At 37.4% G+C, this 267,997-nt stretch overlaps 5 protein-coding genes across 11 annotated transcripts; 3 read left to right on the top strand and 2 right to left on the bottom strand.

Moving 5' to 3' along the window:
- Positions 1–30,493: 30,493 nt before the first annotated feature.
- Positions 30,494–35,104, bottom strand: LOC306887696 (macrophage mannose receptor 1-like). 2 transcript variants are annotated; one of them, XM_079445655.1, is made up of 7 exons: positions 35,027–35,104; positions 34,763–34,868; positions 34,157–34,534; positions 33,657–33,986; positions 33,518–33,547; positions 32,988–33,059; positions 30,494–32,299 (listed from the first exon to the last, which is right to left on the bottom strand). In XM_079445655.1, exons 2-7 carry the CDS (start codon positions 34,788–34,790, stop codon positions 31,929–31,931), a joined length of 1,209 nt encoding a protein of 402 aa, XP_079301781.1. In that variant the 5' UTR covers positions 34,791–34,868; positions 35,027–35,104; the 3' UTR covers positions 30,494–31,928. The 2 variants fall into 2 exon arrangements, with proteins under 2 accessions (XP_079301781.1, XP_079301782.1); XM_079445656.1 differs by having other exon boundaries at positions 30,529–32,299; positions 34,763–34,854; positions 35,027–35,071.
- A 1,062-nt stretch (positions 35,105–36,166) lies between these two features.
- Positions 36,167–56,802, top strand: LOC306887507 (retinoic acid receptor RXR-beta-B-like). 6 transcript variants are annotated; one of them, XR_013785686.1, is made up of 12 exons: positions 36,167–36,440; positions 37,424–37,624; positions 37,745–37,892; positions 40,836–41,015; positions 42,025–42,176; positions 51,306–51,435; positions 51,567–51,699; positions 51,788–51,829; positions 51,958–52,049; positions 52,638–52,743; positions 52,959–53,288; positions 55,086–56,798. XR_013785686.1 is itself a non-coding variant. In XM_079445271.1 (11 exons), exons 2-11 carry the CDS (start codon positions 37,478–37,480, stop codon positions 53,095–53,097), a joined length of 1,269 nt encoding a protein of 422 aa, XP_079301397.1. In that variant the 5' UTR covers positions 36,167–36,440; positions 37,424–37,477; the 3' UTR covers positions 53,098–53,453. The 6 variants fall into 6 exon arrangements, 3 of the variants coding, with proteins under 3 accessions (XP_079301397.1, XP_079301398.1, XP_079301399.1); XR_013785684.1 differs by having other exon boundaries at positions 36,298–36,440; positions 37,427–37,624; positions 55,086–56,802; XR_013785685.1 differs by having other exon boundaries at positions 36,306–36,334; positions 55,086–56,802.
- Positions 56,803–59,264: 2,462 nt separating this feature from the next.
- Positions 59,265–230,529, bottom strand: LOC306887674 (FH1/FH2 domain-containing protein 3-like). Its single transcript, XM_079445615.1, has 25 exons — positions 230,092–230,529; positions 216,006–216,112; positions 204,689–204,753; positions 129,988–130,055; positions 124,050–124,155; positions 94,080–94,174; positions 91,777–91,888; positions 90,515–90,609; positions 90,251–90,394; positions 89,869–90,110; positions 81,924–82,040; positions 81,488–81,622; positions 81,006–81,056; positions 78,602–78,789; positions 75,452–75,943; positions 73,450–74,360; positions 70,975–71,133; positions 69,637–69,819; positions 68,416–68,535; positions 65,750–65,911; positions 65,092–65,282; positions 64,594–64,786; positions 61,831–62,011; positions 61,561–61,722; positions 59,265–60,348 (listed from the first exon to the last, which is right to left on the bottom strand). Exons 1-25 carry the CDS (start codon positions 230,254–230,256, stop codon positions 60,266–60,268), a joined length of 4,527 nt encoding a protein of 1,508 aa, XP_079301741.1. The 5' UTR covers positions 230,257–230,529; the 3' UTR covers positions 59,265–60,265.
- A 5,004-nt stretch (positions 230,530–235,533) lies between these two features.
- On the top strand, positions 235,534–246,198 carry LOC306887791 (sodium-dependent neutral amino acid transporter B(0)AT1-like; the record flags this gene model as incomplete). Its single annotated transcript, XM_079445804.1, has 12 exons — positions 235,534–235,732; positions 238,411–238,551; positions 238,783–238,920; positions 239,010–239,191; positions 240,385–240,495; positions 240,637–240,749; positions 240,896–241,024; positions 241,535–241,691; positions 244,418–244,622; positions 244,753–244,912; positions 245,692–245,854; positions 245,956–246,198. The coding sequence occupies 12 exons, from the start codon at positions 235,534–235,536 to the stop codon at positions 246,196–246,198; spliced, it is 1,941 nt and encodes a 646-aa protein (XP_079301930.1).
- A 4,742-nt stretch (positions 246,199–250,940) lies between these two features.
- LOC306887790 (ferroportin) lies at positions 250,941–258,215 on the top strand (the record flags this gene model as incomplete). The annotated part of the gene is made up of 8 exons (XM_079445803.1): positions 250,941–251,043; positions 253,297–253,364; positions 253,533–253,692; positions 254,353–254,468; positions 254,652–254,778; positions 255,076–255,330; positions 256,273–256,935; positions 257,944–258,215. The coding sequence occupies 8 exons, from the start codon at positions 250,941–250,943 to the stop codon at positions 258,213–258,215; spliced, it is 1,764 nt and encodes a 587-aa protein (XP_079301929.1).
- Between the last annotated feature and the right edge of the window lie 9,782 nt (positions 258,216–267,997).

Raw genomic sequence — 267,997 nt, 5'->3', positions numbered from 1 at the left:
TAAAGTTTATTCGTTTGCTTAAGTTAAAAAATATGTAATCCAAATGGATGGAAATTTTACATATAATCAAAATACATAAATCTTACTTGTTAGGCCTAAATATTTTTTTGAGTGTAGCAATCTGTAAAAAGGCATTAACTGTTATTTTGTAGCTGCTCGTTTTATTCTCTTTTATCCCTTCTCATGTCATGTTTTATATTTCTGAGGATGAATGTGTGACATATTACTTTTGAGAGATGTACTTGGAATCTGTTTGGCTGTTGTTACTGGTTTAGTGGTTGGTTTCAGATCTGTAAAGATTGCAGAATAGTGACATATTACATACAAAGAGACTTTGCAGTTTTAAAAGCTGCTGAGAAGAAAATGATGAACGCACCACCATGGCAGATGAAGGGCAGAGTGGTGTTACATTGGATTTCATTCCATCTCCCTTTTTGGTTCACCATCACTACAGTACAGTTGTGGTGTCTGTCAATGGGTTTCAACAGGTTAAAATTCCAGAAACGAAATGAAAATTTGCTCTGATCTGACCATGACCAGGAGTCTTTAAATAGTCCAGTCCACACATGTTTTAGTGATTTGTAAATATTTTGGGAAATTGGCTGAATTAAAATGTGATTTTTTGATATGATGCTGGCATAATCTGAAATTGTGTTGAAGGTTCTGCAATATTCTTGAGCCTCCCTCCAGGTTTTGTTCTCCTGAATCAGGATAAGTTTGTTGGTTGATGCTACAGAAAAACAACAAGCAAAAGTTTAAAACAGCTTGTAATATGTTTTATGCATCATGTCTGTTATGTTAAACAAAACCAGTTATGAAAAAAACATTATGGAACTAATGCATAAAATATTTCATTCAAAGCTTTAATGGTTGCTCTAGAAAATCTTACCATGAAAGCATACAAAGTGCTTTTGTAAATCACAGCTAATTTCATGCAATTTCCAATTGTCCTCCATTGCAGCACATCCATCATTATTTTTTATACTTTGTTGGCTATTTATCCAATTTTTCAATATCTCTTCATTGTAGAAACTGTCTGGCAGTGTCCAGTGCCATCTGAACACTTCACCTCGATAAAGTCCAATGTACACATCATATGAATAATCAGTTATGGTTTTGAACAAGCTGTTCATCTCATCTTCATTTTTCACAGTCGCCAGGTCAGTGTACATCTCACGGCAGAATCTCTGAGCATCAGTCCAGTTCTTTCTGATATTTATGAAGTGATACTTGTGAGATATTTGGCTTGAAGTGAAGGACAAAAGGCCTGACCCTTACGAAACAAAAATATATGTGAATACATTGGAAGATATAATATATGAAGTAATATATTTTGATATATGGGACTCTGGTGCTTATATTTTTCTTATACCATGCATAGCCATATATTGATACATATAAAATATATATTTAGCAATAAGATAGAACTAATACAGTAATACATAGCTTTATTGAAACACTTTTTCCTTTGTATTAACACATGGGTTTACATACAAAATTAAAGGTCTCAAAAATACATTCCCAATATGCCTACAAAGGTCCCCAATTCTATACAGATTCAAGCAAATTAACGTCCACATTTAATCATTCAGCAGACACTTTTATCCAAAGCGACTTAAATGAGGACAATAGCAATCAAACCAACAATAATATGTAAGTGCTGAGACAAGTCTCTAACGCAGTACATGTAGCAAGTTATAAATATTATATTATATTAACAATATATTTATGTATATGTATGTGTATACTCATGTATGTGTATACATATTCATATATGGATATATATTACTAAATATATTTTCCAAACTATGTTTCCAAACTCTTGATTTCTCCATGCCCTTTGTTTTTGCTATAGATCTAATTGACTTCCTGTTTTCTTTTAGCATCCGAATTGCTTGCTTTTCTCTCAAAGTCAGCTCCCTCATCTTCATCCTGGTTTGTGTGTGTCATCATCGAATGCAAGATTCAGAATACAGAAGTAATGGATATAACTGATACGACACATTCCCTGCTTTTAATATCAGAAGAATTAATGCAACAGGACACAGCTGATCACTTATAAAGACCTGTGAGGCAACTGTCCCAATACTTATGCTCACATCAGAAATGTTTTCTTTACTGTTCCAATACGTTTGGAGGGCACTGTATATACACACACATATATATATATTTTCAGTATGTTTTGAGTTTGTTTTCTGTCTCCGCGTGATCCCCTTGACCTAGTTTTTTCCCTCGTTTTTGATTGTTCCTCTGTTTCAGCTGGGATTAATTAATTATCTAGTTTTCTCCCTCCATGCCCATATTTGGTTGTTCCCGTTCCTGTTTCCATTTGTGTTGATTTGATTCCAGGTGTTTCTTGTCAATCAGTCTCCTTTAGTCCTTGGCTGTATCCGAAATCGCCCCCTATACCCTCCTGACGCCACACCCACTGTGTCTGTCGTTTGCTCTTCCCACCACTACATATATACAGTATATACACACACACACACTACACAATAAATTTGTTCATATCTGGATAGATATATTTTGCATACATTTTCACATATATATATATATGACATTATACTGCATATATGTTAAATTATGTGTAGTCAAAATTTATAATTTACAAATATATAATTTCATATATGAAAATATATCAAAATAAATATGTACCTTGAATTGTGGTCATATATTGCTAATACATATTCCCATATAAATGTGACTATATGAGCACCATATGTTGACATATATTCCCCAATACATGGAAAGCGGCAATTCCTGATGTATTATTCAGTATATTGTAATATATTACCACAATGTATTATTCTATATAATTACCAATATACTGAAAATTATTTAATATATTGACCGTTCATATATGATAAAATATATTTTCTTTCCGGAAGGGGAGGAGAACATAGAATACAAATTGATTAATTGATGTCAATAAATAAATAAGCAAGCAAGCATGTTTGATATTAAATTACATCAGCACTTTCAGCAGTCAAGAAAGAAAGTCTGTATTAAAAAAGCTTACCAAAGACAGTAAGGAGTATGAACAGCATGATGGTGCAGTCTTCATAGAAATGCTATAATAGACTAATAGACACATGCACCCGGAGTGTTAAAGCATATTACAGTTCTCATTACACTCTTTCCCTTTAAAGTAACAGATCTACAGTAGGCAAATGAAAACCACATTTGTGTTCCTGCTACCAAATGCAGAAAGGGCTCAAAACACAAAGAGTTCTTTGATCTTCCATGCAAACTACCTCATAACAGATTAAAATAAATGTCTTTTAAAAACTTACTTCCTACGAAACATTTAAATACTTTTGTGGGAAGGTTTAAAACCACATATCTGTAAATTAACATTATGTTAACTTCACAGAAGAGGCTTTACGCAAATATTTCATTCTAATTTTAGAAAACGGGGAGTTGCCATGCTTATACAAATGTACAGTTTGTTAAGGAGGCAACTTTGATGGATAAAAATACGTAATAATTCAGGGTAAACTTTTTAACATGCCTGTGATCCTGGCCAGTGTGTATGACCCTAATTGGGACAACGTGCAATTTTTCAGTGACTTCTTTTAGCTTTTGCCTAGTCTCGACACATATAATCTAATTTTAGGACATGATTTGAATTGTGTCACCCAGTTTTGGACTGCTCTAGCTCTACAATTAATACAGCAAGTCAGTGCAGTGTATCAACTCCTTTCTCCAGACATATGGTGTAAGTGACCCATGGAGATTCAAGTATCCATCATCCAAGCAGTTTTCCTTCTATTCACTGGTACATCAAACATATTCCAGGATTGGCTATTTTCTCCTGGACAGGAAGTTACTCCCCTTAATGTCACAAGTGGAGTATGGCAGCATTGCTATTTCAGTGTTCTGAATCAGGAATTTAATGCTGGTTTGGAGTGAGCTGACTGCAGTGTTCCTAGAGAACCCGGAGGCGTAGAGATGATAGCCTTAATAATTGCTCTGATGTTCATGTGCAAGGTTTCTAAAACAATAAAAATAAAACAATTACAAACAGCATTACTGAAATGTTCTTCATATCACAATAAAATAAACAATATAACTCATTATTTAGTGTCCTTTTTGCTAATACAATTTATAATAATCATCATCTTACACTTCAAAGGATCAACGTTACATATTACATCGCGCAACTCATTTTAAGCATTAGTCGACTAATCACACGTTTATTAATAAACCATTTAAATCATTCTGAGCCTTTAATTGCCTACATAGCCTAATAAGCGCTCAAGCACATAAAGCTTGTGACAGCGCACCGGCAGAAGTAATGATTATGAATGTGTCAGAGAAAAACAGTACTGCATTAACATTTTAACAATTTGATAAACTAGTGCTTTCTTTGTTTTCATAGATGAAGTCGGTGACACTGACTCGTTATCTCTGCAGTAGTGGACGTGAAATGCTTCATACAGATTACAGTCTGAGAATATTTGTTTTCCATTTGAATTGATTCATTTGAAAATAGACATTTCACTCTCTATATATATATGTTTTAATGTCTTTAAGGCAAAGATATAAAAAGACTTTCGCGCTGAAATTCACAGACCGAGACGGCAGGTGTACACTTTCTATCTCTTACTTGACTTACTATCACTTTATCTCTCACTTGAATTTCAACAGTTTGTACGCACCCATCTTTACTGCGAATGAGCTTCACCACTCAGCCCATAGACCAATGGGCTCGTGGTAGGTTGGGATCAATTATCATTACCACTTTCCCTAAATCAAGGGACTCTGTCAGTTGCTGCCATCTGTTGCAGGATTGTGTTGGCAGGTAATCCTGTAGGTAACGAATCCAAAACTGATCTATTGTATTCTGACAATGCCGTCATCAATGGAATCCTATAGTTCTATGAGCATAAACGGCTTGTGGCAAAGAAGTGTCTCGCTGCCCCATCAGAAGCATATTTGGAGTTATCAGATCAGGGTCAGGGACATCATCTGAAACGTATCCAGGAGGCTTGGAATTGATGATACCTTCCACTTCAACTAGGATGGTGTGGAGCATGTCCTATGACAATGATTGAGTTCCCATTGCAACCTGAATTGCACTCTTGATGGAGCGAATCTCCTGCTCACATGCCCCTCCGAAGTGTGGTACATTATGGGGGTTGAACTTGAACTCAATCTGATAACTTGCCAGTTGGTGTTGAAGCTGTGGTTCCAATTCCTCAAAAGCTTTGGAGTTCCCTGTCAGCCCCTCGAAAATTTGTGCCTCGATCTGAAATGATCTCTGCTGGTTTGCCTCTCCGGGCAATACATCGGCGAATGGCTAGTAAGAAGGCATCCATGTCCATGGAATTAAGGAGATCCAAGTGCGCTACACGTGTTGTTAGGCACTTGAAAATCACTGCCCAATGTTTCTCATTACGTCTGCCAATCTTAGCGATGAATGGCCCAAAACAATCAATGCCTTTTGAGAAAAAAAGGTGGAGAGAAGATACAAAGATGAGCCGATGGTAAGTCTGCCATCTGAGGAACTCTAGGAAATATTGTTGAATATTGTTTTTATTCTGGCAGAACCAGAATGAAATATTTTTGAAATATTGTTGACACTTTCATATATTGAAGAGAGGTAGGTTACCACTCCACATGTCTTCTCGGAGGTGTCGCAGAAAACATGAAGGTGGTGCTCAACCCTGGGCTTATCCATCACTTCAAGAACATGACAACGTGGGATTGAGACTGCGCTGAGGTGTAGAAATTCACTCTCCCATTCCAGAACTCACGGAGATCTGCAGGGAGATCTGTGTCATCCTAGTCTCTTTTCTTTGACCATAGCTGCTGTATAAGAATCTTATCTCTGGTTGTATACGGTGTGATGAAACCAAAAGGGTCATACTGACTTGTTAATATCTTATAAACTGTACACATTGTCAGTGTCGAGTACTCAATAGGCCGTTATCCCTAAAGTACAGTATCTGTCCTACAATTCCAACAGAGTCTGAAATGTGGGCTCTTGAGGATCAAACCGATTGAGTTCCAGCCACAGTTCCATGTCGTGAGATCTAGCATCAGTTGGTAAATGAGCCACAACTGATGATCGATTGCTAGCTCATTGCCTAATTTCGAATCTGCCATCTGCTAGCAGGGCATGTAATTCATCCACTCTAGTCTGGGCTGCTGCAGCTGTAGGGTGACTCTCCAGACAATTATCAACATAGAAACTGTATTCAACTGATTGGATGATGTCGGGAGTGCTGCGTGGGTGTTCTTTGACGTGTTTCTTTAGCACGTAGATGCCATAGCAGGGACTACTGGTCATTCTGAAAGGCAGAACCAGCCATTCATATACTTTAGGTGGAGTCTCTCATTTCAAATCCCGCCAAAGGAACCGCAATAGGGGTGTGTCCTCAGGTAACAGGCAAACCTGGTGAAACATACTGCTTATTCTCTGGAAGATGGGAACGACTGCACTTCCAGCATCGTTTTCCCTCTGCTACCCATTGCATGAGGTTTTCTGTTGATTGCTCCTTTATTTCTGAGCACTGTGTTATAGAATGGTCTTTGCTGTGACAGAACTAACAGTGCACTTTGGATTTCCTAAACTGAGAGGACTGAGGTTCTTGCTTAGGAGCTCTAACACCTTGAGGTTCTGCACCATGTTAAACTGAAGCACTCTGTCCTCTGGGTCGAGTTGAAGACTTACCATGAAATGTGGAGAAGAATTTCTCCTTCTGATAACATTCAACTACTCTACTGGATAGCCGATGCTGTTGAGCTTTACCTTGCAGCCAACCAGAAAAGTCATGGTGATTATATGGGTTGAGGCTGGCGACATTCAACTTGCCTTGCATCTGTAAAAACTCAATGAAGTTGTCTCTGAGATACTTTGGGAGTTTTCTGAGGAGCCTGTCTATGTGTGAACAGCAATTAAGTTGAATGCCTCTTGGACCTTCCAGGGACAACAGCATACTCACAAGATGATGAACTCTTAAGGCAAATGACTGGAAACATTAGCATCACCAACTTTCACATCTGGAGCATTGAGTATAGCTGCTATTTCACTGTGCGCTAATTGATGAGGCTGTCCATAGTGCAACTGCAGAGCCTGCATTGCTGAAAACAAATGAAAGTGCACTTCACTTGAGATCACACCAGATTTATTATTTACATTACATTTACATTTATTCATTTAGCTGACGCTTTTATCCAAAGCAACTTACAATTGCTATATATGTCAGAGGTCGCACGCCTCTGGAGCAACTAGTGGTTAAGTGTCTTGCTCAGGGACACATTGGTGTCTCACAGTGGATTCGAACCCGGGTCTCTCACACCAAAGGCATGTGTCTTATCCACTGCGCCATCACCACCCCATGTTATGAACATGGCGAGCTAGCTGGGAGGTTTTTGTGCTACAAGCAGCAGCTGGCTTTATACCGGCAAACAGAAACTCTGATGGCAACAATATTACTGTTCAACAGGGAATCAATGATCAGTTTAAATATTTTTATAAAACTCTTTACAGTTCTGATGTGAATGACGCGGAACGAATAGGTTTTTTTTTTTTTTTTTGTAATTTGAGTTGCAATCCCTCTGGGATTCAGATAAATCTATTCTAGAAGGCAATATATCAGTTTTTGAGAATGACAGAATGACAATAGTGCAATTAAAAAACTGAAATCTGGAAAAGCGCCAGGTCCCGACGGCTATCCGTATCCGATAAATTTCTCTATCTAGGTGTGAGTGTAACATGCAGATATAAGGATCTGTTCAATAGTCATTTTAAAACAGCACTGGACAAAGCAGAGCGAGGCATGGTACGGTGGTCAACACTTTCTTTATCTTTAGCTGGGAAGATTAACTCCATTAAAATGATAATATTACCAAGATTCTTGTTTTTATTTCAGACCATGCCCGTTTTTATTCCCAAATAATTTTTCAAAGATCTGCATAGTTGTATTTCGTTTCTTTGGGATAAGAAAAGTCCTTGCATAAGAAAAGAATATCTGGAAATTAAGAAGGAAGAGGGTGGATTGGCAATGCCAGTTATCTGTTAATCACTCAGAATATGATCACACACTCAAAAAAATTAAACCTTGACTTGAATTTTTTCTTGTCAACAGGTTCCACAAAATTTAATTATGAAAGTTCAAGCTTAATTAATCAAAATAAAATGCTTTCACTAACTTTATTTTTTACTAGTTAGGTTGAGTTAACTCTAGTTTGTCAACAGGTTCCACACAAATTACTTCAGTAAAAACAAGAGTTTATCATCAACACAACTGTTAATAAAATTCTGTTTTGCAAAAGACAAAAAAGCAGTTAAACATAAACAAACATCGTCCGTAGAGCGGTTTGGACGGTATGCAAACTGGAGCGGGTCGAGTGTGTTGGGGAGGTTTTGATGTTGTGCATGACTAACCTCTCAAAGCACTTCATCATGATTGAAGTCAGTGCTATGGGACGGTAGTCATTTAGACAGGACACAGGTGATTTCTTTGGTACCGGTATGATTGTTGTGGATTTGAAACACGTGGGGATGACTGCCTGGCTCAGCGAGGTGTTGAAGATATCTGTTAGGACATCTGTCAGCTGTGCAGCACAGTCTCTCAGAACACGGCCAGGTATGTTGTCAGGTCCCGCAGCCTTGCGTGGGTTAATCCTAGATAGGGTCTTCCTTACATCGGCTGGAGACAGACAGAGCGCCCGGTCGTTGGGAGGTGTGTCTTGTGCAGGTGTGTCATTCTGCATTTCAAACCGTGAATAAAAGTGGTTGAGTGCATCGGGGAGGGATGTGTCCTCATCACAGGCCTGTGGCGGGGGCTTGTAGTCAGTGATGGTCTGAATGGCTTGCCACAGGCTCCGTGTGTCTCTGCTGTCTGTGAAGGGATTGTTGATTTTTAGAACGTATGACCGTTTTGCATTTTTGATGCCACAGGACAGACTGGCTCTTGCTGTTTTGAGGGCTGCTTTATCTCCTGATCTGAATGCTTCATCTCTGGTCTTTAGAAGCCCACGAACCTCTGCTGTCATCCATGGCTTCTGGTTTGCACGTGTGGTGATGGTCTTGGTGACTGTCACATTATCAGTGCACTTTTTGATGTAAGCAGTCATAGTTTCAGTGTACTCATGCAGGTCTGTGTGGTTGTTGTAGGTGGCTGCCTCTTTAAACATGTTCCAGGCTGTGTCCTGGAAGCAGTCCTGCAGTGCTGAGGTGGCATTGTCTGGCCATACTGTTATCTGCTTTTGAACCAGTTTGGCAAGTTTGAGAAGCGGTCTATATGCTGGGATTAGCATAACAGTGATGTGGTCTGAGTGCCCGAGGTGGGGGCGGGGTACAGCCTTGTAAGAGTTCTTTACTGTTGTGTAAACAAAGTCCAGTGTGTTGTTTCCCCTTGTTGCAAAGTTCACATGTTGGTAGAACTTTGGCAAAACTGTCTTTAAGTTTGCGTGGTTGAAGTCACCGGCTATGTTGAAAAAGCCGTTAGGGTTATTTGTTTGTTGTTCACTGATGGCGCTATACAGTTCACGAAGCGCGTCCTTAGCGTTTGCACACGGAGGGATGTAAACTGCAACAATAACAATGACCGTGGCAGATAGAACGGTCGACACTTCACAAACATAAACTCCACCAGCGATGAACAGTGTTTTGATATTACCGCAACATTGTTACACCAGTCTTTGTTGATATACACATACAAGCGGGTCTTACCAGACAGTGATGAATCTCTGTCTGCTCGGAAGGTGGTTAGCCCGTGCTGCTGAATGGCGGAGTCCGGGATGTTGTCGTTTAGCCATGTTTCGGTGAAAACGAACACACAACAATCCCTTGCCTCATGCTGTGTAGACCGACTGAGTTGAATTAAGTCCAGTTTGTTTTCCAGAGAGCGAACGTTTGAGAGCATGTTGGGAGAGTGTTGGAAGAGCCGGTCTTGTGGGGTTAGCTCTTAGCCCAAGCTCGTATACCTCCGCGCTTACCACGCTTCCATCCCCTCTCACACCGCTTGCGACGCTGCCTTGTGCGGGTAGCATCAGTAGGCGAGGTCGCGGTCTCGAGGTCCGGCTCCAGCAGTAATCAAAGGCCTCGTAGCTTCTCAGTATCTGCCGATGAGAGTTGTTGTTTGTATGCGTTGCCGATATCCAAAAGACTTTGGATATCGGCAAAATGAATTTATATGAGTTTATATGAGTTTATCATAGATGAGTTTTGGGGTGATTTCCTTATGAGTTAGCGGTAAACTGACACTATTTGGAGACGAACAGATGACATTAAAAGACATAAAAGCACCGTCTTTGGGACTCGGAATAGCCGCTGCGTCTGATCGCGCCGCCATCTTGGATCATCATCATAATCATAATCTTTCAAGTGTTTTTCAATTAAATGGTTTCAAGTACAAAGCAGGCCTTTGTGTTAAATGCCACACTCATACAGTTCGTTTTTAAGCATCTGTACCTTGGTTGAAAGTCTGGTAGCATCCAGCTGGAAGAAGATTTTCTGAAGCACCTCAAAGAACGTTTTCAGTTCCTGAGGATAACTGAGGTTCATTGCATATATGATACCCATTAAGAGTGCACATGCAGAAGCGATGTCTCCCAAGTCGTGAAGCACTTCAACACCCTCAATCTCTATTCCAACATCAATTGGAGTGGTGGTGGCATCACCTCACTCCGCATTAATGCTGTAGATGCCAAAGACAACTTGTTCAAGGTCCCTCTGGGCAGCACAGCCATCTGAATCATTTCCACACACAAAAAAGGACAACAATGAAATCACCAGCCAATTACATAATTCCAAAGAGCTCATTTGCATTGCAGTTTTCTCCGTAAATGTTTTAAAACAGTGCTTGATTACTAACTTTTGGTCCAAACTGATTCTTCACAATTTGTACACTCACTGGCCACTTTATTAAGTACACCTGTATTATCTGATGTCATCTAATATAGCAGCTCTGCCATAAATTCTACTTTTATAAAATTATAATTTTTCAATTTTTTAAGATTAAATTATCAGAATCTTGATTTTGGTCTAGACCTAAATTGTCATTCCAACAATGTTAAATGGATATGTGATATTCTTAAAAGCCCTAGGATACCATTACTGCTGCAGTAATTGTTAGTATTACCTACCAGATACTCTTTGAAGAGACTGCTCGGATCTTCATTTAGATACAAAGTGCCCTGAGGAGGCATTCCCTCTTTTCAACAGTTTCATTCTAAATAGAAAAAAGCAGCATCAACATACATACTACAAACCTATTACACTTCTATAATTATGTGAAATGGGTGAAACTTTAACTATAAAAGTAGGCACATGTACAATGACCATTTACTTGTACAAACATTATCAATGATTATGCAATTAGTCAATTACAGAGTACACTCAAGTAGGGCTGTCACGATATCTACTTTTTGTTGTGCGATATATTGCACAAAAATGAATTGCGTTAAATGAAATTGCCATTTTAAGACCATTTTATGCCACTGATTTGTCACTGATAATGACAGTACAATGATAAAGCACAATGGCATTCATTATGTAAAAATTAGAATAATCTACTTATGATTATAGAAAATTATCAGTGGCAAAATGATCGGGCTCATTTACATATATCGTTCGATAAGTCGATATATTGACCATCGTGACAGGCCTACTCTAAAGTAGAGAAAAAGAGTGAAAAGGAAAGCTTTTTGGGAAACTGCAGAGTGAATGATCAGTGTGTTGGTGGTACTATGCAATAAGAGTAGTTCTGTTCTTTCTGTTGCTTGTAACTTTGATTGGTCCTTTTGAACGTCAGTACATCAGTTTCCTCAAAATTCTGGTTATTTATCCATAGTGTGTAGTGTAAATACGAAATAGCAATTTGTTTAAAGGGCTGTTTAAAAATTGCTGTTAATCTCAGAAGCTTTGTGAAATACAATCAATAAAAAATTATATTCATATGGAGTGCATTTGCAGATGTTATTGGTTTCTGACAAATGGCAACACAGACTAGACTAAATTTACTTATTCCTAAATGTGTTCTACAAAGAAGTAAACTATACCTGTGCAGTCGGGGGCAAAGGTGAGGTTAATTTTCTTTCCTTTAGATCCACCTGTCTTCTTCAGCACTCTGATGAGCTGATCAGCGTGGTGGTCAAGTTGTGCAAAAAACGTTGAACTGGGGAACAGTAGTAATCCTCTGAAATTCTGCTTCCACCTTTAAACAAAATTTTAGAAGAGTTTTACAAATAACATATCATATGACTTAACATAATAATAATTTAAAACATTTATATAATCTGTTAAAAACTGAAATTATCAATTGCTGCTGAACAGGATACAAACAGAAACAAGCTACTCAGAACTAACAAATGAAATGGTCACGCAAGAAACAGTATTTAAATTAGTAGATGTTGCAGATCTTACCTACTGTGAGTAAAGCACCTTGCCAGGAACACAAAACACTCCTTTCATTAAGGACTTGAAAATTTGCAAAGGATAAAAACAAATAAAACAATTTGATAAAGATTTTGTGAAATTGAATTAATCTGAACTGAAAAACAAACAAAACAAAACAAAAAAATCACACTTTGTAATTTTTAATGAAAGGATCACACCAAATTGGAAAAAAATTAACTTTGAAACCAAGTATTAACCACTGTTATTTTTGACAGCAGATTTTAGTTTAGTTTTAGTCGGATGGACACCTAGTGGTTGAGTTTAGTATTGCAGTTTAAACGGAGAATGACTGTAGCATTGTTTTTCAAATTAACAAAGTATGTTAACTGTTACGTCCGTAAGGACGAATGTTTATTATTATTATTATTATTGAATTTGTTTCGCTATTGTTTATAAAGGTGTGGGTGTGGTTGAATGCTCCTTGTCTGTTTTTGCGCTCTCGCTCTCTCTTTCCTTCTCAGGGCAAATCACCATCACCTGTAGCTCGTTTGTGAGAGTGTGCCTGAGACCAAGAGGATATGGGGGCAGTTCAAGGTTTGCTAGGAGACACACTTCTCTCCTGTTGCAGACTGAACTTTGCTCGTTTTTCATGTAGAGACAATAGTTGTGTATTAGCAGTGGCTAACTGAGTTTCAGCATGATCTGTTGATGGATATTGTTCCAGGTTGAGATTGAGCAAAAGGTATTGTGGCTCTTTTGTTCAATGTGATTTTAAATACTAGCCTGTGTTAAGAGGGATGCTGTAGGGAGAGAGTGCCTTTTTCTTTTTATATTGCTTTTTACCTCTGTTTTTGTATGGCAAGGGAGGTGAGGGAAGTCGGCTGTATTTTTCTTTTTATTTTATTTAAGGTTAGTGAGAGCTCCTTAAATTAGTTGAACTATTTTGTTTGTTATTTTAGGCCTTGCTCTCCCCTGAGTCTTTGCTCCCATTTACATTGTATTCTTTCCTGTCTTGTAAATAAAACAATTTTTGTATATACTGTACACTCACCTAAAGGATTATTAGGAACACCTGTTCAATTTCTCATTAATGCAATTATCTAATCAACCAATCACATGGCAGTTGCTTCAATGCATTTAGGGGTGTGGTCCTGGTCAAGACAATCTCCTGAACTCCAAACTGAATGTCAGAATGGGAAAGAAAGGTGATTTAAGCAATTTTGAGCGTGGCATGGTTGTTGGTGCCAGACGGGCCGGTCTGAGTATTTCACAATCTGCTCAGTTACTGGGATTTTCACGCACAACCATTTCTAGGGTTTACAAAGAATGGTGTGAAAAGGGAAAAACATCCAGTATGCGGCAGTCCTGTGGGCGAAAATGCCTTGTTGATGCTAGAGGTCAGAGGAGAATGGGCCGACTGATTCAAGCTGATAGAAGAGCAACTTTGACTGAAATAACCACTCGTTACAACTGAGGTATGCAGCAAAGCATTTGTGAAGCCACAACACACACAACCTTGAGGCGGATGGGCTACAACAGCAGAAGACCCCACCGGGTACCACTCATCTCCACTACAAATAGGAAAAAGAGGCTACAATTTGCACGAGCTCACCAAAATTGGACGGATGAAGACTGGAAAAATGTTGCCTGGTCTGATGAGTCTCGATTTCTGTTGAGACATTCAGATGGTAGAGTCAGAATTTGGCGTAAACAGAATGAGAACATGGATCCATCATGCCTTGTTACCACTGTGCAGGCTGGTGGTGGTGGTGTAATGGTGTGGGGGATGTTTTCTTGGCACACTTTAGGCCCCTTAGTGCCAATTGGGCATCGTTTAAATGCCACGGCCTACCTGAGCATTGTTTCTGACCATGCCCTTTATGACCACCATGTACCCATCCTCTGATGGCTACTTCCAGCAGGATAATGCACCATGTCACAAAGCTCGAATCATTTCAAATTGGTTTCTTGAACATGACAATGCGTCCACTGTACTAAAATGGCCCCCACAGTCACCAGATCTCAACCCAATAGAGCATCTTTGGGATGTGGTGGAACGGGAGCTTCGTGCCCTGGATGTGCATCCCACAAATCTCCATCAACTGCAAGATGCTATCCTATCAATATGGGCCAACATTTCTAAAGAATGCTTTCAGCACCTTGTTGAATCAATGCCACGTAGAATTAAGGCAGTTCTGAAGGCGAAAGGGGGTCAAACACAGTATTAGTATGGTGTTCCTAATAATCCTTTAGGTGAGTGTATATCAACTGGTGTCATCTTCACTCTGGGACAGAGGACTGAAGTGTGTTCTCGCTGTACATTATTAATTAAAATAATATTATATATATATATTTTGTTACTTCCCCTTCTGACCCCTAGACACTTAGGGGAACGTAACATAACTTAGCACATTTCTTAAATATATCTGCAAACATATTATTGTATTTTTATGCTTTAGTGGAGTCAAAAACTTACATCAACTTGAACGCTACAGTCAGAAAAATGAAAGGGAAGTTATACACTTCAGGGGGCGTATTACAGAAAGATCCTAACTTTAAAATCTTATCTTATCTGTTTGGTAACCATGGTCATTTCAGTTAGGACCACATTTAGGACAAAAGCTATTACAGAACAGCATTTCCTAAGTGTGTTATCTTAACTACAGATAGGAAAGAGGTATTACAGAGACCTTCTAACTTGACAAAAAACCCCAAAAACTCAGTGTATTGTGTGTAATCACATCCATAATCTATGATCACAACAACGTTTGTCAGGCATCTACATTCTCATCTGAGGCGATTACAAAGATTAAACGTGTTTTTTTTTTGTTTTTTTTCTAAAACTTAAAAAAAACATTCTGTATCTCAGGGAACCGAGGTTACGAAAGTAACCGAGTACGTTCCCTGTCGATACTCCACTCGTACTGCTTCTTGTTAAAGACGCTATGAAAACACAATTCAATCACGCCGTGCTAAGGTAAAGGAACGACTGTCTAATATACCTCCATAAGCATTTAATGCTCATAGGGAAGTACAATAGTATACTCTGGTCCAAAGCGAGCTAAACTCATAGAGGTCATGCTCGGCCTGGATGATTGTTCCATGTAACTCTTGCATACTCAGTACTTCCAGGACCGAAGTATGCAAAGAACCCACCAGAGAGCTTGAGTGCCTTGCAGTCAAGAATTCTCCGTCAGGATTGTTCCCACAACGTATGTATTTAAGCTCATCTAAGCAGAGAGGACCCTGGCCTGTAAGGCCGGTACGTCCAGGTGGAGACAAAAGGTGGAGAGCCCACAGCTCGAGCCGAGGGTGCCATATTGTTCCGTTCACCTGAGAGAGGAGATCCCGTCTCAGGGGCACGGGCCAGGGGGCTGCTGCCAGCAGCTGAGTCAGCTCTGGCAACCAAGGTTGGTTTTCCCACAAGGGGGCCACCAATAGAACCTTGTGTCCTTGTTCCCTGATTCGCCTGATGACCTGTGGAATCAGGGCGATTGGGGGAAAACATATAGAGGAGGAGGTTGGGCCAATCGTGGGCCAATGCATCCTTGACCTTCGAATAATAAATTGGGCAATGAGAGCTGTCTTTGGAGGCGAAAAGATCTATTTCAGCCTTGCAAAAGATCTTCCAGATCATCCGAACCGTCTGCGGATGGAGCATCCACACCTCTGAGGGGACATTGCTCTGATATAACATATCCGCTTCTTGGTTCAATCTGCCCGGCAAGTGCGCTGCTCTCAGCGAGCGCAGGTTGAGCTGAGCGAATCAGCACATGGTGTCCTATTAGGTCAGGCAGGAAAAACTGGCGGGCTTGACATACTGCTAGCATCTGCAAGAAGTTGATGTGGAAGCCCTTCTCCGCTTTCGACCAATGACCGAAGGTCGGTTTTCCTTCACGCAGCGCCCCCCAACCTGCGTTGGAGGCATATGTCATGACAATTTTTTTGTTGCAGACCATTTCCATGACCACGCCCCTCTCCATCCATCGTGGGCCAGAGACCATCCAAGGAAGGACCGTGTACTGATAAGCCACTGCCTCAAAGGCGAATCACAAGAATCATCTGTGATAGTGGGGCTATCTGGATGTGACAGTATGGCCTTTCAGGTCCAGAGAAAGAACCAGTCCCCTGTGCGAATTTGCGAGGGGATCTGCTTCAGCGTGATCATCCTGAACAACCTCTTATGAGGGCGCGATTCAGGTGTTCTGAGACTGAGGATGGGCCGTCCTTTTTGGGGACAAGGAATGGGAACCCGACTCGCTCTGGGCTGGAGGGACCGTTTCTACGGCGCCCTTTGCCAGCCAAGTCATCACCTCAGAGCACAGGACGTGTCCTCGCTCTGAACAGAGGTGGGAACCATGCCACTGAAGTGTGGGAGTCTCTGAGCGAATTGCAGTGAGTAACCTCATTTTATTATCCCCATAACCCAGTCGGACACTCCGGGGATGGCCTGCCAGGCCTCAGCCTGTGTGATGAGGGGTTGAATCGATTCGAGTGGCAGGATGCCTAGCGGGGACCTGAAGCTCGTGATAAGAGGGAGAGGAATGTGCTCTCATTTGAAAATGTTTATGTTTTATTTTCCTTGCTATAACAGCGATCAGTCGTGTGGGCGCTATTTGAACGGGCCCAGTGTTCACAACAGTATTACCACAAACTCATTGCCATCGGCACCCGGAGCTGAACGGGGTGCTTGGAGGCGTGACAGAGGCCGTTTGGGCGCTAGACTCGAAGCTTTGTAACGAGACCATTCAGCCCCTGTGGGTACAGCCCAGAAGCATCAGGAGTCTGAAGCTGTCAGTTATAATCATAGTGACAACTTGCTTTCAATCTGCCTAAAAGGATCTGGCAGATCAAAGAGCTGAGTGTAGAGTGAAACGCGGGGCTGCGCCGGCATAAATTCACTAAAGCTTGATCGCTCAAACCCTGGAGCATGCAGTTTCTTCCCCGAGATAACTGGGAGAGTAGGAACACTAGAGCAGGGGAGGCGTGGCCACCTTCATTGAAGAAAGAGAACCATGAGTGTGGCAGGGACAGACTGATGCTTTCATAATGAAAGTAGCGCTGGCAGATCAAAGAGCTGCAAGAGGCGCTAATTCTTAGTGTAAACACAATGGCAGATCAAAGAGCTGTATGCAGAGTGAAAAACGCGGGGCCTGCTACATAAATCATTCGTCGCCATAGGCTCCTGCAGCTCCGCTGCCGACCCATTGGTTTGTTTTTTACACACTGCACGAACCAATAGTCGTGTAGTTTCACTGCGTGATTGAATAAGGCTTCAGTTCAGGAGAAAAAAGGCTTTTTCCCATAGCATCTTTAACTAGACGCAGTACGAGTGGAGTATCGACAGGGAATACGTTACCTGCTTTTGCCAAAAAACGACTGTTGGAATTATCTGTTTTTGCCATAAAACAAACTTTTAATATGTAAAAAAAAAAACATACTTTCTGTTGTGAATTCTTTACCTTCATTTGTCTCTTATACTTTTATATTAGGTAAGAGCCTGTATTATGTAAATATGCAAGATGCAACTTTTATTATGATACGTGTTCGGAGTAAGTGTTGCGCTGTTGGTTACGCATAGAGTTAACAGAATGTGACGCGGTTTTCCACCTGTGCAGCACCGTTAAGTGCAGGGCAAAGTTATTGACAAAGTAAGTTTATTCCAGGACTTTATGTGCATAATACTGGATGTTTATACTGCTGAATCTGTTCGCGTTGTCAAGTGTTTGTGATATTGTTGGTCTTCGCGATCTTTGTTAATTAGTTCACCATGTGAAATACACGTGAAAATGCGCTAGCATCGCGGCTTATCTTGCTAATGTTATTAGTATCTTGTTTACACATGTTGCTGATTTCGTGTGATATATTCTATACTTGTAATGCTTTCATATTGTGATGAGGACATTGTATAATGTACCTTAAGTTGTTCATATGCATCTTTATATTCTAGTACCCAGTAATTATTCGTCCACTAACTACAAGTTGCTAATATTGCTTACTGCGGGGAAGTGCGCTGTTTCCTGTAACAGTGTTTATGTGTGACATTTATATTTGTTCAACATTTAGTTATTTATTTCTGATTTATTGTTTATTGCAGAAACTACCTTCAATGCATCAGAGTGTATATGGTGAAACCCTGCACCTAAATAAATGGTGGAAAGAAATTTGATGACTCAGACTCCCTGATCAGAGTACTGACGTGGTTAACACCCTTAAAAACCGGCATCAGTGGGGCAGTCCCCAACACTTTCAATGAACTTTAATTTTGTAAATTGCCTGTAATTGTTTAGTTATTATTACTTAAAACAAGTGAAGTGCTGTATCGCCTTATCATAATTTATAAACAGAAGCAAGGGTTTCCGCAGGTCCTTAAAATGTCTTAAATTTAGTTGTATCAAATTTAAACGGTACAAGAAATTATGATTTCAAGAGGTCTTTAATTTACTGCGGCCATTCTAGCCGCCACGTTATTTTGTGGTGCGCGCATATACTAGGCGTTGCAGTAATAGCTTGTAAAAACTCAGATCAGATTTCCACAGAACAATTTCAATTCAGATTAATAGTCCACTGCCCCAGTTTCAAGATGATCTGATGTTGCATTACAAATTTAAAGCCCTCCAAAAACTCATATATGATTAGTTTTGTCTTTGATTTTAGGTAGCTCTAAAAAGTAAACTCCTTTTTTCCACAGAACAATTTCAATTAGACCACTGCCCCAGGGTGTCACTCAGCCAGTTTCAAGACGATCTGATGTTGCATTACATAATAAAAGTCTCATCTCATATTATACTTGTTCTGCCTGTGATTTTGGATAGCTCTAAAATGTTTCCACAGAACAATTTCAGTTCAGACTGATAATCACTACCCCAGGGTGTTAGCCAGTTTCAAGACGATTTGATGTTGCATTACATAATAAAAGCCCTCCAAATCTCACATTCTACCTGTTCTGCCTGTGATTGTGGATACCTCTAAAAAGGAAACCGTACTCGGTTACTGTCATAACCTCAGTTCCCTGAGATACTCCACTTCGTACTGCATCTTGTCTAAAGACGTTATGGGAACACAGTTCAGTTACGCCGCGCTGATAGAGGAATGACTCAATTTATACCTCCTCAAGCATCAATGATTAAGGGAAGCATAACAATAACTCCAAGGCTAAAGCAGGCTAAACTCAAAGAGGTCACGTCCGGCCTGGATAATCATTCTAGAACTTCTTGCATTTCGGCACCCTGGGCCGAAACATACAAGTAACCAATCAGAGAGCTTGAGTGCCATGTGGCCAAGAGTTCTCCGTCAGAAAGTTCCCATGTAAAAAATGTGCCATTAAGCAGAGAGGACCCTGGCCCGTAAGGCCGATATGTCCAGATTATAAAACCTAGCAAATGTGGACGGCGAGGCACAGCCGGCCGCCGCACAGATCTCTGTAATAGACACACCACTAGACCACGCCCACAATAAGGTGATGCCTCTTGTGGAATGGGCTCATACTCCGATGGGGCATTGTAGGCCCAAGGACGAGTACGCTAGCATAACGGCATCCACTATCCATCTGGAGAGCCTCTGCTTTGTAACCGGACGCCCTCTGGCGTGGTTACCGAAGCTAACAGAGTTGTTCCGACTTCTTAAAGGGGGCGGAAAGCTCAAAGTAGATTCTCAAGGCTCTGACAGGGCAGAGCAAGTATAACTCTTGGTCCTCATTAGAGGGAGGAAGCGCGGAGAGCGTGATGACCTGAGCTCTGAATGGAGTGGAAAGCACTTTGGGTACATAACCCTGCCTTGGTTTCAGGACGACCTTGGAGTCGTTAGGCCCAAATTCCAGGCAGGCAGGCAGGGCTAATGGAGAGCGCCTGCAAGTCTCCTACTCACTTGACCGACGCTAGTGCTAAGAGCAGAGCAGTCTTTAGCGACAGTGACCAAAGGGTAGTGGACTGTAGCGGCTCAAATGGAGGGGCCTTCAGGGCCCTCAACACCGTGGGCAAGTCCCATGTAGGGACTGTGAGGGGCCGAAGTGGATTCAGCCTCTTGGCACCCCTCAAGAAGCGGACAACCGAAGTGTTCCTGCCTAGCCTGCTGTAGGGGCATGTGAGGCCGCTATAGCTGCTACGTAGACCTTGAGTGTGGATGGGGAACGTCCTTTATCCAGCAATTCTTGCAGGAAGGACAGAACCATAAGTCAGAGGTAGACAGGTTTTCACCACAGTCTAGGCACCACGTGGAGAACACAGACCATTTAAGGGCATAGAGGCATCTCGTAGATGGTGCTCTAACCTCAGAAATGGTATTTAGCATGCTCTCTGAGAAGCTATTTAGCAGGCTCCCGTCAAGCGGCCAAAGGTGCAGGGCCCACAGATCGGGCCGAGGGTGCCAAATTGTCCCGTTCGATTGAGACAGGAGGTCCCGTCTCAGAGGAATGGGCCACGGGGCTGCTATGAGCAGCTGAGTCAGCTCTGACAACCAAGGTTGATTCTTCCACAGGGGGACCACCAAGAGGACATTGTGTCCCCGCTCCCTGATTCACCTGATAACCTGTGGAATCAGGTCGATCGGGGGAACGCGTAAAGGAGGAGTTTGGGCCATTCGTGGACCAACGCATCCTCGATCTTCGAATAATAAGTCAGGTAGTGAGAGTTGGCTCCTGAGGCTAAGAGGTCTACCTCGGCCTCGCCAAAGATCTCAAGATTCAAGATTTAAGATTCAAGATTTTATTTGTCACATACACAATTATACATATTGAGTATAACCAGCTGTGAAATGTGAGTCAGGTCCGCTCCAAAGACAGTGCAATTATATAGAATACAATATAATACAAATATTAAGAAAAAGAAAGGTAGAAAAAAATAAAAGAATAAAATAAAATAAAAGATAAAAAATATAACTATAAATGTGCAGGTCAGTATGTTTGTTGACTTAAATAGTAATATAAGAATGAATGTCCAAAAGATTGTGCAAAAAGTTGTACAGGGTATTTGCATAGCAGCAATATGAGGTAGAAAAAAAATATATGAATATGAATAAGTTATTGTTATAGTAATATATACATGGAGTCGTGAGATGTTATGACACAGAGTTAGAGTTTAGGAGCCTGGGGGACGAAGCTCCTCTCCTAAGTCTCTCAGTCTTTGCCATCAGGCTACGGAAGCGCTTACCAGATGGTAGCAAAGTGAATAGATGGTTACCAGGGTGATTTGAGTCCTTGATGATTTTGACAGCTCTACTTTTGCAGCGTTTGAGGTAGATGACCTGCATAGAGGGGAGAGCAGACCCTGAAATGCGCTCAGCTAAGCGCACAACTCTCTGTAGTGCTTTGCAGTCCTGATTGGAGCTGTTTCCATACCACACTAAGATGCATGGAGTCAATACACTTTCTATGGTCCCTGAATAGAAAGTTTTCTGGATTGCTGGTGAGACCCTGAATTTCCTCAGCTGTCGCAGATGGTACAGTCTTTGCCTGGTTTTCTTATCCTGTGTTTGGATGTGTGTAGTCCAAGTCAGGTTCTCAGAGATGTTTACACCGAGGTACTTGAAGCTACTCATCACTACTCATTGATCATAAGAGGAGTGTAGAGCCGCTGCTGTCTCTTCCTAAAGTCCATGATCAGCTCTTTAGTTTTGCTCACATTCAGAGAGAGACAGTTGTCCTGGCACCATGATGTGAGTCTCTCTACCTCATCCAAGTATGCGGTCTCATCATTGTTGGAAATGAGGCCCAGAACCACAGTATCATCAGCGAATTTGATAATAGATGTGGAGCTGTGAGAGGACACGCAGTCATGCGTGTAGAGAGAGTAGAGCAGGGGACTCAGGACACAGCCCTGTGGGGCTCCTACGTTCAGAGTGATGGAGTTTAAGGTGAACTGGCCAACTTTCTTGAGGTCTGCCGGTGAGGAAGTCTTGAATCCAGTCGCAGAGTGAGGAGTTTAGGTCTGTGAGTTTAGAAGCTAGCTTGATGGGGACTATAGTATTGAAAGCTGAGCTATAGTCAATGAATAGCAGCCTTACGTAATTCCCATTGTTGCTGTCTATGTGTGTGAGGGAAGAGTGGCGGACGTGAGAGATTGCATCGTCAGTAGATCTATTGGGGCGATAGGCAAACTGAAGAGGGTCCAAAGTAACGGGTAAGGAGGAGCAAATGTGGCTCTTTACAAGTCTCTCAAAAACCTTCATGACTATTGATGTGAGGGCGACTGGGCGATAGCCATTCAGGCAAGAGGGTTTATTGTTCTTTGGCACAGGGATAATGACAGATTTTTTAAATGAGGTGGGAACCACGGAGGTAGCAAGGGACTCATTAAAGATGAAAGTGAACAAACCAGCGAGCTGATCAGCGCAGGGCCTCAGAACACGGCCGGTTATCCCATCAGGTCCGGCTGCTTTCCTGATGTTCACTTTCTTTAGCGCCCTCCGAACCTCATCCTTCGACAAGGTGATTACAGGATTATCGCTGCTCTTCTTGCTGCTTCCTGACGCGCTGGTCAGCAGAGTCGCGTTGCCGCAGTTGCAATCAAAGCGGCCGTAGAAGATGTTTAACTCGTCGGCCAGCAACGGATCTGCTCTCACCTCTGCGGAGGATTTGTTTCCAAAGGCACAGATGGTCCTCAGTCCCTGCCACATCCGTCGAGAGTCATTGAGCTGGAAATAAGACTCAATTCTCTCTCTGTATCGGTGTTTGGCGGCTCTTACTGCGCGTCGGAGAGCATAGCACGATGCTTTGTACTCGCTCGTATTCCCGGTCAGAACAGCCTCATTGTAAGCGGCAGTGCATTTGTTAACAGCAGCACGGATTGTTCTGTCCACCCACGGTTTCTGATTGGAGAAGGTCCTTATAGTTATTGTTTCTGTAGCTTGCTCGGTTAGTGTGTTTACAAAGCTTAATGCTATATACGAGAACTCGCTGACGTCAGATGAACTCACCCGGAACATGTCTCAGTCGACGTCATCAAGAGCCGCCTGTAGCATAGCTTCTGAGTGGGAGGACCACTACTCTCTGCACCGGGGGATCCTGAACGAGCCTTTGTTTATATTCCAGTGTGAGGAAAATGTTGGCATGGTCCGATTTGCCAAAAGCCGGTAGTGAGCGGGCTTTGTAGGCATTCTTAAACTGAGAGTAGCAATGATCCAGTGTATTTGGTCCTCTAGTTGGACAGGATACATGTCGATGAAAGTTCGGCATGACCTGCCTGTGGCTGGCTTTGTTAAAGTCTCCTGCGATGATAAAGGCAGCGTCACGATGTTTGTTAGTGTAGCCGCTGAGCACATCGTGAAGCTTAGAAAGAGCCAAGCCGGTGTCTGCCTGTGGTGGAATGCAAACAGCAGTAACAATGATCGATGAAAACTCCTGGGGCAGATAAAATGGGCGGCACATAATGGAAAGATGTACCAGATGAGGCGAGCCAGGAACGCGACAGAATGGAGATATTCCTATGATCACACCATTTCTTGTTAATCATGAAACACACTCCCTCGCCCCTGGATTTACCGGCCTCTGCTGTTCTGTCCATCCGAAAAACAGAAAAGTTATCCCTCGGCATTACAACAGTGTCTGGGACGAGGACGTAAGCCATGTTTCAGGCAAACAAAGGATGTTACAGTCCCTTATGTCCCGTTGGAAACTAATCCTGGCTCTAAGATCGTCCATCGGACAATCGGGTTAAAATCGGGTTATCTTTCTCCAAGGATTGGACATTTGTGAGCAGGATGCTCGGAAGAGGAGGACTGTGAGTCGAATTCCGGCTCGTTTCCCGCGGTGTTTCTTGATCCGTCGCCTCGGAGGGTTATTGTTTATCTCCGCGTTCCAAAGAATCTCCAGAGGCCACGATGGATTTGCGGATAAGGTGTCCTGGAACAGGTTAGTTTAGCGGTTTCCAATATCCAAAAGTGTTTCTCTGTCATAAGTGAATAGTGCCGACGATAAATGTGTAAAAAGAGAAAGTAAAAGTAAGTAAAAAAGTAAATAAAAGCACAATCTAACCGGTAGGGTATCACAATCTAACCCTGGGGTATCACTAGGCCAGTAGGGGCCTAGTGATACCCCAGGGTGTCACTAGGCCAATGCCAGGACGGTCTGATATTGCATTACAAAATATAAGCCCACCAAAAACTTGCATATAACCTATATTTCCCATATTTTCAGATAGGTTTCAGCTCTAAAAAGAAAAGTCCCTGTTTACATAGACTGTTTTCACTTCAGATTGATAGCACACCACCCCAGAATGTCACTTATGCAATTTCAGGATTATATGATGTGTCATTCCAAACTGAAAGCCTTCCAAAAAATCTAATCAGTTCGGTTTTGTCTGTGATTTCAGATTGGTATAAAAAAACTTCTGATTTCCACAGACTAGTTTCCAATCAGATTAACAGTACACTTTCTCACATTGTCACTTACACCCATTTCAGGACTGTCTGATGTTGAATTCCAAAATAAGAGCCCGCCAAAACTTTTATATACACTGTTTTGTCTACACAGTCCTAAAGTAGTGTAAATGATACTATGAGAAGGCATACTATCAGTCTGATGTGAATGTAGTCTGTGTAAACAAGGAGGTACTCTTTTCTACTTATCTGAATCATTAGAAAGTCCTGACATTGTGTGAGTGAGGTGATGTACAATCAGTCTGAAGTGAAAATGGTTTGGGGAAACAGTTTCCATTTTATACAAATCTAAACTGTTATACAAAACATATTAGTTTTTGAAGGACTTCAACTTGTAATATTGCACCAGATAATCCTGACATTGTGGGAGCGACACTGAGGAGGTGTGCTGGTTATTTGAAGTGAAAGTGGTCTGTGGAAACAGGCAGTGTCCTTCTTAAACCAATCCAAATAGATACACTCTAAAAAATGCTGGGTTAAATATAACCTAGCGCTGGGTAAAATATGGACGAATCCAGCGATTGGGTTGTTTAGACCCAGCGGTTGGGTTACTGCCCAGAAGGTTGGATTAAACATTTAACCCAGGTGTTGGTTGAAAACAACCAAGCATGTGTTCTGTCCAATAATCCAACACTGGGTTGTATTTAACCCAGCATTGTTTTTAAGAGTGTAGACAAAGCATCTCAAATATGATCTTATAGGGGGCTTATTTTGGAATTATACATAAAATAGTCCTGGCAATGTGTGAGTGACTCTCTGAGCAGGTGTACTCTCACTCCGAAGTGAAAGCGGTCTGTGGAAACAGGGAGTTTCCTTTTTAGAGCTATCCAAATTCATAGGTTGAACAGATAGAATATGAGATTTTGGAGGGCTTTTATTTTGTAATGCAACATATGACTCTCTGAGCAGGTGTACTCTCACTCCGAAGTGAAAGTGGTCTGTGGAAACAGGGAGTTTCCTTTTTAGAGCTATCCAAATTCATAGGTTGAACAGATAGAATATGAGATTTTGGAGGGCTTTTATTTTGTAATGCAACATCAGATCGTCTTGAAACTGGTTGAGTGACACCCTGGGGTAGTGGACTATTAATCTGAACTGAAATTGTTCTGTGGAAACAGGGAGTTTCCTTTTTAGAGCTACATAAAATCAAAGACAAAACTGGTCATATATGAGTTTTTGGAGGGGTTTAATTTTGTAATGCAACATCAGATCTTCCTGAAACTGGTTGAGTGACACCCTGGGGTAGTGGACTATTAATCTGAATTTAAATTGTTTTGTGGAAACAGGGAGTGTCCTTTTTAGAGCTACCTAAAATCAAAGACAAAACTGGTTATATATGAGTTTTTGGAGGGCATTAATTTTGTAATGCAACATCAGATCGTCTTGAAACTGGTTGAATGACACCCTGGGGTAGTGGACTATTAATCTGAATTGAAATTGTTCTGTGGAAAGAGCTACCTAACATCAAAGACAAACTGGTCATATATGAGATTTTAGAGGGCTTTTATTTTGTAATAGAAAATCAGACAGTCCTGACATTGGGCAAATGACATTCTGGAGTGGTGTACTGTTAATCAAAAGTGAAACTTTTTTGTGGAAACAGGGAGTTTTCTTTTTATAACTATGTGAATTTACAGATAAATATGGTTATATGCAAGTTCATGAAATCAGTTATTTTCATATTATTTGGAAATTCTACATTTAATATTATTCAACATTTGAAGTCATTTTCATTTTATCAGACCGTTTTTTAAACATTTGTATTATTTAAAATTTATTTATTTATTGGTTCATTCATTCATTTATTTATTCATTATTGACAGAGAATCTGGGTTAATGAATGCCAGAGATCGCTTTTCCTTTGATCCGAGTTTCGCCTAGTATATGCGCGCACCACAAAATAACGTGGAGGCTAGAATGACTGTGTTTTTCAAAGTGGAGGCTGGCCTGACCGCCATTTAAATTTGGGGACAGAAAGACAATAATTGCCATAAAGCCGAATGTGACGATTTAACTTCAAAAGGATATGATTTTATTGAATAAATATGAGCGATGCAAGTTTCAAAGTAGAGGTCTGCATTCCCGCGGCTGTCCTGTGGGAACCGCGGGACTCGACCAGATTTCTTGCGACGCGGGATTAATTTCCCGAATAAAACGCGGCAGCGGTCGGTAACTCTGGTGCAATTTGAACGGGAGCGGGCGGTCTAACAATATCCAGTTCCCGACGTCCTTTCAGAACAGCATAGCTTCGCTTTATTCAAGCACCGGTACAGCCTGCACTGGACTGTTATGCACGCGCTGCATGCATGAACCAGTGCTTCGTTTTATTTGCGAGGTGTGTGCACAGCATTTGCATAACGATGCTCAGAGCAGGCTGTACCGGTGGTGAATACGACCCGGATGGTCCTTCAACTCGGTCAGAGTAAGCCACAGGTGATGATCTAGCACCACAAGATTCCCCATATTCCCCAAAACAGGGAATTTCCTTTTTAGAGCTATCCAAAATCCCAAATCCAAAATTGCGGCCGATCGCTCGAGCTGTCACCTTAGTCACTCTGAGGGCCAGATCCGTGGCGCGTCGGAGCTCTTTGAACACTTTAGGGTCCGGCCCGTCCTCATCCAGAGACTTGAGCAACTTGGCCTGATATACCTGGAGTATCGCCATCACGTGCAGTGCTGAAGCTGCCTGGCCCGCTGCGAAGAATGCCTTGCTAGCGAGGTTTGCAGTGGCGCGGCAAGGTTTAGAGGGAGAAACGCGTTGTTTCTCACTCTCCAGTTCACCGCGGCTGACAGACAGAGATGGGCAGCGACGGCTTCTTGCACGGGGGGAAGTTTGACATACCCCACTTGGTCAGCTCCATCCACAGAAGACAGGAGGGAGGATCCCGGGTTATGCACCCAACTTTTTTATCTTGTCGTGCACCTCGGGGAAAAAGGGGCCGGGTCTCCACGGGGTGTCTTTGCGGCCGCGATCTGACTGGAGGTACCACTCGTCCCGACGGCTTCTGGCCGGCTCGGCAGGAGGCGCCCACTCCAACCCGAGCTCATCCACTGCCTTGGACAGGACGCTTAGGAGCTCGGCATCACTGTGATGGAGGTTCCCCGCGTCGCTGCCGTGGGATGCAGTGTAATCCAGCGGGCTGTTGGACCACTCCTCTCTCGCAGACGCTGCCACCGAAATGGCATCATCCTCCTCTTCAGTGCCCTCCATTGCACCGAAAGACACCACATCTTGAGCGTCGGGGGAGGGGCGGAGATCAGCGGTCATGAAGCGCACTGGAAGGGGACCTGCAGCAGGGCGGTGAGGAGCGCGTGGGCACTGAGCCGGCACAGGCTCGTCACCTGATCCTGACAGATCCGCATCAGAAACTCGCGGCACTTTCCTCCTTGGCTCGAAAGAGGCTGCAGAGGAAGAGCGCGGCAGAGCTAGTTGGGTGAGTTCATCGCCTTGGACGATGGCCACACGGAGCCGGAGAATCCGGAGACTCATATGTCTGCAGTGGGGGCAGTCTGACCACCCAAGCGGCGCCTCTGTGTGGGCGCGACCCAGGCAGAAGATGCACGATTCGTGGCCATCAGAGAGTTCAATTGGCTCTGCACAGGAGAGGCAATCGCGAGTCATCTTTGCTTCCGAAGCTCACCGGAACACAGCAGGGGACGAAAAGGCGTGTCCACTGCAGCGTGTAGATCACGGTGAGTAGTTCTTTCTTGTTGATAGGTTTTCTGTTTCTAGTAGAAGGTTGGCTGAAGAAAAAGATTCTGAATGGATGACGTACAAGCACTGCCTTGTATAGTGTGGGATTCCCGCTCATATTTTGCACGCTTGAACGCCATTGGCTAGTTTCACTGACGTGATTCAATAAGGCTTCAGTAGTATTCGAGAAAAAGGTATTTCCCATAGCAATGTAGAGTGACCGAATTGAAGGGGAACTAGCAGTTTGCCAAATGTAATCAGTTTTATTTTTTGGATACAACTTAGACTAATCTACATTTTTATGTAACTGAATTAAAAAAAATTATGACCAGTCTTAAAGAAATAAAAAATTAGCTAACTTTTAAGACTAGTCTTAACCTTTTATGCAACTGGCCCCAGGTCATAAAAAGGTCTTTATAAGTTTTAAATTTGATTTAAAAAATCCTGCAGATACCCTGTAATAATATTTTGTCGACTTTTGTTGCAATCCACGGCTTAGCCTATTTGGACAAAGAATTAAACCCTCTTGGTGCCCACTACATGGGTAAGAACAACTGCACTCAACAAAACCTTGTATTAAAACAATATTCTCTCACCTGCCACTGAGTTTTAGGGTTATGGTCATGGGTATTAACAAAAAAGACAGATATAATGAGATTAGATTTATTAATACAATGAATACAACAAATGCATTAACAGGCTAGTAAAGTGACACACAGCAGTCACATGCAGACGTCAGCAGAATCACACGCGTACTTTGTTTACATGCAGAGGTACTCTCGATAATGGTGGAAGACACGATTTGGAGAAGAATTGTTGAATAAAGTCATTATTTTTTATTCTTTGCTCACAAAGTATTCTTGCAGCTTTGTAAAATTATGGTTGAACCACTGATGTAACATGGACTGTTTTACTGATGTCCTTACAACGTTTCTGGGTCTGGGAACATTTCAGTTGCGTTACTGTCTATGCAGGGTTAGAGAGCTCTCGGATTTCATCAAAAATATTTTAATTTGTGTTCCGAAGATGAATGAAGGTATTTTGGGTTTGGAATGACATGACGACAGAATTTTCATTTTTGGGTGAACTATCCCTTTAATTGGAATATTGCTGAACTCTGATCTGGCTCAGTACTATTATGGTTTCATTTTCCACTGAAATGTTTATTAGAATTACATCTTGACTGCTTTCCTGTATGTCTTGTAAGGAAATGATCAGACCGAATAAAAACTGATGAATGACTGGCTTTTTTTTTTTTTTTTTAAATGTGTAATTAAAAAAAAAAAAACGTAAAGGCTAAATCTCATAAATTTCATTGTTGTTTGCATCTTTAGACTAATGACATTGAAGTACCTGATTGAAGACCCTAGCAGTCTTATTATTGAGTATATGGTGAGTAGTTTTTTTGTTTGTTTGTTTGTTTGTTTGTATTTTCAAGGATGATAAATGCTGTGGTAAAGTTAATACATGAGAATTTGAGTATTTTTACTTTTAAATATCCTCTATAAGATACAGACGTTGCAGCACTCAGGAGATGATCCTGAAGACTCATGGGAATCTGTCATAAGATTTGAAGGTGCGGACATTGAAGACAGCCCAGCAGATGTTGGAGGGTTGGAAGATAAAGTTCTTCAGGACCCTAGCAGTATACCCTATGCAAAACCATGTTTTGACTGATATATGGACTGAACTTGAGCAGCCCTCCTGACCTCAGGTACACATTTGAACTACTGCAGAAGTTATTTCTGGAGCCAGTTCCTGTTCCTGGAATAAGGTTTGATTGGTTACCTTTAAATGCCAATTAAATGACAGTTGTTTGATATTTTGTGTAATTGTGTAATGTGGTTTCAACTGTATTTAATTGTATGTAACTGTATGTTTTGCTTTTGTTTAACAAATACACTTGATCATTTGTGACACATCTTGTCTTTTATGACCCATTACAAGACAATCACACACAAAAATGATTTGTTGAAGGGAGTAACTTTAAATAGAAATTATTTAGTTAAAGAAACTAGAACTAATTGGATGGAACTGTCCATAATTTAAATGAGTTGTTTGAAACAAACCTCCTTATGTTGATAAATTGAAACACATTTGGCCAGTTTTTAATAAACCAAAACATGTTTACTAAACTTAACCGGTTTAAGTTACAGGGAAGTGAATAAATTGAGCTGGTTGGACATTACAATTTCACAATTTCACATAGATTCTTCCTCATTCAATTGTGTTCACACAACACAAAGAGTTTGTTCATAGATTCAAAAAATTCCATTCATGTTAATACAAAAAAAATTGGTTGTGTGGAACCACTGTCCATAATTGAATGAAGTTAGTTTAAAGAATAATTTTTTTGAGTTCATGTTTGTTGATTGGCTGGAAGTTCTTCTTGGGAAGCCAATGGTTGGGCGTTGGCTGAAGATTCGGAGCTGTGGGCTGGTTGAAGTTTTGAGGCGGTTACAGACTCGAGGTGAACTCGTAGACACAGCGTTGTGGCAAAACTGAACTCAGAACCCGAAACTCTCAACGGAAAGAAAAGAAACTAAAGTAAAGGAATAGAAGTAACGAGACTAGATGGGGTTTTTCTCATCGTGGCTATAGGTAGCAGCAGGTGTGCAGGCCGAAGCACGCTGGAACGGCGCTCAGAGAATGCAAAAAGTGATGGCAAAAAGCATGGCTAAAAGTACAAAGCAAAAAGATATGACTAAAAGCCTAATTTGATGTTGTCCTCAGTATTTAAACCGGGCTGTTGGACACATCCTAAATGGTGTCTTGACCAGTTAGACAATGTCTTAGCTCAGTGTTTTGCTGTCTCTCCTCCCAATACATAAATCAACAGGTTATCTTATCAGTCACATGGTCGGAATTTTCCCACTCTTGCAGAGTATAATTTTGGACATGATTTCTTTAACAAGAATACAATACATTTTACAAAGTATTGATTGATAGAAACATTTAAAGCATGTATTTTCAAACTCATACATACCCAACATGAATATAAACCTATAAGCTATTCAATAGTTATTCAAAATACATACATAATGAGTGATTAGGACGTGAAAGTCAAAAGTGTGGGTTACATACATTATATGGAGAGCAGGGACAAACCTGCGACACGATGAGAGACGGCGTTGGTGGAGGATTGAATGCAACTCTGTCAGATTACCTCATCTCATTCAGCTGTGAGAAAACAGTATACAGTACAAAGCATAATATTTACAATAATAGTGCCTTACTTTCTCACTGAAACGCGCTGATGACATAACATGTCTGCGCAAACAGGGTGCGCAGAGGTATGCAAATACATATTTTGACAGGCAGGCAGGGCAGCCTATTTTAATGTTCAGACCGAACATTTTGATTGGACGAACATTTTATGGTCCTATGCCTTCCACAAACGACATATAAATAAATTTAGACCACTTAACTTAGTGGTTGCTATCAGGATGTGAAGAGACTTTCAACTAACATAACAAAAAATGTTTTTGAACCACATCACCTACCCTGCCTTTAAAATGCATTAGTACATATTTGGCAGATGAAATTGAATCTTTCACTCTCTGGCCTCCCGACCCAACGGTGCGCTCCAGTGGACTCCATAGCTCCTGACAGCCCACAGTCCTCATAACCATGTGGCCCATGACCAGGCGCCCAGTTCTGGTAGCAGCCTGCTTCTCTGTTCTTTATCCAGAACCAGAAGTTGAAGGTGCAGGTGTAACGGAGACCCAGCCATACATGAGAGGTGGAGGCCTGGGTGGCTTTTCTCGCTGCCCTGTTCTGAAGCTCCTCACTGTGAATGGAGACCAGGTCCACATGGTGCTTTCTGCAGTAAGTCACAGCTTCGGTCCACGTCAAGTTCTCATGGACCAGAATCAGATTATCTTTTGGGGTGATTTGGCAAAAATATGGATTATGAGTTGTAAGGGTGACAATAAGGAAAAGGGTATAATACTCCATTATATGGTATAACGTAAGACAATTAATTTAGAAATATTATCGATTCAACTGCATTGACTACATTCTGCACATACTGTGAATCTGCTTTGACACAATCTGTATTATATTATGTTCTATTTTAATAAAAGCTGACTTGAATAAAAGCCTTCTCAGGGCAGCAAGCATGATTCAATTATTCTTTATAATAAAGTGTGCAAGCCTACTGATATATAATATAGCAATATCCCAAAAGCAAGTGTACATTTGTTGTAATACAACAGTTAAATGATAAAGAAGGTAATATTAACTTTTTTGCCAGTTTTTTGCCACTTTGTCTATTTTTGCTCTGCCAACAAAGGCCAAGTATGTCTGGTTTCTGAATGAATCTGTGTTTTTTAACAAATCAATCAATGATTCGCTTATAAAGATGGTCATCTGTTGCTGTCTACTGGCATTATCTGCAGGAATTATAACTGGAAAATCCCCACTAATAATACACAGACTGTCTAATGAGAGTCTGTCTGGAACATGCACACAAGCGGATATAAACACAAACACTGAAAAATCAATCAAATTCAAGGACCGGAACTAACTGTTGTAAACACAGCATCAAAAATATTCAGAGTGTCTTACCTTGCTCTGCACCTGTAGTGAGTATTTGAGTTGGTTGTGTGCTTCTATTTTCCCCCTCAGTATCAGTAGTAGCTGTATCAGTGAGAACATTTCGGTTAATAAATTGCATAGTTAATGCATTTGCTTAAACATTTTTCATGTGTTAAAAGGTTCAAAGGATAATATGATTTTGACTGCATTTTTAAATGATACTCCACCCAAATTTGAAGATTCTGTCACCCTCATCTCAAACTTTATGCATTCTTTCTTCTGTGGAGCTTAAAAGAAGCTTTGAAAAAGTCTTCTTTTTTGAAATTATTATTATTATTTTTTGTCAGTCAGTTCATGGGCTGTTTCTTATTCAAAATACCTTCTCTTAGAAATACAAACAGACTTAAATAAATAATTAAATTAAATATATGCCCTTTAAAAAAACACATTACATTTCGTCCTCAAATGGTGCATCCCTATTTGGAACCAAATGAGGGTGAGTGAATGATTTTTTTTTTTTTTTGTGAACTATCCCTTTAATGTTGGTGTTGGAAATATACCTGGTTTAGTAGTTGATTGAGATTTCAGATCTGTAAAGGAGTCAGATTAGATGCATATTATACAGCGATGATAAAGGAAACTGTTCTGTCTCTTCTTTGGGCAGTTTTAAAGACAAAGAAGAAAAAAAGACAAACGCACCACCATGACAGATGAAAGGCTGAGTGGTGTTACATTCAATGCCATTCCATTTCCCTGTGTGGTTCACCATCACTGTAACACAGTCCCCGTCTCTTCTGTTGTTACTTAACTGACTTGAATTCCAGAAACGGAAAGAAGAGTTGCTCTGATCCGACCACCACCAAGGGTCTTTAAATAGTCCAATCCATACATCGTTTTTTGCAGTGTTCTTGACATCTTGATTTTCTGAGGAGGTTCTGACATTCACTAGATCTGTGTGAAAAGTTCTGCAGAATTCTTGGGCCTCCCTCCAGGATTTGTTCTGCTCAATCAGGATATATGTTTTAGTGGCTGCAACAGACAAATGACAAGAAAAAGATTCTTATTGCCACTAATATGTTTATGAAAATAAGTTTATGAAACTGGAGCACTATTGTATCTTATATTAAATGAGGGTCATGCTGTAAACTATGTATAGTCACAATACAATAAACAGACAATAGTACAATAAAAAATCTTACCATTAAAGCAGACAAATTGCCTTTGTGTATCACAGTTATCACTAAACCATTTCCCATTGTTGTCCATTACAGCACAGCCCTCATTATTATTTGTATCTGGTTGATTTTTTTCCCAGTTTTGGAATGTCTTTTCATTGTACACACTGTCTGGCAGGGTCCAGTGCCATCGGAACACTTCACCTCGATAAAGTCCAGTATACACATCATATGAATTATCAGTTATGGTTTTGAACAAGCTGGTCATCTCATCTTCATTATTCACAGTCGCCAGGTCAGTGTATATCTCACGGCAGAATCTCTGAGCCTCAGTCCAGTTCTTTCTGATATTTATGAAGTGATAATTCTGAGATATTTGGCTTGATGTGAAGGACAAAAGTCCTGAAAAAAAAAAAGAATAACTAATGCCTTTATGAAGAAAATTTACCAGCACATTGACTGTAATTCATGGTATGCCAAGCACGACAAAGTTTTGAAAACAGTCTACATGTGGAAAATTGTTTTTGAAAAGCTCACATTACAGCAGAAAGAATAAATAACTAATCTGTTGTTCTTTTTATCAGATCAAAATCATAAAATATAAATCCATGTTTTTGCTAAAACACTTACCAAAGACAACAAGGAGAAAGTAAACCATGATTTTGTAATTTCAGGAGCAACACCAAGCTCAATGTGTGAGTCCATACAGCCTTCTTTTCCTCCTTTCAAACACAATCTGACACCATCAAATCACAATCAAAACAGTAAGACATGGCATGTAATGTCATAGTTCTCAACTCAAGAAAAGTAAACTCTTTAAAATCCCAATTAAAGCACAATACTTTTACATTTGACAGGATATTTTAATCTGGAATGTAGAAATATAATACTTACATCTGCTTAAAACGTTCTTACTCCTTGATTGTGTGATTGGAGTCTGGCTGTTTTAAAAGCAGTCTATGTTTTAGGAATGTTGTTTAGCCTGTTATCTACTCTACCCTTGAGAAATAATGTTGTCACATACTCCCACAATCTTTAGCAACATATTTCATTAGATTAGAATGAAGCTGCTACTTACAGTATTGAATGCTGAGTACATATTTTCAAAGATAATTATGAAGTTGCTGTGACAGTTGAAAAACGATCACGTGGGCATGCATTCTGTGTGAGAATGAGTGCAAGTCACGTTGCAGATCAGACTGAATGACATCTGAGGAATGTGTGTGTATGTCTGTGGGCCCTAATCAGTATAAATATATCAATTTATTTTCATAAGAAAAGTTGGCACCTTCACCACATCACCTCAGATGACTGTTTCTGTCTAGGATTTTTTTTTAAAAGTGTGAATATTCAGCCAAAACATTAATGGGTTCTCAAAAACTGCAAAATACTCATCCCTAGAATTTAAGAGAAATTTTGTGTCTAAAACATTTTTAGATCTAATTTGTCTAAAACAAATTTAGATGCAATTTCACTGCAAAGTGTTTCAAAAGCATTAAAACAACTTCAGTATTGTTTCATCAATCCATCATGTTTTGGTTTTATATACATTACTATATATATATATATATATATATATATATATATATATATATATATATACACAGTATATATAAGGAAACCATAATTTATATGAAAATCATTATTTAGCCTATGTCTAAAATGAGCTCATTTCAGAGAATATGAGCTAACATGTGCTAATGTCTCCTTTCCTGTCTTTTGCCAAAACTGTGAAACATATGGCAAATAGATTTAAATTTTAGTGGTTGAAAGGGATGTCATATGACATTACTAAAATTGAATTTTATTGGCTGAACATTCTTATTATATTTTAAATGCAATTTTCTTAGCGCCATTTATAAATGTCCCATAGAGAGCTAACCTGACTTAATTTATGCACTTTTTCTCCTTTGCACTGTATGCAGAATATCTTCATGGGGGGAAATAAAAGGTGTTTTTCTATCGAGCATTAATTAAATAAAAATTAATGAGAAAAAAAAGACAGCCAGCTTTATTTGTTTATTCTTAAATAATAATGATGTGATTATTCCAAAGCTTTCAGACCAAATTACATATTTTAATAACTAAAAGAACATGTAGTACTTTCTGCGTATATATTTATTTAATTATTTGTTTATTTGCTTGCATATATTTCTTATGTGAACAGACTCTTAGTGTCCACTAGGAGGCTTGACTAACAAGGTATTTGTCTGGACGCAAACATTTATGGTGTAAACTGTAAAATATAGATGAAACGATGCTTTAAAGGACCCGAATCGTTGCTGTCGGAGGATTCGGCGTTTGATGGGTGAGACTGGAGTCGATATGCTCATATAAACTCTGCAAACTTCTGTAAAAATGACGGAAAAACAAACAAACACTTGGATGAGCTAGGCTAAGCTAAGCTAACATGGGCTGGCCGTATTATTTCGTCTCGCCATTGTGTTTTAGCATACAAGTGTTTGTATGCTGTACAAAATAATAATTGTACTTAAATAGATTCGTTTGTGCGTTTTAAACAGGGTATTAAGAGTGAAAGGCGTGGACCAAATTGTTTTCTTTTAATCATAAACAGTTAGCCGCCATTAGCATGTTAGCTGGGCTCCGCGCTGCGTGCTAAATAATAATCCAAACGTTGTCAGGAACATCAAAATAACGCACGTTGTCGTGTTAAGATGCGCTTATAGCACAGATTTTACCCGTTTTCGTCATATATTATCAATTACATATGGAGTTGGCAAACAGCGTTGATAGTGTCAGTTTTGGTGGGGGTGATTATAAGGAACAGATTTGGGCTGCTTCCCAAAACCTAGTGAGCTCCCTACCAAGGAAGCATTTTGGGCGATATGGGCGTGTTCGTAGTTTCGAACCTAGTGAGCTACCTACCTATCTAGACTGCGTTGTAGGTTATAATAGACTGTTATTAAAACGTTGGAACAATTTCATGATTCCCCAATATGCTGTCTTGGTAGGCAATTTATTAGTTTTTAATACACGGACATCGGCCTACTCTGCAGCAGGATTAATAGAGCAGTAAATAGCAGACAAAACGCCTCATTTTCTTTCCGAATGTACACATCGCAATATTTTTCTGTATGTTCTGATATACTCGAGGAAGCACATTTGAAAAGGTGGATAGTCTGAGTATGGCACCAGCTTTGCGTTCTTTTCCATTCTTCACTGAAATGGCCTTCTTGGGACTATAATGACATATCCAGGAACATTACAGAAATCTTTCATCACACTCAGTGTATCGTGTCTGAATCCCTCTTTGTGTCCACTCTATTTCAGTAGATTATCAACGATCAACAGTCTCCTATCTATTGGCCAGTCTAGTGTGCATCTATGAACTCCATACCGCCCTCCACTTCTGCCGTCAGTAGCCCTGTCAGCTCCGTAGATTCGCCACTGTCAGCCGTCAGCTCGTCCGTCGGCTCTCCCGGCGTTCCCGGCACGCCATCCATCGGCTATGGACCCATCAGCAACTCTCAGGTGAGCCTCATGTTCAAGTATTTCTGAACTTGTCCATATGATAAAAGGGCTGTATTGGTAGTCTTTTACTGTGCTAATAACTGGTTTTCTCATCACTCCTTGTCTATTTATCTCATGCAGATGAACTCTTCAATGTCTGTGTCTGGGTTACATGCTGTCAGCAGCTCTGATGATGTGAAACCCCCTTATGGCTTGAAGTCTATCAGTGGCTCTGGGCCAATGCTGTCCCAGAAACGCATGTGCGCCATTTGTGGGGACCGTTCCTCTGGTGTGTACTAGAACATAGAACTTTCACATTGTTTATTAGTGATGTACCCAATTACATTTTTGTACAATTCAATTCAAGTTTTTTTTTCTGGACCGTTTTTGTTTTAAAATAAAATGTAAATGTAAAGATTTTAATTAAATTTAAATTTATTCTAGCATGATTTTCAGTCACAAAGAAGTTGTGGCTCTCAATTTGATATCAATTCGGTTATATATCAGGAACTGTACATGTCAGCTATTCTTAAGTAAAAAAAAATCTCTCTCATCTAAAGCTGTAAACTATACAAGCTGTCCCCTGTATAGTTTAAATGCGTCATCGGATGCGATATGCACTTTTACAAGTTAGAACTGAAATGTGTGTTGGCACACATTGTGTACACAACCACCCTATAATGATAAAGATCCACCTAGTAGTTTTTTTTTTAATCTCGTTAAATCATTTCCCCTTTCTCATATCAAACCGTTGTCAGATGACTGTCTGGGTGACGTCACACAGACCCAGGCCCTCCCGCGATTGTTGATTGACACTAGCGTTTTACCTTAGACTAACTTACCCGAGTGAGTCCACCATTGTTTCGACGCCAGAGCAGGAGTAGACAAGAATGGCTCCTACATGATTGAGGTGTTCTTTTGTTGGATGTAATAATGAACATAGCAGTCGTCATTTAAGGCCCCGATATACTTCAAACGTAGTTCGTTTTCGTTGTTCGTTTGGGGGCAAAACGAAGTTTGAAAAGGCTGCGGTATGATGTACTGTTTTCGAACATTCCAACACCCCCGCGCTGCTTGAGGCAGGGAGTAGATTAATGTAAACGTGTCGCGACGCTCGTGCGTCTGCCCTAAACACAACAATGATGCAGTGAAGGTGCATCTAGGTCTTTTATTAAACGGGATAAATTATTACACGTTTTTATATTTTATGTGGTGTCATGATTTGATAAAAACAGGTTTATTATTGTATGTTCTTTTGGCATTTTATTTATTGTATAACATTTAAATTCGCTTATTGAAAGAACAACAGCAGCAGCAGTATGGTGTAACATTTATTTGAAACACGTGTATTTGGTACTTGCTACCTTCTAGCCAAGCTTCGTTGCAATTTCTTTCTAGGAATTAAATGCTTTCTCTGAATCTTTAAAGTCTCCCGCGAGCGATTGTACAGGTCCAGATATATTTGTGGCAGCTCAGCTATTCGACGCCGTGTATTTATGTTGCTAGTGACTTGGAGATGTTGTTCTCCTGCCTGAACTTTGTTGAATGAGAAACGAACCGGGAAAAAAAAATTGCACATCAAAGAAGGCGGAGTTCCAGAACACACCCACCGATTGCGTAATCGCCATGGACCAATGGTAGCTCAAAGGTGTTTAGGAGCCAAAGAAAGTTTCTCCAGAAAGTTCGCTTTGGTGAGCTGTTTCGAACTGCCGACACAAACTCAAAACGAACTTCGTTTCAGCCTGATTTTGTTCAAAATGACGTCATACCAGTTCGTTCTTCGATTTCGTTTGAAGTATATCGGGGCCTTTACTCCTGACATCTTAGCTGCTGAAGATGCAGTAAATTACCTTTGTTTTTGAAGGGGATGCGCCCCCCAATCTACCTAAATGTGTTTGTTCGTGCGAATCATTCGTGATCCAGCTTCACCTACAGCAGAAGTGAGTATAAGGTTCTTTTATGAATCTTTGCAAATTGCCTTTCCTAATAACGTGCTAGTTAGCAAGTTCCGTGGCTAAAGTAAACGGTATCATGAGAACGGCTAGTCACCCCACAGAAGAGAGGGGCGGGGTCAGCAGAGCTCATTAGCATTTAAAGCAACATGGATTAAAATGGCTTGCTGAAAACAGAGCTGATTTTGACAGGGTAAAAAGGGTGTTGTTTTACACTACGATTGAGTGATTTTAACCAATGTATGTTATAGACTTTTCATTAAGACCCTAAAGAATCATATCAACTTGTGGAAAATGCGCCCTTTAAAGCTTTAGTTGACTTTTAGATATTTAATATTAAAGGTTAAAATGAAAAACTATTTAATTCACTTGCTATATTATTTTTTAGATACAGGCCTAATAATCAACAGTAATAACTTCATTGTTTAAAAAATACATAAAGTGCACATTAGGCTGTAACAGCTTTTATATTATTTATGATATAATTATGTTTCTAATTAGACGTTCGTGTTTTATAACAATCAGTGACGGTTATAAAATTTGGGTCACATATTCCCTTACATACTGTTTTGAAATTTCCGAAACAAAATTAATTTAGATATTTTTTGGGAGGCGTGAGGTCAAAATTAGTACAATATGTCAAGGTAGTGCAACTGTCCTGATATCATAAAGAAAAAGCCTCATTAAAATAAAGAAATTTTTGAAAAGAAAACTGTACTAAGGAATCTTGCATGGTCTATGTATGTTTATTTCTTAAAAAATATATTTGAACAAACTGCTTAACTGGTTATTAACACAAATTATTGATAAATTGCTGATTATCAATAATTTACAATATTTGTAAAAAATAATATTTTACCTTAAAAATATATATTTGAGAATATTTTCGAAAATAATTAAGATCTTTACACTCACGTGTATTCAAAGTGTAAGGAAAAATGTCTCGGTTACGTATATATCCCTCGTTCCCTGAAGGAGGGAACGGAGACGTCACGTCATTACCAACAAATTGGGGAATCTCACCAGAGGGACCACCAATTCGTCGGGATCGACGTGACATCGAAATTGACCGACTGAAAGGCAACAGTAGTTACACCACATGACATTTTTCATGAAGTTGAAACTTTTGCTTTAAACTGGACTCTTGTTGCATTTTTTTTAATATTTTCTATTGATCCTAGTAGCCCCATTACACAGGGGATGTTGTTTACAGTGAATGTTTTGAAAAATTACATTTCTTTGCAGCTCAGAGGTAATGTGGACATGATTTGTGTGTGCAGGGAAGCATTATGGCGTGTACAGCTGCGAAGGCTGTAAGGGTTTCTTCAAGCGCACAGTCAGGAAGGACCTGAGCTATACCTGCAGGGACAACAAGGAGTGTCTGGTCGATAAACGACAGCGCAATCGCTGCCAGTACTGCCGCTATCAGAAGTGCCTGGCCATGGGAATGAAAAGAGAGGGTGGGTACCTGTCAGCCTTCCACTAAAGATATATCACTTATAGTATGGATTAACACGTAAGATGCACGTTCAGTAATATATAGGCTAGGTACTGTAGGTGGAGAATAGAGTCATGTAGCATTGTAATGCATTGTAGCAGCATTATGTAATGCAACTGGTGTTTGAATGGGTTTAATGGTAGGTCAGCATTGTGTGATGGAAATTCTTCATTGTTTTCATATGAAAAGGTGGTGTGAAATAGCACATGCTAAGAGAAGCACAAAGATCATCTGGAGTTACAGTGACAGCAGCGGATTGATTAGGTTTTGTTAAACAATAAGAACAAATAGGTCATTAGTCCACAGCTCCTGACAGCTGATGGAAAGCAAAGCATGTCATATGTGGGCGGGGAACAACCAGCAGGACTAAAACTATGGTTGGGAACTGAGAACCACTTATGATTTTCATGACATTTGGTTCCATTAACGGTTCTTGAATATTTGCATTCAGTGCCTCACTCACTGAACCCTTTTTGTGGTTCATGAATTATTATATGAAGAGCTGAGAACTCGCTGTATTATGTGGGTTAAAGGTACACGTGTAATTACTGATTTTTTTGACATATAGTTACTAACTGTTTAGTACTTATGTAAAAGAACCAAAAAAACAATAAAATGTGCTACCAAAAGTAATGGTCAGCAATTAGGGATTTTAAGTGGACAATACAGGAAAACACATAATTTTAATTTAAAAATAGTGCCCATGCACAACATTGCTACAATAACATTAATATTTATTTTACATAATATTTGCTCAAGTTAATATATATTGTAATTGTGTGTGTGTGTGTGTGTGTGTGTGTGTAATATATATACAATTTGCTGAGAAGTGTCTCAGTGATTTTTGTATTGCATATTTTGGTTTCAGGCCAGATCATGTACCACAAGACAACATCACCCAGTGGTATGTTACAGATGGCCGGGCTGATTCCTTGACATTTATGAGTTTACCCTCACTTATTCTCCCCTAGCTGTTCAGGATGAGCGTCAGAAGAATAAGGAACGAGATGGAGACTATGAATGCAGCAGTTCAGCCAATGAGGAGATGCCTGTGGAGAAGATCTTGGAGGCTGAGACAACTGTAGAGCACAGATCAGACTTGCACTCTGATGCCACTGGTTCAGTGAGTATATTTACACGCCACTCATGGCTGTGTATCATCCTTGTTGTTTAAAGTCTACATAACAAATAATATAACTAAGGAACCTGGAACCATTCTGGTCTGGTCTTAAGTATCACTGCATTGAAAAACACTGACATTTATCTTTGTACTTATAATAAATAATTGCATTAGGTTTAGGTCTGTATGGTTCAGTTCGGTCTATATAATATTTTTTTTAAATAATAATAACTTTTTTATATAATGCCTTTAAAGGTTAATGCTCAAAGCGCTTTACACAGAAAAGTATACATATTTAAAAGTAAAAAATAAGTACAGTGATAACAATAGAATTAAAAACACATCAGAAACAATATAAAAGAAAAAAAAGAAAAAGTCGGGCCATTGGTTAAATGTTTCACTTGCCTTGTCAACATTTTCACTGTCCCTGCCACAAAAAAAAAAAAGTTATCATTGTTTTTGACCCATGTTATCTTGTATTCTAATAAATAAGCTTATATGACATCAAAATTGTAGATACCAGTTCAATTTTACAATTCTCTATTCCAGCTTCAATACCACAGCAAAACCACTTGCCTAACGAATATGAAGTTCAAACATTCTTAAAGTGTTCCTATTATGGATTTTTGAAAATGACCTTTCATGCAGTGTGTAACACAGCTCTAAGTGAATGAAAACATCCTGCAAAGTTTTAAATCTGAAAGTGCAACGTGTATAAAGTTATTGTCTCTCAAAAGAAAGAGTCGACTCTGAATCATTGAAACGAGTCATTTTTAAAACGAATCCCAAGCCTTTTCAGGGCTCGCAAAATCCCTGGTAGCCCTTCGGGCAGGTACTCTTCAGATTTTGGTAGGCCGAAAATTAATTTAGCCCAAATAAAAAAGACCATTTTTAAAATATAGAAAATCTGATAAGTCTAAATGTCAGTCAAAAACATTTTCAATGCACAAATATCAACAAATACCAATGAAAGAATGTTATTTCACTATTTACAGGGTATCTGCTGAATTTTTAAAAGTCAATTTAAGGCAATATATGAACCTTTTTTAGAGCTGCACAAGTAAAATGAACACTGTATGAGTGGGGTTGGACAATGTCTATGGTAACATTTTAAGCCATAAAATGACATGATTTACAGTTTAGTAAATTTTTCACACACAAAAAGCATTTCAGCTTTTAAACCATTTTTATGAAAAGGGACAAGTCAAAAATATTATTATATTTAAAACATAAATATTACTGTCTTAATTGTTTAGATTTTTAGAAGGCACATTAACTTTTCACATTTACTCATAAACTCTTTCACATAAACTCTGTTTGCTGCATAAAAACATCGGTCGATATTCGCATTGATCTGAACATAAGAGACACACTGTAAATACAAATTCACTCTCTGCCACGAGGTGGCGCTTTAGGAGCAAATAGCGGCTTCTCCGGTACGCTAACAGCAAAGCAGCACCGTGCTCATATATACGCTGCTTTAACAGGCATAATAGGCAAGATGAAATGAAAATGCCAACGACACGTTTCTGAAGACAGACGGTTCCCTTCAGAGACCCATTCACATAAAAACATCTGCGCCGCGTTTTGACTTTGAAATGTGCAGCGCTCATATTTCTTGTCTTTTACGTATTTAAACCTTTGAATGGCCTTAAATTTTATACAACTAAATTGATAGTTTTAAGGACCTGCGGGAGCCCTGTATTTTAAGGTAGCCCGTCGGGCAGGGCAGTGATACATTTTGGTAGCCCGACTGGAAAACACAATAGCCCCAGGACGTCAGGCTAGCGATTTTGCAAGCCCTGCTTTTCATGTTGACGTCAACATGAAACATCTGTATATTGTCCGCCCACTTGTTGCACGTGCAGACATGGGAAACCATGACCCCCCCCCCCTCCCTCAAACACCGTAGCGGATTCCTGTGAATGCTCATGTTGAGAAGATGCTGTGCTCTGCACTGTGAGGGTAAATCCATTTTTATTTTACTGCCAAAGGACGAGGCTGTGAAGAATCAATGGTTAAAGTTCATTTTTACAGCAATACCACAGCAGTATAGCTCCAAACTTGTGTTGTGTCCCCATCATTTTATTGAAGACTGCTACAGTGTTTCCCATAGACTTACACTCTATGTGTGGTGGGCCTTCCCCTGTGGGATATATATATATATATACCAGTTCATATTTACAGCTCTGCGTGTTTGCTGCGTAAAACCATCAGTCGATTTTCACGTTGGTCTGAATGAAAATGCAAATTCATTCTTTGCCACTAGGTGCTGCTTTTGCAGCAGTAAAAATAGCTGTTTCTCCGGTAACTGCTGCACACAAAGCAGCACTGCGTTCAAAAAGGCTGCTTTATGAAATGGAAATGAAATCGACCGATCGGACCAATCACCGCAGATTAGCGTCACGCAAAGGAGAGTTTTGGAAAAATTAATCGTTGAGCGAATCTTTTAGGAGTTGTTGAGCAAATAAGGTAAAAGAAATGCGTATTATAAGACAATGAAAGTGTTTTTTGACCTTGCATGCATGTCACTCCCAAAACCAAAATATGAACATTTTAAAACCCATAATCGGGGCACTTTAAAGACAAGTGAACCGTAAAATTCAAGTGATCAATAAATAAGAACAACTGTACAAATTACAAGCAATACCACAAATATATAAATAGAACAAAGATACAAGCTAAACAATGCTTTAGGTTTTTATGTTTGTAGGTGTTCAGGTACAGAAATTGAATTATCAAATGTAAAGTAGCATTGCATATTCTTCAGTGTATAGGCCTAAATCAATAAAAGGGATAATGTACATCCAGCCAGTTGATATCGCAGAATAAAGCCTGACAGGCTTATCAGCAGCCTGATGCGAAGCCCGACGCGAAGCGGACCAGCTCATTACACGGTTACTTGCCACACAAGTAAATAATTAAGACATAAAATACTGATTTGAGTTGAAATATTTGAACGCAAAACTTCTGTGAAGAAAGCGGATGCTAGCAAGCAGCAAGTTCAAACTAGATAGACAATTAAAGGGGTCATAAATTGCCTTTGTTTGTTTTTTTTTTCATTTTGTACTGTTCTCTGAGGTCCACTTATAATGTTATCAAGATTTTTACATAAAAAGAAAACAATTTAAGTATTGGGCTATTTTCCTTCCTGTTTTTAACCCCCCTCATTAGGGCTGTGCGATTTGGGGAAAAATATATAATTGCGATTTGATTTGCGATTTTTAAATTTGCAAAGTCAAGCTTCAGCTCAATATTGTCAATAATGTGCAGCACAGTATGAGTATCGTTACCCTGCTGAAAAAAACAAACAAAAAAAACAATAGAAACCATCACAGAAATTCTTATAGTTTCCATAAAAGCCATTACAAAATTCATTTTTGTTTTGGGCATTATTCCAATAGGATTTCTGTTGTTCTATTGGTTGCCACCTGCTAGATTACATCCCACCAATAGAATGCATCAAATACCAGTAGACACCATTATAGTTTACATTAAAACCAATACAATTCCCATTATAACCCTTAAATCCATTAATCCATAAGGTTCTACTGTTTTTTGTTTTTTCTGCAGGGAAGATTATAATGGTATTACTACTTTTACAGAATTACTGAATTTTACAGGAAAGATTTGTTTATTTTTTTATAAATAAAGAACTGTATTTCTTTAGTCAATTATTAAAGTAATACGTATTACACGGGCTGATTTATTCATTTTTAAGTATTTGGGATTTTAAGAACAAGTGGGAATTGTGCTGAATGTTTCATTTCATCCAAGTGAAATTGGCAAGCAGTTAGACTTAATTTACATTCGTTTTAAAAGCGGAGCCAGGAGCAAGTGGACAGGTTGCGCACGTGCGTCAGGCCTCGTCCATATTGCAAGATTTATTGTGTATTGTACAGCAATACACAAAGCGCTATATAAATGCATCATTCATTCATTCATTCATTCATTCAAATGTTTCAACTTACTCACGGTTCGGTTTGTATCACGGTTTTAGAGTTACTGTTTAGGTACAGAAATTGAATAAAGTAATCAAATGCAAAATGGCATTGCATATTTTACTGTATAAATTAAAGATTAATATTTATTAAAGTTACAAAAACTATTCAGTCAAGAGCAGTGAGTGATTTCCTTATTGTTGCTGTATGATTAATGTTAAGAAAGTGCCATCACTTTAAGGGAGACACATTATGCCCCTTTTTACAATATGTAATATAAGTCTCTGGTGTCCCCAGAATGTGTCTGTGAAGTTTCAGCTCAAAATACCCCACAGATCATTTATTATATGATTTTTAAAATGCTTATTTTGAGTGGAAGCTCTGATTTTCGTGCCTGTTCCTTTAAATCCAAATGAGCTGCTGCTCCCGCCCCCTTTCCAGAATAGAACTGCGCCATTTCAGCTCGTACCTGCTAAAACCATCTGTTTTGGTTCTGATTATCATGTTTATCGCACTGAAATCATGCGTTTTAAAACATATTAGTTTAAACTTCTGATATACGGTTTTCTGACTGCACACATCCGAAGCACACGGACAGAAAGCGGCTGTCACAGCATGTGAATAAAGTAAGTTCTCATTCACACACAAGTTTACGTTAAAAACACACACGAGTTACAAAAACAGCCAGTTATGTCTGTGAACAGCTGGGAAATAAATCGCGTGATTATTTTATATCAGTGTGGCAGCAGCAAACAGTAAATAAATCAATAAATCCACTGCTCTCTTGTCTTCTCTGAGCATTAGAACTAGTACACCGTTGTCGCTTGCAAAATCAAAATGACGGCGCAGTGGGTGGAAAATTACAGCTGAAGGGGCGGTAATATTATAATGAGATCCCTTTGCCATGTCACCAAGGGAGCGAAATCAGACACGTGCGTTTTATCAGAAGCTTGCTGAAAAAAGCTTACTAAAACAAAGTTACTGGGTTAATCTTTTTCACATTTCCTTGGTTGGTAGATGCACTGGGGACTTGATTAAAGCACTTAAAACCTGGAAAAGTCAGATTTTCATGATATGTCACCTTTCAGAGAATGCACTGATCCAGTGCACTGATACAGCACGTTCGGCCGGCTATGTCTGCTATAGGATACTTACCAAGACAGGCATTTTGACATAATTTTTGTGTGATTTTGTCCATTCATACACAATACTTTAGAGAGAGCTTAAAGGGGTCATCGGATGCAAAATTCACTTTACAAGTTGTTTGACCATAAATGTGTGTTGGAAGTGTGTGTACACATCTAACCTATAATGATAAAAATCCACCCAGTGGTTTTTGTAAAATCCCCTTTCTCAAATCAGGTTGAGTCCTGTCAGAATGATGTAGTTCTGTACAGCCCCCCCCCCCCCCCCACGATAGTTGATTGACAAGACCGTCTTAACTTAGACCCGCCCTGAGTGAGCTGTGAGCTGTCTCCGATTAAGCGAGTGAAGTGTTTAGTTGTTGGATGTAATAATGAATATAGCAGTCATCAATTACTCCCAACATCTGAGCCCCTGAAGACGCAGAGGATTAACGTTACTTTCGCTTTGAAGGGAATGCACCGATCCCCGATCTGCCTAATCGGGGAATCACAACATGGGCTCAGGAATACTTCCAGAAAACATTGTCGGTGAACACAATCCACCGTGCCATTCGCCGTTGCCGGCAAAAACTCTATAGGTCAAAAAAGAAGCCATATCTAAACATGATCCAGAAGCGCAGGCGTTTTCTCTGGGCCAAGGCTTATTTTAAATGGACTGTGGCAAAGTGGAAAACTGTTCTGTGGTCAGACGAATCAAAATTTGAAGTTCTTTTTGGAAAATTGGGACACCATGTCATCCGGACTAAAGAGGACAAGGACAACCCAAGTTGTTATCAGCGCTCAGTTCAGAAGCCTGCATCTCTGATGGTATGGGGTTGCATGAGTGCGTGTGGCATGGGCAGCTTACACATCTGGAAAGGCACCATCAATGCTGAAAGGTATATCCAAGTTCTAGAACAACATATGCTCCCATCCAGACGTTGTCTCTTTCAGGGAAGACCTTGCATTTTCCAACATGACAATGCCAGACCACATACTGCATCAATTACAACATCATGGCCGCGTAGAAGGAGGATCCGGGTACTGAAATGGCCAGCCTGCAGTCCAGATCTTTCACCCATAGAAAACATTTGACGCATCATAAAGAGGAAGATGCGACAAAGAAGACCTAAGACAGTTGAGCAACTAGAAGCCTGTATTAGACAAGAATGGGACAACATTCCTATTCCTAAACTTGAGCAACTTGTCTCCTCAGTCCCCAGACGTTTTCAGACTGTTATAAAAAGAAGAGGGGATGCCACACAGTGGTAAACATGGCCTTGTCCCAACTTTTTTGAGATGCCATGAAATTTAAAATAAACTTATTTTTCCCTTAAAATGATAAATTTTCTCAGTTTAAACATTTGATATGTCATCTATGTTGTATTCTGAATAAAATATTGAAATTTGAAACTTCCACATCATTGCATTCTGTTTTTATTCACAATTTGTACAGTGTCCCAACTTTTTTGGAATCGGGTTTGTACCTAGATGCCTCATTATCGACTGTTTCTATGGGCCGCGATACGTAAGCCATCTGCCATTTTTGGAACGGTCTGCGAATCTTTGGGCGCATTGACTGTGTGTGTCTACAACAGCAAGTTATACGCTTGTATATCTTTGAATATTCATTGATTATTATGGTGAATGCGAGATGGCTGATGCGTCAACATATCTGGAGCGGTCGAATAGGGATTCTACACATATCTATGGCCTGCTCGTCACTCCACAGAAGAGAGGGGCAGAGTCAACAGTGCTCACTAGCATTTAAAGCAACATGGACTAGAACAGAGTGCTGAAAACAGCTGATTTTGACCGGTTTAAAAAGGTGTTTTTTTACACTACCATTGAGAAATTTTAACCAAAGTATGTGATAGACTTTTCATTAAGAACCTAAAGAATCATATCAACTTGTGTAAAATGAGCATCTGATGACCCCTTTAATATTTGCGCGGGTTTGCACGCTTTGGATGAGCGTACGCACAAATCTTCTCACTGCACGCACGAGCTCGCTTCCTCTGGCTCTTAAAATGTTTAAAATGGCTAGGCTTAAATGAGTTTAGTTTAAACACAGATATCAACGTGTGCTGTTCAGGTCTCACCTGTGCACGCGCGCTATCAGCACGATTACGGAATAAATGACTGCTCATTTTTTTTATATCGCTGTTGTAATGCACTGGGAAGCCAGAATGCACAAACAGAAACATACATTAGCCAAACCGTGTTTGTGTTAAGTGTTATTTATAACAAACCATATTACAGATGCATTGTCAGATTTAAGTGCGTGCCGAACCGTACACAATACATATCAATTGATCTGTAAGAAGAGACAAATCAGTTGTGATCATGGCACTTATTACACAACATTTCACCCCATAAATAATTAAGGCGATTAAAAAATATTAATTTAAGATGAAACTTTTAAAATCTTACCAGTTTGTTATCTTATAATCCATTACAGTGTACAAAACAATCATCGCAAAATGGCAGCAACTGCATTTGTATGAAATGAGAGAGCGAGTCCGCGATACCAGGATGACATTAATAATTGTACACATAATATTGAATTGAGTTTTAATATCTTATTAGCTAACCAAATGCAAAACTTCCAAGAAAAACTGTTCTGAGCCTGTGTTTTTAGCTTTTACCAGTTGTTATCTTGGAATAACATACCTCAGAATGTGGTGACTGACCAATCAGAATCAAGCATTCCACAGAGCCATGTAATAATCATCTTTAAAGCTATAAAAATCAGGCAAGAGCAGTGATTTATTATTTATTTATTATTTTTTTTCTCCTTTCTCTTGATTAGCAATAAGGATGCTGACAGCAGCTGTTAAATTAGGCATGGTCACTCAAATGTTTACGTTTACTTGAGACATAAAGAACTGTTTTTGAGGGCGCCAAGACAGATTTTCTGAAATACTTTTGTCTGTATTTGTCCTTAAAGAAGCTCAATTCCAGGCTCGCCCATTGCCTGAGACGTGGCTCTCTGTACGCACGGAACACACTGAATGGCGTTCTTATTCGTGTCTTCTTAGGCTTGAATGCTTTAAAACCACTTAAATGTTCAAATTGACCAGGTGTAATTGTCCACATGGAGATGCGTAAGAGAACTCGATTCGATCAAATTCGTCAACTGTCCCAAGTGTCTTTCACACTGCCCCCAGGCCATCAGGCAGTCCTTATTGTCGAGCTCTGAAATGATAGTAAAATACTGCTGAAAACAAGTGTCTTTTTTTCAAATTGTTTTTGGCTCAGTGTTTCCAAAAATTGTCCTTACTGTAAATGTAAGTGCATCCAAACAGAGTGAACATTTCATGGTTGGGGAAAAGGAAATATATTGTACACTCTGACTCTTTCTTCATCCAAGCAATAATAAAAATGTGTTCTCATCTTGTGCAGCCTAAGTGGAACAGCCAAAATGCTGAATCCGCAGAAACTGCATGAGTTCATACAGGTTTTCTGTTTCCCCAGAGCATTTTGGAATACTCTGGGGTTTTTATTGCTTAATTTAACATCACCACTCACAAAACAAATGTAATATAAGCCATATACACAAATTATTATATTTTGATGTTACTACCAGAGAATAACCTGATTTTTAATACGCTTTACATGCATTACAGAATTATTAGTTTGCATATAATCTCGTACAGTAGGTTATTTCAGCAAGCTAATATTTGGGAGTCTTCATGTAAACATGCTCATTGTCAGCAGTTGGCTTGCAATAAAAGTTGGTTAAAAGGTTTTAAGCGATTCTTTTGCAAAGTTATGCCAAGCATTGATTGTTGTCGACTGTTGCCTGGCAAAGTCATTTTCCTGCTGGGTGAAAAACAGCCCTTATTTAAAGCTGTTTAAATGCTGGTTTTCCCAGAACTGGTTTAGAGATTAGGATATTTTGAATTCTCAGTGTTTGGAGCTGAATATCCCCATAGACAGACTGACAAAGAATAAAGCACTCAGACGTTTGTCAGCTCTCAGATTCTCTTTTATTGTCCAGAAGTGCCAGAGGCATTTGCTCTCACTCTCTCCTCCACTGACTCTGTGACTTCTTTGTTCTCCAGCCCAATGATCCAGTCACTAACATCTGCCAGGCTGCAGACAAACAGCTGTTCACTCTGGTGGAGTGGGCCAAGAAAATCCCTCACTTCTCTGAGCTGCCCCTGGATGACCAAGTCATTCTGCTCAGGGCTGGTATGAGCATCTGACATTCTCACACTCATTTTGTCACTGTCTGTTTCTTTTATATTGTTTTATATTGGAACACAAATGTATAAATGTACACGAAAGCATTTTACTATAAGATTGTGATATTTTTATAACAGGATGGAATGAGCTCTTGATCGCTGCCTTCTCTCATCGCTCCATCAGCGTGAACGATGAGATTCTATTGGCCACAGGTCTACATGTGCCCAGAGACAGCACTCACAACTTGGGCGTGGAGGCCTTTTTTGACAGGTCACAATGAACTCTGTGTTTACCCTCTGTGTAATAATAAAGTTGATTTAGAGGCTTAACGTGTTCATAATGTGTTCATAATGTACAGGGAAAGTGCACAAAGTGCAGAGGTGGGAGCCTTATTCGACAGGTAATACCTGCTTATCTTGTGTTTACTTCATACCTGTGTAGATGGTTTGTGGGATGGGAACCCACCCTGCAGTTCTGTTGTTGGGGTGATTTATGATTATTAGTCTTAATTTTTTTACACCTCTGCAGGGTGCTGACTGAGCTGGTCTGTAAGATGCGTGATATGCAAATGGACAAAACTGAACTTGGCTGTCTGCGTGCCATAGTTCTGTTTAACCCAGGTAAGCATTTGTATAGGTTTATCTAAAAATGATTTAGAAGCCAAAAGTCAGCAATAGTTTGATCGATATTTCTGAATTTGACTTGTTTCTTTTTTGTTGATTGATTGATTGTAATTAATCGTTGCAATATAAATTTATACTAAAATATAAATTTAGATAATTTACTTAACCTTATGTTGTTCCAAACACGTTTGACTTAGTTTCTCCTGTGGAGCACAAAAGGAAGATATGTTTTTAAATATCTCAATATTTTTTGTCCATACAGTGAAAGTCAATGAGGTCCAATATTGTTAACTAACATGATGCCAGGATTTTTTATTTGTAGATGCATTGTACCTACAATAACCTGACAACATGTCATGTACATGCCTTAAACAGTTCTATTATCATGTAAAGGTCATAAACAGTTTAGGCAAAACCTGACTTGCACATCTAAATTTTGGCCCATTGCTTTAAACTGACTATGCATGTAAACACCTTCACAGGCATCTTGGCAGAACATATATTATGCACACCTTTGATATCAGAACTAGTGAAAAACCCAAAGAATGGTGTATGTTTGTGCTGAATATTTCCAATATTTCTTAGATGCCAAAGGTCTGACTAGCAGCAGTGAGGTGGAGCTTCTCAGAGAGAAAGTGTATGCATCCCTGGAGTCCTATTGCAAACAAAAATACCCAGATCAGCAGGGGAGGTGAGTGTTCTGTACTGATATGGGGTGAATTTCCTAAAAGTTTCATGTCTCTCTGACCCTTAGAATTAAACTTGTGCTGTGCCTTTAAATCTACTACATGTAAATGACCTCTTTTATGATTTATTTTATGACTGGCGTTATCATCACATGTGGCTGTGAGAGTATGAAAGAGGCCAATAAAAAATTAAAAAATCAACTCGCTTGCTTATTCACAGGTTTGCCAAGCTCCTCCTCCGACTTCCTGCATTGCGTTCCATTGGCCTTAAGTGTCTGGAGCACCTTTTCTTCTTTAAACTGATTGGAGACACCCCCATTGACACTTTCCTAATGGAGATGCTGGAGTCGCCCCACTAGCTGCGTCAGAGGAAGAATGGGAGACAGGGTTTTTCTACCCTAGGTCCTGGAGATAACTGTGACTGCACTTTTTCTTCCCAGGGGAATTACAACGATTGGTCAGCCTCTGGTCTGGGGGTATTTTTTTTTTTTAGTTCAGATATTACTTTTCTTTTTCTCTTGACTATCTCTTAAGTGCACCATAGAGTCTAGTGACCCAAAACTTGCCATGAAAAATTGTTGGTGCTACATTTCAACAGTAAGCTAATTCTTTATATATACAGTTGTGCTCAAAATTATTTATACCCTTGGTAAATATGATCAAAGAAGGCTGTGAAAATAAATTTGTATCATTAATCATTTTGATCTTTTATTTTAAAAATTAACAAAAATCTAACCTTTCATTGTAGAATAAGAATTTAAAATGGGAGAGAAATATCATTATGAAATAAAAAAATGTTTTTCTCTAATACACATTGGCCACAATTAATCATACCATTTGCAACCTCCTAATGCCAACAGTCTTTACCTATAATGCTTGATACATTTAGAGAACATCTGACAAGAGATCAGAGACCAATCCTTCATATAGAATCTCTCCAGGCCCTTTAGGTTTCCAGGTCCATGTTGGTGCTTCTCCTCTTCAGTTCACCCCACTCATTTTTTATAGGGTTCAGGCCAGGGAACTGGGCTGGCCATGGCAGAAGCTTGGTTTTGATGTTTGTTTGTTTGTGGATCATTGTCCTGTTGGAGGATCCAACCACGGCCCATTATAAGATTTCTTGCAGGGACAGTCAGTTTTGAATTTTTTATCTGTTGGTATTTGTTCGAATCCATGATGCCATCTATCTGAACAAGATATCCAGGATCTCTGGCAGAAAAATAGGCCCACAACATAAAAGATACAGCAGTATATTTCATTGTACACATGGGGTACTTTTTTATCCCTGTGTGCACCAAACCCATCTTGAGTGTTTGCTGCTAAAATGCTAATTTTTTTAGTTTCATCTGACCATAGAACCCAGTCCCATTTGAAATTCCAGTAGTGTCTAGCAAATGAATATGACATTTTTGAATGAACGATCAAATGGATAAACAATGTGGACTTCTTTTCACAGCCTTCTTTGATCATATTTACCAAGGGTATGAATAATTTTGAGCACAACTGTGTGTATATACACTATATTGCCAAAAGTATTGGGTCACCCCCTTCTAATGAACAGGTTTGACTACTTTAGTAATTTCTATGAGTACAAATCTTAATGTTTAAGCATATAATGATATTCTAGGGAATTGTGTGTTTTTAATTTTATAGCAACAGTTTGGACAGGACCCTTTTCTAGTCTAACATGACAGTGCCTCTGTGTATAAGACACGGTTCAAAAAGACATGATTGATTCAGTCAGTGTGGAAGAACTTGACTGGTCTGCAGAAAGCCAAGTCCTAATCCCAGCTGAACACCTCTGGTGTGACTTTATATGCGGACCTTGAGCCAAAAACTCATCACCAAACACCAATGACTTGTACATACACTATATGGACAAAAGTATCGGGACACCCCCTTCTTTAGAACAGAAAAAGGCACTAACAAAACTGTGGCAACAAAGATGGAAGCATTATTCACATATTTAAAAACTGCATTTCCATCTCTGTTGCAACAGTTTTGAAAGTGTTTAAAATGACAGTGCCCTTATGTACAAGTCATTGGTGTTTGGTGATGAGTTTTTGGCTCAAGGTCTGCATATAAAGTCACACCAGAGGTGTTCAGCTGGGATTAGGACTTTGCTTTCTGCAGACCAGTCAAGTTCTTCCACACTGACTGAATCAATCATGTCTTTTTGAACCGTGTCTTATATACAGAGGCACTGTCATGTTAGAATAGAAAAGGGTCCTGTCCAAACTGTTGCTATAAAACTAGAAGCACACAATTCCCTAGAATATCATTATATGCTTTAACATTAAGATTTGTACTCATAGAAATGACTAAAGTAGTCAAACATGTTCATTAGAAGGGGGTGACCCAATACTTTTGGCATAGTGTATATATATATATGTATATATAAAACAAGTTTAAAACTTAATGTTTTTAAGTATGGATGCTCCAGTTACCTGACTGGTTTAGATAAGTGGGGTTTACATTTTGATAGAACCATTTGAGGCTTTTAAAACACTGTGGATGATAAGCTTTAATCGTATGTGAGTGTGCTTCACCATCTCTTAAGTTTGGGTGCTTTCTTCCTGTACGGCTAATTTATTTTGCCCCGACCTGTAAGGACTGGTCAAGTGGGAAGATAGATGAATGAATTAAATCGGTATTATAGATTTAAATTGACATTTACTTTGCTAGTGTGAGAAATCTGGCAAAGAAATCTATATGCAATGAAGCTTGAAATGATGCAAAACAGAAAAGACTTAGATGTTTAATCTCCAAAAAAGCAATTTACATGATATTGTGCAATGTTAAGCCTAAATCCAGAGATGGACGTGAGGGAAATGCAAGCACTCTTTTTATTATCTCATGCACTCATTTTATCATCACATCATGAGTGCCTAACTGACATGCTTAATATGTTTTTTATTTAACGTTTGACAGAAGAAAGGACACACAAAAAGATGAATTTGTGTTCATGTCATCAGCAGTCATCGTACAAAGCAGGCTGATTCTCTTTCCTTTTCTTTTTGTTTTGGCTGAAGTGTCCTAGGCTGAAATGGTCTTAAACCTGCATTGGTTTTACTAGTTAACTGTCAGTTAATAATACACTCTCTTCTCTTATCACATATCAGGTAACTGTGTAAGAGTGATAATTCCTTAAGTAAACTGCACTATACACAAAAAATGTCATTCCTTTTTTCTTTTCTTTACTTTCTTTTTTGACCAGTGTCAGATTTTTTTTGATTTTTTTACTTTTGGTGCTTCGGAATCGACATTTGCTATTACAGCCCTAAAAAGTGCACATGTAAAACTGCAAAAAGGAAAAGTACAGCTGTCGTCAGGTTTATAGGGATACTAAATCTGAGCAGTATGAAAGTTCATTGGTGTGGACTTGCTGTTTGTATTTGGAAAACCTTCCAACTTGAAATTTCTACAATTAATTTCTTCTAGTACTGTGCAGACCCTATTGTTCAGGGACATTGTGTAGCTATTGTGTAGACATAGACAGGCTAGGAATCAATATATATTCTCTTGCTTTTATCACTTTCTTTAGTTTGTAGTTGGCATACAATTTGCAGTAAAGACATAGTTTGCACTGGATTTTACCATGAATCCTAGACTTTGGATTTTGTCTTTTATTTCTTTTCTGTGATCTGAGCTTATTTGCTTTTTGCTTCCTTTTGACCTACCATTGAGAATTTTGTTTTCCTTTCCTTTCCCTTTTTTTTTTTTTAATTTTTAAATTTTTTTTTTTTTTTGCATTTCCATGGCATCTCTCTGTCCTTAATGAAAAAAGTTATGGGGACAAATGCAAGCTCACTTTTGCCATATATATATCTAACAAACAAACAAAACACAAGGTTGTTTTTGTATGGTCTTGTACAACCAACATCTTTACCGCATTAGGCATGTCACATGTCTGTTGTTGCACTAAAATTGTCATACAATTATGATTGTAATGAGATTCCATCAGTTTCGATGTTGTCACAGCTCGTTTTAGAGGAGCTCTGTGACACTGCAAAAGAACCATCTGCTGTACATGACCCTAAATAAAGGTGGTGATATGTCTAACAACTCTGTTCTTGGAGAGTTTATGTAAATTGCATGTGCTATACTTTTCAATTGATTTGTTTTTTTATTGTTATCTCACAATGTGACTGGCTACGTTTAGACTAGTGCATTTTCGTTTTAAAATGCATAACTTTTGCTATGGTTACGCCTGTTGTTTACACTACTTTGGCATTTTCGACCCTCGAAAATGGAGGCTTTCGAAAACGCGGCAGACTCTTGCCTTCGTTTGAAAATTCAGAGGTTGCGTTTCAGTGTAAACGGTCCAAAACGGAGTCTTTTGAAAACGATGGCGTGACTGCCCACATTTGCTCAGTCTGTGTGTCCTTGGTGACCATGTAAACAATAACATCATGCTCATTGTACCTGCATGAATAGTCGGAGACGGAGGACGGAGAACTTTTCTGAAACTCGGTGAAAACGCCAGTGTAGATGAGGATCTGATAGCATACCTCCCAGCTAACTCTTTCTTGTTAATTGCAACTATACCTCAAAATGTTTTTCTCAATGTTATTTCTACTTCACAAAGGGGATTGCGTCTTTAAATTCCCAAATGTCTATACTTTTCAATTGGATTTTTTTTTCTTGTAATTGCGTCCCACGATGTGAGTTTTTATCTTGCACTGACTTCATATCATATGTAATTTGTTTTAATTGCTTTTAATGCCTTGTAACATGTAAAGTTGCAATTACAAGAAACATTACATGTCACAGTGACACTCCATGGCCCGGTTTCACAGACAGGGCTTAGACTAAGCCAGGATTAGGCCGTAGTTCAATTAAGACATTTAATTTTTATAAACATTCTTAGGGGAAAAAAAAACATTACTGGGGTGCATCTTGAAACAAAACAAAGGCACTGATATATTTTAAGATCAGTCGGTGCATGTTTATTTCAGTTGAAACAGCTCAGACTTGCAATTTAGTCTAGGACTAGGCTTAAGCCAAGTTGTTTTTATTATTTAGCAGTTTATTTCCAGAAACTTCAGTACTTAACTGACTTTACAAATATTGTGACTTGCAGTTACACAGCTGTGCCTTTACATCTTACAACGTGACATCATTTTGAATGTTTATCTCAGAGCAAACAGATTTCTGTAGATATTTTTCTAGTAATTTTTCCCACAACAATTTGGTTCAACAGAATCATGTTTTCAACTGAAAACAATTAGACTGTTAACAAGAAAGAAAGAGTCCAACTCGGTGTTCTGGGTGTTGCTGTAAAAGCTTTTTATTGCAAAGTACAGTAAATGCTTTTTCCTTTTAGGATTTAGAAGTAGAATTTTCACATTCTCGATCTTTTATTCAAAACCAACTTTTTATGGCACTTGAAGCAATGGGTGAAACTCTGTATGCGAGTGCAATAATATCAAAGGCCATTTGAGCAGGGCTGATGGGTGCATGACGATGTTTCAAGTCTGTGCTGCGTAAACACATGAAACAAGCTACGTTCACAGGGTATCGAGACAGCTCTATCCATTTAGCCACAAAATAAAGACATCGCCTGCAGACACTGTTATTGTTTGAACCATGCATGGCTTATTTTCTCTTAAATTAGAATTCTCACAGAATAACACTGCTTTTGACCTATAATACACTATTCTATACAAAACATGAACACAACAAAAAATAAAAACATTGAAGTGACATTTACACAATTGTACAGCATCTGTCTCATGTTTAGCCTCTACATCAAGGTTCTACTTTACATGTATCTAATCTCTTATCCACATATTACTCAGAGTACAAATCTGAGGGAAAAAGGTGAAAAAAGTCTATAATACTCAATTTTCCAATTCCTTTCGAAATTGCATGCTACACGTGATAAGGTGCTGAATGATACTACTATTATTGACAGTGGACACATGTCTCTCGGGTAAATGTCAAATTTCCACAAAAAAAAGCAGATTGATCAAATTTATTGCATTGAAAAAAAAAAAATGAAAAGGTTGCGTTGACAATCACTACACCTTCATAACATTCGGTAACTTACTCTCCAATCCAATGTGACTGTTGTGGGTCTGTAAAAATGTTCAATATTTTGAAGAATCGTTATGCAGCTCTTTTCTATTCATCCATGGACTTTGACCTATTGTTAAGAAATATATCTGGTGGGCTATAATTTGAAGGAATAATATAATGTTCTGTGACAAACAGCAAGTTTTTATTCACTGATCACTATAAAGTTAAATTTTAACTCACAACTTGATCAAAATAGCCAATTTATATCCAAAATATCCAGATTAGTTTAGAATAATGTAGGGAGAGGAAATAATGACAGAATTGGTCAACTATAAATCCTTTAAAATGCCCTAAAATCTTTCCCTCTTCCTTCCTTTCCTGACCAAATAATCAAATTCTTACAAAAACATTTCAAGGCACTCATTTTTATTATGCCATATATATATATATATATATATATATATATATATATATATATATATATATATTTTTTTTTTTTTTTTTTTACCAAATATGGCTAGAAGTCCTTTCATTTAAATAGACGATTGCCTACTTGTGCATGTTGCAAGTTATGAAATAATGTATTACTATAGAGATAACGTATGAGGAAATGACAGCTGGAGGGAAAAAAAAGAGAAAGACGACTTTCTAGTTAGTTAGCATTTGTGTGCAAAGTAACTTGAACATCTGTATCAATGTTAAACAGGTTTCGATCACACAAGGAGACTTAAGCAGAAATCAAAAAAACGTAACTCTTGCTCAACTTCAAGCTATTTGAAAGTAATCAGACATGTAACATAAGAAGCCCTGCTTTTTTAAAAGCAGGTAAAACAAACACGTTTTACCACAGCAGTAAACCAGAGAAGAATCGCTGCTGATTTACATGAGATATGAACGCTGAAGGTGCTACTATCAATGCCACCTGAATTCAACCAAACAGCCAGTACAAACAAAAAGGGTGAGAGGGCATCCAGTCATCTTCAAACAGTTCTTTGGGATCATTCTGAAGGCCACAGCGGTAAGAGACGGACTTTTGTCTCTGTACTGGAGAACTGGACAATCAGCATTCTGCAGGCTGTGTGTGTGTGTGTGTGTGTGAGCGTCTATAAATGTTGTGCATTAGGAAGTTGCACTGCAACTGTGCTTGTTCTCTTTCAAAAATGCATTAAAATAGATGTTTGGGATATCATTAATAATCCGCAGGAACAGTGAACATGCACCTGAGTGGTTTCATTGATACTCTTAGACCACCTTGGGACAAAATGCATAAGCTAGTAAATGGAGTAAAGTCTGACTACACGTCCCAGGATAAGTAAAGTATAATGGGTTAGTGATTATAATCCCTTTCACCTGTGAGAATACAAATAGTCCACAGCAATAACTGTCGTAAAACACAAAGCCAGAAACATGCACCTGCTCCAGATGAAAGCAAACTCAAGCTAAAGTGACCTGTTCCAGCTCATTTGTGTTTAGATGTGTGTGCCGAGACGCTGAGCGGATGCTGTCTCACACTTCCATCCCAGAGCTGCTGGCCAATCCCAGCGCCTGCGCCTCCTCTGGCGTAAGACCGTTCTTCAGTGTTCTTCTTACTGCAAAGAAAAAGAAGGGGTAACACTTTATATAGGGACCAATTTTCACTCGCACTGTAAAAAAATCTAAAATTGAGAAAACCTGCTCCTGCAGATTTGTGAGTTTTCTCAACTTGCTTTTGTAGGAGATTTGAGTTTCCTCAACTTTTTGTTGCATAAACTGAAAACAAGTTGAGAAAACTCAAAAATCTCCTGAAGCTGGTTGCCTTAAACATTTTAGTTTTGTCAACTTTTTTTTTTTTTTTGTGTATTTAACATTGGCTGTTTATTAGTACCTATAAATCACACATTCTGCAAGACTATATTCTACATCCCTCATACCTAAACTTAACAACTACCTTACAAACTATTAATAAGCAGCAATCTAGGAGTTTACTGAGGCAAATGTTGTAGTTAATGGTTTGTTACTAGCAAGAATTTAACCTTAAAATAAAGTGTTAGGAACTAAAAAATGAGAGAACAAAGAGCTATCGAGAAAACGCATGGCAAGCATATTCTAGAGAGAAGAGATAGAGAATTTTAAATATTCAAACTCCTATTTTTTTTTTTTTTATTATAGTAGACACTATTCAAAACAAGAACGATGATTGTTTGTGGTAAAATAGTTTTTTGTTTTAAATCTATTTATTGTTTAAATTAGAATTTAAAACATCCAAATAGCTTTTAAACTGTATTTACAAAAATTCATGAAAATTATTTTTTACTACAGTACATATTATACACAATCATTTTTTTAAAAACGAATTATTTTATTCAGAAAGGATGTATTAAATTGACCAAAAGGCGAAATGTATAATGTTAAAAAAAGATAAATTCTGTTCTTTTGAATTTTCTATATATCAAAGAATCCTGAAAAAAAGGGTCATGGTTTCCACAAAAATATTAAGCACGATGACTGTTTCCAACATTGAGGATAAGAAGTGTTTCTTAAGCACCAAATCAGCATAATAGAATTACTTCTGAAGGATCATGTGACACTAAAGACTGAAGTAAAGGCTGCTGAAAATTCAGTTTTGCCATCACCGAAATAAATGACATTTTAAAATCTATTAAATTAGAAACCAGTTATATTAAATTGTAATAATATCTTGTAATATTTCCATTTTACTGTATTTAGATCAAATATAATTATTTATTTAATTAGATCAAATACCCTTCAAAACTCTTCCTCTGGAGGGTAAACCCTTTGAAGGGATTAGGGCGTAGACTCACAGGATTTGCGGTTGGCTCTGGAGCGTCTCCTCTCTCGGGGCTGTGCGCGCTGACTGGGGCCCTGAGTGGCTGATTTCACAATGCGTTCCATGATCTCATCTGCTGTATCATTTGTGCAATTAGAAGTGTCTTCGTTTGCAGTGGACAAAAGTGCCGTATGACCTGGAAATGAGAAGGAGAGAACTGGTTTTAATATTTTTTTGCAGACTTCAGCCATTTAAGGACTCGTACAGTTACTTCAGATCTGTATCGCTGAACATATGAATATACCTCGAGTGGCTCGAGTCCGTGTGCGGAGGCCGGGGAGTACAGAGGATGGACTGTCACCGCCCTGCAGGCTGGTGCGAAGTACTGCAGTCATTTGCTCATGCTCCGCTGCATCCTCTGTGTAGCCCAAACCCTGCGGCGGACTCTCCTGACCTTCCAGAGGAGTTCCTGCAAACTTCCCACTCTGAGGAGAGAAATAATAAAGAAATTATTTGATCATACAAAAAAATTACACTCATTAGGAGTAGTTGCATTTTTATGCTTATTTGTTTGGTTGATAAACATTAGTGCTTTCCATATTTTATTCTCACTTCAGACAGATGTTTTATGCAAGTTATTCCAATATATGGTTAAAAAGTAATCTCGCCACACTCAAAAACAAAAAATACATATCACCCCAAACATATTTATTCATGTGATTTAGTTGTTTATTAGTGAGTGCATCGAGACTCGAGTCAAAACTCCATATTGAAAGTTCCACATAATCAATGTTACATTTATTTGAAATATTTAGAATTATTAATAGCAGACTTTTAATTCAGAGTTGATCTTGAAATAGCTTTACTGCATAAGCTTCGTTCAACAACGTAGTTTAACATGCTCTTATCTTCTGTCCAAATCTACATGGAGAACCACGACAGTTGCTTACGATAAGAATATTGCTCCCTGAATCCCTTACAGTCTATAGATACAGTACAAAGTTGCATATGCTGTGGTAATACATGTTAAACATTAAAGGTCAGCAGAGTCACAGGAAGAAACGGGAAACCTGTCCATGCACAAGTGCAGAAAAGCACACAGATAGGCTACACGCATACCTCATCGTCCTCTTCCTCATCACTCTACAGAGAAGAAATTAAAGAAGTCACATGGCAGAGAAAATGAGCAGGAAATTGGTATTTGGTTTCACACGTCAAGATTCTTAAAGGTTTCGAAACAAATTCCGAAATGTACTAACCTGAACTTCATTCTAGTGCACTTTAGGCAACTCTTTAGGGCTTTTTCTTAAAAAAAAAAAAAAAAAAAGCCAAGAATGTGTCTACATCATATATTACCCCACATAAAAAAAAGATAAATGATGACTTTGTAGAACGATCAAGTAGTTTTTTACTTGATTAGTACATTTTGTCACCAACTCTATAAAATAAAACAACTATATGTATGTATTAATATGCTAAGATTATGGTATAAAATGTGACCTAGTTGTTTTTGCTGAATTAAATAATTTTCAATTAAAATGATCATACAAACAATAATTTAACAAGAAACACCTTACAATGATGAGAATTTAGTGGGGATATTTGCTTAACTGCCAATAAACAATGTCACAATGGAAAAATATCAGCAAAAAACTTTAACGAGCACAAAGTTACAAGGTGTTCTCAGACATCTTGTTTCTACATAATCCACTTGGGCTTATTGTTTTCCAGGAACATGTGCAACTGAACTTCCACCTTTACCTCAGCTCTACCTCTACAGAGCCAGAGCTTGCATTCAGCACTCCTACAGGGACATCCAAAGGTTTGGATTTTCACACAGATTGAATTAGACACCCCTCTTAGACTGAGGAAGACCCCCACCAAGCATAACATATGAGAGGCATTAAATTGGCCTCCTGGAGTAACAAATACCCAGTGCAAGTCCAGAGCTACAAAACCCATGACAATAGATTGCTTGGTTTACAATGTTTTATTATTGTAATGCAAGTGCTGAGCGTGTTTTGTGGCTATTCTGAGCACCCTGGGGTGGACTAAGAGAAATGGAACATGCACACGATAAGAATCAGACCTCACTGGAAACAACTGAAAGAATAATGACTCCCTCTTGTGGTGCAAAGATGAACCACAGAAATGAAGTAGCTTGTTCACTCTTTTTTGCAAAAGGCTGAGGAAAGCAGAGGAAAAACAAGCAGAGGGTTTTTTTCTGTACATTAATTATGGAACAAACGAGTTAAGAAAATAGAAGAGTTTTCAGATTATATATTTGATATTTGATTTAAACTTTTAAGATCCCAAAGAACAAGATATTAGTTGGAATGAGAATAAAGGCATGGCTATTTTATTCTTTTCTTTTAAGCTTGATTTTTAAATAATAATCCACTGTGTCATCTGTTGTATCAATGGTGTTATTAGCAGAAATATTTATTTTGGAGAAGATACAATGGTGCTGATATAATATGCCATATATACATATAATAAAAAGTATTGCTCTAGAAATGAATCGATAATGTTGAATTTGTTCAGATTACATCAGGTATTATAAACTAACAAATAACTAATTTTTTAAAAGCTTTTATTAATGTTAAGTTATAAATAAACTGCTCACATTTGTTCATAACATATTAACCGATTAATACAACTTAAAACGTTAAACATCAATTTTATAAATTAACATCAATCTAGATTTATATTAATGCAGTAAAATTCATAAAATCTGAATGGAAATGTTAACAATTTAAAACTTATTGTAGTTTTACTACTTTCCCCTTAATATTAAATGGATAGTTCATCTAAAAATAAAAAAGTCTGTCATCGTTTACTCACCCCCATATATTATTAATAATAGTAGATATTTCGAAAAATGTCGTTTGGTTACCAACATTCTTTAAAATATCTATGCATTCAATAGAAGAAAGAAATTGATACAGGTTTGGAACGACATGAGGGTGAGTAAATGATGACAAATTGAAATTTTTGGGTAAACTATCCCTTTAAACTAAACCTCGTATAGTAGACCTAATCTTGTGCTACAAGTGTTCACACTCACCTCTGTGATCATTTTGCCCCGGGTCTTGTTCCTCTCGCGGTGATTGGCTCGTTTCTGTTTCTGCTGCAGCACTCGCTCTCGGGTGGTGCGGTACTCAAGTGCAAATTCACTCAGAATCTTACTGAAGCGGTGGATGCTCACCTCTCGTATCGCATACGGCGGGTGGCCCAGGAACAGCAGGAATGAGTGAAACCTATAGATCAAACACACAGACTTTCAATTTACCTGAACTTAAGACACCTCTACAACACCATAGTACAGAGAGAGACAGCAAAAGGACACTGGAGCTTTTGGCATATAGATCATCTGAACAACAAAAACACAAAATATAATCCACGTTTTTGCAAACCACATTCATAGGTGGTTTGAAATCTAATAAAAAGCAGATAAAAAAATATATCTCAGTCTGAAATCAAATTTCAAGTATCCTTTTTCATTCTCATAGATTGTGCTTGGAAAAACAAATCAGATTTGTGCAAACAGCCTTAAAGATCTTACCGGTTTATGATGCGGCGATGCACAATTTTAAGGATGATTATTCTCTCTGCACAGTCTTTAAGGAAGTCTGACATGCGCTGCTTAAGGGCTGGTTTCATTTCGTGTTTGGCGATGACCTTCAGGTGGTCCCAGGATGCTTTGCAGCGGCGCTCCATCTGACATAGGTTTTCCTGCAGCTGGTCGAAGTCAACCTGAAGAAGACAGGACAACAAAGACATCTCATGATCGGTCCATTCACTTCAAAAGCAATGCTTCACTTTTAGCAACAACTCATGGAATTGTGAAGCCTTGATTTCTTCTTTTGTACATGGCACACTGCCATTGTTTGTACACTGGGGTCCAAACGTCTGAGATGATATTGCAAATATGGGATTTAAAATCTAATTTAAATCTGGAAATAAACTCAAAGTTTTAGCGTTTTGAAATATTTAAAACAAAGAAATGTTATAAAGACAAAATAAGATTCTGCACTATTTTTAATTCACTAATCAAATAAGCACATTTGTGACCTGAACATACTGAATGACTACAAAAGGTGAGGTGTTCTTCCAATGAAGCACGAGATGCTATATATTTACATATATTTTTTTTCTATAAAACGAAAGGCCATTTAAAGTCCACTAAAATCAGGTGATGGTGCAGTGGTACTTAAGCTAACCTTAGCAGAGCGAGTGATGGCTCCAATCTCAGAGTAGAGGTCTGAACTTTCTGGAAACTTCTCCACGACGATGGAGCAGACGTGATGCAGTAGAGACTGTTTATGAACAGTATCCTTCACCTCAGGAACTTTCTCTAGGTAACTCAGCTCAAAGCCTTTAGCCTGAAAACAATCACATAAACATTATCATTGATAATGATGACATATTGCTTGTTTGTTTTTAGGAAGCCATATATATGTATACATACTGTTTTATTCTAATTAATTACATGATGTGCCGAATAATTAATCTAATTAACTGCACATCAATTTTGGCTGAGAAATGACCCCTTAAAAGATAATTTGTAATTTAGATCATTTAAAAATCATTAAACCATGGATTCATTCAGTAACAAAACTCCGCTTTTTAACAAAACAATTTTGTTGATTAAAACAGTTGATTAAAACAGACAGTATTTAACACAATATTAACTTTTTGTATATTGAACTTGTTTGAATTGTAAAACCCATAGTGTCATTTTTTTCTTTCTTTCATATTTGAATTTATATAACTGCATTATAATAAGCTACATGTGTTAAATTTGCTCATTTTAAAATCAGTTCACACCAAATGAGCACATTAATCATGCTATAATAAATAATATTAATAAATAATTAATACATTTATTTTTGGAATGTTGTGATTTTTCTTGTAATAAAAGTATTTTGCATTTTATTGCACCCTTTTTATTCATTTATTTTGCCTGCATTCATTAAAAAATCTATATTATATATGGAGGCAAAATATTTACTTGCTGTGTACATTGTGACTTTTGGAATTTTCCTGCCAAAACTGTTTATGCATTTCAGCTTATATTTCAGTTTATAGCTATGTTACAATACATTTCGTATTTACTGAAAAATAGGTATCAATTAATTTATGGAGTCAATTTAATGCCACATATTTATGCAAAAGAATAAGGTTTTGCAAAAGAAAATAAAGTATTGAGAGAAAAAATGTAGTTTTGCAAACAGAAATAAAGAATTGCAAAAAAGTAAGATATAACTAATTTAAAAAATCAATGACAGTTGTAAAAGAAGCTTATGAACTTTGATTCTATTTTATCTCTGCAACACATATTTTCCAAGCTCACACCTATTAATTAATTTGCAACGCTCCATTTATTTTGTGTTTCAGTCAAGCGTGAGCTCATGATACCGTTTTCCCTTTGCGCTTCACTTTTCAGCCTAAATCAGCCTAGATTCACTAGAAAATCATTGATGGGGTACATTAGCGTGTTACTAGTGTAACTAGTGTTACTAGGGTGACCAGATGTCTCGTTGTCCTGTCAATTTTCTAAAATAAAATGCAATTATTTCCTGGTTTTAGCTGTTCTGCCATTTTCTGCCTTGAAATATTCTTGCCACCTCTAGCTATCGTCTATTGCACGGTAAGTTGATAATGTTGTCATTGTAGTTTTGCATAAATCCACTTTCAATTTATGCAAAATTACAATGAAAACATTATCAACTTACCATCTGGTCACCCTAGTAACAAACTAATGTACCCCATCAATGATTTTCTAGTGAAGGACAGGCTGATTTTGTCTACATTATGTTGTACTGTAACAACATAATGTCAAAACAGTGCCATGAAGTGAAATGCACAGAAAAGTGAAGCGCAAAGGGAAAATGGTATCACGAGCTCACGCTTGATTAAAACGCTAAATAAATGGAGCATTGCAAATTAATTCGTAAGTGTGAGCGTGGAAAATATGTGTTGCAGAGATAAAATAGATTCAAAGTTCATAAGCTTCTTTTACAACTGTCATTGATTTTCGCAATGAATTATATCTTAATTGTTTTTGCAATTCTTTATTTCTGTTTGCAAAACTTAATTTTTTCTCACAATATTTAATTTTTATTTTGCAAAACTTTATTCTTTTGCATATAATATATATATATATATATATATATATATATATGTGTGTGTGTGTGGCATTAAATTGGCTCCATATTAATTGCTTTAAATATTTGCAGTAAATTTGCCACAGTTGGTCTCTGAGGATCAAAAAGGGGGGAAAAACAAAAGTGTAATGTGTGCTGGAATAGCAGATAAATTTTATATCAGATAAATTTGAATGTGTAAATATGCACAGATGAAATGAGCTCTGATGTGGAAAATCACATGCACCTTGAGAGCATTAGTCACTCTGGATCTGGTCCATCATCAAATCCTTTCCTAAAAAAAGGCCTCATTTTGACATTATTCTGATGTGGTTTTGTTGATTAGCATCAGTTGCTTTAAGATAAAAGCACTTTGAACGTGTGCACAGTCTATGTGCAGCTCCCATGGTGATTCTGACCAATGCTTCATTAACATATGATTAACAGAATCTCAATCCTGTCTGCAAGTCTGCGATCGAGTCACGGCAGAGCTTGGAATGGAGAAATCCCCACAGACGTGACATGACTCTCGCTGGCTTTGTTCTGCTGCCCACTCTCAATGGTTTACGGTAACAAAAGAAATTTCATGCCAAACTCACCACCTTATCAGGTTTATCTCCATCAGCCTTTTTAACGTTATTAAGATCTAAGCAAATACAGCAGAAAGACTGAAAGAAAGACAGATGGAGATAGAGAGATTAGGCATTGAAAGAAAAGCTGTAGACTTCACTGGCACTTACATTGGTCCCATTGAGAAAGTTGCCAATAGCTAGCAGAGTTGAAAGGATGCAGCGCAGCGTCTTATTCTTTTCTAATTGGTCCATGCCCTCCTTCAGGTCCTGTAGTGGCTCTGCTACTTCCTGAGAAAGAGAAAAGAATGGGTTTGAAATAAATAGCCTCTGGGAAAGAATTTTGTAGACCGGCAGCTTTGCTTCAGGATTTGCTGTTGCAACACAATACTAAAATTGTTCATCTTATAATAGAAAAACTCAAAAAGCCCTAACATTGTTCTAACAACAACAAAACATTGGAATTTGTTATATATTAATGCTAATAAATTTATATACGGTAATGAAGTAAAGTAATAAATACAGAATTATTTCGAAATTAATACTTCTTTAATATTTTTATTCTGCAAGGACACATTTAATTGATCAAAAGTGACAGCAAAGATATTTATAATATCACAAAAGATTTAAATACTGTAAATGCTGTTGATAAATTTAAAAAAATGTATGTAAAAGTATGATGGTCTCCAGGGAATTAAGCAGCATAACTTTTTAAACTTTGAAAATAATAAGAAATGTTTCTTGACCACCAAATATTAAAATCACTTCTGAAGGATCATGTGACACTGAACACTGGAGTAATGGTGGCTGAAAATTCAGCTTTGACAGAAGCAGAATTAAATTACATTTTGAAATGTATTGAAGTCTTTCAAATTTAAAATGTAATTTCATATTAATAGTTTTTACTGTATTTTCAAAATAAATACTATATCAAATAAATGCAGCCTTGCTCCGTATGAGACGCTTCAATGACACTTAAAAAAAAGGCAGTATTAAGGCAGTTTTTAAAATATTAAGGTAAATAAACTCACCAAATGTGTTTTTATAGTTTAATTTGTAAATTTACTTTGACATTTCTATGATTTCAAGTTCTATGATTTCAAATTTTATTATATGAAACTCTTGAAGATGAGGACATGTCAAGCAAACTGTATAGAGTATGTCTGATCCAAATTATACATGATTATATTAGTTAATTGCACTTTATTATTTACATTTAGCATTGATTTCTTTCTGCTATCCATCAGACCCGCTACCCCAGTTTTGGGCCACAACCTAACAGTTAAAGCCCCTGCTGACAATATAGTAAAGGAGAGGTCAAAAACAATTGCCTCCAAACCACCATGATGTCATTTAATTTATTTAAGTGGGGTAACGGAACATGACGCCAACCTTCTCTAAAGCATCATAGTCCATCTTAAAGGCCCAAAGCTGCAAGCGGGCGGACAGCTCACTGATGGAGGACAGAATGAGGAGGAACTGCTCTGCACTGCCCAGCGGAGTGTCGGGGTTCGCCAACTGGGCCTCTTGAATCTTCTGCGTCTCCTCCACCGTAGGAATCATTGTCAGGATTTTCTATGAAAGAGCACGAGACCCAGCAGGGAGTGTTAGTATCACTGTCAGAAACCGTTGTATATGGGGATTCGCCCCTAGAAAGGCATGCGCTCCATCGATCATGTGAGCGTGGATGAATAACAACACCTGGAAAGTCACAGCATTACTCAAAAATGTGGGAAATGATGACTATTTCATTGCTATTTCATCTGCTATGGGCATATCTCGCCATTGCACAATTGAATAATTGAATAAAAAAGGTAATTTCTCCTGACCAGAACAAAATTTCTGATAAAATCTTGAGAAACATAAATTGCGGTTGTCTGTGAGAATATAACACTCTCTGTAGAGACATAAAGGGTGGAGAGAAACACTCTAATCCATTTTTCCCATGACGAAAGATAAAAAATTACAGATTTTATGAGAAAATGGGAGCTCCATTATTCACATGTTGATATGGAGACATTTACCTCAGATCTGTATCATGGGCTGTAACAGCCTAATTGAAGCATTTTTCTAACCTTTAATCTTTGAGATGAATTGTATGGCTGCTGCCAAAAATGCTTCAGTTTTTGCAGGAAATCCACATAATATTTAGAGTCGCCGGCCAAACCAACTTGCTTAACATTAGTTTTAAGGGTAAAATCTATTGGTTTTGCGGAAATCCAAAGTAAATGTATATGCTCTCAGGGCAAAGAGGTTGAGTTATTTTGGACACGAGCTTTGACTCAGTGCTTTTGGTTTGCCAACTCGACTTCAGTCTGTATGTCTCTGTCTTGTTGAACACAGTTGGAGAAAACCATGTATTTTGGTAAAAATATGCTTTCATGTAGCAGTCTGGGGATGATCATAAATGCCTGAATGATTGATGTAACAAGAGAAAGAAAGAGAAAGAGAAAGAGAGTGAAAGTGAACCGTAGAGGGGCTCAAGGAATATGTGACTCACGTGGACTCAAAACAAGGTTGGTATTAAGTACAGATGTGTTTTCTGCATGGTAACCTGTCTGGCATTCTCAGGATTAAAGTGCAACCATGCATTGTACTAGCTTTATAACTGAAACGTATGCATTGTAGCTTTTCTTAATAATTTCATCATGTCGAATTTGCTTCATTACTTGCGGTTGATTTGGCAGAATTTGCGAAACGGAATGTGATTTTAAACCGGTGCAGTATTACCTCTATGCCTTCTTTGCTCAAGGCGTACTCATCAAAGTTGAGGATGGCTGTTTTGATGGTGCGAGGAGGCGGCAGGACCGTCAGGCCAATGTTGATGGCGTTACTTCTTTTGGAATCCAGAACGATGATCTCCTGACGCTTCCCATCTGCTGCCGTTTTCTGAAATCAGATATATAAACAGATCATCAGAGTTATTCATAGTGACTATACTTTGAGTGGTCAAGACATCAAGGTTTTCTGGTAGCCTTGTTTTCAGGAAGTTAAACTGTATTCAGACAAAATGCATTACAAATCAAAACAAAACAAACGCCCATAGTCTATGACTTTGCCCAGTGAATTTGTATTCTAACAATGTCAAACGGTTCACAAACAGTGAACGGTCCTAATATCATGTCTAACATTTTACACATCAGTTAAGTAATATTATCTCACTTTATGGCACAATTAAATAATACCATCACACATGTTGCCTAAGCTGAAAAACTGTTTAGATAAAACAGTTACTTATGGTTCTTGAATCTGATTTGCTGAGAGATCTTGCCAGACATGATATATTTTACCAGTATCGCCACAGGACTCGTTTCACTGTTTGTTTCACACCACTTACACCAAACCCACTATAATTTTACAAATACTACTTTTGTTGTTTCAGATCATGTAGTTTTAAGACTTTTTAGGCAAGAATGTAGTTGTGTAAACTTCAAATATGCAGTTTATTTATAAAGATAGCTCCTATTGAAAATTAGCTTTGACGTTTTTGAAAAGGATGCATTAATCTGATCAAAGAATCCTGAAACAAATGTATCACAGTTTCCACAAAACTATTAAGCAGTACAACTGTTTTCAATATTAATAATAAAATAAAAGTTTCTAGTTCCCACAACAAGCCCGCTTCGCCCATCATGATACTCATCTATTCTGAAATAAGGATCCTTCAGTCTGTTCTTACTCTCACGCTGGCCACTGAGCTGAATAGGAAAGGCATTTCTTTAATGTGGATAATTACCCCAAAAATGGCTTCCTGAGATATGAACAAAAAACCGGGATATGTTTAATGTTTACTCGCCGAAAAGGCACGCAAGCACCTGAGGGCTATTTTGGTACTTTGATGGAGAATATTTCTGGAGGAGCAGAGCCATGATGGTACTCCGTCTGCTGCCAAAGAGGGGGAGAGGAGGGGCTCAGACGAAAAAGGGAGGGAGAATGGGTTGAAAATGAAAAACAGCTGGAAAAGGTTGCTCAGAGCAGAGAGGAGAGGAAACCCCATGCAGGCCACATTTCTGAGACCATCTTAGAGCAAACAAGCCAAATAATATGATAGATCTTCTAAGAACATCAATTTATCTCCAACACTTAAAACCTGTGATGGTAAACATCAGTGTTCATTATTTTTCATGTACAAAGATAAATCCCTGACCTGATAGAAAGTACATGAAAGGATAAAATTAACTCTGTAATACAACCTTGAACGACGGTGCAGTTCATGTTTCAGTGTATAGCACGCACACAAACTTTGAGATCCTCCTAACAGGCTGTATTGATTAGCTTAAGAATGTTTCAGCCAAGCTATGACTTGTGAATTTACTTTGTTTTGAGTGGCAGCAGGATTTATGGATCCCAGAAAGCACCTTTGATGAAGCTTTTAGGTAATACAAGGAATCCATCATAGCCAATCAACCAACCTATTACCATTCTGACCTACATTCGGCAGCTTTTTTTTAAACATGTGCGATCGTGTCATAAGAAAGAGCAACCGAAGGTGTCAGAATTCATACCATGTGTTACAGAAGAACGGCCCAGAAAAGATCTAAGTAACTTCCTAGCAGCTATAGCTTGTGTTCACATGTGCTGATAAAAGCCGGGTAAAACCAAAGTAGAGCAATATATATATAGTTTGCCAACAAATGATCCGTTTGAGCAATTTGTTTTTGGTCAAAAAATAGTGACTTATAAAATAAATATTTGTTATTTAGAGTTAATAGCTTCATGTAGTGCTTTGAACATATTTTGTTGTTAAAGTCACCATTAGTAAAGTTTCTTCCATTTTAATGAACAACTTATTTTGGTGCACAAAAGTAACTTTATATAACCTTTCCAGTTTTCTCAACAAACTGATACACACGTTAGATAAACTAAGTAAGTTCTACTTCACTTTAATGTATTATTGATGCTCCGGTTAACATTATTAAGGTTAATGCTCAGGTTGAAAATGTTTAGAGTTCATAAAACTTACATTATTATGTTTGATATAAGCAAGCTGATATAACTTGCCATAGTGTGACCTTTACATCCCATTTTAAGTGCAAATCTACCCTGGTCTATACTTATGGATAACTCTGGATCTACCACTAACTATAATGATGACACTGATGAGGAAATGACTTGTGTAATATTAGGTAAACCAATAATCTTGAGGATGTAAGCAAAAAAAGCAGATTTGATGACAAAAATTTGGAAGAGATCATTTAACAGTACCTTTGTAACTGGGAGCTCCTTGGATTTCGTCTCAAAGAGGTTTTCCAACTTGGCTATGTCCAGTTTGACTGGATCAAGTTTGGACCATAGTGACTCCCTGCATTTCTTGTGGTTGCTGTACTGCCAGTCTAAAGGTCTGACCTCATTCCAAAACAGCCGGATGGTCTTCTTCTTCTTCTGGAAGAGTGGGGGCTCTCCTCGACTAAGCTGAGGAGATCCGAGATGTGGGGAATTTACTGAAGCCAAAAAAGGCGGTGGAGGGGGCATCATCATGCCAGGGATAGGGGGAGGTGGAGGGCATCCAAATAAAGGTGGCGGGGGCGGAAAGCTGGGCAAGCAGGGAGGCGGGGGAGGAGGTAGCGTGAGATCACTTGACCCGATCACATTACCAACATCCAAAATGTCTACATCATCCTCCTCTCCCAAGTCCGTGAAGTCCAGCTCTTTGATACGTAGCTCCCGTGGTGTGGCCATCAGCTGGTCCCATATGTGGTCTGACTCCTTTTTAGGGGGTGTTGGTGAAGGATCCGGCAGAGGTTTTTCCTGTGCTTGCTGCTTTTCCTTCCCAGAAAGCTCCACCTCATGAGGTGATACCAGTCCTTTCACCAAATCTCCAAATTTCTCAGCCACAGCCCGTACGCTACCCTGGTTATCCAGATGCTCCACTTCCAGTTTTTTCATATTGTCGTCACAAGTTTGCCGATGTGCCTCCAGCGTGGAGATGCGACAAGCAAGGCTGGTCACAGAGGAGTCCTGACCTGAACACTCTTTCTCATTCTCATTTTCTTTCTCATCTTCTTCTGCCTTCTTTTTTTGAGCATAAAGCATGTCCAGCATGAAGCGTTTGCTGTTAAGAACTTTGTTGCACTGATCATTCACATCCACTGTAGTCATACAGTCTGCCCACTGGCCTAAGAGTACAAATTCAGAACAAGTTTCAACAATATGTAAAATTTTTAGAGTCCATCTTTACAAAACATGTCTATTTTTATGTTGTAACCTGGCACTGGTAAAGGAAAAAACAGAAATGGCGAAACTGGAATGAATTTTCACTGCTAAAAAAAAAACTTCGCTTACAATGAAAATGTGCAGCCACAGTCCAAAACGTTTTGTCACACCTGCCAATGGCAGGTAAACTAGGAAACTATATTTTGTTTCATTTTATCTGCCAATGATGGGTAAACTGGGAAAATAACCTTAAACTAGGAACAAAACTAGCCATAAATATTTATTTCTGACCATGAAACTGTTGTTTGTATTATTATTATAAAAAAAAAAACAACTAATATATCATTTGATGCTTGGCAAACCAATATGAATAAAAACACCAGTTGGCTGGTAAATTTATGAACTGCAACATAATACATCCCTTAAATACAATTATAATCACTCTGTCTGTCTGATTCTTGCTGATGCAAGTGATGTGCATGCTTCAAATAAAACTTCTAACTTTTACAACATTGTTTTGACCATCATAGGTTTATCTAGGATGATTTTCCCTCAGAACTCCATTTTCCACATATGTGAAATAATCCTTGCAAAATATCAAGGCACAAAATATAAAACCTGATGACAAGGTCACTATTTGTCTGAACCTTGTGACAGGTGCAATTTTAGATGTAGATGCAAATATGCAATGAAAATTTGTTACATTTTATTTCTATAGTCCACTTTAGACATTCTGCCAACTAAAAGTAATTTTGCAACTACATATAAACATATAACATTTACATATAAGTCTCATTAATATGCAACTACATGTAAACTACCTCTCAGTAGATTATTAGTGTATTGTTAGGTTAGGGTTAGTAGAACAAGTCATTAGAATGTCTTTTGGAGGACCAAAAATAAAATAAAATAAAAAATAATTCAAAATAAAGTTTCATGGTGGATAAGAAATACTTGGCAGAAAGAAAAGTTTAATATGGACCCTGTGGTGAATGTTAGACCCTCTGTGTTGCACTCACTCACAGAATTTGACTTGTGAATGTGTTGTTCTCACCTGAGTCTCTGTCACTGACGTGTTTCTCCTCTCGTTCTTCTCTCTCCAGAGTGCTGCTGGCTGAGGAGATGCTGGAGGCAGAGCAGTTATCTTTCTCATTCAGTTCCTCATTCTGCCTCTCTTTCTCACTCAGGATGGCACTCTCCTCTACATCCCTCTCTAACATCTGCTCTCTCACACACTCCTCTGTACCCATTGCATTAGTCTCTTCTTCAAAGTTTCCTTCTGCTTCTTCTTTCTTTTCATCTTTCATTCCACTCACTACAAGTTCTTCACACTCTTTGGCTTCAGCTTCCTCTGCTTTCTCCTCTGGCTCCGGTCTCTCTGGCTCAGAGCTTGTTGGAGACAGAGAGAGCGTGATGTCTGATGGTTCCACAGGTCTCTGTTCCTCCTCTGGTTTGGAAGGCGAGACCAGCGCAGACACTGAGGGAGGCTCTGAGGGAAGCCATGCAACTGCTGCTTGCACGGGACGGCTTGTTTCAGTCTCAGTTCCTGAGGGGAGAAAAAAAGATTGGCCTTGGTACACATTCTAGATAAGAAGCCCAACTTCCATGGAACTAATGATGAAACAAGGCCATTTTAAAGTAAACTTGTGATGAAGAATATTCCATCCAATGAAAATGCTAAAGGCCTTACAAATAATACTAACCATGTCCTGATTTAAAGACCACAACAAAATGTCCTCTGTCCTGTGTTGGCATATTTCCTATTGAAACAGGAAGTTTGAGAGGGATATATAGGAGGTTTATCTGCATATTTAAATTGCCAGTAGGTGTTAGCTTTGTCAAGATACTTGCTATTCAAGTAAAGCGCTGTTATTGGGAGAGCCATTCTTGTTCTAGAGAGTATCAATATATTTGTGTCATGACAACTCTTGGAGGAATTGGCATGGTAATGTAAATAACAATGTTAATGTGTTTTGTCTTGGCAGAATAGATCTGCTATGCTGCTGCTGCGGCAGAGCAAGTACTGAGACCACAACATGCTGCTGTGAGCATGCAAGAAATACTGCTACTGTATATTTAACATATACGAAATAACTCCCATACAGCATACATGAATCACCCTGCAGATCTATACAGGTGGAGCTGGGGAAGGTGGAGGGTTCTAGCCAAGTATTTAAATATTAATTAGCAAGCTCATTGGCTGCTGATACAAAAAGAACCAATCAGCTGCGCCATGTGATAATGATGTCATTATGTCAGATTGAGTTTAACCTATTGGACTGTGCCATCTAGAGTTTCGTGAAAATAAATTAATATTACTTTAAAGATGATAGATAGATGTTTTTACTGGAAAACATGACCAAAAATCTGAATAAGGAAATGATGCAGTGCAGAAACTTTGCATGCATACAACGCACGCACCCCTCAGCCCTCACGTGCAGTCTGCGCATCCACATTCCCCTCTCCCTGTGTCTGTGTTACGGTAACCCACATAAGATTACCACATCTACTCCTCCACATTCAGAAAAGCAAATAAATACAGGAAATGTGATCCTGCAGGAGCATGGGGAATAACAAAACAAAATTCCACACGACCTTACCATCAAACATTTTATTTGAATACACAGGAAAAATATAAAAGCTTAATGACTAAGAGGTCTTAACAGTAAATGTCGTTATGGAAAAATATTATGGACATAGTATACAGCTAGTATATAGTGTACAATATATTACACTTTAATTATGCAAATATTTTAAGAATATAGGAAGTGTGCTGTTGTTATACTGCTGAAATCACACACAAAAACACTGCAAAACAAAAAAATCCTATTCTTAATAAGTATTTTTGTCTTATTTTTATAGTTAATCTGTCCCGTATTTTCCATTTATTCTCTGGGAGGAGCTCAGACCTCTGAAACCACAGTCAGATCCACACAGCTATCCTTTTACACACAGCTGGTCATGCTTTCATTCACTAACCAGTGTGTGACCAATGCTCTGGCCTTCAGAAATCACATGAATGTGATATAACTAGTGCCTTACTGAATGGACAACCTCAAGCCACTCAAAAAGCCATTCAATTATTATGTCACGGCTGATGGATGTCTTACTTTCTTTCTGATTTTGTACTATAATCAAATATCACCCTGTTATTCTAGAAAATATTCTGCCGCACCTCCACATTGTTTTTTGTTGTTGTTTAAGTCTCTTGCTCAAACCTCACATACTGTATGTTTTAAACTTTTAACCTACTGGTTACAAACCAATGCTTTTAACCACTCACTCAGTTATGTTGCCAATATTCATGGAAATACCTAATTCTTCTAATTGTAATAAAAACATTTTAATTGGCATTCATGTCACATGTATTTCATTTTATTACATTTTTGCTAGTGGACGGTTCTATTTTTGGAGATTTTTTAAAAGTATAGTTCACCAAAAACTGAAATTCTGTCATCTTTTACTGATCCTTATGCCATTACAAACCTGTATGGCTATAGGATTTTGAAAATGTTTTTTTGTCCACGCAAAGTCCATGGGGTCAAATGTTCTTTTGTAGAACATCTGAAGCATTCTTTAAAATATCTTCTTTTGCATTCCACAGAAGTTATAAAGTCATATGGGTTTTGAATGACATGAGAGTGAGTAAGTAATATCAGAATTTTAATTTTTGGGTGAACTATTACTTTAAAACTTTAAAAACGTGAAAAGAAATTGTATAATTACTCATTTCCTAAGTGCTGCCATTGAGATAAATGGGAATTCTCATGGAAAAATTAGAACTAAGAATAAAAGGTGACTAAAATTAAAATTAAACTTAGAAGATTGAAACATCGGGTACCCAGCTGTGCGATTCGCATGTGAATATGTGTGTCTCAAGCTAGTCGGAAACTCCACAGTGAGACTGAGTGATTGACCAGGCTCCAGTCGTTCAGCCCGTTCATACCAATTCCAGCCCCTCAGATTCAGATGTGGCTGTATATGAAAGGCTGACTGACCACTGATCCAATTTCTGAAATTGTGGTTAATATTTGAGGTCAATAAACCTCAAATAAATGAGGGCTGACTGCCCTAGTGGCTTTACATTGTTTTCTTTACAAAACATTTGTGTGGTAACAGCTTAATTCCACACTTGAGAAAAAATTAGGAACAGAGATTTTTCCAGAAATGCCACACCGTATTACTGTACACAGTGGAATCTCACCTCGTGCTGGATGTGGGACAGGATGTTTATCCTCTTGAGCCTCTACAGTCAAAGGGGTGGCAGAACGAGACAAGGCGCTGCTGGAGGATCGTGAACTCAGGCTGAGGGTGATTTCTGTTCGGCCCCGTGTCGTCCTCGGCCGTTCCCTTTCATTTTCCTCTGCTGCCAGCCGCTCCAATTGCTTATATCTGCACACATCACATAAATGATTAAAAAAACATTATGTATCAGGGCAACTACACAATGCTGATTTTCATGTACGACTTCAAATAGAAAATGTAACTTAATATTTTACTTAATGTACAAATGTAACTTATCCATAAAATGACTTGAATAAACTTGTTCTATGATGTGCATGTTTTTAATTTCTGAATTAAAATTCACTTTGATATCTGGGGACATAAAGTAAACAAAAAAAAAATCATCACAAAATCCTTATTAAAAATAATTTCAAAAATAATATAATTTTAACAAAACAGCTTTACTTCTTATTCATTTTTGAAAAATATTATGGTCCAACCAAAATAATAAATGAATAAATAAATAAATAAAAGTTGCAAAATGAAATGTGTCGTCACTTCCCTAAAATGTAATTATATTTATGTATTAATAAATTTAATTTGAAAGTAGTGATTAAGATATGTATAGATTTTGTAATGATTTAATGATCAATATTTGCTCTAGGGGAATTGTACTTGTGGACTGATAAATAAAACGGAGACAATTTCAGTGCAATCAGCATGCAAGAGAATATGGATTCCAACTTTGTACATAAACTTCACTTCCAAATTCTTCCACACCAAATCCTTCCACTGTGTTACCTATAACTCTCATTTAACAGGTGTCAAAACAGATGCTGTCTGCTTCCCTCCTGTCTTATCAACCCCCAAAATATGCGCCAGTTTTAATATACAACATTTACTAAAAACAAGAACCAGATGTTTCATAACTATATAACATTTCCTTTCTATCACCTGAAGTTGGCTTATCCTTTAATTCCATAACATCATTATACTACTGTAAGGTTCACATCAAATTGAAGGAAAAAAGTTTGGAAGACCGTGACTTTTGATAAGATCTTGAATAAATGCAAAGACACTGAACCACTTGCCAGGATGCATGTTTTTAACATTTACTGTAAATGGAAAAAGCCCATGTCTAAAGTCAATTACACACCTTGTCCTGCCGTCCTTAAATTTCTTAATCTACAGCAGGCATAAAGGGGCCCTGACGCCCATATTTCACCTGCAGCACGTGCCGACACACTTCCCATCTGCTGCTCAGTACAATAAATGTTTTCAAGGTGTATTACTACCGTTGTGCAGATAATTGATATTAAACACAGCACAAGGCTTTATGACATAATTGCATTGGACCGCAGTAATTTATCCAATATGATAGAAATCTTCTGTGATACTGTATGAGAAATAATTGATATGTCTGATATAAGCCATTATAAAGAAAGTAGAAAAATGTCTGTCCATCATTATATATATATATATATATATATATATATATATAGAATCCTTACTTTAGCAACTAAACAAGCATTGCAACAACATTATAATACTAATTTACTAAAATTACAAAGTAATATTGAAGTCCTCCAAGTTATTAGCTACTGTAAAGGTTTGAGTCACAAGAGGACAGACCGATAGGACCAATAAGCTACCATGAACAATATCCAAATATACGGTACAGTTTATTGTACACTATACAAACATATTTGACCACTTAATGCCATGATTGACCAATCGGGATCAAGTATTCCAGAGAGCCATTATAATATTATATTGGTAACACTTATATATAGGGACCAAGTCTCACTATTAACTAGTTGCTTATTAGCATGCTTATTATTAACATACAGGCTGTTTATTAGTGCTTATAAAGCACATATTCTGCATGGCCATATTCTACCTCCCTAATCCCACCCAATACCTAAATTTAACAACTTTACTAACTATTAATAAGAAGCAAATTAGGAGTTTATTGAGGAAACAGTCATAGTTAATGGTTGTTAATGGCGAGAATTGGACTTTAAAATAAAGTGTGAAAATTATATTATATAATACTATACTATCGTAAAATGCTGTTCTTTCTATTCATCAGAGATTCCTGAAAAATGTATCACAGTTTCAACAAAAACATTAAGCAGCACAACCGTTTTCAGTTGTGATAATAATAATAAGTAATAATAAAATGTTTATTAAGCATCAAATCAGCAGATTTTTGAAGAATCAATGACCGCTGAATATTCAGCTTTGCCATCACAAGAATAAATGCCATTTTTAAAAATGCTAAAATAGAAAATTGTTTTAAGTTGTAATAATATTTTCCAATATTACTCTTTTACTGTATTAAAGAAAAAACATTAAAAAACGTAAGTCATTCTGGAATTTACCTTTCTTCTCGAGCTTGTTTGACCTCTTCTCTCTTGTCCACATAATCCCGACTGCAAAAAAGAAAATCAACATGAGCAAACATGTAAAAAGTGAAAAAGAGTGCCTTTTATATGTCAGGCTGACTAAAAGACTTGGTATATGGTAGGACTGACAAGCATAAAGAGAGAACAAGCATTTGTCTTCCTGCAGCCCACCATGATTATTGACTGTCTGGTCTGAATGCAGTTTTCATTTGAATGACCATAATAAGAAGCAATAACTTGTCCAGTCAGGAAAACTCCCAGATATCTGATCAAATTTGGATGTAGGCCTCAACTGCTTTTCTAAACTGCTGGACAAAATATTTCTCATGGCCATCTCCAAAATAAGAGATAATAGATTATGTCGGAAACGTTAATGTGGTTGTCATATTCATGAAATAATGTAGCCCTGGGTGAAAACACACACTGCATCAAAATGAATGCTGAGAAAGGCCACAAACTTGAAACGGTTTCTCTCTTCTCTTTCAATGCGCTGAAGTCTCTCCTCTCTCTCCAGGCGCCTCCGCTCACGTTCAGCATTCAGAGACTCCTGATGTTGCCTATAGGAGGAGGTCAACAATCCACCCAGAGTAGGCCTGGAGAACAAGAGAAACCAAAGATGAAGAGAATTTCAGAACAACAATACCTCAATATAGCAAGAATTATATTCTTGGGCATTTGAAGAGTCAGTATTTAGTTTGCCCTGATGAACGACAATGTAATGTAATGGTATGAGGAGGTTGTCCAATCACAATAGAAGACACCTTTTAAATATGTTTAGAAAATTCTCAGATGCTAGTTTTATAATCATAACCATTTTAGCCTCAGAACTGTTACTTTTAAAGATTTCTGTGCAGAACAGAGCCATATGCACATCAAAGAGGAACAGTTCCTCACCTGTCGGGTTTACTGTCTGCAGGTGGACCTCCTGAGGGGCCAAAGCGGTTGTATGGTGTGGAGGGGGCACTGGACACCCCAGATGACCTGCCGGATAATGTACCTGCGTAGCCACTGCTAAAGAAAGGAAAAAAGAGAATTTAATTAAAAGTTCAGCCATATCTAAATGATTTGATTTGTAGGCTTCTTTGTCCTGAAGTTTCCTCTTAACAGCATAAAGCTAAAGTCTCGATTTATCCAAGAAAACTAATGGCCATATTTTCCATTCACTTCATTTATCACACTTATCATCAGCCAAGGGGGGGGGGGAAGCTCTGATTCCAAATGATGTCATGTATTTCCTCCATCAGGACCACAACAGACACTCTCTGTGCATAGGCCAATGTGAAGCTTCACTCGATAACCCCAACAGCCAAGGACACACACACACACACGCACGCACACAGGTGCTCTGCAAAATCAATCTTTCACATGAGTGACTGACAAAATAAATTATTCTCCCCAAATAAAGCAGCTTGCCAGTTCAGATCACTGGCTGCAGATGTACGCGATATGACCTTGTATTGGAAGATATGATTCAAGACATGCCGGGGCTTGTTTCTCTGTGCAATCCCACATCTTCATTAAAAGAGGTCAGTGACATGCTGTCATTCGTTCTCTACACTTGTCTCAATGTTTGAGTCTGTTGTGATTCGTTACACATATTATCGGAGTAAGAACTCAGAGTTAGGAATGAATCCTGGCTTACTACCAATGAAACAAACAGACACTGTTCAAAATTCCAAAGTGTTCCAGCACCTAAAAACATAAAGAGCCATCGCACTTTAAAGTGTTGTGAATTGTTTTTGACTTGCCAAATGAAAACCTGCTCTGTAGAATTTTAATCACAGTAAGTACAAATGGCTGGAAATGAAATGAAATTTTAATTGTGTTGTCTTCATTTCATAATATTTAACTTGTTTTTGTAATTGATTACAAATATTTAAAAATATATCAGTGTTAAAATAGTTAAACAACAATTCAAGTATTTTTTTTTAGACACCAAGAGACGAACAAGAAAAGATGGGATGAAGAATTTAGGAAATGATACAAGCTAGACTTGAACCCACATGACCTTTTCCTTTGAAACTTTGCACCAAAACTCACAAACTTGCTTTGCTTCCAACTTGTTCCCTTACCTGCCACATGAGCTGCATGAGGTGTTTGAGTATCTAACATCTGACAGACTGCACAGAAGAGACAGAACATGAAAAGAAGATAGCAATCGACACATAAATTACAGAAGGATTAGTCTGACTGACAGCTGGGACAGAAAAAAAGGACAGAGGGACAAGTGCAGTCGAGAGACATGTACAGTGACAACACAGACAGAAAGTGAATCAAAGCAGTATCTGTTTATTAATTTAAATATTAAAGACCTTGTTAAATAGCCAGCAAGGACAGCAGAAGGGGAAAATAATGTCAGTGGAATGAAATACACTACAATAGATTAGCAATTTTAGAACGTAAAAAAAGACAAAATACAAGGCTAGTTTTGAAAGGTCATCAATGAAGAAAGATGCTTTTTGGTGTAGTTACAACACCTACCAGCAGGGGCAAACTTGACCATGCTAACCAATCAAATCTTCACCCTTTGCTTGCTATAGCTAGTCCATGGCCGGTAAGTCGGCTGTCTCATAAATGGTTGCCCAGCTTTCCCAAAAGAGAAGATTTTGATGTCAGGTTGACTTTAATAGCGTATTTTGCCGTTAGCATATGACTGCTGTGTAATTAGGTTATTAAATATTAAAGAGTCCACGTTTGCATAGAGCCAGGAGACTAAAAAAGAACTGTCTTTGATCCACTTTATAATCCAGATGGGTTCCTCAAGCTGCCACAGTCTTAATGTCAGGCAAACATGCACATGACATCGCAAAGCATTTTCAGCTTTATTCTCATGAAATGTGGACCTTACAGGCACTGTCCAGGGTGAAATACAATTGACTCTTTATATGTGACTTAATTTACAGGCTTCTCTGTGGTACAATGCACCAATGAAAGGCAGATGAGCTGTAAATGTCAGTAAAAGTTAGCATCCTTTAGGGAGTGTCTTGCACTACAGTGGCTGGTTCAACTGAACAAATGAGACTTTAGATTATAAAACGATCTGTCTTTTTGCATTCCATCAAATATAAAGGAAGCAACATAAAGCCCACAGAGTATAATGATTTATCAGGCTCTGATCATACTGGTATCCATTTCTTCTTTTATTGGTCTAAGGATCTGATATATAAGACAGGATAAGCCACATATTGCACATGACCATAAGTTAAGACACAGTGAGCATAGCACTTTTTTATGATTTTTGGAAGATACAGGACGTTTTACAGTGTTCTCTTGGAAGTGAATACAAAGGGATAGGGTGATGATCCACTAGGTGAGGGTCTGACTCTTTTCAGAGGTGGGCTTGATGGAATAGGCAAAACAATAAACCCTCGCCATTCACAGGAGATCCAGAGATCAAGCAAACCCCATGCCATACTTCCTTCCTATTAGAGGATGAAAGTTCCACAAATACCGTGGTCGTAGTGTTTGTGAGACTTGAATCAGTAAAAACAGACATGGGTTTCATCTCTCAGGGATCTCATAGCTTGACTTACAGTATGTGGGAGTGAACAACATTCTCTGAATATGACATGCAGCTTTGTATGGCTCTATTCCAAACTTAACTGTCTACATAGGTGGCTCTCTTTGAAGATAGGAACCCAATAGAACTTGGCTTGAGACGCTTTACATAGGCAGCAACTCCGTTACCGGACACTCGCACACCACACAAGATAGATAGACGGATGGCCAGATGAACAGATAGATAGACAGACAGACAGACAGACAGACAGACAGACAGACAGACAGACAGACAGACAGACAGACAGACAGACAGACAGACAGACAGATAGATAGATAGATAGATAGATAGATAGATAGATAGATAGATAGATAGGTATATAGGATATGATCCCTAACTACGCAGGAAGCTCGCTAAGATTTGGAACAGAGCCCATCTGCACATGCATGGAACTTATTCTGTGAGTGGCGAGAATCTACTGCATCTACCACTACCTGCAGTGCTTGTCTGGGTCTCGAGCCTGCGTTGAGCCCACAGACACCTCGTCTGAATCCACTGGGCAAGTAGGAAGTGTGGAAGAGAGCAGAGGAAGAACAGGGGACAGGGGGTCTTCGCTTGGGGAGGTGGAGGTTGAGGAGGTGTCAGAGGAACCCTGGGACGGGAGGGCCCCCAAGGACCTGACCGAAGCCCAAGAAGACAGTCTGGGTGATTTCGGGGGGCCAAAATCTGGGGTAAAAGGTGGGGAGGACACTGGGGCCTTGCGGATAACCTTGATCCCAGACCTGTCCCGGAGGTTTTCCTCATTGTCTGTATCAGCGGCATTGGGAATGAAGTTGACCATGCACTTTAAAGGCAAACACAAGCTAGAAGCTTCATCTACTGTTGATGGCATCCAGCTATGAACAACAGAATAACAGCAGAAGATCTAGTAAATGATGGTGAACACCATAATATGTTGGGAGACATTTATATTAGTCAACTCAGGGAAGAGATAGCATCAGAAAATGGATAAGGATCTACAATCTGGTTTCTAGCTCTAAGACACTACACCCTGAAATCCTATTCTGCTGAAATACCTTTCGGATGCCTGTCTAGAGAGCTCTGTTTTCTGAAGCTCCTCATCCTTTTCCTCCTCTTCCTCCTCTCTGTGGCGAAAAGGAGGGATTGAGGGTTGGAAGAAGGGATGAGCAAAGATAGGAGAGGAAGAACAGAAATGAAAGAAGAGGACAAGAACCTTTCACCACATGCTCTGATGGCAAACAATATGACACAGGTAATCCCAACACAAAACTTTTAGGAAAAGTCATGTTATTTTACTTGGTCAAACTTCATGTCACAGCAACACAATATGCAGGAAACCACTGTGAATGATGCTGCCATTAAAAAAGCTATCGGAATAATCATAAATATTAGTTTCCTAGACCAGGTGTAGGCAAGGTCGGTCCTAGAGAGTCACTGTCCTGCAGAGTTTAGCTCCAACCCTAAAAACAAATCTCACCTTAGTAATCCTTAAGACATTGGCACTGTCCCAAATGGCACACTTCACGTGCACTTGAGGTCTTGCGCATGAGACTGTAGGGTGACCCATTCGTCATTTTAGTTTTCAGAAGTGTGCTCGAGAGCGCGCCCCTTTTGCGGCCGATATGCGCCCTCGATGCACACTGAGGCAAGCTCTGTGGCAAACCTCTAGCTGACAGTCAAATCGGTATTACGTCATGAAAGTGTGGACTAGGAGGAAGATCCCAGGGTTTAGGAAACGATTTGCAGGACTCTACAGGACAGCGGCTCTCTAGGACTGAATATGCCTACCCCTGTCCTAGATGAAAATTGGACACAATAATGAACCTGGTGTCCTCCATGTTTCCTACAACAAAGCACTCGAATGTGACAAACTTGTAATTATGACTTCAGAAGTGGGAAGTAGGAAATATCTGATAGCACATGAAAGCAGCATGAAGCTATAGCCCAAAATAGACAACACGACCAGTGTAGTCCGATAACTGAATGAATGACTTTTATGAACTGATCCTTTTTCGCCAATCAAAAGAGTACAGTGAGTGCATTTACATGCATGCTCTTAAACTGATTATGCTTAATAAGACGACAACTCCTATGGTTATGTAAATGCTTTAAACTGTTTTCATTTATCGGCATAAATTAATCAATAATAAATTAACATCACAACTCACAGAACAAATGGAATACTCTCAGTAGAATACATGGATGCTTATGTTTTGATGTAACCTCTGGGAAATAACCTGATTTTTTTATTAAAATATGGTTTACTTGCTTTGCCAGGCTATTTATATGTAAGGCTATCAATATGTTGGTCAACTCTATTGAGTCAGTTCTTTTTAATGAATCAAGCACACATAAAAAAGGCTGCCAGTCTGCCACTAAAAAGACCATGAAAAGTAATTTCTTTTGCAAGAATCATTTTAAATTTATAATTTGGCAATTGTAATTGTATTGAATCGTTCAAAATATTTAATTCATCACAATTCTCATTGTCAAAACAGAAAAAGAACTGATTTTTGGGTCACGACCCACCAGTTGAGACCCACTGAGTTACACAACAGTCAGCAAAGGATTAAGACCTTTAGGAGGAAGAGGAGAAGTCCTGTGTCTCACTGCTCAAGGGTCTCTCTCTCTCTCTCCATCTCCCAGTAGACTGGTATTTATTACTAATATGGAAAACACCGCACTTCAAAGGTCCTTCTAATTTCCTGTGGTGGGTTAGCTAACAGACATCAGGATCAGATAACTGACTGAGATGAATTCAACTATCTGTCAACCAAACCACTCAAAGAAAAATAACCCATGAAGCCCATCACTAACAGCAGATCCTGTCATCAATAATCGAAAGCACAAGCAGTCTGTTCAGCTCAACGAAAGGAGGAGAGTGACGTGAGCTATAAAGAGATAGTGACAGGAATATTGCTGGATCTCAGACATATTCTTGCTTTTCTAGCCACTATCTGACTGCAGGTACTGAGCGGATTTTCAAGTTCATAGCAAAAGTTTTGTTAGTAGTTACAGTTTACAGATGTTGCTTGTTGATAATTACTTAGTATTATGGTTGAGATAACGAACATGATAACAGATACTATACCAGATACTAACAGACATCAAAACATTTTAAGAGGGAACTTTTAGATATTTTACTATATTTGAATCCAGTAAAAACATGTAAATGTCTTTAAAACAACATACATATACTTGAGAAGGTAATAAGATTTGTTCTAAAATAAGATGTATTTTTATTACATATGTACCATACAAAATTTGGGGGATCAGTACAATTTTGTATTTTTTTTAAGGCTGCATTTATTAAAAATTACTGTATTACAAAAAAAAAAAAAAAAAAAAAAAAACATTTTTTATTATTATTTTTATTATTTCTGTGATGTCAAACCTGAATTTTCAGCAGCCATTACAGTCTTCAGTGTCACATGATCCTTCAGAAATAATTTGAATATGCTGATCTGGTGGTTATGAAATATTTCTTATTAATAACAATATTGAGATGTGCTGCTTAATATCTTTGTGGAAACTGTGGTACACTTTTTGTCTTTACTGTCACATTTTATTTTATTTAATGCACCCTTGCAAAACAAAAGTATGAATTTATTTACTTTTCTCAACTTTTCTCAATATCTCAACTTTTGAACATCAGTAATATAGGAAATAATTACATGATACAATATATTATTCAAATTAATTTTAATTTATGAACTATATATAATTTGAGGCTTAAAAAACATTCTTCTTGCAATGTCTGTATTTATATAATATAATATAATATTCTATTTGTATTTATATTATTTATATTTCTTCTTCTTACAAGGATTTTATGATGCTAAAACACCAAAGAACTCCTGATTAGATCTCTACTCTTGATTACAGGACTCACAGTGCATTCTAATTACTCAAATGAGATGGCCAATCTAACACAGTGGTGAGTAAATTTTCCAGGCACTGTAATTCAATATCACCTCTATAAGATCCTCTCAGAGACACAGAATACATCCAGACTCCCCAACATTCCACTAACACAGAGCGGCTGAACTGGCCTATACTCTCTCTCTCTCTCTACTGCCTTATGTGACCTTACCATGTCAGTTCTTACGACTGACTCGCTGGATGAGAGGAAAACCATATGAAGCTTTTTCGGTGGCTGATATTACTACTGTGATTCCCAGTTTGGACATCTCTGCATTCACCTTTGTCCTTTGAAACATTCAAAGGATCTGGATTAAGTTGTATTATTATACTTTACAACAAAATATACAAGGACAAGATCGAGCACCTCATGCTGTGCTACAGCCCTGAGAAGTATGCATGGCTCGAACCTCCATATTTCAGTAACTTCCTATTTCCTCTCAGCCTCACAGGTTCCCACTGCCTCCCTCATGTACATATGATTAATATGAATGTCTGTGCACTGGAAAAAGCTCTCTGTCTCTCCCTCGGAGCATTATTAAATTCTCCATCTTCTTTTGGGACTTAAAAACTCTCATGTCAAAAGTAACGTGATAGAACACCCAATATAAAACTGCTTCCTGTTCTTTAAAAATCAGTATATCCTGAACTACACATAGTGTTTTATGGCTGAAAATTAATACATGTGGTCAGGGGAGGGTAAAAAAAAAAAATGGCTTAGTGTAAGGATTTTCACATTCACTTTTGCATAGATGTCGCAAGACAACAATTGAAAGTGTCATATCATTGGTTTTACATTTTCATAATCTGTAAATTGTTTAGTTGTCCGGTAAAAATATCTACACATACAAGATAAATGTACTTCAGAATCAAAATTATCTAGATAATCTTTATCAACTGTTATAGTAAATAGTTTAAATTAGTCTATGGTCTAAATAAATAAATACACTGTCTAAACAAGCAAATAAATAAATAAACAAACATTTTATATATATTATTTGGAAAAATAGTCACACACAAAGTTGCTTCTCAAGTAAATGCATATAATCTTATGTATCATATTTGACTGGCTATTTAAAATAAGTTATTCAAAGAAGTTAAAAATAATACTTACTACACAAATAAATAAATAAATAATGCTAATTATAAATAAATAAATAAGTTACGTCTAACATTCTTAAGGTATATTAATGGAAATTTTAGCTAACGATGGTTAATAAATGAAGTTTATTATAAATTACATAAATAAATGAATAAATAAAATAAAATATAAAAATAAACAAATAAATAAAAAAAATGTTACATGTCCAGCATTCTTAAGTTATGGTATGAAGGAATTAAATTTTAGTTACATCCTTGTTTAAGGGATTTTCTAGCTCTCTTTTTCTCTCTTCTCACCTTTCGCTGATATCGTCTATCCTCTGGCCATTGAGGGGCAGGATGTTGGGCGTGTGGCTATGGCAGGGAGAAGAAGGAGCAGAGGTGTGGCCTTTCCCATTTTGGAGTGAATGTCTTCGGCTGCGGCGACGTTCCAAACCCCGCCTCTCAGGTGTGGCTCCCACGCTGGCCCGACGCCGACTTTTGTGTCCGGATGGAGGAGGCTGAGTCTCATCATCACCATCTTCATGACGTAGGGTTGACTATGAATAAACCCAACTATTAGACTAACAGCAAATAGCAAATATTGCACTTTATTAAGGTTTTATATATCAAGGTTTACTTTTTGAAAAAAATTCTTCATACTTATTAATTTTGGTGCAAAAACTGAGCACACGCTAACCTCATAGATATTGAACTGTTCCACTAGGTCCAAATCTGTGCCCTTCCTGTTGATGTGTCTCTGAGCCACGGCCTCCATGCCCTGCTCCTCCAGACTGTCAACCACATCATAGAACGTGTCCTGGTCAGGAAGACCTGCCAACGTCTGCAGGAATACCACAGATACATGAGAATTAAAGTACTAATGTAACTTTATACATAACACCATGTGACTGAGAGTGAGCAAAAAGAGTGACATTTTTTAAACATAATGCTGTCCTGGTACCTTGTTGATAAGGGTCATGGCATAAACCAACAGCTCAGTGTCCATTCCATCTTTTTCATCCAAGATTTCCATGGCATTAGACCAGGGCTTACAGCCTGGATACACAGAAACATAAGGGTCAGTGACACATTTTTTTTAAGGTGAAATGTATGCAATTATATACAAATATCATTAATCATTAATTTATAAATATCACCACATGATATTTTAAGACCAACGATCAAATGATCTGATATTTAAGGACTTATTAGCCTTGACACATAGTAATGACATATGATCAAATTTCTTGTTTTATGTTGTGTTGTTTTGTGTTTTGTTTTGTTGTTGTGTTGTGTTTTCAGGCATTGTGTTTTGAAAACTTTCTATTACGAGCACTTCTTATGTTTATTTGCTTTATTATGATTAATCACTTGTATTCCTCAATTGTAAGTTGTTTTGGACAAAAGTGTCTGCAAAATGAATAAATACAAATGTAAAATGTTTTATTTTGTTTTTTTTATGTTGTGTTGTGTCTTGTTTTGGTGTTTTGTTTTGATTTTTTGAGTCTTGTGCCACATGGCTTTGATTTGGCAGACAAAAGCTGTCTTAAAAAAATAAATAAAGAAACGTATTGAAGACGTATTGAAGCAAATGCATTGAATTCAAAGGAACTGTGGTTTAATAAACTTCTAGCGGTATTTGAAGTAAATCGGTTGAAATATGGCTGGTTCAGAGAAAAATGAGCAGCATTAGTTTGAGGAGAAAATGTCTGTTATGTAGATTAATAGCAGGAGACGTTCTGCTTCATCTGCCAGCCTGTCTGTCTCTCACTGGGAGATCAGAGACAGCGTTCTCTCTTCTTATGTAACAGTATTAAACTCTCATTCTAGCTGTCCTATCTTAGTAGCTCTGGTCCTATCAACACCCCCCCCCCCCCCCCCCCCCCCCAATTCCATTAATCTTGATTTACTCTGCAGGCTATCAAATTTTGTTCACTGCCAAAGCAGAGGCCGATACTATGAGCATTTATGTTAAAATTATCTGAAAAAGAACAGATTGTCAACTGTCATCTCCTCTTGTTGCTTTCTCTCTTCTAGGTAACCAAACCTTTATCATTTCAATCCCCCACACACAGTAACATCCAGAGCTCAGCTTGGACACAAATACAGAGACTGAGAGTTGAAAACGGATTTCCAGAGCCACTGCAACAACTTTCCAAGAGTATTTCACCTTTCATAAGTGTGTGTGTGTGTGTTTGTTTTTGTAATATGTGTGTATGTTACCTTGCTTGGTGTCCACGGTGTTGACGGCCTGGATGAGGAGAGGTGCGTTGGTCTCGGTGTATTCCACAAAAACCAGCAGCAGCTTCAGAGCAGTTTTAACAACCAACCGGAACTGCACACATGTACACACACACAAAAAGACACTATTTATCTCTATACAACATTTGCATTTACACCCAATAATATTCAGTTTTGCAACTCACGCATGATCTTGCACTGCCCAGACTAAACTGACTGTATATTTAAAGAGTGTAAATGCCCAAAGAATATCTTGACACATTTTCCTGAATGAGGTACCATGGAGGATATTGATAACAGCCTCTGACACATGACTGCACACTGACAGGAGGAGGAGCTACTTCAGATGTCTTGCAAGTAGCCTGTGTTGTAACCATTTGTTCCTGTCTGTTCTCTGTTCTCTGCATTTTGTGCAACTTTATGCCCATTATGTGAACCAGTATAATTTCCTATAAACATCAATTAAATAGTGGTGTCACTGAAACACCCTCACAAAACAAAACAAAACAAAACACATTTAGTCACGTTTATGTTTCTTACCCCACAGGCATTCGTTCATTCTTTCATAATGTGCTTTAAGCATAAATCTAACAAAATTGTGTGAGGTTAATGCTAAAAAAAAAAAAACATAAAAATAAACTCAATTTATGATATATTTTCTAAAAAAAAAAGGTTGTATCAGTGTATACCGTTTCTCTTCTCATCTTGTAATTATCTTAAGTTTAAATATTTTTAAAGGAAAACAAAAATTACAGATTTAAAAATTATTTTAAAAATATATTTTTGCTTTTGCAAAATTATACATCATTTCATAAATGCATTAGACGTGGCAGTTTTGAGACATTGTATTTCCCTGATAAAGAAATGGACACTGAAAAAGAAGAACCACGGAAATCCAACAGACCAAAAAAAAAAGTGTATATGAAGTGGAGAATGGAAGAAGAAATGAGAAACAGATCTGTTAAATAAAGTAAGAGCTGCTCAAACCATACTGCATCTTTCATGTGTGCCATATAACAGAAAGAGAGAGAAGAGGAAATGCATATAAACAAGGCTGCATCCAGCACAGAGCGGCACAATAATATCTGTTGATGTGGTGATCACAAACATCCATCCACATCCACACACACACACACACACACACCCATGTCCTCATCACATGTGTTCACATTGCCACTAGAGGGCTAGACAGGACTGAGAGAGGAATTCAGTCCAGAACATTTGATCGTGCCGTGCAAAACCGTGGCTCACTCTGTGTGCTGGCACACCTGGAAGCTGCCCTGCTGAGTTAAAGCATGCTTTACAAACATTGGCTTAAAAGAACATAAATACGGGGAAAAAACAGGAAAGTCAGTCATGAACACTGCGTGCAAAACTGAGTATTGTTCAAGTTGGCACAACTGGAAGCTGCCCTAACTTAAAACATTTGCAAACACTGGCTAAAAAGAACATAAATACAAGAAATATTACCTTTCGGGCCTTATTGAATTCATTACCTCTGAACAAAATAATTTCAAAGCAAGAGTGAGTTAGTTTCTCACCCACTTTTGCTTCAAGAATAGATTTTGAAACCAAGTACTAAAATGTATTAATATTACTATGAAGTGAATAGGCCTAGCAATACGCAAAATTATACATATGACATAGGCAGTGTGTCAAAATTGTGTTATTCACATTTTTTAAAATATATAATTTATTTATATAATTCATGCTATTTTATTATATACATCAAGGATGCACCAATATGATTGAAATTCTGGCTGATACCTATAAGCCAATTATTTTCAGGTTATTGCTGCTATTTTGTCTAAATAAACTAAAAACTAAAATCAACTGTTTTAAACCGTTTCAGCAGTTTTACTTAACAAGGGAATTTAGGCATCAAAAACTGATAATTTATGTGAAAAAAAATAATAATAAAAAAATAAATATATATATATATATATATATATATATATATATATATATATACACATATTTGTATATGTATATAAATATATATATCAGTTGGTATATCTATCTATCTATCTATCTATCTACTATATATATATATATATATATATGAGTTGGTATATGTCTATCTATCTATATATATATATCAGTTGGTATATATCTATCTATAGATAGATAGATAGATAGATAGATAGATACCAACTGATATATATACAAAATAAAAAAATAAATAAATAGATAACAAATATGGTACCAACATATCATAAGGGAACAATCACAAAGTGAAATACACTCATTGATCATTTTCATAGTGATTTGTTTTTTTCTTTTACCTTTGATCCAACCAGTGTGTAAAGCCACTGTGCCGTTTCATTGTGTCCAATAAGCCCATTCATTCCATCCACATACAGCATGATTTGTCCAAGAGCTGAAAGAGAAAAGGAAAGAGAAATATATAAATACATTTACGTTGCTGCAGTTTCTTGGGTGACTGGATTGCTAGGATGTTCTGGGTAATGCTAATTGGTTCAAATCTGACAAGTCCACTACCAAAACTCTTCAATATCCTAGTCTTTTGTTATAGCTTGAATTCCATAACAACACAGATAAGCTAATACACTAAAAACAATAATGAATTATTAATCAATATTTTTAAATAAGAAAAAAATATTTCATTGAAATTAAAAAAAGAGATGTTGAATTATTGCCCTGACTGCCTTGGTTTTCCATGTTTTATTCATTTGTTGCAGGTGTTTTTAAAGGTAAAGTCGAATACACTTATGCATTTGGCCAACATTTATATCCATATTGCATTCAAGACATACATTTTATCAGCTCATGCATTCCTTGGGAATTGAACCCATGACCTTGGTGTTGCTAGTGCCATGTTATAATGTTTGAGCCACAGGAACACAATAAATAGATCACTGCTTTGAAGCCAAGTTAATCACTTACAACTACTGGATTCGAATTAAAACTTTATTTCATTACAAAAGGATAAATGCATGTTAGCTTGAGATCTGAACCCAAGAGCATGAATTCGACCTCTGGCCCACCTCAACATTGGATAGTCCATTTATTGCACAAGTGTCAGTTCTTAATGTATTTAGTATTCCTTAAGCAAAACTGTGTGTTTTGAAGATGATTGATTTCCACTTATATGCCTTGCTCCACTGATGTGCATGAGCATGTGTGTGTGTCTTTGCATGTGCACAGCAGTGTGGTCCATGTTTCCATTGTCTTCATATAACATCATTGGCCCTCCTTAGCAACTCAAGGGAGGTCTTCTGGTGAGGGAAGTGTTGTGACAGAGCCTGAACCATAAAGAAAATGCTTCACACACCAATGAACCCTCACATATGTGTCCAAAGTTTAAAGCAATCAGAGTACAAACAGATACAGTCCTCTATATATGAAGAGCAGGATTTCACTCTGATCAAAGAGAAGAGTGTCAATGAGATCCATCTGGAGCACTCTGAATCACATCTCTTCTGCAAAGAGTTATTGTATCATACACACACACACTAACTCACATGCTCCCTGCAAGATATAAGCTGTAACAGGTGAACCGTTCTCAAATAAACAACTGAACTGTTATACTTTGAGACTTCACACAAACACACCAACACAAAACCACATTTATAGGCTAACACGTTCAAGTTGCATTAAATTACAACATAAGTGTTCTAGAATTAAATGGTGGTGGAAACAAACATTACCAAGAAATCCTACCTTAACAACTGTTGATCATCATTTTCCCAGACACACTTGAGTGTTTGTATAGTTTTACACTAAACACATTTACATTTTGCAATTTAATAGATATGATGATATGATGAAAACCCCAATGCAGACATTTGCAGTTAATGCTACTAAATTAATACCACTTAATTTTAGTATTAACCATCAGAAAGGGTCATGGAAGGACATATTGGTTCTTATAATAAGTTATAATGGTAAATGTTGACAGTAAAGCTTAGTTTCTATAAATTGTATATAAGCTGTTAATGAAAAACAGTGATTACTTAATTAACTTTATAAGTTAAAGTTGTGACGTATTGTCAAGTATGGTGACCCATACTCGAAATTGGTGCTCTGCGTTTAACCCATCCAAGTGCACACACACAGCAGTGAGTAGTGAACAAATGCACACACACACACACACACACACACACACCGTGAACACACACCCGGAGCAGTGGGCAGCCATTTATGCTGCGGCGCCCGGGGAGCAGTTGTGGGTTCGGTGCCTTGCTCAAGGGCACCTCAGTCATGGTATTGAGGGTGGAGAGAGCGCTGGACATTCACTCCCCCCACCTACAAACCCTGCCGGCCCGAGACTCGAACCCGCAACCTTTCGATTACGAGTCCAATTCTCTAACCATTAGGCCACGACTTCCTTTATGGGGTGACGGGTATAATAAAATAAATTTTTGCTCTTAGTTTCATTACACTAGCACAAAAACTGCTTTCTATCATGGTCAAGTGACATTACCCATTCAGAACTTCCAGAGGGGAAGGTAGCATATGTTCAAGCTGAGAGACTCCGTGGACAGGCAGGAGTCATAACAAACAGTTTCACACGCACACATAGAGCAGTTTAAATATTGTTCTTGAAGCCTGAAATCTCAGCCTGTGTGGCAGTGCAGTGGGGAAAACATCTGAGCAGACTGATCCACCCAAGCGTAACATGACTTCCATTTGTTGTAGGACACATAAAGCGGGTCATAACAAGAGCTCAGGGAACTCCATAGGAGGCCACTAAAACCACGGAGCTTCCATTTGGCAGAAAAGACTGGAGGAAGAAATACAACTGAGAGCTCTGACAAAGACACAAGCGACAAGAGGTGAAGATCAATATGACTTTCTGAGCCGTAGTTCAGCTGAAGAAAGATTTCCGTCTCCGTTGAATGGTTCAGGCAAAACTGCAATCATACATGCACTCTATAAAAAATGCCTGGCTTGCTATTTTGGATCGATGGATGGACAGATGGATGGATAGATAGATACAGTGCATTCAGAAAGTATTCAGACCCCCTTCACTTTTTTCAATTTTGTTATGTTGGAGCCTGATACTACAGTTGTTTCAATGATTTTTTCCCCTCAATCTACACCCTGTATCTCATAATGACAAAGTGAAAACAGAATTTTAGAAATGTCTGTAAATTTATTAAAAAGAAAAAAAGTGAAATATCACTTTTACATAAGTATTCATACATATTTACAGTACATATTTCAGTACATATTTACTCTGTATTTAGTTTAAGCACCTTTGGCAGCAATTACAGCCTTGAGTTTTTCAGGTATGACGCAACAAGCTTTGCAAACCTGGATTGGGGGATTTTCTGCCATTCTTCCTTGCAAATCCTCTCAAGCTCGGTCAGGTTGGATCACGACCGTCGATGGACAGCCATTTTCAGGCCTCTCCAGAGATGTTCGATAGGGTCAAGTCAGGGCTCTGGCTGGGCCACTCCAGGACATTCACAGAGTTGTCCCTAAGCCACTCCTGTGTTGGCTTGGCTGTGTGCTTAGGGTCATTGTCATGTTGGAAGGTAAACCTTCTGGCCAGTCTGAGGTCCTGAGCACTGTGGAACAGGTTTTCATTGAGAATATCTCTGTACTTTGCTCCATTCAGCTTTCCCTCAACCCTGACCAGTCTCCCAGTCCCTGCTGCTACCAGCACACTTTACTTTTGGGATGGTACTCTGCAAGTGATGTGCAGAGTTGGTTTCCTTCAAACATGATGCTTAGAATTGAGGTTCATCAGACCAGATAATCTTTCTCAGAGTTTCTCAGAGTCTGAAGGTCCTTTAGGTGCTGTTTTGCAAATTCCAAGTGTGATTTCATGTGTCTTCACTGAGGAGAGGACTGAGTTTGGCCACACCGCCATAAAGCCCAGATCGGTGGAGTGTTGCAGTGATGTTTGTCCTTTTGTAGGTTTCTCCCACCTGCATATATCAACATGGAGCTCAACTAGAGTTACCATCATCTTCTTGATCACCAGTCTAGACAAGCCCCTTCTCATCAAGATTCAAGATTATTTTATTCGTCACATACACAATTATACAGAGTATAACCAGCAGTAAAATGTAGGTCAGGTCCGCTCCAAGGACAGTGCAATTATAAAGAATACATATATTAAGAAAAATAAAAGTAGAAAAAAATAAAAGAATAAAATGAAATAAAAGATAAAAAATATAAATATAAATGTGCAGGTCAATATGTTGTTGACTTAAATAGTAATAAAGAGGAATGTTCAAAAGAATGTTCCAAAAAGTTGTACGTGGTATTTAAATAGCAGCAATATGAGGTAGAGAAAAATTATGAATAGCTTATTGATATGGTGATATTTACATGGAGTCAAGTGATGTTATGACACAGAGTTTAGGAGCCTGATGGCCTGGGGGAAGAAGCTCCTCCTAAGTCTCTCAGTTTTTGCCATCAGGCTACGGAAGCGCTTACCAGATAGAAGCAAAGTGAATAGACAGTTACCAGGGTGATTTGAGTCCTTGATGATTTTGACAGCTCTATTTTTGCAGCGTTTGAGGTAGATGTCCTGCAGAGAGGGGAGAGCAGACCCTGAGATGCGCTCAGCTAAGCGCACAACTCTCTGTAGTGCTTTGCAGTCCTGATTGGAGCTGTTTCCATACCACACTGAGATGCACTACAATACAGTAAGTCAATACACTTTCTATGGTCCCTGAATAGAAAGTTTTCAGTATTGCTGGTGAGACCCTGAATTTCCTCAGCTGTCGCAGATGGTACAGTCTTTGCCTGGCTTTCTTAACCAGTGTTTGGATGTGTGTAGTCCAAGTCAGGTTCTCTGAGATGTTTACACCGAGGTACCTGAAGCTACTCACCCTCTCCACAGGGGTCCCACTGATCATAAGAGGAGTGTAGGGCTGCTGCTGTCTCTTCCTAAAGTCCACGATCAGCTCTTTAGTTTTGCTCACATTCAGAGAGAGACAGTTGTCCTGGCACCATGATGTGAGTCTCTTTTCCTCATCCAAGTATGCGGTCTCATCATTGTTGGAGATGAGGCCCAGAACCACAGTATCATCAGCGAATTTGATGATAGATGTGGAGCTGTGAGAGGACACGCAGTCATGTGTGTAGAGAGAGTAGAGCAGGGGACTCAGAACACAGCCCTGTGGGGCTCCTATGTTCAGGGTGATGGAGTTTGAGGTGAACTGGCCAACTTTCACCACTTGAGGTCTGCCGGTGAGGAAGTCTTGAATTCAGTTACAGAATGAGTAGTTTAGGCTGAGGTCTGTGAGTTTAGAAGCCAGCTTGATGGGGACTATGGTATTGAAAGCTGAGCTATAGTCAATGAATAGCAGCCTTACATAATTCCCATTGTTGCTGTCCAAGTGTGTGAGGGAAGAGTGGAGGACGTGAGAGGTGGCATCTTCAGTAGATCTATTTGGGCGATAGGCAAACTGAAGAGGGTCCAAAGTATCAGGTATGGAGGAGCAAATGTGGCTCTTTACAAGTCTCTCAAAAACCTTCATGACTATAGATGTGAGGGCAACTGGGCGATAGTCATTCAGGCAAGAGGGTTTATTGTTCTTAGGCACAGGGATAATGATGGATTTTTTGAATGAGGTGGGAACCACGGAGGAACAAAGGGACTCATTAAAGATAGAAGTGAACAAACCAGTGAGCTGATCAGCGCAGGACCTCAGAACACGGCCGGTTATCCCATCAGGTCCGGCTGCTTTCCTGACGTTCACTTTCTTTAGCGCTCTCCGAACCTCATCCTTTGACATGGTCATTACAGGATCATCGCTGCTCTGCCTGCTGCTTCCTGACGAGCTGCCGCCGTTGCATTCGAAGCGGCCGTAGAAGATGTTTAACTCGTCGGCCAGCAACGGATTTGCTCTCACCTCCGCGGAGGATTTGTTTCCAAAGGGACAGATGGTCCTCAGTCCCTGCCACATCCGTCGAGAGTCATTGAGCTGGAAATGAGACTCAATTCTCTCTCTGTATCTGTGTTTAGCGGCTCTTACTGCGCGTCGGAGAGCATAGCACGATGCTTTGTACTCGCTCATATTCCTGGTCAGAAGAACCTCATTGTAAGCGGCAGTGCGTGTGTTAACCGCAGCACGAATTGTTCTGTCCACCCATGGTTTCTGGTTGGAGAATGTCCTTATCGTTATTGTTTCTGTAGCTTGCTCGGTTAGCGTGTTTACAAAGCTTAATGCTACATCCATGAACTCGCTGACGTCAGAAGAACTCGCCCGGAACATGTCCCAGTCGACGTCATCAAGAGCCGCCTGCAGCATAGCCTCTGAGTGGGAGGACCAGCGCGTCACTACTCTCTGCACCGGGGGATCCTGAACGAGCCTTTGTTTATATTCCGGTGTGAGGAAAATGGCGGCATGGTCCGATTTGCCAAAAGCCGGTAGTGAGCGGGCTTTGTAGGCATTCTTGAACTGAGTGTAGCAATGATCCAGTGTATTTGGTCCTCTAGTTGGACAGGATACATGTTGATGAAAGTTCGGCATGACCTGCCTGAGGCTGGCTTTGTTAAAGTCTCCCGCGATAATAAAGGCAGCGTCAGGATGTTTGTTAATGTAGCCGCTGAGCACATCGTGCAGCTTAGACAAAGCCAAGCCGGTGTCCGCCTGTGGTGGAATGTACACAGCAGTAACAATGATTGATGAAAACTCCCGGGGCAGATAAAATGGGCGGCAAATAATGGAAAGATGTTCCAGATGAGGCGAGCAGGAACGCGACAAAATGGAGATATTCCTGGGATCACACCATTTCTTGTTAATCATGAAACACACTCCTCCACCCCTGGATTTACCGGCCTCTGCTGTTCTGTCCATCCGAAAAACAGAAAAGTTATCTCTCGGCATTACAGCAATGTCCGGGACCGAGCGCGTGAGCCATGTTTCTGACAAACAAAGGATATTACAGTCCCTTATGTCCCGTTGGAAACTAATCCTGGCTCTAAGATCGTCCAACTTATTCTCCAAGGATTGGACATTTGCGAGCAGAATGCTCGGAATAGGAGGACTGTGAGCCCTTTTCCGGAGTCTATCTCGAATCCCAGCACGTTTCCCGCGGTGTTTCTTGATCCGTCGCCTCAGGGGGTTATTGTTCATCTCTGCGTTCCGAAGAATCTCAAGAGGCCACGCTGGATTCGTGGCTAAAGTGTCCTGGAACAGGTTGGTGTAGCGGTTTCCAATGTCCAAAAATGTTTCTATGTTATAGGTGATCAGTGCTGACGTGAAATGTGTAAAAAGAGAAAGTAAAAGTAAGTAAAAAAGTAAATTAAAGCTAAATCTAAGCGGAGCGGCCTGGACGGCGTCCGAACACAGCGGCGCCATTTTGAAGCCACGAATGCTCAGTTTGGCTGGGTGACCACCTCTTGGAAGAATCCTGGTTGTGCCAAACTTCTTCCATTTGAAAATTATGGAAACCACTGTGCTCTTGGGGAAGGTTCAGAAATTTTGCCTCGATACAATCCTCTGAGCTCTGCAGGGAGTTCCTTTGACGTCACAGCTTGGTTGTCACTCTGATATGCATTGTGAGCTGTGAGGCCTTTTATAGAGAGGTGTGAGCCTTTCCAAATCGTGTCCAGGTCCAAATCATGACTCCAATCAAGGTGTAGAAACATCACATCAATAGCTACATTTACATGCACACGAATAATGTGATTATTTCCAGTAATCAGAGTAAGTACTTAATCGCTTTATGATGTTTACATGTCAAGAGCAAAGCTCTTCACTCCCGTTTATGCAATTTCCATTATTCTTATTAAGAGAATTCCATTATTCTTATTGTCGCTAAGAATTGTGGTTATTTTTTTACTGATTTTATTCACATACTCCACTGTACAGCACAAATGATGGACTCAGAAAGAGCAGGTGCATTACTGGCCGCTGTTTTAATTTATTTACGCCTATTGCAAAACACTTTTGTATGGTTGTATTCCATGCTTCATCGTCAAATGTGATGGCAATTTGTTTGCCTATGCTGCCGTCGTGTTCTACTCGCTGTTTCTGGATGAGGGTAAGGAACAGAGACTGGTGGGAGCGAGTTGTGTTTTCCCCAGAAATGCAATGCTTTCTTCCCCGCCATCGTTGCTAATCTGCATATTTTGCAGATGTGCGTGTCAAGTCATTCATGTATGTCACAAGCACATACACACTTTGGCCAGAGCGGCAATACTGCAATTAAGCTGTTTACATGCCTGTATATTTCAATTAAAATTGGCGTACACCACCTAAGTTAATACGATAATGATATGTTTACATTAGGTAAAGTTTAATTGCAATATTGTCAAAATCTCATTATAATCGCATTAAAAGGGTGCATGTAAACCCACTAATTGATCAAGAGAAATGGGAGGCACCTGAGCTAAATTTCAAGTGTTGTTGCAAAGGGTCTGAATACTTAAATGTAAATGTGAATATGTAAATGTGATATTTCAGTTTGTACTTTTTAATAAATTACAGATATTTCTAAAACAGACATTTCTGTTTTCACTTTGTCATTATGAGGTACATAGTGTGGATTAATGAGAAAAAAATTATTTAAACAATTGCAGTATCAGGCTGCAACATAACATAATTGAAAAAAGTGAAAGGGGTCTGAATACTTTTAAGGATCAAAATGTTGCTTGACCTGAGATTGACACACTCTCTTTATTCCAGATCGTTGAAAGAAAGATGAGCCCTACTGGACTCTATACTCACACAATGAGGTCGTTTGATAAATAGCATACCTAAAGCGTGACTACATGTGTATACATGGACACAGGCTTTAATATGGAGTCCAAACTGCCTCCATATGCTCATACACTTTGCATTTTCTTTATTGATGCTTGTGTGCATCAATTAAAGCAGTGCATTAATATAGAACAGTGATTAAACTGACTTGGAACTACCTGTGCATTAAACGGTTTTAATGTATACCTGCCAGCCAATCAGAATTGAGTATATATATATTTGTTTTATTTATTTATTTATTGTTTTGTTATTTATTATATATACATTTTCTTTATAATAACAACATCAGGGTGGTACAACTTCATCCCTAAAAAAATATATTCATCACAGAAGATGACTATTCCAGTCAAGCAAATGATTTTAATGTATTGTAAATATTTTTTGATATTTATTCATTAATATTTATTATATAAAATTTGAATCATTTAAACTGAATAAATATTGTTATAAATACTAAATAAAAATAAATACTATATAATTAAATTAATATTGCTCCAAAATATTGGGCCTCTTTTAACCGAAATGCAACACTTACTAAGAGTTACAATTTCTGAGTTTTTCTATGAGTGGCCTGTCTGCTCCTCCTCATACTGTCTCAGTTCATCCAAAGCTAAAAAAGGATTTCATTTTGGTATAGATTTGATGAAAAAAGTTCATTTATATCTCCTGACCACACTGTGACACTAAAACCCATTTAGCAACACTGCTAAACCTCACTGTTTCCTGGCACCATCTGCAGCTTACAGCTCCGGATTGTACCTGAAACGATTCCTCTTAGCTGGAGCAGAGCCTGCAGGACAAATGCTGCCAGATTCCCATAGCAAGGAAGAGAAAGAGAGACCGAAGGAGAGCAGAGCGGTGACCAGGCTGAACTCTGTCTACTGCGTCTCCACATGGGAGAATGAGGAGTTATGAATGCACCACACGCAGGCCAAGATTCCCAGGTGCAGCCGTCTGGTGTGTGTGGCTGCTGGCTGCTGGACTGACTCTTCATCTTTTATCAATCAAGGCTAATTACTCAAAACATGTCAGTGACAACATTCCACATGAGTTTTTTCTATTCGCACACAGTTGTAAGACTACCGGAATGACATGCAGGGTCATTCCTACAGTTTGGTGGATTCTGGACTGAGTAGGATTGCTGAAAAAAAGATAAAAATATCAAGAATTGTCTTAGTTTTATCAGAAAAAACACAATGCTCAAGCTAAGGCTAGGGCATAATAATGCGGTCTATAGGAAATGTGGCCACCCTGTTACATGACATTTGTTTAATGAAAGAAAAACATACTATTGATTCACATTTAGGAAGAATTTTAACAGATTGCTTCTTCGAAATCTTCAGATTAAGTTTTCAACTTTTTTTTTTTACAACTCTCTTTTTTTGTTTTACAACTCTCAAACATGGAGTGCATCAGATTATATACTTATATAATTACAATGCAGAGTTTGTGATTTGATAAAGGTGCTAAAACATATTGTGCTCTTGGACATTGTTTCATACTTGCCAACGTTGATTTTTGCTTGCGTTTGGCGCTTGATAAGTGTTAATTTTTAGGTACATCTATGCATGAAAATCATGTGGCATGAAAGCTGATAAAATAAAATATGTCGTATCATTTCATGGGTACATAAAATCCACCAATCTGTAGGAAGGACCCTGCACAGCCGCTCGTTCACGTGGTGCTGCAATGTCTCCATCCCGTCAGAGTAGTGCACATGCACATTTTGTAATGAAGCACATCACAGATTGTTTGTAAAGACCTGATCGACCCTGCAGACAGACAGCCAAGGCATTCAGTGAGGGAGCTGCTGAGAGACAGGTGAGAGATATAATGAGCTGCTCTTCATATGCTTCACGGACCAGAACATTCCAGAAATCTCCCAACAGGATCGCTCTAACACACTGGCTCTGAATGAGAGCACAGGAGCTTAAAGCTGGCCATTTGGGGATCCCCTGTCTGTTTCTCAAGACTCTTATACTCTCTGTCCACATTCTTAACCATTATTTACTGCCACCCAATCCCAGATTGTATGCGCAGTGGCCAGAACTTGACAACAATCTGCTTTCTCTTTCTAACTCCTCATGGTCTTTTCTTCTGCACCCCTCATTTGTTTCATTTACATTTTAAATTTCCCCTAGAACTGGGTCAGCCAAAATTTGGACCTGTCTGTCAACGTGCTACATTTATTTTCACAGGGCTACAGGCCTTCTATCAAGGTCTTGCTCTCCACAACAAGCAAGGGAACTTTTAGTGCACTCAACACATTTCTTAATCCAGCGAAACAAAGTCTGGCGCAGTTATCGGTACTGTTAAAGTCAGGTATATTTCTTTTGTTAAACCACAAAGTAGAAACACTCTGCAAATGTTTCCACAGAGAAATAATGTGGGTTTTCTCCCCCACCGGACATGATAGACTGGTTGTGCTTTTGGGGCAGTCTGATGACGAATAACTTTTTCCCGTAAACTTTGACTTATTCTGACTTCCTTTCTTGTCTGATTGGGTTTTGATTTAACCTCCTAGTTTCCTAATGAGACAGCTTTATTACCGGTGCCCATTAAATTTCCATTAGGAACAGTTTCTGGATGTAGTAAATTCAGCAGGAGCTCATCATTACGCAATCAGCTGAATCCTGTGCAAAGCACTTGTGTCCTGTTCTTGTGGTACCACCTATGTCCGGTCACAGCTAGTTGGTATATCAAGGGGGCACTGATTCAACCAGGCATACTACTTTAAGTAAACAAACCCAAAGTTCTCCAAACCTCTGGTTTGAATTTATGTGCACATGTGCATAGTGTGTAATGTAAACAAAAAGTCTTTAAAAAGGTCACAATTATTAATTATACAGTAAAGTCACAATTGTAAGACATAAAAGTTACAGTCGAGTTGATATAAAGTTGAATTGTATGATAAATAAAGTAGCAATTACAAGAAACAAAGCCACAATTTTAAAGAAATAAAGACAAGGTTGATATGTAAAGTTTAACTTCATGCGAAATAATGTAGCAATTGCATGAAATAAAGTTACAGTTGTGATAAATAATGTCATAGCTGAGATGTAAAGTTGAATTTTATGAGAAATAAAGTCAAAACTGAAATGTAAAGTTGAATTTTACAAGAAATAAGTAGCAGTTATAAGAAATAAAGTCATACTTGAGTGAAATAAAGTCAAAGCTGAAATGTAGTTGAATTTTATGAAAACTAAAATAGAAGTTATGAGAAATAAAGTCACAACTGTTTCACGAGTTCACACTTACATATATTTAGCACGAGTTACGTAATGCGTATTTGGCGAGTATGGTAATACGTAGTTGGCATGCTGTCCTGTGGAAGGGGTCTGAGCTCGGGAATGGCCCAAACCCAGAGTATCCCCCCCATAGTATGGTGAGAACTTAGTGATATTAGTGGAGAAGGGGTGGTGGAGGGATGCTGATAGACCGTCAAATGAGTGGAGGTATGTCAGCTGTATTTATATCCATTGACTTGATTGCGTGCCACTTGTGTTTAATTAGGCTAAGTATCTGACGTGCTCCTCCCGAATTTTGCTAATAAAACATCATGAAAAGTAAAGTTGAATTTTCCAAAAAAAATAAAATCTCAGTTGCGAGAAAGTCGCGGTGGATATGTAATATTGAATTTTATAAGAAATAAAGTTGCAATTACAAGAAATAAAGTAACAATTATGATAAATAAACTCACAGGTGTGAGAAATAAAGTTGCGGTTGAGATACAACATTAATTTTAGAAGAAATAAGTAGCAATTACAAGAAATAAAGTCACAACTGTGAGAAATAAATTTGTGTTCAAGGTAAAAAGTTTCACTTTACAGGAAATAAAGTCACAATTAAAATTATATAATGGGAATAAAATAAAATTAAGTTACAATTGTCGAATAAAACAGTACAATATTATACTGAATTTTTGTTTTTATCTGGCAAGATATTACAGCTATTTGAAGAAATATTTTTAATATTTAATATTTTACATTTTTGATCACTCGATATAAAATTCAGTGTAGACACACAGTATATTTGCCTCTTTGACTCCTCCTGGTGTCCCACACCAGTAATTTTATTTTTATTTTTGAGAAGTGATCAAGAAACATGAGCCATATTTCTTGGACTATTTTTGTGGATGACTATGCTTTGGCACACTTAATAAAATGGAAAAACAAAGCAATCAGCAATCAGAAAGACATCTGACTAATTTGTTGAAATTCCAAGTAAACACAGAATGCTGGAGATCTGCAGGAACATTAAACTGCTGAAGGATGAGCCGTGGTGAATTGTTACGACACTACAGAGGATGCTTACGATGCTTCGCATTGCACGTATGATGAAACTGCACTCGGTAAGAGGTTGCAGTGTCTATTAGTCATTAGTGATACAGTTCAGCGCTAACATGGACAACTGAAGGCGGTTTGCGGCCATAAATCCAGCTTTATATTCTCACCCTGAATCATTCCAACGATAGATTGATCTTCCATACAGTGGCTGACTTCATGTTTTGGGCCAGAGCCAATTGCTCTCTTTGTGATTTATGCACATGCACAAATGTACGATCGTAGCCCAGGACGCATACATGCAAACATATGTATCTAAACACGTGTGAGGTCAAGGTTCAAATTATTGGCTTCAAAGTGGTGACACGTACTTATTACTACACCTCTGAGACATTATATCAATGGCCTACAGTGGTGGAAGATGAGAAACGTGAGACATCTGACGAAGGCCAAAGTGTTAGTGTGTTTTTAGCATAGCCAAGTCCTTGTGGTGCAAATAATCATAGGGCAGGAAACACCACACATTCTTCTGCTTTAACACCTGCACATGGTGAAGAAAAAGGCTAAATTTGAAATCTAAATGAATGCAACACATTATATGGTTTGTATGTATATTGCGTTGCGATGTGTGTTGACTAGCAATGCATTGGCCAATCAAAAACCTCCGAATATATCCTATCAATCAAAACGAGGTGGAAAAAACTGTCGGAGTTACAAGCTTGTGCAGTGAAGCATGAAAAACAGCAGCATGGACAACAAAACTGTTATTCAAATCCTGAATAAATTATACACAGAGAGTGAACAATGCGACAATATTAGAACGCTCCCGTTTCGTTATAATTACTCAAACTGCCACTCATGCGACTGTTTACAATCATGTCGCTTTCTACAGGGCACAATAAATGTTTTATTTACACTGTGTCTAGGAACTTGTTGATTATAATATGAACATTCTGGTTTTGTTGTGTCACTCGTTACACATCTACAACCGCAAATGAGCACTTTATCTTCCACATCTCAGCGGGATTGTAGTTTCATAAAAATTCATTTTTCAAGGTAAAAACGTTTTTTCTTCTAGCAAATATCAAGAATTCACAAGGCCCTGCATATGAAGGGGAAAAAATTATACTGTAGCTATGAATTAAGAATTTGTTCCCACAATTAAGTTAAACTGTGGCCGAGATTTGTTTTTATATATATATTTTATTTTAAGCTTTTTATAATAACATACAAAACTACATATTTAAACAATAGAATACAATAGAATACAATACAAAGGAAAAAAAAAAGGGGATGGAATGGGCTAGCATTGATTGTTGGAATAGAGCAGTTTTACATAAAAGTAGATTAGACAGGATTGAGGAAATCAAGGAAGGGCTGCCATACAGCTTGGAATCGACATTGTGATTTGGGCTCCGATAAACGTATACCTTCCAATCGTATAACATGGAACAACTCAGACAACCAGGTTTTGAACAAAGGGGCATCTGAACATTTCCAGTTTAAAAGTATTATATTTTTGGCAAGTACCATACTCAACAGCAGTGATTGTTGTTGAGAGCTTGAAAAAGTGTTCAGTACCTCAGACGTCCCCAAAATTGCTAGAATGGGATCAGGCTTCACAACCTTTTGAAAAACCTTTGAAAAAAAGTCAAGGATGCTACTCCAAAAATCAAACAAGTTAGGGCAAAACCAGAACAGGTGAGATAGGGTGCCCTCTGACACTTTACATCTATCACATATTGGAGAAATAGTATTGTATATTTTATTCAGTCTAACTTTGGAATAGTACAATCTAAACCTTAAACTGGATCAGCCTGTGTCTGGCATTTATTGAACAATATTGGATCTTACTAAGGCAATCATTCCATATTTAATTGGACAAGTCTACACCAAAATCCTTGGACCAAGCTTCTTTTAGGTGGTTTGTGTTTAGTAGTAGTAGCCCTTTATTGTCACTAGTCACAAGTACCAGCGAAATTAGCCATCAACCTGTCCATACATACACAACATACATACAATATGACAAGGGGGTAGACAGGACAGGAAGACAGGGAATTGAGGAATAAATACAGCATAACATGAGGAAGGGGGGAAAAAAAACCCAGACTATGCTCCTTTGGGAGTACAGTGTGAGAACAGGAAAAACACCCCAGCAACAAAAGCACATAATCAATACAGCATAAACACATGACTTTGCAACAGGGGAGGTAATCCAGCTCCGGCAAGCAGCCATCCGGTCCTGCAGCCATTCTCGGCGCTGGTCACAGACCCGCTTGTCAGACTGGCGGTACAAAGCGGCGAAGGCGATGGATCGGGGGTGGGGAGGTGAATGCATATCTGTATATATGTGCGTATGTGTGTGTGTATGTATGTAGTTTGTGTATTTGTAGGCCTGGAGAGCCGCCACGCTGGCATTCAAATCAAGTTGTCTCAGTCCGCAGATTGGAAGGGGGGAGGAACACAAGAGAGTCTCACTGCAGTGCTCTTCCCGGGGTTGTTTTTCCCAACAGCGGACTTGGACAAGGCCAGTGCTGGTGTAGGGGAGCCGAAAGAAGATAAGATTGCGATTGTTTGGTCTTGGGGCGAGTAGCCGCAATCCAATTTTCACGGCTACTCTCTTTGTCCATTCTGGTCTCCAAATCCATAAATTTTCCTTTGCAAAGCCGTGAGCTTCTCCGTGATGGTATCCATATTGCGGTTGCTGACCGCTCTGCCCACTGCTTCAGTCATGACGGGCAGCCTTGTGAGGCTTTGGACAGCTGTTCCCGTTTCTTGAATTCTTCGATAACCCAGGGCAAAGCCTAATCCAATCAGCAGAAGACCTGTTATCTTGGTTCCGAATAGGTAGATATCTTCAATGTCCTTCACGGAAAGAGCCGTCAGACACACGACCCGCCACCTCTCCCGTGTCCATCGTGTAGCCAGCTGCGAATGTTCCGGCAGGGCAGTCAGGTTCCCCCAAACCCAAGCTTCTCGTCGAGAAGATGGTGTCAATTGCGTTGAGAGACCAGTTGATCAAATCCATGATTTTTCAGTTTGGAGAGCAGACGAGACGAGAGAAAGTAAGAGAAAGCAGGGAAGGTAAGGGGGAGGAGAGGGAGAGAAAAATGCGTCCGCCTTCGTTGAGAGCCAAAGTAGAAAGTTTACAGACACTGGGAAGACATTAACAAATCGTGAGATCAAATGTCTAGAGGTTGGATTTAACATAATACTGACACAGAACAGCCAGAGCCACACACCAGCCAATCCCAGCGCACTCCCTCACCAGAGTTCCAATCACCTGCACCTGTCTCCCATCAGCACACTCATTAGGCTGGCTTCATAAGCAATCCCATCACCTCACTTCAATGTCCGGTCTCGCTTACGCATGTTTGGACTCAGTCACACGCAAGTCTTCTTTGATAGAATACTTACCTTTCAAGTGTTGTCTCCTGTACTTCCCTCCTGTGTTTCGCCAGTGTCCAATCCTCGTCCTCCATCGTCTCCTCGTCCTCCAAGCTCCGATTAAGTTCCTGTAGTGGATTCTCTCACCAGCTCCACTGTCCACGATCTCCTGGTTCAACTCCAGTATCCAGAAGTCATCCATCCTGAAAACTCACCTGAATCACCCGCTCATTCTGCTGTGCCCTTTAATAAAGTCTGTCTAACCTTCCTCTCTTCGTCTGGGGGTTCATTCCATCTCTTCGTCTGGGGGTTCATTCCATAACAAATACATTCATCAAATGTATTAGTCTTTGGTTGCAAACAAATTGTGGAATGACTTCTTTAACATAATGCCTTATTTGTAAATACCAAAAGAAATCAGATCCAAGAAGATTAAATATAGACTGTAATTGACTAAAGGATGCAAACATTTCATCTACATAGAGGTCCTCAATGGACTTTAAACCTTTGTTTCTCCATGCAACAAACGCCAAATCAAGTTCTGATGGCTTAAACAAATGATTGTAAGCAATTGGAGTATGAACAGAGACATAAGGCAAAGTACAATAACTTCTTACTTGGTTCAATATTCGTATTGAATCTTTTATCATAAAATTATTTCCAATAAATTTTGATGAAGGAGACACCTTTGAGAAGTTTTGGCTGTGGTACCCTGTGTGCGCGGTCAATGACTGGGGGATCAGAGAAATCCGCGAAGAGTTGCTTGATCAATTCTGCCACGAACTCAGTCGGTCTTCCTTTCTCGACCCCTTCTGGAATGCCGATAAGTCTAATGTTGTTACGATGTGATCTGCCCTCAAGATCGTTGAGTTTAGACTTCAGCATCTTGTTTTCCTTATGCAAAGTGTTCAGAGAGTCTTCTAAGGAAACGATTCGAGCCTCATGATCGTCTGCCCCTCTACTGCATCAATTTTGTCGCTCAACTCTTGTTGCGTTGCTTGCATAACTTGAAATGTCGCTTCAAGTTTGTCAAATCTTTCATTAAGAACACTAAGGATCTTATCCGAAATCTTCTCTAACATCAGCGACATCCCTTCTTCCTCCAAAGCAAGGCCCTCTGCTCGATCAGCCGGCACCATGTTGTCCGCTACGTTAGCAGACTGCTGAGATGATTTACCACCTTGCGGTGGTTTTTTTGACGGCATCGATGCGATTTGAACCTTTAGATGGAATGTGGAATGCTATAGATTTCGAAGTAACTTTTAGCCCAATCAAAGCAGGTTTAAAGACTATTAATTAAGACTTTTATCAACTTGGATGTGGAGCAGTTGTAAAACACGTCTACCTTCTACGCTGCTCCATAGCGCCCCCCCAACTGTGGCCGAGATTTAACTAAAACAAGGGAACGGAATTAGTACAATGTGGTCACAATTACCTCAAATGAGGGAACAAATTAAGTTGTGGAAAAAAATTAAATAAAAAAAAAGGTATTTTCATTCAGAAATTGAGTCATTAGTTCAATCATAGAGTAGGCATATTCAAGTTACTGTAAATATGAATTACATTTAATTATATTTTTGAATAAATTAACTAGGTTGACCATACATCCTCTTTTTCCCAGAAACGTCCTGGCTGCAATTTCTAAATTTCCTTAAATGTCCGGGATTTGCCCACCAACCACCAACAATAGTGTCACTTGCTTGCTCTACCAATACAAGACAATGATTTGCCATTGTTACTGGCACAGACTTTGTACCTAGGGATCACTATCAAAACCTCTGAGCTGAACTATACAGGGAATCTCCAATGGGCTGCTATGAATCACTGGCTCAAAAACCATTGTATGCCTGGCTCAGACAGCAGATGAGGGAGAAAACAACATCTGTTGAAAAGGAGCTTCACTTCATGTTTTCTTGTATGTTGCAGCCAGCCAGGAGATTAAAGTCTGTATTGAAGAGCAAGCGAATGGAAATATTTGGGTTTCCTCAGACAACTGAACTAGCAAGCTGTAATTATCAATCACCACAAATAATTTTCTGTAAAACTGAGGGAAAAAGTTTTCTTAAAATCATGTGAATGTTAAATAGGCGCAGCCAGATTCAGCAGAGTTTACTTTTTTGAGCTCATTTTGGTTAGAAGTTCTTGAAAAACAATGGTAAGGTGTACTAAACAGCAGAATAATCAAATAAGCCAAAATATTAACAACCAGATACTTTGTGGAAATCACTTGATTCTGCGTGCACAGATTCTGTGTGGGCCTGATGTTAAGGAAAATTTAGCACATATGCTAACACTGTGTCTTGCTACGTTAAGGAAACTTTCAGGCACGTGGTGTGGGTCCGTCAGAATGTAGGTCAGTCAGATGGGGCCGAAACAAAGCTAAACTGAGGCTAACCTTCATAGCTATGACAGCGGCTCTGGATCTTAAGTCACACTGACTTAGACGCAGCCTTCCACAGTGTTCCCAACAGAGTAAACAGACTCCAACAGATGCTAAAAAAAGCGCTGCTGCCACACACAGTCCAGAGAGTGTCAGATGCCCTCCTGTTCCAGATGCATGTTTCCAATCACCACACTCTCTTTAATCAAATCAGGAAGTTAATGGCTTCACGGGATCATTAGAACAAACTTGTGTTGAAAGAAAACAAAAGGATAAGAGAGGAAGTCTTATTTATTGTGACTCTACACTACTTTTCTGGGTTGCTCATGCTTGGCAAAAGCTTATGTGTAATTAAGTCTAATGGTAAAAATAGATGGCATTTCTGGTAAACACTTTATACAGAAAAGAACTTGACCCGTGTTATTCATCACAATAATATACACACACGGCGGAAGTCTTTAATGATTAAAGATTGTTTCTGCTTTGATGCTCTGGATATTTTTCCATCGATTCACGCGAACGCCATCTAAACCGCAAAGGCTGACGAAAAATTAAAAGAAAGAACCCATGATGTTTTTATTGAAGAAGGTTTATGTTTCGATAAGACAAGAAAGGATACTTTGAACCCTTTGGGAAGACTGTTTTTCAAAATTCTAAAGAGACTAATAGGTTTTTTGAAAAGTCTATTGCTCTTTTTTTTACTTATGCAATTACAATGAAAGGGGACTGCAGTTTTTAAGATTCAATAAAGATTCAAATATAAAACAGTAATCTCAAATTGTAATAATATTTCATAATATTACTGATTTTTTGATCACATAAATGCAGCCTTGGTGAACATAACAGACTTAAAAACATTAATAAACCTTACAGACCCCAGACTTTTGAATGGTAGTGTATGAATTACATTTAAATGATTTTTTTAAATAAATGAATCGATTCAGACAAAACTGGTGGAACCACCAGGACCAGTATCAGTAAATGTTATTTTTACATTCAAGTTTATGTATTTTGATTTGTGAATAAAATCATCATTCATCATGTTTCTGTGAACCGGATGAACAATTCTTTCAAAAGAAGGATTCATTCACAAATTGAACAATGCTACGGTGCTCCTATCACCCTGCAGGCCAAGACTGGTTGCCCACTGAAGCTAAGCAGGGTTGAGCCTGGTCAGTACCTGGATGGGAGACTTCCTGGGAAAACTAGGTTGCTGTTGGAAGAGGTGTTAGTGAGGCCAGCAAGGGGTGCTCACCCTGTGGTCTGTGTGGGTCCTAAAGCCCCGGTATAGTGACAGGGACACTATACTGTCGGAAAAAAAGCACCGTCTTTCGGATGAGACATTAAACCGAGGTCCTGACTCTCTGTGGTCATTAGATATCCCATTACACTCAATGTAAAGAGTAGGGGTGTAACTCCGGTGTCTTGGCCAAATTCCCTCCACTGGCTTCTTACCTAATAATCCCCATCCACTTGTTTGGCTCTATGACTCTCTCTCCTCTCCACCTGTAGCTGGTGTGTGGCTGCCGTCGCATCATCCAAGTGGATGCGGCACACTAGTGGTGGTTGAGGAGAGACCCCCCCTCATGACTGTAAAGCTCTTTGGGTGTACAGCAATACACAATAAATTGCTATATAAATGCCTCATTCATTCATTCCTAAGGAGACATTGTGATGGAAAAAAAAAAGAGATTGGAGGAAAAATTGTGTGAATGAACGCAAAGGAGAGCACAGACATCTTGTAAGCAAATGCAAAGTTTTTTGAGAAAATAAAAGAGTATTAAAATATATTTTTCCGTCTTATTTACTTTTTATTCTGTGAAAAATACCCTAAATTTGTCTAATCCTCACAAAACGCTATAGTATGCTTCTGAAGACTTAGCGCACAAGTAATAAGGACAACTTTTATGACACTTTAACGGTGCTTTTGTGAAACTGTTGCAACTTGAAAAATCTAGTTCACTTTTTGTTTTTGTTGTTGTTTGTAACTGCAATAAAAAAAAAATGACCAATATTAATCAAAAAGTTTTTTTGTTGTTGTTGTTTTCCACGAAAGAAAGAAAATCAAACAGGTTTGAGAAGACATGAGAGTGAGTAAATGACTACATTTTCATTTTTGAGTGAACTGTTCCTTTACGAAGTGTTTGAAATGCGATTTGAACCTTGAAACTATTAAGTCACGTGTTCTGCGAGCAGTAGAGAATCTGCAGTGGTTTGCTGTGTTTGGCAGCTGCCCAACAGGTCTTGTTTCGTCTGTGCTTTGGCTGTGTGATTATAAGTCTTGGAGAGAGGGGGAAACCCTTCAGCAAGGCTCATAGGAGGCCTGGTGCAAGGGCTGGACTGCACTATTTAGGATCCCCTCCCATACATTGACATTGACCTCATGAGGCCATCATTTCTCAAGAAAATGTCATCTCTACCAAGAACTGGGAAAGCCTTCATCTGACACCTAATGCATTACATTAAAATTTGCCTATCTCTGTAAGCTAGAGTATAGAAAAAATAAATACTGATCCAAATGACCTTGAAATTAGAGGGAGATTCTTAAAGTGTGCTATAAATTTTAAATATTCAAAGAGAAATGGAAAGTTCTTGAAGGCTATAGGTGAGTGTATGTGGAAAAAATGTGCTCCTGGGAACTTGTTATGAGAACATGGAGCTGGGTTCTGTTGTTGCGGTTGTGCCAGTTCTGGAGATTCCCTGCTGGAACACCATCTAGACTACTGCATGAGAAAAACCTCCACCTATCCGGTTAACCATACAGCATATGTATATGACAATGGAGATGATGGTTGAAAAATTATTCACCCAGTTCACTAAAAAGAACCAGTTCAAAAGACTGATTCATTTGCAAACCAGACATCACTCCGGATTGTCTGCTTTCAGGCTACGGATTACAATGTTGTTCAGTTTCTTGCACAGACAGATTATTTAGCTTAATAAGAACTCAATATATTGTCAGGAGCCATGGGTATGAATTTTGGGTGAACTATTCCTTTAACGCATAGCTAACTAAAACTAATGTTATAAAATTGACAGTTCCATTTCTTGATTATAATTGGCTAAGCTACTGTAAAATACTCATGCTGTGTTGCTGAAGTACATTGCTGGGCTGAAGAATTTAAATTATTGTTTTGCATGTTTAAATGATTAAATGTTCAAACATTGTTTTTTAAATATCTTAGTTATTGACAGACCAAACTATGAATCTTTGTCTCTTTTTCTTTGTTTAACATTAATTATAGTGTTGTGTAACTAAATTTATATTCCATTTCAGTCAAACAGAGTAAAATAGACTGAAATTAATGAATATGGCATGACAAAATACTGACTACATTCAAAGGATATTTCTGCCAAAATGGCAAAACTGCACAAATTCACACTGGCGGTCACTTGTTTGTAATAAATCATATTGTGTGAAACACACTGTACTATGCAAACAGAAATCTAATTTAAAGTCAAAATGTAGCTACTTATAGTGCTGTGCGATCTTTCAAACAATACAACATACACAAATATCATCAGCATGAATCTCTTTTCCATAAACATCTCTGTGATAGCTGGACAGGGTGAGGGAGACTTAGGGCTGGTAAGGGAGCAGTTCTCTGGCCCTCACATGATTTAAAATCACCAAGAGTCATGGCCTGATTCATCTCTGTCTCTCTCGGCCAGGTTCAGGCTACAAGGCAGCCTCAGTTAGTTTAGTGTACTAACAGGCATGTCACAAGGACTGGTCTGGTTTGGGGAATGTTTGGTTTGGTTCAGTGTAGTTATTCTTAATTAAATCTAAAACTATTTTTTTATGCTAGCTGAAATTAGGAAAAATTAGTGTTTATCATTATTATGAGCACAATGTCAGTATTTTTTCAGTATGACTTTCTTTTTTTTGTTCTGAACACAAAAACATATATTTTGAAGAGGGTTTAAACTATTTTTTTTGTCCATACAATGAAAGTCAATGGGGTCCAAAGCAAAACTGAGACATTCTTCAAAATGTATTTTGTGCTTCATAAGATAAAGAAAGTCCAACAGGTTTGGAATGTCATTAGGGTGAGTGAATAATTTTTTTTTATTATTTATTTTATTTTTTGGGGGTGAAATATCCCTTCAAGTGTCTCTAATATAGATGTTCTGCACCACCCAGACACATAAGGCCCTTTACTCACTATCACACATTTTACAAGAAAAGCTTTTACGTGGACACTTAAAATCAATTTAATAGCATATCTATCTGTAAACCACAAGGATGGTGATTTGAGGGCAGATCTGGCTTTCAGGGACTCTAGGGAGTTAGAAAGATCGCCATTGATGTTAACTGCCTACTAGTGCACTTTGTAACTCTGTCATCAGAAATGGAGTGATAAACATTCTCATGCTCTCTTCCTGCTAATTTCACCTTCCTTCGTTCACTCATAAAATTTATCTGGGCTGATCTGCCGCTTTGGTGGAGTCCAGATGGTTGTGGGACCCCAGGCTCAGCCATTGTGATGGGGTTATGGGGGAAAAGCTCCCTCAGGTCTAGGAAAGGACAGCAGCCACTGAGAGGCCTTTTGCCCCGAGGCGCACGTGTGAGGGGCGTCAATCACAGGGCCGAATTCAGCTCACAGTGGGACACTAAATGGGGAGGGTGTGTGTGTTTTAGTAGGGATTTTATATGGGCCCTGAAAGTTCTGACACTTCATATCCACGATCAAACAACACTGGACACATTCCCATTCTGTGTGACTACTAATGAAAGTAGTCTGATTGTATATATATTTTTTTCTATTACAAATAATAATAATAATAATCTTGTCAAAGTAATAATTTAATTTAAATGTAAATTTATTAAAAGTATAAATAAATGCTTACATAAATACATACATAAATATGTAATCAATCAATCAAACACTGCTGTTCAGAAGTTTGAGGTTGGTTTTTGAAAGTCACCAATGTTCACCAATACATTAAATCTGATCAAAGATTTATATATATATTTTATCAAAAAATACAGTATGAATACAGTATACTAGTGTTGTGAAATATATGCATTTTTTTTAAATAATAGTTTAAATATTTGAAAATGTAATTTATTCCTGTGATGGCAATTTTCAGTATGAAAAAAAAAGAAATCATTCTATTATGCTGAGTTGGTGCTAAAGAAACATTTCTCATTATTATCAACGTTGAAAACAATTGTGCTGCTTCATATTTTTGTGGAAACCACAATCCGCTTTTCTTGTCATGATTCTTTGATGAATAGAAACTTCAATAGAACAGCATTTATTATTTTTGGTAACAATGTAAAAGTCTTTACAGTCACTTTTGATTAGTTTCATTTCTGAAAAGTATTGATTTCTTTTGTGTTTATACTGCATATATTTGTTTTATGTTTTTATAATAGTTTACAGATTTTCTATGTGGTCTTACTGGACCGCACAGTATATACCTGGTTAGTATTATACATTCAGCCTGTCATGTCGATCTACAAAGTTGAATGTACTCAGCCGTCTTGATTTTTCATGGACAGAGCAAAATAGGATCATAAGCGTGCAAATGTTTTGGACAGAGCACAGAGTGTGTTAAGAGGGAAGGTGTAAACCCAGATTTACACTGTGGCATTGACCCAACTTCTCCATGTGTTTTCATGCACTTGGCTTGGAGTGATGGCGCTGAAATCTCAGGCCTCTAGTATTCCTATCAACGATCCCCCAGGTGCTCAAAGCAGCCAACAAGAGCAGCCCAGCAGAAGAGCAGCCTTATCTCACCACGATATGTCATTCCCCCAAGAGAAGATGTGGATCTGCATAGACAAATGCATGTTTAAATGTGTGCATGTGCTGCATTTGTACTTAAAAATAGAGAGAATGGCACTAGCAAAGGCAAAGTCATAGGATTGATTCCCAGGGAATGCATGAACTGATAAAATGTGTACTTTGCAAAATAAGTCATTTTGGATGAAGGTGATAATGCACTACACAACTTTTAATATCTGAACAGGCATCATTCACTTGCAGACTTGTAAATGGTTACAGAGAAAACTAGGCATCATACACTAAACGACTTGAGGATCATACACTAACAAACTTCCAAGTTGTTCCAAACGCAACAACCAAACACAACAAACAAATGCAGAAACATGTACCTCATTGCTTCGTGACAAATGACAAATTGAAACAATATTGTATGTGTGCTTAATCAGTTCAAAATATCAGACATTTGATATCCTCCGACTGAATGGAATCATAGGTCTGAAGCTAAAAAAACAGAGTGAAATTTGTGAATTCTGTCAACTCCAACTTTGGAAAATTTGCAGACTGACTTTGACATTTGACAACTATCGTCAACTTTTTCCAACTGTAAATGGTGGGGGAAAAATTGGGCAAAAGTTGTGTAATATATTCCAGCCTTAAAAGCCTACAATTTTCTGTTTTATTCTACATGGACCCGGGTGCCTCATTGAGGGCAGCCATTTTGAGATCACATGACCATTTGGAAACTTGCTTTATTTTTAAAGGGTCAGTTCACCCAAAAATATGAAAATTCTGTCATTAATTTCTCATCTTCATCTCATTCCAAACCCCTAAGATCTTCGTTCATCTTCAAAACACAAATTAAAGACAGGGTAGGTGATTAGCTTCAAACTTCAATTTTTTTTTTGATTATGCTGGTTGAAGGTCTCTTCACATCCTGATAGCAATCACTAAGTTAAGTGTTTTAAATTAAGATCTCAGATTTCATCAAAATTATCTTAATTTGTGTTACAAAGATGAATGAAGGTCTAACGGGTTTGGAACAACATAAGGGTGAGTAATTAATAACAGAATTACATTTTTTTGGGTCAACTATCCCTTTAAGTTTATTAGATACTTTCGCTTAGATATATATATATATATATATATATATATATATATATATATATATATATATATATATATATATAAGAATAATGGTTGACTGAAAATACTGCATTTCTACAATGGCATCAGTAACCAAAAACCGTTTGTGTGCTACATCCACACCACTAGGTGCCAGTATGTGTTAGATGGAAATGCCTTATCAGCCAGCACAACATAAACTAAACTGCTGAGTGGAGCTTTAAACATGTTAAATGTCACCAAAACTTTCAGTCTACAAACCATTTTGGTTATTTCCATATTTAGGTGAAAAAATAACACATTTTCAGTGTGGTCTGCAGTATACATGTGTGCATGTTCCCCAAAAGAACATTGGAAAGAAAAGATCACTGCAGCGTGTGTTTCTTCTTCTAGTCATGAGAAACTAGGTCATCTGTGAGCCAGGTTACAGCCATGCTGCAGAGAAGAGAGTCTACAACAGCAGCTCTTTCCCACAGCCAGACCAATCCACTCCAAACAAACAACCAACTCGCAGAAAAACACCAAAAACAGAGACAAATGAAGTAAACAAAGTGCAAATGAGCGGGAATGGATTGAAGCTATCATTTAGACACCTTGTCATCATCACCATCCTCTTGATCTCTCTCACTGTATCTCTCATTCTCTTTCAGTTTCACTCTGTCCCAGATGGGAGTTTGGCATTTTAATCAACTGGATTGTTTGTGTCAATGTGGTTTCAAACCTATAACCAGGGCACAAGCACTGACTGCAAGTAAACACACTGAAATCAGGTCCCACCAGGACAATGCAACTTCATTTTAACTGTGTGTTTTATATCGAAACTAACTTAGCTGTAAATATAAGCATGCACGACAAACCTTTAGAGAAGCATGCAGGCTCAGGTTTGAGATAATTATGGCATCCTGTTACCCAAAGGTGTGCTGAGACTTACTGAGAGTCCATAAAAGCATAGCAGCAGCATGAATCATATGGGTGTGGAAACTAGGAAATAAAATGTGGAAGTCTAAAATGGAATAGCCATGCTGTTACTGCCTATTTCACTATATAAAATACCTGAAAAACTTTACATTGAGAAAAATACTTTGACGTTCTGTAGGGAAGGTATAGCATAACTGTTGTACCAGTCGTTCCTTCAAATGCACAAAATGTATTTCCATTTTGGGCTAGCTGAAATATTATACTATGGGGAGTAATGTGTAGCTTTGTTTTTGTGTTATAGAAAGCCGCTGTCATTGCAGACAGGCTGTAAATCATACAGACTGCCAGTAAGTCTCAACATGCAGATTTAGTGTTTAGGTGTCTGTCGTCAGTCCCTGACCCTGTAAATACAACTGCTTTGACTATAAACAAGCATTAGCCAGTAAAGAAATCATTTTGAGCTCTCCCACAGAGCATGAAGACTGAATTCATGTAGCTTTTTGCTCCAACAAAACAATCAAAAAACATAAACAACCATTTAAAAGTTTGGGGTCAAAAACTTTCTGTTTCTGACAAAAAAAAAAAGAAAAAAAGATTGACACTTAGCATACAGTTTAGATTGGCGGTATGGTTCTGTTCTGGATAAAAACTCTCTGCCCATCCATGCAGCCTGTCATGAATGACACAGAACAAACAGCCGAACAGAACAAAAGATATCATTAATGTTCTAAATGACATTTTAGTGTATTCACATCATTCAAGATAAAAGGAGTCTGATTCGGGAAAACAAGGACTATCAGAAAGCCAAGTCCTGACTGAGATGAAAGGTGGAGCTGGGGATGGAGAAGGCTAATTAGCTCATGAGCAAGCGATAAAGCTGCTGAATAATACTGAATAGACCTTATATAGGAATGCTGTGATAGGCGTCGTATTCCTATAGGTAGACGTGGATCAGCTGAGAGTCAGCTGGTGCAAACTTGACTCACATGACCTGCCAGAACTAATGTTATGCTTGCTTTATTCAGCAAGAATGCACATTTACAATGTTACAAAAGATTTATATTCCTATTTCTGAATAAATGCTGTTCTTTTGAAATTTCTGTTCATCTAAGAATCCTGAAAAAAAAAATATCATGGCTTCCACAAAAATATTAAGCAGCATGACTGTTTTTTAACATTAATAATGATAAGAAATGTTTATTCTAATTAAGAACCAAATCATAATCTTGCAATGATTTCTGAAGGATTATATGACACTGAAGACTGGAGTAATGCCTTCTGAAAATTCAGCTTTGCCATAACAGAAATAAATTACATAAACGTTGCACAATATTACCATGTTTATTGCATTTGTGATCAAATAAAATGAATCCTTGGTGAGTCTGAAAGCCTGAAACTTCTTTCAAAGACATTTAAAAAAATCTTTAAAAACAGACCTCAAACTTTTTAACTTTTTACTGTTACATATAATAGACAGACAGACAGACAGACAGACAGATAGACAGATAGACAGATAGACAGATAGATAGATAGATAGATAGATAGATAGATAGATAGATAGATAGATAGATAGATAGATAGATAGATAGATAGATAGAATGGAATTATTGACTTATCTGATTATTGACTTATCTGTTCATTACTTGGAAAGATGGATTGATATTGCTGATTGAATATGAATTATGTGGTTGATTTCTGTTTCTCATGAGCAAAGAGACTTGCATGTGAAGTCTTTGCATTAAAAATGGCATAGCAGAGCTGAAATTTTGAATAATTGCTCGGTGACCATACATCCCATCAATCCCATAATTACACAACATCCAACTAGCCACAGACCCTTTATGCATTCAAAGTTCTGGGATTTAGTTTTTACTAGAGAGATAAAAAAGTTATAGCTATTCAAATTGAGGAATAAAAATTATAACAGGCCAGAGCAGCTTACACTAGATTCCTAACAATGCATCCAGTAAATACAGTACGTCATACGGCTCTAATGTAATGTTCTGCTTTTGTGTATTTGTATACACATTTGTATACACACAGACGCCCTGCCACCCACATGCATAAACAAGCTTTTAAAAATGGAAGCTGATACCTTCAAGCTTAAACATACGAGTATACCACACAATTATGCTTCAGATACCCAGATGTAACCACTCGTGTGGTTTTCAAAACAAAGCAAGCACAGAAATGCACCATCACGCACACCGTTCATTGACCCCAATAATTGCCATTAACAAAGACATTGTTCCTGGTTGCCCTGGCAAATTTATTCTCCCCATGCATGTGAGGTGAAAGGTCAGGCATGTTAACAGGCCACTAAGAGCTTCCTCTGCCTGGGGATGAGGTTGGAGGCCAATGGGGAGGTCTAAAGGGGGCTGAAAACCCTCCCCAAGAGGTTATCCGTATTTCACAGCTGACTGCGAGAGGGCAGGGCCCACATGCTTAAGCGCCCAATAAAAAGGCCAGGCAGGATGTTGCAGATCATAAACCGAATTTCAGCAGCCCCCCTGTCACCCCTCCCTCTGAGGAAAAGAAGACATTCTGATGCTTTATTGCCAATTAATAGTGCTGGGTTGAAAATGTTTGGTGCCTAACTTTAAGATTTCTTGTGCTATAGTAATTTAACTCCTTGCGATGTGGTTTGGATGTATAGGTGTTTGGTACTGTGGTATAGTGTTAGTGGTTTGTAGTCACATCACTGGGAGTTATAATGTGGTATAATGTAAAGAAAGTCACAACAAACATTTCAGTGAGCACTAATTCAAAACCATATAGTTAAAAGCATTTACCATTATCATTTTAAATCTATTCATTTTATTACTGTTTTAAACTTAAGTTTAAAATTACGTTTGTAGATATATACAGAATTTTAACAATATATTCACAATTATTATATAATATTAATATCATAATTATTTTAATGCAGACTAATTTCACAATCGTTCCTTGTACTGAGACTCGCAATCTCTGTCTTAACATAGATTAATAAATCAATTAAATACAATTCTAAATATTGGTTAGTTCAATTCATTTCCATAAATCAGCTGAAACGTTCCATTTGAGTAAATCAATTCAAAATTCTGATTCAGCTGTTCATTTCAACTGTCACTCATAAATGATCAGGGAAGTCCCTGGTGGACATTTTCTTATATTCGAATGTTTCAATAAAAACATATATAACTGTTCAAAAGTTTGGGATCTGTACGTTTTATTTTGCTGTGTTTTTTTTTTTTTTTTGGGGGGGGGGGGGGGGGGGGGGGGGGGTTGAAAGTCTCTTATGTTCAATAATAGAGCAAAAATACAGTAAAAACAATGTGAAATATTATTACAATTTAAAATATATTCTTTTAAAATGTAATTTATTCTTGTGATGGAGCAATGTTGAATTTCCAGCAGCCATTGCTGTCTTCAGTGTCACATGATCCATCAGAAATCATCAAGAAACATTTCTTATTATTTTAAATTTTGAAAACAGTTGTGCTGCTTAATATTTTTGTGGAAACTAATGCTTTTTTAACCAGGATTTTTTAATGAATCCAGTTTTTTAAACGGAATTTATTTGACAATTTACTGTCACTTTTGATCAGTTTAATGCATCCTTGCTGAATAAAAGTATTAATTCATTTAAAAAAAAAAAATCACTGACCCCAAACATCTGAAGTGCTTGTTTAATATGTTTGGTAGTTGTTTAAAAAAATGAATCACATATATTCATGTGTGGTGATGCGGGTACCTCTGAGGATGTAGTTCTGGTAGTTTTGGTCAGCCTCAGCTCCCACTTTAATAAGACATGTGAGTCCTTCAGCCATCACAAACTCATGCACCAGATCTTTATCATCCTGCAAGAGAAACACAAGCAGCAGAAACTCAATGTATTTATGCAATACCCAGAAGAAACACAGAATCTTCACAGGTTCTGTCAGGACCATTAATGTTCTACGTGATTATTTTAACAACATGATTCAGTGGTCTGACTCAATGATATATTCACTGCCAAGTCCTGACTGGACGAGAGGAGGAGCTGGGGATGGAGGTGGGTGATTAGTTCCTGAGCGAAGCGATAGCTGCTGAATAATGACTGAGGGACCTTATGAAGGGAATTATGATTGGTGTCGTGATCCTATAGGTAGAGTGGATCAGCTGATGCGAGCTTGACTAACATGGCCTCCCAGAACTACCGCTATGCTCCATTTGTGGAGAAAAAAATAATAAAATATTGATGCATCTCGAAATTAAAATATCCTACAAAAATCAAGAAAAAAAATCACACTTCATAATGTGACCAAAAATAATGTTTTATTGCAACACACTTTCAGGGTGACCAAAGAGAATTGCATAAAGGCCCAGTTGTGATTTCATAAATGGGCTTTATTTCAAACTGACACAGCCCAAACTGAAGCTTATGAATTCCTATCTGTCAAACGCTCTGTCAGCATTTTTCTCTACGCTCCCTAAAGGTTCCCCCTCCTACACCAACACATGTTGCATTGTTCTGCAAACTCTCTGTCCACCAGGTGCTGGGAACTTCTTAAAATAACCTGAAAAGGATCCCAACATGCTTTTATAAACGATTGAAAGGTCAAAAAAGAAAAAGAAAAGAAATTCATTATAAAGTTTTAACCTATTACAGTTTTAAAATTCAAATTAAATATACAATTTCTTATGCAGTTTCAATACAGTATTAATCTAAAATTCATATAAAATATAGAAATTCAATATAATAAAATTATTTACAGTATATATCATATAATTACTGCATTTGACCTACTTTATGATATATTTTAAAGCTAAGCTGCAGAGATATTTAAACGCACTTTTGTAGAGTGCTGTTTTATAGCTGTCTTGGACTCATCCCTGTAGAGTTCCTCCAGATCTCCCTCACTGAGCATTTACAGTTTTAAATCCTTTTCACTTCCTACCCATGGAAACCCTTTGTGTTTGGGCTTGAGTAAATTTGGGTTGCTAAGTGCTGATCGACTGCTTCCCTGCAGTATAGAGCCCATTAAACACACTGTAGAAGAGGTGTAAGGAGCAGTACGTGTCTCCGCTTGATTTATGGCACTCACACGCACACAGGCCCACGGCTGGGCACACTTCACTAATTCTCCGATTACAGAATGCATCCTTCCTCCGTTCTGTGTGTCATGTGTGGAAGTGAACCAGGCTCCTGCTTATTTCGTCTGCTTTGGGATTCGCATGGACACACCCTATTGGCTGATCTGAAAATGATTAGGGGTGTTGGATTTGTGGAATTTATATTGGCACAGCCAGTCTATAATGACACAGCATGCCCACGTCTGGAGAAATGCACTTTACAGCACATGCAAAATATACTTAAACTCATGACAGCATGAAAAATGCAATTCTTACCACAATTCTTCCTGAGTCGTGCGATCAATCAAATGACTGCTCATACATAATGTTCTCAAGTGATTCATACATCTTAGATTAAAATGCAGGGGGATTAGGAGGATTATGAGTTCGGTTTCAATAAATGGAACTGCTGAATTGGAATTCAAGTCCTGGCTGTGTGTGTGTGTGTGTGTGTCAGAGTTGTGGGAATAGCTAACTAAAAAGTAGCACTGCTACTAACTAACTAACGAAGCAACAATTAAGCAGCAGCTGTTTTTAAAACAGCGTAGCTTAAACAGTAGCAAACTAATTTTTCCAATAGCTGCGTAACACTGCTAATTTAAATATTAGTGATGGGTCATTCTTGAACAATTCGTTCATTTTGAACAAATCTTTAATGTGACTCTGGAAGAACGAGTTGTCTCTGGGAGTGATTCGTTCAGTCGCGCATGCGCAACATCCTATGGGTTCTGCACTGAATTATTTCACCTGTTTCGAGTCTTCGGGTTTTTCGAGTCGTTCGTTCATCACATGACAGCCCATACGTGTAACCTATGCAGTCTGAGCCGGAAAGAGAATTGATTAGTTCATCTCTCGAGTCTTCGGGTTCAATTCATTTCCATAAATCAGCTGAAACTTTGCATTTCAGTAAATCAATTCAAAATTCTGATTCAGCAGTTCATTTGAACTGCCACTGTCTCGAGTCTTCGGCTTTGAGTCGTTCGTTCATCACGTGACAGCCCCAGAAGCTAAACCTATGCAGTCTGAGGGAAAAAGACTTAATAATAATAATAATAATATCCAACTCTTTAGTTTATTACCTTTGTTACCATATTCAGTGTTGTGAAAAAGAACCATCATGACAGAAATTGTAACTGTAAGAAATAAAAAGCTACAATTTGAGACCAGAAACCAGAGACCATCATGTAACTGTAAGAGTAAATAATAATAATAATAATAACTATGCAGCTGTTTGTAAGGAAGGTTGTACATTAACTAATTTCTCTATCCAATGCCGTCACGTCACGTGACAAAAGAACAAAAGACTCAAAAGACTAATGAACTAATCAATTCTCTTTCCAGCTCTGACTGCATAGGTGTAGGGTGTTTCTGAAACGGAAGGCTAGATCCTACCGAGGCTGCCTCCTTCCTAGTTCAGTCCTTCAGAGTCTTGTAGGCTAGAGTCCTCATCGGCATATAAACACTAGAATAAGACAGTCTAGTAAGTCACATTTGTTTCTGCCCTCACAGTCACGGCACAAAAACACTAATAAAACTTAGTTTTGGAAAAAAAAAAACTTTGTATTACAAATCTTTATATTATTTGGCTTTCTATTAGTGCAATACAATGAAAAACCGCATTGGTTAAGTGTATGAGGTTGTAACATGATGAACGAACGACTCAAACCCGAAGACTTGTCAGATAAGAGGTGAGGTGAGCTAATCATAGACTAAAGACCCAGGTTAACAATGAATTAATTTTTTTCTGTTTCTTATACCATTATAGTTTTGTATTGTTTGTAGTGTGATCAACGTTTGCATAAGTAGTATATGTGTTAGGGAAGTAGCACGTAACATTTTAATTATATTTTGCTAAAATTAACGAAATGACTCGATAAAAGACTCGAATTTGTTCATTTTGCTGAATGAGACTCAAAGGTCAGTAAAATTATCCGAACTTCCCATCACTATTAAATATATGCAACTTTTTGTATCAGAATTGTGATTTTAATTCCCACAGCTGCAACTTTATATCTCACAAACTGACTTTATGTCTCAAAAATTTGTAACTTTCTTTCTTGTAATTGTGCCTTTTTGTAATTGTGACTTATCTCACAGTTTGACTGTATATTTCACAAATTCAACATATCTCACAACTGTGACTTTGTTTCCACTGAGTGTGACTTTGTCTCATAATTATGACTTTAAATCTCACTATTGCAGCTTTATAGCAAACAATTGCAATTCTGTATTTTACAGTTTGGCGTTGTCACTTTTTTTACTTTGTTTCTCATTACTGTGACTTTATATCACTCATAATCTAAAGATTGCAACTTTGTAGCTCACCTTTTTAATTTGCGGTGTTTTACAATAAACCCAAGCTCTTTGAAAAAAATGTGCACCATTTCTGCAAAATCATATTGCCTTGCTGAATTTTCATAATCAAATGTGACCCTGGATCACAAAACCAGTCATAAGGGTCAATTTTTCTAAATTGAGATTTATACATCATCTAGAAGCTGAAAAAATAAGCTTTCCATTGAAATGTGGTTTGTTAGGATAGAACAATATTTGGCCGAGATACAACTATTTGAAAATCTGGAATCTGAGGGTGCAAAAAAAATCTAAATATTGATAAAATCGCCAAAGTTGTCCAAATTAAGTTCTTAGCAATGCATATTACTAATCAAAAATTAAGTTTTCATATATTTACAGTAGGAAATTTACAAAATATCTTCATGGAACAAGATCTTTACTTAATGTCCTATTGATTTTTGGCATAAAAGAAAAATCAATAATTTTGACCCAATTTTTGTATTTTTGGCTATTGCTACAAATATACCCCAGCGACTTAAGACTGGTTTTGTGGTCCAGGGTCACAAATGTCCAGTGAGTGATGCTAAAGGTGCATTCAAACAACCTTATCTGGTTGTTGTAAACATCGCTGTAATTTGAAAATTAAATGTCCGATGAGAAGTGCTAAAAAGTTAATGCTCTATCACATTTGAAATTACATACCACCTACACTAAACCCTACCCATGAAATGATTAACCATGCCATTTTAGCTTGTCTACAAGTCTTTGAGCTTATTTGAGGCCTTATTGTGACTTGTGTTACGTGGCACTCTTACCCATACTCTCTGCATCTCAACTGCAATGCTGTACCGGGTGAGCTACCAAGCAAGTATACTACACTGGAAAAGACATAGATCTGGTTATGTGAAATGCCAAAGAATTACCACTGAAAAGGCCTAGACACCGTTATATTTACACCTGGCCTTATTGAATATACATTTCTAGGAGTTTCCCTTGCAGATGGAAAAGTTATGGGAGAAGAGTATTCAAATGAATCACGCAATGTGTTTTAATAACGTTTGCGCAAATTACTGGCATTTGCGCCATTATTTAACGTCCAAAAAAGTATGTCTTAAACTATTTTGCGCTTAAAGTGGCTGCAATTTGTTGCTAGGAGGAGGCACTGCAGAGAACAGAGAGTGCATGGTAGAAGGGAGAGGATTTTTTTCACAAGTATTAATGTATTTTAAATGCCAGAAGAACACATTATCCAAACATACCAAGCCATGTTATTTTTAATTTGCTTCTAGAAGACGACTTTGAACCCTCAACTAGGAGTCACTCAATACCAGCTCTATCGAAACCTCTAGTAAACCTTCATTTTTTTGGTCTCCGGTTCTTTTCAATGTATTGTGGCTTCGTTATTTCTTTATTCTTTATTTGTGACTACGCTCATTTGCGCTGCGCTTGGTGTATTGTGTTGGTCGATATGTAAATGACATGTCGCGTCTGTGTTCTTTAATTTGCGCATTGTTAGTAAATCACCTGCAGAAATTTCCCCTCCCATCGGCAGTGTTTTGGAATTGCGCTCTCGCGCTAATTAGCCCTGTTTAGTAAAACTGGCCCATAGTGTGCATGTAACAATCGTTCAGTTGCATTAGCAAATTCTGTTTAGATTTAATGTTATTACACAGTTAATTCATTCAAAATACCCATTTTGTACCAGCACTAATTAATTCTAAATCATATAGTGTGTTCTTATCTAGCTTCATTTTTTTGTTAGCATTTAGCGAATTAGTTTTCAGCGTAAAAAGGTTTGTTGCCTGACAAGCTACATTTCAGTAGCTTTCCCAGCAAAGTTGTGTATATTCTTTCACAAAGCTAGCAAGTATGTTTATGTTTGTTTCTGCTCCAGAGTATTTGTGTGTGTTTATGCATAGCCTCTGGCAGGTTTAAATTACACACTTGTTGACAGGTGTGAAAGTTTCAGGTGCTTTTGCCATTAAAAATGCTAAAACTTTAGTGGAAAGACATTTAATCTCATACACACACACAATGCGGTGGTCAGACATGGTTTCTCTAGAGGAAAAACAGTAGCTTCCAGCACAGCTTTAAAATCAATTAATGATGGAGACTCCAGCTTTGGTATCTGGCAATTTCTGTCCAGTGAGAGAAATTCCAGCATTGCCGTACAGCTGAAACATGCATGAAAACACAGACACACACTCACTCACATGTGCTGCTGACAAAAAGACATTAGCAGGTGCTCTGTGCTAATGCTAAGTCAAAGTGGGAAAGCTTACCTGAAAGATTTGCTTGAGAGAGAACAGTGCTCTTCGCAGCTCACGTCCGGTCGAATTGTAGAGCTTTTCTGCAGGAGAAAACAGGGAAAAGAGATTTGTGTTAATCTTCATATGCTTTACTTTCTATCATTTGTGAGTCTAGATGGAGTCCTTTTGGACTATTTTAATATATTAAGGGGACATATGCTCCATAACTCAAGCACTATGGAGCGCAGGTAAAGAACTGTGCTTGTGTCATTGTGTTTACTGTTCAAACTGCAGTGCTTCAGTCTGCCAGCGTGTAGCAGGGTTGAGCAGGGTAACGTCTGTGTGCATTAGTGCAGTAGCTAAAGACAGACTCAGCAGCCTCTGACTCAGCATGAAATAATGGGCATGCATCTCTCTCTCTCTCTCTCCCTCAGTATCCTTGATTATCTCTTTATCGATGGCTCTGAGGAGCTGTATACGGAAACCACAGGCCGAAGCTCACAGCATACTGTGCTCTCTCTCTCCATTTCTTTTCTCAATGTGTCCCCGTAGAGAACTCTCATTAACATTCCGACCTCAGTATTGGCAGCCTGAGAGTCCAATTTAATCTTGCCTACTGCTGAGTGTGTGTTTGTGAATGTCAGACACTCTCTCTGTGTGTGTGTGTGTGTGTGTGTGTGTGTGTGTGTGCGTGTCAATGCAAGCTTTTACATGCGTACATTATTATACGCATGTGAGAAGGAATACTAGTCTATTAACTAGCAAATATAATTCCAAAGTAATGTCATCTCAATGCAAGGAAGGTTCAAAAATGTTTTGCCACAACTGTCAATGGTATTTTGCATTAACTGCATAAAATGCATAATATATAGTGGACACATAAAATGTAAGCCTAAAAAAAGTTGCTTTCCAACTGGCAATTTGTCTCACATTTGGCTTTTATTGATTGAATTCTGGTCCCGGTACAGAGAAAATAAGTTCCACTAGTTTAATTCTCTAAATCCCCAATCGCTAAAACAGGAAGAGATTAAACTGCTAACAGGTTTCATTGTTAATAATTACAGAAATACAATATTCCATACAGGAGCACCACATCCACCCATTTTATAAATATTCTCAAGTATTTCAACTGAAGTCTTGCGTTTATGTGCCAGAAAGGAATTTTTCTTCCGGTTCGGCTTTATAATTGGCCGGCACATTTCCAGAGCTTGTTTTCATATACAGTAACGACAGGGTTTGACAGGACCACACCACTGTGATTTACCTCAGGCATAGGTTTCTGTTGTGGGCTTCAACAAATCATGTGAAGCAAAGACAAGAGCCGTCTTACTTTTCAACCAACGTGTCAGAACTTTAAACTGCCTTTACTCAAATGTAAATCAAAGCCACCTCTAGGGAGAAAAGACCTCTGGCACACCTGTACACTTCAAGATCCAGATTATAAAGAACAAAACAATTATTTAACATAAACAAGGATCTTTAAAACAACTTGTCAAAAACATCCCAGAAAAAAAACAAAAAAACTAGTCAAACTGAACTTTAAAAGATTACCAAATCATTTTAGCAATGTAAATATTCTTTTAAAGGGACCATGTTCTTTTAATCAACTTATAATCAACAATCCCTGCAACAAAACAGTCAGCATTTTGACCTCTCTCTAACATATAAGCCAGAATTTTATGGTTTAAAACAAACAACAGATGACAAACCATCATTGATTTTGAACAGAAAGTCACATGGGGGCTGCACAAAGTTCTGATCCTGTTCAGATTCAGAATTTTTCATTCCAACTTGCATCTAAATATGTGTAAATATTGCAAAGACTACACAGTAAAAGTCCCAACAGATATGATTTGCAAAAAACAGTTTTCCATGATATTTCCCTTGCAAATACCAGTATGAATGCAGGGCTCATCAAACAGATATTAAAGATGAAGTGTGCCACTAATGTCATTAACATAGATAGAGTGATAGAGTGATAGAGCATTAACTTTACTGTCACCACTAATGTCACAAAATAATGCACAGAAAATTAAAGGAATACGATTATTGTGATGTTTTTATCAGCTGTTTCGACTCATTTTAATGGCACCCATTTGCTGCAGAGGATCCACTGATGAGCAAAAATGCTAAATTCCTCCTAATCTTTTCAGATGAAGAAACAAACTCATCTACTGTACATCTTGGATGGCCTGACAGCATTGGCACCGATCCCATGGGTGCTCAGGGGCTGGAGCAGCCACGAAAAAACGCGATAGTCTCAATAAGAAAAGGATTGCAGCTTGTACGACTTCATTCTCATTTTCATAGTTCATTTGAGGAAGTTTTTGGCATTATTTTAATGGCAAATGTCAAGAGTACATTATTGTAATACAAGAGGGTGCCAGCACAAACCTCTCGCTTGCAGCAGGCTTGCTGTCCCGTATATAGAGATCATGGCGTGTGCGCCCTCAAATTTTGTCCTGTGTATGTGCAAATAAGTGCGTATTTATTCAATCATTTTATTTAGTGAAGCGCAGCTCTCATAGAAAGAATGTGTGCATTATTTGGTTAATAATGTATTTGCAGTTTGTGCATTTCACTTCGCAAAATAAATTTCGTGTAGTGAATTCATCAAACGCACCATCCAACTTTACAGGATTATACTCTAGAAAAAAACTAAAACCTAAAATAATGAGAATTAAATATTTGAAAATATTAAATTTGTTGTATGTGTGTATGATAACTTATACCAGTTATTATTTAGTCTTGGAAACTGCTGTGAAAATGTGTTTTATATATAAAAAAATAAATAAAAAACACCTGCAAGTTGGAGCAAGCACCGTCACAAACATAAGTCGGTGCCTATGCCTGACAGTACATACATTTTCAGCAAATTTTATTTATTTATTTTAGGTGAACTGGTAGGTTTAACTTGTATCAAACGGGCTTCCTGTACACTCCTCCTGTCTGCCATTGGTCAAAAAACAGATAGTTCCGCCCTCAAACTCACACTATTGGTTGAGCAGTCACACTTTATTTTAAGGTCCAATTCTCGTCATTAACAAACCATTAACTACAAATTTTGCCTAAAAAAACTCAAAATTTGTTGCTTATTAGTAGTTAGTAAGGTAGTTGATAAGTTTAGGTATTGGGTAGGATTAGGGATGTAGAATATGGTTATGCATAACATATGCTTTATAAGCACTAATAAACAGCCAATATGGTAATAATAGGCATGCTAATAAGCAACTAGTAAATAGTGAGAATTGGTCACTATACTAAAGAGTTACAGGTTGAGCCAAAGTTGCCATGTCCGACTATTTACGATGCTCAAACAGAGCAATTATAACACAAGACTCATAGATGTCACACTTTTCAATCAAAAAAAATTGTTCTTGCAGCATTAGGATGCACAGGAGAATTTTTTTTTTTTTTACACTTTTAACTCTTCATAACAACACCTCTTGAAGAGTGGACATACAGGCTGAAAGACTCTAGGAACGTTCTGTAGACCTCAGCAGCATCTGGTGGTACTTTGTTCTCTTCCTCACATTTAATACCATGTCTTGTAAAATTACTCTCAGAATCAACAAAAAAAACAATAAAAGCACATTCTGTTCAAGCAACCTTGGAGTCCAAACCTCCTCCATCTCCTGCTGTCAAGAACCTTAAAACCATCTCTGCAAAAGCCTCCATCCATCCTTTCCTCTCTCTATCTGGTATTTATCTGATCCTGATGGAATAGAGGAGACCAGACAAAAAGGACTGCAACCTTTACTCGGGGACTTCCATATTTAGCCCTCATGTTCTCGCTTTCTTTCATGAATCATTTTCTCATTCAGTCTCATTCATTCACTGTCCCAAAACAGTGATTTGCAAATAATTAGCAAAATGAGTCGAGGTTTGGCTGATTAGCATGACCTGGTTTTACCCTGCTGGTGGATGCCACAACACAATGTTTCCGACAGAGAGAGAACATTAAAATAAACAAACATTAATAAGAACTGGTTCATAAAAATCAGTTGTTCATGAGTCAGATTACACTTGTAGTGTTTTCTGATTCACTAAAGAGAACCGACTCATCAGAGTCATTCGCTTAGGAATCAGGGTATATTGGTCATGTTGCATATTTTTGATTCATTAAAAAAAACTGGCTCATAAGAGTCATTCCTTGAGGAATCAGGCTATAATGTTCATTCTAAATGTTTTTGATTCACTAAAAAGAACTGACTCATAAGAGTCTATCGTTCAGGAATCACCCTATATTAGTCATGCAGTATGTATTTGATTCACTAAAAAGAACCGGCTTGTAAGATTCACTGATTTAGGAATCAGGTTGGATTGATCAAGTTTTATGTTTTTGATTCAATAAAAAAAGAATCAGTTAATTAGATTCATTCATTCGGGAATCAAACTGTTTGCACATTCCTATTCTTGCTTTATTATGTCACACAATGCACCACCGATGTAATCACTGTCTCTCATGTTACCCAGAATTCACTCCACGCTCACCCCAGACCTCTATCCTCCTGCTTTAAGCCTGTAAACTGGCAGGCTGGCAGCAGAGCTCTGTGATCACTGGAGGATGAAGGGTAATGAAGAGGAGGGTGAGTGTGGGATCATTTCTCACGGACCCTCTTACTGCCACACGGCCCAACGGAGACAGAGAGCTTCAGCGATCCGCAATCAGACACGCGCTGATTCAGCTAATCTCCAGTTCCTCTCTGCGGTTTCTGGATGAGTCTCGTGAATGTGATGATCACAAAGATCACACAGTGACAAACACACTCGATCTCTCCACAGTCATAAAACCACAATCACGACATGGATCTTGTTGTATCATGCAATGAATCCTTCTTTTGGAATGTGTGTGAGAGACCAACTCAGTCATTTTGCTACTGTGTTTGCGTGATCTCTCTATATGTCGGGTCAGACAGTCTACTGTAATTCAGTTTCTCCAATAAACCTGTCACAGAATTATTCCCTCCTGTCATACAGTCATGCATATCTGCAGACCGATACACACACACACACTTACATATACAGACACACACACACACAGAGAGAGTGAAGCCCTCCTTTAATGTGAAATATTTCAGCTCTGATTAGTTCCATACCAGCTGGCAGGGATAAGTGCCCGCAGTACTGTCTTCTGTCTCATAACGTTCAGGACGAAAAATAATAATAATGGACAGAGAGAAAGAGAAACAAAGGAGCCAGTCAGAGAGTGTGAGGCAGAGAAAGCAAGGAATGTGCATATTTATAGTGTATATACAGTGGTCCTACAAAGTATTTGAACACTGAATAAAATAAAATAACAGTACAGCGTACTTTTAACAGTGTATATTAGCTGATAAACTTTGAATATCATAATAAAAATAAAATAAAATAATTATAATAAAATAAAAATAATTAAATAATTTAAAAAAATATCAGGCTATATTTATTGTGGTACAGATGCATATTTTTGTTGTATAGATGCAAAATAAAATAAAATAAAATAAAATAAAAATTCACAGCACTGTCTGCTCTAGCCAATTGTAAATGATTACCTGTGACAATTATGCAACAGAAGTAAATGCTGCTGTAAAGGCATAGAGTGCATGATATCATGTAATTTGGAAAACTCACAATTTTTAAAACTGTTTAATGGTATTTTGTCTACTGAAAGAGTTTTGGAAAGAAGTTTCATTAGAACAACTGCCATGTTTTTTTTTTTTTTACAAAGAGTACAAACCACGAACAAACTGTACCACAGCCTTGTTTTCATTTCAGTCAAAAATTAAATACGCCACTAACTATAATCTATTGGTGGAACTAATAGACCTATTTGCCAACTTACATTAAACACTAAAAAGAATTATAATTGTGGAACATATAAGAATATAAATTAATATTTGATATTTTGTTCATTCAATGAAAATGGGGGGCTAATGTTGTTTTTAGACCCCTTTTACTCTCAATGCATGCACAAAAACCATTATATCAAATGATTTTTTGTGTTATATAGAAGTCATACAGGTTTGGAAAACCTGTAGGTTTCAGCCCCATTTTGGGGTGAATTAACGCTTTAACAGTGAAAGTGTGTGAATCAGCATTTACGACTTGCTTTCTGACGTACAAGGTCATGTCTCCTCTGAAACCGGTGTGTAAATGCCTCCGTCTGATGATAATAATAATAATTATACAGCAATAAAAGTAGGAACAGTAATTTTGCTGCCTCAATTGCCGTAGGGGCTGAGGGGAAGCGATACAGTGGGATCTGAATGGGAAAATCAGAAAACACTCACATACTCTTGAGTGAAGTCTTCATTGTCAGAACTTGTTAGAGCTTAGAAACAAGTTGTAAAAGAATCATTCTTTTGAGTCAGATCGTTTCATTGAATACTGATCTGGTTAAAGATCTGGTCACAAATGATTCACATGATTCAATTAATGACTGATTTAGTTCTTATGGACTCACAGCTGTTAACAGCTCAATGAAAGGGAAGATTATCAGTGAATAATGTCTTAAATTTTTGTTTATTTCTCAAGTCGTTACTGTATGATTTCAGAAGAATTTGAATACAGCGTTTGAGTTGTGTGGATCACTTTTATAATATTTTAATAGTGCTTTTGCATTTATTTTGAAGCGTGACAGCTCCAGTCTCCATTCACTGCATTCAGATGGAAAAGAACAGATGTATAAAAGAAAGTAAGTTATATGGGTTTGGAATGACATGAGGGTTATTAAATGATGACAGAATTTCATATTTGGGTGAATAATTCCTTTAAAGTCAACATGAAATTGAAATTCTAAACTTGTTGTTCTTACTCTTAACAATTCATCCATGCGTTTCATTTTTCATCTTTTTTTTATATTTAATTAAAGTGATATAACTTGATCTTCTGATGAAAAAAAAAGACTTCTCCAATTAGTTTATCAGCTTAAACTCCACCCATTCCTTAAAGTCCACCTCAAGCTCCATCCAATCAAATAAAATAATGCATAGAACCAAGTCCCCACCCCATATTTTTTAGTTGTTTTTCATAATCTATTCCATTTGGATTTCCTTTAAAACATGGAGGGAAAGATCCGATGCTACTTCCATTGCATCGCAACTTTAAGTAAGACAAAACGAACAAGTCTCTTCAGACCACCTGCATTATTTTCTATCCCTCCACCTCTTTTGCTCTGTTCTTCATTTATGGAGAGACAACAGGAGTAATTACAGTGAAAACCTCCCCAACATGAGTGTGGGCTCGTAACATGCCGCTTTATGGCCTGACAGGCTTCTCTGCTTTCATCCTCTCAGTCGGTCCAAACATGGAGTGGGTGATAGGTCAGAAAACGCAGATAAACACAGACAGGTGGGAAACATTAGGCAAAAATGCAGGTAATGATGAGATCACTCAAAAGCGGTGGAAAACAAAACTGGAGAGGATTTACTGGGTGGGGCAGCGAGGGAATTAAACAGCTGTGCGTGTGAATGAAGATTTTAAAGAGAACGTTCAACCTGAGTTTGTGTGTGGATGTGCATCCAATGTTAACTAGCCAGCTCTTCAACGCAGTGTGTATGGAAGCCCGAAAACTTTTTAAGTAATTTGTTCCTGCCACTTAAAGTTTGTTCAGATGAATGCTGTGCTTTGATGAGAGCCAGATGGAAGTCTGGTACTTGGCGTTTGATTAGTTTTAGCCTAGCATGGGCCACACAGGCAGAAAACAGCCCAACCGGCCGTGGCTTCCACAAACCATGTGTCCCATCACCTACCCAGAAGGTCATGCTCTCTTCCTGCCAGAAAACAAGAGAAAACAGGTAACAAAGGAGACAACCATCTTCCAGTCCCATTATTCATCAGCAACAGAGGCTGACAAGAAAGGCTCTCTCTTTTTATGGGAAAAATGTTGACTGGGAACAGAAGGCTTTGTGAAGGATTCATGATCAAAACGCCACCACGCCTGAATTTAAATAAAGCGTGAATTTGAAAACAACTCATAAAACATTTAAAACGGGGTGGATAAAAAGACTTGAAACCACATTAAGAAAAATGCAAACAATTAGGAGCCATGTGTTGGCATACTACGTGGAATCTGAGGATTTGTAAAAAAAATTATAATAATAGGCATGCTGTCAGGGAACTGTCGTGTGTGTGTCATGTGTTCCTGCCCCTTGTGTCCTTATTTGGTTTGTTTCCTGTCATGTCATTAGTAGTTCGTTCTGTTCAGCTGTGTTTGTCTCGTTAGCTATGATTTACCTGTGTATATTAGTCCTGTCTGTTCAGTTAGGTTTTGTCTGGTCTACTCGTTACTCCCCGGTGTTCCTGTCTGTGGTTTGCCCTGCCTTGTCTTGCCCTGCCTTGATGTTATAAAGATTATTATTTGAAGATATATCCTCGTCTGCGTGTTCCTGGTTCCTCCCTCGTGTGTGCACCGTGACACATGCTAACAATAATAGGCATGCTAACAAGGCAACTTGTTAATAGTGAGAATTAGTCCCTATACTAAAGTATTACCGAACTTGTTAATATATAATTTTTAAACCTCTACTATACGATAACAGATATGAATAATTCCAGAGGTAATCCAGTCAATGTGATCACTTCCAAACGTCCATGACAATTGTTTATGTTTTACGAATCTTCAGGTCAGAAAATTTCTGAGATGGATATCAGTGAGCAAGATGCTGATTCACTAATTGATGTAATTATGTAATTATTATTTAATTATTATGGTAGTGTAATAAGTCTTTTTGAGTGATTCATTAAAAAGAACCAGGTTACGGAGTCATCTATTTGTGAAAGTTTTGTTTTAATCAATTCAGATCAATCAATTCAAAGCTTGTTCAGATATAAAAAGATACTCAAATGTCATCCACCCCAGTATTTTAAACACAGCCTCCTTTGACTCATTCTAATGAACAAAGATCACTTGTGAATTTGGTGCCGAATCCAGTTCTAGCATTGGAATCTGGAGAGTCTGTTTTATGACCACCAGATTCAGCTGTAGGATGCAGTTACAACACAAATGCACCATGCTGATACATGCTGACTCAACTGCACTCGTGTACAAAAGCTTTCTCTTCCACTCCTCTGTATGACAGCGAGGACTGTGGAACATGAAACCCCTGCTGAATAAGCCAGAGCTGATCACCTTTCCCTATTCTGATATCTTACCCTGGGATCGTGCTCGTCCGGTATATCTTTGCGAGGTTCCCATCAGACTGTGAAAATCCCTCTACTACAAGCTGCCATTGTCTCTTCAGGAAACCCGAGACTTCCATTATTTGAGTGTTAATAGATTGCTTATATTGTAAAAGTTCTACCCAAGTGACTTAAAAAGGGGAGGGGAAAGTGCGGTAATCTTAATGGATCGAACCGAATCCTGTGTAACTACAGTTCAAATCTACATAAAAGGAAGTTGAAATGGCACGGTTGCATCAACTACGTTTTTATATCAGTTTTGCATTTGTTAACACTATCGGGTAGGTTTATGGTTGGGTTTGGTGTAGGGCATATTTCCAACACGATAGAGCATTAACTTTTAGGGATAGACCTCGGATATTTGAATTCTGAACCGCCGCAGTACCTGTAGCAACATAATAAAAACACAGCAATCTATATCAACATAATAAAAACACAGCAATCTATATCAACATAATAAAAGCGTGCCAGGGTTCACGTATTTAACCCATGTTTGAGCGCCACTCAGTGGACATTTCTCTTTGAAACTGCGGCGAAACGTGCAGTAAGGTACGTAAAACGGTGTCGCACAGAAAGTGCACAGAGGTACGTGTTTTTATGAGACCAGGTTGCATAAGGCGGTTATTTAAAAAAATTTAAATAAAAACATTTAAAAAGCTTATAGATCACAATAGATCATTTCAAACGCTTGTGTATATGACCATATAAATTTCACCAAAAAACTGGGCCCTCTGATCTCTGGGCCCTCCAAAATTTGTAACCAATAGTGTAACACACTAACCCACAGAAGCAACGGCAGGCAAAGCAAGTACATACACACACATAACCACATTATATTTCCTTCCCCCGTAAACATGTACCAGGACATGGAAGCACATGAGCAGGGTATAGACTTTAGTCGAGTGTATGTTTAAGAGTGTCATTCAAGAACAACAGATCCACAGGGTGCTGCATCAAACGTCTGGAGTGCAGCCAGTTAGTGAGAACCTTTGGCAGCTCCTCAGACGTCCTCAAAAGCTGTAGCGCTCTTGTTGCAGTAACAGATGCTGAAAGTACTTAATTGCATTTCAAAGCCCTGCGGTGCATGGCCCACTCCTGCATGCACTTATTTTCATAGCTGGAGCCTCGTAAAGCACCGCTGTCCCCAAAAAAGCAGGTGCTCGCAGCCGCAAAATGGAGATTAATCCTAGAGAGACCCTGAGTTTGGGTCGACGAGCTGTTAGAGTAACATCAACCTGTTTTCGCTCTGTCGTTTGATCAGGCGTGTTTAAAAATGCACATTTGATGGACAGATTTCTGTCACTGAAAGAGAATTGCAGTGTGGTGGTTTCTTAGAGTTTAAAGGAATGAGTTATAAGCCAGCACAACATCAGGAAATTGGCTAAAATGGAGATACATGCCACGATTTGTGTCGGAAAACAGATGGGGATTTTATACACGCACACACACACACACACTCGAGCACATAAATATACACACAAGCCGAGAGAGTCATGTATTTAAGACACCTGGTGATTCTGGAGAATCATCCAAAAATTTGCTCCAGTTTTCCAGTACGTAACTGTCAAAACGCTGCAGATCTGAACCAAAATACAGGTCTACAATTTCTGGGTGACTTATCTGGAACTTTCTCTCAAGGCACCGATTCCCTTTTTTCCTAGAAGATGTCATAATGGAACATAAGTTCATCCAAGAGGAAAATAGTTCTGATAAGCTTCAAAGACCTTTGTACAAACAGATCCACTGACACAGTGCCATGAAACCAGCGTTGCTCTGAACAATATTGTATTGGTTGTTACACATCTATTTGCATACATGGCTGTGCAATGTGACAGTTTTGCACATTTGCAATTAAAAATTAACAATGCAAAAATAAACATTAATTTGCCATAATAAATGTGCAATAAACCCCATGCTAGTACATGTATTGGTTCTTATACGAATGCACATCATTCACTAATCCTGAATTTTTGTTTACAAATCTATCCAAAACTCGAAAAAAAAAGTGCGGGTCTAATGCCAACTCATCTTGTTGTTCTAAGTATAATTCTAAGCCGAAAAAGTATGAAAATACACTCTTAGGCCATAAATGAAACACTGCAGTTAGATAAGAATCTTTGTTCAGATATTTTTGTAACTGGATACGTGGCCAATCTCTTAAATAGATGTGCTAGTTTTGTACCTCTCTAAGTTCTCTTTCTTCACATAGAATAAAATATTTCAATTCGGATCTATCATGTCCACAACCGTTTAGATGTCCGTGGTCGTTAATTTAAATGTTTTCATCTCTTATTCTCAGCTATATGGAAGCCCGTTTCCGCCAAAAAAACAATAAAAAAATGTAATTGCGAGCAATTCTGAGCAATTTTGCGCAAAAATTGCGCAATTTTTTCTCAGAATTGCGAGTTATAAAGTCAGAATTGCAAGATATGAACTCACAATTGCAAGAAAGAAAAAAAAGTCAGAATTGTGAGATAAAAAGTTGCAATTACCTATTTTTATTTTTAATTCAGTGGCAAAATGGACTTCCATATACGAACGATGCATTTGTTTAAACATAGCAGTGATTTCTGACAACAACAAAAGTCTTACCGACCCCAACTTTTTGAATGGTAGTTCTTTTTTTCTTTTTTTTACTCAATATATTGTCATTTAACAAGCAGAATAATGTACAGTCTGCAAAATAAACCTCTCTAGGGTGTATCTGAGTCCTGATAATGCATTTTATTGACTAGCTAACCATACAATACTCTTTCAATAGATCAAGCTATTTGAGAAAAATACATTCTATCCAATCTGACATCCTCCTATAAGAGACCCTCTCATATAGACCCAAGATAATGCATTCCACCTGCAGGATTCACTGATTCATCAAGCATCTCCTGTTCACTGATACAGATCTGCACTACGGAAGACAGGAAAAGTCCAATTTGGAGCATTCATTTATTCTTCTGAAGGGTTTCACAAGTCAACCACTGATCAAAAACATCTTTTTTTCACTGTCTACAGTATCTGCAAAGCAACGAGACTCAACCCACCCCCTCATCAAAAGCAGTCCTACCATAAATCATATGAGCAGTCTCTGTTTTACACAGAACAATACAGGACAGTAACTCTGTAATCTGGGCAGGGGTTTTGAGCAAGAATGCAGATCCTTTAAAATGGGACTCTGGGATCAAACACTGTCATAAACAGGGTACATCTGCAGCTCAGGCCATGGGAGGGTCCCTGTTTCCATTGGGAATCCGCAGAGGAATAAACAAAAGACATGTTTGATGACCCTGGCTTCTTGCGAATGGACATACACAGCTTAGCACGTGCAGTAGACACAAAAACTCCCAGAGTTCCCTGCTCTTGTCCAGTCGGCAAGAGAACTTTCACTTGTCAGAAAGCAAACAGGTTTCCAACTTTCCAGAAATGGAATAGTGTGAAGGAGATAAGATCTGTGGACAAAATAACTTGTCGGATTGACGACATTCCAAGAAAGAAAAAGTTCCTGTGTCGTTCTTCAGAACAAACATTCAATGGTAGGACTGGGAATTGTTTCAAACAAGAATTCATTCCACCACTCGATAATCGATTCCAAAGGTTGGAATTGATTCAATCACAGGGAATCGAGTTCTCTTTAATAGAGTTTTTCACTGCAGTAGATAGATGATCATTGATTTGTCTCTTGGTTGCGTGCTTATAGGGATGGGAAGTCAGATTAATTTCCCAAATTGGTTCTTTTGAAAGGTTCATTTCAATTAATTGGTTAAAAAATAACAACAACAAAAAAACAATTGAAGCCGTTCTTTTACGTCATTGTGTATGTATTGTTAACAACTTTGTGTCATATTATGTCACGCTGAAATATTCACATAAAGCCATATGTGTGAACGCATATTACTTATTAGTAAAGTAAAGTAAAGTAAAGTCGTGACGTATTGTCAAGTATGGTGACCCATACTCGAAATTGGTGCTCTGCGTTTAACCCATCCAAGTGCACACACAGCAGTGAGTAGTGAACAAATGCACACACACACACACACACACCGTGAACACACACCCGGAGCAGTGGGCAGCCATGCTGCAGCGCCCGGGGAGCAGTTGGGGGTTCGATGCCTTGCTCAAGGGCACCTCAGTCGTGGTATTGAGGGTGGAGAGAGCGCTGTACATTCACTCCCCCCCACCTACAATCCCTGCCGGCCGGGGACTCGAACCCGCAACCTTTCGATTACGAGTCCGACTCTCTAACCATTAGGCCACGACTTCTTAACCATTAGGCCACGACTTCTTCTTATTATTACTTTTAATTTATTTAAGTTAATGGTTTGCTTTCACTATTTAATTCTGAGTTCGTGCTTGTAGCATACGACCGACAAATATTGATAATGAAAACGTTTTGCACCTAAAACAAACATTGATGCATAAACGCAGAACTGTTCTAGGTGTCTAAAGTAAAAAATTCCATGATTTAGCTTAAAGGGTGAAACTGCCTTATTCTGTTGTCTACAATAAAAGGTTCTGAGCATCACTCCAGACTCCAGAGATAAAAGAGGTAAGTCTTCATATTATGTAGTCACAACAAAATTAGGTTAATGTTACTTGAGTTTTTAAACAAAAAATCAAAAACAAATCGAAAACAACAGTGAGGAATCCATTTCTAAATCAATTCCAGTTGATTCCAGAACCAGGAATTGAAACAGCCTACTCAACAACACTAAACATTGTCTCTAAATATATTAAAAAGCAGAAAATTAAATGGAGGTAAACGCTGCAAAATAATTCAGAACATTTTTTTTCCCCCAGACTAATTAAAACACTCTTTTTCCACATCCTTGCAACTCTTGGCAAACTTCGACGCCTGGTCGGCCAAACATAAGACCCACAGAAGAGAACTTATTTTGGAGCATCTAATTGTTAATAAATAAGCATGAACCGTACTGCTCGTCAACTAAAGAAGCATCTGTCTTGAGACAAAGCTCTGGGATTGGCCGTGAGCCCGTATTGACACACAGCAAGGGGACCATCAATACTACGGAGTCCTTCAGCCAGCGCTGCTGAAAGGCCTGTGAGGACACAGGGGCACACATGACTAACTGCCTTTCCAGTTCCCAGGCTGGATTTATAACCATGCAGCAAATCAAGCAAGATTCAAAATAAATCTGTCACAAATGAGGAAACGAAGGATCATACGGATTGCAGAGGGACAAGACAGTAATAACCGTATATTAGTTGCATTCCAAAAGTATGTCCAAATGCAAACGTCTTTCGAGTTGGAAATGTCTCTTTTTGAAGAGACTGCACAGTCTACTTCAATATTTGTATGTAGTCTCAGTCCCAGACAGCTTGTCCTTGAATCATCTCATGCAGATTTTGCAAATAAAATGGTAAGATCTGGCAGAAATAGACATGATTGGATGGACGCTATAAGTCGGGATGCACTGTTTTTATCATTCTGCTTGGAAACAGTGTACCAGTTTAAAATTACTATGGGTACCTGGAAATAATTAGTTGCTTCACTTTCAAAAGTTTGCATGGTTTGTTGCATCAGATCCATCAGAGAGATGAGTTAGTGTAAATTTATGTTAGTTACAATATACACTACTGTTCAAAAATTTGGGGTCTGTAAAATATTAGAAATTTTTGAACACAAACTATGGCTGAATGTCAGTCATGTGACCCATTTCTGTCTAAATGGACAGTTTCTGGCCAGAATAAACCAAAAGTTGAAAGTTACAGAAAAAGTAGCAGCCTAGGTGAATTATGTAAAAAACACAATATACACACTGAACTAAACCAGGCATATATGAACTAGAAACAATGCATATTTGCATGCCAAAGCTTAATTTTTAACATATAATAAATGATAGTGCACAATAATTTCTCTTGAGCAAAATCATTATCTTCAAGTGCATTAAAGCCTGTCATCAACCCAAGCACAAGCTCCATTCTTCGCCACAATAGTAATAACAGAAACTCTAAATCCCGACATAATAAACACAAAAATAACACTTAATTCGACATTTACTTTCCCCATCCAGTCCCATGCAAAGCATGCTGGGAACTGGAAATCCCATGCCCGGTTTCAGCAACGCTACATTTATGCCAACAGATATTATTCACGTAGCCCCAATGCAAATGGATTAAGTACACTTCTGTTTTACCAGATTGAATTGATTGCACCCAATGAAATTAAGTTGTGATAAAATGTTCAAAGTAAATTGAGCAGGCAGCAAAAATCACAGTTTTCAGTGCATTTGCTTGGTCTATTTGACCTGCTTTGTGATATCAGTGAACATTAGAGCTTAGGGTGTTGATGTGGTAAACCAGCGAGGAGGTGAAATGCCTGTGCTGCATGGAGGGAATGCTGTTGACAACTGCTCTGCTGTGAGGGGTTAGAAGAGCAGCATAGGGAGCCAACTGAAGCAATATCTCAATGAATGACATTAACTGATTTAATCCAGAATATGCTGTAGCTCAAAATACTCAAAAGAAACAATAATATAATATAATATACGTAATATACAAAAGTTTGTAAAAGTATAATACCACAATATAATATAATGACAAAAGTATCACTGTTTCCACAAAATATTGGGCATATTATTAACTGTGACCATAATAATAAAGGTTACTTGAATTATTTCAGACAGATTATGTGATCTAAAAAACTGGAGTAATGGCATAATGGCAGCTGAAAATGTAGCTTATAGAATAGAACAACAATAAAAAAAAAAAAAAAAAGTGCTTCACAATATTACTGTTTTTTTACTGTATTTATGCTCAAACAAGTGCAGCCTTGGTAAAAGTCTTCGTTCAAAAACATAAAAAATCTTGCCAACCCCAAACTTGGGTACAGTTATGTGTAAATGTATTTAAATATAAATAACAATATACACAACAAATAAATATAAAACAAAAAAAATAAATGTACTAAAACAAATGAATATAATCATACTTGATAAATAAATATACAAATAATTAATTTATATCAATATAAGAATCAGAATGCAGTCAGTATAAAGAAATAATTAAGGGTTGTGCACTGTTTTTGAAGAACTGTACTCCAAAAAGCCATGGCACACAGCTGTCATTTATAAATAAATAATAAAAACAAAAAATATCTTTAAACACCTCATCAATCCCTCCACTGAGGCTACATGTCTTTAGGGAGTCACTGAGGTGAGATAATCTATTGGCTTCTAAAACTCCATTTGACAAACTCCATCACCATCCCACCCACAGCTTTGACTAGCAACTCCCAATGACTTCAAGCAGTGAATATTATCAGTCCCATTCAGAGCCATTTGAGAAGAGGGCAAATTCATTAGCGATACATGCAGCCAACTGGCATCTAACAATGCCAAAGGCCTTTAAAATGTTCTGACAGCCAATTAGGCCAAAAAACGTTGCTATAAACAACAGTAAACTATTTTCTCTTTGACAAAATAAATACAGCAATGGAGAAGGTGTTACAGCAGTCCTCAGGGAACCTCAAACCCCCTGGTCTGAGCCAAACTGCATATTGAAGTGCTGATAACAGTGCCATTCAGAGGAGCTTTGCTCGTGGAATAGGCTGCTTTATTTTGTGATGTCACTAAAATGGACATAATCCACTCTTGGCAAAGACACTCGGCCAACCCTCAATGGACCTTTGTCTTCCTGAAGATAGTTTGCCCATTTGGAACAGATTCACATCCAGTGTGCCAGTCTGTATTGCTTCTGAAGCCCTCACGCTCTGGCATCAACACAACTGAGAACAACTCTCATGGGAGGGTACATTGCATCAATGGCATACTTGTTAAATAACCTTATATTTGATATTTATTCACTTAACTGTTAAGTAATTATGTCATTTGATATACTGATCATTTAACCAGGTTAAACACTTTTTAAACAATATACTGAGCCTACTCTTGGGTGTAAAAAGTTTAATCAAGTTTGTAAAGTCATGCTTAATCTTAAAGGACTAAGTCGATTGGCTAATTAAAGGTAAATGCACTAGCTGATATGGTGACTTGTATACTGACACCTAGAGGTGTGGATGCAGCATGTGAAAATACATTTTCTGATATCACAAATTTCTTCGGAGGGAAAGTGTCAAATAATAGGGATTCATCTAGAAAAAATTAGGAGGTTTTGTCTAGTCATGTAACTTCAACATGGCTGCCCCCATGAGAGGGACCCACTCCATTTAAAATAATACAGCTTTTAATAGGTTACCGATATGAGTCTTTAACTCATTTGAGTGCACATTATTTTAAACTGATTTTAAATGTAGTATTTAGAAAATGCTTTTGAGAAAATAAGTTAATTGCATTATACTGGGAAAAAAATTTTTTTTCTGTGATTAATGTTTAATGCATTAAAAAGTAATGCAATGGATCTTTAAAAACATTCATTTAAAGACTCTGCATTAGTTTAACACGTTTAATGCATTAAATATTTCTTTAATATTTCTTGCATTCAGCATTCACTTAATTTTTTTAGCTATACTTTGATACTGTGACAATTGCAGTAATGTCATTAATCACAGAAAAGGTCTCAGGTTATGCATGTAACCATGGTTCCCCAAGGGGAACGAGACGCTGCGTCGAAACGCTACGGGAACGTCTTCAGCGTGACCGCGCTCTGAATCACGTGTTTAATCTGCGGGTGACGTAATCGACCAGAAAGCTTAAAAGCACGTGCGGTGGAACCAGTGTCAGCTTCTAGGAGTGAAGCAACCGCTCTCAGGGATGCCGGAAGTATGACTGCCCTCGTTCCCTTCAGGGAACCATGGTTACATGTGTAACCTGAGACGTTCCCCTTCAGGAACTCGAGCTGCGTCGAAACGCTACAGGAACGAGGTGCCCACGCCACCAGACTGACAAATCCCTGCCCAGTGTGGATGGAGCACAGCTAGGGCGAGAGAAAAAGGGGCCACGAGTGGCTAAGGTGGGCAGGGCCTGCGTCCCGAAGGCCAACTTCTGAGAAGTGAGTCTTGATCCCCAGGAAAGGGGAGAGCAGAGGACTCAAGGCTATGGAATAGCATCCTGATCCACCACATAGCATAAGCTCTCTGGCCGGAGGCCTCAGCCTCTGGAGGTAACATGTACTAGGGGGTGTCTACCCACTGATTGTCCACCAAGAGAGGTGTGGTAGGCTGAATTGCCACCACGTAAACCTTCAAGGTGGAGTGGGTCAACCCTGCGGAGGAAGAGGCCTGCACGAACTCCAGAACTGTACCAATCGGGCAGTTGGGTGGGTCGAGCTGGCAACCTCCGCACCATGAAGTGACGCTTCACTTCAGGGCGTACAAGTTCTTCATGTTGTGGAGGAAACGTGTAACTAGGGGGTGCCTACCCACTGAAAGGTCACCGAGAAGGGCGCGGTAGGCCGGCAAAGCCACCACATTGACCCTCAGGGTGGAGTGGGTTAACCCTGCGGAGGAACAGGCCTGCACGAACTCCAGAACTGTACCAATTGGGCAGTTGGCTGGGTGGAGCTGGCAACCTCCACTCCATGAAGTGACACTTCACTTCAGGGCATACAGTTTCCTCGTACTCCGGTGAACGGAGGTCTCTAAAACTCACTGTAGTGAGAGGAGACCTGATCTGAACTCCAGAACTGTACCAATCAGGAAGTTGACTGGGTTGAGTCGGCGAACTCCGCACCATGAAGTGAAAAATGTCCACTTCAGGGCGTACAGTTTCCTCGTGCTGCAGCAAGCGGAGGTCTCAAAAACTCTCTGTAGCGAGAGGAGGCCTGACGACGCTCGCCGAAGCAGTCGAGCTCTTTGGAGCGGAGACCTCAACATGACGACTCTAGATCAAGAGGAGGCCTACTGCACTCCATACGCTGGGCATCTTGTAAGGAGACTCACCTAGAGCCTACTGCTCACATAACTGTCCCAGTGGAGCTCTGGCGAAGACTAGTCTCTAGGAAGACTAGACTGATAAAACTAGAACCTGCTCAGGCAGGACCCAATGCTTGGCAGGGGCTCCCACACCGCCAGGTGCCTACTAAGGGAACAAGTCTCTCGAGACTGGCCTCTGGTGTGCTTAGAGCTGCTAGCTCAGTGCCCTGAAGCGGAAACCCAGCAGGGAACGGTCGCTCTAGCTGCTCTAGGGACTCCCGAAGGAGCGGTGAGCCTCTCAGTCCCGCTATGTTTCCGGGCGGAAGAAACTGAGAGAGTCTTCATTCCCTCCACCTGATCCAACTGCGATTCCCACTAGCGCAACCGCTGCTCCGCCTCAGTGAAAGCGGGGTTGGCACCACGAGGAACGCTGGTGAAAGCTCACTCCTCAGAGAGAGCCTTCCGAGAGCAAGCATACGCAGTGACAAATGCTCACAAAGCAGGCAGTCAGCTCCCTTGAGAGCCGACTCTGCGTGCTCTACTCTCAAACAGACCACACATGGACTGTGTGTATCCCCAGCAGTGATTTAGCGTTTGCAGGGAGGAACACACAGCTCGTAATGCGATCTGCTCTCGCCCAAGTGCTTAGTTTTCTCTTGCACCTTTAGACATTGTGGAACTTATTTCGAGTGATTGTGTAGGTACAAACAACTCTAAATAAGACTCACAACACAGATCGGCAGACACACGCACACAGAGTAGCGGTTGCTGAATGACAAAAAGCTGATGCCGGTTCCACCGCACATGCTTTTAAGCTTCATGGTCGATTACGTCACCCGTCCGTGACGTCTCGCCCATCCATTACACAGATTACACACATGATTCAGAGCGCGGTCACGCTGAAAGCGTTCCCGTAGCATTTCAACGCAGCTCGAGTTCCTGAAGGGGAACTGCAGTTAATTAGTATGCCTTTTTAAAATGATTCACAACCCTCGTTTTTATGTATTGAATTACAATCACTATACCTATAGTAACACAACATTATATTGTGAAAATTTCCTATGAAAAAAATCAAGAGACAAAAATCTGTATGAAATAATCTGAAACAGAATCACTGTTTATCACTGTAGCTCACATGTACTGCTCTACTCATTCACTTTACTTACTACATCTTTTCATATCTAAGATAAAAAAAAAGACTTACCAAGCCCGTTTGCCACAGGGCTTATGTTCCTGCCAGCAATAACTCGCTACAGACTCACTGCATTTAGTATGTTGAAAAAGCAGCACTCCATAAACAATAGGCCGTTTCTCAGAGAGAGAGAGAGAATCTAAACAAGTCTACTGTATTAGTACATTCTCAGACTGATTGAATGCTGTAGTTAAAACAATATTTTCCCATCATCTTCAGCCTTCATTCGTTATGTATTCCAGTTGTACTGGCTCAGATGGCAGCACTTCCGTAAGCACTTGTTGCAATACACAGCAAAGAGGCTGTGAAACTACAGTATCAGAGTCTCCCGCACAATAACTGCCCTCAAAGAGAGAGGGGGGAGGGGATGGTTGAGCTGATGGGAAAACAGTGGAAAGGAATGAATGCAATCATGATGGATAAAGTTGAGAGAAATAACCCAGAAAACAGGAAAGAATCCTACCATGGCTAAAATCCATTCATCTCTCAAAGAAATTTTCTTTTGCCTAAAAGAAATTTCTTTCTAAACCCTGAGATTATCTTTAGACTTAAAACAATATCCTCCTCATCTGAAAATATGCATAATGTCAGTTTTTAGACCAAGAATTCCTTTCAGAATTCATAACCAAAGATCTTGCACTTAGAAGCCATTGCTTATTTTCACAGAGATGTCCTTCAACGATCCCATTTTTCTCTTCTATGTTCCAAAAACAAGTGAGCTACCTATGGAGGCAGCATTTTAAGATATCATAGGCATGTTCCTGAGGTGCAAGCCATTACAAAAACTAGGTAACTAACTGATACTACCCTCTCACTCAAGTATCCTTTAAAAACAAAGCCAATCCCAGAAGGCTTTGTGACAAGTTCAATTAAATAACAAATCTACACTTTTGAAAAAAACTGCATATGCTGGTTAGGTATGCAGCTGGTCATATGCTGGTCCTAAGCAACTAGTTCCTCCTCAGAACCAGCATAACCAGCTCAGGACCAGCTTAATCCAGCTCATGACCAAATAAGGGCCAGCTTAATCCAGATCATGGCCAGCTGACACGTTTCAAAACATACCTAACCAGCATATGTTGTGGTTAACACCCCTGTTGAAAAAAAAACAAAAAAACACTTATTTCAGGCATTTAACCTTTACCGTTTCTGTCCTTTTTGTTTTTAATGTTTTAAAACATCAGTAAAATCAACATCCTAAACTGGAAATCCACTTTGGCAAACCGTAGCGAGTTCCTGAAGTGTTAATGGATGAGGAGATTGTTTTGGATAGAGGGACAAAAGGCACTGAGATGAAAAGAGAAGGTTTTGACCCAGCTGGGTAGGATGGGTTGAGAGGGCTGAGGTCTGCATCCTGTGTCCCAGTACAGATCTGCTACTCTGGGTTTATTTGGTTTAAAGCTGAATAAACACAGGCCCAGGAGAGATCTCCAAACCCAAACCACCAGACCAGCGGTGATGAAGAGTATCCATCAAAGCCCTGTTACATGTGTACATGGCGTAACAAGACTGCAGAGCACATATTGTATTTTCTCTGACTTTTCTGGTGAAGTGGATAAATACCTGGACTGGTAATTTAAAGGCATCACATTTGAATGCACAAAGGGCAATCCATGAATTAGCATCACTGCTTCTCTAAACAAGACGCCTAAAAATGAAAATTCTGTCATTGTTTACTCAGATTCATGTAATTTCTTCTGGACCACAAATGAAGACATATTTGTGCATACAATGAAACTGAATGGGGACCAATGTTTTTTTTTGGACACCCAGTTAAAGAGCTGAAACATTCTTAAAAATTTCTTCTTTTGTGTCCCACAGAATAAAGAAAGTCTTACAGGTTTAGAATGACATGAGGGTAATAAAATTACAACAATGTTTTTATTTTAGAAGAGCCATATGCCTTTAAGATGTACAAAGCAAATTATGTCCATTTAATAAAAAACAATTGTAGATAAAACTAAACATTTTTAGGTGAAACAACTATATACGGTGGCCCAGAGGTCACAACAAAATTAGCACAACACAATGAAAACAAGCCACAACAACTAAATTAATGCAACACAGCGGAAACAATCCATAACGCAACTAAATTAGTGCAACACAATGGAAACAAGTTGCAACACAGCGAAATTAGCACAATACAACAAAATTAGTCCTATGTGTTGTGGCGATTTTGTTGTGTTGTGCACTACTGGGCCACCGTAAACTGTGTGTCAAATCAACTAAAACAAATACAATGAAGTTATGAAAATCAACTGTGTTTTGTTCAAGTCACACAGGTTTGCCATATTGTGAGACAATCTTGTCAAGGTGATCTACCTCATGGAACACTGTTAAATATGATCTCTTTGAATGGCAATATGGTACAATATCTTTTGTTTGTTTTATAAGTTAAATTAAATAATTTTATTACAGTTACATAGTAAATCAATAGAACAATATACAGTGGGGCAAATAAGTATTTGATCTGTCGAAGTTTTCCCACTTACAAAGAATGGAGAGATCTGTAATTTTCATAGTAGGTACACCTCAACTGTGAGAGACAGAATCTAAAAAACAAAATCCAGAAAATCACATTGTATGATCTTTAAATAATTAACTTCCATTTTATTGCATGAAATAAGTATTTGATCACCTACCAACCAGCAAGAATTCTGTCTCTCACAGACCTGTTAGTTTGTCTTTAAGAAGCCCTCCTATCCTCCACTCATTACCTGTATTAATTGCACCTGTTTGAACTCGTTATCTGTATAAAAGACACCTGTTCACACACTCACCTGTTCACACACACTATGGGCAAGACCAAAGAGCTGTCTAAGGACACTAGGGACAAAATTGTAGACCTGCACAAGGCTGGGATGGGCTACAGGACAATAGGCAAACAGCTTGGTGAGAAGGCAACAACTGTTGGCGCAATTATTAGAAAATGGAAGAAATTCAAGATGACTGTCAATCTCCCTCGGACTGGGGCTCCATGTAAGATCTCACCTCGTGGAGTATCAATGATCCTGAGAAAGGTGAGGGATCAGCCTAGAACTACACGGGAGGACCTGGTCAATGACCTGAAGAGAGCTGGGACCACAGGCTCAACGGTTTCCATTAGTAACACACTACACAGTCATGGATTAAAATCCTGCAGCGTGCGCAAGGTCCAGGTTTGTGTGCAAACCTGGTCAAGAACTACAGGAAACGTCTGACCTCTGTAATTTTCTGTACCAAATATTAAGTTCTATTTTTTTCTATTGTATCAAATACATACTTCATGCAATAAAATGGAAATTAATTATTCAAAAATAATATATATATATTTTTTTTATGTTCTGTCTCTCTCAGTTTGTGTACCTACGATGAAAATTACAGCTCTCTCCATTCTTTGTAAGTGGGAAAACTTAAAAAATCGGCAGTGTATCAAATGCGTATTTGCCCTGCTTGTAGGCTGGACCAACCTAACAATTAAATTATAGTAACCTCAGTAAATTCTTTCTTTTGCTGTATCGATACGCAACATTTCCATCCTCTACAAAAAGCAATGCATTACTGAAATTTGCAGTAAACACATGAACAGGCTGTGGGAAAACCGCATTCAGCATATGTTTTCCTACGATGAGTGATAGAAAAAACTAATCTCAAAAATCAGCATGTTCTGCACTTTCTGAAAAGTGTTTGCCTCCATGTAAACTCTCAAATTAGAATTAATAAAGTTTTCCAGCCAATTTCACAAGTATGTAAAGGGGAAAAAAGGCTCTTTGATTAATTCCAATGCTCCTGTTTACTCAAGAGGGACTTCTTCGTGACGGCTTTGGCCTTTCCCTCCTCTCCTGTCCCAGTGATGTTCATCCAACATAAAGTTTCCGGGTAGATCTTTCAATAACAAAGTGAATTTCTCAGCATAGCTTGGTAAGAACTGACCTCAGATGGCAAGAGATACCTAATTAGTAGTCATCTCAGTCAAACAAATGAAAACAAATCACTGTGTACTTTTTCCTCGGTCCACTCCTCTCATGAACGGGTCCCGAGGGAAACGTTTTCTCAACAAAAACAAACTTGTCTTAATGCTAGCCTCTATGACCGAAATATTGTACCCTCTCAGAGTTATCGTTACCTATATATATAATAATATGACTTGAAATAAACCACGTACTTTACTGAATTATTCTGAGAATTTAAACGAGATGTTTTGCTGAATATGCTCACAGAAATCGATCATACAAAATTAGCTACAGTTAGCTCAGACTTTAGCAAATTTTTGTCTTCTTCAGGGAAGCCTTGGCATGATTCTCTGTTCTTCTAAATGAGTTACCCAAACAGGACACATACCTCAATCAACATCCTAGAACACAATCCAATCAGCCAATACTGTAGCACTATCCTTAACCAAACCCTTGCCCTAAATCCACACCATATGAAGGGCAACCAAAATGTTGTTCCTGGCTCTCACACTTCCTTAAAAGTTTGAAGCCAGTGATTGGTCGATAAGTATGTTATTCTAGGACCAACAAGGATGTTAATCTTGTGTAACACTGTGTCCTAACCAGACGTGACAAATTGACAAGCACTCAAACCTTGGGAAGTCTGATTCGTTGTAATTAATTGATTTGTTTGGACGCTTTGTATAAATAAACCCATTAAAAAGGTAATTAATTTGAATGCCTGCGCAGAAGTCCCTGTGCGGCATTTAGTCTTTCTTGCAGCAAAATATTTAGTTAAATGCTGCCGTTTGTCACTGTTTTTGACTTTGTTATATAAATTAATATGTTTCTAGTTTATTAGTTGTATTTTATGTGAATTTATCTGTAATCTGCTGCTGCCAACCTAATTATGGTCCTCATTATTTTTGCGACAGAAAAATATTCCTTATTTTCAGTAGCCTTTAGTGTAGCTAACAAAATTTATATACATGACTACTACCTTTTAAAAGTATGAGGTCAGTATTTTATTTTATTTTTTCAAATAAGTTAATACTTTTATTCTGGAGAGATTTATTAAATTGATCAACAATGAAAATAAAGACTTTCTATTTAAAATAAATGTTCTTTTGAACTTTCTATTCTTCAAAGAATCTTGGAAAAACAGAATTTTAAGCAGCAAAAATTCCAAAAAGTTCCTTGAGCAGCAAATCTGCATATTATAATTATTTCTGAAGGTTCATTTAACACTGAAAACTGGAGTAATGGCAGCTAAAAATTCAGCTTTGCATCACAGGAATAAATTGCATTTTAAAATCTATTGACTAAATTGTAATAATATTTCACAAAGTGACTATTTTTACTGTATTTTTGATCAAATAAATGATGCAGTCTATGTACGCAAAAGAGGCTTCTTTCAAAAACATTTAAACAAAAGAGATTGGTTTAACGATTTCTTTAACTACAATAAAAATCTGTTTTGACTATCTTGACTTGAAATGCAAACAAGGCACATAAGTGGTGATGAAAATACATATGTTTAGAAAGAAGATATAAAATGCCTTGGTTGTGGAAAGCATAACCTACCTGACTTTCAACAGCACATAAGCTTAAATGGAGAGGTCTGTAAAGAATATCATTAGCAACAGACCTCGCTAGGAGTTGACACACAACAGTGCCAAGGTGGGGAAAGATGAGCTTCAAGCACCACCGACCGTTACGAGTTTCCGAGCATTAAGAAATCATTAAGACCTCGCTAAGAGCTCAGCTTTTTTTCTGAAGATAATCGCAACATAAAGCTAAAGAGGGAGAGAGATGGAGGATGATTAGTATGCACTGACCGCAGCAAGTATTGTTTCACTGCAGAGATTTATGAGCAAAACAAAGATGCTGTGTGAAATTCCTCCTTCCGCGCCACACAAGGAGAATACCAGAGGCATCCATTATGGTGGCAGATGCGAGTCTCTGGCTTGAGCTTCGGTTACTGTATCTAAGAATTGGGAGCATACCCAGCAGTCACTAATGTCTACGTTTATGAAGACAGATCTTCTTGAGCGCACACCCCACCTTCGCACAATCCACTGTAGAGTGCTTGAATCTCAGGCAAGGAATTCTCTCTCATAAAAGTGCCAAACGTGAGAGGAAACAGGGCGAGCCGTCCTGCGGCGGTTCTGTCCTTCCCACCTCCTCGCCGCAGCCTTCCATTCCAAAACAAACCACCCCTCTCCACCCTGGTTGGCCACAAAACTCACAAACTGGGATAAGAAGCTTAAATATCACCATCGGCCCATTAGCATGACCACCACGGTAAGTGTAAAATAGTTTGAAAGAGTTTGACTAGTATGTTGGTATGTCAATGAAACATGAAAATGCTCTTTTCTGCTGAAATGCCCAGGGTCCTTTTGTATAAACTGCTTAGACTAGCCTTACAAATTTTTCACTTTTTTTTTTTTTAAGTAAAAAAAAAAAAAAATAGATCGCTAACTTTTAAAGGGATAGTTCACCCAAAATTACCCCATGAATTATTCACACTCAAACCATCCTAAGTGTATATGACTTTCTCTCTTCAGACGAATGCAGTCGGAGTTAAACATGTCCTGGCTCTTCCAAGCTTTATAATGACAGTGAATGGGGGTTTAAGATTTTGAAGCTCAAAAAACTGCCTCCATACATCATAAAAAGCACTCTACATGGCTCCGAGGGGTTAATAAAGGCCTTCTAAAGTGAATCGATGCATTTGTGTAAGAAAAAATTCATATTTAAAACTTTATAAACCATAATCTCTAGCTTCCGCTAACTGCGTTCATGAGAGAATGTCGTTCCAGCCTTCATTTATTTATCTGGCATTCCCAGAAAGCCTTTATTAACCCCCCGGAGCACTTTTTATGATGTGTGGATACATTTTTTGGGCCTCAAAATCTTAAACCCCATCCACTGCTATTATAAAGCTTGAAAGAGCTAGGACATTTCTTAATGTAAAAGTCGTGACGTATTGTCAAGTATGGTGACCCATACTCGAAATTGGTGCTCTGCGTTTAACCCATCCAAGTGCACACACACAGTGAACAAATGCACACACACACACACACACACCGTGAACACACACCCGGAGCAGTGGGCAGCCATGCTGCGGCGCCCGGGGAGCAGTTGGGGGTTCGGTGCCTTGCTCAAGGGCACCTCAGTCGTGGTATTGAGGGTGGAGAGAGCGCTGGACATTCCCTCCCCCCACCTACAATTCCTGCCGGCCGGGGGCTCGAACTCGCAACCTTTCGATTACGAGTCCGACTCTCTAACCATTAGGCCACAACTTCCCCACAAAGTAACTCCGATCGTATTAGTCTAAAAGAAGAAAGTCATATACACCTAGGATGGCTTGAGAGTGAGTAAATCATGAGGTATCTCATGATAATTAATATGAAAGTTGATTATAAATTACATTTAAAAACATATGCATGTTTTTCTCAGAGGACACACACACACACACACACACAAAAACACTTTAGATACATTAAAATAAGTAAATAAATAAAAGTCACTTTGTAATTTACAGTGAAAAGTTAAGTAAACTGTAAAAATGTACAACTGCTAAAATTCCATCCTGAAATATTGTCACTACATTAGTATAGTAAATTACAGTACAGAAAAAGAAAATGCAGAAAATTCAAAACTCAATTTGCCATCTTATTGTGCAAATCAACTGGCCACCAGTTTAATTGATATTTGCTAAATGTTCACCATTATCTCTAGAAGAATGTGATATTATAAGGTATGGTGAAACTGTCCAAACTGTATTCTAGACTATCTGCTCAGATGATGAATGATGAAGAGCTTTTATCATTAAGCCCCTGGCTTTCTTTAAAAGGCAGGAATGAACAAACTGCCTGGAATTAGACCTCATTTTACTGAAGAGACAGATTTCCTTATCATAACCATCTGTGGGCAGAAAGGAAAAAGAAAACACAATGTGCGCCCAGATGATAAACATGAAATATGAAAAGAGAAAAGAACATTAGGAACGTAGAAAACACGCCGGGGCTGGCAAAACCCCCAGACTCTCCTTGTCAGCCATTTTAAGGTCATTTGACTTAACGCTGGCTATGGTTTGACAGCTCAGTTTCCATATTTACCCATTCTTTTGTCTCTGTCTGTGTCATTATGAGCTGGAAGGGTAATATTCAAGGCCATTAGATATGATTTACCTTACAAGATTCACATTTACAGCAAATCGATTTTCAAAGGATGTGTCTCGACCACAGACATTTGGCTGAAGTATCACAGATAAAATGATGATCTATGTTGACTTACAGTCATATTTACACAGGCTCATGACCCGAGCCGAGCTCTGGTATGTTCACACAATTACCGACCTGAGAAAGAAAAAAGAGAGCGAGACAGATGTATAGGAAATGTACATATTCCCCTCCATCATTTAAAGACAAAGCCTCTTGTAATCTTTGGAAATAAATAACTTCCCTTGTTGGCCTCTGGGTGTCACTACACAGAGCTGGTTCAATGCCAGATAAGAAGTGTGGAGAGTTCAGTTAAGGCACAGCTTGCCATCAAAAACTAATTTCACATTGGTATACGTGGAAGATAAACTGCAAAAATGTGGACGGTACACTGTAAAATTAAATTAGTATATAAATAAATAAAGACATTTCTTAATATTTTCTCTAATAAAATGTAGCAGAAAATAATATACTAAAGTAACATCCTTAAGCCTTTTTTACAATAAAACTTAGTGATGTCTGTACCCAAAGCAATTGCCAATAAGGTAGCAAAAATGATAATAAAAAAATAATATAATATTATATTAATATATTAATTTGAAAGTTCATTTTTTTAAAGCTTTTTTTGTAAAGAGTTTTGTTTAAAAGTTGTTTAGACAGAAAATACTTGGCAAAGAAAATTAATTTGACTTGGCTCCATACAAAACCTCAATAATTAATAAATTATTAATAATTAATGCAATAATGCAATAATTAACCATCACTACCCCTGTAGTAAGAGTTTTGTGTAGATGTGTTAATTGATAACTAGCTGAGGTCATGTAGTTATTTCTGTAAAGAGATACCATGTACAACTGTACCTCTGCATGGGGTAGCGCTGAACAGAAACGTTGTAAAACTGCCAAATGAGAGGGGAACGGATTCTTAATCCCAATATTGGAATGATTTATGAAAAATTCAAATCCATAAATTCTACAAGACTTATATAACAGTGGGCAACTTTCATTTACAGCACCACACACTGAGACAGGAAAGACTTGCTGTTACTCAATAAAAAGGCTTACAGCTTTTCCTCAGTAGATGGGGGAAAGAGAGAGAGAAACAAAGAGAGAGAGGTTATCACAATATACAGCAAGTGTTTTTTGGTGTGTCTTTGATAACCACAAAGAATTTCACAGCGTCGCTGGGAATCCACTCTGGCCTTCCTGACGCCTCGGTGTATATAGACTATCTGTTATGTATTATCAAACACAAACAGACATTATTTGTTGCCTCATTCTTGAGAATCAAACAAATTACTCCATCACATAGCAGACAAACAGCTTGTAAACCCTTGAGGAGATACTGAATAAAAAATGGTCCAGTTTTGCTCATACATCCATCACACAACAAATAAAGTCCTCACATCACAATATATCACTCATTGTATTAAACATTTACAATGTAACACTTTAAATCTGTGTGTATTTATGGTAAACCAAGCCAAAAAAGCTGTTTGCCTACTATTGTATTTGGATTGGTTAAGTCCAAGAATCAAGTGTGTTAGCAATAACTAGTCCCACACATGGAATCTGTGCCCACAGAATTCACTAGAAAGCTCTCTGCAGAATTAGAACAACCATCATTCAAAGATCTACCCTTGCAACATAGGCTAATTGGAAAAACGTGCCTCTATGTATTTTTTAGCAAGACGATTACATTAAATTATATTCAATTCACTGCAGTTACCAGTTGAAATGAACACTAGAGGCAGTAAAATGCCAACAATTTTTATTCATTTTCACACAAATTATGATTACGGGGCAGGTTTTTGATTAATAAGGACTTTTTTTTGCATGGTTCCTTGCACAGTGCTGTGTTATAACCTCAAAAAGATTTTGACCACAGTGCAAAATTTGTAAAGTAATGCATTTTGGCATTTTTCATCGCATAACCAGCTCCATATGTATGCTTTTCTGATTTAGTAAACTTGCTCGACAGCCCACTCGGTACAGCACTGCACTCACGATGCAGAGCACTCGGGGTAAGAGTCCCATGAAACAATATGAGTTACGATAAGAGAGATCAAAGACTTGGCATGGTTGCTTCAGCAAATGTGTGTTTATCTTTTATTAACTTTGGTTGAGTTTAGGCTATAGTTTAGCATATGTGGCACATTTCATTTCTGAACAGATTTGCTTTGTCCATTGACAACTGGACTGTGAAAAGTAGGCATTTCATACTGTACCAGAATGGACAATCATAGGTGATATATGATTTGGAGAACTTATCCTTGATGACATCACCCGAATTGGAAAGTCATTTCAGTGGTGGAGAGGGTAATTATATTTTTAGCAAAGAATCTGAACAAAGACATTTTTCTTTGAAATGATATGCGTAATATGATCAGGAATGTGTATTAATGAAGTAAACAGGGTAAATTTATTTTGATTTCAAGTAGATTTCCCTCCAAATCAGTTCAGAAAATACCTAGCAATGAACAAATAATCACATTATGACTACTGCAACTCCCTCCTTTCCAGGTTACTGGCATGTAATACCCTTGAGTGCATCCAGAACGCTGCTGCTCGACTTGCCTTTAACCTCTGGAAATACTCTCAGGTTACCCATCTGCTCAGGTCCTGTTACTGGCTGCCAGTATCTGGTATAATTCAATTCCAGACACTGTTTCTGGCCTATGAAGCCATAAATGGCCTAGCCCCCAACTTTACTTTCAATCCTTCATCAAGCTGTGCACCCCCAACCTGGCCGCTTTGATCAGCCACCTCTGGTCTCCATGCCCCCCCCCCCACACGAAAGTACCCATTTGAAACTTCTCTATCCTTGTTGTTTTTGATTTTTGACTAATCTTGGCTACATACATGTTTGATGTTGCTACCTTATGCCTGTTTAACCTTTTGAGGCCTAGCTAACTTAGAAAATGTTGTGTATTCTTAGCTACTTGTCCTCGGCTTTGATAAAATAACATGTAAACACCTGGCTAATAAACATTCTGAACAATCTCAATTCGAACCATGCTAACTGTACTAACACACTGTTCCATAATAGTCCCATTTGATGTTTATTTTTCTCTGTTTTTTCACTATCCACACACACACTGGCCTCTCTTCCCACCAGAGGCCCACCACCTTGTGTCACTCACACTGCTAGCTTTTCAGCCCACCTGCTAGTGGTTAAGCTCAATCACATCACAATGTCAAAACTGCAGCCAGCAAACCCCAATACTGAACTTACAGGACACACAGTGAGTTCAGCAGGACATTTTACTCACAAACACAACTACCAAAGCCGTGAAATCACTGCACTACAGGTGATTTGAGGAGAATTAAGAGATGTGAGACTAGCTAGCATTAGCACTACAAAAGCAAGCTAAGCATGTTGTGTTTTAATCCATTTAGACCAAGCCAAAATGTTAGGAAGCAGCTTGCATGATACATGTGCCGTGAATGATTAAACACTGCAAAACTTAACAGGAGACATAGTGAGTATGAATCTGAGCCCACCTGGACTAGGCGGTCCTCCAGATTTAGATCATTTAGTTATGCTGGTAGAAGTTTCTTTTCCAGCTGCTAAATCAAAGACTCGATGCTGGTTGCAATAGCGCTGATTCGGAGCACATTTCATGGCTCAGTGGCAGAAAACACATCCACATCAGAGCTCTATGTGTACAATTGATCCACTAGCTTGTGATTCTCGATTCTCGAGCTAGCAATACAGTAAGTGGCCTGCATCAGGGACTAATGTTTTTTATGAAGCATGCTGTGTAAAAGAAAGAAAGAAAGAAAGAAAGAAAGAAAGAAAGAAAGAAAGAAAGAAAGAAAGAAAGAAAGAAAGAAAAAGAGAAAGAAAGAAAGAAAAATTTAAGATAGTTCAAACAGTCAGGGACAAGGCCTGGTGGGTAGCGCATCATCAGATGTATTGCACGGTGGCGATTGTGGCAAGTTCAAAAATACAGCTTGGGTAATGTGATTCTATGAAATGACAGATGAATTTGTGGCAAAATATTGCAGAGTTTTATTGGATGATCAGCATTTGTCATAAACAACAAAATGTATGTGAAGAAAAAAGAACAAAGAAATGAAGTTTGACTTATTAGGCCCTGTCCTAATAAGGAAAAAAATCGTATGAAATAAAAAGAAAGAAGGAAAACATAAAATAATTAAAATAGAAGATCAAATATGTGATTATGCTGATTAATGTTTTATATTTTTTATTTAAATTTTTCTTCTCCTAACTTCAAAAGGACTTCGAAATGAATGAATGGATGAATGAATGCATGCATGAATGAATAAATAAATAAATACAGATTTAATTGTACTTATTATTCTCTATAATGTTATTTCATTCATAAAGTCATTTCAGTGAGGGTTATTGTATTTTAATCAAAGATTCTGAACAAAGACATTTTTCTTTGAAATGCCATGCACAATATGACCAGGAATGTGAAGTAAACAGGGTAAATTTATTTTTAATTTAATGTATATTTAGCAACAAAAATAGATCAAATACAGATTTAATTGTACTTACTATTCTCTATAATGTTATTTTTATTCATTTTTAAAAGTACTTTTGATTTAAATAAAATGTAAAAATTACCTTTAAAAAAAATTACAAAAAATATAATTTGTTTGTACTGATTTTTTGTAATTTTTATATATTTAGATCTTAAAACTCTAAAATTACATTAAAAGCTGTAAAAAAAAAAAAGTTTAAATAAATAACAATTTGATTGTACTGATTATTATTTTTTTTAAATCTTTTTTATTAAATTTTTTCTTCTCCGGTAACTTCAAAAGGACTTCAAATTAAATAAATAAATATAAATAGATCAAATACAGATTTAATTATACTGATTATTCTATATAATGTTATTTTTATTCATTTTTAAAAATACTTTTGATCTCAATAAAATTTTAAAATTACATTAAAAATCCTAAAAATATTATTATTATATTAATATCCTAAAAAAAATAATTAAAAATACAATTTGTTTGTACTGATTTTTTATATATATGATTTAGATCTTAAAACTATAAAATTACATTAAAAGTTGTATAAAATAATAATAATAATAATAATAATTTGTACTGATTTTTTTTTTATGTTTGACTTTTAGATAAAACTTAAAAAATATTTTAAATAAAAGTAAATGTACAATATTATTGTCTTTATTAATTTAGATAAAACTAAAAAAATGTATTGCAGTATTTTTATCTTTTATTAATTCTCTCAAAACATTAAAACATCACAAAATAAATAAGCATGCAAAATCAATTAGCTGAAAAACAAATATCAAATTCAGCTTTCAAAGACTGAAACATTAGCGTTACCATGACATTGCGAGGCATGAGATTATTACTACAACTCATGACTCCCTGGAGTTACATTAGTGCATCTATGCAGCTGGAATACATAAAGGCCACAGAGGGGAACAATCTTCCCCTGAGAGCCGCAGGATTTAGAGTGCTGCCCGCTCAACACCCCCACGATTTTATATGATTAAAAACAAAGGAGGCTCAATTGGCAGGGCCAGAGTAAACTCCACAATTAGAAACCTGTGTGATGCGAGCTGTTTTTGCACGGAGTACAGTGGCGGTCAAAGAACGTAACGTGATTTGCATACAATTACACTGCAGGGAAGACGGAAGAGAGGAGTTAATGAGTAAAACAAACATGGTCAGGCTCACCGGGCGGTAAAGAAGCCATGTTTGTTTAGAATGTCAAACTGAAGACTAAAGAGCCACTTTATCCACTTCATCTGATTATATAGGCAGTCTAATTTAATTTAGCATAATGACATACTGGACCTTACAATAGCGTGTTGCATATGTTTTACTTTACATAAGGTACATAGAAATATACAAATCATAAATGCAATAAATATTTAAAACACAAATGTAAATATTAGACCATCATGACTGGAAATGACCAATCGGATTGGGAAGATTCTCAAAATAGTCTTCAGGCTCAGCAAAATGGCTGTCACAATGGTTAAAAAAAGTTTAATAAACAGAGCTTGAATGACATCCATTTATCTTTTCACACAGTTTATACACATCCCCTGCATGACTTCTTTTGCCAGGCGCTTATGTATTAATTCAAAACGGCTGGATTTCTCGCAAAACAAGGTTTTCTGTCAGTGCGAATGTATGTGATTTAGTCGTTTTGGTCAAAGTACTGCTGTTTTTGTGTAATAGGCTGGTATAAGTTTTTTTTCAGCATGATGTTAGCCCCTGAGGAAGAACACAAAGCTCTCCAAAAGGATTTATGCATGTAGCAAGACCACAAAACAAGGCCACTCGCATTGATCTGAAGCAAAGATTTCCTCATGTCAGATGACCTAGCACCATGACAAAACGAAGAAAAATTCGCAAAAATCTTTAATCAACATCAGCTCCTGCCATCTGGTCTTCGTTTTACGAGTTGCGCCCACAAATAAGAAAAACTTGGCTAATGTGTTCGCCCTCCATCGTATCGCTGCCTCCATCTTCAAACTGTGACCTACGTGACCCCTGACCCCAAACGGATCAACAGCTCTCACAAAATGCTTAATCAGAGCCCGATTGTTCCCCTGGAGGACGGAACGGGCAATAAGACATCCCTGTAGACTCATCTGGAGATTTCCAGGATTGTTGACAGTCGTGTCAGATGATATTTCCATCCTTCCATTCAATGGTTATACAATGGAGACCCTGGTAGAGCGGCTTTGATCAAGCTTCTGTTGAAAGTTTGAGGTTTCCTTTCTGTCCCTCCTGCCAGACCACTCAAAACACTTCAGGAGCAGAGGATCTGCGTGGAGCTCCTGCCAGCATACTGATGCCATTCTACAATGTCTGTTGTAAACTTCACACTTGCAAATGTGAAAATGAAACCTCTGTCGACTGGAACGGTTTAGCTGGATTTTAGAAAGTGACAAAGCGCTAAAAACAGAGAATGTACCTCAACCACCGAGGACTTGCTGTTTTTTCTTGTCTCTATGCTGAATTGTGAAAAACAAATGTCTGAGGAAAAGTTCAATGCTCTTGTTTAATTACAGGTTTAAGGTTGTTAACTTTTCTAGCCATATTTCAGCACTGCAAATTCACAATGACTGTTTACCTGCAGAGGAATATTCCAATATTAATCATAATGAATTCAAATTAATCAAAAGTGCAAACTAAATAAAATGCTTTCAGACATTTGCAATTAAATGAAAATCTTCTAATTTATATGAAATGCAATTAACTGAACTTTTTTGGAGACCTACATACATCTAAGCAGGACTTAAATGCCTTTCTGAAACGCATGGATTTTTACAAAGCTCATCATTCTGAAATACGCGGTGTGCTCTGATTGGCCAGCTATCCAGTGCGTTGTGATTGGCCGAATACCTCAAGTGTGTGACGCCCCTTACCATATTTGGAAACACACAACAATACTACAGCGAGAATAATAGTTACGCCTTTTTTCCTTGAGTAAACATTTGGGCGGTGTTTTGCAAATCTTCCAACACAGTGAAGTAGATATGTGGGGGCGTGTTTAAATGAGGCGTTTTAGGAAGGTGTGGACGAGTCTTTACTTTTATAAAGAATATCTCTTTAGGTTTGAGACGTTATTCTTTGCAACTTTACGGATCTTATCTATGCACAAACAGCTTGTAACACTCCAAAGACAAAGGAAAACTTGAAATAGCATCATATGACCCCTTTAAGTAAATCTTAAAGTGTTAAAGTGTACTGTTGATTTTACTGACAAGGAATTATGGTCAACTGAAATATACTTTAATATCTTTTCTATTGTCATGATTAAGTTGCAATTTAGTTCAATTTATGTCAAATTAACTAATAAAATTAAGTTAGGTGTAATATAAAAATGTAGTATTTAAAATAATACATTACAGTTAAAATTATCATTTTATAAAGTACTTCCATCAAAACATCAAAATTGTGTGCATGTCTTCAAAGCATGTCACAAGATTATTGCAACGTATCAAGTGAATTGGAACTTATAATAAAATTAACTTAAGTGTGTTAAGAAATGCAGACATGAAAGTGTACTCTTCTTAAAGGGATAGTTCATTTTCAGTTGGTCCCCTTTTTGGATAGTGCTTTTTTCCACACTATGGAATTCAGTGGGGACCAGCATTTAGACTATACATAATACCAATGCATTCATCTATATCTGCATATTTTCAAATGGGTCACAAACAAACATGCTGCAAACACATTAAATATGAAGTTTACCTAATAACCACTTAATAAATTAATAAACAAATAATTAATAACTAATAACCCAACTAACTAATCAGAATTTTACTTTAAATATATAGTAAGCAGGCCTATACCTTGATAAATGAGATGTGTATGTGCATATAAACATCATTATTATATTTCCAGACAGTATAAATATTAGAAATGCTCTCAAATTCTGAGTCTCAGCCTGGATTTGAACCTGCAGTCTGCGCACCAGCCTTTGGTTTAACCACTGCGCCACACAGGCTCTTTCTATCCAGCTCACAAAGTGGTACCACATCCACACGTACTGTACTAACGTCAGAGCTTTGAATGTTTGGCTTGTGGTGAACTAGCCTCTAGTTAAAATGTCGTTTTTAGGCCCCCTGGTATTTAATGTGCTGCATGACTTGTGTTCAAAGATCAGTGTGTCCTGGCGTGTGGACCGTGAGCCGCTACAAGCCCATGAGCTAGTTGTTGTGGCGCTTCAGCACACATTGCAATCAGGCCTTGTGTTTTATCGGCTTCATCTCAACTTTTTGTCTGGGCTAAACATGCTAACCCACAATGACATGGGTAAGCCTATTTATAAGCACAAGACTCATGCAAAATTTTGTGTGTGTGTGTGTGTGTGTGTGTGTGTGTGTGTGTGTGTGTGTGTGGAGGATATTGTATATGGTAGCATTTGACCAACATATAGGCTCAAGGAAATGCGTGTCTCACTGTTATTCCATTTTCACAAAAAAAAATTATTACAGAGACAGATTATTGATTAATAACAATTATTTTGTGTTGTTCCCTGCGCAATACTATGCCATGACCTCAAAACACTTTTACGATAGCACATGATTTATAATCCAATAGATTTAGACTTTTGCATCACATAACCAGCTCCATAAGAATGTTTTTTTTGACATAGCAAACGAGCTTGGAAGCTCACCTGGTACAGTATTATATTTGCAATGTAAAGCACTTAGAAACACGAGTCACAATAAAATAACCCAAAAATGGCATGGTTGCTTCAGAAAATGTATTTTTCTCTCATGTTTGCTATTGATTAGGTTTAGTGCAGGCTAGAGCTGGGCGATATGATGATATTATTGTATATCAACAATGTCTTGTAAGTATCGCAATGTCGATGTCAACAGTCAGGTAAAAGACGATTATCGATTTTATCGAGAAAAAAAAAATACAAATGATAAACCTAGTAAATTGCAAAAAAATAAAAAATAATAAATTACATGACCCCATAGTCACCATACAGGTCTTTTTGCATGCAAGAATGAAATAATTTAGTAGGAGCAGTGCTTGAAGTGGGCCAGTACGCACCGGTATGCAGTAGGCACTTCTATATTTTAGCCTTTAGAGTACCTGCACTTTTTTATGCGTACCAGCACTTCTGACATGTTGCCGGCACTCAGATTAAAATTGTCAGGGTCTGGGTGATTAGGCTATATGATCCCATATATGATTAGAAATTATATAGAAACTATGTAAATCACACCCAGGCGGGATCACCTCTCATCTCGACAAATCACGTGAATGAATGCAAGCAGAGTCGGTCTACTTCATTGTGTGGTGCGCGAGAGCATGTCAAGGAAGGCGCGCGGAGTAGTAGAATAATAATTAATTATCGATTACTAATTTGAATCAGTACTTTATAACGAAAATCATATCTTAAAATGAAAAGAAGCAGGCTTTTGCAATCACATCATTTTAAACCGTAAACTCCTGGAAAGTCCAAGGATCTACAGTAAGCTCAAAACAGCGCTAATGCAGAGAAAACACGGCCGATTTCATCAGCGATTACGGAGAGAATAGTGACAGATGTCAGTAAAATTATTATTTTCTGCGTGTATTTGGCTTAAAAGCAAGAGTGTTTTATAATGAACGCTGATTATGCGGTGGTCAGATTTAGCAATTCTGAATGGATCCGTATATTAAAGGCAGGCGATGTAGTGGTCTTTGGCGTCTCCCTGTGGTCCTGTTTGGTATTACAGCTTAACATGTGCTAATTTGTATTGAAAACTTTTATTCAATTATTGATTGATCAATTGTGGCAATATACATACATTGTGAATTATTAAAAAGTACTTAATTGATTAATTGGTGGGGGGAGTACCGGCACTTCTATTTTTCCACTTCAAGTACTGAGTAGGAGGGTTGGGAATCGAAAAGCTGTTCCAATTTTTGAAATCAGATCAGATGGAATGCCAGGAAACGAATTACTTGTTATAAAATTAAATGTTGATTCTGCTTCTCGATTCCTGTATGTGCATTTATTGTGATTTCAAAAGATTCAACTGCAAGAAGGCGCTGTTTTCCGTGCTGCGCACACACACACACACAAAAAGTGCACGCACAAAAAGTGCACGCACAAAACCGCCTCTTATACGCAAACACTGGACTCAGCTCTCTTTCTCGCATTCTTACACATTTGAATGTACAAATACAAACAGAATTATATCAAAATATCCCATAAATACAATCGGTTATGTCTTAAGTGAACGTAAAGAGTTGAGAAAGAATACAAGGGTGTATTGGATCCATGCATTGACAGCAGCTGCTGCCGCCAGTCATTAATGTTAATCAAAGAACAAAAGAAAAGAAAATCCCTCACTGATCTTGACTGAATCACTTTCGTAACCTCGGTTTATATTTTATTTGCCTGTTTTTCGGCGCTGACTACCATAATGACAACGTGCATCTGTGTGTGTGATTTTGGAGATACGTTCCAATCCTATTTATCCTTATTTAGGGTATAGATCTATTCTATTTTGATCTGCAGTTTAATAAAGGTTAAACAGAAAAAAGAAAAATAGTAGCACTGCATGTGTTTCTGAATATTTATTTAAACAATGTATAATGATGAAAAACCACAAACATCACAGTTAATAAAATACGCAAATTCCTTCACAGCCTATTAATACAGCGCACATAGTGCCCTACAGATTTTTTAAAACAGTGTATACAGTATAATTATGTTTAATTAAGCTGAGATATAGCACTATAAATTAATTTGTTTGCAACAAAGCTATAAAGATTAAGGCATTATAGTAGGCCTACTAGCCTAGGCCTATCTCAGCTCAACATTCACGCGTTCTGAGTTTCAGCAGCCCAATACTGAAAATTATATTGTGGGCGTTGTATTTTGATTACTAAAATAAAAACTATAAAACATACAAAAAATGACATTTAAATTACCCCACTTCTAAATAAAAAGCAATAATTTTTATTTAGTTAAAAACGGGCCAAAAGAGACCTCTGAACTAGGCTAGCCTACCAGAAAAGAAAAAAACCCCAACGTTTTTGCTCAGAATTAGTTTTTAATCCCTGCATGATTTTAGTCATACATGATAAATATCAAATAGCCTACGTTATAGCTTGACTACAAGTTTAAAAACAATGCAACAATCGTTATATTCGAAATGAAACTTATCATCATGAAATGTCTATACAGCGTGGTGGAGGTGGGGCTTGGGTAGACGATATTACCGGATATCGCGATATTTTTTACGGCGATTATCGATAAGATATTTTTTACATATCACCCAGCCCTAGTGCAGGCGGTACATTATCTTCAAACACGATAGAGCATTAACCTTTTAGACCCCCTCTATTAGACCCCCCCCATTTCATATCCAAACTCCTGTGATAAATGAAAAACAAGCAAAATAACAAATGCTTTAAGATCACAATATACCAAATTAACATTCAAATAAATAAAGTTGTAGATTGTTTAGGGGTGGTATAGTATATGGATTAAAGGTCTGGGATGTTAACTGAAAGCTTTCTGGTTCGAACCGATCCATGAATTTCCATCATGAGCAAGAAAAGTCCTTTACAAGTGGCCCATGCTGTCAGATAAACTGTTGTATAAAAGTGATGTTTTCAAGAACAGAATTTCATCCACCCCATGCAACTGGTCAACATCGATCGTGGCTCTTTAGCAGACCAACAGCACATGAAAAACACTCTGACAGCTTGATGAGAAAACAGATGAGGCGGAAAATCAAAGTATGATCCATTACCAAAGTGAGAAGCTTAAGCAAAACATGGTCTGATGAGTTAAGCACTTGTGCTGGGCTGCTATGACATTGCCCTGTCAAAATGTCTCAGGTCCTTCTCAGACATGTATTTGGAAATGTAGAGCATACATGTATCCCACCTGTGTCAAACTTACGAACCTGTGATATGAACATGCTTCTGGTAGTAAAGACCAAATCTTTTACTCCAACTGTTACTCCAAAACCTGTTTAAGCAACTTTTACACAATTGTAGCCCACTATGGCAAAACACAACCACAAAATAAAAGTTGACCCAAAAATTAAAATGTTTTTTTAACATTTACTCACCCTAATGTCCTTCCAAACCAAAAATAAAGTGATTTCTAGGTTATAACATTACGCTTTTCTTTTAATCACTGCCATAAATTATAAAATTATTATCAGGAGTAGATCACTGGGAAAGATGACAAACTTGATCATTATAAAATCTAATTACAGTTAAGAGGAGAACCACATTTACCTCCAAATGGTCATTAATCTACATGGAACGGAACCCAAAACCCAAAATGTTGCTATAAACTGCTGAAATCATCTGGATTCAGTCAGATTTCCTGAATGGAAACTGCTGTTTGTGTCTCTGTCAGTACGTGTGAAACTTTCAGTTATCATTTTCCAAACAGTGGGTGAGTAGTTCACTCTATTATTCTATGCTGCTTCAAATAAAAGCCGGTATTGCAAATAAATAAATAAATAATAAAAATAAAATTTGCATTGATTTATAAATGCATTTCCGCTTTCAGTTTAATTACATAGAAAACAGTGGCCCGTATTTTTTTCAACAGTTCTAATTTTTTGTTGTGCTATTATTAGGCAAAACTACTCAAATTCCTTTTCATTAACTGAAACAGATCTAAAAAAATAAATAAAAGTACTACATTAAACATGTCTGCTTTAAAAAAAACTACTACTACTAAAATACTACTAAAACTAAAAGTTAAATAAAATTAAATTAAAGCTAAAAGGAAATCTTGCAGTCTAAAATTAAGACTAAAACAGAATATAAAAATACAAGCCATTTCAAAATATTAATACAGTACATAATATAATAGTAAATAATAATAATTTAATACTAAAATAACATGGTTTCTTTTGTGTTCTATAGAAGAAAAAGTCATTCAGGTCTGGAATAATATAATGGGGATTAAACGATGACAGAATTCACATTGTTGGGTGAACTATTATAAAATGTGGGTGAACTAATATAAAATGTTTGGTCCCTAGCCTCCAGCCTTTAAGTAATAACATATGAAGCTGAATAGATATATCTGCTTTCCAGATGTTTATTCAACACTGAAGTATTGAATCATTTTGGAGTGCATTTTTTTTTAAGTTCAAAATGAATTCACACTATCTGTTGTTCTACTTGTTGCACACATGTATCCAGACATTTTAACCAAAGAGGAGCAGAATAATTTGAGTAGGCCACAGAACCATCTGGCATTGGGATCTAAAGGATCCAGAATAGATTATGGAAGGAACTACATATATTTATACCTGCAACCTGAATCTGCCAGTCACACAAATGAGTGAAATTTGTGTCAGTAGACCTTCCTGGCTAACTATGCACATGATAAAATTGGGTTAGACAGAAAAATAAACCCTATCCATTACTTGTACCACATTAATAGAAGCCAGGGGAAGATGAGTCGAGCTAAATTTAATTGAGAGTGTAAGTACAGTAGCTTCTGCTAAATATATTACTCTGCATGTGGCTGATGTAAAGCACAGAACAGCTGGTTTGAAACGGTTTAAGGATATTACATTTCTTACAAGCATGCAGTCTATAGTTCTTTCAGTGTTTTGGCTTTTTGCTGCTAAAAAGAATAACTCTCCGGATAATATTTTCAAAAAACGAGGACAAAATCTTCTGTACAGGCTTGAGGAAACAATTTTTGCCAGCGAGAAGAAATGAGTCAGTCACAAGTGGCTTTGTTAAAATGGATATAACAAAACGTATTCACATTCCTGCGGGAGTTTACGAGTCTTGGAAGCACGAGAAGTAAACACCTCCCATTTCTGAGCATCTCAGGACACTGGGCAACAGACTCAACATGGCTAAAAATAAATCCGAAAGTACTGAGGAAAAACAAAATAAAATTCACTTTGAAACGCTGAATCATACTGTCAGCAAACTTCAATGGTGCTTTTACCGGCAGAGACTGTTTAGTGGTTCGTGAAAGCTTAAAGGTATAGTTTAGCCACAAATTAAACTTTTGTCATTGTTTACTCACTCTTGAGACATTTCTAAACCTGTATAAACTGTATTTCTTCAATAAACCACAAAAGATGTTCAGTGTTTCAGAAAAATATTCAAAATCATCGATTGGACCCCATCGACTGGAACATTCTTCAAAATATCTTTCGTGTTTCAGGCAAGACGACAATGAGTAAATGAGTCAGAATGTTCATTTTTGGGTGAACTATCCCTTTAAAAACTTTCAAGCTGCAAAGACAAATGTATATTTTGCACGAAATCTGGTCAAGCTGAGAGACTTCCCCTCAACCGAGCGCTGCTTTATGTTGCCGGAACCCTCCGTCTTGCTGTTTCAAAGAAACGGATGGCTATACAACTTTCCACTTCACCCAACTGCTAATTTGTCATGCACCACACAACTTGCAAAAACCATAAAAACTATCTATCGGGCATCCAAATCCTGGGGGTCCTTCCAGCCGGATAACTGGTGTAATAAAACACGACACACAGATCAGGATAAAAAGGAATGAATTCCTGCATTAAGAGAATGAGGCCCTCACTGCAGGCTCTTGGGTCGCATTCAGCTCCCACATCACCACATGGAGGGCACTCACTTCCTCTCTTTCTCTCTTTTTTCTTTCCCACTCTCTCTCACTCTTTGTTAAAATCCAGACTCAACAGCAAACAATTTATGTTGAAGCGAGAAAAGCTCTGAGTGCTGGGAGATGTCTGTTTAGTTAAGTGATCTGTTGGACCAACAAGGTGTGAGAAGCAGAAACAAAAGATGTCTTTATGTTTGTAGTCTGGGACAAACTCCAGTAATGATAAAACATTTATACTCTGGTACCAGATTAAACCAGCCGGCTATGAGAGGCAGACTAAACACACTGGTCAAACTGTGAACTTTGGTTTTAAAGGAAAAGTTTAACCAAAAACGAATATTTGGTTATAACTTACCCACCCTCATGTTGAAATTTGTGTGTGGAACACAAAAGTGTCAATGTCAAGCTCCAAGAATGACAATAACACACTATAATAGTAGTCTGTATTATTTTAATTTTTGTAATATATTTACAGTCTGTCTACAATTAAGTTCTTATAAAATCTTAGAACTTTATAAGAATGTTCCTAAGTGCAATTTTTTTAATATATTTAAAGGGATTGTTCACCCAAAAATAAAAATTCTGTCATTAATTGGTCACCTTCATGTTGTTCCAAACCCGTTAGACCTTTGTTCATTTTCGGAACAAACAAGAGCTTTCTGACCCTGCATAGACAGCCAGACAACTACCACATTCAAGGCCCAGAAAGGTAGTACAGACATCATTAAAATAGTCCATGTGACATCAGTGGTTCAACCTTGATTTTATAAAGCTACGAGAATACTTTTGGTGCACACAAATCCAATACTTAACGCTAGTTAAGTTTCTATTTAAAACACATCAGATTTGTTAGTTTAAAGGCATTTACCATCATCATACAGTCTGACTGCAGTCTGTTTTTATCTAATTTGCATCTTCTCTGTTCCCTGATGGCTATCTGTGCCCCTTTCTCTCTGTCTCTCACTATTCACTGTGTTGGTGCACAGGAAGCATGTCTGTAATACTAACTCTGTGTGCCTTCTGAACAGACACACTTCGCTCTGCTCCTGAGGTTCAGTCTTGTCAACACTTTCCAAAGATAACACCTCGGACCTCACCGCCAGGCTGAGGCCCCGCAGAGCGGCCCTCATGTGGCCAAACCCCACAACCCTGCAGGTCTGAGATCAGTGGCGTTTAATATACGAGAGGCCTGCAGAATGGACTTTATGCGCTGCTTAAATTACGACCCTGTTCTGGCTGCACTGATATAGAAGGGATTGAAGACTGTGTATGCAAGAAAAAAGCTTAAATAAGCACTTCAAGTAGTTTCACTGAACCCACACAGTATATGCTGATATGTTCTTTTTTTAGTAAATCAATGTGGCTCCCACTAAAACACTCCAGAATTGTATATCAAGGAAATTCGAGCAACTTTCTCAAGAATTTCCTCCTTGGTCTTTTTACGAAGAGCTGAACTCCAGATGAACAAAGTCTAAAAGAAAAGTAGGTCTGAGAAAGATCACCATCCTGGTTTACTTTAGAAGGTAAATTGAGATTTCCAGGAAACAAAACTAGGCAGGCGCACTACTCAGAGAAGTAATGAGAAATCTGCCGTGGAAGTATGCGGGATCGCACACCGCATGACGCCCGTGCTAGAGAACATTCCTCGTGCTTTCATTTAGGTTCTTGCTTCCTGAAAGCTCATCTTTTCACTCAGGAGGTTGCTGGGAAAGAGAGGGACATGAAAATTGGTTTTGAGAGCTACAGGGTCGCCAAGTTAATGTAAAAGTTGAGCTATAAAATGTCACCGGTGTGAGTGAGACAGAAGGCTTGTGGGAGTAAGACAGACAACAGATGAAAAATCATTCTTCAGGATCAGGAACTTTCCACAGGACACGTGAAATCGAATTCCAATTTACAAGCTTTGGCTGATGTAGCACAGAAATCTTCATCTTGAGATTCAAGCCATTCACAAAAAGTGGTCTCATTTCGGAAATAAACCAAGGTGTTTTCCGAAGAACCTGGACCAGAAATATAAACTTAAATCAAAGGCTACATTCACACAGTAGCACAATTTGGATGTCACTTCTGTTTTAGAGGGTTAAATATAGTTATGTTCACACACAGTTCGGTTACTAACCGTGACAGTCGGATTCTATAACTTTCTTAAATTTTGTAAACACATTTCTTTTCTTTTTCCTTTTTTTTTTGATAATTGACTATTAATTCATAAATATAATCACATTTTAGGGAGGTGTACCATGTGATGTATTAAAATCCTTGCCAGGTAATAAAAATATTATTAAAAATTAAAACAATATATTCTGCAGAGACTTACTGACCTTTTGTTTCTACATGATGTTACAAATCAATCAAGTACACTTGAATACAACAGTAAAATATTATAATAGTAATAATATTACAATGTTTTAAAAAAATAATAACGCTTCATATTTCAACAACTCAATAAATGATATGAGTGGGTACCTTTTGAAATTGAATACATCTGATGCTATCCTGAAATGAGATAAAAAAAAACTTTAAGAAAAGATATTCTTAAGAAGTTTTTTCAGAAATAGAAATGAATTGTAATTAAAGAATTAAAATTGTTATTTGTAGGAATGCATGTTTTGGGGAGGGCAAGATTATCTGTGCATAATATTTTAGATTTCATTCTGTTCCAAACATTACTTTTATGATATTATTATGATGGGTTCTTTATTTTATTTTTATTTTTTTATTATTTTAAAAAATGAATTTGAAAAGAGCCGCTATAAATGGCACGATAAAAATACAGTCCATATTTTCATCTTAGAATGTGAACCGCTCACATTTCAGCAGATGTCCAAAAATAATCCAGACTTCTTTTCATCTGCATCCCCTGCACAGGCACCGATGTCATGAGCGGCGGCCAAGACTCACAACGTCCCTGTCCGCATCTCTTTCAGCCACTGTGGGATATTCTCAAAGCTCTTTAACATGATCAACTCTATTCATAGAGTCCAGGTCTCCTCGAAGAAAGCGAGGGAGCGCAGAAGCAAGATGAAGAGAAGGAAAAAGAAAGCGCTTACAGTGTTCACAGGACACAAGATTGTTTCTTTGGACCATCAATCAGGACGGGGTTGACAGGAGGGGTCCACCCCCTCCAGCAGAGCCAGTCTCAGGGGGTTCGGCAGGGTCGGTGTGGAATGACAGCACGTCCCCCTGCTGGTCAATGGGACAATGGAGGAGCACCCAGCTCTCCCAGAGACCACAGCGCACAGCAAAGCTCTTTCATCAGCACAACACCCCCAGCCCACATTCACCATGATCTAAGAAAGCCTTCAAACACACTCAGATGTGTTCCAGGACCCCTGGAGAGAGAAACCTTGTGTATGTGTGTGTGTGTGTGTGTGTGGAACAGTTTCGCCTTTTTTGAAACAGTGCAAATGTGAGTTTTTTGTGAATGTGGATACCTTTCGGGATTTAAGACTTGTGACATGGGATTTAAGATGTCCACAAATAAGAGAAAAATTCTAGGAAAAAAAAAAAAAGCGTTTCCAGGAATGTAAAGTATTATTTACTTATATTTTAAGAATTGTATTAATTCTATTTATTATTATTATTATCAAAATGATTATTATTTTAACATTTTTATGGGCAAGATTATCAGTGTATTGGTGTATAACATTTTGGGATGGAATGATCAATGGATGGATGGATGGAAGGATGGATGGAATTTTTTTTTTTTTTCATCAATCAAAACCATCCATCATAGACTATGTACATTCAACTCATATTAATTAAAATGCATTTTAATATATTTTTTTATTTAAATTAATAAATAAATGAATAACATCAAAATACTTAAAAAAAAAAATCCATTTTTTATTTTCTAAATTATGCTTTAAGGACAGTTGTATCACCCTGACATTTTTTTATACTTGTATATAAAAGTTACTTAAATATAAAAATAGATATTTTTGAATTCATCAATTTAAACCATTCATTATATATTTATTGTATTATAAATACATAAAAAAACTGATTCACCTTTCTAAAACAATGTAAATGTGAGTTTAGGTGGGAATTATTACAACTATAGAATCTAATGGTTTAAGTCATTAAACATAGGAACAGTCTGCAAAACAGTTTCCATACTATAAAAAAGTTTGTAAGTTAGCAATGTAAACAAATGGGGGAAAAAGAGAAAATCTACAGCTTTCCGGTGTTAGTTCACTGTGAGCATGACAAACTGGGTTGCAGGACCATCTGTGATTGTTTATATGCTTGAGAGTGTCTGCCTGTGAGTATGTATGTGTATGTGTGTGTGTGTGTGTGTGCGTGTGTGTGTGTGTGTGTGCGTGTGTGTGTGTGTGTGTGTGTGTGTGTGTGTGTGTGCGTGTGTGTGCGTGTGTGTGCGTGTGTGTGTGTGTGTGTGTGTGCGTGCGTGCGTGTGTGTGTGTGTGTGTGTGTGTGTGTGTGTGTGTGTGTGTGTGTGTGTGCGTGTGTGTGTGTGTGTGTGTGTGTGTGTGTGTGTGTGTGTGTGTGTGTGTGTGTGTGTGTGTGTGTGTGTGTGTTTCGTATCCTCTCCACAGCACAGTCTGTAGTCACAAGGTAGCGTTTGGAGGTGAAAGGGTATAACCTTAAAGGATCATGGCTGTCATCCAGAGAAGATCCACCTGTGACTTCTGACAAAAAGCAAAAGAGTAAGCTATTCTTTCTGTACAACAAAGAAACCAACCAAGCCCTGCTAGGCTTGCAGTCAGAGTAAAGCAAACTCCATGCATTAATGAAGGTAAACATCAGTGGTGAAGGTACTGAAGATAAACAAATTTTGGGGAAAATGTAAAAAACTAAATATTTTTATTCTTTATTTGGTTGTTTATTTTCATAATAAATTATAAAAAAATTTCTTTTAATAATGCATATACAATGGATTAGTATAAATGATAAAAAAATCCATTATTTATGTTATACAAAGTTTCAGCTTAAATTTCTTCTCTCATACTATATATCATCTCCACCACTAATACATTAAACTTGTATATGTTGTATTTTTGCATACATATTATTATTATTATTATTATTATTATTATTAGTGAATGGTTTCTTTATTGTTTCTTTGTTTATAAAATGTTCGACTCACATTTCACCCCAAAAGGAAAAAGAAAAAAATCTATGTTTATTTACTTTATTTATTAACATTAAAAAGTTAAATAAAAATAATTCATTGTTATTTTACAGCAGTCAATTCCCTTTTAGTGTCTCCCCTGTAGTCTGAGTACTGCCATTTGTTGATGCTAGATTTGACCTCAAAGTGAACACCATAGTACATTTACAAGAAAAACATTCCTCATTTTTGCACATTCATTACTTCAGTGTATAAGGCTGACAGAAACAGTCAAAACAGCTCATGCCACATGTCGACGGCACAGCACCTGCCTGCCAACACAACCTCAGGCCTCCCTGCGAGTCTTCAGACGTGGACAGTGTGGCCTGAGACACATGGCTCAGAGATTCAGACGTGCTATTTTAGGAGGTTCTGCAGATCCTACAGCTCACCAGCAGCCAGTCTCCCTCTTTCATCTCTGATTCTTTTCTGTCTGTCCTGCATTCTGACACAGCAAACATTGTGAGGTAGTTCCATTCTCACCTGTTGTTTGAAATTCATTTAATTTAAATTTCAATTGATTGAACTTAGTTTTAGTACTATAAACCCTAATGCTGAATCAGATAACAGTTTCTAGATCTCAGGAGTACAAGTTAAGACAAAAATACAATAAACTGGCCAAGTCATATTTGAAAACAGCACTGACCTTTTTAAAGGGTCATGCCAGGAGTAATTAGAGAGTGTTGAGATGGACTTGCATTCGGTGAACTGATAAGACCTAGACCAAGTCTGTTTGACATTATGTTATGGTTTTTCAACCATAACACAAGTAATATAAAGTTTTCTGTGAGTTTGGTGCTAACCAAAGACCATATAACAGTTATTACGGTTATATAACTGCACAAACTAATGATTAATCAATAACTGACACAGGCCTTCAGGACAGTATTTAAAAATCATTTTTCATAAGAAACAGAATTGTTGTTGTTGAGAAAATCCAACGTAAAATGTATGTTCCAAAACGTAATGAGCTGCCAACTGAGGCAGCTCATTAGATTTCTGAAGCAAAATATATAAACAAGATACCTTGTTTTGGCCAAATATAAGGCAACTTTGCATTGTGGAGAATGCAATCAGGAACTGCACTGACAAGTTAAAGACGTAAATCCAAAATAGCGGATGAACCAATGCAACATTGAAATAAACATCTATTTTATTATTTTATTTGACACAGAAAAGAATCAGTAAAACATTGTAATTAAACCGATTACTGTACTCAATATTTCAGCTTTTTTTTCCTTTCTTTAGAGTAGGCTATGAATAGAAAAAATGAAATGTATAGAAATAATACTTCCGGTACGAACACTGCTGGAAAAGTAGGCGGTACCAAGGCACTATATTTGTGTAGTACATGAAGATGAAGAGCGTTCCAAGCATCATTTATGAAGTTCTTAGGCCAGATTAGCTAAGCAGGGCAAATTAGCGCAAGGGCGCAATTCTATAAAAGCGCCGATGGGAGGGGGAAATTCTGCGAGTGTTTTACTAACAATGCGCACATTAAAGAACAAAGACGCAGCCAGATCATTTCCATAATGACCAGCGAAATCTACCAAGAGCAGCACAAATTACCACCTGCTTTAAGACCTGCTTTTTATGGCCATTAAATAATGGCGCAAATACCAGTTATTTAACGAATTAAATCGTTGCATGATTCTTTTTAATACTTTCCTCCCATAAATTTTGGGTCTGAAAGGAAAACTCCTACAAATGCATATTTAATAAGGTCCGGCGCAAAAATAACTGTGTCCATGCCTTTTCAGAGCTAATTCTTCACTGCGCATCTTTCGTAAATCCTGACAGTACTATTTTAATGCCAAAAGACAGTTTGCGCTGGCACATGCTGTTAGTAAATCTGGGCCATACAGTCATAGAAGACAGCTGTCCATGTGGGCAGTAGGAAGTGAGACAGCTCACAAGGTTTCGACTGAGAAAGTGGAGATTTAAGCTTAATGATTTCTTCACGGTGAAGACGAGAGTTGGAGCCAGGGCCGGAAGATGCTATCTGAGAAACTGCAATTCAGTCTCTATCTTCAGCTGGTGAACTCAATGCAACAGGCATTACCCACAACAAGGTCAATAAGTTCAGTTCGGGGAGTCAGTACTGAGAATTGACATTGTCTTCAAATAAGATTAGATATATTCCTCCTTTCTAAGGAAGAATATTTTGCACATTTGTAAGGAGGGGTTCTTATTGGCACCTTTTAACAGATAAGAGAGAAGACACAGGAAATCATAGGTGAGAAGGGAAATGGGACAGGACACTGGCTGGAAGCAAACCTGCGTCTCCCACACAAGCACAACAGCTTGGCGTGTCTGGAAAATGAAAACCCAACATGACAAATAATTTCTGACTGGCACTACACAGGCTGTACATATGTTTAGTATGTGTGTCTTGGTGGAGGTGTGGGGGTCGTTACTGTCACCCCACAGTATGAAAGCAACACTCGGCCCAAGCAGAGCGCACACAGGTTAGTTTAACACAGACACAGCCCAGACCTGCTTTATGACCCACTCCATTTCAGTAGGAGCTTGACCGGTCCAGTTGCTACTTGTTATTGTTGCAATGGAAAGAATATCCTCTCTGAATAATTATAGGGACACAATTTTAGATCTTGGGTGAATTAACTTTTTAAGGGAACCGAAAATGTTACACTGGCAAAAAAAATATCAGTACTTTTATAAATTTTTTTGACGTTTGACAATGACGTCTATGAGTACTCAACAACATGCTTCCAAAATCCATAAGCATTTTTTTTTTTAAGTGGAACACTTGGTAAGCAATAACATTTAATAACATTTCAAGGCGTTATAAAAAAAAGCCATGTAAGGTACAATATATGCACGCTATATTGGTAACATATTGGTTTTTCGGACAAAATTCGATTTTTTTAAATTCATTAGTATCGGCCAACATTGGATATTTAATTATGCAGGCTCAATTTCAATATTTGTTTTCATTTAAATGACCTTTAAAGTCACACTGATAATTAATCTTTAAAAAAATATGTATATTTTATTAGCCATAACATGAAAACAATTATTAGCTTATCAGCCAGAATTTAACTATTGGTGCATCTTATTTATAAAAGTATCATAAAAGTAGTCCATAAAACTTTCTGTTTTAATGTTGTTTTTTCTTAAGGCAGCACTGGACTATTGTTGTATGGCAAAAGCTGTGAAATGGTTCTACAAAAAGTTGTTTAGTGTTCATGGAAAAAATAACAGTATAGAGGTTTGATACAACATGAGTAATTAATCATTTTTTTCAGTTTCATTTTTGTGTGAACTATTCATTTAAGATGTCTTTATACAGCCACATCGCTGGGATTTCTCAAGGCTCAGTGAAATGGAACGATAGAACATCTGTTCAGAGGCTGTGAAGCTCAATTGCTTTTGATGTTTGACAATATATCTTTGCTGTAATGTCTACTGAGTGACAATGTTTGTGTGACTGAGCTGTAGTTGTTCTGCTTTGATACCCTAAAAGCCACAAATCCATAAATATATGATGTGGATGTCAGTATTCCAGAATTGTTGTTTAAAAAAGAACATCTTGTGGATTCGCCTCTCGGTACCAAACTCTAGCATGGAAAAGTTTAAAATGATGATGCCACTGTGGGCAATTTTGGTAAACACTGGTTGTGTGCATTTTACCATTGTTTACTTTTACAAACAAAAGAATAAAAGTTACACTGAATAAAAAGTGCATTGTAACTTGACTTGGAAAACATTTTATGTCCTTAATGTATCCTGTCTTAACACAACCACAATATAAAACAACACAACAGATTCGTGGCCACAATGAAAAAACACTTGCTACATTGAGAAATGGTTTGCCTCAGGCATCTGTTTCATCTCCAATTCATGCTGACAGTTCAGTCATTATTCACTGCATGCAAACATGCTCTTTCAAAACTTCGGTCAAGTCATACAAATGACGCTTTCTATCTGTTTTTAGATTAGTTCACCCAAAAATGTAAATTCTGTCATCTGACCGTGTTTCTTCCATGGAACACAAAAGGATGAAGAGGAGGCTAAGCCATATAAAGCATCATAAAAGTAGTCCATACAACTTGTGCACTACATTACAGATCTTCTAAATAAATAAGAAATGTATTTAGACAAAATAGTATGTTGTTTAATTAAGAAAACAACATAAATCAGTTGTTTTAATGCTACTATGAATGTAGGCATAACAAAAAATATATATATAATGTACATTACAAAAACTGGATATTTGTTAAAGATTATATTTAACAGTGTTAAAAAAATGATAAGATTCACTTTACATGAGTGTCAGATGACTAATGTTAAAATATTGGAAATTAACCCCCTATTAAATTAATATCTCCAATATCGACCAGTTTACAAAATTCCTCGAATGCATGAATTTGGTTGAAAACTAAACATTGACCACAACAAATAAAGTTCTTGAAAGAACAATCCGTTTATGAATCTGTCGTTGTTATTTCTGTCATGAACTCACCAAGCAGAGCGAGTGCAAAAAAAAAAAGAATTATGAAAAATAACTTAAATTTTAGTCTGATAATACAGTTCCAGAAGACTTGGAATTTATGCAAAAAATCACTTTTATTGTACTTTTGTTTCCTTTATGAAGAAAGCCTGAGCCTCCATTCATTAAAACTCCAATGACCCACAAAACAAAGTAAATGATACAGGTTTGGAATGACATGAGGTGTAAATAATGACAGAATTTTCTTCTTTGGGTGAACCAATCCTTTAAAATGTAAACTAGTGACAACAAAACATAGGATTCATCCCAATCAAATAAAAACAGGCTCTTTGCTTCCTCAAGTACCGTTGGACAAAGTGAAGAGATGGACTCTCATGACACCTTTATTGCTCGTGGAGCCGAGCTGGGAGTAATGAAGTGATTTCTGAACAATGACCCGGCAGATTAAATGTGTCTCTTATCCATCATTCTCACAGGGCCGGGGACTTTCTACACCCACCATCCTTTTCTTCTCACTAGTGACAGCTAACAAAGCTTTCTCAATTTTCTGCCACTTGGGCGACACCAAGAAAATGTTCAAAAGCAGGGGTGGGACGAGGAGGGGTCCGCTACACAGGAAAGGCCTTTATGCGGACTGAGTGCTTATACCACACTCAAAAACAGAAGAGTAGGAGCAGATAGAGAGATTGTGTGTGTCAGCTTCAATAGGTTACTGATCTTACAGCCATGAGAACGCGATACAAGACACCTTTGTTTGGGCGCAGAAGGGTGTGTTGATTCACAGACTTATATTCATGAGCTAAAGAAAAGGAAAAACCTTTACATAATCTGCTTTAAAATGAGACAAGGTCTTGAAATGTATTCATGTTGGTTTCATACGATCCTAAACAACTTTGATACCATTTTCAAGAAAAAGCTTTATTTAATGGTCTAAATGTCATGTGGTGTAACCATCAATAAAATGTAATAATAAATTGTCCTTAAACTTTCAATGCATATGAGTGTACATATTCTTTTCAATACAGGTTTTAAATATAGTTTTCAAGGTAAACATTTTCATATCCTTATGCTTTTGGGAAATCACATGTGAAATTTTACAACCTGAACTACCCTTGTTAAATAAACAAAATTATACATTTTATTCAGATATTAATAATAATACAAGGGTATTATTTTCAAGAATTCCATACTTTAATGAGTCTTTTTCTTCATTATGATTTCAGAACACATTTACCTGCAATGTCTCTGCATTTTTGAATTAATGCAAATGTTAATTTAGTATTATTTCTATATTTTTGTAGTACTTACTAATATTTTGAATTAGCTTTTATTTTTATACATTCTGTTTTCATTTCAATTTTACTTTCAGTTTTAGTAATTTATTAATTCTCTTATGTGTGTTTTTGTCATTTTACTACAGTTTTTTATATTTCTATTTAGCTTTCTTTAGTTATTTTAGTACTACAACTTATACTTATTTCAGTTTTTAATTTTGTATCTATTTTCTTTTTTCTAAATAACTTTCTATTTTATTTTAGCCTCAATTCAATTACCAAAAACTAAGAAAATATTTATGTTAATGATATCAACACTAATTCATGCCCCCCAAAATATCAAAATGAGTTTTAATTTAGTAATTAAAAACATGCTCATCACAGAAGACTAGATTTCAAGTCATTGTACAGGATGTATGTAATGCATATTTTTGAATACATTAGTAATCAGTACAAAAAAGTGACATGTCACGGTCTAGTCTAATTTGTCTTTGTTACCACATTCCCAAAATAATTTTTCAGTTTATATTTAAACCATGCCAAGATAGAAAGAGAATGTGAGGTGACTGACGCACTTCAGCTCTAAGTATAATCTCAGACCAATTACATCAAGCCTAAAAACAGCAGCCTGGCCTTCAACACAACCAATTCTGATAAACGGACACTCGATGGCTGAGTAATGGCAACAGTGTAGCTCACCGCCTTACGCCACTGCCTGCTTCATGTCAGTTATTCTGGGTCACGTCTTGATAGCAAGACCAGAACTGTAAAAAACAACGTTGATAAATGCGTTTTGCCATTACTCAAAGAGTCACCCTGTTTTAGTAAAAATAAATTTGTCTTCTTGTTTTGCTTACACACGATTACAGCGATGGATCCAGTTCATGGTGTCATTATAAAGTTACTCATGCCAAGTTAGAACACACATGGCACACACATGGCATCCATAATAATTCTAATATTACAGTTAATTTATTAATTAAAAAATACAAGAATTTCTTTAACAATTCAGGTAAGAGAACTGCCACACATATGCCCACCAGCACTGTGTCCAACATATTTTGGCCAAATGACAGCATTTTCATAGTCTCTCCAGCTGCTGCCGAGTCTCTAATGTAGAGGCATTTCAACATTGTTAATGTAAAGGAAGATTTGACTTCCCGTAAGAGGCTTCAAACATCAGAGGGGGAATAAATTGCTGCAGAAAAATAAGCTAAAGTTAATTCAGCAGGTTGAGAATCTTTGAACAACTTCATGAGGAATCCAAGTTTTTGGGTTAATCGTGGAAAATTCAATTTCAAATGTCAGGATAATTAGGCTAATGCTGCAGCAGTGGGTTATTTTACCTTGGTGAACAGCCAACGACTAGATGTCTACACCTGTGAAAGCCCAGATAGGAATTGCTGTAATTGCTGTTCATTTATCATTTACTGGAACAGCAGAGGAATTTATAAAGAACAAATAACAATTGCTGTGTCATCAAAAACATTCAAAATCGTCATTGCGATAAAGAGTCAGTAGAAAATTGTACTATTTAAAAAAAATTATAATAATAATTGGTATCATTTACTCACCGTCATTGAAATTTTCAAAGTCGGCGTTTGAAAGAAATTCCTATTTTTATATTAAATAATTACTGTTCTTTTGTACTTTCTATTAATCAAAGAACCCTAAGAATTGATAAAATAAGTCATATTTCTTGAGCACCAATTCAGCATATTAAAATGTTTCCTGAAGTATCATGTGACACTGAATAGAGTTAAAGTGGTAATATTTTACAATATTACTTTTTACTGTATTTTTATCAATAACTGCAGACTTAGTGAGCATCGGAGACTTTCAAAACATGAGAAAAAAGTTTCTATATTATTTAAATATAATATTATGTAGGGCTGTCACGATTATGTAATACATAAAGCGCATATACGATTTTTTTATTTACTTTTTCAGAAGATCAATGAGGCCCTAATGACATAAATTCATTATGCCAAAATTCAAACAGAGTGAGACTTCCATTCAAGGATCTAATTTGGCATTCATCAAGTGAAGGCTGGGAAACAGGCACTTTTGACCTTTTCTAGAGCCTTTAATATCCTGCTTCCTTCTTGGAATTGGGAATTAGACTTGAACTTCTAGCTCTATTTTTCTTGCCATTGTCTTTTTTAGGTAAGGTTCGGCCAAATAAGAATTACAATTAGTGTTAAGAACTGCTTAATGAGAGAATCTAAACTACCAGGCCTAAACTACATGAAACTGAGGGAGAGAGAAAAAAAAAATGGTGTGAGAACTTGAGTAAGGGAACGACAGAGAAAACGTGAGATGGGATGGAGACCAGTGAGACAAATAGGGTCAGGTTACTGCTGAACGCTCAGATAAAAATACCTCCACGGATGAACATGCAGACAGTTTTAATCTTTTCCTATTTAAGCAGTGAGGGACACAGAGGGGGTTCCAATGGAAACCAGATGGTTTGGTGAAGATGCTGTGAATGCGTCTGGACAAATCAGTTTTTATGTGTGTGTGGATAGGCTGTACACCATGTCATGTGTCTGTCATCGTTTAACTGTTTGTAACTCTCTGCTTCCCATGTCTGTGCTCTCTGAAAGGACATAATCCAGCCATTGTTACACATGTTGAGGCTAGAAATCGGTAGTCATCAACCAGGCAGCTGATTCTTTAAAGACATTCACTTTTAAGTCACTTTCAAAATGGCAGTGTAAGAAAAATAATAATAAAAAGCACATATACACACAAAAAAAGAATGAATGGCACTGGCTTGTAGCTATATTTATTTGCATGCACTGTTTGTGTCGCTTTAACAACTGATTCACTAAAGGAATTATGCTAATCAGGTAGGCCACAAACACACCACAAAATTTAGGGAGTGACATCCACATTCAAATGCAGGAATGAATCCCCTAAATCAGTGGTTTCAAACTTTTGGATGCCACAGATCTCCAGATATGATGATGTGCCTTCTGAAATATAAAGGCAACGACACTGTATATTTTCATATATAAAGACCCATACTGTGGGGGAAAAAACCTGTATGAATTTTTGTTGAACACATTTGAAGATATTTTGAAGAATATATTAGTAACCAAACAGTTGATGGTCCCCATTGACTTCCACAGTATTTAAGTCAATGGGGACTAGCAGCAGTTTGTTTCCCCACATTCTCCAAAATATCTTATTTTGTTTTACAGAAGAGCGAAACACATACAGGTTTCAAACAACTTGAGAGTGAGTACATGATGACAAAAGAAAATCTTTTTTGGGGGGGGGTGAACTATCCCTTTAACACTGTATTTTTTCTTGCAAATCCCCCAAAACAAAACTAAACAAAACACTAAACTAAACAAAAACACAAAACAATAACAATACAAAACAAACAAAAAACTAAACTAAACAAAAACACAAAACAATAACAATACAAAACAAACAAAACACTAAACTAAACAAAAACACAAAACAATAACAATACAAAACAAACAAAAAGCTAAACTAAACAAAAACACAAAACAAAAAACTAAATTATGCTAAACATAATGGCACAAACAAAACAAAACAAAAGAAGACGTGAGGACATGAGGTAACGTGTGGCCAAGTACAAAGACTACAAAAAACCTTAACTCGCTAGAGTGTGAAACTGAGAAAAATTACTTTAAAGTTTTTTTACTTGTCCAGCCAAATTAATTATAGGTAGGACAGTGGACATTTGCCAATTAGATGTATTAGTAATGAAAATTATCTACATTCAAAAATTGTGAGCTCAAACTTGATTTTTACCACTATTTTGAAGTTAATGTACTCTGCCTTTGCATTGTCTGAAAAAAGTGAGAAGGCACACCAAGGCAAAAGGCAGTAACTTCCACATTATCACTATTTTGTCATTGATCACCATTTACAAATTTGTTATAGAAACACCTGTATGAAGTCTAGTTATCATGGGCTATATCATCTCATATAGGCTATTGCATATAGTAATGTGACTGTATTAATTTTAGAATTACAGACACACTGCCCCCTTGTGGCACAAGCAGTGTGGTAATAAGCAGACTAAATGTTAAACATGTGAGTGGATACCATTTTGCAAGTTTTGCAAACCATTTATTTGCTATGCTCAGTAATGTAAAAGAATGCTAGACATAGCATAACTGCTTATATTGATTTGAATGAAATAGCCTAACCTAAAAAAACGACTTGTGGATTTATGTGAATGCCAGCAAGCAGGCATGCTCAGAAATGCGTGTGGATTAAACATCGACGACGTTCAGCGCCATGGATTCATTTTATCGGGTTACAAGAAAAGGTAGGAAATGGATTTAATTGCGAACTGTTAGGCCAGCCAGCCCAATCTCACGGCAATTCGTACATATTTTACAAGGTGGCTAATTCTGATTTTATGATTGATCATGCAACATGCCACGGCATTTGAGTCCCCACACATCCAACTAGAAGAGACAGCCTGGTGAATAATTACAAACAGGAAAAAAATTTTTTAAAGGTTATTTACGATTATGTATTGCTGCCAAGGTGTCTAGTCTTTACAGTGCTTTGTTATATGGAGCTGTTTGGTAGATCGCGATCTAATTCGTTTGTCTACACCTTAATTCAAATGCGGCAGACTTTAATGGACAGTAAAAAAAAGGCAGAACACCGTATAACTCCAAGCTGGCACTGTAACTTCATATTGACGCACGGGTAAACAAAGCGAAAGAGCCGTTACTGGTGTTATACGGTGTTCTGCCTTGGTTTCTCTGGGGTTTTTTGAAGTTACGGTTGAGACGACCCATTATTATCTCGGAAAAACAACGAAATTGACTCAGGATACTTATGTACATGATAAAGGATGTCTTGAATGTCCCAAAAATATCAATAACTAATTTTCGACAAAAATCTAAGTTACGGTCTTTTGCCTTTGCACGGCAGTATGGTTCCATACTCAGAATTTGTGCTCTGCATTTCACCCATCCAAGTGCACACAAACACACAGCAGTGAGTAGTGAACAAACACACACACATACACACACACACACACACACTGTGAATTCACACCCGGAAAAAACGTAATTATGCTTTAAAAAAAAAAAAGATTAATATTAAATATAAAACATAATATATTTATTTATATATTTTATTGATTGATTGATTGGTTGGCATTTTAAACATTTATTTATTCAATCATTTATTTATTTTATCACACTATTCCACAGACTTTCTAAAACCCCTCCTGTGCCCCTTGGGTCCCTCGTGTGAAAACCTCTTCAAAATTATAATTTTGTGTGAGTATGGAATAAACAAAATTCTACTGAATAGCACAGTAATAACCACAGCAGCAATGCTGACTTTTTCCGCTGTAAACTAACATGGATTATTAAAATAGTGTTGAATTTTACAAAAAAACACCATATTCTAATCCTAGAAAGTCTGCATGTTTCTGCTGAAAAGAAAGACTTAATTTCAATATTCATGGCACAGCGCTGTTTCAACATTTCACGCCTGCTTAAACTAGATTGCGAGTGAAAAAGAAACAGGGGTTTACGCTGAAACTGAATTCACCCTTTACGCTTTGTTTTTTAGCATACACACACTTCCACATGTACATCCATCCATCTCAATGAAAAATATATTTTATCAACCCTAATCGCACACGTACAGCATCCAGATGTCTATTCAGCGTGTTTACATCTGGAAGATGTCATTTTTAGAGCATATTCTCATTTGCAATACATCTCTGAAAAGTTCCCTGTCAGATGCTAGAATGATATTCAGCAGATGTTTTCATGGTTCATAATTTAAAATCCGCTCTTTTGAAGATGTTTATCAGATAGCAGTTAGCAATAAACTATAACTCAGGGATAATGCGTTCTTTAAAGACGTATGTGTACTTACTCGAAATTACTTCAATTAGTGAAACAATTCATTCTCGTTCCTGCAGTGAGAGTTCAGAGTTGGGTCAGAGTTGCTGACTTCATCAGCTGTAAGACTTCAGCTGTCTGGAAGTGAATATTTTTTAGCAGTCTGAGGCTGTCAGAAAACAGAAATCCAGCCGAGGCAGAGAAAGCATCCCTGTTATGAGGCTTCTGTATTCCCTCTTTACTTGAAGTGTCTATTCCACACTTGTATGCATTTGACAATGCCAAGGATGTGAATCTGACTACGATAAGGAAAATTTGTGAAAGATTGGACATGAATGTCTTTCATTATCTTTCATGCTGAACATCTGGCGAGTGGAAACATTACCACAAAATTTATATAGCTGATAATGACCGCAGGAGACATCTGTCCATGGTGACTACTGTTTCCTGCTAATTTTAAACTGTGGACAGCTATCTGCTGTATATCTGCACATCATTTTGAGGAGAACATTGGGAAAAGATATGGAACAACATGTTTTTTCAATACAAAAAAAATGATTTCAAGGCCTAGGAACTTGAGTGCTAAGACTAATACGGCCTGGAAAAATTACACTTGAAGACAAATTCTTCAGGTTCTTTCACAATTTCAATCTACCATCTCAAACACAGACTCAAGACTCAACACAACCACGCTTATATGACAATTCTGGAGAGGAAACCCAAAAATTAAAATAGCAAAGGAAAACTAAACATAGCAATGCAATGTAATTAAAAAGCAGTTAGGGCAACGACTGGTCCAAGAGTGGTGAAATCAGTTTAGGTCTTTAGATTGTTCCGCTTTTTCATGCATTTTCATGCATTTCAAACATTGTTTACTGCTTGGAAAAGCACTAGGAATTATTGAAAATTTACAACTCTGAGAGTCCGCTCACACACACAATTGTTTTCTTTCTACAAGAGTGTTTCAAAGTGTCAAACAATAAGCCAAAAGTGACAAATTCATCATGTAAAGTTTTAGAGGATTATAAATCACAACGCAAAGCTAACTACAAATCACACAGGGTAAAGTGAAAGCAGTTGTTTCCATAACAGCTCATTTAACAGACAAAAATCTATAAGAGCTTGTCAACTGTAGGTTAGGTTGCTACTCTGTGGTGTTCACGGGTCATTTCTTGAACGTCAGCCTGTCCTGACTGACCTCAATGTGTATCTGCAGTTAAAACAGCAGAGATTCAGAAAGAGCATAGAGTGATGATCATATGGGTACGTGCACAAACAGTAGGCGGATGAAGTGATCTCATTTGGTGCAATAACTGTAACTGTAAGAAAGACGTAAGCGCTGATAAAAGAATTTGAATGTTTCATTATAAACAGAGGGAGGAATTCACAAAAAAAAATATTTGTGGCCATTTATAGCATTGCACATTTGCAAATGCTGTCTGTGTTGTGTTCGATTCACCAAAGATTGAATTCGATTCACCAAAGGAATCTTGCAAAACCAAACAAAACAAAACAAAACAACAAAAACAATTATCCCAAACATAATGGACCTCATTTACGAAACGAATGTAAGACAGAAATTTGGGCGTACGGTCATTTCAACGCAAAATGTTGAATTTTAAAAAAAAAACATTTTTTATTAAATAAATTTAAATAAAAAAAATTATTAAACTGATTCATAGCCTAATTTGTGTTTTATTGTACAGTTTAATATATAATTTTATAACTACTTATTTTTCATTCGTGTTCTGTTCTGAATAACGTTAAATTTAAAATGTTTGTTGTAGAGTGAGGGGAACTAAATATGCTATAATCTTTATATTTACCAGTATTTTAATATACATATAAATCACATAAATTAATGTAGCCAATTTTTTTGCAAATACAAGGTTAATTGGTGTTTTTGAAGTAAGATCAATTTCTCTTTCATGAGATTTCTTCCTCTTTTTGGCCGGGTTTCGTTTCTCCGTGTCGTAAACTTTAGGGGCAAGGCTTTTAAACTGGGGTGTTTTTAGGGGCGTGATATTCAAATGATGATTATTTTCTGCCGCCACATTTATAAACATGCAATCATTCGTACGATGAGATTGGCAGCACATGAATGTTTCATGAATCACACCTGAACTCTGCCGTAAGTTGATTTATGCGCACGGATCTGCACTCGTTTCTACGTTAAATAAACAAATGAGGCCCAATGGCACAAAACAAACACACACACACACACACACACACATAAAAAACAGAATTATGCCAAACATAATGGCACAAACAAAACAAACAAAGACATACTTATGCTAAAAATAATGACACACACAAAAAAAAACTATACAAGCATTAAAAAAGTTTAAAAATTATATAAAAAAATGGTTTTGGACCTTTTGATTTTGGTGTAAACAAAAATAAAATGACTTGTGTAAATCATTTTGTGTCCCATTTACTAACTTTACATTTTATTAATTGAAAAAATATAATATCTATATTTACCTCTCTAAATATTGACATCAACCATTGAAAAAAAAAATAGTTTAGACAGTAATGAGCACATGTACAGTATCATACAAGACATGATGCATTCTATGGCTAATGAAGCACTTACTCCACTGTATTCTGTACATTATACAAAACCCAGACCTAATTTAGTGATTTATTCCGGAAGCTCACAAAACCCAGTAAACAATTCCAACCTCCGTTAACTTATATTTCTATAATTTGGCCATAACCGCAATGTGCTTTTAAATATTTCACTTGGGTGGGGATTGGGGCGGGTTGCTAGTGAAAATTTGCCGCTCAAGTCACCTCACAATCAGGTCTGTTTAGGGTTCTGCTTGTTACTAATGCCCCCAGAACCCGGTGCGAGACCATTACCTCAGATTTATTTCACATGTTTGAAAATTCATTATGTCTTTATTTGCAGTAAGGGCTAATGGTAATAAACGAAGACCAGTTTTATTGGGACCACACGTTGGCATCATTGAGTTTAATCAGGAGTCTGGCCTCGTTTTCACATTATAGAGCCCCGGCTCCCAGACACGTTGATTATGGCAAATCAGCGTCAAGATCTACACCGAGCCTGCAAACCTTAATAAACCATTAGCTCATCTGGCAGAAAAAAACCAAGTGCACCAGAGCTCGGGCTTTCCATCAGCTCAACAAAAGCATCTCCTCTGCAGCCAAATGTTTGTGTGAGTAAATGACTATGATTAAGGCATCTGGATTATGCCCTGTCGGAAAGCCACGGTTTACTCGCAGGCAACACGGGGGTTTCTGGGCTCTGAAAATTAGCCATCTGATGGTGATTGGTGCTTTTCACGACTGCTGCAGCAACCATGAGCTATGTTGTATACATTACCACACCGCTAAATCTCACTGCCATTGACCGCTGAGGTTCTCCGCAAATGCGCCAAATGACAGGCATTGCATATAAGAGCCTAAAAGACTCATCATTCATGTTTATGAATAAACAGATTATTTATACACAGCTTCCTCTGATGTTAACACTTGGACCTTTAAGTCACCGCATTCAGGAAGTCCTGTTTAAATTTGGAAGATCATATGGTTGCAATTTGAAAAAAAGGTAGATAAACGTTTTCATCAGTTGCGAAGTGCTGTTCACTAAACTCTAAGAAAGTTTTTGTGCAGTATTTCGTTTAATTTAATGCTAGTAATGGCACTGAAATAGCACTCTCGCATATAAAATCCATAAGTGTCATTTGTTACTATACAAACACAGTTCTTATCTATGTAAATTAGGCTCATTATAGATTTCATGCCCATTCACATCAAGAATGATAGCTGTAACAGTAACTATGTACAGTGGCATGAGAAAGTTTGGGAACCCCTTGCAGAATCTATGAAAATATGAATAATTTTAACAAAATAAGAGAGATCATACAAAATGCATGCTATTTTTAATTTAGTACTGTCCTGAGTAAGATATTTTAAAAAATGGCTGAAATTATTAAAATAACCCCCTTCAAAAGTTTAGGAACCCTTGGTTCCCTTTTACTCGGTCACTCCACGTCATGTCACGTCATGTTCTACTCTGCCGAAGAGGATTTTGAACGAGACGTCTGTTGTTCCTCTGGTCCCGCTTGTACGGTTTCTGGGAGCCTGGCTAGCGCTTCCCAGCCCGTCACGCTGGCTCATTCGAACTGTCAGACTCGGCTATGCAATTCAGTTCACCCGGCATCCCCCCAAGTTCAGGGGCATCCAGTTCACCTCCATGCTGACCAGCGATGCTCCTGTCTTATGGGCAGAAATCGCAGTCCTGCTGGCGAAGGATGCGATAGAGCGGTTTCTCCAGCCGATATGAGGTCAGAGTTTTACAGCCCTTATTTCATTGTACCCAAAAAAGGCAGTGGGTTATGACCAATCTAGTACCTGCGTGTTTTGAACTTGGCCCTTCACAAGCTACCGTTCAAAATTTTGATGCAGAAACGCATTTTCGAATACATCCATCCCCGAGATTGGTTTGCAGCAATCGACCTGAAGGAGACGTACATTGATGTCTCGATCCTCCCTCGGCACAGGATGTTTCTATGCTTTGCGTTCGAGGGATGGGCATATCAGTACAAGGTCCTTCCCTTTGGGCTGTCCCTGTCGCTGGTATAGCCGCCACGTAGACCCTCAGGGTGGAGTGGGTTAACCCTGCGGAGGCAAAGGCCTGCACGGACTCCAGAACTGTACCAATTGGGCAGTTGGCTGGGTCGAGCTGGCAACCTCCGCACCATGAAGTGACACTTCACTTTAGGGCGTACAGGTTCCTTTGTTGTGGAGGAAACATGTAACTAGGGGGTGCCTACCCACTGAGAGGCCAACGAGAAGGGCGTGGTAGACCGATAAAGCCGCCACGTAAACCTTCAGGGTGGAGTGGGTTACCTCTGCGGAGAAACGGACCTGCAGGAACTCCAGCACTGTACCAATTGGGCAGTTAACTGGGTCGAGGTGGCGTTCTCCGCACAATGAAGGGAAAAGTTTCCACTTCAGGGCATACAGTTTCCTCGTAGAGGGAGCTCTGGATTGGAGGATGGTCTCAGCAACCTCGGTTGAAAGACCGGAAGCTATGAGCTGTGCCTTCTCAGAGGCCACACCCACAGCTTCCACAGCTCCGGGCGAGGGTGGACGATAGTGCCCCCCGCCTGTGAGAGGAGATCTCTCCTGACAGGAATCTCCCATGGAGAGCCGTCGAGGAGAGAAATCAGGTCCGAGAACCATACTCGGCCCGGCCAGAACGGTGCTACCTGTAGTAGACTGACCTCGTCCCGGCGCACTCTCGCCAGAACTCCCGGGAGCAGAGCGATCAGGGGAGAGGCGTACAGATGAAGCCTCAGCCAAGTCTGTACCATAGCATCCACTCCCAGTGGAGCTGGATTACCCCGGTCCTCGGCCCCTGCCTCGACAGGATGTCTGCTCTCTTGCGCACCAACACATGGTCTTAGGTCAACACTCTTAGGTCTGGGAGAAAGTGTTTGAGTGCTCGAAACATGGCCAGCATCTCCAGGCAGTTGATGTGCCATGTGAGATAGCGACCACTCCACAGACCGCTCCCCAACCGGTGGGGGATGCGTCCGAAAATAGCATTACGCGGCGACCAGGAGCTCCCAGCACCAGGCCCTGAGACGAGAATCAAGGGCGTCTCCACATGTCTTAGGCACGTAGGCATCGCCGCGTGATCTTGAAAGCGAAGTGGGTTTCCCCTCGGGGAGAACCCCTTGGTTCTGAGCCACCATTGTAGGGGTCTCATATAGAGCAGGCCAATAGATATCACGTTGAACGCTGCTGCCATCAGACCCAGCAGTTTTTGAAACTGCTTGACAGTGAGTGACCGGCTTTCTTTCACTCTCTTGAATGACGTGAGGATCGACTCAATCTGAGCAAGGGACATGTGTGCCTGCATCGTGGTCGGATCCCACACCACACTGTTCTTCAGAAAAATCCTCCATGTCCTGCAGATTCTTCAGTCAAGTCAAGTCAATATTATTTGTATAGCGCTTTTATAGCAGTTTTCTATCATCTTTTGCATATTTGAACCCTTTTCAGCAGTGACTGTATAATTTTGACATCCATCTTTTCACACTGAGGACAATTGAGGGACTCAAACACAATTATTAAAAAAGGTTCAAACATTCACTGATGCTCCAGAAGGAAACACAACGCATTAAGAGCCCGGGGGTGAAAACTTTTGAACAGGATGAATGTCCAATTTGAATGTCCAAAAAATGGCCAAATTTTTCTTATTTTGTTTAAATATATTTTTTTTTCCATTTAGTACTGCCCTTCGGAAGCAACAGAAGATACTTGCATGGTTCCCGAAGGACAAATTAGATACAATTTACCTTGATCTTCAAATTCAAAAAGTTTTCACCCCCCGGCTTTAGTTTTATACAAAACTGTTGTATAAATACCAACTACAATCTGTTGCTATTAACATTGCCTTATTATCACCTGAAAGAAAGGTGGCAAAAGGAATTTAATTTAAAATTGACTTTAAAGTACATTTTGAAAAGGCAGACTTAGGTGCTGTACAGTCCCAGTAAAGTTTGGCAGATCACAGCCAGCTGCATCCGAAACAAACTGCAAGAACTATGCCATGCAAATCTCGTTCAACACATATTTTATAGGTGCATTTGAGATGATTTGCATAATTCCAAGTAAACTGTGTGCTAAAATAATGTGCACAGCATGCACAAACAAATGCTGTTATCAGTGGGTATAATTCATTTTTAGTTCAGTCCCTACAGAGGTACAAAAGGCAGAAAGTCAAATCTTCTCTAATGGATTATCAAGATGCTGACTGTCACTCTAGTTTCAGATTTTATTAATTAGAAAGACAGACTTTACAGTTGTGTTCGTTTCACCATGGCATGGCCTGCAGGAAACATTCCAGTCAAAATTCATCTTTTCCCGCTCCAGAAGTATCAGTGTCAAGATTCTTCATTTTAACATGAGGCACAATAAAGAAACAACTGGAACGGAGCCACGGATGCCAGGCTTTCAAGCTGCTAACTCAAATTAAATGTGGCCAGAGTTTTTATTGGTCAATTTATGGGTGTGATGAGTGTATTAGCAGCGTTTGACTGTTACATAATCACTAATTGAAAGAACATCCACCCTGGACACCTTTTTCAACAAGATCTGCTTCCAGCTTACACAAAAAGAGTAATAATGGGAGCCAGGAACATATTTTCATCACACCAGAAGCCAAAAACCTAATTATTCCTTCGTTTTTTTTCAGTCATTCCTTGAATTGGAATTAGTTGCATTTCTCAGAACAATGAATCTAAAAAATATTCCTAGTTAATAATTTTCAGATTTCATGTCACTGGCATAAAAATAATGCACATTTACTTTTTGACATGGCATATGCAAAAGTGCATATTTTCAAACTATACTCAGCAATGACTGATTTTTTAAAGGTCATGTCATGAAATATATACATTCACAAAATTATACACACTATATATATATATATATATATATATATATAGATATATATACATACATACAGTGTTGGGCAAGCTACTTGGAAAATGTAGTGAGCTAAGCTAACAGTTACTCTTCATTAAATGAAGCTTCACTACACTAAAGCTACAGCCCTGGGAAATGTAGCAAGCTAAGCTACAGCAACATGGCAAAAGTAGTTTACTGCATCCAAGCTATTTAAAAAAATAAAATAAAATTATATTGAACCAAGTCACTCTCTCAGTGATCAATAAAACTGTCAGTCAAGATAGGCAGTTAGATAGGCATATTCAGTTTAATTGTTTATTCAACAACTGTTCCAAACCAATTTGGCAACATAATCAGTATCAAATACAGGGCTGGATTTACCTCAGATTGTGACATAGGCAAAATAATTTTTTGCTGTCAGCCAGAAACCTCTTATTGGTCGCTGGTATTGTGGCTTTATTGTACACAGATACATTTATATAAATGGTAACACTTCACAATAAGGTTCAGTAGTTAATATTAGTTAACTAGTGTAGTTAGCATGAACTAAGAATGAACAATACTTCTGCAGCATTTATTAATGTTAATTTCAACATTTACTAATGCATTATTAAAATCACAATGCACTGTGAACTAACATGAACGACTGTATTTTCATTAACTAACATAAACAAAGATTAATAAATACTGTAATAAATGTATTTTAATGTAATACTGAATGAATGTATTTTATACATTGTATGCTCATGTTAGATAATACATTAGCTAACATTAATGAAATCGTATTGTATAGTGTTACCATATAGATGTATAGGCCTACAGCTAGGCTACGTTTATTTGCATCGTTGCATGTGTCATTAGATATTAATATAAACATTTGACCAAAATCAAGTTCAAATACGAAACTTTTGACCAGCGAATGTTTTTTTTTTTTCTGACTTGTGTCCCGTTTTCCCCAGTTTTTTCAGTAAAGAAACTTCTGTACTTATTCAATCAACAGTTCTTTATTTACCTTCAGATAGCAAACAAGCTGAGATGCTCTAAAATGTGTGCCGCACTTCATTGACGAGAGAGGCGGGAGGAATAATGAGGTTTGACTGACAGTTTGACGAGCCAATGGTGTTACGAGGTTTAGTGGCGGTGGCGTCACTTTTACTGATCCAGGATGAGTGATCGTAGCAGTTATAGTTCTGATTTGAGCTCGAGTTTCAGAATGCTTTCTTTGGAAAATGTAACGTTAGCTTTTGTTGACGCTACTGCGCAACTTGATCAAAAAAAGAGCTTAGCTACTGAAAAGCTATTTGATTCAGAAAATAACACCAACACCAGCAGTCAACAACAACCTGATTGGCTGAGAAAACAACAGTAGTTGATGATGAAACAACAGTAGTTGATGAGACAAATCATAAAAGCTGTGAAAATGAACCCTAAAAGACATTTCTGTAAAATCACCAACAACTTCCAGAAAGCTGGGGTGATGTTCTGGCAATCTACTGTCCTCAGGAGACTTTGACACAGAAGTACAGATGCTACACAGCAAGATACAAACCTCTGACCAGCACCAAAAATAGAAAGGCAAGATTAGAGTTTGCAAAAAAGCACAAAGGTGAGGCAGAAGAGTTTTTTGGAACTGTGTTTATTGACTGATGAGACAAAGATGAACCTTTATCTAAGTGATGGGAAAGCAAAAATATGGAGAAAAAAAGGGAACTGCAAATGATCCCAAGCATACAGCCTCATCTGTAAAGCATGGTGGAGGTGGTGTCATGGCATGGGCATGCATGGCTGTCTCTGGAACAGGCCCTCTCATCTTTACTGATGACTTAATGATTGATGACAGTTGCAGAATGAATTTGGAAGGGTACAAAACCATCTTGCCTACCAATATTCAAGAAAATGCCACCAGATTCATTGGGAAGTGCTTCATATTGCATCAGGACAATGACCCAAAACACCCTGCCAGTTCAGTCAAGGAATTTATAAGGGAAAAGAAATGGAAAGTCTTAGATTGCCCAAGTCAATCTCCAGATTTAAATCTGATTGAACATGAATTTCACCAGCTGGAGAGGAGAGTAAAGGCAGAAACTCCCCAAAACAAGCAACAATTGGAATTGGCTGCATTAAAGTCTAAAAGTGCTGTTCTTTTTATTTGGTAAAATATATATGTGTTGAAACGGCTAATAATAAAATATAAAATTCTGTAGTTGTCTCATATTCATCTTTTAATCATATTTTCAAATGTCTTGACTCCACAGCCAACAGAGCAATTTTGTTTTTATTGTTCCAATACTTATGGAGGGGACTGTATATGTACATACATTATATATATATATATACAGTATATATATATGTATACATATGTGTGTGTGTCTACTTAAACTGTGAATATTTTTAAATAATATTTTAACATATTTCAACATTTTGCTTTAGTTAAATTACAAAGTAAAAGTCAATTATTTATTTTGGAAATAATCTTTTTTGTCTTTATAATACAACTTTCTCATCATACAAAAAAAAAAAAAAGTAACTGCCTTTACATTTTCAGAATGGGACCACTCACAGGGGATACCCTTCACATTTGGGGTTCCTTGGCACCAAAACGTTTTAAAAACCCCTGGTCTAGAACCCATTAGACTCACGCTTACACAGTTGACCCATGTAACTTCCCATAATAATAATGATGGACAGTCAAAACATTGAGGTCATAGAGCCCAAACTGGGCACAGCAGTAGCCAAACACTCCTGTCATTTAATGAAGCGGTCAGCATGGACATGGAAAATATAAATCAGGCTTAAATGCACAAGTGCAAAAGGTTTTGCTAATGAGCCCAGACAAGTGCAAGAAAATAGTTCTCATGGCGTTGTGTCATCAGGTCTGGTGACAGCCCACTCTGGTGAGTTGATTTATGACAGTGTGCTGTGTAAAGTCCTGCTCTGAATAGCAGCAGCAACGTGGTTTTAAGTTCATTCCTTTCATCAAACTTGAGATAAAGGGCCTTGAATGTGTGATCAAAAGCATGGTCACACATCACTAAAGAAGGGCAATGCTTATGGGAAACATGCATCACTTCATACATGAAATTACTGTTACAAATAAATGTTTGCTGGAGACACTTTGGATTTTTTCCTAGAAAAGAGCTGTTTTAGATTAGTGCTTTATTTGACCAAAAAGTGCTGTGTATGGGGTTAAAGGCCTTGTTTCCAAAAGTTTGGGGTAAAATAAACAGTTTCAGGACCAATTTTAGCACTGTCTTGGTGCATAACAGTTCTTTGATAAAGAATGTGCAAATAAAAAATCATTCAAAATGGATTAATTTAATCTTTGAATTTATTTTGAGTGCTATATGCATAGTGTTTACACTAGTCTACAATACCAACATTAAAAAGTGAAATGACCAATTTCAAAGCAACACCAAAATCTACACAGCATGTTTTTAAAATATTTTATTAACATTAACCAGTATTTTTATTGTTAACCAAAACTAAAGCTATTAAAACATCTTTTCATTAAACTAAAATAAAATAAACAAACAATGAAAATATGAAATGTTGCATTGGCAACTAATTGAAATAAAATAGGTTGAAGTAGTAAAATAAAATAAAAACTGAAATAAAAATGAAGCAAAATTAAAATATCTTGAAAAAACTAATGTCACAAAAAAATAAACTAAAAATAAAATGAAAATTGCAAATTTACAACAAAACTCATTAAAAATAGTCGTCCTGCTCTTTCATTAACACAAAAACTGAGAGACACATTAAGCCTGAAGAGCAGCAGCTGTCATCTTGGGTCATCCGCTTAGAGAGCGAGAGAGAGTCTTATCCAGCCCTTACCTCCCACACACAGGACCCACCTTTGACCCAAATAGGCCTTCAATCCCACAAGCACACAGCTGGTCAGAAAAGCGATCCCATCATTGCTACAAGGAATGCAGCGTGGTTTAGGACAGGTCCCGGGACAGAGGATAGAATGGCAGGAAAACATTCAACAAGAGAGGCAAGGTAACATCTGCAGAGCATAGTGGTTCTCTTATCAAGCTGCTCTTTCCATACGGGTTTAAATCATAGATAAGGAACATTGATTCCACAGAGACAAACAACGTAGTGACTCAAAGCATGCTATCATGACACAAATCAACAAGCAAACGTTCAGAGCTGCTGATAGGTGAAGCATCTCAGAAGGGGTTGCTACAAGAGGTACTTGTGCTAAGCTGCTGCCCTCTTTCACGGTTCGCAAATTGCGAAAAAACGAAAGGGAAAACAACTCGAGGGCAGGTGTCTGAGCAGGTCTGGTTCGTAAAATCTCTCTCAACAGATTCTCAGACCTTGCCAGGCGTTTCAGCAACTTTATTTTTGGACCAAAATACCCCTAGCAGAACAGCTTTGGAGTTTCCAAATGATGCCGCAATTCTTTGGGAACGCAGGATCGGTAAATTGAGTTGACTGTGAGAGATAACTGCACTTCTTTCATTGGGCAATTTTTGTCCCTGGTACACTTAAATAACACTTTTGCGAAACGTACAAATTAAAATCTGACAGTTCTAAGCTTAATGGCTTTTGCAGGCTGACGGTTATATTTTCCCCTGCAGTTTGGAGAGGGAGAACCGTACGAGCCACGTGTGCTTGGCTGCAGTGCAGCACGCCACTAAGTTTATACTGCTCGCTACAGACACACACTTGTCTTAAACACCGACTACCAGTTCCTGTAGACAACAGCAGTGAATCATTTAGACGTTTGACTGTCGGCATGAAGTCTGGTCCACATTGTGGATTATTCCAGCCAAGCACCACCCATTTAGACATGAAAAAGCCAACTGACTGACATGTAAAGCAGCCAAAGTTGTAGAGGATGTTTAAGGGTGGGTAAATGTGAAATCAGACCACTTTAAATGCTTAAAATAAAGGTGTGCAAATAAAACTTTGAATCGTTCAAAATATTTGATGTCATAAAATTTGAGTAAAAAAATACAACATTTATTTTTAGGCTGTTAAATAAAAAAAGTGCACTTGACAGGTAAAGACTGTTAAATATTTTTTTAAATATTTACATTTTCTGTAACACTTTACAATAAGGTTTACTACATTAACATTTACTACATTAGTTAACCAACAATGAAAAATTATTGTAAAGCATTTATTAATCTCAGTTCATATTAATTTCAGCATTAAATAATACTGTACATCATTCAAATCCAAAGTTTTATCTGGTTTTATTAATTAATGGACCTAAGCTAACATGAACTTAGAATGAACAGATAGTTAAGAGAAAGTTAACAAAGATTGATAAATACTGTAACAAATGTACTGCTCATTATTAGTTAATACAGTATGGTAATTACCATTACCTAATGAACCTTATTGTAAAGTGATCCCATATATATATAATATATATATGGGAATACACACACACACACACACATGCTAATCAGATGTCATAAAACTTGAGGAAAAAACAACAAAATGTTAAAGGTAATGTGCACTTCACAAATAAACATTATTACATGAACATAACTTACATTCCCCAAATTTAATAATAATCCTAAAATCATTTTTCCAAAACATATGCTTGATTACACTTACGTTTGCTTATTTTAAGCAACAAAAAAACTATTCTGAGAAGAACAATTTGTATATAAAGCTACAAGATATCCTCCAAAGAAATGTCAAAATGTCACTGCAAGGTACATAATTATATATACATAAATTATGAATAGAATTTATAAGTTTTCTGAACTTGAAAAATTTAATTCAGTTATACAAATTACACAGTTTTTAATATAACTTCACAAATTAATCAACACACATTTGCGGTAAATCGATAGCATACAATGTGATACTGAGACATCACATCATTATTGGGATATCACAAGTTTAGTTTGATATTCTAAAATTCACAAAGAATACAACAGATGGAAACCCAGCTATTGTGGCAGCCTGGTAACTTGTAAAACATAACTTCCAAGCACACTGATAAAACCCATTTTTATGTTCAGTGAGCATCAGACGGTCCATATACTGTATGGTTTGTGGGTGTGCTCTCTGAGACACAGGGGTAACCTTAACCCCTGAAGTGAGTTACATGCATGCAACACTTCCAGATAAACTACACGGTTTATATGCTTAATGGGTTTTGTGGGTGCTGTCTGTGACACTTAATCCTTCGTGATTCAGAGATAGCCATAGCCGTCCTGCTTCCACACAATGACACAGATGTTAATCTGGGATAAGGCTTACGGAGGTAATGAAGCCTGATTCTGTCAACAGGGTTTAGGGACATGAGATAAACAACGAGATTGTGAAGAAATATACAGTAACTATGCAAGATAATGTGAGTCCAAACATGCTACAGTTATTCTTTTTTTATATATATTCTGGCAGAAAGATGTTACCATGGCATATTTGTGAGTGTTTTTAAAACTGATCACACAGGTTATAAATTAAAAAAGCCTTTTCCAGCCAAAATGGAATTAGATTTTAATGTTTTAAAACTCCAAAATACATGACACAAGCTAAGACGTGTGTGTGTGTGTGTGTGTGTGTGCGCGCGTTTTTGTGACAAATGAGGACATAAATTGTATAATGACACAGGTATTACAAGGTGAAGGTGACTTTTCAGGACATTGACCCATGTCCCCACTTTTCAAAACGCTTATAAATCATACAGAGTGAGTTTTTTTGGGGGAAAGTTGAAATGCACAGTCTCCTGTAGGGCAATAGCACATACAGTTTATACAGTATAAAAACCATTACGCTTATGGGATGTCCCCACTTTTCACAAAAACAAACATATGTGTGTGTGTGTGTGTGTGTAAAGCACTACCCTGGCATTCATATAAAGTTGCTGCATTAGCTGTTTTATATCGATTGAGAAATCAAGCATGGAACATATTTAAACTAGATCATAAACGTTGCGGCGTGAGGGCCTATTAGCAACAGGAAAACTTTACCACACAGTAAAAATCAGACAGGGGCCTCGGTACGTATAATTTACACATCCGTCATTCAACAAGCAACAAATGAGAAAATAATTCCTAAACAATCTGATGCAGCCAGAATCTGCTGACTGAGCCAGAAATTTTAAAGGGTGAGGATTGAGCACAAAATGTTTTTCTCACCATTTATAGTTTATTTGAAGAGCAACGGCATCTTGTTACTCACCTATGCAGGCATGGACTCTGACAGACAGCTGTGTTCTCAGGATAATACTATGCTTTTTTCCTCTCCTAAAGAAAAAAAAACACAAAACAAGAGATCATCATGCTGAAAATCTAATAAATGTTAAAAAAAATTACAGTGCTATGTTGGACCATATGATATTATATGGACTGTATATCCCATATGATGGACCAAAGTATGGTTTCTCTTTCTAAATATATGAATTAAGTGCACATTTTAACTGTCAAACTGGTTTATCAGTGCATTGATTAAAAATCCTGCTAATTCAAACTCAAAGAAACAAATAAATCATGATTCATTAGATTACATTACAAAATTGAAGATATATACATGGACAAATAATTGCAACATTTGGTCAAAGTAGTCATGTTACTTTCATGTTGTGATATTTAGATGACTGATTACATTTTTCTACATTTTTAACAAAAACAAAACAAAAAGCAAAACAAAGTGAAACAATACAAAACAAATAAAGCAAAGCAAAACACAACAAAACAACACAAAGTAAAAAAAGCAAAAATGAAACAGAGCAAAACAAAGCAAAGCGAAACAAAACAAAAAGCAACACAAAGTAAAAAAACAAAAATGAAACAAAGTAAAAATGAAAAAAAGTGAAACAAAACAAACAAAAACTAAACTAAACAGAAAAGGCAATAAAAAGCAAAAGCAAAAACTAAAATTGAACGAAAAACAAAGCAAAGCAAAACCAAACCAAAGAAAAAACACAAATTGAAAACCAGTAAATCATGAATCAAATGCTTGATGAATTATCACAGGAGCAAGTTAAATAACCTAGTGTTATGATTGATCAATATACAAACAAGCTTCTCCCAAACATTCATTTGGAACTCCATATATAGGAGAGCATTTTAACATTGCAAAAATCAACCAGCCTTATTTATATACACTTGTGAAGGTAAAATAATGTGCCACAGCACATCTGTTTACACCAGAAGCCTGATTCTGTGTCTGCTCTTACTGTATATTTAGGTCAGGTGAATTAAGCTTCTAAAGTCTTGAGAGACTAAAACCATGTGTGGCCTTGAGCTCCAAAAGTCTAAAAATCCAACTGACTTCCTGTGGCTTACTACTAACTGCCAAGTGACTCATGGGAGTGAGAAACTGGACGGACTGAGTGGGTGAAGAGAGCCATGTTGTGAAAAAAGGGTCAGATATCGTCTGGACTCCCCCTGACCTGGAGAGCAGAGGTGGCGGTGGGGATGACATGTAGGTCACGCCATCCATAAAAAGAGCGACGGACGAATACGGGCACAGACCCAACCCCCGTCTCTTCCATAGATTATCAGGCCTGATGAACGGAGGATCTGTCTGTCTCATGAATACTGGAAGTAAACACACAATGGAATAAGACGCAGCTGCATTTGAGTTGGAGGAGATGGATGGATGCTTAACGTTTAGCTTTAGAACAAGTCGGATCAGCGATGACTCTGTAGTAACATCCGTGTGGGCTGAAGCCTCCATTTACCAGACATGAGATAAACACAGAAAGTGGACAGGAAGCAACACACTAAAAAAATGCAGACAAAACAGAAACTCATGGAGATTGGAGAAAATATATTTTTCATCTAAAAGCTTTACTTTCTCAAACCCACAGCATATGATACCACAGGTTTGCTTCATGAAAGCAGGACAGCAACATGGAGACCTGTAAACAAATGCAGCATTGTGCGAGTTATACAATAAAAGTTTGATGTCTGGTCTGATTGGCAACATGCCACAGATCGGGGCATCTCCAAAAGTGACTACCTGCCTTCAGCAGTCTCCAAAATGACCTGCTACTGATTTAAAACACCTCAGTGATATAGCACAAAGCATATTTATCAGGCCAGAGTAGACATGTACAGAGTAGTGTATACCTCTACAGTTAAAATGCATGTTTAAAATACATTTTAGATAACATTTTCATTAACATTTTTAACATTCTGATAACTGTCACCTTCTAACTCAAAAAACAAGTAGGATGATGATTACTAAAGCATACTCATACGAGGAAATAAGTAATCAAGAACTTTTGCTTTGCAGGAGGTCTGTAGCTTCCCTAAGACATAGTTTATATTTTATTATTAATACAATTCATTTTTTATTATATATTTATATCTGTTGTTGTTGTTATTATTTACATCTATTTCATTTAGATTTTTTTTTTTGTTTGTTTCTTAAAAGGTTTTACAAGTTATTTACAAAAATATATTTTAAATTAAATTAAATATCTAGAAAAAAATTCAATACATATATAAATAAATTTTATTCATTCTGGTGTTTAGTTTAGTATAGCGGAATTATTTACCAGAATTATATTTTATATTTTAACCGATTTTGTAATGTAATGCAATACCGTAATATAGAGTGACAAAAGTTTTTAAAAAATAAACAATTTTCCTAATAGGTCATCTACGATGTTTTTTCATGTAATTCTGAAGTGTGCAATTTAAAATATAAAATATGGACCCATGGCTATAGGCCAGAGACACATAAAAATCAACAGACACAAACAGCATCTGTCAGCACAACTTTTACTAAAGCAACTTGACAACACTTGCAACTTAATCTTTCTGCCATTGAAGCTAATGAGTAACTGGATCTATTTCATAATGAACTTGCGCTTTCCTCGCCAGTAACATTAGCCTGGCTACTAACCATAACCGTACTCTACAGCACCTTACATGCTCATTATCAAATTAAACGGCGATTCTAAGAATACGCATGAGATACCCAGAGGAATCCAATTTTTGTATTTCTGGAGCAATACGAAGAAAAGCGCAAGAGAACTGGATTCTGAGGGTGAAGCTGTATGTCTTGGCTTTTCGTCTTGGCTTGATACTGTGAGAATTTCTGCATGTGGGTGCCTGCCAAGCGAATACATGGCTGTGGACAGTCTAGCACATACGGTACGGCTGACATAGCTTGTATCATCCTGCACTGCCATTTCCCAGAGCGCAGCTCCGCTGGAGGGAAGATCTGCAGCCGGATGACTCAGTCTTTTTCCACAGCTCACAGCCCAATGATTTGAGTTACCCAGACAAACGTGCCTAGCTTTGTGAAACAGAATAGCCCCTGCAACCTGAGATCTGTTTGGGGCCAAAAGGAGAAAGTGTGTCCAACATCGGCCACGTAACACCAGCAAAAGACACAGACAGCCTCATTATGCTTATCCAAGACAAATTATCCTGATGTTACAATTTCACAAGCACGAAGAGACCTTTCGCAGCATCTCTGTTGCATAAGAAGACAAATAAAACACTGTTGCACTGACAGTTGATGTAAATGGGTAGTCCAAAAAGCCAGTCGATAAGCAAGGGAATTTGTTAATTTGGCATTAATAATCTGGCATTAACAATCTGCAATAGAGTTCTGCCAAATTAAATTCAACTGGCAACTGGAAACTTGTAGCCAAAATAATTTACAGTGCATTCAAGAAAAACATGTTATCAGCATGTTTATCAATTTACTGCCTGGGACTCAAACCCAAAACCCATCCATTTAGCAAATGTACCCACTCAAAATTTTAAATTATTCTTCCATATTTACATATCTAGTGGCAAGCATAAACTTCAGGCCTGCTATTAAAGATACAGCAATACTGAGTAATGCAAAGATTTCATATTATCGGTAGTCATCACCGGAGAAAGTAATACTACGGTTAAAGGACTCATATTTTAGTCGAAAGCTACGGCTTGAAGTTAAAAAGTCTTAATAATGGAATTTGTTTCCTACAAACACACAATTTTTCACTTCACAAGACATTAATTTTGGATTACTGTGATGTTTTTATCAGCGGTTTCTGGCGGCACCCATTCACTGCAGAGGATCCATTGGTGACCAAGTTATGTAATGCTAAATTTCTCCAAATCTGTTCTGATGAAAAAAAAAAATTCTTCTACATCTTGGATGGCCAGAGGTTGAGTAAATTTTCAGCAATTTTTAATGTCTTAGTGAACTCTATCTTTAAAATACATAAAATCAAAGTTTTGGTTCCAAGGTTTCAATCTGCACTTTTTGACCAATTTGAAATGTTAAAAATCATGTTATTGAGAAATCAACACATATAGATACTGTATTTAGGCTATGATGCATCAATTAAGACAAAGTACCACTCGATTTGTCCAATTACCAAGATTGTCTCCAAATCATAGGGTTCCTCCACCTCCCAAATCCAAATTTGACTTTTGCTTCAATCCCTCACAGCCTCTTTATGTATATTTGTGACCAATTAAATACTGTATAGTGTTCATCCTGACTAAAGTCTTCGGCAGAAATAGTGAGCAAGGGATTCTGTATTCAGGACTCTACTCTGGCAAATGAATGAACAAACCTAACCTCTACAGGTTAATCATCACAACCCCTGAACAGACCATCATAACAAATGCTTGTCTGTGGGGAAAGTTGAAGTTTAAAGCAGACTCAGACCTCTGAGATGAGTTAGCGCAGCGTTCTGCTCTTTATTTACTCCCAAATGCCTTATAAACCCTGATCCTGGCCCCATGCAGTCTCTCCTGGGTATGTAGAGTCATGCCAGGCGCACTCAAACCAACTTTGACTCCTCACTACCCGCCTGTTTATTTAATATCACACTATGAAGTCCCATAAAGACACAAAAGGAGGGAAAAATGGAGAGGGAGAAAATTACAGAGAGAAGACTCATTGCCGACAGGTAACGTTTACCTCCTGCATACTTGGACCCGGTTCAAGAACAACCATTTGCCTATAGTGCAATTAACAGCAGATTAAGTCCTCCTGGAACAGATATGACTCAGCAAAAAGTTTCTGGGCACCTGGTGTATTTATGGACCAGCACTTCTCAAGTATATCTCAAGAAAAATGGAAGTATCACGCGGTCCGTACAAAGGTTTAAAACATCACAGAAAAGCAAACGTTTCAGACATAAAAACATAGGTACATGTGTAAATTTGATCAAGTATAGTGATGACAAAGATGGTCTGAATGATTTACTTACTTGTATGCAAATCAGCCCAAAACAGCAATATTGGCTCATTTGGCCCAAGTTGGGAAGGAAACCTGTTTGAAAACAATTATTTCTGCAGTACCATTTTGTGCCACTGGTGGTGCTGAAATTCCACAGAGCCTTTTTATATTTTATTCACATAAACTATATTTAGCTCGACGCACCCTAAATATGTAAAAAGCTGCTGAAGTGCTATCACCTGTCAATCTATTCATAAGACTCTCTAAAAACAGAGATCATAGTAACACATACAAGGCACCTCAGTGTTTCCACACTTTCGACCACAGCTCCTCTGCCTGCCATTTACTTCAGCAATAAAGGAAAAATCCAGCGGTCCAGCTGAGCAGCCTCCTACCCCTCTATCCATGTAATCCGCACAAATATTTGAAGCGTTCCCATTAAAAGAACTAGGCGTTTCTCCAGGGCCAGAGGCTAACCGAGTCCGACGACAGCTCCTCCGGCACATTGGCCAGGAAAAAAAACGAGTTCAAGAAAAATATAAGATGACAGAGAAAGCAAGAAGGAGAGAGAATAGCAGAGGTTTTGATATTTAAAGAAAGTGAGATTTTGGACACATTTATTTATTAATGTTAACAGTTTTCTTCAAAGTAAAAGAGAGTTCAGGGCTTGAGCGCCAGTGATGTGAAAGAGTTTTGAGTCGACAGAATTGTCACTTTTCCCATCTTCTCCCAGTGTTGTATTATCACTATATTTTCTTCATTCTTTCACCAGTGTGCATATGTTTTAGATCTTGTATACATTTTACATAACTTTTAGCTATACTTTTATATAACTTGTATACATTTTTTAGATCTTGTAAACTTATTTTAGTATTATTTATATACTACTATATTATGTAATTGTTTTAATTAGCATTTTTATATTTTAGTTTTATTTATTTTATCATTTTAATTATGTGCTTTTGCCATTTTTAGCTTTTATTTTATTCCAATTTTAGTTTTAATAATTTTAGTACTTTAATGTAACAATTTTCAGTCAGAAAATTGCTAGTAAATAATTACAAAGAAACAGCAAGTAACATTAAACACTGAAGCATGGAAGTAAACATGAAAGTAAAACGTAATTTGAAATAGTATTTTCTTGTCAAACATACTCCAATAATCTTTAAATTTTCAACTTTGATATACATAATATATAGTGTAGCTGACATGGCAACATTTCTAATTTGCATTTTCATATAATATTTATAATTAAATTTTTTCCCACTTTATTTATCAATTTATATAACGATTTTAAATAGTTTTTAACTATAGAGTTAAAGTTGTAATTTTAGTTGGTTGGGTAACATTTTGTTGAAATTGCAACTTGTAATAGTCTTGGAAGCATATAAACTTATAAACATAAACTACATTATTGAATTATAAACTTATAAACTTAAAAAAATATATAAACTTATAACTACTCAAATGTAATTAACTTCTTTGTAAAGAATATTTAATATTAAATAAAAATAATATTTTAACAAAAATTATATTTTTTATTTTATTTAATTTTTCTAAAATATAAAAAAAAAAACTCTAGATAAAAAACAAGTAAAACATATTTATAGTTTTTGTGGTAGGGCAAATAAAAATGTTGGCAAGATCAAGTAAAAATGGCCCACAAAAAAACGATCCTTACTGTTGAGCCCTGGTGTAAGAGAGAAATTTTGTTGGTAGTTTGCCAAAGCTGAGGGTCCGTACTAACAGCAATGTGGGATTAAATTCGGAGCCCCGTGTCAGGCTCCGACAGATTTTTCTGCATGAGATGGTGTGGTAATGATTAGGATGGTTAAGCCACAATGACATAGAGATATCCACCTTACAAAATGAGGCGTTAGAGGATCATTCCTCAATCAGAGCGTAAAGTGACTTCATATGACTGAGGCACCTGTGGAATGCAACTTGTAATCTGTATCCATTTCTGATTGTCCCTGTGGAATCCCATCACAGGCCTCCAGGTTCCACACCAAGAAAGAAATCTTTAAGGACATGGATAAGCAACAAAAATAAGTCACATTTGTATATAATGACGTTATTCAACAATATGCATCAAAGCAATGGAGGAACAGTTCTCAGAACTGTTAATCACTGTTTGAAAAGAACTGAACTCCAAAAGAGGGGGAAAAAAGAGAGTTAAGCAGAGCTTGGTAATTCATTCCAGGCCTAATGTAAACAGTAAGAAGATACAGTAGCAACAATGAGGCAGCAACAAAAGGATCTCAAATTATTCCTCGAGCCTACTTTTTTGTGTTTTCAGCAATTGATGCAATGTAGGTCAGACACATCACATGAAGAAAGATGGAAAACCACAAAACAGAAAAGGAGGAGGAGAAATGGGTTCAGTTTTAATCACGTACTTCGGCCAAGGTTTTTAGACCCCGTAATAAAGCACAACTGCAGTAAATGGAGGGGCTGTGAACTCCAGCCCATCCAGGCCATAAAAGACCACTGTGCTGAATTACCCTGTTATTAACAGTAATGTAGTCCTCCATTCCTGCTCTCCACAGCCCACTCAGACACTCTGCATGGGTCTAATAATGCACACCCTTGATAGCCTCTTGGGAAGTGGTTGGGGGGCTCATGAAGACAGACAGAAGAGCAGAACAGCATGCCAGTTAGCGCTACCATTCATTTCTCAGAGACCTAAAGAAGTGGCCCTTCAGCCTCTCACTCATCCAAAAGACATCCATTCACTACTGTGCCTTCAACTGTATTTCAAATTTGAGCCCAATCCAGTGGAAATAAAATGGGACTAGACCTGCCTCCACATTGGCACAAATACATCCCTAAATATTTGCGGCCTTGTCCATTAATGGTCTCAAATGCAAAAATCTAGCATTCAGTCACTGGCGTTTGGCAGTTTCTGGAAGCTATGTCAACTCAGTGGCTAAAAAAGATAGCAGTGTTGTCTACAAAACTGTGAGTCAAAAGCCATTCATTGGGGTCAAAGAAAAACTTGTTTGTTTTATTTGGTATGTTTAAAAGGGTTTGCACCGGTATCTGATCTGTTTGGTGTGAGAGTTCATGTCCATTGTGAGCACTAATTTATGGAAGCTTGCTTTTTGAGAAATAAAGTCAATTGCGAATATAAAAGTAACATTGAGAGATTTATAATCACAATTATGAGAAACAAAGTCACAATTGCGAGATAGAAAAATTAACATTGTGAGAAATAAATTTGCAATTATGACAAATAAAGTAATAATTAAGAGAAATGGTCACAACTGTAAGATATAAAGTCGCACTTATGCAATAAAGTCACATTTTGAGAAAACAAGTTGTAATTGTAGAGCCCGGCCTCATGAAAATGCGTATAAATAGTACACCAAATAAAAACGAAAACTAAAAACGAATTTTAGTCCATATAAGCAAGTCCATTTTTGCGTATCATCAATATCACGAGTTTTCATTTTTATTTGGTGTACTATTTATATGCACTTTCATGAGATCGGGTTGAATTGTAAGACATAAATGCGCAATTATGAGATTAAGTCACATTCAGAAAAATAGTCATAATTACAACAAAAAAAACATATAAATCCGAGCTGCAATTAAGGGCAATAAAATCCCAATTGCAACAAGGTCGCAATTGTAACAGTCGCAATTGCAAGATCTAAAGTCACATCGTTGGATATAAAGTGACAATGACAAAAAAAAGTCACTATTGTGAGATATAAGGTCACTTTGTGAGTGATAAAGTTGCAGTTATGTAAAATAAATTTGTAATTACGAGAAAAGGTTACAAGATATTAAGTCTTAACTGCAAGTCACATTGCAAGAGATAAAGTTGGAGGTATGGGAAATAAAGTCAACTGTGAGATATAAATGTAACACTGTGAGTTACAAAGTCAAAAGAAACAGGAACAGAATTAAACACTGAATCACAATTGTAAAAAAAAGTTGGAAACAGGCTTCCAGACAAATGCCATGCATATAAAATTGCAAGCTCAGCAGATTTTGGGGGTTAAATTGTATTTTAAACCTTCATTAATTTTAAAAGAAGCGTCTACTCTTGGCCTTTGCTCAACAAGACAATTAACTCTGAATCTTGCCAGCGTTCTTAAGACCTGAGGCTGACATCATCTGTGCCCTTGCCAACCAGTCAGGTATTTTGAGGGCTGACTGAATAGAGGCCTGTCATAGAAGGTCTGTGGTATGCACTGAAGATAAAGGAACATGTGCTGCGAGATTTTAAGGTCTTTCGGATAGCTTTAGATGGAATGTTTTATGGAATGCACGTGACAGGATTGTGCTTAAAGTTGCCTCCAATGTAACAAGATGTGAATACAGACCGAAATGTAGGTATTAAGAAAATAGTCACCCAAAGGCTATTGAGAATCAAGCCAACACCTTCAACTTTCACCTTCTAACATTCTAACCTCTTCCAAGACAATAAAGGTTTTTAAGGAGATGTGAGTACTTTATCCATCTGTTGGCCCTCTGATCTACGAGCAAAGCAAGAATTTTCTCAATGTGAATGGAGGGAGACCACTCAAACTGATGCGCAATCTAGACTACTAATTACACAATTAAATTAAACCGTGTAAGACAACAAAAAAGAAAACATTACAACAGCATATTAAACAGTGTCATGGATCCTCATGGGATTTTTTATCGTTAGAAGTGATTTGTGATTCAGGCTTAGTGATTAAAACTAACAAAGTGACTTAGTATACAGTTAATATATATTTGTCTATTGTAATATTAAACTTTACACACACATGCTTGGTGAGGCTTAAGTGGCTTGCTAGTTTGGAAGTCAGAACATGGAAATAATTAAAGGAATAATTTAGCCAAAAGTGAAAATCTGTAATTATTTATTCACTTTCATGTCGTTCCACCCCAAATTGCTATTTTTTCATGGAACATAAAACAAAAATCTCCAGGCAGCTCTAAAGCTCCAAAAATGGCAAAAAATAAATACCATAAACAGACTGAACTTTAAGAGAGCCAACGCAACTGGATTAGAGAACAAATCATATTTTTGAGCAGTTTCTTTTTAAAGGGGTTATGAACTAAGAGACCAAATTTCCCTTCATCTTTTGACATACAGTATAACAAGTCAACGTATTATAAAACGCATGCCGTAAGTTTCAGAACTCAAAACTTTTTGAGTTCAAAAAAACTTTTTATTGAAACCAAGCTGAAAAACAACCAATTTGGAAATTTGTCACATTATGACATCATAGTGCGAAAAAAGACAGCTTCTGCAGAACAAAATCAACGCCTACTCCTATATTATTGCCTCTTTAGCCCCGCCCACTGATTCATGCATGTAGTAGGAGGAGAGGAAATACTAGAGAGATGCAAACACAGGATTAACTCCATCAACAAAACCACAGAGATCCTTGAGGATTACAAGTAAGTTGTGAAAAAACAGTCTCTGAATTGCCCGAGTTGCGATCCTAACACCGTATCTACATCAGATGCATGAGCTGTTGCATTGCATCATGAATCCATTTCTCTTTCATGTCAAAAGAGCAATTGCTGGGAGTACATCAGAAATAGAACAGAATATCAGTTAACTCTTGGGGATTTGTCGTGTCAATCTGCACCACAGACAATCACTTATTATAATGGGTTCTGTTGTCTTTACTAGCGGTGCGCCAATCGTGTACGGTGTAGACACGAGGTAACATTAGGAAAGAGCTCCAGATCAGGTCACTGAAACACTGTTTGTTTGCTTTACTTTACATTTTTAAACAGTTCAAATGAAGCTTTTCAGAGAGACTGAAAGTAAAAGATAAGTCTGACTATACAGGATCCAACAGTAACATCGCAATACATAAGTGTGAGTAACCATATTGCATTGTCTGTTCCAGATTGTTTGATATATACTGAGTATTTATACATTTTTAACCAGAATAACCCATGGTGTTTTTAGAGTACATCACAGCAGTGTCCATCTACTATTTTAATATGCAAAACTGTTAGCCAATCATGGCAGTGGGCGTTTACTTCCGAGCCTATGAAAACAGACAGTTTTTTTCCAAAAATCTTCATAACATTATAAATCTCAGAGAACATTATAAAATGAAAAAAATGCATTTCGTGACCTCTTTAATGCACTGGTTGATTCAGTTCACAAATCAAAATGAATGATGCATTCATGAAAAATCAGAATGAATGATTCATTCCTGAAAATCTACTTTTATTGTGCTTTTTGGTGTTTTTTCATGTCATTTTTGGAGATGAACAGTTGTTGTATAGAAAACAGTTGTGTGAAGATTCTTTAAAATAGAATCCAAAGAAGAAAGTCATATGGGTGTGGAACGACGTGAAGGTGATTTTTTTTTTGTTTGCTGTTGCTTACCCTCCATCCTCCTGAAAGCCTTCAAGTTCATCTCTCTGCTCGGCCAAGGTGGACTCCAAGTCCAGATAACTGCCATTATGAGACAACTGTAAAGCACAGTCATCGAGCTAAGAGAGGGACAAAATGAAAAAGACAGATTAAAAAATATATTCATACGCAACAAGAATCAAAATAACTTCTTAAGACAAATCATTATTATGGAACATTACATCTTAAATCATAAATACATATTCAAGTAAACCATCAGTTATGCCAGTGCGTTGGATATGAATGGTATCATGCTGAGCCTTGACATGTCAGCTATGTGCTTTACAGGAATGCACCATTATTTTTTTTTATTCATAACATCACACAGCTTCATAAACAGTAACATACCACACTTAAGCGGTCCTTTCATGCTCTAATTCATATTTCACTTCAATATCAACTCATTAACATAGATACTGTATAAAATTAGGTGTTACTAAAGCTTAAATGTTGTTAAAGTCATTATGCCGTCATGTTTCTACACTACCTTCATTGATAGCCTCATTTTGCCAGAACATAATTACAAAACGTGTCAGATGCATATCAATATCGCAACTGAGGAATCAAAAGAAGTTGTCATAACTGCAAAACACTCTTATTCAAAGCATTCAGACTGAATCTGATTTATAGAAGTGTTGTGAGAAGCCCATCCACACCATTTGGAGATATGCAGCAGTCTTTAGAGGTCTGCTCCGTTGGAGGCCTGCCTGTTTGTTGACACTCAATTACAGCCCAGTGATGGGATTTGAAACCTCCCAGGGGGCCGTTGCCGGGCAGCAGCGTGAACTGTCAATCAATGCGTGAGCAGGGTCACCCGTGACTCTAAACATGCTAATTACACGCACTGTTCCCAGTTAACTCCCCCCAGCACCAGATCAGGCCTTTAAGCCCCTGCCTGGCTTACCAAGCCATATTCAGCCCCTGGGACAGGTAAGAATATCCTTCATGCGTGGATACCAAGAGGAGTTTACTTTTGCCAGCATGTCTAGAATACCAAAGGGGTCTTTGCTGAAAGTCTCTGTCCTCACCTGTAAGATCTTTGGAATCCTAGTAGTTTTGTTTTGCTTCATTAGGAAAACATATACTTGGACAATTTATTTAGCTAAAATGACCATAAAGCTACCTCAGGAGTACTTTGTGAAAGAGTTAGAATTAAAAGTCTTAAACGTCAAGCCTAAATATGGGGCATGGGATACCATTTGGGCCAAATATATTTGGTTCAATAACAAAATAGAGTATCTATGATTAAGAAAACATAAAATAGTCTTTAAAAAAATTAATTTTAAACATATGTGCCAAGTTCTTAGAATATATTCTTTGTATTCACACACTTTTATACTTCTTTCATATGAAATACCATTATTTAGAAAGTTTACAGTTAATGCCTCTAAAATGCCTCTGTGGTGTAACCATTGAATAAAATTATTATTTCCAAACATGTTTTTGAAGATTTTTTATTTATTTATTAGATTGTGTGTGTGTGTGTGTGTGTGTGTGTGTGTGTGTGTGTGTTGCTAATATTACTTTTTGGAAGAGTTGCACCACATGACATTGCCTTGCTATTAACAAGTCAAAAGTTCCAATATTTTTGAATTTTTGTTTTAGATTTTTTTGTTTTTGTTTTTTTGTTTTAGAGTTTTAGATCTTTTTTCAAGGTAAAGAATACTTTTTTCAAGTATAACAAATTAAGATGTGTTACTAATATTACTTTTCGGAAGAGTCGCACCACATGACATTGCCTTGTTATTAAAAAGTCAAAAGATCCAATATTTTAGGATTTTGTTTTTTTAGATATTTTTACTTTTTTCTTTGTTATTAAAAAGTCAAAAGATCTGATATTTTAGTAGACTTACTGACCTTGACTCAAAGTCATGAGGGGTCAGTTCCTGTTTTTTTGTTTTCTCTTTTCTGCTCCACATGACTTGTACAATGTTTTCCTTTCAAGAATTTCTCAGTATGGCACCAAGACAATTGGATCACCCTGACAATTTGGATATCTTCTCAAAAAATTATTATAGAAGAGGTGCATTCAAGTGACTTTACGTATGAATTGCATTGTAAATGTATTTTTAAATAAATTATTATATAGATCTGCACCAAAAAAACAAACAAACAAACAAAACGTACTACCCTGAACAGAGCACCTTGCCCAAATCTGACTCTGTCGGGAAAATAACTGCAATCTCTGTGCATGATTAATCCGTGTTTACCACTGTCTCTATTTCTTCCTCTATCTTGGGCAGCACTGAGATAAAGACAACAGACTTTCGAGCAGTTTGCAAGAGGCCTGGTAACAGGATTACCGCTCTTCTCCACCTCCCAACACCTTTGACTGCCTGTCTGCTGTGAATTACACACTAGTCAACACCATTAGACGTGGCAGCTAGAAACCTTAAGCTTCTTTCCACAGAAATTCCGGAAAAGTAGTTCCGGCAACTGTTGCGGTACTGCAGGATTCGTTCATTCACACTGACAAAGCGAATTTGACATGTAAACATAGCTAACAATGAAAGGAGTTAGAGAAGGTCTGTATAGAAAAATGCAAAAAAAGAAGACAACAATAGCTACAAACTAGAGTGATTTGCTGCAAAAATGTCTGTAATCCAATCTCAGTTTTAGATTTCAATTGTCCTGGGATGGAGTCATGTAAACCACAGCCGATTATTTTGTATTTGTGTATTTTTTTTTACAGACTGTTTGAGAATGTTTAACCTGAGTTGAACATTACTTTGCGCTTGATGTGAATATTAGAGATGTACATAATACCATGTTTTTAAAAGTGACCGTTCATTGATCTGTCTGAATGGCTAGTCCACTAATCGTCTTATGGAAGCTCTGTATAATTAGGCTAGTTTCAGGTTCATCTGAACCTGATTGGACGTGTTTCTTATAGACGCGTTTATATAAGACATCTTGACGAAGCAAAATAGAATGGAGTTGAATGTTCAAGGCTTGTTTTTAAAAATCAAACTATTTTTAACTTGATAACTCTTGACAAAACATACAATGTGATGCAAAGGCGTCTATCTAAACTTGTATGGTAACAGTGCTTTATTGAGAAATTTAAGGGCACTGCTTTTCCAAAAAGGTTTTATCATGAAAACTGACTAAAGTAATCCATCAGCACACAAATTAAAGCAATATCAAACCTAAAAATATAGTCAAGTCAAGTTACCTTTATTTATATAGCGCTTTTAACAATGTAAATTGTGTCAAAGCAACTGCACAATATCAAAAAAGGAAAATAGTGTTTCAATAATGTAAAATGAAAAGACTAAAAAAAGATTTTCAGTTAAAGGCATTTCATTATTGAATTCAGTGATGTCATCATCCAGCTCAGTTCAGTTTAAATAGTGTCTTTGCAATCAGGTCGACGATATCGCTGGAAACGAAGTGTCCCCAACTAAGCAAGCCAGAGGCGAAAACAAAGTCGTAATCACTTACTAAGTAGATGCTGTGTGTAGGTTTGTCACTGAAATTCTTGGAGCCATGAACAAAGTTTCTTACAGGTCCATTACAGGGCCTGGGACGACATTAGTTTCTGACAACTGTCCTGGTTGCACAACAATTCTATCCTGACAAATCGTCAGTGAACAAAATTAAGTATGCAGAGTAGAAATTTTAAAAGTAGAAACCATCATAGAAAACATTACATCATAACATGTCCTAACATTATCCATTAACAGGCTCTGTCATTCAATTTCCTGCCACAAATTACAGTAATTTAATTAAAAGTGGACAGAAAGAGTGAACAGAACAGACAGAGCAAGCGAGGATGCTACTGTAACTGGTAAAGGCATTAAGGCCAGAAAAGCTTTGATCCCATGGCCACTCTATTCCTTTCAAAGAGCTAGTGGCGCCCAAAAACCATGTCATGTCGGAGAAACAACACACAATGTATGGTCAGCCATGGTAACGATGACTGCACTGTTTCATCTTTCAAGGGTCTACATTTCTCATCAATCTGTAAAATCCAACAACTAGTTCAGTTAAGCATGATATAGGACAGGGGACTAGAAGGAAAATGATGAGGGCAGTTACAAATAGAGGGAGTTTAATTTAACATGTCCTTAAGATAGAAAGAGTGCTACACAAGATTACAGCCCAGATCTGAAGCTGACAGGAAATCCAGACACGCAAGCCAAAGTCGGGCTATATTTAAGGCACATGGACCTGGTAGAGAGGCATGTCTGCTAGAGGTACAGGAGGGGTGTGATGTGAAAGTAATCATGAAAAAACAAGGAAGTTCCACTCATTTTCATTCCATTTACCAGCTTTAAAGTAATCTGCAATACAGTGAGAATTTTGGGCATAATAGAAATAATAAATAAATCATAAAAAAATAATAAATCATGATAAAAAGGTACCAAATTATTTAAAGGAAAATGATAAATAATCAATTATATTTGTAAAAAAAAAAAAAAAAAAAATGCTTTTACCTTGAAATATTTAAAAACATTTAAAATAATAAATGATTTAAATGAGTAGACCAACATGTATTTAAGGAAAAAGGTTATTCTCTTTTTCGTGATGGCTACAGCATGACAAATTTGTCAATAAATGTACATTTTTGATGTAAATGGTATCTTTTTCAACTAGAGACATGCATGTGTCATGGTACTCTTGTGAATGGCGGTGGATAGCCCCGGAAAAGAAGAAATCATTAAAACAAAGTTGTTATTTTTGTTTTCTTTGCACACAAAAACTATTCTCATAGCTTCATAAAATACGGTTGAACCACTGACGTCACTTGGACTATTTTAACGATGTCCTTACTATCTTTCTGGGCCTTGAATGTGGTAGTTCCTTTGCTGTCTATGCAGTGTCAGAAGGCTCTCGGATTTCATCAAAAAATCTTTATTTTTGTTCCGAAGATGAACGAAGGTCTTACGGATTAGGAACGACATGAGGGTGAGTAATTAATGACAGAATTTGCATTTTTGGGTGAACTATCCCTTTAACTAAAAGATTCTTTCGCTTCTTATTCATTGACCAAAAAAAAATTAAATCAAGGTCAGTGGAACAGGGTTTTGGGCCAATGAGATTTCAGTGTGGTAGGGGCTATTTATGGCAAGATGATGAAAATAACAGCTGATAAAATGTTCTATTGCACAATGCTGTTGTTTGTCATGGCAAGTTGGGAAAAACAAAGATTAACAGAACAGATATCACAGGTTTATCACTTCCATCTTATCCTGACCTGAAAGTTTTGTTACAGAAAATACCAGGAACGCAGTTCAGATTGGATCATAGAGGGATTATCACCCAAAAATGAAAACTGTGTCATCATTTACTTATCCATATGTTGTTCCAATCCTGTGTAATTAATTTTTTTGTTTTTAATTTATTATTTTACAGAAAAATAGGGTTTTTTTTGTACAATCAAAGACAATGGCATCCAATGTTGTTTGGATCCCAATGTTTTTCAAAATGTTGACTTTATAATTAATTTTCATTTTTGAGTAATTCCTCTTAAAGGCATAGTCCACCCAAAATGAAATTTAGTTTTTAATTTACTCACCCTCAAGCCATCCAAATAGGTGACTTTTTTCCTAATCATTGTTCGGTGCTTTAATAATATAATTGTGTACACGTTTTGATGGCGAACCAAATATTTTAACCAGTTCCTTGATACAAACTGACTGAAAGAACTAGTTCACAAAAAAGAAACTTCCCCTTCGCCTCAGGCTCTGAATTCCAGGTAATAATGTTGTAAATAATTTTCAGTTTCCTGCATAGATCAATGATTTCACTTAATAAGACCTCAATATATATCATCAGAAACCATGGGTATTAATTTTGTTTTGCTTGTGTTGCTTTTTTTGACTCTCAAGGTGCCGGTAGCTGTTGATATAAATCACTAAGGACCACGGTTTCAGGTAAAATTCTTCTTTACTACACTAATGAAGAAAAAAGTCACCTACATCTTAAAGAGTGAGTAAATTAACAACAAATCTTCATTTTTGGGGTGAACTATCCCCTTACAATAACAAGAACTTATCCTGAATCATCTCATAACTTCAGCCCCTGTTAGCTTAAAATAACTCAGACTTAGATCTAAGACTAAACTCTTCCTTTTAAAACATTACAAACATTAAAGTGCCTGATACCGTGGGATATAAATCCTCCGACAAACATTATATATAGCCCATTATGTTGTTATAAGACCCTTATGTTAGACCCTTAAACTAAAGTGTTGCACTTCGTTCTCGAGCCAGAACTCCCTTGTCTTGGCTCGAGAGTTGTAATGTATTTACAACTTCAAGAGGCAGAACGTAGATTGCTTCCTAAGAAATTGGCAGGGTAATTGAGTGGGGGAAAACACATTTTTGGTTCATTTTTTCCTCCTTCTTGCGCTCTCCAGCTGTGCTCCATCTTTCTCAGATTGACCCAGATATTTCACTGCAAGAGACCCCGTGCAGGTACTTCAGATTAGTCACCCGGCCGGGAGCGAGGTAGGGACTCTGATAAGCATCAGACGGATGCGCTCGCTTCGGTCGGCGCTGGAGTTCTAGCGGTGGGCTCCGCTCCATGTGCTTTCATGTCAGCTGTACTGTAAGATCAATCAGACTGCCAGGTGCCTTACATTACTATCAACAGACTGTGAAAAAGCGAGGGACGGCTTTAACCGTAATGTGCTGGTGTTTGGCGGGAAAGAGTCCCCCTTCAATGTTCTTCGTCATGTAAATTCTACAATCTGTCTCTCTGTGCTCTTCATCAAATTCTAACTGGAGGAAGTGTTTCATAAGGCTCACAGTGATGGTGTGAGATTCACCATCTTCTCCTTAGAATGACATCAGCCCCTTTAATAGGGATCTGACTGTATCTGAAATCTCATTTTCACTTGTTTACCACACTTGTGGCAAGGCAAAGACAAGCCAATAAAAAAGAAATAATGCATAAATCTATTAAAACACCAATATATATATATATATATCTAGCATTATGATTAGTATAAAAAAATCCTCAATACAGTAAGAATTGTGAGGTCGGGCAAGTAGTTCAGATTTCTACCTAAACTGCCAACATTTTTACTGGTACCAAAAAATGAAGTATTTAACGTTTATTAATTTAATTTTAATAAATTGAATTGATAGTAAATGTACATTTCAGTGTTTAAATGCATGTTATTTACATTATTATTTATGAGCAGAGTATATTTTTCAAAGAAAAATATAATATTTTACTTTTGACATTTTTGTTAAATGTTAAGTTTTCTTTATACTGTAGAGACAATTGTATTTTGTAAATGTTCACTGTTTTATTTATTATTGTATTATTTAAGAAATATTTTTGAATATTTACGAATGTGTTATTATACTTTTTACATTTCTGCTGGTAAAAAACAAAATGCATACTATTTTTATTAACAAGATATAATGGTGATTTTTTTACATGGAACAACAAGAATGTGAATAAATTCATTTTCATTTTTAGTTAAATTATTAATTTATTCTTAAAATAACAAGCACTGATCATGAGTCATCTCATAACTTCATGCTCTGTTATCTTCCCCTATTTACATGTACTATTTAAGAAATCCTTTTAAAATATTTATATATAATATAGCTAAATATATAGTAGTATTAAATTGTCAAATGTTTATAAAGAATAAAAATGTATACTATTTTATTAACAAGACAATTTTTTGATTTAATATTGAAAGAAATATATATTATTACTATTTATTATTTGCATTTCTTTTTCATTAAATGTACATTTTTTTTATTTTTAAAAAATTCTTCAATTATAATTGAAATTATAGAGTCAATTGTACACAAAGCTCCAAGACAGACATACATTTATAAATAACTTTTGTAGTAAAATTAAGACATAGATTTGTCATTTTCAAAACAATCAGTTATTAAAAACCCCTAAATTAATAACCTATGTTATAATTTACTTTTATCTGGAAATTTTGCTCATTTTAACCAAGCTGACACACAGAAAGTCCACATAAATGAAATCAAAAATGTAAGATGCAGCGACTGTTCTGTCATTTGTCCAATCATATTTACACGTGCAACAGAAGTGACTCTACTACATAGAACCATATGTAAAAAATTGAAAACATACAGGTAGGACTAAATAAACAAGCTCCAGAATCAACAGTAGTGCAAAGGATTAGAGCGGTAGCAAAGGCTGCAGGTCCAGGAGAGCTGCTAATCTGAGCACAGAGCTCCTGGATTAACTGTATAACTGATGGTTCCCCACCCAGCCACTGACCCTGTGACCCTGTGGTCATGGGGATGGAAAACCAGGCCTGGACTTCCTCTTCCAACCACAGAATACAGCACTGGCAAGCAAGCACAGATATGGGGATGGCCTAAAAATAAGAGCACACTGGGAACTAGCGTCGCTCTCCAAATCCACACGCAAAATTTCATCCTCAATTTCAACTCCAAGCTCATTTTTAGCCAGTGTAGGAAAGGAAGAAACGTCTCTCATTCAGAAAAGTTGCTCCGTTTCAGTCGCCACAGACACCCTGGACTCCTCAGGTCATGGCTGATAAAATATAAAACAACATCCTGCTAACTGCAATGTAGCATATTAACCAAGCTGCTTTTATTAAATCTGTGAACTGTGAAACCGACAGCGGTCTGCGAGTTCCAGAAAGTCCAGTTCTACATCAAAGGCATAATTAAATGACAATGTGCAGCGGCTAAATGAATCACTCGTTGACACGCTTCAGCCGCTTGATGTGTTAGCAATAAGTATTTCTATGTTTGTTTCCATTATATAAATATAACAGTGTCTGTGGTTGCTTTCTAAATTTGCAGCACGCAATTAGCAAACATGTTAAAAAGGGTTTGTCGCATGTTTGGTGACCACAACATCAATCATTTGCATTTCAAAGGCGTGTGAAGCCAACGAGAAACGTGGAGCTTTTTTCTGCAGACGGTGCCGAAAAATACAGAGGAAAAGTCACTGGGCTGCAAAAACCTCAACTCTGCATAACAATGTGTAAGGCTAATCCAGAATTCAGCCGCAAATGTGAAGGGCTAGCCTATATTTTACAGCATTTAGCATAACTTCTCATTACCAGACTCTGTAATTTCGGCAAAATACATGCGCAAACAGAAAAGGCTTCCCGAAAAAAGTAACTCAGTGAAGGGCCGCATCCATCAAGAGTGAGAGATGCGTGTACGTGTGTGTGTGTGTGTGTGTGTGTGTGTGTGTGTGTGCGCGAGTGTGAGAGAGAGCGATGAAACAGAAATCAAAAAAATGTCTGTTTACCAGATTAATAAAAAATAAAGATTTGCTTCAAGTTTCTATACTTTTCATAGTCATTCGCCTTAATGTCAAATTAACCAAGAGAAGCATCTGGCCCAGGACATCCTTAACTAGGACTAATCAATCCAGAAACAAAATAACTAAACCATCTGAAAATACGTTCTTTCCAATAAGGTCAGAATGTATCGCAAACCATGTCACTAGAATTTGGAAGAGGACAACTTTTCTAACAATATAAGACTTTACTATCACTTTTTATGAATTTAACACATCCTTACTGAATAAAAGTATTAATTTCTTTCAAAAGAATACTGACCCCGAACATTTGAATGTTATATTGCTACAAAAGATTTGAAATAAATGCTGTTCTTTTTAACTTTTTAGAATCCTGAAAAAAAGTTTTTTTTTAAACGGCACAATTGTTTCCAACATTGATGATAAATCAGAATATTAGAATGATTTCTGAAGGATCATGTGACACTGAAGACTGGAGTAATGGCTGCTGAAAATTCAGCATTGCGTAACAGAAATACATTTAGTTATTTTAAATTGCAATATTTCACATTATTACTGGGTTTTTTCTGTATTTTTGGTCAAATAAATGCAGCCTTGATGAGCATAAGAAACTTTAAAAAAAAAAAAAAACACTGAAAATCATACTGATCCCAAGGATTTGAATGGCAGTATATACACTGATCCTCTGGTGTCCTACAGAAACATCACTTGTTCTTCCCAGTTAAGCAATAATGGCTCACCCAAGTGACTCCAACTAACACCAGCGTCACACCATATGGTTCATGTTTCTCAGCCAAGATCAATTTCACTTACCCCTGCATCCTGCTAAAACATGTCTGTGTATCTTACATATAAATATTAGAATTCCTCTTCATTTTATTCAAGTATGAACATCCAAACAGGTCCCAGGCATTTTATAACCAAGTTCCAAACTCCTGATGGAATTGTTTGACAATATTAAAAAAACTCTACTAATGCACTTTTTGATTAACAACATAAAAGTTACAACATCCTTGTATGACACCCTGGACACATAATAAAGCATGTCACATCTGTTAGTCTTGCTGTAAATGAAAATAACAATCAAGACAAAGATGGACTGTGTTCAACTGAACGAATCCAACTGGCTCATTTGCAGGCTGATGTTAAATAACATGCCAGCTCATCACATCCCCTTTCCTCTTTTTTTCTCTCTCTCTCTGTTTCAATGGTCACCACAGCTCTTTACTTCACTTACACTCCCATTATCTATTGTCGTTCCTTATTGACTGTTTCATAGTGAAATAGGGAAAAACAAACTGTTGGCTCAAAGAGAATTTGAATCATATCTCATGTTGCTAAGCTGCCAACAATTGATTGTTTTAAACTGAGAATTGTGTGGAGGAAGTCGAAAGCTTTGCTGGGACCTCCGGATGCACTGGAGAAATGATGCCCTTGAGGATTCATCCCAAGCTAGATAAAAGCAACTCAGAAATCATAATAAAGGATTTATAATGGTGCTCACAAGTTCCAATGGATGCTGTTTACTGGAAGAATCCTTCAGATCTGGTGCCTTCAGAAGTGAAGCAGATCTTACATGACAGGACATGCTTGCGTGAAAGTCATTTCAAAATACAGCTATCAACTCCAATTTTGATTATGCATGTTTAGATCTGTAGTTCGGAGACATAAATGAACAATAAATGAAGCAACTTTTACACAGAAGTGACTTTCATATCAAGCTACTTTCTGTTGGTCAATGCGGCAAAACCATGTGGCCAACTTGAACCTGTTACAAAATCTTTTTAATTATTTCATACATAATTTCTCGTGCAGGCATATGCATCGTGCATGGTTCAAAGACGAGACGTTCCATTTTTTTGTCCACAAAAGTAATTTTTTATACATAGAAAGTTATGGAAAATGTCAAACAAAAATGAAATAATGTTCCATCATCATTCAGCATAATAGATATATTTATCTAAAAATGAAACAACATATTCTGACTTGTACTTATTACAAAAAGAAAAAGTGATAATACTAATATTTTCTTGTATTTTAAATGATTTACAATTTTCCTTACAAATGGGTAAAGCCTAGTGTATGAAGGATAGTGGTAAAGATTGGTCAAGATTTCAAATGACTTTTATTTCATCTTTAAATAAAGTTAACAACATCTGATTATTCTGGTTCTAAATATGCCTGACGAGACATTGAATGCATGGAATGACATTTTAGAGGGCGTTTTCTGTAAATCGTGGTAAAAAATGTATAATAGACATTATTTTTTGCTCAGAAAAAAATAAAGCAATTAAACAGGACGCATTATAACCTATGAGAAAAAAAACTTAAAGCTGCATTAAACTTTTATTGTATTAACAGTGGAAAACCCCTTTTGTCATTGACCCCCATCTATTTGAATAATAAACTTTTTACATAACTTAAGATGTTTTGTTCAGAATCCTTTAAATGAGCTTAGAAAGATCAAATTATATCATTCGTTAGAAATTTGGTACCATTTTTGACTACAGTGTTAACAGATGTGTTTCACAGAAAATGTCATTAGGGTCATCGGGAGTATAAAGTAGTACACAATTCTAATTGTAAAACAAAAGTCAAATAACTAATGACCATCTGGACTTATTTATCCATCTGCTGAAAATGTTTCATCACTAGTGATTTAAGGAATCGTCTTAATAATGGGGACTGAGTCTCCGAAATACTTCCATGCATGTTTGCTTTGGAAAGGTCAGTGCTTCAAATCACAGTAATGATCCACTCATAATGAAGCAGCTGTGATGCACTAAAAGTTCCATCGATGACTGGTAGTGGGTGAGTCACGTTAACTTTTACCTAGCGAACAATCGCAAACCAACTAATGGTAACACAGAGTTGACATTCACCAGTTTGGAAACTAGTTCTGAGAACAGTAATGTTCCTTTACAAACAACAATGAATAAGCTATATACAACATACAGGGCAGTTTGGCCCCTTGGAGGACCCTTTTATGTGGCCGGTCATCACTGACAGTCCCAAAGACAGCTGTAGAATCCTGAGTATGTGGACATGGCATGTTCAAGCAATCAGTCCACCCAAGTATGGCACTCAGCTGCTGTGCATTCCTCTAAGACCACAATAACAGCACTCCTAAAACCTGCTTAAAGGATAACACTGTTTATGTAGTGGAAATGAACCAAGTTTAAGACAACAATTATATCTTATACAGTTGGAGAAGAACCTCAGTTGTTTTGTGTCATGCCTGTAATGAAGGAGAGCTGGGTAATTTAGAGGTGAGGTTTATTACAGGCTGCGAGAAGAGACAGGATGTGAATATCTACACTATCAACACCAGTTACCTGTCATTCCTATTATGATATCAGTGCCGCTATAATAGTTGTGTTATTGACTGTATTTAAATAGAACAGCATTAGCTAACTATTTGAGTCTGAAAGGGTGTGCTTTAGAAGCACTGACAGTAACAAACAACCCCCTGTGTGCACAGGACAGTGCAGACTTTGGTGCAGTGCAGCCCAAGACGCACTGAAGTATTCTGACATCATATCACTTCTCTCTAACAGTGCATTAGCACTGAATAGATGCTACGGCAAGCCAATTTAACATTCATTCTTCTGCACTGTTACTTGTGCATAATTCAAATTACACTGAAAATTGTAATGCTACAATTTCATCATCTGGTTTTTTTCAAGTTAAAATTATTTTAAATCACTGAACCAACCTAAAGACATTCATATATATATATATACCAACCAAAACTAATTTTAAGGGTTAAATCAAGCTAAATTGGCTCTTTAAAGTAACAATGCAGGTTACCACTTTTTACAGTGTACTAATTATTCCAAAAGTGACCAATATATTTTTCAGGTTCACTAGCGATTATTCATTAGCACTGGTTGCCAACAGTAACCAGTCTATTTGAGTAAGTCACTAGTACTTATTCTTTTGTTGCTAGTCACTATCCCAGTAGTGACAAGAATTAACTATACTTATACGTTTTTGATAACCGCTTGCTATTTTTTGTCAACTGAATCTGTGGTTTAAAAATCAACTATTAACTACAAACTTCAAATACCAGTTTTACTACTAATACTACTAATACTACTAACTAGTACTAGTATTTTTTAGTTATCTGTAACTATATGTAGTGCTTATTAAACAGATTACTTATTTATTGACACTAATAGTCAAGTACCTATTTATTAGACATTTTTATCTATCCAAACTGCTATTAGAAACATTTTCTTTGTTAAAATTAGCTAGAATTGTTGTTTACAAATTATTCGTCAGAATACTACTTTAAATTACACTAGTTTACTAGACTGGTATAGAACTTCTGTCAAACATATACCAGTGCATATTCAATTAGAAAACTGAATAACTAATGAATAAGTATTAGTATCTAATGAAACTGCAACGCTTCGTTTTCCACATATACACATACTTATTATAGTGATTACAATAAGTGGGTAATAACTAGGTATTAACCATAAACCTAAGCTTCACCAATGTACCTTATATTACCAGTACTTTCTTAAGTAAGTACACTATAAGTGTACAACCAATGAAACATTAACATACTAGTCACTATTCAAACATTTACTAGTAAACAGAAAATAAGAACTAATGACATAAATATAAATGCTTATAATTGTTAAAAAGGCTTGCCATATAACTGCACGATGCCCTCCAGAATTACTGCAATAACAAAACATTTGTGCCACTGCATCAGATATAGATGTAAATACCTCTAATAAACACAGTCATTTACAGAGAGTGGATAAACCTATGTTTGCTTTAGGGGTGTCTGTCATACCTTGTGTGGGGCTTTCAGAAGTCTGTGAACTCCAGCGATCTGATTGATGAGCGGAATATCCTCTCTGAATGTGAAATGTGGGGGTCTGGTCGGCTCAGGAAAATTTGTGCTATTAAATGGATCAGTATCATCTAAGAACTGCACCCTGCATGCAAACGTAGCCATGATACATCCATACACGTCGGTTTAGGAAAAGTCGGTACAACGACAAAAAAGTATAGACCGACTAAAAAAATCCTTTAGATCAGACGCAGTGTAAAAGTGTCAAGAATCCTGCGATGTCCTCTGTTAGTGTTTAGTGGTTTCTATATTTCTACAGTAGTTTCTCGCAAGAGGAGGGCCGGTAATATCCAAGGGCATGTCGGGCAGGCAAGGTGCTGAGGCAGACTGCTGCAGACGGGACGGGACATCTACAGTCTGTCTGATGACTACAGCGATGCAGTACGTGAGCGGGACTGGGGGACTCCCTCCAGTCACAACAGTGACGGTATGAGGGCAAGAGCCGGAGCTCTGGCGACACCTAGTGGTAAGGTTTATATCATATATTATTTATTCCTAGCATGACACTTTTTATAAGTAGCCTACATACGGAAAAAATAGACTTAAAAACTAAATGTAATGTTTTTAGACAACTGCATGTTATTAACAATTAAATGAAAATGTAGCTTAAATTGAAACCTTTTGATATTATTACAAAGAGTTTTACCATTTTTATTAATAATAGGTTTATTAATAGGCTTATTAGGCTATATTATCTGCAAGCATGCCTACATTTTTTCCTAAAAAAATATTTTTTCCTAAAAAATGTACTTAGATAATTACAAGTGCACATATGATTAACAACAACAACAACAATAATAAGTTCACGACAAACTGCAACATAACTTTAAAAAGTTATTATGGTAACCATAACTTGGAATAAAATACTATAGTTAAGTTACCTGTAGTCTGTGATTTGGCTTATTTTATCTTAAGTCCCAACTTTAAGAGTTGTTTTATATGTACAGATGCTCTCTGTAGTGTTGTTACATGTTGGGTTTTTTTGTGACTGTTCCATGTCGGGTTTTCTGTTTTCCCCTGTGTCCTAGTTCAGTTTAATTAGTCATTGTGTGCACCTGTCCATCCTCGTTATCTGTCCCTTTATAAGTTCCTGTCTTTGTTAGTCTCACCGTCGGTTATTGTCTCTATTATTGATGTGTGTGCACTCCCTTGAATGTATTCTGCTCCTGGATTCTTGATTAAAAGAAAGTTAATGGTTTATCCTCGTCGTGCGCTCCTTGTTCCGCACAGCATCCGTAACAAGTGTTTAATATTTATTATAAAAAAGTATGACTTGTAATAAAAGTACAACTTCGATTAATATTTATGTTGTTAAGATAACATTCTGTTCTGTAAACGCATTGTCTGCTGGTTTATTTAGCTACTTTTCAGCACATTAAATATGCCACTTAATACTTTAACCCCCGGTTTCTTGTTTCACAGACAAGGCTTAAGACTAGTCCTAGACTAAAATGTAAATCTGAGCTATTTCAACTGAAAGAAACTTGCTCTGACTGATCTTAAAACATGTCAGTGCCTTTGTTTTGTCTTAAGATGAACACCAGTAATGAACACCAGCTTTTTTCTAAGGCATGTTTATAAAAATCACTTAAATGTCCTAATTGAACTATGGCTTAGTCCTGGTTTAGTCTAAGCCCTGTCTGTGAAACCGGGCTTAAGACTTGTTAAATGTTAAGAATGTTAAAGTGAAACTTAACACCTGACCACTGTTGTAAGTTTGCAACTGTTACAATTAAAAACCACAGAAGGGTACAAACATGCAGGCAGACAATGGTATGATGTAAGCAACACAGCTACAACAAATAAAACTGATAATGGGTGTGTTAGATTTAAAGTGTGTGAATAATCAAGCATTGACAATAACCAGTCATATGGCGGCACCAAGGGGCCCCCAAATAAAATTCTGCTTAGGGCCCCAGAAAGGCTTGGGCCTCTGATCACACATAAGCATGTCTCTGCAAGACATTAATATCTTATATGCAAATATAACGGAGTTCACTCCCATGATGATAACAGGCAGCGAGATTTTCTTCCCAGTGAGTTCTCTTCTCATATTTTGTTTATTGTTTGACTTTCCCTGTCGCTCCAGTAGTCCCGTGTGTGGCGGGGCTCCCCAATTTCAGTCTGCTGCTGAGGTAATTCCATTTGGGAGGAGTAATGTTTAGGCACGTGGCCTGAACAACAATCGGACCCTTTCGTCTTGCGTGCGTCTCAAACCACAGCTGCTCATCAGTTTTTAAGTGATTATTGTGTTACCGCTAGCTATCGCTAGGAGGCAGTGTAAACGAACAGAATATTGAAAACAAACAGGCCTATACTGACTAGAGGTCTGCAAGCCCGTCGGGAGCTTCTCTCCTTTAATTGTGCCCATATATCAGGCAGAGCACACATGGCGACTGTATGAAATACTGATTATATTATACATATTACACATCGCCTACGCAATACGCAACATTTGTACGCATTAGCATACAGGTGACAGTTGACCATGCAGAGCATCAGAGAGAATTTGGAGCGTGGTTACTAAAAGTTTCCAATGCTTCGGGAAAAGCTGCATTTTGGATCATCCATGCATTTGATGATGATCCTGACTCGCCGTCTCCTCATGGATGCGCCTTAGACTTTTTCAGTAGCGCTCCTGCTCAAACCCGAAACTGTTTTTTTTTTTTGTATTATTATTATTTTATAGAAGTATGTTTTGTTGATATTTTGAGTGCACATAAATAAAAGTAGACCCTTTACACTTCCGACCAATGTAGCCTATTACTCTTACCTTTATGAGCAAAAATGAGGCGTATTTTGAAATGTTTGCAATGTAAGTGATCGCTCTGGCGCATCCTGTAAAGCGCGCTTCAGCTTCCACTCTCCGCGCAAATGAATGCGCCAGTGCACATTTATCTAGGTTAAGCATTTACACTAACATTGTGGAGCTGTTGTATAACTATAGATTTAATTAAAGTCGTGATGATTTGAGACGGCTAAATCTATCAAACATACTAGGCACATTTTCAGGTTTCTCCAGAAATATTTGACTGGGTTTAATCCCAGGCTGTGGCTGGGCCACTCAAAGACATTCACAGACTTGTCTATGAGCCACTCTTGATGTGCTTAGGGTCATTGTCCTGTTGGAAGGTGAACCTTCTGCCCAGTCTTGAGTTTCTGAATGTTCTGGACTGGGTTTTCATTAAGGCTATCTCAATATTTTGGTGCACTTAGCTTTTCTTCTACTCTGATGAGTCCCTGCTCCTGAAAAACAGCTCCACAGCATGAGGCTGCTACCAGCACACTTTACTTTTGGGACGGTACTCTGCAGGTGATGAGCAGAGCTGATTTCCTTCAAACATGATGCTTAGAATTGAGGTTCATCAGACCAGAGAATCTTCTTTTCTGACAGTCTGAGGGTCATTTAGGTGCTTTTCTGCCAATTCCAAGTGTGTTTTTATGTGTCTTCACTGAGGACTGAGTTTGGCCACACTGCCATAAAGCCCAGATCGGTGGAGTGTTGCAGTGGTGTTTGTCCTTCTGTAGATTTCTCCTATCTCCACATATGATCATGGAGCTCAACTAGAGTGATCAGGTTCTTTGTCACAACACTAACCAAGGCTCTTCTCCATCAATTGCTCAGTTTGGCCAAGAGGCCAGCTCTAGGAAGAATCCTGGTTGTTTCAAACTTCTTCTATTAAGGGTAACAGAAACTACATGCATTTGTGACCCTTCGATGAAGCAGAATTTTTTTCTGAACTCTTCCCCAGATGTGTGGCTTGACACAAACCTGTTTCTGAGCTCTACAAGTGAAGTCACCTTTATTTATATAGCGCTTTTAACAATACAGATTGTGTCAAAGCACTTAACAGTATCAAATTGGAGGATAGAGTGTCAGTAATGTATAAAAATAAGATTAAACACTCAATTTTCAGTTAAAGGCATTTCATTATTGAATTCAGTGATGTCATTGTCTAGCTCAGTTTAGTTTAAATAGTATCTGTGAAATCAAATGAGCAACTGAGCAAGCCAGAGGCGACAGCGGCAAGGAACCAAAACTCCCTCTGTGACAGAATGGAGAAAAAATCCTTGGGAGAAACCAGGCTCAGTCGGGGGGCCAGTTCTCCTCTGGCCAGGATATTATTGTTTATTTATTGTTTAATTATTGATTTAATTAAAATTTTAAATGTATAAATGTATTGTATTTCTATTTTTATATTGTTGCAATTTCTAACAACAATAATAATATTATGTAGTTAGGTATTTTATTTTAGTTTTATTGTATTTTTAGTCAAGGTCTTCATTACAGGCAGTTCTTTTGACCTCAGTGCTTGTTTTTTGCTCTGATATGCATTATCAGCTATTAGGCATTTTATTAAGAAGTGTGCCTTTCCAAATCATACACATTCTATTGAATTTGCTACCTTCACTCAAAGTGTAGTAACATCTATAAGCAATATGAATGCTCCAGAGCTAAATTTCAATTGTCCCAGATAAGGGTATGACTACTTATGCAATGTAATTTTTTTAGTTTTTTATTTTGAATAAATTTGCAAAGATGTTAAAAAACACAGTTCCTTGGACCCCATTTACAGACTTTTCTTAGAGTCCATTATTATTGTGTTTTTAATTTGTCCTTCACTCTTTATCTTTGCAGTAAAACAGGATAATCATGTAGCATGTGTTTTCTTGTGACGTTTACACATTAAAGACCTTGATGCAAATCAGTAAAAACATTTAGCCATTTCTATTTTTTTTTTTATCCCAACTCACCACAAACTTAAGAAACAGAAGTTGTTATCCCTCCTTCATTTATATACCTGAATAAGAAAAAACGTGATTTGAAAGTTGCTGATGAATACGAATTGCAAGTGTTTTGATCAAATTACACACGAATCACAGGAAATAGTCACAAAAACATCATTCTTATCAAGCGAACTGCTCTTAATGACTTAATGAAAACTAGATTATACTGAGCACTGAATAAATATATTATCTGTCAAGTGACTTTTTTCTACTGTTTGTGTGCTGATGGGACTGTTAAGGATCTTTGACTTACCTCCAAAGTGTCCACCTCCAAGATCATTATCTTTAGTTATTAACCACAAGAATGGTACGCAGAGACATGTGCATGTAATGAGATTCTCGATCTCTGATAAGACATTAATTATTGCCATGCACAGAGTCTCAGTCACAGCCCTTCTTTTCAAATTCAGCTGACAGGACATTTTCCCCATCTTCAAGACACTCCGTGACTCACTGGCCTGGTGGGATGATGCCAAAGTTCACTACATATACTCACTGCATCCACTCAGACAGTCCTAACCTCCCACAGCTCCCTGCTGTCGACACCATCAGAGATTCCCCCACAGATACCCACACCAGGGAGCCCAGGAGATCATGAAGCTGAAGCTGCCAAACCCAGGTCTGAAGGACAGGATCCTGAGCCACGATGAGCTGGAACGGCTGGAGGTGGAGGAGGCTGGAGACAGACCCAAGTGGGACAACAAAGCCCAGTACATGCTGACCTGCGTGGGATTCTGTGTGGGTTTGGGCAATGTCTGGCGCTTCCCCTACCTGTGCCAGAGCCATGGAGGAGGTGAGTGCTTGCTTGGGTTTCTGAGGGGCTGAATTGTGGTGGATATGTGCTCGAGCCATTGAGAGGCATTCGTTCCTTTAAATTCAGATTAGATTTGTCAGATCTACATTCTAAAAACATCTGTGAAAATAGGGCACAATATTTTCTTTATTCATTTAGGTGTTTTACCTCATTTTGAATTTTATTCTAAAATTAATAGATAATGTACTGCCAACACTTTTACAGATTTATCTCTGATAGTGTATATAAAATGCGCTGCTGCAATAATTTATTAAAATTTTATTTACAACCTCTAATTTTGTTATGCAAAAAATAATTAAATGTAACCCTGGACCTCAAAACCAGTCTTAAGTAGCTGGAGTATATTTGTAGCAATAGCCGACAATACATTGGATGATTCAAAATTATAGATTTTTCTTTTATGAAAGTGAAAAGAAAGTGAAAGTGAAGTGACATACTGCCAAGTATGGTGACCCATACTCAGAATTCGTGCTCTGCATTTAACGCATCCAACGTGCACACACACAGCAGTGAACACACACACACCGTGAACACACACACACACACAGCAGTGAACACACACACACCGTGAACACACACCCGGAGCAGTGGGCAGCCATTTGTGCAATACTATCTATTTTGTATCTGTTTTGTTGTTGTTGTTCAGAAGCGGTATGCAAAAAAATTTCACAAATCTTTCTTTATTTTATTTTACCCCTTTGGTATATCTAGCACCCCATTTCAGGTGAAATTAACATTCATTATCGTCATCTCAAAATCTGAATAAAATTTACAATAACAATAACATAACCTACTAATTTTATTATTAATACAATGAAATAATCAAATAATAATAAAACATTATAATAGCATATGTATTTTGGAGGGGGAGGGGGGGGGGGGTGCAGCAAGGTAATGATATGCTGATTTTAATAATTTTAATATGATGAAATTATCTTAGCCTGTGATCAACAACTATTTGCATTTTCTACTTTTCAAATGTTTTATGCAAATTGTCTTATTTCAACCTCGTTCCAGATACAGAAGTTAAATCTTCAACTTTTCTTAGAAGAAAATCTTCTAAAATGTAAAAAATATATTTTTTGAACAAAGAGTCAAATAAGTATAAACCAGTTCAAACTTTGTTGTGTGAAAATTAATTATACAACTATCAACTTTATATAAATTTTTATGCAAATGATGCCCCTCAATTTTGGTGTTCACCATGACCAACTGTTTTACCCCTAATTTTATTTTAGTTAGTGTACCAAGAGATAAAATATGAGACCTTTGTGTCAAGTAAACAAAGAAAACAGGTCATTTTTTAAAAAAATAACATATTTTCATTGCATATCAGTTTGTTTAGGAAACTATAAAATTTACCTTAGCAGAAAATATTTAAAAATATATATGTTTTACAGAACATTATTCATACAGAACCTTTTATATTTAAATCAGAAATTGTATTTGTTGAGTTAAGAAAACAACAAATTAGAAAAAAATCATATAACGCTTCTATTATGCAATCAAATAAACTAATGAGAATAAGAAGTTTTTTCTTTCCAGCTGAATAAATAAATAATAAAATAATTCATATGATTCAATCATTTATATTACAATAATTATATTAAATTATATTAATTATAGTAATTACTTCAATAATGCAATTATTTAGAACAGCGACAAATTTACACCTTGTAAACGTTACAATACTAGAGCTTTCAAAATACTAAAATACTCCTGCATTAATCTACTGTATTATGGCTTTACAGTAGTAAGAATAACAATAGTGACTATGCAGCTATATTCTTAAACATGGTTATAAACTGATAACTCTAGGATACATTTGTGTAAGGGATTTTCTTTTATGAGATGCTATCATAAAGCCTTGGCTCTTAAAGCCTCATATTAATCTTCACAGGTTTCCGATAAGCACAATAAATGTATGTAACATTTTTACCACAGACCTCAGCTCAAGGTTAACTAGACAGTGCGGCAAGATCACTTCAAGTGAGAACTCCTCAAGGGTCACAGCGTCCCAGCCAAACATTAACTCAACTGCTGCGAAAAATGGCTGACAATGGCATCTGTTCCAGAAATGACTTTGCTCCTTTTTTAAGTATAGCCAAAAAAAAAAGAAAAGAAAAATGGAACTTTACAACTGTAAATGTAAATTAATTTACAGCTGAGTAACGGTTAATATAGCCTACTGATTCATATAATCGATTAAAGGCATAGTTTGCCCAAAAATGAAAATTGTGTCATCATTTACTCACTCTCAAGTTGTTCCAAACCTGTATGAATTTCTGTCTTCTGTTCAACATAAAAAAAGATATTTTGAAGAATATGCAATTGATGTCCCCATTAACTTCAGTAGTATGAAAAATGTATTTGTAGTTGTATTTATACATTATATTTGAGATTATAACATATCTGTGGTGGAAAACACAAACCACAAGATGTGACAAGCATCAGTGACATACACAGATTTTTAAGTTTTCTCAACTTCTTGTTTTATAACAGTTTATACAACAAAAAGTTGAGAGATTTCCTAAAAAATAAGTTGAGAAAACACAAAAATCTGCTGAAGCTGGTTGCCTTAAACTTTTAAGTTGGCTCAACATTTTTTTTTTACAGTGTATTACATGCTAATGAAAATAATATTTATTTTCTTTCAGGGGCCTTCATGATTCCCTTCCTAATCCTGCTGGTTTTTGAGGGAATCCCTCTTCTCCATCTGGAGTTTGCCATTGGTCAGCGGCTAAGGAAAGGAAGCGTTGGGGTGTGGAGAACTATTAACCCCTACATGCTTGGAGTTGGTGAGTAAAATATTGAATATTATATTAGAGCAAATAATAGAAATTGTAGGCAAACAGATGGGGTTAGTATTTTATAATGTTTTATTTTTATTATTATTATTTTATTTTTTGGAAGAAATTAATATTTCTATTCTGTGAGAATATAAAAGAAATAAATGAATAAAATATTTGTAAGTAATGTGTCCATGTTGAGTATGTGATCTAAGCAGGTTACTTCCTATTCTGTTTTAGGTATTGCATCTATGTGTGTGTCTTTTCTGGTCAGTCTGTACTATAACACCATCATAGCCTGGGTTTTGTGGTACTTCTTCAACTCCTTCCAGGAGCCTCTGCCTTGGAGCCAGTGTCCCATCAACGCCAACAGGACAGGTACAGTATATGTGCACCATGAAGAGGAATTCAATTCTGCATGTGTTTTTAAAAATGCTACCATGGACATTTTGTTGATTATTGGACAGGACTGGTTTTGGAGTGTGAGAGGAGCTCACCTGTGGATTATTTCTGGTATCGTGAGACTCTGAACACCTCAACAGCTATAGAGAAGACGGGAGGTCTGCAGTGGTGGATGATCCTCTGTCTGATCTCGGCCTGGGGAGTGCTGTATGTCTGCTGCATCCGCGGAATAGAGACGACTGGAAAGGTAGAGCTGCACTAATAACAGCAGTGATGGAAAAAAAGAATCTGAAGCCGATTTACAGTATATTTATGAACGATGTCACGTTCATAGCTTTTGTTAATTTGCTAAACCAATTTTCCAAATGTGTATATAAATATATATACACACACACACACACACACACACACACTCACTCACTCACACACACAGTATGAAGTTTATTATTGAATATAAAATGACATACATTACAACATAAGGAAATGTAATTGTCACATATTTTTCAATACATTGAAAATATAAAGAATACATAAGAAATTGCTCATATATATATATATATATATATACAGTATATGTGTGTGTGTGTGTGTGTGTGTGTGTGTGTGTGTGTGTAATTACTTATGTATTATTCTGTATATTTTCACTATACAATAAATAATTTAATATATTGATTGCTAATTTTCTTTGTGTAATGGTCAAGTATTATTATTTTTTTATTCTACCGGACAACTGCAATTTACAATAGTAATATATTTATATCTTATTTTTTATAATTAGAGTAAAAGAACAACAACAATAATTATAGCCCTATATATGTACCTTTCTATAAATGTACATATAATAATTTATATAAAAAATTCTATAAATAATTTTAAAATCAAAATAAATGTCTTAAAAAATATATTAAATATTTTAACATGTGAATGTGACATTAAATTATTGAAATATTAACTTAAAATCTCAAGGGGGTATTTAAAGTAAATATTTTACGTCTAAGGGGTTTGACTGCCAAAAATGTTGGGAAGCCCTTTGCTAATCTATAATCATTAATGCTCAAGTAAGACAGCTTTACTACTAAAACAGTACTCAATACAGTTGTCAAAGGTTAGACCTTTTTTATTGTGAGAATGCTATAAATGAATGTTAAAATAAAGAATATAGATCACAGTGATGTACTGTAAGGACACATTCTTGTAAACATTTCCAGCACAGAATATCTTTACAGCTTTACAGCTCTTGTGAATAATTAAGCAGACAGTTTTGATTTAGCAGTTGCAATAAAAAGGATAATAATTCCAGAATGTCAAAGTGTTTATCACTAAATCAAGAGCCTCAAAACAAAGTTTGAACTCACTGTACCATACCTAAACTATCTGTCATCAGATATGATATTCACACTCACATTAAGGTTGATTTTCTCTCCTCTTTTCTCTTTAAAGGCTGTTTATGTGACGTCTACGTTGCCATATGTAGTTCTTACAATCTTCCTGATCAGAGGACTGACTCTGAAAGGATCCTTTGATGGCATTAAATTCCTCTTCACTCCAGATGTGAGTGTCAAAATCAAACAAATTCAACTTTCATAATTTCTAATTAGTGCTGTCAAATGACTAATCGCGATTAATCGTTTGACAGCACTAGTTCTAATACAACCAGTACTCTCATAAAACCCAAAATTGTGTGTTTTGCAGATAAACGAGTTAGCGAACCCAACCACATGGTTAGATGCTGGTGCACAAGTGTTTTATTCATTTTCTCTGGCTTTTGGAGGTCTCATCTCCTTCTCCAGCTACAACTCTGTGCAGTAAGTTCATGTTTTAAGTGTTTTTGTGTGTTGAGGCTGCTTTTACATTATAAACCTCCTCTTATCGTCAGTTAAAAATCCCACCCAACGTTTATTGCAGACACCTCAGTGATTAATAGATTAATTATTCTTTCTCTTTCCAACAGCAATAACTGTGAGCAAGATGCAGTAATCATCTCCATCATTAACGCCTTTACCTCGATCTACGCTGCCACTGTCATCTACAGCATTATTGGTTTCAGAGCTACAGAGAGATTTGATGACTGTTTGAGTGGGTGAGTGTTTGGTAGTGTCACAACAATATCATCTGACCTTCAGTTTTGGGAATAAGTGATTCATGACAATTCCACAGATAAGTAGACATTCACTTGAGTGACTCAGTTGTTGATACTTAATCAAAAGACTATCGTAACTAATACTATATGTATTATGTTACCACATTTGATGCAAAAGTTAACCATGAACAATACTAGTACAGTATTGTGTAGTATAGTATATACTAATGTATTGTAGTACAAATACAATAGTATTTGTTCATCTTGATTAACGTTATTTCTACATGAACTAATATTTTTAATTTAACATGAAAAGTTTATATTTTTAATGTTATTTCATAATAAAATTTCTTAAACATTATAAATATTTATAAAATATAAATGAACCAAGATTAATAAAAGTTAACGCTTTATTATCCCTAATGCATGAACTATTCTTAAAATATTACAATAGTGTTAGAATGCATTTAAACTCCATTCTGAAGCACTTATCCTAACTATGTCCTGCAGGAACATCTTGACTCTTCTGAACACATTTGATCTGCCAGAAGGAAACATCACACAGGACAACTATCAAGAGGTCCTCCACAGCCTTAACAGTACAAACCCTGATATTATCAGCAACCTCAATCTTAAGACCTGTGATCTAAACAGCTTCCTCAGTGAGGTACAGTATACGAATGGGTGATACAGCTTATTTATTCCAATACCAAGTTCTTCCAAGACCAAATATATTTATTATGTATATGTAAATACACACACATACAGTATATATTTGGAAAATATTTACATGTATTTACAGGTCTGTAAAAAGTGATGTTGACTTAACTTAAAAAATATTGAGGAAACCTGTTACCTTAAAATTATTAAGTAAATAATAATATTTTTTTTTTTTAAAGTTAAGTGAACTTGACAATTCACTTAACTTTTTTTTTTTTTTTTGTTTTTTTTATTTAATAATTTTAAGGCAACAGGTTTCCTCAATTCTTTAAGCTAAGTCAACCTATCACTTTTTACAATATAAAAATTACATATTTTTCTCACATATATACATGCATGTGTGTATTTATACAGGTGCATCTCAATAAATTAGAATGTCGTGGAAAAGTTCATTTATTTCAGTAATTCAACTCAAATTGTGAAACTCGTGTATTAAATAAATTCATTGCACACAGACTGAAGTAGTTTAAGTCTTTGGTTCTTTTAATTGTGATGATTTAGGCTCACATTTAACAAAAACCCACCAATTCAGTATCTCAACAAATTAGAATACTTAATAAGACCAGTAAAAAAAACATTTTTAGTGAATTGTTGGCCTTCTGGAAAGTATGTTCATTTACTGTATTGATACTCAATACTTGGTAGGGGCTCCTTTTGCTTTAATTACTGCCTCAGTGCGGCGTGGCATGGAGGAGATCAGTTTGTGGCACTGCTGAGGTGGTATGGAAGCCCAGGTTGCTTTGATAGTGGCCTTCAGGTCATCTGCATTGTTGGGTCTGGTGTCTCTCATCTTCCTCTTGACAATACCCCATAGATTCTCTATGGGGTTCAGGTCAGGCGAGTTTGCTGGCCAATCAAGCTCAGTAACACTATGGTCATTGAACCAGCTTTTGGTACCTTTGGCAGTGTGGGCAGGTGCCAAGTCCTGCTGGAAAATGTAATCAGCATCTCCATAAAGCTTGTCAGCAGAAGGAAGCAGGAAGTGCTCTAAAATTTCCTGCTAGATGGCTGCGTTGACTGTGGACTTCAGAAAACACAGTGGACCAATACCAGCAGATGACATGGCAGCCCAAATCATCACTGACTGTGGAAACTTCAAACTGGACTTCAAGCAACATGGATTCTGTGCCTCTCCACTCTTCCTCCAGACTCTGGGACCTTTATTTCCAAATGAAATGCAAAATGTACTTTAATCTGAAAAGAGGACTTTGGACCACTGAGTAACAGTCCAGTTCTTTTTCTCCACAGCCCAGGTAAGACGCTTCTGACGTTGTTTCTGATTCAGAAGTGGCTTGGTAGCCCTTTTCCTGAAGACATCTGAGCGTGGTGACTCTTGATGCACTGACTCCAGCTTCAGTCCACTCCTTGTGAAGCTCTCTCAAGTGTTTGAATCAGCTTTGCTTGACAGTATTCTCAAGCTTGCAGTCATCCCTGTTGCTTGTGCACCTTTTTCTACCCAAATACTTCCTTCCAGTCAACTTTGCATTTAATATGCTTTGATACAGCACTCTGTAAACAGCCACACCTTTCAGTAATGACCCTCTGTGACTTACCCTCTTTGTGGAGGGCGTCAGTGTTCGTCTTCTGGATCATTGCCAAGTCAGTAGTCTTCTCCATTATTGTGGTTTCAAAGAACAAGAGATACCTGGAATTTATACTGTAGGGATGGTCATTAATTGAAACTCAAATGTAAATATGCTAATGTTTTAAGATACTGATTTTTGACTTTCATCATCTGTAAGCTCTAATCATCAAAATTAAAACAAAAAAAAACTTTTGAAATGTTTTACTTTACATGCAATGAATCTACAATATATGAAAGTTTCACTTTTTGAAATAACTTACAAGAAACTTTTTCACAACATTCTAATTTATTGAGATGCACCTGTATATACATAAGAAATATACACAGTACGCCTATATAGTATGTAAACAAAAACTTATATTTTGGATGCGATTAATCATTTGACAGCATTAGAGTATTATTATTATCACTATAAAGAACTAAAGTTACAGTATTCCTTTAGTTAAAGTTAAGATTTTTACACGGTAAGACTACAAATTGTTCAATTGTGAAATATTATTACAATTTAATATTACTGTTTTCTATTTGAATATATTTTAAAATGTAATTTATTTCTTTTCAGCAGCCATTATTCCAGTCTTCAGTGTTGATTTGCTGCTCAAGACATTTCATATCATTATCAATGTTGAAAACATATATATATTTGTGTTAAAACCATGATTTGTTGATGAACAGAAACGACAAAAGAACAGCATTTATTTGAAACATTTATTTATTTATTTTATTATTTTTTCCCCCACAAGTGTCACTTCCCTGTTGATAAAAACAGCATATGCTGGTTAGGTATGTTTTGAACCATGGGAGCTAGTTAGCTGGTTTAAGCTGATCCTTAGTTGGACATGAGCTGGTGTAAGCTTGTCCTGAGCAACTAGTCAGCAACTAGGACCAGTTTAAACCAGCTTCCGTGCTTCAAAACATACTTAACCAGCATATGCTTATTTTTTCAACAGTTTTTTTTTTTATTGATTGAATGTATCATTGCTGAAAAGGAAAAAACTATTTTTTTCTTAAAAAAAAAATTCTAATCCCAAATATTTTAATACAGCATTAAAGAACAGAAATAATCCAGTAATTTCACACTTTCACAGGGTGTAGAAGGAACAGGTCTGGCCTTCATTGTGTTCACTGAGGCAATCACCAAGATGCCACTTTCTCCGCTCTGGTCCGTTTTGTTCTTCATCATGCTCTTCTGCCTCGGCCTGTCCTCCATGTTTGGCAACATTGAGGGTGTTCTGGTTCCCCTGCAGGACCTGAAGGTCTTTCCCAAAAGCTGGCCTAAAGAGGCCATTTCAGGTATATAAAGTAGACTTACTTTGTGATCATCATAATATGAAGAATTCATTGCAGATTTTACATACCTCCATCCAAGTGATGATATTGTTTCAGAAGTAGTTTAAATTGGTCTCTTCATTGTTCACAACAGGGGTAACATGCTTGGTGTGCTGCCTGGTTGGGCTGATATTTGTGCAGGGCTCAGGGAACTATTGGCTAGCCCTGTTTGACAGCTTTGCCGGATCGATTCCTCTCCTCATCATTGCTTTCTCTGAGATGATTGGAGTTGTGTATGTCTATGGGATAGACAGGTAGGTTGGAGCCTAAGTTTAGCAGTTAAATTGGAATAGTTCACCCAAAATGAAAATTAGCTGAAAATGTACTCAATTCAGGCCATCCAAGATGTAGATGAATTTGTTTCTTCATCAAAACAGATTTGGAGACATGCTCGCCAATGGATCCTCTGCAGTGAATGGGCTGCACTTTTTACAATACCACTTTAACACTTGCACTCTTTACAATGCTTGCTTTCTTTTTATTTCAAAAACAGACCCTCTAACACTAATGTTCTCTATTCTTTTTCTGTCTACTTGTTTTCTTTTTATTTATTATATTAAAATAAACCTTGCTACGTGTACTGCTTTAGGCTAACCGAGACTTGTCATAGCACTTACATATTGCTCTTTTGTTGGTTTGGATTGCTTCTTATTTGTAAGTCGCTTTGGATAAATGCCTAAATGTAAATGTTTTTCTGACGGCACCCATTCACTGAAGAGGGTCCATTAGTGAACAAGTGATGTAATGCTAAACTTTTCCAATCTGTTCTGATGAAAAAAAAAACACATTTCCCTACATATTGGATGGGCGGGCAGATTTTCATTTTTGGCTCAACACTTACAAAACAAGATGATTAGAACTGGCTATAGGACATAGATGAGTCACATCTGAGTTTTGCCCTTAGAACAGTTTAACCACGTATCAACAAGTCAAGGAGGTTTTCACAGTGACTAGACTGCATTTATGACTTTGTTGTTTAGATAAAGCTTACTGAAATCAGCCATAAACGATGTTATCTTCTGTACATGTACAGGTTCAATGAAGACCTGATATTCATGATTGGACATAAGCCTAACATTTTCTGGCAAGCCACATGGAGAGTCATTAGTCCCCTCATCATGTTAGCCATCTTCATCTTCTACTTCTCCACCGTCGTCACCAAAGAAATCTTCTACAGTGCCTGGGATCCTGAATCGGTGATTTACAAGTTTAATCAAATGCTTAACATAAACTGATTCTTGTTGTAATTTGTAAAGCATTCATTTGGAATTAATTCAATGATCTTGTTCTCATAAAGGAAAACTTTCCAACCCTAGAGAAGAAGCCATATCCATCGTGGATCTATGTAATAATCTTTCTCCTGGCTGGGATCCCTAGTTTGTCTGTACCCGGCACTGCTGTTTTCAGAGCCATACGAGAATACTGCTGCAAGAAACATCCCAGTGCCACAGTTCAAGAAATTGCTTCTGTATCGTATGAAGTTCATATACAGGATGAAGAGCTGAAGTCACAGAAATCTGACCAAAAGTTCTACACATGAGATCCAATTCAAAGTTCTGCAGTTTTATACATTAATAGGTTAGAAAAATGCCTTTTCCAGAACTGCTGGAATATTGCCATTGTCTCTTAAAAATATTTTGTCCAAATATTTGTCTAAAATATCATAGTGGTTCCAGTGTTTGTGTTCCAAATTTCCATAACACAGTCACGTTTACTAGAAGTGTATGGTTAAAGTAAGATATTAATTAAGGCCTGCTGAAATAGGAATATTAAATTGCTCATTATATTAGTAATATATAATTGAAAATGTATGCAAAATTAGAGTGATATAAGGAAATTAATAAGATAATTACAGTGCCATATGGTAGTTGCATATAGCAGACTTTTTTTTAATAGATAAATGTATTTATTTTTTTCTAACAAATAATGCCACCTAATTTTGATTTTTAGAGAAACTTTTTTTAACCCAAGATATAACCAAACATCTTTCTTTTGCCCCCCCAAACCCTCGATACAAATGTTTCACTGATTTTGAAGTGCAATAAATTTGTATCCATTATAATAATAATAAAAAGACTGTTTGTCTCATTGCATAATTTTCTCATAATCTGTTATAATGATTAGTATTAATACTTTTTGGAATCAGCCATTAGGACACTGTACATTTCTTTTCATTGATATTAAATGAAATCCTGCAAACATCAGGCTTTAAGACACCATTAAAAAGCACCTGAGGTTGTATTAAGAGCCCTTATAATATCAGGCATATCTCATATCTTGTGTATTTAGAGCACCGAGGATCAATAGGTGATCTTTAATCAGTAGAAATGCAAACACAGAACAATTTTTAACAGATTGCTTCCTTGTGAAATTTATCACCAGCCAAACATAAATAGATAAACGATAAAAGAGTAATCCATTTACAAGACTCTCCTCCTCTTAAAAAATGGGAAAATGAAAATGTATTGTCAGATTCAGCATTTATATTAAATGCAATATCAAAATGTGTAAATTATAAGTGGTGTATTTTAGATATATTGTTTTTACCATATGCATATGCTTTTCTGAGCAACATAGTAAATAAAGCACTGTTTATGGTGGTCAAGAACATGTAGCTGCCATTTAATAATATGAAGATAAATTACCATTTTGTAATTTGAGATTAATTATGTTCTTCTTTGGTCTAACAAAAAGTGGTAGACTATACCATATACGTACAAATAAAAAACCAGAAGAATTTGTAGGTCAACATTTATAGATATATAGCAACATGAAAACTGATTCATTTGATAAAGTATGGCAGTAAACATAATTCGTTATATGTAATTATATACACAGTCATAGCCAAAAATATCGGCACCCTTGGTAAATATGATCAAAAAAGGCTGTGAAAATTAATCTGCATTGTTAATCCTTTTGATCTTTTGAAAAATTCACAAAAATCTAACCTTTCATTGGATAATAAGAATTTAAAATGGGGGGGGGGGATATCATTATGAAATAAATGTTTTTCTCTAATGCACATTGGCCACAATTAACGGCACCCTTTTATTCAATACTTTTTGAAATCATTTGCCAGTTTAACAGCTCTAAATGTTCTCCTATAATGCCTGATGAGGTTAGAGAACACCTGACAAGAGATCAGAGACCATTCCTTCATCCAGAATCTCTCCAGATCCTTTAGATTCCCAGCTCCATGTTGGTGCTTCTTCTCTTCAGTTCACCTCACTCATTTTCTACAGGGTTCAGGTCAGAGGACTGGAATGGCAAGCAGAAGCTTGGTTTTGTGCTCAGTGACCCATTTTTGTGTTGTTTTTGAGGTTTGTGTTTGGATTATTGTACAGTTGGAAGATCCAAACATGGCCCATTATAAGATTTCTAACAGAGTCAGTCACTTATTGATTTTTTATCTGTTGGTATTTGATAGAAATATGATGAATCCATGATGAAGTGAAGTGAAGTGACATATTGCCAAGTATGGTGACCCATACTCGGAATTCGTGCTCTGCATTTAACCCATCCAACGTGCACACACACAGCAGTGAACACACACACACCGTGAACACACACCCGGAGCAGTGGGCAGCCATTTATGCTGCGGCGCCCGTGGAGCAGTTGGGGTTCGGTGCCTTGCTCAAGGGCATCTCAGTCGTGGTATTGAGGGTGGAGAGAGCGCTGAACATTCACTCCTCCCAACTACAATCCCTGCCGGCCCGAGACTCGAACCCGCAACCTTTGGATTACGAGGCCGACTCTCTAACCATTAGGCCACGACTTCCCCGCTATGTGATACCATGTGTCTAAACAAGATGTCCAGGACCTCCAGCAGAAATATAGGCCCACAGCATCAAAAATACAGCAGTATATTTCATTGTACACATGGGGTACATTTTATCCCTGTGTTCACCAAACCCATCTCGAGTGTTTGCTGCTAAAAAGCACATTTTTTAGTTTCATCTGACCATAGAAGCCAGTCCCATTTGAAGTTCCAGTCGTGTCTGATAACTGAATATGCTGGAGTTTGTTTTTGGATGAAACTCTCACAAACAACATGTGGTGATGTAGGGGCTGTTTGACAATTTTTTAAAAGGTTTTCTGACCCCGAGACTCAATTATTTTCTGCAATTCTCCAGCTGTGGATTAACTGTATAAATTAATCTGAAGGGTTCAAGGTGCTGCATGCAAATATCTTGTTAAGATATTGTTCAGATGTCCATAATATGATCATTAACATCGTTTAAACAGCACTGTGAATGACGGCCATAAAACCTGTTTTGACTGATTATTCATTATTTATATATGTAATCATATCAGGGCATGGCAGTAAAAACGAACATATATAAATGCAAACATAAATGTTTATTATGTGTTGAATGAGTATGTCGAGTGTTTTATTACTATGAGTGTGTGTGTGTGAAATTTGAGTGACAGGGTGGCCTTTTTTTGTGGTGTGGGGGGTGAACGATGACATTGTCCCCCTCGCTGTCACGTGCTGTGGAATATGCTGGCTGGCTTTGTCAGCCTGTGACTTGTTCTGCTTTTCTGGCAGTTTCATACAATGGTACCCTCGTTCACTATGATGTTATCAAGCCCCTCACAGAACGACTGCTGGAATTCAGGCCTGCATGCATGCATCCTTACCTGGGACACATGGATAGCACAACCTTGAGACACAGCAAGCGCTCATAGCAAGGAGGACTCAAAGGAGGAGTCAAATATCAGGTCTTTTTTTCTGTCTTTTTTGGCTTTAGTATTTTAATATTATGTGTACGGTGGGGTCTGAAAGGTTGAGGTCACACTGAAAGTCTGGGAATCAAATTTTGATTTTAAATTGATAACTAAAAAATGTTACGATGCAAAATGATCATATTTCATATTTTGTACAATTTGTAGGTCAATCGAATTTGTAATATTGATCATGTGACAGTCACATATTCTTGGTTCTTGGTTCATTTTGAAATCATGATCATCAGGTTTCACTCAAAATTCATGTTCATTTTCCAAATCAAATTCTCACTCAAATTGGGATTATATATTGTAAAGAAAAAAAATACAGTTCAAAAACAGTGCTGTCAAATTATTAATTGCGATTAATCACATCTAAAATAAAAGTTTTTGTTTACATAATATGTATGTATACTGTGTATATTTATTATGTATATATAAATACACACACATACAGTATATATTTTGAAAATATTGTATTTATGTAAATAATGTATGTATATACATTTATATTCTTATATTTTATATAAATATATTTAATATATAAACAACATATTTTTCTTAAATATATACATGCATGTGTTTGTATTTATATATACATAATAAATATACACAGTACACACACACATATACAAATGTAAACAAAAACTTTTATTCTGGATGCGATTAATCGCGATGAATCGTTTGACAGCACTATTCAAAAACATTTTGAATACTCATCTATTAAAACTCATAGTATACTTGTAAGTAATACAATAATATATTTTTACTCTTTTTTGTTTTTTTTAATAACACACTGTGCAAAGGTTTTAGGTCAGTAAGATGTTTTTTTCAGTACGATGCATTAAATTGAACAAAAATGACAGTAAATAATGTTAGAAACTTTCTATTTCAAATAAAAGCTGTTCTTTTGAATTTCCTACTTTCGTTATTCCTGAAATTTTAAAATTTTCAACATTAATAGTAATTAAAAATGTTTCTTGAGCAACAAATTAGCATTTTAGAATGATTTCTGAAGGATCATGTGACACTGAAGACTGAAGTAATGATGATGAAAATTATTGTATTAATATTTCTTAATATTAGTTTTTACAGTATTTTTAATCAAATAAATGCAGCCATGGTGAGCATAAGAGACGTCTTTCGAAAAACATTACAAATTTTACTGACCCCAAACTTTTGAATGGTAGGGTATAATAACTGAAAATGAATTCATGGCCATGGATTATGCTAAATTAATTACTAATATTTACTATTGTACTATGTACATAGTATTTATTAGATGTGATAGAAAACTATACACATTTAAAATGTGACATGATTAAAAATGACTAAACATTATTTACTATTGACTAATGATTGCATATATTTTAGGATGTTTATAATTAATTTTTAATAATTATCATGTTAAAATAATTAAAATTATATGTATGTATATATTAAGCCTCATTGTAGTGCATGAAAACCATGTCAATTTTTTTATGTATTTATTTTGATAAATTTATGCATTTCCAATCTATTGACCTGATTCTAATACAGTCATGCTGTTCACACAGGATGTCTCTCAGAACGGAGGGGGTTCAGTGTGGTGGTGTTGCTGTGGAGTTTGACGATGATAATGACAGAGTTTCCCCTGTGATGAAAGCCAGGAATATACCACGTATGTTTCTTTACTTAAATCAAACTATTTATATTTCTTTGTGTACAGAGGGCAGGTTTAATACGTGGTTTAAGTCGTGGCCTAATGGTTAGAGAGTCGGACTCGTAATCCAAAGGTTGCGGGTTCGAGTCTCGGGCCGGCAGGGATTGTAGGTGGGGGGAGTGAATGTCCAGCGCTCTCTCCTCCCTCAATACCACGACTGAGGTGCCCTTGAGCAAGGCACCGAACCCCCAACTGCTCCCTGGGCGCCGCAGCATAAATGGCTGCCCACTGCTCCGGGTGTGTGTTCACGGTGTGTGTGTTCACTGCTGTGTGTGTGCACGTTGGATGGGTTAAATGCAGAGCACAAATTCCGAGTATGGGTCACCATACTTGGCCGTATGTCACTTCACTTATATAACTACACACTCAGTTTGCTTGACAGGATATGCAAGGAACAGTTCACACAAATGTAAAACTTTGAGTCAATATTTAATAACCATTCCGAGTCTTTTTAAACCACTTGACTTTCTTTCATGAAACAAAAGAGAGAAAAAAAGCTTGATCTATTCAAGTCAAGTGCGATATTACAGTTACAGGTTCATCTCAATAAATTAGAATGTCGTGGAAAAGTTCATTTATTTCAGTAATTCAACTCAAATTGTGAATTGTGAGACGGAAGTAGTTTAAGTCTTTGGTTCTTTTAATTGTGATGATTTAGGCTCACATTTAACAAAAACCCACCAATTCAACAAACAATCTCAACAAATTAGAATACTTCATAAGACCAATAAAAAAAAACATTTTTAGTGAATTGTTGGCCTTCTGGAAAGTATGTTCATTTACTGTATAGGTACTCAATACTTGGTAGGGGCTCCTTTTTGCTTTAATTACTGCCTCAGTTCGGCGTGGCATGGAGGAGATCAGTTTGTGGCACTGCTGAGGTGGTATGGAAGCCCAGGTTGCTTTGATAGCGGCCTTCAGGTCATCTGCATTGTTGGGTCTGGTGTCTCTCATCTTCCTCTTGACAATGCCCCATAGATTCTCTATGGGGTTCAGGTCAGACGAGTTTGCTGGCCAATCAATCACAGTAACACCATGGTCATGGAACCAGCTTTTGGTACTTTTGGCAGTGTGGGCAGGTGCCAAGTCCTGCTGGAAAATGAAATCAGCATCTCCATAAAGCTTGTCAGCAGAAGGAAGCATGAAGTGCTCTAAAATTTCCTGCTAGATGGCTGCGTTGACTGTGGACTTCAGAAAACACAGTGGACCAATACCAGCAGATGACATGGCAGCCCAAACCATCACTGACTGTGGAAACTTCACACTGGACTTCAAGCAACATGGATTCTGTGCCTCTCCACTCTTCCTCCAGACTCTGGGACCTTGATTTCCAAATGAAATGCAAAATTTACTTTCATCTGAAAAGAGGACTTTGGACCACTGAGTAACAGTCCAGTTCTTTTTCTTCCCCATTATTGTGGTTTCAAGAGATACCCGGAATTTATACTGTAGCGACGGTCATTTATTGAAACTCAAATGTAAATATTCTAATATTTTAAGATACTGATTTTTGACTTTCATGAGCTATAATTAAGCTCTAATCATCAAAATTAAAACAAAAAAACTTGCAATTTACTACGTTACATGAAATGAATCTAAAATATATGAAAGTTTCACTTTTTGAAATAACTTACAAAAAAATGAACTTTCATGACATTCTAATTTATTGAGATGCACCTGTGTACTGTATATACGATTATTGTTTTGGGCTACAAACAGATACAAATTTAATTACTGTAAATCCACCCAAGCTTTTCATGTTATTGACAGTTTGTGAGGAAAGTATGTGAATGTCTGATTCGCTTTAACTCGTTCACAAAATACAGTGATGGTTTTCATGAATCAGAGTGATCCGGTTCTTGAGTCTATGGTTTATGAGACTAATCTAAAATCCTCAGTCCCCATTCATCATAATTGTATGCAGCGACCAACATAAATCTTCATAAATTTTACTTTTGTGCTCCACGGAAGTAAAATAAAACAAAACAAAACCCCAAATGAGTTTAAAAATTAAACAATCCTTTTAAATTTTAAGGTAAGGCTTATTATAGAGTGATTAAAATAGAGGAACATTCATCAGCTATTTTATATTAGACGAAGCTTAAAATCTGCAGAGCCTGCTTGTTCTTGCTGTCTGGCTTTAAATAGTCTATTATTCTACAACCAATGCGCATACAAGTAATAAATCTTTCAAAACTCTTTATCTCATAGAATCAGCCCTCATCTGCCTCAAGGGCCCCAAGTTCCTCATCTATGTGAGCGGAGCGTTATCTATGTGGGTAAGGAGCTGTTTTCGTATCTGCAATGCTGGCACTCAGTAATCGGGGCATAAGCTCTGGCACACTATTACAGGTTTTTTCATGATGCTTTGAGGACCACACAAAAGATGTGAATTATGATATCTCAGGTATGATATCTTGAGCTGATCATCTCTTTTCGCGTGCCAGGGTGATCGCATGTGGCATTTCGCCATCTCTGTCTTCCTGATTGAGCTGTATGGGCATAACCTGCTGTTAACTGGCATCTTTGGACTGGTCGTGGCTGGATCGGTGCTCATATTAGGGGCTTTGATTGGAGACTGGGTTGACCGCAACCCGAGAAACAAAGGTGAAAATGCATTATGTAGTGCATTTATGGTAAAAAAGAGAGAGAGAGAGAGAGCGAGAGAGAGAGAGAGAGATATGTCATGTCTGGTTTATTTATTTTTTAAATTATTATTATTTGCATTAATATAGCGTAAATTTACATGACAATTAAGTACCTTCCATATTCTCAACATTGAACATTTCACAATTTTTATTATTATTTAATAAAAATGTCAGCTATTTATATATCATGGTATTGATTGTTGTACTGTCTTTGATTTATTCAGACATTTAAATAATAAAAAACTTCTATTTTTCTTAATATATTAAATCCTTAAGGTCAAGATTAAAAATAATAAAAATAAATCAATAATAATATAATAACAATGACAACAATAATAATAATGATATTTAAACAGACTTTGTTGACTTCATGGAAAACAAATAAAGATCAAACTTCTGAACTGACTACATTAATGAAAATTATCATGAAAAAAGAGAAAAATAACTTCCTCCCAACTAACTAATAAACTACCTAAATTATTATAATATAAAATATAAATTATAAATCATAATCATAATAATAATAATAACAAAGGTCCTTAAACAGGCTATAAACTAAAAAATATTGAAATTTTTTTTATTTTAAGTATCATAATTCCCTCTCTATCCATCTCCACAGTTGCCCACGCATCCCTATTTATTCAGAATATCTCAGTAACAGTCTGCAGCATCGTGCTCATGTTGGTGTTCTCGTACAAAAAGAGGATTGAGGAAATCTGGGATGGGTGGCTAACTGTAAGTCCCTCTTACACTGTTTGTACCCTAAAAATGTGTCATTATTATGCCAATTCAGAATGCAATTATGTGTTCAGAGTAGCACTATGTGCCTACTGTCTCTGGCTAGTCATTGCTGAACATAAGTAGTCCTGCTGTTATGACATAGCATAGTAACTTATTGCATCACACAACTCACACAAGGTGGTTTGTTATACGGTGGTGATCGTCCTGGCAGATGTGGCGAACCTCGCCAGCACAGCTCTCACCATTGCCATCCAGAGAGATTGGATAGTGGTGATCACAGGCTACAACCGTGGTCATCTCGCAGGTATGGACTTTACTTCTGTTAGCATACTGCTAATCTGTGAATTGGAAATCATGGGTGTTTTAAAATTTACCAGTCAAATGCATTAGTTACTGTATATTACTTGCAAATAAACATGTACTGTATCTTCTCTCAAAAAACACTCCACGCAGGAGAAAAAACTCAACTGATTTCATCAGAGTTTAATGCTAGGATGTTGCTAAGCTAACAGTGCAATGCTCGAATAAGCCTGCAACTACAATGCACACTCAAATATTCTGTAAAAAAAACATTTTGAGCTTTGATTACCTCCTGATACAGGAATGAATGCTACAATGAGGCGGATCGATCAGGTGACCAACATCCTGGCTCCACTGGCGGTGGGTCAGGTAATGACCCTGGCCTCTAATGTGGTTGGCTGTGGATTCATCTTAGGATGGAATCTGGTGTCCCTTATTGTAGAGTTCATCTTCCTCTCCAGAGTCTACCGGATCGTACCAGCGCTGTCCGTCAAACCACCAGCTATGGAACATCAAAGCTATTTAGAGAAGAAAAGAGAAAGAAAACGCTCACAAGGTAATAAAAGATTCAAACCCATGATATATAAAATATATATTTAAAGTTGCACAAGGTAATAAAAGATTCAAACCCATGATATATAAAATATATATTTAAAGTTGCACAAGGTAATAAAAGATTCAAACCCATGATATATAAAATATATATTTAAAGTTGCACTCAGTAGTTTGGTGCACATTTTAGTTGATATTGCAGATATTGCCTCATACTGACACCTGATGATGTGGATATAGCATATTACAGAAGTTTTCATATACCTTTGTAGAAATGTGTTATTCGCTATTCAGAACTGATTTTTTCTTTAAAATTCCAATTTAGTTTCTGAATTTGAAATGAAATGCAGTTTGAATTTAAATGGAAAGAAGAATTAACAATGAATTGACATTCATATTACTAATTTTTAGCAAAAAAATAAAAGATAAACTTTAAATGTGGGATTAATAAACTCATGTTTGAAAGTTATGAAAAATGATTCAAAAGCCTAAAATGTGAAGGTTTATAGGCCTTACGGACAAAAAGAACAGCAAAACAACAGATATGGTAGATAGAACAACAGATAGATAGATAGATAGATAGATAGATAGATAGATAGATAGATAGATAGATAGATAGATAGATAGATAGATAGTGGTAGACAGACCGTTCAACAGATAGATAGATAGATAGATAGATAGATAGATAGATAGATAGATAGATAGATAGATAGATAGATAGATAGATAGATAGATAGATAGATAGATAGATAGATAGATAGATAGATAGATAGATAGATATTCACCTGTGATGAAAGCCAGGATGGTACGTATTTTGGTTTTAGGACAACTTTGAAGAAAGTTTTTGATCCACTTCAAATGTTGACTAGTGCAGACAGACAGACAGATAGATAGATAGAATTACTGATATATAATCCAAATCCACAATCCATCTTGGTTTGTTCAGGCAGGACCTCAGCATGTCCAGCCGCTGCCATCTCAGAGGAAAGCACCAGCCTGCATTTACAAGAAATAAGGCGAATACCAGTGTGCCTCCATCGGCTGCGTGGGCTCCTCAACACCTGCCGGGAAGGGTGGTGGGCGTATTACAGACAGCCTGTTTTCTTCGCCGGCCTGGGCCTGGCATTCCTTTACACCACAGTGCTGGGCTTTGACTGCATCACCACCGGCTACGCCTACACCCAGGGCATCAGCGGCTCACTGCTCAGCATTCTGATGGGCGTGTCGGCTGTGGCGGGGCTTCTGGGTACTGTGCTTTTCACAAAGCTGCGCAAAGCATATGGCCTGGTCAACACTGGGGTCATTTCCAGCGCTCTGCACCTAGCTTGCCTGTTGCTTTGTTTGTGCTCCGTGTTTGCCCCCGGTAGCCCCATGGACCTCAGCCTGCTAAATATGGGGAATGCGTCAGATGTGGGAGGGATGACCGGAGGTCACCAGAGACACGGATACCCACTGCGTGGAGGCAACAACCAGCCTCTGCTGCCAGACCGTTCCTCCATTCACTGGACCAATAACACTGTGCTGTTTGAGAACGCACCAGCAGGGACTGAACCAGAGTCTTACGTCTCCATCATCCTGCTGTTCCTTGGAGTCATTACAGCTCGAGTTGGTGAGTAGATGCCTTTGTCCTAAAATATAAAAAAATAAAAATAAATAAATAAACATTTATACACTACTGTTTCAATTTTAGGGCTAGTATGATAAAAAAAAAATTTTCAAAGAAGTCTCTTATGCTCACTAAGGCACTTTTAAAAATTTTAATGTATTTTTAAAATGTAATTAATTCCTGTGATGGTAAAGCTGAATCTTCAGCATCATTACTCCAGTCTTCAGTGTCACATGATCCTTCAGAAATCATTCTAATATGCTGATTTTATCCTCAAGAAACATTTCTGATTATTATCTATGTTGGAAACAGATATGCCGCTTATTTTATTTAAATTATTTTGTATTTTTGTGGAAATTATTTTTTTTTTTCAGCATTCTTTAGTGAATAGAATAAAAATAAAAATACAAATAAACAGAAATAGAAATCTTGGTAACAAATTTTTACTGTTACATTTAATACATTTAATGTGTAATCTTTTTCATTAAAATAATTAATTCTTTACAAAAATTTTGGGCAAAAGCTTTCATTATTTCTTAGGAAAAATCTTTCAACAAAAACTGTTTCATTGCTTAATATTTTAAAAACTTTTGTCTGCAAAACAAAGTCATGTTTATGGAAGTGTATATTTTGATCTCAAAATTCTAAAAAGTTGCAAGATACCTTGAGAAAGAAAAGTCTTATGCAAGTTTTTTGTAATTGAAATAAAAATTCGCAATTCGATTTTTGTAATTCTAAATTTATGTCTGGCAATTCTGAATTTATATCTCCCAGTTCTGACTTTTTCCCTCATAAAACAGGGAAATGTTATTATAGAGATGACAACAAGTTTCAAAGTATGAGAGAGTTTGAACTTTTTATGACAAGGCAAGATTATTTCTGGTTCTAAAATGTCATGTGGTATGACTCAACATCTCAATTTAGTAAGAATTGTACACTAACTGATTATATTACACGTTATATCATGACCATGATGTGTAAAATAATATATACAGTGTTGTTGTTTTCCAGGTCTCTGGTCCTTTGACCTGACAGTGACTCAGCTCTTGCAGGAGACCATATGTGAATCAGAGCGTGGGGTGGTGAATGGAGTCCAGAGCTCCATGAACTACCTGATGGACCTGCTGCACTTCATCATGGTCATCTCTGCACCCCAGCCACAACACTTCGGCATCCTTGTCATCATCTCCATCCTGTTCATTTTCACGGGACACACCATGTACTTCCTGTATGCCAGGAAAGTCAAGAGGAAACCACGTACAAGCAACACAAATCTCTCTTGAGAATGTGTCTCAATCCCTGCAATGTGCCATGTGTTAAGATTCACTTACACAAAACGCACTGTATCCAGCTCAGTACACTGAAAAAAAGCTGTCGCCGTGATCTCTTCAGAAGAAAGAAAGGGTTTGGCAGCAGCGTAGTACTCAGGTGAACATAATCAGGAAACAGCGCCTCCTGTTAACAGTCAAAAGAAACACCATCATAATAAACTTGGAGAGCCAAGCTTTCCTGGAAGTTAATAAGTGTCTTAAAATGCACACTATTACAACACGTACATAACTCAACATAGCTGACACAACATGTTTTCATGGATTATTAGCTAAGTAAACACCTTTTTTGTAAATCTTCTCACATTTGTCAGCTAAACAGAAACCAGTTTTTAATAAAACGCCAGTAAATGTCTTCTTTTTTCAAGATTTCTTAGTAATCATGAAAATTGGTACTTGGCACACAAACTACAACGCTCGTCCAACAGACAAAAGCTGCTTCTTACAGCACGTAAGGGGAATAGATCTTATTATTTGTGCTTTTGACTGGCTGATTAATCTTTTAGTTTTATCCCTAACTTTTCAAGTGAAAGATTTGTGAGTTTTAACAAGACCATGGACTGTATCTGTTCCGCGTTTATGTAAGTATTATGTCAAGGTCTTTTAATTGATTACTTTCACTTACTGAGTGTTACTTTTGAGTTCAAAGTGGATGAAGACATAATCTTATACCTCAGCACTTAACTGTTATGTTCTGAACTTGAACTTATTTGTGGACAGTAACTACAGAAGTAATGGTTAACATATATGTACAGAACTCAGACTGCATTGCATCCGTTTCAATTGTGTTAATAACCTATTGTATGGATTATCAGGGCTCGCAAAATTTCTAAATCCCTGGTAGCCCTTTGGGCAGGTACTCTTCAGATTTTGGTAGCCCGAAAATACATTTAACTAGCCCAAATAAAATAAAGACCATAAATGTCAATCAAAAACATTTTCAATACACAAATATCAACGAATATCAAGGAAAGAGTACTATTTACAAGGTATCTGCAGAATTCTTAAAAATCTATTTAAGGCAATTTGAAAAATTATTTCTTAGACAGTTTTAAATACGTTAAATGGTATAAGGCCTTAAAAACTCTTCAGTTTAGTTGTATCAAATTTAAGGACCCGTGGGAGCAATGTTCCCTCTAATTTTTTTTCTTGCTGAGCAAAACTTTTCTCTATTGGTCAGACATTTCTGGCACCTGAGCAAAAGCATTCTTTATACCAGACCTGTACAGCATGCACACAAAAAAGTGTGTAACTTTTAACTTTAATGTGCTATTTATATTTGATTTGACTCTTGATGTAACTAAATTATGTACATTTTAGGTTACCTGAGAAAACATTTTTACTGTACAATACACTGCAGTTCAAAAGTTTGGATCAATAAAGTTTTTTAAAGAAGTTTCTTATGCTCATCAAGGCTGTATCTATTTGATAAAAATACTGAATATTATTTCACTAAATAATATTGTGAAATATTATTGCAATTTTAAATAAATGTTTTCTATTTTAATATACTTTAAAATTTTATTCATTCCTGTGAAGCAAATCAGTATTTTCAGAGTCACATGATCCTTTAGAAATCATTCTAATATGCTGATTTTTAATCAATGTTGAAAACAGTTGTACTGCTTTTTTATTTTATTTAATTTTTTATACTGTATTTTTTTGGGACCTGTGATATTTAAAAAAAATAAAAAGTTAAAAAGAACAGTGTTTAGTCAAAATAGAGATTTTTTTATTACAATATAAACTATTCAAAAGTTTGGGGTCAGAAATTATTTTCTTTCTTTTTTAAAGATACTTTAAAAACGTTTAAAGAAAGTTAAACAAACTTTATTCAGCAAGGATGTGTTAAATGGATAAAATTGATAGTAAAGACTTATATTGTTAGAAAATATTTCTATTTTGAATAAATGCTGTTCTTTTAAACTTTTTATTAATCAAAGAATCAAAGAAAAAAGTAACAGGTTCCAAAACAAAATATTAAGCAGCACAACATTTTCAACACTGATAATAAATCAGCATATTAGGATGATTTCTGAAGGATCATGGGACACTGAAGACTGGTGTAATGATGCTGAAAATACAGCTTTGATCACAGGAATAAATACTATTTTATAGTATAGGTATTAAAATAGGAAACCAACATTAGAAATTGCAATAATATTCACTATATCACTGTTTTTTCTGTATTTTTTAAATGAATACAGCCTTGATGAGCAAGAGACTCAAAGTCAAAGACTCAAAAACAAGGTCAATGATTTATCAGGTTTATAATATAGCCCTAACATAATATATTATCAAAACAAACTATTTAAACTGATAGAATAGAATAGAATACAAACTGAAGCAAAACTTAAACTGAGATCTGTAAGTTAAATATATATATATAAAAAAGTGAACATATGAATTCTTCTATAGCTGTCTAAACATCGTTATGAAGTACAGTTTGTACAATACTCTTGTGTGTGACTGTACATGTTTCAGAGTTTTGTTACCCATCCTCCGTTATTTCCAGCACTTAATCAAGACACTCTTCTTTAATACATGAGGACGTTTTATTTCACATGTCATTGCGTTTGCGTCGTCTCTCGTGTTGAGCGCACTTCAACCATTGAAGTATTCAGTTTCTACAGCGACTCATTTGGTGCATATCGTTCTCTTTCTATGAAACCTATAAACCGCATTCACCGGCTCTAACTCTGTCGTGACATCAGCTCTATAGCGGTTTGCCCGAGCATTGCTACTCTTTCCCTTTTACTGGCGGCATTCAATCAAATGGCTTCCAAACTCATTTTTGTGCGAGTGCTCAGCTTAGAGGGGACACTGCGTGGGAGCCCTGTATTTAAGGTAGCCCGTCGGGCAGGGCAGTGATACATTTTGGTAGCCCGACTGGAAAACACAATAGCCCCGGGACGTTTGCGAGCCCTGATTATGAAACACATTTTACTTCCCAGATTATGTTTTACTGCTGTGTTATGTTAAATGTTGTTTGAAGATCCTTTAAGTGTCAGACAGTTCAATGATAACCAATAAAACTGCTTTCAGAAGGAATGCCTGTTGAAATGAATACTAAATGTGGCTTACATTGCTGTGTATTTTGTTAAAATATGACAAAATATGTCAAGCAAGTTAAAATGAAAATTTCAGCAACTATGTATCCCAATCTATACAGTCACTCTGAAGTACATTAATTAGTGAATCTTCTATAATGAACATGTTTTCACTGTCTATATTTTTTATTAAATTGGCCTGTTTTTTGTTTTTTTAGGGACCTAATGGGCAGGTTTGTAATTCTGTCCTTTGTTCACCAGATATTACTAAAGACTATAAGCAAAAATATACAAATACATGATGATAAAAACAAAATATTAAATGCCATTAATCAATATTTACTGCATAATACATTATGAAAAATTACAATCATTATTTGTCTATGTAAAATTGGAGGTTAAAATACCTTTGTAACAACATCAGTCTCATTACACTAAATTTGACTAATTCTCAATTATTCAAAACCCCCAAAGAGGAATATCTGACGAACAAATAATGTTGAAACGTTTACCAAATATGCATATCAAGATTGGGAGTGGCTTTGGAATAATGTACACTGTGATGTCAGTTTACAGTCATCAAAAAAAAAATTGGTGACTTTTCCACATGTGAATATTGTCAACAAACAGCCTTATTTGAATTGTTTAATTGTAGGGAAAGAATGGCATGACAAAAGTGTGGTATGTTTATGTGATGCAGTACTTGAAGTTCAATGACAGTGAACAAGGCCAGTTTAACTCATGCATATTATGATGTTTATTGTTTACCTTGAATGGAGATCGGGGCAAGACCAGGGCAGCTGAAGACAGGTTATCTTTGACTGCTGGCTAGGACAGGGAAGGCCTTGGGCTCTGGTAGGGTCCATGACAAGAACCTATGGGCAGTGACAGTGGTGGCCTAAAACAGGGATATCTGGAACTGGAATGAGAGGATCCACAGGCAGCAACAGGAAGATCTGAGGCAGTCCTAACACTAGTATCTGAGTGGAATGGAACACTTGGACTAGAGCAGCCTGAGACAACTAGAAACAGGGAGCTCTGGAACCAAGGATACCATGGGAATGGCTTCAGCAAGATTCATAACAAGAACCTATGGGGGAGAAGTGACAGGAACATTACTGGCAGGGAGCTCTGAAAATGGGAAAGTCTAAGAAAAGGAGCTCTAGAGCTAAGCCATTAATGGACACTGTCTTTGACTAAGACCATTACACAAATAGGGGCAGGAACGGGACATTGGGGACCAAGCTGTCCATAAATATCTGAGGTTGATGTAACAAGAAATCTTGGATTGCTCTCACAGGAACCAAAGACATAGGAGGAACAAGACAAGGAGCCGGCTCTGGGTGCTGACTTTGGCTGGGGCCATTACAGGTCCCTCTATGCTAGTCATATAAGGGAGCAAAGAAAGTTAATTTCACATAAAGTTTAATGATGTCACTAAATACTACAAACCTGACACACTGACAAAAACCACTCTGACCCAGGAAGCCCAAGATAGGGAGCTGTGGTACCAGGACAGCAACTTTGGAAGTGGTGTGATCTCCGCCACTGGCTCTAGGGCAGAATTCTTTAGGGCAAACGTATGTCCTTGGAAGAGGGCAGCCTTGGGAACCAGCTATGATTAGGGCCAAACAGATTGGAACATCTTGGAATGTGGAGGGAGACAGGCACTAGCTCTGAGGAAGCTCAACCTCTGAGACAACATTGATGGGAACATGTTGGGAGCTAGGACAGGGAGCTCTGGGGTGAAGTCGCCTTGCTTGTGGATTTGATAAGAACCTCTGGAGCCACGATAGGGATCTTGGGGCTAAGGCCAAGTCTGCAGAGCCACTCCAGGGGTTCTTGTCCTTTTCTTTACACTGTTTTTAGATTCTCCACGTCTGTGACCTAAAACAAAACATCACATTTTCGGAAGTGAATCAGAAGAATGTTACCTAAGCTAATGTCTGTAGTCTTATAGTCATAAGAAAACCAAAAAAAGACTTTCAAATTTTTCAAAAAGCAAGTATGATTTAGCTGATCTTAGGCTTAGTACCTTGAACCAGTCGTGGAGAAGAATCTCGCTTAATCGAATCCGCTGCTCTGGATCTTGCTGGAGACAAGAACTAATCAACTGGCAGCATTCTATGAAGAACAATGTAAAAAAATGTCTGATTATTACTTTGAACTTCACACTTTCTTTCTGATCATGTTATTCTAAAACATCTTTATACAATTTGCTTCATGAAACGCTCACCTTCAGACAAGCCAGCTTTGGAGAAGTTGTTTGCATTGATCTTGTTCAAGTCATCAGCGCTGGGAAAATCCCCGCACACCAATGCAAACAAGAGAACACCAAGGGACCAGACTGTTGCTGGCTTCCCATTGTACTCACCCTTCTTCTTAAACTCCGGGGGGCAGTACTGGTCAGTGCCTGGAGGAAAGTGATTTTGAAACATCTGTAAGTTTGCAATATCACAGCATTTTTCTAAGCATCCATTAGCATTTGTTGCTACAGGTATATGATTCACAACAATGGTTCCAATTTTATGGCTTGAGGGATAATACACACCAGTGAATATCTTGTAGGCCGATTTCTTAAGGAGGTCGCCACACCCAAAATCAATTAACTTGACTTCATGGGTCTCCTTATTAATGAGCAGATTTTCAAGTTTGATATCGCCGTGTAGAACCCCACGGCGGCAGCACATGTAGGCAGCCTGTGCTGTCTGCCGCATGACGACACAAGCTAAGCCTTCATCGATGCTGCCTCCGTGGCGTTCTGCAAATTCAAACAGGTCCTCGCAGGGTGAGGGGCGCTCCATCACCATAATATAATGGTCATGCTGGTCCTGCCAGTTCAGCAGTTGGATTATTTCTGGAATGCTGGGGCCTCTGTTGGCGAGGATGTGCAGTGCAACCTCTAGTGGAAGCAGCTTGGAATCACCTGGCTAGAGGAAATACAATTTTTGTGATGGTTAGATGGATATGGATTTCCCAATTAGGATTCAGACCAGTATTTCACAAAATGATCTCAATGGAAACTTGTCTATTGAAAAATCAGATATAATAATATGAGATGTTTTACAGTAAATTGAATAGACAGAGGAGAAAGTAGAGAGCACAGCCTACTTACAATACTGATGTATTCCACATTCTCCGTCTTTGCGACATATTTCACTGCTACCTAATAAATAAAACAAACAGATTTCTAAAAAGTATTTACAATTAATATAAATGCAGTGATCAAATAAATCCAATTCAGATTATTAATCTGCTAGCTGGATATAGATATAAGCAAAAAGATGAAACCTTAAAGCCATCCTGCAGACGACTCCCCTCATACACAGCTCCAAAAGTCCCTTCACCCAGCATGTCACCGATCACATAGTGGCAGGAATTGATAACTATTAAAGGAAAAACAGGCTTAGTTGACATATCAAGCATTGACTGCAGTGTTGTCCAATTCTTGTTTAATTAAACTTTTGTTTGGTTAAAAATGATCCAAAATCAATATTTGAGCAAGTACATAACCAGCCAGTGTTCAAAACTCTCGCCTTACTTTAACCCGATTCACAACGGTTATTTTATAATAATGATTTCTAATTTGAGTGGTACGGGTAGGTTTTGATGGGAAATTCAAGCATGGCACTGAGTCATTACGTCACGTCTGTAAACATAAGTTGTCCTGGCCCCTAGGATATCGAATGTGAGGATCCTGCAGGTGGCGGATCATTTAGCCTTTTCTCACAGCAGCTAGAATAATTAAATGTATAATTTTGATGGTGGATTGTAATCCAGAAAGGATTATGCGTTTATGAAACACATGTGAATTAAATTAAATAATATTCCAGTTTTAAATATGCTTCTGATTATAGATAGCCTGGGATTACACAAGATTTGTATTTTAAAGAAAACCAGTTTGAATGGAGCATAATTTGCTTTTTGGGTTAAAAGAATTTCTTAATATGAAATTCGAATGGCATGACAATTAGATTAGACTGGACAGAAATGGAAATCTACACGCTAATACACACTATACTCATAGTCACGCAATGCTGATTTTGTTAACATTAATAATTTGAGAATAAAGTACAACAATATTAATAAGTTGCATGGTTTGATGTGAAATGAGCTAACCGATCTTTAGATTAAATCACCATTGGTAGCACGATTTATGGTAATACTTTCTGTGATTGCGAAGTACAGTAAATGTCCACTGCGGTGACTGACAGTCACACATACTCCTCAAAAGAGATTAATCTGTGCTGGAGCTGTGCCGGAGCCAGGGCCGGCGCTAGCCATTTGGGTGCCCTAAGCACAAACGCTTGGCGGTGCCCCCCCCACCACCACCAAAGAAATAACTACCATTCAGAATTTCTTAGTTAGGTTCTCTTTACTTCCAAAATAACTGCTGCAAATAAATAATTGGAACAGAACAATGTAAACACAGAAAGTTAAAAGTGCAAAAAAAGTTTAAAGTGCAAATAACAGTATAAGTGTATGAATTTTATGAAGTATGAATTTTAAAGTGCACATTTTAAACTGCAAATAACCATACATAACTGCACAGTAGAATTTACTCAACAGAGGGACTACATCTCTATAAAGAGACCATTCTGCTATTCTATAGAACTATATTAAACATTTTCACTACCATCAGTTGTCAGAGGCCCTACAGAGGCACACGCCTACATTTCCTAGCTGCAAAATCAGCTATCAGGTCATCATATGACAGTTTCTGAGCCACGTCCCCATTGATGCTGATGACAGCCAGACCACTTAAACGTTCCTGCCCCATTGATGAACGCAGGTACGTTTTGATGAGTTTGAGCTTTGAAAAAAAAAATTTGTATAATTATTTTGTATATATAATTTTGTATAATTATTTTGTATATATAATTTCTATATACAAAATAATTATACACAGTACACGCACATATATCATGTAGACACAAACTTTTATTTTGGATGCGATTAATCGAGATTAATCTTTTCCCAGCCCTAATAATTTGACAACTCTGTGAATATGAAAATATACAAACACTGAGATTGTGGGTTTTTTTTTTCTAATTTCAGTTTCACCAACAGATGTCGCCCTTGGCCGAACCTCTTGAAAATGACCGCATAGAACAACAACGAAAAAACTTTATCTAAGCGGTCTAATTTGGCAAAATCACATCACGTTCAGTTGCAGGGTTTTTCTAAAGTTCACCTTACCAAGAGGCAGATAGGCATTATATTGAAGCGAAGAAATTACAATAGGGAACGTTCTGCACTAATAGCTATATGCACACACATCTGTAACGTATAGCCTACCTAGGGGGAAAATTAGCTTTATTTGTCATTCAAATATGACAATGAGGACCCCAACGATTGGCCTTCCTTTCCTTCTCAAACAAACTGCATCTTTAACAGCCCAAGTTTCAAAATTTCCCGGGGGAGAAACCCCCGGACCCCGTTAAAATAAAAGACTCAACATGCAGGGCTAAAGCCCCGGATCTTTTGCACTACTAGCGACGCGGACGCGCCGACGCCCCTGGACATGCATACTACACGCACAAAACTAACATTTTTATTTAAAACATTGTCTTACCTGCAAGCGACGCGCGAGCATCATCCCGCTGTCTCTTCTTTTTTCCGCCCCCGACTCTTGGTGCCTTTTCGAGGCCATGTCTGAGGTCGGTGTCGGCCAAATTTGAAATTGATTGAAGCATAATTGAACAGACCACTGGGAGGTGGGGAAGGCGGGGCACCAGAGGGAGACTGGCACAGAGATTCACCTTTTTCTCGACTAATTTGGTCTAGGCCTATATTACTTTTGTATTGCTTTTGTATATTAACATGCTAGAAATATTTTATTTGTTATTTATACTAGTAGCCTATATTGTGATGATATTTTCACGACCCAGATTTTTTGGTGCCCCCCCCAAGCACTTGGTGCCCTACGCGCAGTGCGTGATGTGCGTGTGCGGAGCGCCGGCCCTGGCCGGAGCACAGCCCACGCAAGGAAGATAATTCCGCAAGCAACTGCAATTCCACGTTTTCAAATAGAGATGGCGACAAAGAGGCAAAATTTATGGACTGCAGCTTTAATAAAAAAAAAAAATAATAAAATGGCTTGATATAGTATCAAGAGAATGTGTGTGTTGTGTTATTGCGGCAGTAAACTTACCCTCAGTTTTCATCTTTACATTTTTCTCCAGCTGCCTTTTCAGAGGTGACACAGAGACCTCTGTGGAATTAGCTGAAGTTTGGATGACACTGATGCTCCAGTTTGATGTGGTGCAGACTGGAGTCTGGGCAATGTCATTGCTCCAATTGGAAGGGGTGCGTCGGACTGGAGTCTGAGCGATATAGCCACTCCAATCAGAAGCGTTGCGGTCTGGAGTATGGGTGATGTCAATGCTCCAGTCTGACACTGTGCGTACTGGATTCTGGGTGACGTCAGCGCTCCAGTTTGATGCAGTGCGTGCTGGAGTCTGTGTAACGTCAGTGCTCCAGTCTGACATGGTACATGCTGAAGTCAGTCAATCAAACAATATGAATTATTAATTGCATATTGCATAGCGGATACTCATATTACTGCATCTAAGCTGTTAATTAGTATTTAACTTTTTGGATTCTTGTTGTACATATTCTTAAAACATGCCATTTACCATCAGAACGTCTTCTAGATGGTACTGCCACTGCGTCAGTACCCTGAGC

The sequence above is a fragment of the Barbus barbus genome (assembly GCF_936440315.1).
Source record: "Barbus barbus genome assembly, chromosome: 21".
Lineage (NCBI taxonomy): Eukaryota > Metazoa > Chordata > Actinopteri > Cypriniformes > Cyprinidae > Barbus > Barbus barbus.
The sequence above is the reverse complement of the archived record's forward strand: the minus strand, read 5'-3'. Positions and strand labels throughout refer to the sequence as shown.

What these genes read in the sequence shown, in the direction of transcription:
- LOC306887696 (XM_079445655.1), bottom strand. Translation starts at nt 34,790, where the DNA reads ATGGTTTACTTTCTCCTTGTTGTCTTTG. An exon ending in GCCTTTCATCTGTCATGGTG is followed by an intron (nt 33,548 to 33,656) that starts GTGCGTTTGTCT and finishes ACTCCTTTACAG; the next exon opens with ATCTGAAATCTCAATCAACT. An exon ending in CACTACAGGTGCAGAGCAAG is followed by an intron (nt 32,300 to 32,987) that starts GTAAGACACTCT and finishes TCACCCCAAAAG; the next exon opens with ATAATCTGATTCTGGTCCAT.
- LOC306887507 (XM_079445272.1), top strand. Translation starts at nt 37,478, where the DNA reads ATGAACTCCATACCGCCCTCCACTTCTGCCGTCAGTAGCCCTGTCAGC. An exon ending in CATGGGAATGAAAAGAGAGG is followed by an intron (nt 41,016 to 42,024) that starts GTGGGTACCTGT and finishes ATTCTCCCCTAG; the next exon opens with CTGTTCAGGATGAGCGTCAG. An exon ending in CATAGTTCTGTTTAACCCAG is followed by an intron (nt 52,050 to 52,637) that starts GTAAGCATTTGT and finishes AATATTTCTTAG; the next exon opens with ATGCCAAAGGTCTGACTAGC.
- LOC306887674 (XM_079445615.1), bottom strand. Translation starts at nt 230,256, where the DNA reads ATGGCTACGTTTGCATGCAGGGTGCAGTTCTTAGATGATACTGATCCA. An exon ending in ATAGACGATATCAGCGAAAG is followed by an intron (nt 82,041 to 89,868) that starts GTGAGAAGAGAG and finishes TCCTTTCTTTAG; the next exon opens with CAGTGGCTACGCAGGTACAT. An exon ending in GCAGACAGTAAACCCGACAG is followed by an intron (nt 81,623 to 81,923) that starts GTGAGGAACTGT and finishes CTTGTTCTCCAG; the next exon opens with GCCTACTCTGGGTGGATTGT.